This window comes from Myxocyprinus asiaticus, chromosome 26 (assembly GCF_019703515.2).
Source record: "Myxocyprinus asiaticus isolate MX2 ecotype Aquarium Trade chromosome 26, UBuf_Myxa_2, whole genome shotgun sequence".
NCBI classification, from domain to species: domain Eukaryota; kingdom Metazoa; phylum Chordata; class Actinopteri; order Cypriniformes; family Catostomidae; genus Myxocyprinus; species Myxocyprinus asiaticus.
This window is the reverse complement of record NC_059369.1, coordinates 31,209,608-31,485,000: the sequence shown is the minus strand read 5'-3', so window position 1 is coordinate 31,485,000 and position 275,393 is coordinate 31,209,608. Positions and strand designations below refer to the sequence as shown.

At 38.6% G+C, this 275,393-nt stretch overlaps 4 protein-coding genes across 6 annotated transcripts in view; 3 read left to right on the top strand and 1 right to left on the bottom strand.

The window, feature by feature from the left end:
• Positions 1-9,807, top strand: part of LOC127416652 (GMP synthase [glutamine-hydrolyzing]) — a 38,284-nt gene extending 28,477 nt beyond the window's left edge. The window contains exons 14-16 of the mRNA XM_051656096.1: positions 641-771; positions 4,166-4,338; positions 7,232-9,807. Of these exons, the coding sequence (XP_051512056.1) occupies positions 641-771; positions 4,166-4,338; positions 7,232-7,333 (406 nt within the window). The 3' untranslated portion in view covers positions 7,334-9,807. The remainder of the gene's footprint in view (positions 1-640; positions 772-4,165; positions 4,339-7,231) is intronic.
• Positions 9,808-32,016: 22,209 nt separating this feature from the next.
• On the top strand, positions 32,017-184,915 carry LOC127416656 (voltage-gated potassium channel subunit beta-1-like). 3 transcript variants are annotated; one of them, XM_051656103.1, is made up of 16 exons: positions 32,017-32,066; positions 32,692-32,797; positions 90,945-91,279; positions 141,398-141,441; positions 155,642-155,679; positions 165,666-165,745; positions 165,824-165,868; positions 168,556-168,600; positions 169,568-169,611; positions 172,758-172,844; positions 178,133-178,218; positions 180,681-180,801; positions 180,980-181,074; positions 181,262-181,382; positions 181,710-181,798; positions 182,160-184,915. In XM_051656103.1, the coding sequence occupies exons 3-16, from the start codon at positions 91,068-91,070 to the stop codon at positions 182,247-182,249; spliced, it is 1,197 nt and encodes a 398-aa protein (XP_051512063.1). In that variant the 5' UTR covers positions 32,017-32,066; positions 32,692-32,797; positions 90,945-91,067; the 3' UTR covers positions 182,250-184,915. The 3 variants fall into 3 exon arrangements, with proteins under 3 accessions (XP_051512063.1, XP_051512060.1, XP_051512062.1); XM_051656100.1 differs by lacking the exons at positions 32,017-32,066; positions 32,692-32,797; positions 90,945-91,279 and adding an exon at positions 52,319-52,699; XM_051656102.1 differs by lacking the exons at positions 32,017-32,066; positions 32,692-32,797 and having other exon boundaries at positions 90,619-91,279.
• A 75-nt stretch (positions 184,916-184,990) lies between these two features.
• On the bottom strand, positions 184,991-187,324 carry LOC127416657 (translocon-associated protein subunit gamma). The gene is made up of 5 exons (XM_051656104.1): positions 187,083-187,324; positions 186,562-186,688; positions 185,672-185,770; positions 185,421-185,552; positions 184,991-185,268 (listed from the first exon to the last, which is right to left on the bottom strand). The coding sequence occupies exons 1-5, from the start codon at positions 187,213-187,215 to the stop codon at positions 185,202-185,204; spliced, it is 558 nt and encodes a 185-aa protein (XP_051512064.1). The 5' UTR covers positions 187,216-187,324; the 3' UTR covers positions 184,991-185,201.
• A 36,683-nt stretch (positions 187,325-224,007) lies between these two features.
• LOC127417161 (protein mono-ADP-ribosyltransferase TIPARP-like) lies at positions 224,008-253,061 on the top strand. The gene is made up of 6 exons (XM_051656906.1): positions 224,008-224,152; positions 224,812-225,720; positions 242,309-242,495; positions 243,582-243,769; positions 247,771-248,046; positions 251,997-253,061. Exons 2-6 carry the CDS (start codon positions 224,837-224,839, stop codon positions 252,442-252,444), a joined length of 1,983 nt encoding a protein of 660 aa, XP_051512866.1. The 5' UTR covers positions 224,008-224,152; positions 224,812-224,836; the 3' UTR covers positions 252,445-253,061.
• Positions 253,062-275,393: the final 22,332 nt, after the last annotated feature.

The following is a 275,393-nucleotide window of genomic DNA, read 5'->3' as shown; positions in this document are numbered from 1 at the left end:
TCAAAGTTTTGGACCCCGTTAACTTGCATTGTATGGACCTACAGAGCTGAGATATTCTTCTAAAAATCTCAGTTTGTGTTCAGCAGAAGAAAGAAAGTCGTGCACATCTGGGATGACATAAAGGTGAGTAAATGATAAGCAAATTTTCATTTTTGGCTTAACAATTCCTTTACTCAGTTTTTCCATGTCTTTTATCCTGAAAATTAATAGTTAAATGAAAATTTTGTCATAATTTACTCACCCTTTTGTTGTTCTAACCCTGTATAATTTCTTGTTTTTCTGTAAAACACAAAAAGAGATGAACAGCAACTTACATTTCTGTCTGTTCCTCACACAAAGCTGACATATGCCTTTAGAAGACTTGGAATATAGAACACAAGTTATATGGATTACTTTTATATTACTTATACGATGCTATTTTGTCCTGGGCAGTATAAATCACCACCCACTTTCCTTGGGTATGGAAAACTGCAGCTCAGACATTCTGCCTGTGATCTCCTTTGGTGTTTCATGGATGAAAAATAATAGAACAATGGAATAATTACTTTTAATGTGTGTTTATTATATCCTCCATTTGAATAAATCTTTAAATAATGGTCTCCTGTTTTTTTGTGTCCTTCATTCATCTCCTCCTCTACAGAGTTGTTTACGTCTTTGGGACATACGTGAAGGAGCCGCCCACTGACATCACACCCACCTTCCTGACCACTGGTGTACTGAGCACACTAAGACAGGCAGACTTTGTAGCGCACTCCATTTTGAGGGAGTCTGGTAAGAGCTGGCTGCTTGCTTTGTCTGCTTCCTTGTTGTCATAACCTTTATGCATGTAAACATTCCTACCACAGCTATGGCTACTTGAAGAGCTGAGTAAACATTTTCACCACAGTTACGTCTTGGAGGGAAAATTTGGTTAAACGCCATGTTAAAGGCAGAGCATGTGTTGTTTTTACTGTGGTAAGACTTTGATTTGTTGTTTATACAGTTTTAACTTTGTAAATGTTATGTGTTCTTTTTGTTGAAAAGAATATAGAACATGTATGTGTTCACTGGTGGCCAAAAGTTTGGAATAATGTACAGATTTTGCTCTTATGGAAAGAAATTGGTGCTTTTATTCACCAAAGTGGCATTCAATCGATCACAATGTATAGTCAGGACATTAATAATGTAAAAAATTACTATTTGAAGATTTTCTTTACTACAAAGAGTTCTCATCAAAAAATCCTCCATGTGCAGCAATGACAGCTTTTCAGATCCTTGGCATTCTAGCTGTCAGTTTGTCCAGATACTCAGGTGACATTTCACCCCACGCTTCCTGTAGCACTTGCCATAGATGTGGCTGTCTTGTCGGGCACTTCTCACGCACCTTACAGTCTAGCTGATCCCACAAAAGCTCAATGGGGTTAAGATCCATAACACTCTTTTCCAATTATCTGTTGTCCAATGTCTGTTTCTTTGCCCACTCTAACCTTTTCTTTTTGTTTTTCTGTTTCAAAAGTGGCTTTTTCTTTGCAATTCTTCCCATAAGGCCTGCACCCCTGAGTCTTCTCTTTACTGTTGTACATGAAACTGGTGTTGAGCGGGTAGAATTCAATGAAGCTGTCAGCTGAGGACATGTGAGGCATCTGTTTCTCAAACTAGAGACTCTGATGTACTTATCCTCTTGTTTAGTTGTACATCTGGCCTTCCACATCTCTTTCTGTCCTTGTTAGTGCCAGTTACCCTTTGTCTTTGAAGACTGTAGTGTACACCTTCGTATGAAATCTTCAGTTTTTTGGAAATTTCAAGCATTGTATAGCCTTCATTCCTCAAAACAATGATTGACTGATGAGTTTCTAGAGAAAGCTGTTTCTTTTTTGCCATTTTTGACCTAATATTGACCTTAAGACATGCCAGTCTATTGCATACTTTAGCAACTCAAAAACAAACACAAATACAATGTTAAGCTTCATTTAACAAATCAAATAGCTTTCAGCAGTGTTTGATATAATGGCAAGTGATTTTCTAGTACCAAATTAGCAATTTAGCATGATTACTCAAAGATAAGGTGTTGGAGTGATTTTATATTACTGCTGGAAATGGGGCCTGTCTAGATTTGATCAAAAATGACTTTTTTCAAAAAGTGATGGTGCTGTTTTTTTACATCAGTAATGTCCTGACTATACTTTGTGATCAGTTGAATGCCACTTTGGTGAATTAAAGTACCAATTTCCTTCAGAAACAGCAAAATCTGTACTTTATTCGAAACTTTTGGCCACCAGTGTAAATAATAGACTTTATTCACGTTAGCGCCATCTTTGATTTTTAATAGGAATGACAACGAAGCTGTGAGGGACAGACTTGCAGTCTCTTCAGTGGGCTGTACTGCAGTTTAAAGTGTTTTTGGATCATACAATGGACAAAACATTGAAAAAATATCTGTCCAAGAACATTCAGTATACAAAGAACTCCAGACAACATGAGTTGTGTAAAATCAGATGTGATCTAGGAGTTTTATATAGCTTTGTACCGTTCATGCCATTGAAGAGACTGTAAGTCTGTCCCTCACAGCCTCGTTGTCATTCCCATTAAACATTAATGGGCGCTAGCGTGAATAAGGTCTATGTCGTCTTGATTAACTAGAGTTCACAACAACTGAATAAAGGACAATGAAAAATGAAAAGCGAAGCAAAACGCTGACCAAGGCTTATTTGAAAAATGAAATAATGGTCTGATAGTTCATTATTTACTGCATTTAATGCAAAATACACCATTTCGAAAGTGTATATGTCACTGGAATAGTACAATGAAAATAAAATCGAATGATAGCATCATATAATTGTATTGAAAGTAGAGATGTACTGTTAGTAATGATAGTACAGCTGTTGTTATAGTTGTACAGCTGGGTGCAACTACAGTAACACCTTCCAAATCAGTCAGAAATCTAGGGGTAACCATCGACAACAGACTAAATTTCACAGACTACATCTCAAAGACCGCAAGATCATGTAGATTTACACTCTACAATATCAGGAATATAAGACCCTTCCTCTCTGAACATGCCACACTACTGCTTGTCCAGTCACTTGTCATAACTAGACTGGACTACTGTAACGCTCTCATTGCAGGCCTCCCTGCATGTGCAATTAGACCCCTGCAAATGATCCAGAATGCAGCAGCACGTCTGGTCTTTAATGAACCAAAGAGAGCACATGTTACACCACTCCTTGTCTCTCTCCACTGGCTGCCGGTTGATGCACGTATCAAATTCAAGGCTGTGATGCTGGCATACAGAACAGTCACTGGGTCTGCTCCAGCATACCTAAAATCATTTCTGCAGAGCTACGCACCCACTAGAAGCCTGCGGTCGGCTAAGGAACATCGCCTTGTTGTACCAACACAAAGAGGCACCAAAACACTTTCCCGGACTTTCAGCTTCATCATACCACGTTGGTGGAACAACCTTCCCAACTCCATCCGTGAAGCTGACTCACTCTCTGTCTTCAAAAAACGACTAAAAACACATCTTTTCCGTGAGCACTTAACCAGTCATTAAAAAAAAAAAAATTTTCCTGTTGCACTTTATTCTGTTTTGAATACTATTATGATGCTAGTGAAACTTTGCAATACAGCACTTTTAATACCACTGTCTCCTTAAGATGATTCACTTATGTTTTCCTCTTTTGTAAGTCGCTTTGGATAAAAGCATCTGCCAAATGAATAAATGTAAAATGTAAATGTCATAACATAGTACTAAGCATACTATTGTATATATTAACCAGTTTTTTCCCCAAAATTAGGGTTAGGTGTATTAATAACTAGATGTTTTAATATAATTTATTTTATCTGTACTTGTTTGTTACTCCAGCTCCACAACTATTTAGAAACTTCTCTTATGTCTTATGACCCAAAAGATAACCAAATTGGTTGTTATTCTCTCCAAATAAAAGGGGAAAAGGTCAACCTACAATATGAAAAAAAAAAAAAATCCGTACTTCTTGTAAATAGGTCCTAGAATGCATTGTCTTGTACAAGTTTTGTACACTGCACATATTTGTTCACTTAATAGTTGACAACAATTAGCTTTAGCCGACTTTTGGAGCATAGTTATTTCTTTATTTATTTACCGACTTCAGTGAGATTTTGCTTGGGCCTGATTAATATGTGTCATGTTCTGCATCATTCTCAGGCTACTCGGGTAAGATAAGTCAGATGCCAATCATCCTCACCCCACTGCACTTTGATCGTGACCAGCTACAGAAGCAGCCGTCCTGCAGACGATCTGTCGTCATCAGAACCTTCATCACCAGTGACTTCATGACCGGTATCGCTGCTACTCCAGACAACCAAATACCTGAAGAGGTGAGTGCCTGATCCTCCAACCATAGATAATTTACATTTTTCACGTGGAGTGGCTAGCTGATTCATTAACAAAATGTGACACAAAATGTTGTTCATAAGGTTAGTATCATGACTTTACAATGCATATAGCCCATTGTTTAATGGCAAAAGGCATCTTACTGATGAATGTGTTTATAGAGCAACAATACACAGATGGAAAATGAGAACATGTCCTGTTTGAAAAACCCATAAGTCATAAACAGTTCACTTATTCTTCATGAAAGATTCACCTATTACTTCATGAAACATAAACATACAATGGAAAATGCCATATTGTTACTTGAAGTATGGTGATTGGATGATCCTGATTAAAATGAACACAAACACAACATAAGACAGTGCGGAGATCTTGAAATAGTCCTCATAGAGCGACAGGACAAGCTCACTTTGCTAAAAACACCGGGTGTGTCTAAATCATCTCTGTAATTTCAGCAGTCAGGGCACTGGCCAGGGACTCGGCTATTTCTAGGGCTGTCCCTTTCGCAAATTCATTTCATTGCAGTGAACTGTTCACTCCAAAAAAATTCCTGTAAAACCTGGGGAGCAATTTTGCTCATTGTGCTCATTGGTCTATGCCCAACCTTACCATCATCATGTCTTCTGAAGTCTCTTAGTGGTTAAAGGTGAAGAATGTAAAGTTTTTGGTCTTAAAATACTTTCTTCTACTCCAGCTTAATATGCAGAAACAACTTTAAGTAAGCCATACATAGGTTAATTTTCTGGAAAACTGTAAACACTGTGTCTCATTGTCACTATAAAAATTCCTGTTTTTTTTTTTTTTTGAGGGACTCATTTAGACCCTGACTGTTTGAACAACTGCAGATAAGGGGCATATCTGGAAAGCTGTTTTGAAAACATTTTTTTATTTTTGCAATTCTGTTCGGTGGCGCTAGTGCCGCAGCAATTACATACTTCAGCTTTAAAGGAATAGTTCACCCAAAAATGAAAATAATTTTATTATATACACACCCTCATGATATCCCAGGTGTGTATATCTTTCTTTCTTCACCAGATCACATTTGAAGAAAAATATCTGGATGTGGATGGTGATTTCTCTTTTGAAGCTCCAAAGATCACAGACAGTCACCATAAACATCATCAATACGAAACCAGCTGCTAAATTAATGTCTTCTGAAGCGACACAATAAATTTTGGTTATAAATATTTAAGTACTTTTATAAACTCTTAAGTCATGCTTCCGTTCAACAGCGGTATGCATGTGTGACGTAATCACTTTGGCACTTGATACACGCAAGAACTGAGGCACGTGCGTCACAGCCGGAAGAGCAGCGCTGTTTACAAGTGAGGAGGAGGAACACTGTATAGTAGCTTGGTTGGTTTTGATCTGTATTTATCTGTTTCTTTTCTCACAATGGTGCATTTGTGTGCTTATCCTGGATGTCTCAATCGAGTGGAGAATGTGAGATTTCCTCTGTATCATGACAACACAAATACGTCACACAAAAGACCGCTTGGACTCCACCCTCTTGTGAAGCTTACTGGAAGCATTTGATTATAGTTAAAAAGTACTTATCTTTTTTCACACCAAAAGTTATCATTTTAGAAGACATTAATTTAACTGCTGGAGACGTATCGATGACATTTATGCTGACTGTCTGATTTTTGGAGCTTCAAAAGAGAAATCTCCATCCACTTGCATTTTAAAGACCTACTGAGCTAAGATATTTTTCTATTTTTCTTCAAATGTGTTTTGGTGAAGAAAGTAAGTCATACACCTGGGATATCATGAGGGTGAGTAAATAATGAGAGTATTTTTATCTGCATTACTTTTTCTCCTGCAGAACACAAATTATGATTTTTAGAAGAATATTTCAGCTCTGTAGGCCCATACAATGCAAGTGAATGGGTGCCAAAATTTAGATGCTCCAAAAATCACATAAAGGCAAAAATAAAAGTTATCCATGCGACTCCAGTGCTTTATCCATATTTTCAGAAGTGATATGATAGGTGTGGGTGAGAAACAGATCAATATTTAAGTCCTTTTCTGGTTGATATTCTGATAAATGTAGGGGCGGTATGCATGAAGAATGTGAACCATTAAAAACACAAGAAGAAGAATGTAAGAAGAATGGGTTTCTCACCCACACCTATCATATCGCTTCTGAAGATATTGATTTAACCACTGGAGTCTTATGGATTATTTTTATGCTGACTTGTGATTTTTGGAGTTTCAAAATTTTGGCACCCATTCACTTGCATTGTATGGACCACTGAGAAATTATTCTAAAAATCTTCATTTGAGTTCAGCAGATAAACGTAAGTCATACATGTCTAGGATGGCACAAGTGTGAGTAAATGATGAGAGAATTTTTGAGTGAACTATAACTTTAAATAATGACCGTAAGTATAACATTGAGGTCAATGGCTTATTTTCTCTTTAAAAGACATTTTCTTTGCAATTCCTTCATCCACAGTGTTTTTGAAGGGGAAACAATCTCTTACATATTATACTTGTTAGAAGATTAATATTAACTTCTTGTGAAATTTTAAAGATTTATTGTTTTATGTAATTTCTTTCATAAAAGCACTACATTTTAATATCTGTGCCGAAAATGCACAATAGTTTAATTTAATATAGTGTTGTTGTTTAATACCAGCTTCGTTTTAATGAGCAAACTCCTAATCCTGTCGCAGGTAAATGAGTCATAGTGTCCCAATGTGCAGTGGTTCAACACCCCCCCCCCCCCCCCCCCATGAATCATGAACTTATCAGCTGTAATTCCACTCTTGGTATCAATAATAATTAGATTTTTCCAGATAAAGTATGTCAACCATCGATATATCATGCTCTTCCATTCATTTCCATTCACTAACTCATGCTCTCTGGCCACAGGTGGTTCTCAAAATGGTCAACGAAATCAAGAAAATCCCAGGCATCTCAAGAGTGATGTATGACCTGACATCCAAACCACCGGGAACCACTGAGTGGGAGTAGAGCAGAGGACTATTCATCCCTTCTGACTTATCCTTGTCACCTCCTCTTCTACCTCCCTCTTACCCAGTACTGCTACATTCCCCTCCAACCCCCTTTTCTCCACTCCTGCGAACCGCCCCGCCCCCCTTTAGGCACGCAGTCCTGTCATTGTCCCATTGTGACCGGAACATTCCCTACAGTGTCAGACTGTACTGTGATTGGTGCAAAACTGACTCAACTACTTCAGTTCTGCCTCATTTTCTGGGGCTGATGTAATATTAGTATTACTGTTATTATTGTTATTATCCTCATCATTGATAATGATGATGAAACGTTGATTTTTTTCAGCTCTCTGTGTTTAATGCATTGTGACAGGTCACTCCAAAATCTCTATTGTAGCCATTGAAGGTTTAAGGTCATATTAGGGCAGTTGACTGTCCAAGTGCAGCATGACACGAACACAACTTTTTTTTTTTTATATACAAATCCGATTCTGCATCAAGGATGAACTTCAAAGTGTTGCTGTTCTCTGCCTTCTTTTAGCTTTTTTTGTCTCACCAAACCGGCTCATGCAGTGTTGATTTCTTTCCTGAACTTTTCTACCGAAGTGGCAGGTGAAGACTAGCAGTAGTAGCGCGCACACCCATTGAAACGTGACCAATTAATGTTTTATTCGACTTTATTTGCCAAATACAGATGAGTTCAGACTGAGAGATTAGATGACTATTTCGTTATTGCCGCTCGTACGCTGTGGGTGGCAGTTTTAACACAGAAGTTTTGCTGAGAACGAGACTCCAAACTTAGGAGGCCTTCTGGAATTTGTGCCTGTTTTATCATCTTGTTTTGTTTTTCCGGGATGTGAAACTTTATTTTATGCTGCATTCTTTTCCTCTCTCTTTTCAAGAAAATGATTATTGACATTTTAATAGTGATATAAATGACAGAATACAAGATGTAATTACTGATGTCTGCATTTTACACCAACATCAAGGTTGAGTTTGCCTGGGCTGGTCTTATAGATGAGTAAGATCAACAGTGTACTTAATTTCACCAATAAAGGCCTTTGTATTTTCTCGTGCTAGGTACAGCAATAGTGTTTCCAAAGGCAAAAGAAAAGAGATTATTACAAAGGAAGAGTAGGTGATTGACGGGACTCTTTACCTGTGGGGGTACACCCCTCTGAATAGGTCAAGTCCTTTTTGAGCCAGTTTGAGCTTAACAGAATTTGGACCATGAGTTAGTGTCAATGTAGGAGTCCTGTGAGTGTGGCCTCGTTAATATTCCACTCCTTTAATAGAAGAATGTTCTTGTATACAAAACATAGAGAAAGGGGTTTGTTTGGGCACAAATAGAGATCTGTGTCCAGCCCTTGGTCTAATGTATGATGTTGAGAATTTGTTGTGATATGAAAAACATGCTTGGTATTTAATGTCTTTAAAGCTTTCGTTTCAAAAACCTCTGTTGTCACAATGCAAAAAAATTCAGTGCAAGATGAACCTCTCTCTTGTCTTAATTGCAAATCTCGTTCTTGTGTTTTTGTTCTCATGTGTATATTTTACCAGTTCTCATGTGTATATTTTACCTGTCTATTAAAGTACAACTAACAATTCAATTTCTAGTGGGTAAACTGCAATATTACAATATTCAGTTTAATTTATGCAAATCTATGTTGATCTCTATCACCCCCCCCCTCCCCCACCACAAACTTCTGTTTTTCTTTTTTTGTCTAAAAAGGCTGTTTTACTTCAGTATTGTGCCTCAGACCAAGCCACCGCATGCAGTTTGAAACTGATATTTGTACAATGCAAACTGAGCCTTAATAAAGGACTCCATGTTCAGATTTGTTTCTCATTATAGATTATACACATTAAAAAAAAGCATTTGGTTTACGTGAAGTTGTCAAAAAATTTGATGATACAAAGAAACGGAATGTTAGTGATACTCTTGGTGCAAGTAAAATATGAAGCCAGATTATGCATGCAAAGAAAAAGAGTTTTAGTGATACTGCTGCAAATGGGACAACTGCCCCATACTAGGCAATATTCTGAATATTCATGAGACAGGCTTCCTCTGGGTTTTAAGGCATACTGTCTGTTTGTAAATGTGCGCAAATGCACCCACTAGTGGAAGGAGTCTGTATTGCAGGCCATTTATCATTCCCTATTGTTTTTATGCAATTTATTGTGCTACTAATGTCATTTTTTTTTTTCTTAATCAGAATATCCATTTTTTTATCTCCATCCATCCATCCTGTTTCATTAAAGTGTTAAGAGCAGCTATTGTGTATTGTAACAGGCACTTGTTTAAGTTGAGTGAGCTTGTGTGGGGTTCTTTCACCTGGGAAAGGGGTACAGGTGTGTAACTGATTTAAGGACATGTAGTGAGAAGCACATCCACAAACGGCATCATCCTATTATGGAGTTAAATGGCAGGGGAGGTTCAAGCGCTGGTACAGTCACTGAACAATTAAATCAACCTCCCTGGTGGTGCTGTAGCTACTGTTCACCCACATCACCTTCACTTGATGTCTGCAGCCTGGGCTTTAACCATCAAAGACCCACTAAGCAGAATTGCAACGCTTGTTTAAGGCAAATAAATGAGACCTTTTTTTTTTCTTTTCTTTTTTTTAATGGTTAAAAATATATACCCATACAGTACCAGTAGCTGAAACTGAACTGTATCACAACAGCAGTTTTGGTGGGGGTAAAAAAAAAAAATACATATTGATGTCACAGCTTGCTAAAATCCCTCAAAATTCACCCCAAAGAAAATGATGCTTTAAGATTTTTTCATTATCTGTGGCTTCCTAAAAGTACTTTTGGGGAATTTTATTTAAATATTTTAATATCAATGTTAGGTCTCTGAGGGTTGGGTGATTCTTCTCAAGAAAATGTTCTATAAAATGCCCTGGTCATATTTAACCCCAAATAAAATAAAAATGGAAATTATATTTTCAGACCTCAACAATAAGGATGTATAAAAAAATAATAGAAAATTTTGGTATGGGCCCGAATTAGTTATGAAAATAGAATTTCCAGCTAATAGACCTTATTCACGCTAGTGCCATCTTAAAGTGTTTTTGGATCGTACAACGGACAAAACATTGATAAAATATCTGTCCAAGAACATTTAGTATACAAAGAACTCCAGACAACATGTGTTGTGAAAAATCAGATATGATCTAGGAACTTTATACAGCTTTATACCGTTCGTGCCATTGGAGAGACTGTAAGTTTGTCCCTCACAGCCTTGTTGTCATTCCCATTAAACATCAAAGATGGCAATTTGGGGGGCCTGGGTAGCTACCACCCCTGGAGTTGCGAGTTCGAATCCAGGGTGTGTTGAGTGACCCCAGCCAGGTCTCCTAAGCTACCAAATTGGCCCGGTTGCTAGGGAGGGTCACATGGGGTAACCTCCTTGTGGTCGCGATTAGTGGTTCTCGCTCTCAATGTGCGTAGATTGCAGAGAGTAGCATGAGTCTCCACATGCTGTGAGTCTCCGCGGTGTCATGCATGACAAGCCACATGATAAGATGCACAGATTGACTGTCTCAGAAGCAGAGGCAACTGAGGCTTGTCCTCCGCCACCCGAATTGAGGTGAGTAACTGCGCCACCACGAGGACCTACTAAGTAGTGGGAATTGGGCATTCCAAATTGGGAGAAAAGGGATAAAAAATATATATTTTTTACAATAAAAACAAATGGCAATTTGGAATAATAGAGATATAAACCATAATAGAAAAAAAAATCCTAAAAGATTGGTTTGAAAAAGACATATGAGTTAAGATACTGTATATATTAACATATATACAGTTAATTAAGGAGGATGCTTCTTTTTTAAATTATTCAAGAGTTTTTGAACCATTTTGGTAATTCCATTATTCACAAGGATTTTGAAAAATATTGAGATCCATCCCTGGAGGAGTAAGATTGCTGTTCAGGAATTTCTCAGATTTCCCAATCTATAAAAAAGAAGATTTTACAGCTTTTATTCCTCTAGATGGTGTAGATATTAGAAAATGTAATAATAACCATATCAGATCTATGTACAGAAGCAATTCTACTCCCTCTAGTGTCATATATTGGAATATTAATTTGGAATATATACTTTGTAAAAATACATGGAATCAATGTAATAAATACCTTAAAACTAATCAAATTATAGAGGTAACTTTTAAAATTATTCAGAGAATATATCCTGTCAAAGATTATATTACTCAAAGATGTAAAATTGAAATTAATAATGAATGTGCATTCTGTAAAGTTGAACCAGAAACATTATCCCACATATTTTGGAATTGCCATTTTGTTAAAAGATTCTGGAAGGATGTCTCTCAACTTATGTGTAGAAAAACGAATTATACTTTTTCCATTGAAGAAAACAATGTTTTACTTTATTTTCGTCACAACAACAAAGATGTTAACTTTTATTGTAAATGGTATAATTATTTATGGAAGATTCTTTTTACTTAAGTTGAAATGGTCAGAAAAGAAACCCAATATTAACCTATTTTTGATAGGCACAAGGATATACAATATACAACATGATTAAACTGTAAAAAAAGTAAAAGCAAAAAGATTTGTAAATATCTTTAATTTGTATAATTTAACATAATGCTGTTTGTATGGAAACCCCTGAATATTTGTATTGTCTTTTACTTTTTTTCTTCCTTTGTATTTCTCTTGATACTTTCTATATTTATATTGTAAATCGTTTAATTTGCCTATTGTAAAAGAAAAAAATATATATATATCAAAGATGGCGCTAGCCTGAATAAGGTCTTTATATAATGTGTTTATAATTGTTAATGAATTAATTATAACACTCAAAAAAATATGTTAAGCTATTTTCAAGATTTACGCATTCCAATTTTAATTTTCAAATTTAACTGTTTAATGTTAACAAAATTATATTAGTAAAACTTTAAACATTTCATATTTTATTTTATTAAACTTTCCATTTGATGGAATTCAATTTGAATTTGAACTGAATTTTGTTATAAAATGCGTAAATCTTAAAATATTATTTTTGCATGAGTGTATACTTAAGAATAGGCAAAAATTTTAATCTTAATTACAAAAAGTGAAATTAAAATAATATCTTTTTTAAGGGGTGTGTTTCTAAGACAATATCTAACAACATACAAAACATAATAATGAAAAAAATGTAATCCACATCTGCTTTGATCAGTTTTAAAGACGCAATCTTTAGAGTTCCCAAGAGAGATTATTATGTACTTGCTTGTTTTGATTATTAATATAAGAGGGGAAAAAAAAAAAAACAGATCCTTCACAAAAGTAGTATATAAAAGCAACATATTCTAAGTCTTCTGAAATCCTATGACACCTTTGTGTGAGGAACGGACCAAAATTGAAGTCGCTATTCACTGAAAATCTTTCTCTTGGTTGCAGCTCTCAAGTCTCCTTCTCCATTCCATGTATTTAAACTGCTTGAATACGACAAATGTAAGAAACAATGGCATTTGTCCCCAATTATGGCAAACCCGATGCCACACATCAATGCAACATTTAATCTAAACACTGCCTCGAGTGACATTTCAGAGCTTCAGTGGAGAGGAAGATTATCAGTGAATAGCAACTTAAATTTCAGTCTGTTCCAGATAGATAGATAGATAGATAGATAGATAGATAAAATAATGAATGAATTTTTAATTCTTCACAAACTGTAATTTAATCCAGCACTATTATTTAATTTATGTCTGGGAAACCGGCCCATTGAATTTATTTATAACCTGTGAATTCCCCCTCAGCTTCAACTTCCATACTTTCCGCTGGGCTCAGACCATGCCATTAAAGAGATCATCAACAGGGTGGACCTGTTACCCAACACTGATTTGGGTTATGTCATCTATGATTCCTGCTTCACCATTTCCAAGGTTGTGGAGGGGACCCTTAGCTTCTTGACAGGCTGGACGAGGCTGTGCCCAACTACTGCTGTGGGGATGGGCCCCCTCTTGCTGCTTTGGTGGGGGCTGGAAGCTCTGATCTGTCCATCGCCATGGCCAGGATCCTGGGCTTATACTATTTCCCACAAGTACCCTTCAATTATCACTGTATTTGATCACTGATGATCTCATGCATTCTTAGATTTAATGTACACTACTAGTCAAAAGTTTGGACACACCTGACTGAATTTATAGGTTTTAGGTCAATGACATAACGCTTATACATGTATTTTATTTTTTTTATTATCTATTAATTTATTCAAAAATACGTAAAAAATGTGATTCACACTAAAACAATGAATTGGATACACCTGTTCTATGAGTCATATTGTTTTTTTGTTTTTCTATGGCTGAAAGTAAAAAAATGTTATGTGGTGTAACAGTCCGAAGACAATAAACAAAAAAGTCTCATTAAAAGCTGAACTTCCCAAAAAAAGAAATGTTGGCATAAGTAGTTCAGAATAATCTTTTATTATTTCTTAAAAACTAGGCAGTAATTCAATTTTGTTTAAAGTATTACTCATATTTGAAAAACTTTTGTTCACTAAACACAGTCATGCGGTGTAACCAACATGCAAGTTGCCTGCACAAAAAACATAAAACATAGAATACCCCATTAGACCCTCATGAGTGTGAAGTTAAAAAAAAAAAAAAAAAAAAAAAAGATATTTCACATTTTTATGAAAAGGCACATTTTGTTCAGGTAATGTGGTGTAACCCTGAGAAAACTTCTTGATATTCTTCACTCAAACATTTATGATTTTTGTAAAAATAAATGTATTTATTTATTTTTTTGTAGAAAATGCTAAAAGTTTTTTAAAAAATTCTGAAACCAACATGGACACAAAGATTACATTTCTATGAACTTGACATGTGTTTTAAGATAGATTTTTAAAATATTTCAAATTTTTATTACCTCAAACAAAACGTTTTTGTAAATGACCCTTCGAATGATTATAAAACCTTTTGATCTAAAGACTAATGATAAATACTTGAAAATATCTCTGCAATGGACGTGAGTTGTTAAAGACGTTAAATAATACATACTCAGATGTGTCGCAGTTAAGGCTTACGTATAATGTGTGTAAGGCTGTATACGCTGTGGCTCATGCCCTACATAACCTGGAGCACTGTGAATGAGGGCAAGGCCCTTTTGAGAATGGAAACTGTGCTGACATTACCAACTTTGAACCTTGGCAGGTAAGTACACAAAGACACACATGGACAGAGATTCAAATTTTTATGACAGATTTATTTATATAATGTATTTATAATTGTTAATGAATTAATAATTATGTTTTTAAATAAACAAACATCATTGTTGAATTTTTTATGTTTATATGTAATATTGGCAACACTTTACAATAAGGTTTTATTGGTTAACATTAGTTAACAACATTAGTTAACACGAACTAACAATGAAAAATACTTATTAGGCATTTATTCATCTTACATTTATGCATTTGGCAGATGCTTTTATCCAAAGCGAATTTCAGTGCTCTGATTACAGGGACAATCCCCCTGAAGCAACCTGGAGTTAAGTGCCTTGCTCAAGGACACAATGGTGGTGGATGTGGGGATTGATCCAACAACCTTCCGCTTATCAGTCAGTGCTTTAGTCCACTACACCACCACCACTCAACACACCAATCTTAGTTAATGTTAATTTCAACATATACTAATACATAAAATCAAAAGTTGTATTAATTAACATTAGTTAATGCACTATGAACTAACATAAACTAACATTGAACAATTGTATTTTTTTAACTAACATTATAGGAATGTTCCGGGTTCAGTACAAGTTAAGCTCAATCGGCATCATTTGTGGCATAATGTTTATTGCCACATAAAAATAAATTTCGACTCATTCCTCCTGTTCTTTTTTAAAAAAAAGCATAAATTTAGGTGACAGTGAGGCACTTACAACTGAAGTGAATGGAGGCCAATTTTTTGAAAAAAAGTCCACCATGTTTTTTTTCAAAATTAGAGCAACAAGACATAAACAATATGTGTGTAAACATGATTTTAGTGTGATAAAATTGCTTACTAACCTTTACTGTGTAAAGTTAGTCAATTTTACAACTTCGTTACTATGATGATGTAATGTCAACAAACAAAAAACCTATAACCCTAAAACGACTGTAAAAATGACAATTTAAACAACTTTACAGCTTAAATAATACACAAGTTTTAACAGAAGAATTAATGTAAGTGCTTTTATAAAATTATAAACTTCACATTTCTGTGTTTAAACCCTCCAAAAATTGGCCACATTCACTTCCATTGTCCCCATTCACTTCCATTGTAAGTGTCTCACTGTAATTTTCTTCTTTTTTTTTTTTTTTTTTAAGAAAAAGAGGGATGAGTCGAAATTCATTTTTGTCAATGTTATGCCACAAATGCTGTCAGTTGAGCTTAACTTGTACTGAACCCGGAAAATTCCTTTAACAAAGATTCATAAATGCTGTAAAAAATATATTGTTATGTGTTTGTTCGTGATAACTAATGCATTAACCAATGTTAACGAATGAAACCTTATTGTAAAGTGTTACTGTAATAATTTATAATTATATTAATTAGATATAAATATTATATTACTTGTTAATAAAACAATTGTAATTATGCAATAATAATAATTTGATATAATATTGTTAATATAGCTTGTTTGGCGGTCTTATTTATGTCTACTTGCACTCTTCCTTTAGCTGATGTACTACCTGAAAAATCTCAGATTCAATGTCCCTCACACTGGAGATGAGATATTCTTCAATAATGGTGATGTGGATGGCTTTTATTAAATCTTAAATTGGCAGAGTGATTCAGATGGAGGTACTATATATAACCACATTGGTTACTATAACAGAACAGCGCCCCCTGAGGAGAGGATGACAATCGACAATGACCCTATCATATGGAACAACAATGTTCTGGAGGTGAGGAGGTTTTGTGAAGTGTGTGATGTTTTGAGCCATTTAGTAATATCCAATAATAGTAATACTTCTAATAGAAAGAACATAAACAAGAGAAGCATCAAGATAATATGAAATATACCAAATTTGAATGCATTATAATGTATTAAAATCAGCAGTACGAAGTGTTGAAATTTTTTTCTTTTTTTTTCTGTTGCCAATGGAACTTTGACAGCACACAAAATTAACACTTGTATGTCTCCACTGTACTGATGTAATGCTTCATGTGGTCTTCTGCTGTTGTGTGATAGATACCGCGCTCTATTTGCAGTGAGCGGTGCCATTGTAATGGTGGCCAGCTGATAGATAGCTGTGCAATGTGTATAAACCTCACTCTTTTTACCTCACTAAAGGCGGTAGCCTTTAGCCTCCTTGTTAGCGCACCCACCTCCCATGCCGGAGATGCCGGTTCGAGTCACGTACGGAGCGGGAAGAACAGGAGCGTCACAATGGTGCCGTGACCCGGATGGGAGTGAGGTTTAGGGGGTTGAGTGTAATGGTAGCCAGCTGATACATAGGTGTGCAATGTGTATAAAACCTCACTCTCCTGACCTCAAGAGGTACGCTAGAGGCTGTAGCCTTTAGCCTCCTTGTTAGCACACCCGCCTTCCATGCCGGAGACGTCGGTTCAAGTCCCGTATGGAGTGGGTAGATCAGGAGCGTCACAACAGTCAGGAAGCAGGATGGGTATCTGGCAGGGAGAACCTGTCTGCTGCTTTGACTGCATCCCCTGTGCAGATGGGGAGATCTCTAGCACAACATATCAGGAGTTAATCATAATAAACATGTTTATGTGGATGTTCATTTACATTTATTCATTTAGCAGACACTTTTATACAAAGAATAAATAAATGAGGAATGTTGAAGTATTCCTCATTTGTACAGTAAGTTACAAGAGCAGACTACCACAATATCTTACATTATCTTTAGAAAGTCATAACCCCCTTTTCAGAACTTTGATTGACCTGAATGCCTAAAAAAAAACAAAAAAAAAACACACACTTTCCTTTACAAATAGATTTTTAGAATCCATGTGAAAAAAATAAAATAAAAACAATGTGTGAAATGTAGCTGCAAGCAGCAATGACAAGCCCAAGCACCATTTCCACCTGGTGGCTTTTGGAAAACAATGCAAGGTGGACATGCATTTGGTATTTGATATTATTCTAAACAATTCTGAAGCAATTTGGGTAAATATAAGAGGACTATTTTAAAGTATGTTGTAAGAGCCACACTTCCTGCTGCCAGGTGGTGATGCTATGACTGTGACCCAAAATAGTCACATCAATGTGATTAGCCCCCAAGACTAAACATACATCTCAATTTTGATCTAAATCACACATTGTACACAGAAGATATGATACACTTCCTGTTTCCCATTTTTCGCCATTAATGCCTCGCCATGTCAACACCGTTCAAAATATCAAAAATATGTTCACAATTTAGCATATTCAATGTCTTGGCATAATGTGGTGACAGTCTCATGAATCCCCTTGGAGGAGTATTTAAAACTTCCTGTTGAGCGGAGCTAATAAAGTTGTCTGGCTTGATGAGAACTATATATGTACCAATTTTGGTGACTGTAGGTGAAAATGGGGGTGCTACAGAAGTCTTACCACCCATTTTAAACCTGTTAACTGTCACTGGCCAAGATGTGGGCTGTTTGAGTGTGGCTATAAATCAAATGCTTTGTTTTATATCAAAATCTTCATCAATGTTCACAAACTTGGTATTAAATTAAAGCTTAAAAACTCAACTTTCATCTTCTGCAGTCTATTTTGCAATTAGAACATAACAGTGAAAAACATATTTTAAAATGTTAAAAGAGTGCATTTTTAAAACATGCGACATGTGAGCGACAGTACTTATGTTTCATGTTCTCTGCTTATGATCTGATCCAATGATTGAAGAAAAAAAAAGCATGAATTTCATTGTGAGTGTCCACAGATGAAAATGGACAACCATTTTAAGCTGTCTTGAGGCATAACGTCTCCCACTGCTGCTGTGTGTGCATGACTGATCGGACCTGAAATAAAATGTTCTCACTCCTTTTTTCGATGAATCTATGCAAACACACGATGCTTTGGATAAACTAATGTATTTGGTAGAAGTTCTACGCAGTTTTGATGAGGAATACTCGATGTAGGGGCGGGAGCGTATGATCTGCCTGGGCACTCAGAGCAGCTAACAGGCTAAAGGCTATTACACATCTAATGTTCATGCATAAGCATACCTGAACGTTTTATTACTTTACTGCATCATCTAGTGACATAAACCAGCTCTTTAATAATTTATGGCAGAAAAAAATATAATATGTTTGTTGAAAATGAAAATAGATGCTGGCTCCAACTGCTAACAGCACTTAGAGTGTAACCAGTTATTTTATAAGTTATTATAATATTTCTAATCTTGTAAACGTCTTATATAATGTTGTGCAATAAAATGTTTTCACTTCACATATGGTTTGAGAAGTGTTTCTAACATTAGTTTTGTTTAGATCCCAAACTTTATATTAGGTGTGGGTGATATGGCTAAAATCTTATATCATGATAGGAGTAATTTTATTTCACGATAACGATATATATCACGATAGTTACATTTTTTGTTCTGAAAAATAAATACAATTGTATAACTTCATCTTATCTAATTTTCTCTTTATTTGAAAGTTGACAAACATAAAGTAAAAAAAGCCACATTTCAGTCTGATGATGTGCACTAATCATCTTCTTTTTATTTTTATAACAATAATAATAATAATAATTATTATTATTATTACTATTAAATTTCCTCAAGAAACTTCACATCTTCTCAAAGCAATACAACAAAGAAAATAACATATAAATAAAAAAATATTCATAAATAAACACTTAATTAGGCTCTTAGTGTTTTTAGTAATCTATATAAAGAAAATATAAAATATCTGAAGGAAAATACGGTATGGATGGTTTGTTTCCCGATATCAAACATCATTTGAACTGAATTTTAGAAAGGGTTTTGATGTGTATTTTAAAAACCCACATGACATTGAAAGAAACCAGAATGAGTAGCGGGTGTGATCTGCACATTTTCTGTCACTGGAACACAAATGACAGGACTGGGATGCCTTCAAAAATCAGATTATGCGTTCGTGCAACACTCGCACAAAACACAGCTGCGCGTGTTTGGATGGGAGGCATTTTTGGAGTGTGGGATGAATCTCATTGAATTTGCCTTGGCGGTCGCTCAAGTGAAATTTAGGAAGCGATGAAGCAGATTCTGTGACATTTTCTTCCATTCTAGACTGCCTTTCATCTAATGACACATGCACCTGTCAGTGAAAAACCATGTGTTTCATAATTTCTCTCAGTCTCACATGAAAACCTGACCATTAATAGACATGCGAACATGGATATTTACATACTGTATATCGACATACACAATGTACAAACCTCGTAAATCACTGTTTTCTGCTCGGTATCACTTTTTCTAAAGCCAAACCAATTCCACACTTTTTCCTTAATAATCTCCTCTCATCTTCTCATTCAAATTAATTTGAGGAATGAGCAATAGCACCGCATCACTCCATTTATCTGACAGAGTGCGTACGTGTTATGAGCTGTACAGATTTCTTGTGTGGCAATTTTGTGTTACCGCGATAGAGGCGATAATCCAAAATGTATACCGGTTGGCAAATTTCTACCAGTTTATCATGTCTACTGGTATATCATCCACCCCTACTTTATATCTTACTGTCCCACATTTATAACTTTTTATGAAAAAAAAAAAAAGCCTAATCCTGTCCTTAGAAAAAGCTTTCATATAACTGATCTTTTTGTATTATTGTTCTCAAATTTATATCAGGACATTGTCAGACAAGTGGCTTTGGTTCCTTTGTGTTTTTATGCCAATTCCTGCTGAGTTTACTCAGAAAATTGTGCAGATGTGGTCTTTTTGGGAATCATTCACCATTGGAGCTTGGCTGTCCTCTATTGGACATTGCTGGTACTACATTTGAACAAATTGCTTCCAAAAGGTGATTTTTTGAGAACAGAACTGGGTCAGACGTATGCTTTGATTTTCAAGTATTTTTACATTTCAGTTGATATTTTTAGTTTATTTAGATGAAAAATAAAAAGTTTGTGCAGTACATTTTCAATACAATAAACTTAAACTTCTATAACTTTTTTATTTCACTTTAAAAACTGCATTCACTTGCATAAATAAACTGCCAAGTGTCTTCTTTAAAAAGAGGCCAGGCTTAGGTCTGTACTCACTAGCATTCATGAGTTACAACTGTAAGTTTGTAATTTCTTGTTTGAGTTTTTCAAAAAAAGGGGCGTGACAGTTAAAATGTTGGGGGTGCTACAGAGCCCACCCATACACGCCCATGCGTGAACGTTTGCCCAGCCCTAATGGCCAACGACTCTGATGTGTGTGCAAAATGTAATGAAATTTAAGCATGCCAAGTGCCTCAAAAACACCCAAATATAGGAAGAAAGGAATAATAACAATTAATGCGTTGCCATGGCAACAGTATTTAAGATATCAAATATTCCTTTACAATTTTACATCAGCACATGTCTTGGCATTATTGTAAATAATTTTGAAGCAATTCATGTAAACAAAAGAGGGCTATTTCAAAGTCTGTTAAAAGTGCCATACTTCCTGCTGCCAGTTGGTGGCGCTATGACTGTGACCCATAATAGCCACATCCATGTGATCAGCCTGCATAACCAAACATACAGCTGAATTTTCATAAAAATTTCACAATGCACAAAGAAGATATAAAGCACTTCCTGTTTCCATTTTTTCACCATAAATATATTGCTTCGCTGTGGCGACACCATTCAAAATATAAAAAATCAGTTCGCAACTTAGCATCTACAGTGTCTCAGTATGATGTTGCACAAATTTGGTGCCAGTCACATGAATCCCCTAGGAGGAGTATTTAAAAGTTCAGAGCCAGCAATTTTCAGAAAATCCAAAATGGCCGACTTCCTGTTGGGCAAGCTGCATGCCACAACCCCCCCCCCCTTTGCCGAGCCCTAATAGCTGATGACTCTGATGTGTGTGCTTGGGCCCTAATTAATTTGAATTACAGGGTGTGAACTGTAAACACCAATTTAAAGAGATAGTTCACCCAAAAATGAAAGTAATCAATGTGACTCCAGTGGTTTAATCCACGTCTTCTGAAGCGATCTAATCATTCTCTGTTTTGGGCGAGAAGTCTGAGAACAGACCAAAACATAACTCCTTTTTCACTGTACATCTTGCCATTGCAGTCTCTAGGCACAATCATGATTTCAAGCTTGATTACTTTTCCAAGTGCTTGACGCATGTGCAGAGCGCTAGATGGCTCTAGGAAGTGTAATCAAGCTTGAAATCATGACTGTCAAGGAGACTGCAGATGTCAAAATTTATAGTGAAAAAGGAGTTACATTTTGGCCTGTTCTCACCTAAAATCGATTAGATAGCTTCTGAAGACAAATATTTAACCAATGGAGTCTTATGGATTACTTTTATGCTGCCTTTATGTGCATTTTGGAGCTTCAAAAATTATGGTACCCATTCACTTGCATTGTGAGGACCTACAGAGCCGAAATATTCTTCTAAAAATTTTAATTTGTGTTCAGCAGAAGAAAGAAAGTCACACATATGGGATGGCATCAGGGTGAGAAAATGATGAGAGAATTTTTATTTTGGATGAACTATCCCTTTAATTCTTCACTTTTATGCATTTGGAAGACACCCTTTTGGAACCCTTTTGGTCGATGTTTGTTCAAATGAAAGTTTATATAATTTCGGGAAAACTTAAAAAAAAAATTAAGTTAATTAAATAAAAAATGATTGTAAGACTGAGTGACAATTCAATACAGCATTTGAGAAGAGCAGCAATCATCTCAATCTCGCAGAAGTGCTGCGCTCACCTTTAGGGAGTCCCGCCCCCCGGATGAATTGGGAAATCTGATTGGCTGGAAAATCCCGCCCCGCTGAAATGACGGTTTTTATTGTTTTTTGTTGCTGAGTCAGGCTTGTCCGTCTTGTCCTCGCGTACAGGTTAGTGCATCAGCTGCTCCATGCTGCTGAGTCAGCTTGCCCCCTTTACTAGCGCACTTGAACCAAGGGATGGCAGTTACCATACGCACTTTGACGCCACTGGTGGTGTATGTCTGAGAGAATTATGCCACCACTTGCCACTTTAGATGCCTCGTGGAGTGATGATATTTTTCTATAATTGGACGTGTAACAACACCCTCTGTGAGGAATAGCCCAGCATGTCTGAGTGTGTGTGTGTCTGGGCAACTGTGTGGTGTAAACAAAGTGCCTGAATATGGTCTTGGCTCATAGGCCAGTGGCTATGCAACACTGAGCTGACTACTGGAAACATTAGGCAGCTACAACCGAACCAACTCACTTGTCAAGGTATGATTTTAATCATTATCATTCATCAGGTCTTTGTGAATTACTCATTAAGGGGTCAATTAAGGATGGCTGCCGTCCAATGGTGTTAGGATTTACAAAGCATGATATGCTGTTACTGATAGGGGGAGGGATTCATTTTGATGGTTGCCTTTTTCGGTTTATTTTGAATGTGTGCAGAGATTCTTATTCAAACTGTCAGATTATTACTGTGGAAACAAAAGTCTTAAAAAGTACTCATACTAAACAGTTAAAATTTACACGAAGGACGTTTTAATAACTATTTTAAACAACATTCCGGTAACCACAAAAATTAGATGTTAAGTTAGCTAGTGCATATTTTTTCACGTGGCGCTACATAGGTGGTTTTAAACAGAACACGCGTTCGCCTGGGGAATGTTGCTATAGCAACAGTATGCTGCTCGAGCGGTTTCCTTTAGGATCAGTACCGGACGGGATGACAAAGAAAACATAAATAGCAACTATTTAACATATCTAAAGTATATCACAAAATATATCACAAAAGCGTTTTATTTTATTTATTTACGAGTTATTATTATTATTATTATTTTTGTTAACGAAGCCAAAGTTGACGTTAGGTGAAACGAACATCATCAGATTGTGCCCAAGAAATTACCCATAGCAAATTATTTTAAAAAGTTGTCCCCCTTAAAGGGATAGTTTACCCAAAAATGAAAATTCTCTCATGATTTACTCACCCTCCTGGCATCCCAGATGTGTATGACTTTCTTTCTTCTGCAGAACAGAAATTAAGATTTTTAGAAGAATATCTCAGCTCTCTAGGTCCATACAATGCAAGTGAATGTGTGCCAAAATGTAGAATTGCCAAAATCCACATAAAGGCAGCATACAAGTAATCCATATGACTCCAGTGGTTAAATCCATATCTTCAGAAGTGATATGATAGGTGTGGGTGAGAAACAGATACATTTTTATGTAATTTTTTTTTAAATCATAAATTCTTCTCCCTGCCCATTAGGGGGTGATATGTACAAAGAATGTGAATCACCAAAAATAGAAGAAGAAGAATGTGAACGTGAAAGTGGAGTGGACATTTGCTGTGTCTCGTTTGGAAGGCTGCGTCTTCCGGAGGTCACATTTGTCGGCCGCATACGTCATCGAGGCTGTCTCGTTTCAGAAAAGCGAGTAGGACACTTTGAATGTGACATTCTTTCATGGGAATTCAGACGATGCATGAGGTGTGTCCTTTGTGGGCACTCACAACCCACAATTCTTTGCTTCAACGGAAATGTCTAAATAAAATATCGCCAATTTGCTCGTAAATATGATGGTCAAACGCAAGGAATGTTAATTCCCAAGTTGAAGTACCTCAGTAGACGGGTGCAGAGTATATAATATGTATAATTATATTAATATATAATTAAAATAAAGTATTATAGACTAAAAGTACACCTGTAAAATCTATTTTCTTTTCTCTTTACATCATTATAACTCTCCTAAAATTTACCTCATACATTCCCTTCCAAAGGGACTTTGTTCCCTTCTCATTCAAAGCGCTTGTTAAAGACTGGTGTGCTGTCAAAGCAGCCATGATAAGTTCTGTTTCCGTTTGTCCTACGAAGGCCATCTTGTTTAAATGAGGCTTGTTTAAAGGAGATGTACTGCATACTTGGTATGCTGCAGCCTTCAAAGGATGCGTCCTAGCTTTCGAAACGAGGATAATGTATTGTAAAAAAGCACTTAAAGGGGTCATGTCATGAGGAATAAAATTTTCTTTGATATTTTGACATATAAGAGGTCATTCTACTATAAAAACATACTGTAAATTCCAGAACTCAAAACTTAATCCTCAGTGCAATAAAAGCATTTATTAGAATCACCCATCAGGCCACCCATGCACTATCATGAACTTCCGGTTTGGAAAGGACGCTGGCGCACGTTAGCTGCCGCTTCTTCACTCTGGTTTTATTGTTTGTTTGTTTGTTTTTACTGTTTTCATTTTAAATTTACATTTTCTGCAGCTGGGTTGCTTTGTTATAATTTGATTTTATTGTTCGATCCTCACTTGGATCAGATGTGCTACTGTCTCTCTGACCTGTTCTGCTGCTGCTCTCTGAGTCGGGATCGGGCTTTCTCAGCATTTTCGCTTTGATTTTGATCAGAGTGTGAGGGGTCCTAAATCTGCACTGGATATCATCATGCGGCTTTTTCTGACTATTTGGTACATCTGCATCTTCCTTCTATCAGGGACTTGTGCAAAGCAGTGCATTAAACAAGTGGATCTCACTATGATAAGGTACTCCTTCTCCGAACTTCACTCCCGGCTACATCATGCCCCTCCTGACATCAGTGTTATAAAAACTTTGCGCTCCATGCAACTTTTCCGTCGGCCTAGTTATGTACACAGAGGCTCTCGTCAGAAACGCTGCATTACTGAAGCCGGCTTCACCGTATCCTGGTCGAGTTGTAGGCGCTTGATTCGTCATTACTCAATATGCTGGGGCATTTGTCCTTGTAACCTATGTTATCCTGAAATTCACTCTGACAAGCGTGGTGGGATTACGTGTCTCAGTGCTGTAAGACTCGCACACTTAAAAAGGTCATTGAATCATAAAACAGCTCTCCTCTCTGACATTATTACAGACAGAAACCTTGATGTTTTCTGTCTCAATGAAACGTTGCATAAATACTACCTCAATCTCAATACGTGTGCCCCATCTGGTTATACGTTTACTGATATGCTGCGACCCACTGGTGGACTCACTGTTATTTACAGATCCGATGTGTCAATCACTGAAATCTCTGCTCCCTCTGTTTTGTCATTTGAATGTTTGTTTTTTAAAATCAATGGTGTTTTGTCTGTTCTTGTACTGCTAATTTACCATCCTCCTAAGCCTAACCCACTCTTCTTCTCTGAATTTACTGAACTGTTGACACTTCTAAGTCCTATTTGTTAAGCTATGGTATTAACTGGAGATATTAACATTCATGTTGACAATCCGAATTGTGTTAATGCTGTCAATTTTTTGGAAATTATTGATGGTTTTAATTTTACCCAACATGTCACCTTTCCTACTCACAGGTTAGTACACACATTAGATTTGGTTTGCTCCGCTGGTGTTGCTATTCAGTCGCTGGACAGCACTGAAATGAGTATAAGTGACCATAAGCTCATTATTTTTGAAATCAACACTTCAACTTCAAAGTCTTTGATTGAACGTGTTATCACATTTATAAACATCAAGCACATGGACTATGACCTCTTCTCTAATTCTGTTTCTGTGCTTCCAATTTTTAATTCAGTCAAGGACTATAATTCTGTTTTGTCTACTATGTTGGAGGAGATTGCACCTCTGAGAGAGCATGTTGTCACCTTTAGGAAACCATGTCCCTGGTATACAACTGAGGTACGTTTACTGAAGGCCAGAGGTAGGCAACTAGAGTGGCAATATAAAAAGTCTGGACTAACAGTTCATAGGCATATGTTTGTTCAACACCAAACTGATTGTCATAACTCTCTTAATGCTGCATGTAAGGATTACTACTCTAAAATCATTAGTGATGGGGCAGATAATCCAAATGTATTATTTAAGATAGTTAATAGACTACTTAAACCAGCCAGTGTTCCTACTTGTTCATCAGTTGTCCAATGTAATATGTTTCTCAATTATTTAATTGGTAAGATTGAGAATATAAACAACTCAACTCGAGGGAACTTCTGTCCCTCTGTCTGAGTTGCCTCAGATCCTACCAACAAATCCTGTGACTCATGCTTTTTGAGTTTTGCAACGGCAATATTGATTTAATTGTCAGAACCATTATGTCCATGAACTCAGCTAACTGTATTCTTGATCCTCTTCCATCATCTGTTCTCCAGGGCTGTCTTCTATCTATTAGTCCTCATATCACCTCAATTGTGAACTCCTCATTAAATTCTGGATCAGTTCCCCCTACACTCAAAATAGCAGCAATCACACCAGTCCCAAAAAAGCCTGGATGTGATGCCTCTGATTTGTCAAATTATAGGCCCATATCCAATCTCCCTTTTTTGGCAAAGGTTCTGGAGCATGCTGTTGCAGCACAATTACATACTCACTTATCTCAAAATCATTTATTTGAACAATTTCAGTCGGGTTTTAGAACTGGGCATAGCACTGAGACAGCATTGGTGAGGGTCATGAATGACCTCCTTATTGCAGCTGACAGAGGTGCATGCAGTATTTTGGTCTTGTTAGACCTCAGTGCTGCATTTGACACTGTATCCCACACCATCTTACTGGATAGGTGGCACAGCTGGCTTGGTCTCTCTGGGACAGTGCTGGACTGGTTCAGATCTTATCTTACGGATCGCTTTCAGTTTGTCATCTTGGGTAATAATAAGTCTGAGACTGTACCAGTGCATCAGTGTGTTCCACAGGGGTCAGTGTTGGGCCCCACTCTATTCAGCATTTATATGCTTCCCCTCGGGCAGATTATTGGGAAGTATGGCCTTGGTTATCACTGCTATGCTGATGATACACAAATCTACATCAGCACTGGCCCTGATATTAACTGCACTTTAACTGTGCTGACAGAGTGTCTGCATGAAATTAGTACCTGGATGCAGCATCATTTTCTGAAGCTGAACTGTTCCAAAACTGAGCTCATGCTCATTGGTACATTGGCTGCTACACGTAAAGTTGACCCAAATCTCAAATTGATGGTTGACAACAGCCTTGTGCTTCCCTCCTGTCAAGTGTGGAACTTGGGTGTCATCTTTGATGCTCAGTTGACATTTGATGCACACATTAAAAATATTTCCAAAACAGTGTTTTACCACCTTAGAACTATTGCCCGACTTAAGCCCTTCCTCTCTCAGGCTAATGCAGAAAGGCTTATCCATGCCTTTATCACCTCTAGGCTGGATTACTGCAATGCCCTCTTTTCTGGCCTACCAGCAAAAACCATAAATAGGCTTCAGTAAATTCAGAACTCTGCTGCTTGTGTTCTTACACATACCTCACCATGTCTACACATTACCCTGGTGCTTTCGCAGTCGCACTGGCTTACTGATGCTCGTATTGATTTTAAAACTCTAATTTTAACATATAAAGCAGTTCATGGTATTGCACCAGAGTGTCTTTGCAGTCTTGTTGCGCCCTACACTCCCTCCCTCCCTTTCTCTTCGTTCTGCCAATTCATTTGCACTTCAGCAGCCCACCTGCAAACTTAAATCTATGGGGGAAAGAGCTTTCACTTTCAGAGGCCCTAAGCTATGGAATATTCTTCCTTTTACTATTCGAAACGCCCCAACCTTGGAATATTTTAAGAAGTTACTTAAGACTAATTTATTTAAGGTAGTCTTTTAGTATTTATTAATATTAGTTTTATGTGTCTTGCTGCCTTATGTTAGCAATTTTGTGTTTAGTCTTTTTAAATTTGTTGGTATGGTGGTTGCTGTTGTATGTTATGTGTTTATTCAATCTTGTAGCACTTTGAGTGTAAGAAAAGCGCATTATAAATAAAAGGTATTATTATTATTATTATTATTATTGTTATTATTATGAGAATTAGAATCAGAATGAGCTTTATTGCCAAGTGTTCTCAAGGAATTTTTTTTTTTGGTGATAGGAGAAACAGGTGCACACAGAACATTACAGTGACAGAATATAAAACAAGGTAAGAGTATAAATAGACATACAAATAATAGGACATATAACAGAATGGCATATGTACATGTGCAAGTGGTAAGGTATGTGCAAGGTAGGGGTATGTACAGTTATTTAATTAAATATGTGAATTTACATATGTACATGAGACATGTATTTACATTATTGCACTTTGGGGGAGTTGAAACCAAGCTGCCAAATGGGGGAATTGAAACCAAGCTGCCAAAACGACCCATTGTCTACTTCTGCGACAACCCTACATCACGTGGTGTACTCATTAATTCAAGACAACCTCTACAGCAGCAACATCAACGCCTATTTTAAAATCATTGCACCCATGGCCCCGCCCACTGGTGTTCACTTGGCTCGTAAACAGAGACAGAGAGAAGGTCAAAAGGCCTACTGTCTGTGGCCTAACTACTCCTGAACATGAAAGGAGACCCATCTGGACTATTTTGAATTATTTTTGTATACAAACATGTACTACACAGACGTCTTTGACTGTTGTCATCTCTCCGGCACGCTTTTAAAAGACGCAGTGTCAAGTTTCAACTCTGAAGAGAAGATACGTTTCATCAGCTGCTATATCTCCTGTTGTTTTGTTGCTTAAACTGCTCAACAAACTGTTCTTTCGCCTATCAATGCTATTTTTAATTGTTGGTGTATGTAAACATGCACTAGATGGATATCTTTGACCGTTTTGATTTGTTTCCGGCGATGTGCACCTCCGTGCAGGATGATAAACTGGATGTGTGAGTCTTGAGAAGCAGTCATAAAACGAGTCTTTGCCAAGGAATTGTCACTGAAGGATATGGGGATAATATACAGTTCCATTCATGAATATTTCAAATGTCATGATTGTTTATGCTGCTGACATGATGTCTACACCGGGCGCATCCGTTGATGCGACGCATTGAGGCTGTCTACACCGGGCATGTCAACACGAACTTTCTGAATGTGTCTTTGTGTTGACAGTAGTAGCGCCAGTGCAAAATGGAACAGGGCACCTGTTTGTTTGCTGTTGGAGTGACGCACTGCAATGGACGCTTCCATTGTAGACAGCATCATTGATTATAGCGTCTGGTGTAGAAAGGGTGTGAGTGTTAACAGTTGTGCTTGAGATGAATAGTGTAATATATTTGGATGCAATGTGTTGGATGTGCATTATGTGTAAACCGTGAAATGTACATTTCTTATGTTTTGGTGCTTGTTTATTCTCTTCAGATTGAGTTTCAAAAATGGCTGAATTTGAGGGGCTGCATGCTGTTAGCCAATCATAAAAGAGGGCGTTTACATTGAAGTTTAAAGGAGGAGCTGAGGCAAAAATCAAGCTTTTCAGAAAGATGGTCAGAGGCAGGGTGGAAAATTATCATATATTACAAAATTATGACTGTTTTGGTGAAAAAAAACTTTACTAACATTATCAATGGACCTCAGGGAAGAAAACAAAACTATAAAAAATGAGCATTTCATGACCCCTTTAAATTTCATATAGCTTCTGAAGATATGGATTTAACCACCAGAGTCGTCTGGAGTGCTTTTATGTTGCCCTTATGTGGATTTTGGAGCTTCAAAATTTTGGCACCCATTCACATACATTGTATGAAGCTACAGAGCTGAAATATTCTTCTAAAAATCTTCGTTTGTGTTCAGCAGATGAAAGTCATACATTTACATTTACATTTATTCATTTGGCAGACACTTTTATCCAAAGCAACTTACAAAAGAGGAACACATATGCGAATCATCTTAAGGAGACAGTGGTATGAAAAGTGCCATATTACAAAGTTTCACTAGCATCAGAATAGCATTCAAAACAGATTAAAGTGCAACAAGGACATTCTTTTTTTTTTTAGTGACTGGTTAAGTGCTCATGGAAAAGATGTGTTTTTAGTCATTTTTTGAAGACAGAAAGTGAGTCAGCTTCACGGATGGAGTTAGGAAGGTCATTCTACCAACAAAAGTCCGGGAAAGTGTTTTGGTGCCTCTTTGTGTTGGAACAACAAGGCGATGTTCCTTAGCCGACCGCAGGCTTCTAGTGGGCGCGTAGCTCTGCAGAAATGATTTTAGGTATGCTGGAGCAGACCCAGTGACTGTTTTGTATGCCAGCATCAGAGCCTTTAACTTGATACTTGCATCAACTGGCAGCCAGTGAAGAGAGACAAGGAGTGGTGTAACGTGCTCTCTTTGATTGATTAAAGACCAGACGTGCTGCTACATTCTGGATCATTTGCAGTGGTCTAATTGCACATGCAGGGAGGCCTGCAATGAGAGCGTTACTGTAGTCCAAGCTAGTTATGACAAGTGACTGAACAAGAAGTTGTGTGGCATGTTCAGAGAGGAAGGGTCTTATCTTCCTGATATTATAGAGTGTAAATCTACATGATCTTGCTGTCTTTGAGATGTGGTCTGTGAAATTTAATTTGTTATCGATGGTTACGCCTAGATTTCTGACCGTTTTGGAAGGCGTTACTGTAGTTGCACCCAGCTGCACGGTGATGTTGTGTTCAACAGCAGGGTTGACTGGAAAGACAAGGAGTTTGGTCTTGGCTGGGTTAAGTTGCAGGTGGTGTTCCTTCATCCAGGCCGAGATGTCTGCCAGGCAGGCAGAGATTCGAGCAGTCACTGTGGTTTTGTTGGGCTGGAAAGACAAGTAGAGTTGCGTGTCATCAGCGTAGCAGTGGTAAGAGAAACCATGTGCCTGAATGATGGGTCCCAGTGATTTTGTGTATATAGAGAAGAGAAGTGGCCCAAGCACTGAGCCCTGAGGTACCCCAGTAAGTAGCTGATGTGACTTGGACACCTCACCTCTCCAGGCTACCTTGAAGGACCTACCTGAGAGATAGGTATTAAACCAGTCAAGCACAGTTCCTGTGATGCCCAGCGAAGAGAGGGTGGAGAGTAAGATCTGATGGTTGACTGTGTCGAAGGCTGCAGAAAGGTCCAGTAGAATCAGGACGGATGATCTGGATTCAGCTTTCGCCTGTCTCAGCGACTCGGTGGAGTGTCCACTTTTGAAGCCTGACTGATTGTCATCCAGCAGCTTGTTCTGTGAGAGATAGGCGGAGATTTTTATTGAAAACTGCCCTTTCAAGTGTTTTTGCCATGAATGGGATGAGAGAGACTGGTCTGTAGTGTTCAATTTGTGTGTGGTTTAGTGCGGGTTTCTTCAGCAGCGGGGTTACTCGAGCCTGCTTAAATGTAGTGGGAAAAGTCCTGTAAGTAGAGATGTGTTAATTATGTGAGTGAGTGCAGGTAAGATGGACGGAGAGATGGCCTGGAGAAGGTGAGAAGGAATGGGGTCAAGGGAATAGGTGGTGGGGTGGTTGGAGAGGAGGAGTTTAGAGACCTCAGTGTCAGTCAGAGGAGAGAACATAGAGACAGAGGAGTTGCATACAGGAGACGGGTGTTTGACAGGGTGAGGTGCTGAGAATGTATTGCTGATGGTTGTAACCTTATTAGTAAAAAATGTGGCGAAGACATCTGCTATCAGTGATGTGTCAGGCGGTGGAGGGGGAGGACAGAGAAGTGTGTTGAATGTTCTAAACAAGCTGCGAGTGTCTGTGGTGCTGTTGATCTTGTTCTGGTAGTAGTAAGTTTTTGCAGATTTAATGTTATCTGAAAAAGTTGCAAGCAGAGACTGATACTTACGTAGATCTGCTGGATCTTTAGATTTCCGCCATCTCCTCTCAGCTGCCCTGAGGTCAGTCCAATGTTCACGAAGGACGTCAGAGAGCCAGGGGCTGGGTGGTGTAGTAGACTCATACACATCTTGGATTGCATGAGGGTGAGTAAATGGTGAGAGAATTTCCATTTTAGGGTGAACTATCCATTTAAAGTAATTTTATAATCATACGCTGATCGTCTATAATACTATAAGTTTTGTTTAAACATCAAAAGGTTGAGAGGTTTAAGTGGGATCTCATGTTTAATTAAGTGCAAATATGTGTAGTTCAATCAATATTTGTTCCTCTGGATGGAAAAATTTGATGGAAGATCAGTATTCACTGTGTGAACCAAACACTGAAGCACACGCTTTGTGAGATGAAGAATTTACATCTTCCCTGACATTAAACCAGAACATTTAGTAATAAAACCAGAAAAACGGTTACCTGCACACAAGAGAATTGAAGCATGAAACAAATGAATATCACTTTTGCAACCTTGCAACAAAGATAACTTGCCAATTGTTCAGTAGTGTGTGTGTGTGTGTGTGTGTGTGTGTGTGGCAGACAAGGGGAAGAGAGAGAGAAAGCAAGAGTCAGCATAACATTTTTCTGCAAAAGATAAACACATGTGGATCCAGAAGATTAATTCATCCTCATTAAAACGAAAAGCAGAGTCGTGTTTAATCTATTTTTGTAATGTCATGTAAAGTGTGCTGTTGGAAATGACCATTGTATTCTGGTCAGCTTTTGCAGGTGGCTGAATATCTAGTATGGCAGATAAAATGGAAGCCGAACGAAATATGATAGATGACAGTGGCGGAGGTCACAGAAGTTCAAAGATGCCCTACAGGTGAGTAAAAGTTTAAATGAATCATGATAAGAGCTATGATGGTAATCAGCTCTGGATAGGGACCTGTATGTTGTTGAGTTCTTGTAAATTACTGTGCTAAGTCATGGTGATAAATACTTTGAGGAGGGGTCAGATTGTCTTGACAAGCCCAGCAGGAGACTACATTGTCTGATCTACTATGCTAACAGCCACACTTGTAAAATGGTCTTTAGAGGGGAAACTGTTTGAAAAAGTGACATCACATAAGTTCTCTGCTATCATGCCCAGGTGAAAGTTTGCCTCCTAATACACCTTGAAAGAAATACTTCATATTGAAGATTGCAGTGTTATTGCTAATACTTAAGGTGCTAGTTAGGTGACTTTACCTCTATGATAACATTGGCCAGACTTTGCCAATTAATTAAATGATGCCCTCTCACCAAAACCCCAACCTCTAAAGACATGTCGGCAAACCCAAGCATACAGTATATTACATTTCTGAAATGTGTCCATTTGCTATCTTGTCTAGTATTTAAGCTGAAAGATTTGATATCTGGTCCATCTGTGAACATTTGTTAATAACTACATCAGATGCCTTTTTGAGAGGCTTTCATTGCGCAGAGATGGAGATGAAATGCACCATTAATTACAGTCGCATGTCATGGCACATTAGTGGTAAAGAGTGTCTATCTTTGTCCAGCAGGAGGAGCTGCCCTACGATGGTCAATTTCACTTACTCCCCTGTCATTGTTGCAGCAGTGATGTGATTTGACAGCTGGATGGCTGATTCACTCCTTTCTGTCTCTTTGAGATAAACTGACTGAACAAAGACTTTCACGTTAAGCAATTGCACACCATATTGAATTAATGAGGCTGTAGAACACAGTGACAGCCTGATGAAAGGAAGAAAACACATGGATAAGATAAAAAATGTCCTTGTTGCAAAGAGCGCCTGTTTTTTTGACAGTATATCAGCTTGAAGCATTGATTTTTGAATCCCACATTAACATACAAACAAAGCTTTGCAAGTAAATAAGCAACACTTTCTCATTCCTTTTCAAAATAACAATTACTCACTAACTGTCACAGTATCTCACTGAGAGAATTTGCTACTCTACAACTAAGAAGAGGCTTTTTACACTCAGCAGGTGTAAGCAGCTGTTTTCAAACTCACAACAGAGGAGCAGAGGTGAGATTGAGAAATGTTCGGAATGGATCTAAAATTGTGTGTGTGCAAAAACTGGAGCCTGGTGAACAGCTGTTCTGTAAGGTTAGAATGATACAAGTAATTGGACACCGGACTGTCAGAAAAGCTCTGTTAGACAATGGCTGAGAAGAATCTGTGTGCCACAGTACATTATAAGAGAATGGAAGGATGGGGCATTTGCCATTTGTGTACACACAATGAAACAATCTTATTCCTTGTTCTCTTTTTTTTTTCTCTCTCTCCTCTCTTACCATCTCTGATGCATTGTTTCAACACATCATGGACATTATGTTTTGAAACTGCTCCGCTTCTTTTTCTGCTCTGCATATCCAATGGAGATAAAACCATTCCCTAGGCTCTGTTAGATAAGAGGCAGTCATCATTCCATTTTTTCTCACCTCCCTTCATTTTAATCTCCCCCTTTACAATTGCAATGAAATCACTTGGCTGAATGAGAGCCCTTGGGACCAAGACAATTATATTTGAAGCTCTTCTGGCTATGACTCAATATTATTTGCTTTGATGAATTATATCAGCCTAAGTAACCTTTTTGACCCATGCTGAAACAGCACAGCATGAGTGTGTATGTTTTAAAGAGCATAATGTGACGACTCTTTTCGACACATTTTAGCCAAACAGCAAAAACTGGCATGTGTTCTGAAGTATTCAACTCAGAAACAGAGTCAAGGAACAATCCACAGCACAAAAGGCTCAATTGGAAAAGGGATTTCAACGCTCTATTTTCAGTCGGGAAGTTTTTTTTTTTCTTCACGTTTCAAGCTTCCATCAAGAATCCATAACCTTAATTGTCTTCCACTATCATGACTCAAGCTATTCTTTACCTTCTTATTTATCTTTCATTTCTTCCCTCCTGTTATTTCCCTTAAGTTACAGTATTTTCTCTTTCTAAGCATTGCTTCCTGTCTGTTTCATTACAGTGTTAAAGAGATGTGCAGTTTTACTCTGAGGATGAAAAACCTTTTAATATAATGCTTGTGGAAATAGTGAGATCCATTTCTCTGCTCCTTTGGGAGATGGAATCATTTCACACCACGCAACTCCTGTCTCTCTCTCAGGGGCAGCTCTTCAGCTTGAAGTCAACGTCAAATGCCAATTGCAACTTACTTCCGTTGTTTGACATATTTCCGAGCGAGTCAAGATACTGATTTAATTTGATCCATCGGGATTGTGGGCTTTACATACTGGTTAACAGCCAAGTGTATAGAAAAAATGGGATTGAAATGTACAGTATTTGTGACATTAGCCTATGAGGAAAGTTGTTTTAGAAGCAGAGATAGTTATTACTGTTTGATAAAAGATTGCAAAGGCACATATTTTATTATTTGAAATAATGTGTACCAATGAATCATAATGAATCATGCACAATCAATGCATTACCTTGGGTCAATTTTGATTTCATGTTGCAACAGAACAGATACAACAAATCAGAGATAAATGCAATACAATAATTTGCATATAGTAACTATATTAAATAAAATACTAAACAAAAATGTGCTAATATACTGTATTTAATTAATAATTTAATTATTATTATTTTATTTTAACAAAACTTGTAATATATTGGCCTATTGTTAACGTTTTGTGAACACGTTGTTATATGAACAACCAGTCAGTAACTGCACTGCCTGAGTTTTAGTCTCAGGATCCTTAAGTACAACATTATATAACACAGTTCTTGGTTCATCATGAGCTGGACATGATTGAAGCCATAACTTCCAGGTCACTGAGATCATGTCAGGAACTGCTCTGACTGAAGTGTTTTTGATTAACTGAAAACAACCAGCTCAAAAGAGTCATCGGGAAGCACATTACACTGGTTGCGTTGTGTGTTGTACGCTGTAGGTTCAAAAGAACCGCCCATTAGAGTCATTTGTTCAGGAATCTGGCTACACTGGTCACACAGTGTGGTCCTGTCCCAAATGGCACCCAATGCCCTTGTGGTCATCCTTTGGTCCAGTCCAGACTTTGGTGATCTAAGAGAATGCAGACCTATGGGGCACTAGTCAGCAAGGTCATGAGGGTGCATGAGTTATAAATAAGTGCATCTGAGTGAGACTTCAAGACTTCAATCAGATGATGCATTTTATACATTATTCTTTTCTTACACATGAAATTTTACAAATTATTATTTTAAAGAAGTCATGACATTGATAGGTTAAAGGAACACCCTTTAAACTTACTCTTGAATATTTGATTTTATTAAGTAATTCCAAGCAACACACTGACAATAAAGTCTTACAAGATTAAATCATGAACCTTGCACATATGTAACAACAACAACAACAACAAAAGCCTATCTTTTTTTATTATTATTATTATTTTATCCCCTTTTCTCCAATTTGGAATGGCCAGTTCCCACTACTTAGTAGGTCCACGTGGTGGCGCGGTTACTCACCTCAATCCGGGTGGTGGAGGACAAGTCTCAGTTGCCTCTGCTTCTGAGACCGTCAATCCGTGCATCTTATCACGTGGCTCGCTGTGCATGACACTGCGGAGACTCACAGCACTAGAGGCTCATGCTACTCTCCGCGATCCACGCACAGCTTACCACGTTACCCCATGTGACTCCCTCCCTAGCAACCGGCCAATTTGGTTGCTTAGGAGACCTGGCTGGAGTCACTCAGCTCGCCCTGGATTCGAACTCGTGACTCCAGGTGTGGTAGTCAGTGTCAATACTCACTGAACTACCCAGGCCCCCCAAGCCTGTCTTTTTAAATATTTTGAGAACAAATAAACACAACTCAGACACCTTTGTGGTTGGATGCAGGTGCTTTAAACATTTAAATATATAGAAAGCAGAACATACCTCATGCACACTGCCATAGATCGCAAAAATCATTATATTAATACACAAAGCCACGGCACTCTTCTTCAGTATATATATTGCCGGTAAACTGAAAGCTGCTATTTAAAAAAAAATGTATAATGAACTTGCAAACAAAAGTCTTAATATTTTACAGCCAATAAAACTAAAATCCTGTTTGAAACAACAAAAGCAAAGGTTTAGTTTTAAGTTACTTTAATAATGCAAAACTTCCCTAAGATAATCAAAATTAAATCTGCATTTGACAACACTTTGCCCGCCACTTTTTTCCTCCAGCACGAAATCACAGTCTGCTGTGATTGGTTAAGAGGATAAACAGCTTGGACTGTTGGGTAGTAGACTGCTGTGCAGCTTGCACCAATGCAGGTTCAGCCGAAGGGCGCATCGAGGGCACAAAGTAGGCGCTTGTGAGCACCCTTCTGAGTGCAAAAAAGTCAAATGGGACACCCTACCGTCTTGTGGACTTCACGGGCACGTGCAGACGAAGGCCACTAGACCTGTAACTGTAGACTCAATTTGTTTTTAGGTTTGTGCCTGCGGCCGCATATATTTTTAGAGCATAGTTAGTGTACCGTGTAACTGTTTAGTTTTTGTTTGTATGTGTGTGTGTGTGTATTTGTGATCTTTGTTATGTTTGCTGTCATAGTAACAGGCTTTGCAATAGCATTTGAGCTATGGCATGCCAACTGTACCGGGGTCTGCTTGGCAAAAATGGGTATAGAGAGGTCATAACCTCTGTTGATGGAGATGAAATAGATGTATGGCCTCAAGTAGAGGGGGATGGAGGAGTGGTTTAGTTACCTTGTTTGAAATGACTCAAATCATCATCTTAATACTCTCACCTCTGCCCTTCTATATATGAGTGTCTTTGCTTTACATTTTCAGCATATTGTGTCACAATCGCCCATAGCATGAGAAGAGTCAATGTGCTTGACTTGAATGATGGAGTTCTTCTCACCTTTGTCATCGGGTCAGAGTCTGACCTACCTGTGTTCAAGTTTCCCCACCCACGTCACATCAAAGGTCCACTTAGGCGGGTTCTGGTTTCTTCAGGCTCTCCTTCTGCTGTCCTCAATCTCACATTCCATCCCGCAAACCTCTTTGCACAGACCAAAAAGCCAAATGCGTATACTGCAGATCAACAGCCAGACCGGATAGCCACTACCTTTATCAATTATTAAGTCTTGAGTATAGCACTCATCTTTGGAAATGTGACCCATAAGGTCAGGGCCTGTGGGGTGCAGAGAATTTTAAAATGAGAGGAAAGGCATTAAGTTACTCTAAAATTCATATTTGGTTACTCGTTTATTCCTTAGTGGTTGTGTGAAGTGTGTCAGACTAATTAACAGCAAGGTGGTATTAGAGCTTATTATACGAATGTATTCAAAATTTGCTGATGTGATCCGAGTACAGGTTGTTGCTAGTAACTTGCCCACATCACATCGCAAGAAAGTCATAGCTATTAAGTTTAATTGGCATCTTTGCTTTACCGAATGCTTGAATGCGATATCAGCTTTGGCACACATCTGTGGTTTAAATGCTGAGGCTTTGACAGAACATAGACTGAAGCTTTGATGGGCACAGTGAGCACTGATCACTCTTGTTTTGTGCCCATTGGCATGAATGCTGGCAGATTGTTGAAACTGATTAAGAAAGCAGGTCTTGGGACGTCCTTTCTGTAACCTTAGGTGAGAAACTTTGTTTTTCAGCCATCAGGTTGTTTTTGAGTTGCTCAACTCAAGCGGGAAATAAGGTTTTATACTCCTCTGAGGAAATTTTAACAATTTTTTTTTTTCTTACAAACCAACGATAATTGATATTTAGTGATGGATTTGGTGACAAGGAAAGCCACTTCTGGGGAAGCAATTTGCTGAATAATTTGCATATTTATCTCTCTTGGACCCTTGAGGTAAGCATGAAATGATAAGACAGATAAATTTTACCTATCTTTCTTGATTTTCTAATTGCTTCAAACTGACCATTTCATAACATGCTAATGATCCATTTAATTTGTACATTTAGGAACCAGATGTTCAGGTGTGTATGTTTATGAATGTGCATTGGTGCTAAAATCTGAATGTGGTCATAGACATATCTTATGAGCCTTATCTATGCTGCACTTTAGAATGGTACTGTCGCACTACCAAGCCACAGTGAACTGTAAGTTATGAAACCTCTTTAGCCTTAAAACTGCTGGTCTTATGACATCAGAAATGATGCAAAGACCCAAAGGTCATTAGATTGATGGTTTAAAGGATTAGTTCACCCAAATTCTCACATCATTTATTCACCCTTATGCTATTCCAGATGTGTATGACTTTCTTTCATCTGCTGAACTCAATTTAAGATATTTAGGAGAATTTCTAAGCTCTTTTGGTCCATGCAATCAAGTGAATGGTGATCAGACATTTGTAGACAAAAGTATTCCATAATACTCCAGTGGTTAAATCCATATCTTAAGAAGCGATATGATAGGTGTGGTTGAGAAACAGATCAATATTTAAGTCCCTTTTTACTATTAAAATCTCCTTCCTGCTCAGTCAGCCTCTACTTTAACTTTCACATTCTTCTACTTGTGTTTTAGGTGATTCACATTCTTCATGCATATCGCCCCCTACTGGGCAGGGAGAACAATTTCTAGCAAAAAAGGACTTAAATATTGATCTGTTTCTCATCCATATCTATCATATCACTTTTGAAGATATGGAATAAAACACTGTAGTCGTATGGATTACTTTTATGATATCTTTCTGTGATTTGTTTTTTTTTTTTTTTTTTTTTTGAGCTACAAAGGTCTGATCACCATTCACTTGCATTGTATGAACCTACAGAGCTGAAATATTCTTCAAAAATCATAATTTGTGTTCTGCTGAAGAATCAGAATCAGAATGAGCTTTATTGCCAAGTATGCTTACACATACAAGGAATCTGTCTTTGTGACAGAAGCTTCCACAGCACAAAAAATGCAACAATACAACAACCAGACAGAGATAATAATAAATAAATACAAATAGAATAAAAAGAAAAAGAAAAAATTATATATATATATATATACACACACACACACACACACATATATGTACAAATACAAATCTGTTATATACAGATAGTGCAAGGGAATTAAAGAAAGAAAGTCATACACATCTGTGATGGCATGAGGGTGAGTAAATGATGACAGAGTTTTCATTTTTTGGGTGAACTATCCCTTTAAGTTAAAAAGTCACAGTTTGAACTCAACATTAAAAAAAAATTTTCTTAGATTTTTCTCCCCAATTTGGAATGCCCAATATGTGTGTTAACATGATTTTAGTGTGATAAAATCGCTTACTAACCTTTTCTATGTAAAGTTATAGCCAATTTTTCAACTTTGTAATGTCATTTACATGTCAATGTAGTGTCAACAAACCCTAAAATGACTGAACAATTATGATTTAAACAAATTTACAGCTCAAATATTACACAAGTTTTAACAAAATAATGAATGTAAGCGCTTTTATAAAATTTTAAGCTTAACATTTCTGCCTTTTAAACCCTCCAAAAATTGGCCACATTCACTTCCATTGTAAGTGCCTCACTGGATCTTTGATTTTTTTTAAAGAAAAGGGCAGATTCAAAATTATTTTTTGTGGTAATCAACATTATGACACAAATGCTGTCGATTGAGCTTAGCTTGTATTGAACCCAGAACATTCCTTTAAGTAAACATTTCTTCAAATTTTTGTTAAAGTAGGTCCCTATATGTTCTATTTTTTCCCAGATCTTGTTTTTTTTTTCTTTTTTCTAAATTCCATATTTTGAAGTTTAAATAAACTTCAACATAAAAATGGTGTCTAATCAAATGAATTAATAAAACTTCAATAAAATGAAAATAGAACAATTGATTTTCAACAGAGTATTGCGTTTTTTTAATTTAATTTTTTTATTATTATTATTATTTTTTTTTGCATCAAGTAAAGTGCTTTAAAGATCCTCACAGCATAACCTAAAGCCTAACAATGGCCTAATTTTTTTGTCAAGTAAAGTGAGGCACAAAAGAGCATCACAGTATAAATGAAACATTGATAAAAATGGCCCAGTTTGATTATTAATGTGCAAAATGCTACAATTTAATTATATAAACATACTCTGCATGCATGACACACTCCACAGTGAATACGAGCTCTGTTCTGTTATCTATGATGCTTTGAATGTGGTGATTTTAGCATTTGAGCGGCTTCACATTCACTGTAAAGCGTGCAGCACATACAGACAGTATATTTATTTTTTTTAAATCGCATCCTTTTGTGGTTTAATAGTCACATTAAGACCAATCACAACATTAATTAAATTAATTATAAAGCTTTCGTTATTTCCCAAATATCTCAAATTCATGTGTGAGAATTTGAAAGCAGTCTTGTGTCAGTCAGACAGCGCACGGTTATCGAATTGAGTCAGTACCCTGTACTACCAGCACTGCATAACCACTGGTATTTATTTTAGGATCGACTTGGTACTCAAAGTACCAGAACTTTTGACATCCCTTGTAGAGGGATTTGGGGATTTGGGGGATTTTTAGGATTTTGCAGATACCAATAACTAAGGTGGATGGAAAGGCAGATAACTGATTAATTTGCAGATAGGTTTTATAAATTGATTTTACATGGGGCCTTCAATAACACCAGCTGGAATGCCAGGCTCTTTACACCCAACCCTAGTCTGATGGATTTGTCTTCTGTGATGCCCAACCCAACCCAGCCCTGCCCAGTCCTGCAGCCAGACCTAAGAGCTCAGCCAGATCTTGTTTCATCCTCAACACACTGGAAGGTTATAAGAGAGGCTGAAGAAGAAGATCACACACACATAGGAAGAGAAGGAAAAGAAGAGAGAGAAATGCACAGAGAGTGAAGGAGAGAGAGGAAATGAAAAGCTAACCACTGAGTTTCAGTTACACAACTACTTAAGCAACGACTCAGTAAGGAAGCTACTCAACTTTTAATTGAGCAGTCTCTGTATACTGTGATTGCACCCAGGCTCTCCCCCCCCCCACCCCAGGCTCTATAGGGGGAGGGGGCCCTGCCGGCCATGATTGCAGCTCGCAGCAGCTCAGTGGGCCGGGGGGGCGCTGAGGAGCCCCCCAGGCTCCGCAGGCAGTCAGCTGCTTCTCTGGCAGGGCACCGTGGGCACCGCAACTCTCAAGAGAACAATCGTGATGGCAGCCACAGTCACATCCGGCAGGCGGCGCTGTTGCGGGCGAGGAAAGCTTTTCTCATCAGGGAGATGGAGACCAACTGGTATTTGAAGCTGTGTGGCCGAGCCAAAGAAGATAGCATAGCTTATCAGACTGGCATGCCTTACCGGTGAGTCCTAAATGAAGAGTGAATGGAAGTTATGTGGATGTCTGTTAGGGTCAGTTTGCTCTCGGTTGGATGCTTTGCCACATGTTGTCCAAGAAACCCTTCCCACAGTGCTTTGTTTGTACAGGGCATAAATATTGACAGTTATGAGCTCTCTCACTTTCTCTTTTCTCTGTGTCTAGCAGAATTGTCTTTACTGTAAAACTTGGACACAAACCACACAGCCTTCACAGTCCTTAGGTGATGATGATATGGTGGCACTTTGTCCTTGAGCAAAATAACTCCCTAATTCACATTTTGTTGTTGTGTTTGGGTAGGTGGTATGTGAAGTAAAGAAAACATAAAGAAATATTAATATATTTTTAGGTAAATGTAGTGGCCCCAAAACTATTTGGGCACGTAAGTCATACTTAAAACTGTATAAATGTCATTGCATTAGATAACAAAATATCAGAGCAATGGAATCTGCAAACAAATGGTGTTAGAAACTTTCTCACAAGTAACTTCATGTTTCAGAGCCGTTTTTGAAGCAACTGGTGTCAGTATGATTTTTAGTGTCAAACCAACATTGTACAGTGTCTGCACTAGCAAACTTCTTTTTATGAAAGATATTGCTTGAAAAGTGTGTTCGTGCTCTCTTTAAAATAAATGCTAATTGCTCTGATATTTTGTCATCTAATGTAATGACATTCATACAGTACATGTCTTAGTGTGGCTTAACTGTCCAATTTAATGTCTGAAGCAACTGTATATACATTGTAGTTTTAATCATGAGGGAATGCTGAAGCAATCATGCAGTTAGTGTAGCAGATGTTTTTTTTGTTTTTTTTTTTAATTTAAATAAAAAAGCAAGGCTTAACAAGTATTTTTTTCTGCCATCCCAATTGCGCCAGTAATTCAAAATTTTTTCTTGCCCTGCCTAAATTGCCTCTCGCCCCACAACAAAATATGATACAGCTTGTTTTTAGCAATGTGTGTGTGTGTATGTATGTGTGTATGTATGTGTGTGTGTGTGTGTGTGTGTGTGTGTATATATATATATATACAGTATTGTGAAAAGTTTTAGGCACATAAGATGCTTCACAAAAACATTTGTCTTAAGATGGTTATTTATATTTTCAGCTTTAGTGTGTCAATAGGAAATATACTTTTTAGACTCCCAAACATTTCTTTTGCAAATAGAATAGAATAGAAGAACAGGGAACACTGCGACAGATGGCATGGTCCCCACAGAGCCTCCCACTGAATATTGAGTCAGTCCTGGATTACAAGAAGGGACAGAAGCAATTGAGACAGCTGAAATAGATAGAAGAACTGTGGCAAATTCTCCAAGAAGCTTGGAACATCCTATCTGCCAACAACCAAGAAAAACTGTATCCAGGTGTACCTAGGAGAATTGGTGCTGTTTTGAAGGCTGTCACATATACACTACCGGTCAAAAGTTTTGAAACACTTGACTGAAATGTTTCTCATGATCTTAAAAATCTGAAGGTGTATGCTTAAATGTTTGAAATTAGTTTTGTAGACAAAAATATAATTGTGCCACCATATTAATGTATTACATTATAAAACTAAAATTTAATAAAAAAATAAATAAAATAAAAAAAGTTTTTGAAATTGATGACTTGGACCAAATAATAAAGAAAAGCAGCCAATAAGTTCCCAACATAGATGGGAACTCCTTCAATACTGTTTAAAAAGCATCCCAGGGTGATACCTCAAGAAGTTGGTTGAGAAAATGTCAAGAGTACATTTCTGCAAAATCTAGGCAAAGGGTGACTACTTTGAAGATGCTAAAATATAACACAGTTATGATTTATTTTGGATTTTGTTTAGTCACAACATAATCCCCATAGTTCCATTTATGTTATTCCATAGTTTTGAAGACTTTACTATTATTCTAAATGTGAAAAAAAAAAAACAAACAAAAAAAAACAATTATAATAAAGAATGAGTGTTTCAAAACTTTTGACCGGTAGTGTGTGTGTGTGTATGTGTATGTGTATGTGTGTGTGTATGTGTGTGTGTATGTGTGTGTGTGTGTGTGTGTGTGTGTGTGTGTGTGTGTGTGTGTGTGTGTGTGTGTGTGTGTGTGTGTGTGTGTATATATATATATGTATTATAATAATAATGATTATTATTAAATTAATGTTAAGTTTACTAAAATTAGGCCTACTCTTTAAATTAATTTATTAACACGCTTTTGCTGGAAAATTATGACAGATAATGGAAGATTTTGCCCATTCAGTTTTTAGCCAGCTAAAGTTATCACCAAGGTAAGTTTAAATCAGCCAAATTTGCAAAAATAAATAAATAATAAAAAATAAAAAGAGTTCAATATGTAATAGAAATCCAAATCTAAAGTCCTAAAAAGACAAGTAAATAAACAAGTAAGACAATGTGACTTCGCAATACTGACCTGATGATAGTGACAGTTCTGTCAACTGGCCTGGATCGCTCTCACATTCTTATTGAGCCCAGAATAGGAATATCAGGTCATAGCTGTTTATTATGGCAGTTATAACAGATAAAAACAGCAAGCAGTTAATATAGAGCTGTTGAAATAAGGTCTTCTTATAATATTTCTCAGCTGTCCAGTGTTTGTCTGAATTGGCATTTGATCTCCTTGTTAAGGAAAGGAAATACAAACCTTATCTCTAGTCTTAGTGCAATCATGCTCTCTAAACCTCAGTTTCTCTCTGTCTCATTCTCTTTTAATGATAATAAATAAAAAGTAATGTCAATTAGTCATGTGAAATCTGAGCATGTCACCAATCCTTGAATTTTTCAATTCTTTGTCCCTCACAGGAAGGAAGGTTTTAAGTCTCCTGCTTTTCACATTTGTCTTCTAAGAAAAAAGAGATTTCAAACTGGGCTCAATTTGCTGAAATACCAACGTCTAAGTCGGAAGATTTCAGTATTAACTTAAATGAGAACATTATTCCAGATTATCTGGAAGATATCCATATAATTATCCAGATTATCTTTCATAGCTCTATACTCTGAGCTATAACTACTCTGTATTCTTGCTGTATGCCAGCAATTGTCTTATTTGTTTCTAATTTTTGTAGACATCTGAGACAAAATTGATACTGAAATGAAACATAACTGAGAATTATGTGATGCTTTTCTGAATAAAATATTTAGTCCCCTCCACAAAATATCATAATATGCAGTAGCAGTTGTTAGTTTATTTTAGATATCCCCCTCACATGAAATCAAAAACTGGGATTGTTTCAAATGTTTCTGTCTGAGGGAGTTTTGTTGTGCGTTTTTAATTCTCTTTTGGGATGTTTTGCCATTTATGAGTGTTTCTCCCCAAATCCTTTTATCCTCTCATTCATTGTGCATGTCTCTCTTTTGCCTCTTCCAGCATCAGCTGCCTGTCCTTAAGCTTTTTATGTCTTTAGGAAAATGAAGCACACAGACAAGGTTAATGGAAGGGTTTAAAGCCAGAGCCCTGCAGCTGTAAGTTGCTAGAAAGCCGGTCACCTTTATTCTTTGTTTCCTCAAGCAGAAAATATGTCTGCTGCAGAAAGGTCTAGAGACAGACAGAAAGAGCAAATAATACAAATAGACAGAGAGATGTAGGGTGTATGAAATTAGTCATATTTAAAGGAATAATTCACCCAAAATAAAATGTCTTTATTTACTCCCTTTCGTGTCTTTTCAAATCAAATTCTTTTTTTTTTTTTTTTTTTTTTTTTCTTTTTTTTTGTGGAACACAAAATGTAAAGAATCTTCAGAAATGTCTCTAGGGGTAGGGTATGTAGCAAAAGTTTATTCCAGCTTCAGAATACCAATTTATTTAAGCTTCAACTTCAGAATGAAGTTAAAAGTTGCCATTGGTCTCGGAATGACAAGAATTTTGTGAAGAACTACAAGGGGAAGCCAGAGAACTACCATCCCTTCTTTGGTTTGCCAAATCATGATGACCGAATAAAAAAAGAAAACAGGAATTTCTGTTTCTCTAATCAACTCTCGTCTCTCTCATACAATAAACTTCTATTCTGAAAATCAAAAAGCCAGGAAATCCATGGACTGAGCTTTGTCTTACTGAGATCATCTATAGATTTACACTGTGCTGTGACAAAATGAGGAAAAAAAAAATATTTCTGCCCTGAAGAAATCATAACACAAGTTTATAGATTTCTACAGCATGATCTAATGAAAAGTATGTGACATTTTTGTTAAAGGAATTGACATGCTTCATTACACATTTCACTGCAGTTTCCCAGTGAAATGTCCATCAAGGGGCGCCAAAAGTGTGTGAAATGGGGTCGTAATCAGACAAGGCTTTTAAAGTGAATGTTTGATGGAGGTTTTAATGAGTAAAATGTAACTCCCTAACCAAAAACTTTAACCTAAACTTACCAATAGTGTCCTAAAAGCAAATAAGAGGTAAAAAATACAGATATCCTTACCCTTAACTAACACTGAAACAACCATATCATTTTGTGTCGCTTTAATTACACTTTTGTCTCACGTGTCAGCATGCGAGCTTGGCTGGGCTCGAAATGCGGTCCTCTTTGTCCAAAGTCCAACACTTAGGAAAAATTGGAATAAGTGTAAGTGGGTCTGTAATACACACGTCAAAATGTTTTGATTTGCAAATGATGTGTTAGATTAAAAGTGTTTCGACATCATAACATAGCAGTGTGTGAATAGAGTGAAAAATACGTTTTTAAAAAGTCATAATGAGCCACTGTTCTCTGGATTTGTGTGAAAGTGAATAAAACACATTGTTTTAGCACCTCTAGTGTTCATTTCACACGGAACTGCGGCGAAGCGTAGAACACGGCATGTGAAACTCAGTTTGCAACATTTTTGTTACCATTCATTCTAAGAGATTAGGTTGCATTTCTGTTAGTTACTAAAGAATCTCTCTCAATGAAAAAAAAAAAAGATAAAGCAGTTTTCCAGTGCTGACTGAAAGGACAAATTATGTTTTTTGGTACCTAGTTATTAAGTCTGAATACTTAAGTTTTAATACCTGCAGGGGAGAATCAATAAAAACGAATTAAATATATTTAAGTACTTGGAGTGAGAGAATTCAACTTTGATATGGCAAGCCTTTTAAGAGACAAACAGCTCTATTTAACTTTATGGCTCCATCTCTCCTGTGTTTTTTTTTGTTCAGTAAATGACTCACTTTGAATCTCAAGTAGACTAAGTACATTTCAGACACAGAATACTGTATCTTATAATGTATATATGCTCAAGCAGATGAGAGTGCGAGCGCCCATGTTTGACTTTATATGCTCAAGCAGATGAGAGTGTAACTAATTCTTTTAATCTTTTTTTCATTGAATCTACTCTCCCTATTATAGTAGATCTTATCTTGATAGCTTACACTGTGTTTGGTCATTTCCCTTGTGTCTGTACAGTGAGTGCTCACATACAAGATAGGGTGCAACCATGCAGCTTTCACTCTGTGAGAAAAGAGAGATGAAACAACAGATAGAATGAGCGTGTAGCACAAAAAAAACAACAAAAAAAAAATTATTTAAACACTTGGTTTATTTCAACAATGACAGTTCAAAAGAATATGACTCAGGTGGGTTTGATGAGTGTAGCCTCTCTTTCAGAGAGATATGATTAGCTCGATAAGATTTCAATGATACTGTCTTAATATGAATTGAAATGAAACCATTGCTGGAGGCATTACTCACAATTTGCAGTGACCTAGAAACACTGTAGAGTGAGAGAAGACGGAATGTCTAATTATGTGGCTAACACCTTAACATGCATTTAATCAGGCCTACTTCTTCTTTTACAATACAGTAGAATTTCCCCAAAGTGAAATATGATGCTTTATATTTTAAAAGAGATTAACTTTTATATGTGTGCATATATTTATAATATTTTCCTTTGACTTTTCTCTTTCAAAATGCGGAAACAGTTGTACGTATTTTGTGGTGTTAACATACTACATGTACTAATACTCTACATCAGGGCTACTCAACTACGGAAAGGTCAGGGGCAGCAAAGCTGGATATTATATATATACAGCATATATAAATTATAAGTAAACATTTTTATAGTAAGAATGTTGGAATGTTAGTTAACGGGATAGTTCACCTAAAAATGAAAATTCTCTCATTTACTCACCTTCATGCCATCCCAAATGTGTATAACTTCCATTCTTCTGCTGAAGACAAATGATGATTATTTAGAAAAAAATATCTCAGCTCTATGGATGAGAGACAGATCAATATTTAAGTCATTGGCTTTTTTACTATAAATCTCCACTTTCACTTTCAGATGTGAAAGTGAAACTAAAAAGTGGCCACATGTGACTACAGATGTGAAAGTGGAGATTTATAGTAAAAAAAGGACATAAATATTGATCTGTTTCTCACCAACACATATCATATCACTTCTAAAGACATAACTTTAACCACTGGTGTCATATGGATTCATTTTTTTTTTTTTTTTTTTTTCAGCATTTATGTGCTTTTTGGAGCTTCAAAGTTCTGGCTACTATTCACTTGTATTGTTTGAACCAACAGAGCTTAGATTTTCTTCTAAAAAGCTTAATTTGTGTTCTGCAGAAGAAAGAAAGTCATAGACATCTGGGATGGCATGAGGGTGAGTAAATAATGAGAGTATTTTTATTTTTGGGTCAACTATCCCTTTTATTAATTATTTTAAACATAAGGGGTGTAACAGTTTTCTGATATAGATCAGTTCTGTTCTGTTGTCACTGTGATTGTCAACTAACAAACACCATGAGTGTTCAGCATCACATAGGCTACACCAGAGATGTGTTCTTAAACAAGAGCTATATATCCAAAATTAGCACCAAAAGTCCTTCAGTGACAAGTCATAAAGACTTGTTCATCCCCCTTAGCATTTTGCGCCGAAGTAGATTACTAAAAATCACTTGCGTGAAGGCGTCTAAACGCTGTCACTGCAGGAAAAACTGTTATTTTTTTCCTGTAAATGCTGTTGTCTTGACGAGTACTTATCTCTGATGAGCTATTCAAGAGATCGGACAGATTTGCGCCGTGTTGAGCAAGTGAGATTGCGAGCGCCCATGTTTGATTGACAGACCGCACATGTACTGTGTATGAACGGGCGTGCAGACCGACCACCGCTCTCATAACATCAACCATGCTCAGATATTATTTGTAGTTTTTATTTATTTATTTGTAACATTATCTTGCAGTTAAATTCCCTCTCTAATGTGATTCAGCAACGTACAAAATTAGCGTAAATCCTCATGAAAATGGACATCTCACGATTCATACAGATTTGATAGGCTGCTGATAAATATATTTCTGATGATGATTTAATAACGCTGGCTGCAAAAGATCGCTTGAGGGCGTCGAGTAGTGCTGCTCTACATCAACAATTCCTGACCATTTGTATTTCTTAATAGTTTTATTTCCATGAATGCATCTGTTAGCAGGAGAACATATCTCACAGTTTTTGCAGTTCTCTCCAAACAACTCATGAACATTACAAGGCCAATAGGCCAGTTTGTGTTTTTCCACTGATAATTTATTGAAGTGCGCAGTAAAAATTAGTTTCACACAGTTCAGATTTAATAGCAACAAGAGCAGTGAGGCTCATAGCATAGGATATAGGACACGAGCAGGCTCATCTCGGAATTATAACCCTCCCAGGAGTGTTCTGATCATTAATCCATTTAGCGCAATTTCAGATCATTATCTTTAATGGAAAATAATTGTGAGGTCTGTAAAATACAACTCCCCCTGAATTTCAGCAGGAAATCATTGGTCTGTTGTGCTTGATGAGAAGTTTCGGGTGATTCTCTCCCCACCCTTAATTTATGAGTCTGAAACACAGATGGTGATCATGGTCTGCTTAAGAAAAGGAAGGTCAGGGAATCTGTTAATCTAAATGTATAATATTTGCTTATCAGGAAACAATAAATCGCTAACTTGAAAGCAGCAAAACCTGAATAGTATCTCCTTGGATACATGTGTATGTGTGTGTGTGTGTATGTATATATATATATATATATCTATCCAAACTCTCAGGAATACTTAATACACAGCTTTCTGAAATCCTTGATTCTAATTGGCCAGTTGTGACATTCTGTGGTCAGACATTTTTGCAAAATGACCGCTAAGCTTTATATAATTGACCGTTGTCCTAGGCATCCGATTTCCTTCATAGCTGAGCTAATTTTATGTCTAATTTCTTGTCTGAGAGGGTAGTCAGGTCCTGTTTGAATCACCATTATATATTGCTTTCATACAACAGTTCTATAAACTTTTTCTATAAAATTTTAGACACAGTATGGCCAGTTATTTTGTTTATTTTGCTCCACAAACAAAGCAATGTGATCACACGGGAAATCGACATTGCTTCCAGAATTCAAGTACCCTGAAATACACTCTGTTCAGCCAAATTACTGATAAGTGCCATCCCCATCAAACATTTTTGCGTCAATTCAAACGTGAATACATTTCCCTTTAGTGCTACTGATAGCGTATTGTGTGAACAACTTCAGAGACATGGGAACCGGGGACTAACCATGTTCACATAAACAATGGTGAGCGCGATTCGGAGGTTGCATTTTCACTCTAAAATTACATTTTTCCTTCGCTGGCAGTTAAGTTTAGGGTTGGGGTTTGGGTTTGGGTGGATGGCTAATAAAAGATGCATTCCTGTTGACTGCATTAGGCTACATCATTTACAACTAAAATACAACTCAATTTTGGCTGTGGACATTACACCCGAAAACTGGAGCTCACTCTTACCCATATGTTTAACAACACTTCCAGCTTCGGCCACTGGGAGCAGTGATTAGAATTTTGGCAAGCCCAGACCGATTTCAGCAGCGGCAGATCGAACTCGATTACTTCTTGGTTTCAACACGGTATCCAACACAGGTCATTCACGCTGCTGACATGACACGCATCCGGTCGTGCCGCAAGTGAAGATAAACATGCTGGAGCTGGTGCAGACATGTCTGATAGGAGATGCCGATTGTCAGTGAGCTGGCATAATGTGGCAGGTCATTGGTTACCTGAAGTATCTGAAACATGTCGACCTCCCTTGTGATCATGTTAGATACACAGTGAAGCATCCAAGTTTTGTTATACTGCAGTCTTGGAATGCTGCTTGTCAAAATCAGATTAGAGGACTGGAACTAACTGTTGTATAGGTTTATATTTTGGGTACTTGAACATAGAGTTGATGAGTTCTAAAATGTAATGGTGTAGATTTATTTCTGAGTGCCCCAAATAGTCACAAGTTCACACAGGGTGGAGAATGTCATGCAGCCATGGCTGAGGTGAGCTATCTATCCTTAAATATTTACTCTGTGTGCTCTTTGGAAAGTCCTGCAAATGAAAAAATGTATTTAGTTATTTATATCTCCTACTGATTACACAAACTCAGCTGTCATTTTTGCAAATGACCAATTCTCCACTGCCTCTAATCCTGAATAATCACAGCAATTCATCAATACTTTGCCTGTGTACTTGTGTGTGATCTTTTGAAGTTTTGTCTTGTTTTGATTCTTACACAAGCTTGTGAGAGCTCTAAGTTCAGGTAGTTAATCTATCTCTGTATCTGGTGAATTAGGACTACGACTTTGTTTAGGTCTGTCACTGAGTGTGGATGGATTGCTGTCTCTGTGCATTTATTGGCTGGTCACCATCAACTTTTGGATTGGAGCTGGCTGAAACGCACAAATAATGCTGATATATCTAGATATTGGAAAGTCTCCATCTCATTCCCACAATCCCCTGGAAAAGACATGATGTCATAGTTGTAGTTCCAGCACGTCCCAAGGGTCAAAGGTCGACTGTAGACTGTGTCTACTGCATGGGAGGAAGCGTGAAAGAAATGGAACAGAAAATAGTAGGGAATGAAAGAGTGAGGGAGGGAGAGAGAGAGAGAGGTGGAGCGACAGAGATGGAAAGGGTGGGAGAGCAGGGGGAGGGATGGAGATAGAGATACAGGCAGGAAAATGTCCCAGATTCCCATGGTGTATATTGGAGAGTGAAACTACAGTAAGTCCAACGACAGCAGTGAGACATGTAACTAACAAGACATTCAAGAAGAGAGACAAATTCAGTCAGAGGATGTTCACTTTTACTCAGATCAAGAGCAACAGGATTCTTGGAAAATTGTTCTGTTTGGCAAACTACTGACTGAAGAAGACGTTCAACTGTGTTTGCTCCCTCTTGAGAGCTAAGTGTTGTAACTCAGAAGTTTGAATCCTGAGGGCCTACTTGGACTGTGGATGTCCAGGCACATGAGGAACTGTCACAGGGGACTTGACTGAAAGAGAGAGAGATGTACTTGTATAAAGCCACTTGTCCTGAGATTCCCACTCCAAAGCAGAAAGGTGGGCAGAAGCCGGGCAGGGAGAGGGGGCAGCCCCGCTGCAACAAACAGCAGACCTCTGGGGGAAAGCTTTGTCCCCCACTCCTGTGCTGGGAAGGCCTGCGTTCCAACTCCCAGCTGGAACTCAAACAACTGGAGGAATTTCTCCATGTTCACACACTCTCATTACAGGATTCTGTCCGAGCCAGGTCTGGCATGGCCTACAGGTACACACTCAGGAAGGTGCAAAAAGATGTGTACACATACACTGAATTCATTCAGTAAATCTTCATTTGATTTCTTAAAAACATATAGATGTTCCAATATTGGTGTATCCACATTTGGTATTTGTGAAGGATTTCAGTATTTGTTGGTGATGGAAATGAAAATGCATGTTGAGAGTGGATTCTTTCCGTTTTTGCTGAATTAATTTGAAGATCTCTTGAATGGTTGTTATGAAATGTATGTATCGAAAACAAAGAAGTACTAAGAGTAGGAGTCTTCTTAAAGTCTCCTAACATTCTGTTCCTCTTTCTGCCCATGTCTGGTTGTATATTGTGTTCTCTGTGTGACGTTACGGGATACGCAGAAAGAGGAGGAGGAGAAATATATTTTCATTGTTCTCATTTGTGCTCATTACATTTTTGAATCTCCCAGTGGAGGAGGGGGGTTATGCTACACTCACTGAACAAGTGACAAGAAACAGTTTACCCAAAAATGAAAATTCTGTTATCATTTACTCACCTACATCTCATTCTAAACCTGAATGTCTTTCTTTTGAGGAACTTGTAACTGTTGTTTATAGCAGAATGTCCAAGCAGAGTGTGCTCTTTTCCATTCAATGAAAGGGAATGGTGACCACAGCTGTCAAGCAAGAAGAGAAGGCAAGATTTTTAGTGAATCTTGGCTTAAATTTCAGACTGCTCCACACAAAACTGCGTGGCTACAGAAGAAGTGTAATATAGTGCACAAATCGTATGGACTACTTTTATGATGATTTTATGGTGTTTTTTTGTCCCTTTTGGAGCTTGACAGCCCCTGGTACCCATACTGTACACTTTCATTGTATGGAAGAGACCAGCTCTTAAATTTTGCTAAACTTATCTTGAAAAACAGTCATGTTTGGAATGACATGAGGGTGAGTACATGACAAGATTTTCATTTTTTTTTTTTTGGTCAATTAACCCTTTAAAGGATTAGTTCACCCAAAAAATTAAAATTCTCTCATCATTTACTCACCCTCATGTCATCTCAGATGTGCATTACTATCTTTCTTCAGCAGAACACAAATAAAGCTTTTTGGAAGAATATTTCAGCTTTTTGTAGAATATTTAGTAAAAAAAGTTTTAAATATATTTCTTAAACACACACCTTGCGTTTCACTTCAGAAGACATTTAATTATGGATTACTTTTATGATGGCTATTTGTGCTTTTTGGAGCTTCAAAAATTTGGCACCCATTCACTTGAATTTTCTGGACCTACAGAGCTGAAATATTCTTCCAGAAATCTTCATTTGTGTTCTGCTGAAGAAAGAAAATCGGACACATCTGGGATGGCATGAGAGTGAGTAAATGATAAGATAATTTTCATTTTTGGGTGAACTATTCCTTTAATCTCGTTTCTAGGTTATAATGCCCATCCTACAGTCATGACCGTGGCCTCTCACCCATAAGTGCCAATAGTCAAGGATTTGCACAAGCTTTTATTAGCAATTTGCTTGTGGTTTTGGCTGTTCATTATAATTTGTCCAGGGTGCATTCAGGGAAGAATTCACCACAGGTCATGCTGGTAATATCATGAGCCAATTTGGTTCCCACATGTTTCAGACAGACAACAGATAAAGCATGAAGTTTTATATTGGACTTTAGAGATCAGTATTGATGCTGTTGGTATGAAGTGGACAGATGGGCAGAGTCACTGTCAAATGGAACTTTGACATAACACTTTCAAATAACATATGGTTTCTTAACATGGCTGGAAGGTATGTCACCCACAGTGTACTGGAGTGGTTTGTATACCGTCTTTGGCATTGACTGTATCACGACTCTTTGGGGCCTCAAAGATATACATGTATATACAGCAGCTCACGCTATGAAGGTCACATTCAGGCATGTAACCCTGGCCACAGGAACATCATGGCCTGGAGCCCCATCAGTCAGTGACATGTGTTAAGTCATGAACGACTGATTTCAAACCCAATAATTCCAATGACCTCATCCTGTTACACTGTAGGAACTGCACGTCAATGGCTGGAAACAGTTCCAAAGGGAGGTCACCACACTGCACTTTTAGCTTATTATACAACTTTATTACACCCACTGTGTTAAAGTGGTCAAATATTTCTAAATAAGGACTGTTGTCTATAGCAACACTGTATAACTGAATGCTTATCTAGGAAACCTATGTTTCCTAAGTTACAGTATGTTTCCTTCTGTCTCTCATATCAATCTGCAGTCTATGCAAGTAAGTTAAATAAATTATTTCAAATTAAACTCAAATCGATATCTCATGTCCATATATTTATTTATTTCGAAAGTAGCTGTGTAGTATGCGGTATAATGTGTAGTCAGCCACTCATTATTGTAAAATAAAGCCCTTCGGGTGATAAAAGACCCATTTGCCACCCTGTAAAGATTTCTTTTGCAATAATGACTGGCTGGCCGTGCAATTAGGCTATCCCTTATGTAATGTACCTCAGATCCACACAAACGGAGAAAATAAAATTGCAGTTTGATTTTAATGCAGTTTGAACAGAAAATAAAGCATTTACTGTACCATCTCTTTCAGCTGCCAAGTTTAGTGATTTACATATTGATGCAATTTCAGTGTCTTGAAAAAAACATGTAAAGAACATACAGCTGCCATAACATCCTCTGCATATTGTACATTTATGGGCCAATAGTGCTGTTGTTAAATACACTTTTATAGTAATGCTGATGATTAACATCTGTTTGTCAGCTATGAAATGTGCTTCTTAATATCGACTGGAAAGAACTTCAGGGCATGATCTATTTGATCTTTTTCCTGTCATCATTGTCTTTGTTCATTTATTTGTGACCTTTATTCTGCTTTAAAGCTCAGGGTAAGTTGCAGTTCAAGTGCAGTCACTGTCTGACTTATGATACTGACTGGATTGATCAGAAGACATTTATGGTTAGATATTGTTGGTGGTGTTTTACTACACTTGTGTCATTAAATAAAGCAGACTTGACAAGTTTTATTTTTATTAGGAAACATGCCCCGCTATATTCACCCACCCCTCAGTTGTTTTCCTCTCCACTGACTACGTTTACTTGGACACCAGAAAGCGGTTTATTGCAACAGCGTTCTGGTTTACATGCACTGTATAAGCGGCATACTCATTACTCCTGTATACATGTGGTTTGGTCAGTAAGCAGCTTTCTCCACAGCAATGTAATTTCCCCACGACGCTTGTGTAAATAACAAACATGGGATCCGAGGAAGACTTTGCTATTTTATTCTCTGCTGCTTCGCTTTATTACCAGATATTCCAGAGTTGTTGCTGTGTTTGTTTCCTTCACTTTCTATCGCGACCTGCAGCGGAATTGCGATGCAATAGTGGTATTTCCTTCTTATGTATAACTCTGGGATTTCCCCAATGTATGAGCACATATACGCGAACGTGAGGGACAGTCGATATTTTACATTGGTGTGTATAAATGGGTATAGTGAATAGTGTATGTGATTTTTCCCTCTGGACTCCCAGAAAAGTTTAATTCTTCCCACTCTGTTGAATTGTTGTTGGGCTCCATCCTATAACGTTTGTTTTCCCATCAGAACTCCACTTATGCGTTTACTTTACCACATAAGCTGCGTTCTCCAAGAGTAACCTAGGTGTGTTAAACCACTTCTCTTAATACCTTAAATGGCATAAGAAAATCAGCTGTCTATTTTTCATGCCGTTTCAGAATGTCGCTTTCTGCAAAAAACCTGGAATAAACCGTTTTCTTAAGTGCATGTAATCGTGGTCACTGATTCTCAGAGGACTGTACTGTTGTTTTATTATTGTTGCAGTTTGATTGCCTTTGTTGTACTGTGTCTAAGCCAGTTTTCACCATACTTGCTTTGTTGTGTGCATGTACACACGTGAAGGAATAAGATAATTCACCTCATATGACCTCTCCCCTCTCTCTCTCTGTCTCCTTGAAAGGTTAAATTTATTCCTGATCTTTTAGGTTCCTTTAAGAATCCTTACCTGGGCTTCAACAAAAACAGCTTTAAATGGGCCAGTTATGTGAGGAATTTTCAAAATCACCATGAAAGTGCCAGTCACTGATCATTTATTTATCCTGGAAAGCTGATTAATGATTGAGGACTGATCACTAAGTGTCCCCATTAAATACTTAATTGCCTTTGCAATTAGATAAGGGTTCAACCCGTGACACTGTGTCACTCTGCACCTCTGTGTTTTATACAGGCTTGAAGAGAGAGGCAGGGTCAACTAGACTGAGTGGAATTCAGACAAGACCGCTCGAAACACAGTACTAGTCTTCAGACTGACAAGCAGTGCTTAGTGAAAATGAATGGTTAATTACTTGACTTCTGGCTCTGAAAATTGGCCCATTTACTGTAGGTTTTCAGGATTAGAGGTTTTTGATCAATTGGCCATATGTTGCGTTCCATTCCACTCAGAAATTGGGAATTTCCAACTTCCTGCTTGGAAAAATGCACAAGAACGGCACTCCGCAGCCACATGCAGCTGCCGTGTGTGCGTTTGTGTTGTGTGTCTTTTTGTTTCATTAAATATTATTTTGACCGTTCAGCCGGCTCCCGCCTCCTCCTTTCCCATTTTAACCTTGTTACATTGGTGCCGAAACCCGGGAAGGAGGAGGGATGCGCTGTCATGGAGTCCTTGCCACTGCCATCAACCCAAAGGGGCAGCCGCAGCCGTCCGCCGGGGGACGGAGGAACGGCCACCATCCGTGAGGGGAGGAGGGGCTCGCTGCCATCTGTCTGGAGCGGTGGAGCCGCTGCCAGGGGCAGAGGGGCTCCCTACCGGCCGCCTTTCCCATTTTAACCTTGTTAAAGTGACGTAATGTGAACATGACGGTACATATGGAGATGCATACAGTTATAGGTGAACATTCATTTTTTTAAATGTATACAGTAGATGAAGGCATCTTAGTAGAAAGGTTGTTACAAATTAGAATATCGGACATGCCTTAATGCCTTTCTCTGTAGACTGTAGATGTGTTTTTCAGGTTTTGGACACTGCCACAGTGTTTACACTCCTTGGGGTAGTCAACCGATGAATGACGTGAGTGAATCTTGCATAAAGAACTATTAATCCTGTAAAACATAATTAGATAAAGACATCTTTGTCTACCAACAATGCCGACTGGATATTGTTTAGTAAGTAATGGCGTCAGAGTATATCTGCTAGCGATGTGATCATGGCATTGGGTTTTAAACACAATCAATAATGCAACCATCAGTTTCAGATCACGTAAACAAGGCGGCTCACACTGTCTCTTTCTGACTCCCTCTCTCCCCCAACTTCTTGACTGCAGGGATTAGTCCTTCATTTACATAAATTCTGCTATATTAACTAGAGAGCAGATGCACAGTCATTATGTTATTCGATATATCAATCAAATGCATAATGAAGAACGGCCACTGCTGGATTTGCATCTCAGTGTGGTATTTCGCAATTGTCTCCTTTGTAGCTCATTACTATTTCAACATTTTTAATGTGTTCTGTCACTGTTTTGACATTCAAACCTCACTCAGACCAGTGCAGTGTGCGTTAGTGTGTGTTGTGTTTGTAAATTATTAACCAAACTGTCTGACCATCTCATGGTAATTGAGATGTTCACACACCCATGACACCATAAATGAGTTCACCTCAGGAAAATTGGCAGCAAAGCAGCAAAGGCAGAAATCCTTCACCACAGAGACTTGGCATCAGCATTCAGTGGTTTTCCATGGTAAAAGTGAAAGGCTTTGGGCTGAAGAAGCTGAAAGAGAGACAAAAGCTAGACCAGCGCCTGCTTTCTAAATCCCTGAAAAGCAATTAGTGTCCATGGAGACTTGTTTGAAGGTTTCTTAATGAGAAGATGGATATTGTTGGAGGGATAGCCAGTAACAGTATCCTTTATTGTACCTGGGTGGTAATGGCCAAGTAGGTGTGCATTATAGCAAACACAGCAGTGAAAGTTTATAAATGAGTGCAGAAGGAACTGTTTTTACCAGTTGTCACCAACGGGGGGCCCTGTAACTCTTAGTAGGACATCATGCTTTGTATGTGTACTTGGTTGTGCTTGCACTAGTAGTGAACATGCATGTGTGACTATAAATTAGGGATGGGCTTTTTTGTCAATTTCTTATTTCGATCATTGATATGTCTCAAAAAACGAGTACTCGGGGGGCGGGGCGTGTGCAGGGGGCGGGGTGTGTCCGTCATGGAGATAATTAAAATATTTTAAGATTGTTACGAAAATTAATGTTGACAAATAGAAATGACATGAAAACATGTCTATGAAAACATGAACATATGACTAGAAAAAATAACACTGCTAATGCTGCATCAATGTTATCGAAAAAGAAACATCTGAAATAGAAAAGCTGCATGAGGTGAAGCTGAAGAGTAAATGAACTCCAGTAAACTGAAGCCCCTTCTATGACACATCCAATGAGATTAATCAGATATTTTAGATACACAACATAAACGTAACATTACAACTTGTATCAGCACAAAAGGATGCAAATGCAGTTATGTGCTATAGCCAGAGAGTGTAACTCCCATTGTGGATGCGCTCTTCTAACAGCGCGCTGAAACACGGGCAAGTAAAGCAAAAAGAATTAACAACTTTCTATAGTGTTCTCATAATGTTATGTATATGGCAGATTACATTACAGTATTTTCATCTACTTTATCAAGTGATTGCTGACATTGCCTATATATTAGCTAAAATTACGACATTTCAGTCGGAGTAAAACTGACTTAAATTACTGAACAACACATGATGATTATTGATGAATTATGAATAAAATTTCAAGGATATTTTCATCACAAGATAAAAACTATGACGATTTCATCGTCTCTCCGAATATTGGCTATTTCTGAAATACTAAACCTTAATTCTGCGTTCGTTATTGTAAGTAAAAGTAGAGCCGATGCATTTGTTTTATTATATATTATTTTATATAGGCTTCTAATTTATTTAATATTACTTGTCTCTGTGTTTTTATTATCAAATGTGATTTAAAAATGAACACATAGGATACTTTGCTTTTAGGCTACTTTATTCAACTGTAAATTTTAAATAAAACGTTGTCTTCAATATTACTTTAGCAGCATATTTCAACTGTGCTTTTGAAACAACAACAAAAACGAACAGCTTAGTTTTTATTTTCAAAGCTAAAGAAAAAAAGTTTAACAAGTTTAACCAAATGACTGATAATGGTAAATAAAACAGAGATAGAATGATTTATAAAACTCAAAACAAAAACATCCTGTATATTTACCACAACTGATGAAACTTAAAATAGGCTACAGCCTACATATTTTTGTTCAAAAAGAGGAGTCGGTCTACGTGCACAGGTGAGAGGCGTGTGCGGAGTCTATTCACAATTAGGCCGGCGGTGGAAAAAATGCGCTCCGCTGGAACAGATGTCGCAGGAACAGCTAAGTACCACTGGGCAAGGATGCTTAGCTTTGTAAACCGATTCTCATTTACTTTCCACCACAGTAAAGGATCCTGGTTTACAGAGATGCATGGCTCACTGAAGTAGCTTTCGATTTCGGTGTCACACGAACAAAAATCACTTGCGCCGTAATCCTCACCAAAAAGAGTGTCGAGCACCGTAATTGCTGCTCGATCAGGCTGAGAGTCACTTTGTATGGGTGTGACAGAATTTGTAACTGTGTCATAAAGCTGTTTCAGATTCTCCTTTACTCTCTCTCAAAGCTCTGTCTCAAGAAACTTTAGATGTTTGTATCTTGGATCCAATGTTCCCGCAATCAGAGGTAGAGCCACTTTCTCGGCATCCTCAGCAACAGTGACTGTGCCGTTTCAGAGATTCTGCCACGGCTGTCTTTAACTCCAACACTCTTGGAGACTCACCGGTCTGTGTGTTTAGGTGTTTAGTGATGAGGCTATGTGTGATCGGATAGACCATCGAAACGCAAACATGCGTCTCACTGCACATTTTTGTTGTGGCGCACTTCAGAGACTGGAGAACGGGTATCAGTTCTTCTACAATCTGCCAGTGCTCATCTTTCAAGTCAAGTGTCTTTGCATCTGCAAGTTTTGTAATATTGCGATCTGACAGAACAGCGCACACAGTCCATATCTGTTCCAAAAGACGTTCGAACATATCGCACACAGAATTCCACCGCATGCAACAGTACTGGATAAGTTTGTGTTCGGGTACTTTCTGCTGTTGTTGTTTCTGGCGAAGTGCCGCTGTAGCCACTGTGCTGTAGTGAAAATGTGCCACCAACCGGCTGCTGGCAGCTATCACGCTTTTTACAGAAGCAACGCTGAAGCCTTCGTTGATGGCTAGCTGCAGGGTGTGTGCGAAGCAGGGCACTGATTCCCAAAGACCTCGATTCGCCAAAACCATGTTACTAGTGTTATCATGAACACACGCAATTACTTTCTCTGAGCTTGACAGCCACTGTTCTGTTACATCTTTTTGGTAGTTGGCTATGTTCACAGCGGTGTGTTGTTCGTCGAAACTGCGTCTCTAACACTGAACTATGTATATCCCATTCAGCAATGTAATGGCAAGTTAGTGTTATATAGGATTCAGTGGTCAGCGAGGTCCATGAGTCCATAGTGATAGCCATCTTCGCTGTCTTTGACGGTCTGTCTTTCAGTGAAGTAGCAGTCGTTTCATATAGAGCATCTATTCTTCCCGTGACTGTTTTGCGCGATGGGACGTTATACTGGGGCTCAACGTAATGCATAAAATCTTTAAACCCTTCTCCTTCGACGAAAATTCTGCTATAACCAATCAGAAAAAAAGAAAAATATGTCTTTTTTTTAAACTCACACGATCATTGTTTTTATGATCGATCGTTGCTGTCACGTTCGGGGACTCTTGTACTCGAGTACTCGTGCTCATCCCTACATAAATACAAAGCTCTTATATTCTATCTGTCTGTCTGTGTTAGCACTGACATTGGGAAATAATGCAAGCATATCTGTAGGCTAATTATAACAGGAGTGCATAGTTAACATTTATAGTATATGCCAAAACCCTGTCAGTCATCAGCAAATTCATCAATAACTCTCAAAAAAAGCATTTATGATCAAAAGATTTTCATTACAACACATTACAGAGTGCATAATAACAGTTCAGATTAATGCACAGATAAATAGAAAATCATATTCATAGCATACCTAAATATTTATACACTGTGTAATCATATCAAACATTCAGAAAAAGGTTCCATTCAGAAACATTAACCCTTTCAGAAAATTACAAGTCTCATTGGAAATACATGCCTGTCTGCTTTCCTCACCCAGAAAACAACAACTGATCATTTCAGTGGATGCCTTTAACATCTCCACTGACTCCGCATATGACTCATGTGATATATTTCATGTTTTCAAAATTCATATGATAGTTTTGTGTGGGGAAGAGACCTACAGACCAAAATCGCACAAGTTTTATTCTTGCAGGGGGCGCTTGATGCTCTGAAAATTGAATCCTCCATGCGTTCACATTTAAGAAAGCTTTCACACTTGGTTCGATTGCATGGACTGAACCAGAGTTTATTTCCTCTCACCTCCCCCAGCCCCCACTGGTCTCTGTACACATCATATTTTTTGGGTCAGATGTACTCCGTCACCAACATGAGTACAAATGCCAGCTGTTTTATCACTTTAACTAGGCAACAACTCAAGAAGACGTCAGCTTCACTGTGTTAAGTGAAGTATTAAAACTTGTCTCTTCGGATTTACCACCAAAACTTTACATTCCCAGAACGACATTTGCATTTGTCTCCCACGGATGCATTGAATGTGTCAAGTCAAGTCAAATTTATTTGTATAGTGCTTTTCACAACAGGTGTTGTTTCAAAGCAGCTTTACATGAAATTATGATATAACAGAAAATGAATGAGTATAATGTTAACATAATGTGCAATGATGTGATGAATATTAGCGTTTGTCTGCCGCGAGCCCGCAGATGCGTTGCAAGATATCTGAATTATGACTTTAATTAAGGGGATTTATTTGGACAGAAGCAGGTATGAGAAATTCATCATAACACAATAATTACGATCAGGAGCCTAAAAAGATGCCAATCAAATGTCATCATAAGCAGTTCACTTCCACGATTTGGTACAATTGCATTCATATCAGCAGCAAACCATACTGGAGCTCACATGAACCGTACCCCAGACCACCTTTTCAAGCGGACATTTCTACACTGGATAGTATTTTTTTAATAAAAACTGATAATTGCAAGGTAAATGATAATTGCCTTTTTTAAATCCTCATTCCGTAATAATAAATTACTGTGATTGGCCCATCCTGGCCAGCGCTGAGAAAAGTAATGATATAGCCATCTACGCTAGAGGAGATTGCACAAAAGTTGGGCGATACCAACTCGTACAATGGAGGTGGGGCTTCAGTATTTGTCTTATTATGATAGACTCACAGTCATGCAATTGCAAGGCATCTCATACTAAATTATTTTCAGTGTTGATAAAAAAAAAGATTTAAACAAGGACAGAGGCATGACTGGGAGAGGGAGAGGGAGAGGGGGACAATTCACCACCTTCACAGCATTGGGGGAAACTTGTCTCCCCGTCCCCCCGCAGTTCTGTGCCAATGGCTGCAACAGGTAGAAATAGCTCCTTAAGGTGACAATTGCAGGTTACTACTTTTTACAGAGTATCATCTTTTAAAAATAGTAGTAGTGTTTACTAAATAAAATTACTAAATAAATGAAAATAATTTTTTTACTTTAATTTTGTATGGTCTGTGTAGTAAATGACAAGCAGTAAGAATCACAAATCACATTAATTTTCCGGCAGATCAGAAAGTGAGATTAGAAAGCCCCATTTCAACCAAAACACATGAGAACCCTATAATTGTGTATTTTGTTTTCCACAGATATAACAAATAACATGAGGTCTCCAAGCCATAACAATGCTCTTGGTAAATTAGGATATTTCCAATCTAATAAGATTCTTAGTCTGGCAGTCACACTACACTTCGCACTCTATTCACTCCACCCAATCACATCCAACCCCGATAGACCGGAAACGTATGACGTAGAATGAGAAGAAGTGTGACCAATAGAAGACCAAACGTTACACACTGACCTCTTGGCTCAATACAAATAATACATATTTTAAATCTGCATATTTTTGCAGGAAAGTGAGTAGATGGTATATTTTAACATAGTTTATTTTGATTTATTATTTTTAAAACCAAAAGCCCTCGAGCGAGACAGCATATTTTCTCTGTTGTGGTGTCTGAAAATGATTTGCATTCTCATAGCCTAAAGTAGTGGGACTGCATCTTAATAATAAGGGAACAAAAGCAATTTCATCTGTGTTTGTACTGCATATAGGTTCTAGCAGTTGCAAGGCTATAATACTGTACCGAATGCTTCAATCATTGGGATATATACATTAGTTCATTAACATTCCAATTCAGGACGAGTCTTACTTTCAATAGGCGGACATGGTGTAGCACTTTGTTCTTGTTCTCTCTCTCTCTCTGTCTCACTTATCCTGCTGCCTCAGTTTGTGTGCGTGTATGTGTGTGTGTGTGTGTGAGACAGTGGTTGTAGCTGTCAGGCCTGAGGGACAAGAGGGAGACAGAGGACAGATGAGAGCATTGCGTTTGAGAGCACCTGCAGTATTTATGCTGTTGTGAGTCAGGCAGGGAGCGAAGGGAAATGTGTATCGCCCACACACGCACACCCACACACCCACACACACAAGCCACTTTATTCTGTCCCCCTCTGCATTGCCGTGGCAACGTCACATTGAGCCGTTTCTCTCCCCTTTGACTGTACAATATGTTTCACCCACTCTTTTCTCTTTTTCACTCTTTCCTCTCCCTCTTTCTTTATTATTGTTATTGGTATGTAGCATGTGCATTTAAAAATGCAAGTGGCTGTGACAAACTTGTGATAGATTGATTGCAGAGGATCTGCAGTGGCAAATTAATTTCCATTTTAAGTGCCCCACTTTAACCCAGATTTTTGCTTTATTTTTATTTTTTTAAAGAAAAGGAGGGACGAGTCGAAATTAATGTTTGTGATAATCGACATTATGCCACAAATGCTGTTGATTGAGCTTAAATTGTATTGAACCCGGAATATTCCTTTAACCAATGAGGTGGATCCATTGTCCAGTAGAGGTCAAACGATAGTGGATTTTGCCGATAACGATAACTAAAATGGTGGAAAGGGCTGATCATCGATTAATCGCAGATAGTTTTTAAAATCAATTTAAAGAAGGTTAAAACCCTTTCTTAGCCTTTACTTACTATGACGGGCACAGACATAGAGGCTACAAGAACACAAAACAAATAAAATCCCAGAAAAAGATTTGAAGCATAATGCAGGACTATGAAGAAGCCCAAAACACACTTAATTATTTTGGGACTGTTAATTTTAAATAACGGAGACCTGGCTGAATTTCAATGCTCTATATTTAACTATTTACCAAATTATATATTTATTTCACCTGATGAGGTTTTTGTATCATTATTCATAAGTGACACAATGTATGTGCTGACTGTGCATGTTTCTGTATAGTCGCATTTGTCTTTTCATGCCCTCGTTTCAATTTAGAACACTTGATTTATTTAATCAAAATTTCCAAATTTGCATTGAAGTGAGGATAAAAATATGGATTGAAAAATATTCAATCCAAAAGTAAATGCAATGAATGCTCTGGTTGTTCATACTAAACTGTAATAAAAATTATTTCTCCCCTTTCGGCTCTGATCCAGTTCTGATCTAGCTTATCTTGCTGGTCCAGGTGTTGCTGTTAGCCCCCCACCCCAAACCCTCTGTAGTATATGTACAGTATGCCACAGTACAGTGTGTTCCGTGTGCAGTAATTACACCCATGAGATTGCTCAGTGAGATCACACACCTCTTGTTAGACTGTCCCTCTTACTCATTACTGCTGAAGCACTGTGTGTGTGTGTGTGTGTGTGAATGCAGTGTGTTTGACTGGTTGTGTGTATGAGAAAAAATATGTGTGAGAGGCTGTGTGTACTGTGTATGTGGGATGTGGATGACGGGCTCTCAGAATGCAAGCATGATGAATGATGTACTCAGTGTGAAGAGGTCATGCTCTCCAAGCATCAGCCTGTTAGCTGTGTCCTCTTATTCGTTTAGTCTTTGGAGAAATACAATTCAGAATGCATTCAGTTAGTGCAGAATCTCATTTGAATTTTTTTTAATCTTTCTTTATTTAATGATGTCACACACATCACTACCACTGGATGTGATTGTGCTTTATTCTGCCTTTTTATGAAGCAAACAAAGTTCTTCACACCACAATCACGGTTTTCATCTAAACAATGCGTCCACCTGGCCAGGCCTTTTAGTGCATAAACATGGTGTCACGGCTCCATTGAGTTCACCAGTTTATTCTGTTGTTTTGTTTTTCTCTCTCCCTCATGCCTCGCAGGCGGAGCCGGTATGCATGATCAGTGTTTCCATGGGAATGTTGATCATTCCCGGGGAAGCGCTGATCATGCCGCTGATTAATGTGCAAGCTACACCTGTTCCACTCTGATTGCACTCCTTGCTTAATCCTTGTGTGCCCTCACTGTCTTCTCCAGATTATTGCTTGTGCTGTCAAGCGGCTAACCTTGCTCTCTTTGTCTAGTTGGTGCTGTCTCATGTATCTGTTGGTTGCCTGTCTCTGCCCGCTTGTCGGGAAGTGTGGTTTCCTTCCAGTTTACCATACGCCTGTTCTCGCTGCTCACAAATCGCCAGTGGAGGATTCTTCGTCTCTGCCTGCGTGTCAGGAATACGACTGCCCTTTGTCCGGGCATTGTTCTCTCCACCACACCATGCTTCAACGGACTCTTCCTTCAGATCTGCTCCTGACTTCCACAGGCATACATCTGTCTACGAACACACTCATCCTTTGCCCGCTGCGCGGCCACAACGTGCACACAGACTTGTTCCTTGCCTCCTGATCCTGCAGCCACTGCTGGGATTCCTATTCATCACCAGCACAGTTTATGTTGACATTTGTTGTTAATAAATCCTTTGAACTGTTCTTCTGCTATTGGGTGTCTGTCTCACTCTCACTCTGACAGAATAATCTAGCCAAACATGGACCCAGTGGAGGAATCAAGGAGCTCTGCTAGGGCATCAACAAGACCAAATCTACACTTCTAATCGGCATTGGAGATGACATCGCAGTTTGCTGAACTCACTGCTGTGGTCCAACAACCCGGTCCCTCTCCTGAAACACCCCCATCGGCCTCAACGTTTCACCACGCCCCTTGGTACCCAGAGGCTCGCATTCTCCCTCCAGCTCCAATCTCAGGGAAGGCTGGTTCCGTAAGCGCCTTTCTGTCTCAGTATTCACTGTTCTTCACTCTACAGCCCTCTAAGTTTGTCTCTGACACGATGAAGGTCGTGTGCGTTATCACGCTCCTCTCCGGAAGGGCGGGTGAATGGGGAACTGCCATGTGGGACAACAGGCATCTGTGCTGCACCACTTATGAAGCTTTCTCCTCTGAACTTTGCCGAGTATTTGATCGCGCGGCTCAAGATCGGGAGGTGGGGAGGGTCTTATCCAGACTGTCCTAAGGATATCTGTGAGTTGCTGAATATGCAGTTGAGTTTCGCACCCTGGCCGCTTCCTGCGAGTGGAACAACCACGCTATGTGGGACCTGTTCTTGCGTGGGATTTCCGACGATGTCCAGAATGAGGTTTATCCTTTGGACCTCCCCACTCGTTTTGATGACTTGTTAGACCTGGCTATCTGAGTTGATCAACGCCTGACTCTACGCCGCAATCACCGTTGATGCCGCGCTTCACCCTCTCAAGTGGCTGACCATTTCCTCCGATCCACTGCTTCGACTAGGTCAACTGAATCTCGCCCCGACACTGAACCCATGCAAGTCGGGAGAACCCCGATGTCACGTAAGGAGAAGAAGCGACGCCTAGTTAAGTGACTTTGCTTTTCTTGTGCCCGGCCGGGCCATTTCTCTTCTACCTGCCCATTAAAAGACACCGCTTGTCAGTAGGAAGGGGGTTACTGGTGTGCAAAACACCTTTTAACAGAGCCCCTGGACTTCATACTCTTCTCCTGGCCTGGCTGCTATATGGCTCTGCCTGCCACATGGTCTTGGCTCTGGTGGATTCCAGAGCCAAAGGAAACTTCATTGACTTGGCCTCCAAGTGGTGGCTTCCCAGGGTCCAGTTGGACGAACCCGTCACCGCCCACACCCTCAGTGGTACGCCCCTGTCAGTCATCACCCAGTCTACCAAGCCAGTCATCCTCATCTCTGGTATCACTCAGAACCACTGTCCTTTTATCTTATCCAATCCCCATCGACCCCGGTAGTGTTTGGGCATCCATGGTTGGTAACGCACAACCCACACATAGATTGAACAACCAACACTGTTCTTGCTTGGAGCTCTTATTGTTCGTCACACTGATTTAATTCTGCTGTCTCCCGTCCAGTCTTGTGTTTTGTTGCATGATGAGCCGGCGGATTTGTCTGGAGTGCCGTTGACGTACCATGACTTGAGGTTGGTGTTCAGCCGGTCCCGCGTCATGACCCTCCCTCTTCATCACCCATATGACTTTGGCATGCACCTCTCTTCCTCAGGGATGGCTGTATTCGCTCTCGGCCCCCGAGAGGGAGGACATGAACAGGTATATCAATGATTCTCTAGCAGCCGGTCTCATCCACCCTTCCTCATCACCCGCAGGGGTGGGGTTCTTCTTTATGGAAAAGAAGGATGGCTCGCTTAGACCCTGCATAGATTATTGGAGGCTGAATGACATCACATGAAGAATCGTTATCCTTTGCTGTTGATGTCCCCAGCCTTCGAACTCTTGCAGGGGGGCGTCCCTCTTTACGAAGTTGGACCTACGCAATGCTTATCACCTGGTCTGAATCAGGAAGGGGGATAAGTGAAAGACGGCCTTAAACACTCATAGGGGCCACTTCAAATATTTGGTAATGCCTTTCGGATTGGTCAACGCCCCCGCCGTCTTCAGGGGCTTGTAAAGGACATGCTTAGAGACATGGTCGATTGTTTTGTGTTTGTTTATCTTGACAATATTCTGATCTTCTCGCAGAATATCCAGGACCATGTACAGCACATCAGGCAGGTGCTTCAGCGACTGCTAGAGAATCAGCGGAGAATTGCGCTTTTCATGCACAGTCGGTTCCGTTCCTGGGGTTCATCGTTTCGTCCGAGAGATTGTGTATGGACCCTGCTAAAGTCAAAGCCATCTCTGATTGGCCAACCCCAGATTTTCGCAAGGCATTGCAAAGGTTTCTGGGGTTCGCAAATTTTTATTAGAGATTCATTAGAAACTACAGCCAACAGGCAGTGCCATTGACTGCTCTCACCTCCACCCGCACTGATTTTTGCTGGTCCCCGTGGGCTGAAGTCACATTTTCCAAGCTAAAGGAGCGGTTCTCTTCTGCACCTATTTTGATTACTCCCGACCCTGCTAGTCAGTTCGTGGTAGAGGTGGATGGTTCCGAGGTTGGTGTTGGAGCGGTCCTTTCGCAGCACACTCCCACGGATGGAAAGATGCCTCCATGTGCATTCTTTTCGCACTGCATAACACCGGCTGAGCGGAACTACGACATCGGTAACCGAAAATTCCTGGCTGTCCGGTTGGCCTTGGGTGAGTGGCATCATTGGTTAGAGTGTTTGTGGATACCTTTCGTGGTCTGGACTGACCATAAGAAACTAGAGTACATCCGTAGCGCAAAACACCTCAACTCTAGACAGGCTCGCTGGCTATTATTTTTCATTCGGTTTAATTTTACCCTTTCGTATCGCCCGGGCTCTAAAAACGTCAAGCCCAACTCCCTGTCTCGATGTTTTGAAATCAAGGCCTCCACCATCCCACCGGATACCATCCTACCTGCCTCTCTAGTGGTGGGCATGGTATCCTGGGAGGTGGTGGCTAAAGTCTGTGCTGTGCTGCTAACCAACACATTCCCCGCCACATGCACGTCCTAGAGTGGGTCACTCGTCCAATGTCACTTGCCACCCAGGGTCTACCCTCACCCATGCACTCATTAGACGGTGTTTCTGGTGGCCATTGCTTGCTCGGGACGTACGCCAGTTCGTTGCCACTTGCCCCATTTGGGCGACAAATAAGACCTCCTGTAACGCCCCGGCCAGGCTCCTCCAACCGCTGTCTGTCCCTTCGAGATCCTGGTCACACATAGCCATGGATTTTGTAACTGACCTCCCCCTTCCCATGGCAACACAGTTCTTTTGACTGTAGTGGACCGGTTCTCGAAGGCGGCTCATTTCATTCCCCTCTCCAAATTACCCTCAGTGAGGGAGACAGTGGTTGCAGTCATAAACCATGTCTTCCGCTTTCATGGCCTCCCGGTCGATGTGGTTTCCGACAGAGGCCCCCAGTTTTTGTCGCTTTTTTTGGCAGTGTTCTGTCGACAGCTGAGGGCTACAGTGAGTTTGTCCTCTGGGTTCCATCCCCAGATAAATGGGCAGGCAGAGCAGACTAATCAGGAACTGGAAAAGACCCTGTGCTGTACAGTACTGTGTAAAAGTCTTAGGCACATAAGATGTTTCACAAAAGTATTTGTCTTAAGATGGTTATTTATATCTTCAGCTTTAGTGTGTCAGTAGGAAATATAAATGTTATACTCACAAACTTTTGCAAATAGAAAAGATTAGAATAGGGGAACAGGGAGCCCTGCAACAGATATCATGGCCCCCACAAAAATAAACCAGTTTTTCGCTCCAAATTGGGCAGAGGGTACCAATACCTGGTCGACTGGGAGGGCTATGGACTGGAGGAGAGGTGTTGGGTCCTGGCTCTGGACATCTTAGAACTTGCCCTCATTGATTAGTTTCATCTCCAGCAAGGTAATTTTGCTGGGGACACCATCCCTAAGGCAGGGGGTACTGTCACGGCTCCGGTGAGTTCGCCAGTTTATTCTGTTGTTTTGTTTTTCTCTCTCCCTCATGTCTCGCAGGCGGAGCCGGCACGCATGATCAGGCTTTCCATGGGAACACTGATCGTTCCCGGGGAAGTGCTGATCATGCCGCTGATTAACGTGCTAGCTACACCTGTTCCACTCTGATTGCACTCCATACTTAATCCTTGTGTGCCCTCACTGTCTTCCCTAGATTATTGCTTGTGCTGTCAAGCGACTAACCTTGCTCTCTTTGTCTAGTTGGTGCTGTCTCGTGTATCTGTTGGTTGCCTGTCTCTGCCCGCGTGTCAGCAAGTGTGGTTACCTTCCAGTTTGCCGTACACCTGCCCTTGCCACCCACGAATAGCCAGTGGAGGATTCTTTGTCTCTGCTCGCGTGTCGTGAATATGACTGCCCTCCATCATCCGGGCTTTGCTCTCTGCACCACACCATGCTTCAATGGACTCTTCCTTCAGATCTGCTCCTGACTTCCACAACGCGTACAACTGTCTATGAACACACACTCATCCTTTGTCCGCTGCGTGGCCACAACGCGCACACAGACTTGTTCCTTGCCTCCTACTACTGCAGCTGCTGCTGGGATTCCTATTCATCGCCAGAACAGTTTATGTTGACATTTGTTGTTAATAAATCCTTTGAATTGTTCTTCTGCTTTTGGGTCTTTTTCTCACTCTCGCTCTGACATATGGGAGGCAAACAGAAAAACCGAGATGGGGAAAAGAGGCAGAAAAGTACAGCCTGTCTTCATTTTATGCTTGTTTTTTGTTCTAATGTATTTTCTGTAGGCCTAATAGCAATCTGACTGCATTGCCATCAAGATGAAGCAAATACAGCCTGCATTTATAGAGGGTGCAACCGACCTAATTTCAGTCAACAGTATACCGCATCCAAGAAAAAAGTTATCCGAAGGTAATGGCCCATTCTAGACAACTAATCAGCTGTCTCAGAGCTATTTTGCATTTATTTGACTTGTGTTGTTTTTGTGCTGTTGCCAGATTTATTCAAGGTAGCCTCTGGCATTTACATTAGTAGGTTTTTCAATCTTGTGCTTTACTGAATCTTGCCCTAGATTGCTTTTAGAAGATTTTACTAGATTACCTAAATCTAAAAAATCTAAAAGAATATAAAAATTATTTTAGTGGTAACATTAGGGTTAGTTGATAGCATATGTAACTGGCTTTAAATAAAAACTATAGAAGTTTATGGTATCTATGTCCTCATTAAGATGAGTGATGGGTCAAGCAGGGACTTCTGGGAGTCGTTTTAACAATAGTTTACTGTAAAAAAATAAATAAAACATGTATAGTCTTACATTTTTCACCGTACATGGTAAGGTAACTACCAGTTAACCAATTAACAGTTTTTACTGTAGCATTTTTTTCATTCTTGTCTGTAAATTGTATTTTTTATTTTTTATTTTTTAATGTAGCAAAGCTTAATACATTTCCCAATACTTCTGTCTTCATTTCAATGCAATAATGTAACCAAACCCGTGGTTTTAATTACTGAGAAGCATCACACCTTGGTTCATACCCTTCAGCTCCCATACGGTTTTACACTAATTTATTCCCAGACTTACTAACAGGCACTTTCATTTACCTCTTTTCCACTAGGTTGCCATAGTGATTTGAAATAATTACAACTGCATAAAAAAATTCTCTAATATATGGCATCTGTCACATAGCTCTGGGGAACATGGCTGCATTCAGTGCTGTAAAAAGAGTGTCATGTTTGAGTCGCTCAGTGTTGCCTTGACTGAAAAGTTACAATAAGTTCAACATCACGGCTATGCCACAAACAACAGTTCTTTGTTAAGGTAAGATAAAAAATGATAACGATAAAGATGATTGCAGGGAAATCGGTATTAAAATAAATTGTATTGTTAGTAGTAATTGTGTAAAATGTCATGAGGACATAAACACATTTTACATGAAAATAATATATTTTATCTTCATTTAATGAGGTACAAGTTTAAATGTCTTAAAGGGATAGTTCACAAAAAAATGTAAATTCTTCCATCATTTACTCACCTTCATGTTTTTCCAAACCTGTATGACTTTCTGTGGATCACAAAGGAAGATGTTAGTACGAATGTTAGGGACTGACAGCCTCAGTTACCTTTCAGTTTTCATGCAACGAAACTGAATAGCGACTGAGGCTAACATCTCCCTTTATGTTCTAGGAAGAAAAAGTTATTCAGTTTGGAACAACATGAGGCTGAAGTAAATAATAACAGAATTTTTATTTTTGGATGAACTATCCCTCTAAGCTTTGAGTCTGGGTGAATTGCTAATCTGCAGTAGTAGAACAACAATTTTTGCCCGTGCTTCAAAGGGATAGTTTACCCATAAATGAAATTCTCTCATCATTTACTCACACACTTGCCATCCCAGGTGTGTATGACTTTCTGTCTTCTGCTGAACATGAATGAAGATTTGTAGATATCTCAGCTCTGTTGGTCCATCCAATCCAAGTGAATGGCCAGAACTCTGAAGGTCCAAAAAGCACATAAAAGGCAGCTTAAAAGTAATCCAACTTCAGAAGTGATATGATGGATGTGGGTAAAAACATTTAAATATTTAAGTATTATTACTATATTATTACTGTTTTACTATAAATCTCTGCTTTCCCTTTCACTTGCACAGTACTCTTTTGTTTTCTAGCGATTCACATTCTTCAATTCACCACCTTCTGGTTGGGGCTGGTCGTAGGTGAAGATTTATAGTAAAAAAAGGACTTAATTATTGGACTGTTTCTCACCCACTCTTATATCTCTTCTGAAGACATGGATTTAACCACTGGAGTCATATGAATCGTATGCTGCCTTTATGTGCTTTTTGGAGCTTCAAAGTTTTGGCCACCATTCACTTGCATTGAATGGACCAACAGAGATGAGATATTCTTCTAAGAATCTCAGTTTGTGAAAGGCAGAAGGAAGAAAGTCATACACATCAGGGATGGCATGAGAGTGAGTAAAGGATGAGAGAATTTTCATTTTTAGGTGAACTATCCCTTTAAGAGTGCATAGAACTGGACTCCATTCCCCACTTCACATCGTTTTCATTGAGTTTAATGTTTTTGCATGTCCTAAGGCACAGTGTGTTCGTGTTTGAGTGGGCATAAACAGGTTAGCTGAGCACAGAGTGCTGTTGTGTGAGCATCTCTTCATCCTCCTACACTGAGAGATGCTGCCTGCCTTTTTTGTGTATTTCACCTCATTTTACATCACACAAAGCTGTTCTCTCTCACATACACACAAAAAGCAAGCAAAAACCAGACATTCTACAGTGGTGTTTGTTTTTGTCCGTTGTTGTTACATTTTAATGGTAAAATCCTAAGTGACGCATAGCAAATTCTATGCATTCCTCTAGGGGCAGTATAGAATGTATTCATGTGTAATCACACTGTTCATTATCTTCCCTTGAGTCAGATGTTTTATTTAATCTTAAACACCCTGCACACAAATTTGACAACATGTTAACAGCACTGCAAACAGATCAAAAAAGCTACATGTTACAGTTATTTTACCTTGGTCAAGGTATGTTCTTGGGAATGACACAAAGTGGATACCCCCTAAATTGTGGTCAAATCACTGTCACACATGGTCTCAAGTGGCTTATTGCTTTTATAAAATGGCAACAACAGCAACAGGATAGAAGACAACAATGTTTGAAGGGGAGTGAAAGTTTCTTAAAATTAATAATCGGAATAAGCCATTTTTCCACCAAGTAATATACAGTAGTTCGTTAGCCTAAATGTAGGCTATTTATGTTTGCCTAGCAACATTGCACTTGGCACATAGCACTTGACACATTAATATAGAATATGCAGTCACAAGTGTAGGGCCCTATGAAATTAGTTTTTTTTTTCTCCCAAATTCTGTTTTTTTTCCCCCACCCTAAATTCTGTGTTTTCCGTTTAATTTGTTCTGAATTCAATGTTTTAAAGTTTATTTAAATGTTATCATAAAAACTGTCTAATCAAATAAATTCATAGAACTTAAATCAAATAAAAACAAAACAATTACTTTTCAACATACCATTACATTATTTTTATCAAACGAAGTGCTTGCAGGTCCTCACAGCTTATTTCAAAACACAACAATGGAGTTATTTATTTATTTAATGTCAAATAAAGTGATGCATAGCAGAGCATCACAGTATTAATGAAAGCACTGAACATTTTTACTCTTGCTTGTGAGATATTGCATCTATATAATGTAATAACTATTGATATATTATTATTATTACTAGAATTTGTTAATACTACATTGTATATTACATTTTACTAAACAGTAGTAATATATTTATTTTGCAATTTCTTCAATTTCACACTTTTGGTTAAATGTACATTTTATTTTGATGACAAGCCGACTGAAGGACTTTTAGTTTGTATGTTATGTTGTATGACGACAGCTTCCCACTTACGGCTAATCAGTTCACTAAATGGCTTAATGTGCTTATCAAACCGCTAAAGTCTGTGATTTAATCATTTAAATATATAGTCTGCATCTGCTGCACACTTAACAGTAAACGAGTGCTCTGCTATTTGTCATCTGTAACACACACAGTGCGTGTGGGATGATTATGAAGAGGTATCAGTGAATGAACGGCCGGCTACACACATTAATTTTGCAGCACGCACCACATGAAGACTGCATGTTTATTTATTTACATCTCAGCCTTTTGTGGTTTAATCATTATACTTGGGCATATCACAATTTTGCTTTGATTAATTGTGCATTCATACATTTAATTATCCTAAACATGTCAAATTCTGTGACATTCCACGTTTTAGAATTAATTCCAATTACATGACTGGATTCTGTGATTCCGTCCGTGTTCTGCATCGCGGAAATAATTGGGACGTACAAGTGTGTGTTTACCGCCATTTTGCAATGGCTTTGAACATGGCTCATCCAATCAGAATTCAGTCGTAACTATCTGTTTTATAACGACAAGCAAACATTTGTCTTGCTGATTATTTGATAATCATTATTACTATTGCCTGCAATCAACTATGCAATAATTGGATACACAATACACCCAGTGATCCCTGTTAATTGAGGAATGCAGAAAGTCAATACTGTCTCAGCCTTTGGGATTACACATGGAGTTAATAATTATTCAAGCTTCAAAATATGCACAGTAATCCTGTTAGTTTAGTCAAGCGGTGAGGTATGGGTGTCTGGTAATATAAGTGAGCTCAGGGACACTGACAGCATCCAGTGTTATGTAATCGTGTCCCTCTAAGGGTTATTTTTTTTTATCAGTGGACACTGGACATTGTTGTTAGGACAGATTGCTGTCAGGGAAATTGCCATGGTAATGAGTGAGAAAGGTGAAGGAAACACCCTGAACTAACTGTTAGATATATTAAACATATGGACAGGATTAACTGTTATCTTATACTATTGGTCAAGCAGCTTTGTTAAAAAAGATAACTGTTTTGATCTTCATGCCATTAACTCTAGTATGACATTTCTGATTAAAAGGGTCCTTACACAGTTTACTGCTCCCTACACACTCAACGGGATATCGAGAAGTTTCTAGATTTTGATTAGTTTTTTTGATGACATAGTATGTTTAGGTAAATAATTATAAATGTACTGTAAATATAAAACCATACTTTCATACATAAATATAATCCATTCTTGTAAAAATATATATAACTATATATTTAAATTAATATAAATCTAATAATTGTACTGTTAATTACTGTTGAAATGCTTAATATGAAAAAAAGTGATTTGGTGCATTTACACTTCCTTTGATATGAAATCTCACAAAAGGCAGAATATCCTGTGAAGTCCAATTTGCAGGGCACTATTGGGCATTTGTAATTGTGTCAAAACTTGATATATCTGTAATGTGATAGTATGGGTCCTGGTGCAAGGCCTCACTTTCCTTAAATGCACAAGAGAGAGGACAGGTTTTCCCTGACCTCGCTGTCATTTCATACTTATCTCCCATAAACTCTTTGATGATAAGCTGTGAGTGTACGAGGTTATGGTCTGACTCCATGACTGTAAAAACCTTGAAAAATAAATTGTCTGGGTCCTTATCCATTCACAAAAATAAGATCAAGGTGATCATAACTGATGATGCTATGTAGTAGTGTAAAAAGCAAAACAAATTTGCTCATCATTTTTATTGATATTTCACTGTTCCAAACAACCACATTTATCGTTGTCTCTCTTCTGCAAATATATTAGCAAAACTAAGCATTACAGATCCAGAAAACCCTGTTTAGGGGCTACTGTATGTATAGCCTGCCTGCTCTAAATATAAATTTTCTAAACACCCATTTTGTAGCCAGTCAAATATTTTTACTTCAGTTACTTCTTCAGTGAGAAAGTTTGTTCCTTTCTCTTCATTACAATACCAGAGAAATTACCAGATAAATCAAACAGGTCAGTCAGGATGCCTTGCTACTGAATCATTATTTATGTTGTGAAATGATTTGTGCAGTGCAGCACCCTGTCAGGAGGGTGGCAGTATGTTTTAATGTGTCATTGAATACAGATCTACAGTATGTATGGCAGTGGCCCACAGCATAAGTAGTAAATTATCCTCATTAATGTGTCACTAAAAGAACAGAAAAGAGACATTGGCTGGGTCATTCCTGCTATACAGTACCTTTTGCATGTCTCCATTATGTAGTCTTAATTTACTGTATTGGATAAAATAATGGAATCATTTTAGATATTATAGTCATTGTATTAGTTCCATCAAGCTATTGGTTGAAAATCTAGATATTAGCTAGTTTTCTTTTTTTCAAAATATGACAATGAAGTGAACATACAGAAGAAGTTTAAATAATTTAACTTCCGAAACTTTGATTTGAGCGAAAGTCGGCATTTTTTAGCATCAAAAGTGAGTGTATCGCTTTAGAAGACATTCATTTAACCGCTGGAGTTGTATGGATGACATTTATGCTGACTGTCTGTGATTTTTGGAGCTTCAAACATCGGATCACCACCCACTTACATTTTAAGGACCTACTGAGCTAAGATATTTTTCTAATTTTCTTCAAATGTGTTCTGGTGAAGAAAGAAAGTCATACACACCTGGGATATCATGAGGGTGAGTAAATAATGAGAGAATTGTCATTTTTGGGTGAACTATACCTTTAACTAACAAAAGCCAGTTCTTTAATGACATTATCCTCCTGAAAGTGGTGTAATTGTAGTGGTAAAACCATTTTTGTGTGTGTGTGTGTATTATCAATTGGTATTTCTCCCTCTGAAACAGACAATTCTGTTTGATGCAATTACAGAAATCGGTACGATAATATAAAGAAATTTCAAACGATGGAAAAACATAAAATTCAACCCTCATGTACTAATTCTCAATCACTTACTGAGCAATGGCTAACTTTCTCTATTTCCATTCTGTTAGATTTGATGGAAACATTTGCTATTGTGTAAATGATCATGTTTTAGTGCAAGCTTGACCAGAGCATAATTCTGAAAGTGTGGTGCTCTTTTATAGAAATACTTCCTTACATTACAACACAAGTATGTTCATTTTTAAATGTCACAGAAGGTTCAAAAGGTACTGCATAACAGTTATCATCCAGCTTCAATTTTCTGCAGACTCTAGTCATATACAGTATTCAGTGCACTCTGTGTCCCTCTCCTAGTGTGCTCTGTCTGTGCACATCACTGGAGCCATGGACCGCAGTACACAGCAGCCTGAAGCATAGAGCATCAGGACACACTGATCATCACACCTGTCATTACCACACATTATATACACAGAAACACACTGTAGAACCGCCCAACGACATCAGTCACCCGCAGAGCGAACGTGCACATGTGGAAACGTATGCTTGTGGCAGCCAAAATGAACAAAAAAGGTGTTTGATTTCACACAGAACAATCCAAATATAAAAAGAAAAATAATTAAAAACTGGGGCACCACTGAGGCCATTGGTTTGTGCAATAATTGTTCTGTGATTCGTGGGGGTGTTAAGAATTGGATCTGAGAAATTAGATGAGCTGCAGTGACACTCATTCATATGTTAGTCACAGTGAGTTTTAAACAGCACGATTGATCCTGCAAAATAACAGGGGGGTGTGGTGGATTTTAAAGAGGAATTGCAGCAGACACCTATTCCATAAAGTTTATTGTAGAATATTAACATATTCCCGCATCACAAACCATCTCATATATAAAACATATGCAAACATAATCATCTTTGAAAATCCACATCACATAATAACACCAGTAATTAACTTGAAAGTGAGGGCTGCACGATACTCCTGAAAATGATAATCACGATTATTTTGCTAAAAATTTTAATCACGATTAGTAATAAAGATTATTCTGTCAGTTGAAAAAGAAAATTATTACAGGTCTGCACAATTTGAAAAAAAAAAAACAACCAAAAAAAAAAAAAAACTGTTTTAGAACTTAGATATCAGTTCTAAAAGAACAAAAAAAACGTAAAATTACATTAAACAGTAGCTCTCATGTTGAACAAGTTGTTAGAACTACAAACTAGTAAATGATTCCTTTTTACCAAAAATAAGTAGTTTTGCCCCTCTTATACTGCAAATAGAAACATTTACTCTGTAGGGTATTTACACTTGCATCCTCTTTTAAGATCCATTCTTTAAATATTTTTTATTAATTATTATTATTAACATTATTCTATTGAAGGAAGCCTAAGTATTTTATCAAGCCTTTTATTTTGAAAGAAGACATTGTGTTATTTCTGTGTGTTACCAGCAGAGATGATAGTAACAACAGCTTTGTGCTCCATCCATACATGGTGAAATGCTCTCATCTCTTCCTCGCTCTGCATAACCACAGTGCCATGAGGTTACTTAAGATTTGTTTACACACTTGTAATGGCCAGACATATTTGGAATTACGCAAACGTGCAACTGAAATAAATCTGGAGCGCTTTAAGTATAACGCTTTCAGCGCACGTTAGCGACGCGCACGAACCGAACCAAACTCAGAGCACAGCTGTTCAGTTTATTACATACATTATAAAAGCACGAGATGGAATTGATTTCATGTGTGTCGATCACAGAACTGCTTTGAGAACACTATAACACTGGATCATCCGAGTATGTGTAATATTACAGATCAGTGCGACACACAATACTCGTAAAACATCTGCAGTTCTGTATTTCAGCACATGCTCAAAATGAAACAGTGATTGGTCAGTGGTGAACTTCAAAAGAGAGCGTGATTGATCAGGTGAGGTGAAAATGGTCGAAGGAGCTTGTGATTTGGTCTGTCATTCGTAGACAGCCTATAATGAAAATGAACAACAATTTGCAACTTTACCTGGCTGAATACTTATTTGTGCTAGCTCACTAATATCGCAGACGGTTATGCTTAATTAACCATGAGAGGTAGAAATCGTGATCAAATTAAAATACGATTAATTGTGCTGCCCTACTTGACAGTAAACCGTGTTTTTACAAACTGCCACATTTAGGCTCCTACAGGGAGGGAGACAGAGAGACAATTTGGAGTTGAGCTGAACATTACAGAGCAATAAATGCTTCTACTGAGAAACAAATTACCCTTTTGTGTGAACACTTTATTGGAAACATATTCCACTCTCTGTGGTTGCCATAGACACATCAGTTTACCATGTTTCATGGCATAATCTGGTAGGACTTCCTGGTTTAATGAGCAACTTTGGGCAAACGGTAAAAGTCATAAAATTTTCACTGCGTCATTGATCAATATTGATTCAAGACTCTCAGTTAAAGCTCAGAGGCCTAATGGAGAGCATGTGAAACTGACACTGCACAGTGTGTGTGTGATCTGGTATTGATCTGTAATTTCACTGTTCCTGGTGTTAATAGGGGAAGAGGGCAGGGGATTGTGGTTGAGGGGGTGTTGGCAGGTGGGATTTCAACCAGCACAATATGGAATTGAGAGGTGAGGAAAGGCTTACTGAGATTTCCAAGCTGGCATCAAACTTATTTCCTTTCAGAATGTCAAGATGTTAACAAGCTCGGCAGTAACTGTCAACTTCATTCAAAGGGGACACTTTTTATCTGAAGAACTATGTAATTCCAAGAATACTGTATTGGCACTGTGGAGTCATTTATTACACTCCAATTCCAGAACAAAAAGGTTTTTTAACACTCAGACAAAGGTCAGTTGATTTGTAACAAATTTTAGTGAGGTCAGAATAGTGCCATCAGGCTCACAATAGCTAATACACAAGCATTAATTTTAGGGACTGTCTTCTCTTATTTGGTCTTTCATCTGTCTCTTATGTGTGTGTGTGTGTGTGTGTGTGTGTGTGTGTGTGTGTGTGTGTGTGTGTGTGTGTTTTTGTCATTAACAATTATTATTGATTCCAAAATTAAAACGAACACAGACACATGAAAACACAGAATCAACTTTTATCCGTATATGCCCCCACTTCCCTCCCATCACCCAACATACATCCCAGTGGTCAGACATTAAATAACAACAGACACACTTATAAACAAGCAGTTCAAAGAAAATTCTCTATGACATAAAAAGACATAAAGAAATTAACCAACCGAAAAAAAGAAAAAAGATTCAACATATTAATTACAGAAGTTACACAACTGTCCCTCTCCACTACTCCTCCCCCTCAACCCCCCAGGAAGACCAAATAAGTGCCCCACTTCCTGCCATAATCACCCAACCTACCCAGTCATCTATGAGATATCTCCTCAAAAGCCGCCACTCTGCCCAACTCGGTGCACCACTCATGAAATGAGGGTACACCCGGCGACTTCCATCCCCGGAGTACCACCTGCCTGCCGATCATCAAGCAGGTAAGGACCCAGTTTTTTATATGTTTATTTATTATATTAATACCCACCCCATCACCCAAAATATAAAGTCTGAGGCAGAATAAAATCTGAGTGCCCAAGACCTCACAGACAAAACTCTGAACCCCCGACCAAAATTCCTGAATCTCAACACAGGACCAAAAAACATGGGCTATGTCCCCATCCTCCAACTGGCATCGCCAGCAAGTAGGTGTGTTTTTAAGGCCAAGCCTATACAGTCTAGAGGGGTCCAGTAAAAATGATGCAGAATCTTAAATTGAATGAGGCGCACCCTTGCATCCCTAGACATAGACTTGACATTTTTAAAAATCCTACCCCATTCTCCATCTTCCAGTACTAAATTCAAGTCTCTCTCCCATAACTTCTTAAGAGATGTTAAAACCCTGTCCCCTAGACTCTGAATTAGCCAGGAATTGTACACTGAAGCTTCATGACCTTTTCTAAAAGCAGCAAGCACCATCTCAAGAGTGTCTGCTGCTTTAGGGGGCTGCGTACTACACCCAAAGGTGGTACAGAGTAGATGGCGCAGCTGTAAGTACCTGAAGAATTGAGATCTGGGAATCCCAAACCACTGTATAATATTTTTAAAGGATCTCAATGCTCCATTTTCATATAGGTCACCCAGCATAGTAACACCCTTCCCAATCCATTCTGTCCAGCAGAAAGGGGACTTGTTAATGCACAATTTCGGGATTAACCAAATACTTGCGGCAACGTTCAGATAAATGTCCGAATTGAACACGCGAGAAACTTTTGTCCACACTAAATGCATGTATGATATAACGGGATGTGTTTTTACTTCTCTGGGCAGCTTGGTAGAAAGACTTTGCAATGGCAAGATTGGGGCAAGGACCTCCTGTTCAATAAAGAGCCAGGGAGGGGCTCTCTCAGGTGGAAGCGACCAATGTGCCAAATGTCTGAGACCAAAAGCATAATAGTAATACAAAATCTTGGGGAGGCCTAACCCACCTTTGTCAACTGGCCTGTGTAACTTGTTAAAATGCATCCGAGGACATTTACCATTCCAGATAAAGGATTTAGCAATTCTATCAAATTGTTTAAAATAAAAGAGGGGAACTTCAATGGGGAGAGAGTGTAGTAGGTAGTTGAATTTTGGAATACAATTAATTGTAATAACATTAACCTTCCCAATCCTAGATAAATGTAATGAAGCCCACCTGCCCACATCGCTTGAAAACTTTTTTATTAAGTGGTCAAAATTAACACTAACTAAATCACACAAATTTGCTGGGAATAAAATGCCCAAATATTTAATGCCCTGTTTGGACCACTGGAAGACGCCCGGCTGGAAGGCCGTTACTGGGCAGTACACTGTCAGAGCCAATGCTTTAGACCATTTGACTCTGTATCACGAAAATTTAGAAAGGAATTGATAATTCTGTGGAGGCAAGACATAGATCTAGTAGGGTCAGAGACAAATAATGTAGTTGCCACTTTAATGTATCCCTTTTTGCAAAATCCTGAGGACCAGTTGGTCTCCATATAGACATTAATTTCAGCCTTTAACATTTGTTGGAAATCAGGATTTTGCAAAAGGGATACATTAAAGCGGCAACTATATGATTTATTTTTCTCTGTATGTGGCAACATCTCCAAACTCACCAGGGCGTGATCTGAGACTAAAATGTTTCCAATTGAGCAATCAACAACAGATGAAATGAGGGATTTATATATTTAAAAAAATCTATTCTAGAATAAATCTTATAGACCAATGAAAAAAAATTATAGTCCCTACCAGATGGGTTCAAAAGTCTCCAAATATCTGTAAGACCAAGATATTTACACATCCTGTGAAGCGTCAGTGTTGCTCTAGGGGGCTTACACACTTTTGCTTCATTATGATCAAGGATGGAGTCCATGAATAGATTAAAGTCTCCTCCCAATATTATATCATGAGGGGTGCCAGCGGCTTGCAACATCCCTTCAAGATCTATAAAAAAGCCCTGATCATCAGTATTAGGTGTGTATATATTAGCCAAAATCAACCTTTGCCCCTGAATTTCAGCTAAAACAATAATGACTTCCTAATTTATCATTAATCTGTTTGAAAATTTGAAGATGTTTGTTTATCAAAGTAAAAGCTCTTTTTTTTGAGGCTTTTACTTGAGCCAGCACTAAAGAAAACATGTCCACCCCATATCTTCCCAAATTTTCCAGCATCTTGCGGGGAAAGATGAGTTTCTTGAAGAAACACAATATCATATTTCTTACATTTAAGAAAAGAACTAACCTTCCTTCTTTTTATAGGGTGCCCCAACCCATTCATGTGGAGAGAGACAATTCACTCATATTAACATTTGACATTTTGACATATAATAGAAAAAATAAATTGTGTGTCAAAACAAAATTATAAAGACCACATTTCAGCATTAGTGCAACAATAAAACCCAGAACTTCCCCCAGAACAAAACAAACAGAAAAAAGAAAAACATGCGCATTAACACCGCGCACGACTCAGTAGATCCCTCTAAACTCAAAAGAGTCCATGCACGACTACGAGAACCCCCGCAACAACTTTGCCGTTGGATTGCTCAAGCTCGATGCTTCTATACAAATTTTGTGTGGCAAAATTACATAACAGAAAATACTTTGTAAAACAAACTCCAGCCACTAGGTGGAACCAGCACAAAAAGAAACAAAACAGGCGTCCCGGTTCTTCGGATGGTCAAGTGTATATTTAACGAGTCAAGCTGACTCAGAGGCCACATAAGAAACACACCATGATTTCCTTAGTCCATCAACTCTATAAAATACATCACTTGTTGTAGGCATGTAGATATTTTGCGGTCACCCTTATCACTGGCTGGGAACTTCAGTGTAAAAGCGATCTTCTGTCAATGCAAAAGTTTCTTGAAGGAGTGTTATTCCACAAAACAAACTCCAGCCGCTAGGTGGAACCAACACAAAAAGAAACAAAAATGCTGCCCAGCTTCCTCAGACAGCCAAGAGTAAGTACAGCGAGTCAATCCACTCACATGAGAAACACCAAATGACTTACTCCAATGTTTTTGTGAAGGACGGTGCTTGCTTGGGGCATAAAAATACTTTGCAGCCATCCTTAGTATTTATACTCAGTTTGGCCGGGAACATCAGTGCAAAAGCAATCTTCCGTTGATATAAAAGTTTCTTGCATTCCTTGAATCGATCACGTTTCTCTTTTGTCAAATTCGCAATGTCTGGGAACAAGAAAATGTTGTGATTCTTCCAAGAAAGCTTTCCTTTGCTCCTTGCCTCGCATAACACAAGATCTTTATCGGATGATCTCAGGAATTTGGCCAGGACTGATTGGGGCCTGTCTCCCTCAGCAGATCTCTGAGCCGGGACTCTGTGAGCTCACTCGATTTCTAGTTTATGGGCTGTTATGTCGAGCAGACTCGGGAAGAGCTCATCTAGGAATTCCACCATATCTCTGCCCTCCTCATGCTCAGGAATTCCAACAATTCGGATGTTATTCCTGCGGCTCCTTTTCTCAAGATCTTTCAACTTTGGTCGGCAGCGGATTATCAGATAATTCCCTCTCCGATGACTCCAGATAATCGATCCGCTTATCAACATCTGCCACTTTTGTAATTAATTCAGAGAATTTTGTTTCCATCGCTGTAATCGATCGACGTATTACAGCGAGATCTTCTTAGTCAGCAACAACTTTCGTCAGCATCACAAACATGTTGGACAGTTGACACTGGATTTCTCCTGCCGCGCTGTTCAAACTGAGTCCCTGGTTCGCAGGCCCATCAGAGGTTTCAGCTTGAGCACGTAATTGTCTTTTAATATCTCCAGAGCCTGAGGATTTTGATTTTTTTGACATATTGACTTCAAAGAGCAAATATGTAGCAGGGTGTATCAAATCTCACCGGATTATAACACAAAAATAACTAAAAACTAGCAAAGTGCACAGAGCTCGTCGCCTACACCTCCGCTCCTCGCATGGCATCACGTGTGTGTTGGTGGTTTGATTGTGTGTATCTGCAGGTCTGTGGTGTGCTGAATATACCCCTTTACACAGTTACATATAACACCAATTTGTGGATATTAAAGACAACATGAAATCTCAATGAATATTTCTGGTGAACGATTTATCAGTGCACATTATTCTACAAAGAAAAAAGGTGTTTTCATAATCTTTCATTTCAGACTTTCCTTTTCAGCTGATATTATCAAGGCCATATGGGCAGGGAAAAACAATATTCACCAGTAATATCAAAACCTAACGATCATAATCCAGTCAAATTCCATGTATAAATCAAGTCCCACTGAATGTATTTTCTACTGAATGCTGAATTTCAGAGAAATGTCACATTACGGAAGTTTAACCTCCTGAGACCCGCGCATGACTGCTGTGTGTATTTTCCATTTCCCTTTTTGATTTGTAATTAGTAGCACCTAATAAACTAGCGAATTGTTTTTTTTTTCTGGAGCAAATAACTTTTCCTAAAAATGTATGTCCACATATGTGGACAGCGGGACTAAGTTGTGAAATTTTAAATAATACCAAGCCATAGAAAGTCAGTCAGTTTTTTTTTTCATCAAATAGGTTATTATGTTTCCAGGTGTGTTGGTTATTCATGTTTTTGAGACGTTGTAGACATTACAGCTGATTTTCTATAAAGCTGAATAAATAATTCAGTAACACTTTACAATAAGTTTCCATTTGTTAACATTAGTTAACAACATTAGTTAAAGCTACACTATTTAACTTTTGTCCCTCTAGGCTGAAGCATAGAACTGTAAGTTTCTTGCAGTGGCACACTGTTTTGGTAATTACGTCAGTCTGGCTTTGGTTCTGCTCTTCTGCGTGGATGAATCTGATGGTTTGAATACCACCGGTGTAACCAATGTTACAGGTGGTCAACTTATCAGAGCGAATGTCACTAACAACAACAAAACTCGCCCCCTACCCTAAAAAAGAAATAAAAAATAAAATAAAATAATGAAAGGAAGATAAAGAAGGATATCCAAAAAATATGTCTTAATAGCTGGTAAGTAGCACATCTTCAGCTGTTGTTTTGACTTGTTGAAAACAATTGTTTTAAAATAAATAGCGTTACAAAAGTTAAGCAATGAAGACATTAGACATAATGATTGATAGTCATATCAGATGAAGTCAAACAGTGGAAATGGTGCAAACGGTGGAAATTATAACTTAGCTAGCACGCAAATAGACCAAGGTAGTAACTGGTTTAAAGATTGCCGTTGTTACCAGCGTACCCCACGCACGACAATTAAATTAAAATTTAATAAAAATAGATAAATATTGAAAAGAAAAAAGTATATATAGAATACACAATAGACATTATATATATATATATATATATATATATATATATATATATATATATATATATATATATACACACACACACACACACATACACATACACATGTACATACATATACACATACATTTACACACACACACACACACACATATATATATATATATACACACACACACACTACCGGTCAAAAGTTTTGAAACACTTACTCATTCTTTATTATAAATTTTTTTCACATTTTAGAATAATAGTAAAGTCATCAAAACTATGGAATAACATAAATGGAACTATGGGAATTATGTTGTGACTAAACAAAATCCAAAATAAATCAAAACTGTGTTATATTTTAGCATCTTCAAAGTAGTCACCCTTTGCCTAGAATTTGCAGACATGTACTCTTGACATTTTCTCTTCTTGAGGTATCACCCTGGGATGCTTTTTAAATAGTATTGAAGGTGTTCCCATCTATGTTGGGCACTTATTGGCATCTTTTCTTTATTATTTGGTCCAAGTTGTCAATTTCAAAAACTTTTTTTAATTTCTTTTATTTTTTTTATTACATTTTAGTTTTATAATGAAATAAATTAATATGGTAGCACATTTATATTTTTGTCTACAAAACTAATTTCAAACATTTAAGCATATGCTTTCAGATCAAAAGATTTTTAAGATCATGAGAAACATTTCAGTCAAGTGTTACAAAACCTTTGACCGGTAATGTGTATATAATATATATATATATATATATATATATATATATATATATATATATATATATATATATATATATATATATATATATATATATATATATATATATATATATATATATGCATACATACATACACACACACATACATATACATATACATACATATACTCATATACACATATATGAATATATATACATACATACATACATACATACACACACATACGTAGTGCAAATCTAAATACAAATCGGTTATGTACAGTGCAAGGGAATGTAATGGTAGAAGAGGTAGGATGTGTTGGATAATATAAAAAGACTAAGCTGTGTATTGCACATTAATTATTGCTCAAAGGGGCAGTTTTAACTGTTCATGAGATGGATACCCTGGGGGAAAAACTGTTCCTGTGCCTGACGGTTCTGGTGCTCAGAGCTCTGAAGCGTCGGCCATAAGGCAACAGTTCAAAAAGGTAGTCTCAGCAGTCCGAACTGTCCTTTGTAGTCTTCTGATGTCTGATTTCATAGCTGAACCAAACCAGACAGTTATTGAAGTGCAGAGGACAGACTCAATGACCGCTGAGTAGAACTGTATCAGCAGCGCCTGTGGCAGGTTGAACTTCCTCAACTGGTGAAGGCCTCTGCTGGGCCTTTTTCGCAGTGGAGTCAATGTGGGTCTCCCACTTCAAGTCCTGTGAGATGGTAGTGCCCAGGAACCTGAATGACTCCACTGCTGCCACAGTGCTGTTTAGAATGGTGAGGGGGGACAGTGTTGGGGGGTTCTTCCTAAAGTCCACAATCATTTCCACCATTTTGAGTGCGTTCAGCTCAAGGTTGTTTTGACTGCACCAGACAGCCAGCTGTTTAACCTCCCTTCTGTATGCAGACTCATCGTCATCTCGGATGAGGCTGATGACAGTGGTGTCGTCTGCAAACTTCAGGAGCTTGACAGAGGGGTCCTTGGCAATGCAGTTGTTGGTGTAGAGGGAGAAGAGTAGAGAGGAGAGCACACATCCCTGGGGGGCATCAGTGCTGATTGTACAGGTGCTGGAAGTGAATTTCCCCTGTCTCACAAGCTGCTGCCTTTCTGTCAGAAAGCTGGTAATCCACTGACAGATAGGCGTGGGAACAGAGAGTTGGTGTAATTTAGTCCAGAGAATAGCTGGGATGATGGTGTTGAAAGCCGAACTGAAGTCCACAAAAAGGATTCTTGCATATGTCCCTGGTCTGTCCAGATGTTGCAGGATATGATGCAATCCCATGTTGACTGCATCATCCACAGACCTGTTTGCTCGATAAGCAAATTGAAGGGGATTTAGAAAGGGTCCAGTGATGTCCTTCAGGTGGGCCATCACCAATCTCTCAAATGACTTCATGACCACAGACGTCAGGGTGACAGGTCTGTAGTCATTTAGTCCTGTGATTTTTGTTTTTTTTTTGGGATGGGGATGATAGTGGAATGTTTGAAGCAGCATGGGACTTCACACTGCTCCAGTGATCTATTGAAGATCTATGTGAAGATGGGGGCCAGCTGGTTAGTACAGGATCTAAGACATGCAGTTGAAACGCCATCTGGGCCCTGTGCTTTCCTTATCCTTTGTTTTCAAAAGACATGGCTCACATCATCTTCACAGATCTTAAGTGCAGGTTGAGTAGCAGGAGGGGAGAGGAGGGAGGAGGGGGGTTGCAGGAGGTGTTGGTGTTTGTGTGAAGTGAAGGTCAGAGTGGGTGTGGGGTGTGAGATTGGGCCTTTCAAATCTACAGTAGAACACATTCAGGTCATCAGCCAGTTGTTGGTCCACCACAGGGTTGGGGGTAGGAGTCCTGTAATTCGTAAGTTGTTTCATGCCATTCCACACTGATGCAGGGTCGTTAGCTGAAAACTTATTTTTCAGTTTCTCAGATTATCTTCTTTTAGCCACTCTGATTCCCTTATTCAGTGTGTTCCTGGCCTGATTGTACAAGACTTTATCTCCAACTCTGTAAGCATCCTCTTTGGCCTGACGAAGGTGCCCGAGTTCCGCTGTAAACCATGGTTTGTCGTTGTTAAATGTTAAATAAGTCCCATTTTCCACATATGTGGACATCATGTTTATCAGCGTGCTGACGCAAGAAAAATGAATGATTTTTTAAAGCGGCATATCAAATGAAACTACTCTTTACAACCACACCGGTTTCAATGAAATAACATAAAGAGGTTTCTTACCAGAGGTACTTTTGTTTGGCGCTGCACCCGTAGAAGCGTTTCATGGAAATCAACGCCATGCTGCTGTACTCTAGAAGTTTAACACTTAAATGACAGTGTAGAGTGTTGTCAATAGTACTCAGTTGCTTTAATTTAAATTGTGCGTTGCATATAGCAAAGCCAAAATACAATGTCCACACATGTGGATGCGGGGTCGCATGAGGTTAATGCATTTTTAATGCCATTTCTTGTTGACTTTAAGGCCATAACTAAGATTAAAACAGTAGTAGCAGTATGATTAAAGAAAGAAATTAATCTTCACTTTTAGGATTAGTTAAGTCTACAATTACATTTCAGCCTAATTTTATTGCATTATATAATTTATCATTATATTGCTTTAGTTCCATTGCTTCTACTTGATTTAATAAGCTTGAAGAAAATTTAACCTCTTTATTCCTATCTGTCCCTTTTGCTTCAGATATTTTAACAGCTTTTCATTTGGCATTTGTTGTCTTTTGTCTTAGCACTGAAAGAGTGTTGAGCGAATGTGTGTGAGTGTGTGTGCGCACAGGTGTGAGAAACATACACTGTGCTTGGTATGTGCAACAGACCTAACGCTCTACAGCAGTGCAGCGAGAATGAGATATGCTGGAAAATTAAGATAGCTAGTGAAGGAGATAGAGAGGAAGAGAGAGCGAGCGAGCATGCTTTAAACAGACGTGGATGGCTGCCTGCTGTTCATTCCCTCAGAGCTGTAGCACAGATGATGCATCACTGCTGAGCTCACCAAAAAAACAGATCTAAAGAGGAGAGAAGAGTGGAAAGGAGAGTAAACAGAGAGAGAAATACCAGAGCAGAAGCTTATTAGTGACACGTTATTCTCTGCTGTAGGGAATGAGTGAATGCATATATGTGATTGAGTGTAAGAAAGAAGGAAGACCTCAGAAGAGAGGAGAGATGTGTGAACTGGGCTGTGGATTTATGCTTGAAGATGACACTACATCTTGTCCAGACCTGACAACCCTCCGCCTTCACTCCTCCTTCCGTCCCTCCTCTTCCTCTCCTCCCCCTTACAGCAGGCGGGTTTTTTGTGGCTGACCATGCGAGGAACCTCTCAGTGCTGCGAGAATCTCCTCTCCACCTACGGATAGATCTGCAGTGCTCGTTCCTTGGCTCATTGACCCTGGTGCAGTTTCTACTGTTGCCTTTTTCCCCACTTAGTCTCACGAGGGAACAGCTTGCGGACCAAACAAGTGAAAAGCAACTTTTGGACTGTATAGATTACTCATTTGTCCTTGTGATCAATAATTGATGCACTTTCTGTGTTCCTGCTGTGACAGTATCTACAGAAGTGGACCAGGGAGGAAGGTTGGGACTGTGACCCCCACATGATCCCTCTGCAAGTGCTCTGTGTGATTTAGTCTGCAGCCTCTTCATCCTTCTCCTCCTCTTCGCCTGCCAGCATGCAGGTCTCAATTGCTTGCACAGACCACAACCTCAAGGGTCGGAATGGGGACCATGGAAAACAGAACACAACCAGCCCTAACGTGGTGAACGCGGCACGGGCAAAGTTCCGCACGGTTGCCATCATCGCCAGGAGCTTTGGCTCGTTTACCCCCCGTCATCACATCTCCCTCAAAGAGTCTACTGGAAAGCTCACTGGCATGAAGTACCGGTATGTCTCTTTCTGCCTCCATCTCTCTCATACACATTTACCACTTTCCTTCATCTTTATTCTTTTGTTTAGCACCGTTATCGTTATATCATTCCTGCACTACACCTCTGTTAAGTCTCACTCTCAAAGGATCCCTTCACCTGTGGATCTGTCTCTCAATGGAATGCTTTTGCTGCTCTAGAACTGACCTGAGATCAGCTCCAAGAGTCTCAGTAATGGTAGTAGTGTGATGATCTGATGTGCTGGTGACACTTATGGTGGTTTAAGTGATAAATACGGGTTCTTTTACTGCTGTTCATAGATCAGTGTCAGTTATGGTGAGTGCGTGTGTGTGTGTGTGTGGATTAGGTGCTGCCTATATTGTGGGGACCTTATGTGCATGAGTAAAATTTAGTTTTAGTTTAATAAACATTTTAAATAATGTATTTATGGAAATGTAAAATTACAGAAAGGTTTGGGTAACCTAGCCTCATAGAATCACATTACTATACCTACATTTTTGCAAAATGATTTTTACATACCTCGTTGTATGTGTCATGGCAGTTTGCTGGTAAAATGAAAACTAGAGGCACTACAACAGCGACTTTTATTTCCTTTTACACAAATCACAAGTCAAACAGCAGATTAACAGTTTATAAAAACTTACTTTTCACTTACTTGTTCCTAACACAATGCTATATTTTGACATCAAAACACTTTTACTATGGTGCAGGACTCACATTTTAATGCTTGTGTTAAATAACCAACTACATTTACAAACTTATCCGTGTGCACCAAATTACTTGATAGCTCAACTGATCGAGCATTGCACATGTAATGCAGAGGACCAGGATACAAGTCTTGAAGAGCTCGCAAGTTGACGTGAGCCGAAAATTTTATGGAAGTACCACAAAAAAAATAAATTCGTTTTTCATGTCACATTTACTTCATTTAGATTTAAGATTTAGGGTAGGGATGTAGGTTTTGGTGATTTAAAACTCAATAGAGCATTAACCTTAAAAACCTCATCTGTTTGGGAGGAAATTGTACTCACTTTTAATGCAACACAGTGGAGATTTTAACACTGAATTGCCACAATTTATGTAAGAAGCCATTTTGCAAAAGTGTCACCATAGTCACATAATTTTTATGATATCCAGCAGGTTTTGGGGGTAGGTTTAAGGGTAGGGGATTGAAAATGTCATTAGCTCAATATATATATAAAAAAAATAGAAGTTAAAGAAAGATCCCCACCATGATAGAAAAACAAACATGTGTGTATGATATGTGGGTTTGACCCACTCTAGATCTCTGAGGATTCTCTTTGCTCTGTTCTGTCTCTATTAACTGAGTGTGGCTCTCTCTGTTGGCTCTGAGCTCCACAGGACAAACAAACCATATTTGTTTACTATTCGCTATTTATACTCTACAAAGGACCATTCTCAGATTGATCGTTCATTACGAGAAGACAATGCTCAGAATGTTGATTCTTGAGAGTGTATAATATAGAAAATATAGATTTGTTTTAGTCTGTTTTGTTGTTTGAGTTAATGCAAAATTTGCAATGATTTCAGTCTCTCTACAGAACATCTTCTGTAGCCTGGTGGGATATGGATGTGTGCATGTGTGGCTTGCATGTATGTTAGTGTGCGCAAGTGTCTGTTTTTAACTGCAACAGTGTGATCATATCTAAATGCAAATATGTGGTTGTCTGAATCTAGAGCACATAATTGTCTCTCACCTGATGTCCTGAATCAGCACTTCACGCAATAGCTGTATAGACCGTCCAGCACGATCATGCTTGTAATTTACATGAACAGTACAGCAGTGAAAACATCCATTTAAAGATTCATCATAAAGACAACATGTCAACAACTTGATTTTATCCACTGGTAATTGATAGGGTCGTGTAACTGGTCTTGATAAAACCAGTATTTGGAAGGAAGGAGCTGAATTTTTTTTTAAAGTTGTTTAAGAGTAAGAGCAAGTGGGGGCCTGGGTTGCTCTGCGTGTAAAGACGCTGACTATCACCCCTGGAGTCACGAGTTCGAATCCAGGGTGTGCTGAGTGATTCCAGCCAGGTCTCCTAAGCAGCCAGATTGGCCCGGTTGCTAGGGATGGTAGAGTCACATGGGGTAACCTCCTTGTGGTCCCTATAATGTGGTTCACTCTCTGTGGGGGGCGTGGTGAGTTGTGCGTGGATGCCGCGGAGAATAGCTTGAAGCCTCCACATGTGTTATGTCTCCACGGTAACGCGCTCAACAAGCCACGTGATAAAATGCGTGGATTGACTGTCTCAGACGCAGAGGCAACTGAGCTTCGTCCTCCGCCACCCGGATTGAGGCAAGTCACTACGCCACCACGTGGACATAGAGCGCATTTGGAATTGGGCATTCCAAATTGGGGAGAAAATAAATAATTAAATAAAAATAAAAAAAGAGTACATTTTCCATTTCTAATAAAAAAATTTTTTGACTTCTAATAACCAATAATTGGGCACAGTAAGAGCAGGAATATGTATTAAAGTAAATAGAGTTGATTTTGATTTCATTTTGACTTGTGCATTGTCATATACACTTAATGGCTTATATTTTCAACAGTAACATAATCCTTCCTCTGAAAGCACATGTTCAAACAGTCATTGAACAGCTAATAAGACTTTATTAGACCATGCAGATCAAATGAGTTTGAATGAGTTAATGACTTAATGTATGTGTGTGTGCGTGTTGAGTTTGGTGGTGTGTATCTGACCGTACAGGCTTTAATGTCTTCTCTTTTGTTGTTACTTCTGATCCTCTTCAATTAGTCCACTGGAATTTTGTGACCCTAGACCAGCCCTGTCATTAAAGGCAATTTGGTTATTTTGTCTACTTTATTTGACAGATAAATCAACTGAGTGCTTGGGTCATTTTTTCTATCCCGCACCTGAACGCTTTCGCTGAATTTGACTGTTTTTTATGTTCACCTTCTCTCTGCCGACAATGATTTTCTTCCTGACCACTCCTGTTCCTGCAACCCCATATTTGTTTTCACATAGGGGAAAATCCATACAAATAGACAAGTGTACACAAAGAATGTTTATTTTTCTGTTATTGCTTTTATCACATGATGTGTGACATGATGCCCATCTGACTTGCCTGAGGTTGATTTCTTAGCACTAAACTGACCATTTTCCAGTCCGAGTTTCACATCCTTTGATGACAGTCCCTGTGTTCCAAATGGGATAAATCAGCTTCCGAAGGGCACTTCGAAGGGAGAAAATCATGATCTCCATGCTATAAGATTGCATCAAAATGAATTTCCAAAAACATAAATAAAAAAAAAAATACTTAAAAGGTGAGTTCCAAATGAACATTATTTTAGAGCCCCACACCTTTTAGCCCTCCAAAGCTCTCAGAGATGATGGTAAAGTCTTCGAAGGGTTAGGGCATAAGGATGTTCACTTCTGAATGGAATGCTCCACTCTTTGCTCTGCCATTGTTCTAAAGCGCCGCTGACTACCTGCATAGGTAATCCCTCACTGCAAGAACTCTAATCGGGTTCTGCAGGAGTTCCGTGGGATTGCAGACCTCTAAAATGAGGCCCCTTTTTGAAAATTAGTGTATGCTTATCTTTTGAGTAGTGTGAAAAGTTATTGTGTTTTCATGATTGATCATTGGTGTCACTTCCGAGTACTAGGGTACTCGTGCCCATCCTTAGTCATTTCCAATCAATTGGACAAAGATACAAATACTACACCTCTAAATGCCTACATTGAAAAGGTTTCTTGAACACACTACCATATCTGCTATTGTTCAGACATGCCATTGCCATGCCTATGCCAGCTCATGCCATTGGTTGAACCAATGTTACTACGTCAGGCTGGATGGGATATTCAAATAACAGCCACAGGGCCACAGAGACACAGTGTTTACACTTTTCAAAGAAATTAACCTAATAATGGATTTCTACAGTTGTCTGTGCATATTAAGCTGGGATAGGAGAAAGTTTTTATCATTATTATTGTTATTTATTAGCTTTTTATCTTTTGTAAGATTCAAACCGGTTTCACATGAGCACAATAGCTCTTTGTACATTATGTCAAAGTAATTTAACATCGAAAAAACTACAAGCTTCAGCTTTAAAAAAACAAAACAAAAAAACATTATTTCACAATATTTCTGATAAAGGTTACCATTATCACAGGCATTCACATCTAATCTTGTGTGTTTTCAATAAAGAAATCTTTGTTTCTTCTATCCAAGATTTCTCTGAAACTCTACTGCAAAAGAGCACTTTTGTATAAAAGCCCCCCTCCCACCCTCCTTCCCTCTTTCTCTCTCTCTTTCTCTGTCTGGGTTGATAGTGATCTCTGTCGTTGACAGCCTGTCAGGACAGCATTAAAAGTGCAGGAGAGCGTACTGATGCAACATACAGTCTATGAGTGAAGAGCAGATAGAGGAGGATTGTGTTTCTATGCTTTCTAAGAGCGCTGTCATTACAAGCACACACACACACACACACACACACACACACACACACACACATACATACATATATACATTCACACCAATGGTAAACATTGGACTGACATGGGCCAATACTCTAGAGGCTTCATTGTGGCTTTATGTTTAATGCTTCAGTAGAAACCCTGGAGACCCATTAGAAGAAGCAGAATAACATCCAGTAAATTATTTTATTCTCATCACAATAACTTCTTTTAACCTGTCATCACCAATTTGTTACTGTGTATGAACAGTGAGATCACATGGCACTGATCACTAAAAATACTGGATTAACAGCTAAAGCTGACACCCTTGATTGAGCTGACACCTTTTAGTAATACTCAAGTGAAGTTGAGGAACAGTATCAAAGCCAGATCAGATCAGATATTTGCTCTCTGTAGGAAGTTTAATTTGAAATAGCAAATGAAGGAAGAGAGGACACAGCCAACGTTAACCCATCATCTTTTAGAAACTACCTCTCCCCTAAGCCTCATGTGCTAATCACAGAACACAAAGCTTTAATAGATTTTGAGGCAACAATATCACCTTTGAAAAGGATCCTGTATCCTGTAGCGTATTGTGAATGAAGAACAGGCAAACAGAGATGGAGAGAGAGAGTACTCATCCATTCTTTATTTAAATTGCCCCTAATGAAGCAAAGATGTCGGAATAGTAAATAGAAAAATGAAAATTAGTCTTCTGGCACAAACATTCCATTTGTCATGGCTGACCTTTAGAGGGGTTTGAAGGGAAGAAATGGAGAACTTGTCTATGCCCTGGACACTCCAGGCAGAATTCAGTGCTGGAGTTCATACTGAAAGGTCAAAGTGAACTGACTCATCCAAAGATGAGTTTCATCATTAAAGGAATAGTTCACCCAAAAATGAAAATGTTTTCATAATTTACTTTTAATAACCCCCCTGTCATTACAACCCAGTGTTGTTGTTTTTTTCTTTATAGTGAAACGCTAAAGGAGAATATCCGAGCTTCTCTTTTCCATACAACAAAAGTGAATAGTGATTCATACTGCCAAGCTCCAAAAAGGACCATAAATTGAACACCAATGGTGAAATGTTACTACAGATTTTGTCAATATTGAAATATGACTGAAATATGGTCTCCAAAGGCGAAGAAGGCATGGGCGGATGCTAAGCATGCGTGAAACCAGCAAAAAAATAATTGCCAAACAGACTCTTTTTAAAGATGGTTTTATACTCTGGAAGAATGAAGTTAAAAATAAACTTGCCTCTAAAATGATATCCTTGTCCATTGTGAATATTCAGTGTAGCTGTGTATGAAGCACTGCCCAAACAGAGGCAATTACCAAACCAAGCAACTTTCTGTTGGTCAACGTGGTGGATTATCCTGTCAAAGTTCACCAAATTTGAACTCTTCGCCACTGGAAGTCCATCGTGTGAAATTCACAATCGTGCTGATTCCCATTGAGATTACTGTATTTCGGCTTAGGAATTTGCAGTGCAAAGGTAAATGTGACCGCTCCTTTAAACTATGATCTGTCCTGTGACAGATGGGTTTGGCTCAGCTATGATCAGATTCACAGGGATGGAAGTTCATTCCAAAACTAATCGAATAATTGGTTCCGAGAATCAAAAGACAACAATGCTCTGGGAAATTAATCATCTTTTGTCATTTCATACTATCAATCATAAATAATTTGAAGTATGCTTTGTATTGTGCTGTTTTTAGTAAGATTTCACTTTGCTGCCCGTTTTTTCTTAATAATCGAGAAAAACATCTGTTTCCCAATGCACGCGGTATTTTCGTATATTATCATGTGTGTTTTACCACAATATGTTTTACCACAATATGTTTTATTATACTTATAAATATAAGTGTAGTTCCATTATACAATCATATAGATATTTTAGATCTCCTAACCCAACCCCATTCTTAAGCGTAACCAATTATCAACCATCTAAAAGACATACTGTAACAAGCAGATAAAAATACAGTCACAATTTATTAAAAAAAATAAAATGACACAAAAACACTATAATGGTATGCCAAACAAAACCAAACAATAACTTTGTGTGAGGAACAGAGTGAAATTAAAGGTTGTAATAGCTTAAAATTACCCCTCTGTGAAGGCAGTGACATAGAAGGAGCTTCAAAAGGAGCTTGAGTCACACTCACTCAAAAGATACATTTGAAATTGAGCTTGTCTCTACACACCTCTAGAATCTCCACCAGCTTTCACAGGACCTGATCATGCTGCCACCTGTACGCAGTCTTGCACCCATGTGCTGCAGATTTGCTCTTGAGGCATCACAGAGGGGACAGCTCTCCTTGCCATACCACAGAGACAAAGTTCCAAGGCTCAGAAGAGTATCATAGGTGGATCTTATTAGAAAACTTAGCCTGGCCTGGGGTACTGTCCACAGGTCAGCCCATCCTAAAATTCTTATCAGATGTACCCTCCCATATTGTCCAGCATCCTTGCTGCTGCTGGCTGACTTCTCTAATCATATACCATTCCTCTTCCATCCTAGATACTTCTATCACTACCATCACTTTTCTCTGTTTTTTAGAGGCTGCTGACCACAGTTTGGGAGCCATCCCACATCCAAGGCCTGCTCTTCCTTATTGGGCTCTTCCAACAATCTCTCGTTGCTTCAGTCTTGAAACTGCCCTGTTTACAACCTCCTCTACCTTCCAGGTGTTGCCTGTTTGAACCTGGTCTTGACTAACTCTCACAGCCTGTTCTGTCGATTCTGTTAGTTCTAAGAACAGCCTGGTCTTCTCCTGCTTGTAGCCCAGGGTGATGGACTTTAGTAGCAGCTTTAAGGCATCTCTTCCAAACAATACTACATCTGAAAGACAAAGCAGCAAGCCCAGTCACTCACTGATGTAACTGTTGGCCTTGGTGTGCATCTATCCTACCGCTGCATATCATGTCACCATGACAAAATTATAACCAAACATACAGTATAATTTTACAGTGATAACATTCTGATGCTCTACGCACCAGTCTATTGATGCAAAAGGTTTCTCATTAAAAACAATGCGCTTTCCAGTTGCTTTGGAAACAGGTGCAGAAGGCTGCTTTTGGAGTCCACATGTTGACACGTGGGGCTCTTGCACAAGCAGCAGTATTTGATGCTTTGAGAGTAAGAACGAGTTGGATTAATATATTTTTGATGTTGCATTATACAGTAAGTTTTCAGGTTAAGGTTAGACTTTGGACCACTTTATGTGTAATAACAATGCATTATGTACAATGCCCGACATGCTCTTAATTGCTTGTATGCCGCATTAGTTACCAATTTCTTTGTCGATTATCGAAACAAAGGTTTCTGATCATATGCGCTCACACACAGATATTGTTAAATGCTTTTTTCACTTAGTCAACATTGCCCCATACTTCAACTCTCTCTCTCTATCTCTCTCTCTCTCTGTATCTGTAATTCGGCACAAACTTGTGTCACTTGGGTCTTATTTTCTGCATGAGAGCTCAGTCACCTGACCTCCCACTGCAGCACTAAGGCCAAGAAAGAGGTGCCAAGTCAAGCATCCATACTCGCACCAAGAGCCAAGCTGATCAATAAATAATTGAATGCATAATGCACACTCGCATAGTAACAAAATATGCATACATTAAGTATGGCAGGTAATGTTGCTTAATTATTGAGGTTAATTCCACTGAATCACTATAAGAAACTTTATAGAAGAAAATAAATGTTGTGAACCATTATAACAAATTTATCTGACCATAATTACAGTATGTTATATATATTAGACATAAATGCAGTTGTGCATATAGCCTTTTAGCCAAGCGTGAAGTCAAAAAATTAGCAGAAACATCTGTTAGCTTCCATTGTCTTGAAAAACAAGCATTCCCCACTTTCCCCCAGTTCCACATAAAGTTACAATTACCAAAATTTAATTTTCCTTCTTAAAAAATGAACAGCTCTACAACTAACAGCAGAGAATGTGAGTGACAAGCTGATGTATTTTATTTTTTTTTATATTTATTTTTCACACATTATACATTTGCACATATACAGTGAAATTCTTTTTTTTCCCCACATATCCCAGCTAAGCTGGGGTCAAAGTGCAGGGTCAGCCATGATATGGCACTCCTGGAGCAGATAGGGTCAAGGGCCTTGCTCAAGGGCCCTGCTCAAGGGCCCAACAGTGGCATCTTGGCAGTGCTGGGGCTTGAACCCCTGACCTTCTGATCAGTAACCCAGAGCCTTAACTGCTGAGCCACCACTTCCCCACATAATTATGTATATTTGTATACATAAAAATACGTAATTAACGTATATTTAATAGCCACTGCACATTGTGGTTTTTTTGAGACATGGAAAATAGAGTTTTACATAAAATGAAAGACTGATGGGAACTAAAGTCGGTATGATAATGAGAACTGATGTGTTTGAGGCTCAGGACGAGTGAAGTTCTGTTAGCTGATGGCACTGCCGGTGCATTTCTCTGTGTTTATCCTCAAATACTTAGAGATCTAAGAATATTATAAATCTCCCAAAACTGCAACACTAACAGTTTTGCTATATTGATTTGTGTTGTCCTCTGGTGCATGCAGTAGGCCAACAGAGCTGCTATACACTTCATACACTAAAGTGAGAGGAACTGGCTGGCGATAAATGGAAGACCCAAAAGGAGGGGGGTCATTTGTTGACAGTCATTTATAAAAAGTGTAATGAAGAACATCTTGTTGTTTGTTGGCCTACAATAGCCCTGCAGCTAAAACCTTAAATTAGCCAGAGTATTTTCCATGAAAACATTTAGACTTGAGGCATCTTGCTTTGTAATTAACTGATTTAGTTACACAGTATTGCATCCATCAAAATAGAAATCTGTCTTCATGGTAGACTTCTGCTGGTGCAAACATAAGTGCTCTTAAATAAATGTACATATGCTTAGGATTATGCTCTCAGCAAGAATTTCCTTCATTAAAATGCTGGATTTTCATGTTTTTTTTAAGTTGTTTTTTTTTCACCAAATCAAGCCAGAGTGTGGGTTTTGACTCTTGACTTGTGCAAAATATACTTGAAATTACTTGAAATTGTATACATGAACCTATATACATGTCTGAAAAATTAAATGAAAAATTAAAGGAATTTCCATAAGTAATTTTCAGGCAGCAGTCTGGAGTGTTATCTCACACATCTGCAATTATGTGATTAACTAGAAATCAAACTGTGCAGTTACTATGTTTTTGATTTTCAGCTTTATTCATTTAAAAAAAATATGCAGCTTCACTAAATAGTAATTTTAACTCAATTTAACTTCAACCGTTTGGCAAATGTTTTAATGAGAAAAAATCCATTTAGATTACAAGACTTTAATTTCAAGAAAAGGGTTCTCGTATTACATTCTGTATTTGTCAATACATTCAGTTTTTCATGGATCGATGGATTTGCTCAGGAAATGTTATTCCGTATGCAATGATGTAATATGTAGAATTAAGATTGCTAAATATATGTACATTTAAGAATGTTTTTCTCTTCCATTCTGTTGATGTATAACTTGATGTCTAAACTGCACTGCTTCTGTAACTCATTCAGTATTTACTCTTTGTGCTAAACCGAAATCCACTGATGTTATACTTGTCTAAATTATGTGTAAATATAATATCCTATTTTTCTCTGTTTTTATCAAAAGAAGTTTATGCTCATGTTTCTTTTAATAGGAACAGTACGGTTTGTTCCTTATGTCCTCAGTCATATCTGAGGTCATGATTCTCTAGCATATAGGGTGGTCAGCTGCCATTACCTGTCTAGAAATGAGAAAATTAAATTAATTTAAAGCTATGGATCGTGACAAGATGCAGCCTGTGGTGTGATGGACGTGTCTCTCACACCTCCTCGAAGTGATGGTGGGCTGTCATGTTCATCTCCTTATAGCGCTGCCTGCCGCTCTTCGTTATCTGCCCATTTGCTGTCGTCCTTAAACAAGGGTTTCTGTGGTTCATTCCTTCATCCTAATGGGAAATTCCAGTCGTGTTAGATTAAACTAATGCGTTATGATGTTGCATTTGTATTATTGAAATGTGACTTTATATTTTAATGTAAACATGATGAAAATTAACCGTAAGGAATTGAATGATTCTGATTTCACTGAACGATTCTGATTCCTTAAAGATTCAATTGATGATTCTATCAGTACTTTTAAGGAAGCCGTCCTTCCCCAAAATTGGCCCTAATATACAAAATAAAAATATTAAACAAAAGCAATACTATTTTTGGTATCTTGAATTTAAATAAACTTATAACCTGGTCATAAGAGTCATCCCTTTTCGAATCGGACTGGTCTCGTTTTGATGTAGAATTGTGCTCACAACTCAGCTAAAACATAATGTTGTTGTGCAGCTGTACTTTCAGAAGCTGTGCAACACCACTGCTAAATATCAATGGAGGAAATACTGTCAAAAGTATTTTAGTACACTGTTCCATATCTGTGAAAGAATGCAGATTAAGAATTGCTTTATAAATGATTCAATTCTAGTATTTTTTCAGTATTAACACTGAAACGAATTCCATAGATAAAATGTTGGTTTTGTAGTCTCTTAACGAAACACTACACACTCACTACAAAGAGAGATTTCAAAGCACCCCAAATCATTTTTTATGACTTTTCTGTCATAACAACATAAGAACTTATTTATGACTGTCCTTGGTAACTGTAGTGTGTATTATTTGTGCCACCACTTTTGCTACAGTAACTCCCAAGCTGGCAAGATTTCATTTTTCTTCCTAAATAAATAAATAATAAAACTTAGCAGCTCTTCTGGGAGAATGTGAGTGATGAGCTGACGTTTGCTGACTTCCTAATAGCCACTGAACACTTCTTCCCCCTCTGTTTTTTTTTAAATTTATTTTTATGACATGTAAGAGAGAGTTTTACATTAATTCAAAGACCTATGGGAACTGAAGCTGGTATGATAATAAGAATAGATTCTAAAGTGTTTTCGAGGCTCAGGATGAGTGAAGTTCTGTTAGCTGATGGCATCTCACATTTAGTGAAATAAGAGATCAAACATACAAATGCATCGTTTAGAAAACTTGAATAAACATTTGTAAAACAAGAAAATGTAAGAAATTACCTGAACTCACCATGAATAGAAAATGGAAAGAAATGTGTCTGTTTTGTTCACCCAATGCCTGCTCAGGAAAAGATACCGTAATAAGTAGGCAAAAAGTTTTTAGTTTTTTTTTCCGGAGGAAGAAAACATAGGGCCCTATTTTAAGAGCGCTAGATCTAAGCGCAGCGCTATGCTTTAATTCATAAGTGCAAAGTCAATGGGCATGGCCATGAAGTTTTATTTTCGTGCAAGAATGCTCCAAGTCTTGGCGCAAATGGGTTTGGCGGAATTTCGTGCGCAACATACTAATGGGCTGGGTCAAGGGCAATTTCATTCCAAGGTTCTTCTCCGGATATTGCACCATCAGCGTCCTATTATATAGTCCATTCCCTGTCAAACATTGGCGATATAAACAAGGACAGCACATTCATAAGAAGTTGGTAGTGGAAATGGACTTTATGCAATGATTTCGAAGAATAGAAATATTTCTATGAAAGTGACACACTCCTTTTATATGCATAGAAAATGTGATTCTTGTCAGGATTTGGATGTATGTTCTGTTTAATTATAGAGAATGTAAGTATTATGAATGATTTTCATCTACTGACACACAGATTATAGCTAGTATTAACAGCGATTGTATTGGCACGCACTATAGCAGTCTATTTTATTTACTTGCTACCAACATGAATCTTTAAAGTTGTTTTTGATATGAACTAGAAAATACCTCAATCAGTGGAAAAGTGTGTTTTCTTCAGACAAAATGTAATAAGTACTTGCTTTTGTATTATTGTCATGGCAACTCCAATGATTGTGTGTGGAAATCAGCAAACCATTCAAAAAGCATTTCTTCCCCCCTCTCTCTCTCTCTTTCTCTCTCTCTCTTCCACCTGTGGAGGCGGTGGTGGTTGTGTTTTAAAGGACATTGTGCCAACCTGGTCTCATAGAATCTGTACCTACATGCTATACCTAAATTTTTGCTAAATGAATTCTATATGATGTCAAAGCACATTTACTACAGTGCATGACTTGTTAGGAGAGACTTGTTAAAGTTTGCATTACATTAATATTAGGGCTGTCAACTGATTAAGAATTTTAATTGAATTATTTAAATTGCATGCCAATGAATTAAATTAATCACTTATAGAAATATTTGCAGAGAAAACCCCCCAAAATAATAATAAATCGATATAATGATTAAATAATTGTTTTCAATAATTTAAAATATAATATACATTATAAATACAATTCAAATAATTAATTTGATAAATAAAATGTATTACATTATTGTGGCAGACAAGTAAACATTGATAGGACAATACAAAAAGTGGCATTAGAAGGCAATAAATTGTTTATTTCCATATAATTGAAAATAAGCCTATCATTGGCCTACAGTCCACAGCAATCCATTTTGATGTTGAATTCATCAGTCTGTCAGAGATTTATTAAAAGTCATTCATTTCAAGCTAGCCCATGTGTGGTTTTGTTGTCTGTACAGCTGCGCGTTGCCTATACAGCTTGAGTTTTGGCCCCCTGCTTAAAACTGGTGGCACTTCAAGCTTACGGTACAGGAACATGATTTAGTTTTTTCATGCGTTATTTTGATACAATTAATCGCACTGACTAAAGACGTTAAATCAGCAGCCCTGATTAATATACATTTTTAATATGCATTTTTTTTTTCAAGAGATCAGGCTAGTCTGTGCAGAGAGTAAAAGAGGGACTGCATCTGATTCTTCCTAAACCCATGTCTATTTAAGAATGTATGAATACATGTCATAGACGTACAGAGCAAATGCCATATAAATGAGATGGCAAATGAGATTATTTAATTTTATCATGCAGAAAATAAGTTATGTGACCATTTTAACAGAAATTGAAAAATAACATTAAAATGAGTAATTATGCATTAAACTGAGCTGGTGTGAAAGGTGAAAAAAGCATTTTGTTTTTAAACTCCAGCCTGTCTTCAGATACTACACATTACTCTCTTCCCCATCAATCAGCAGAACAAAGAGTATTAATTACCTCACAGAACATGAACATTCAGTACATTCAAACAGACGCACACAAGAGCTATCATAAAGATGTTTGCTTCAGGTTCAGCCAATCAGAGGGTTCTAAAAACTTCAAACATATTTCTCAAACACTAGAGTGGTAGAAACAATTGAATGCACACACCCAGACACACACACTCTTCACATCTGTGTATCGATGGGATTTGGTCCTGTAATAAGAGGTAAATTGTGAATGGAGACGGCGAAAGATAAATTGACCTAATTTATATGCTGCTATTATTGATAGTTAATTAAACATTCCAAAGGGAACATTTTAAGGAGGTGCATCCTTTGCACATTAGCGCTCTGTCCCTGTTTCTTTGTCTATTTTTTCAGTATATATAAAAAACCCACATCTACAACCATTCTTTCTTATTATATAGATCTGACTCATATTGTACACTAATCATTCATACATTACCTTATGTCATCGCCCACCTCTGTGACACAGATGAAAATACTTTCATGCTGTCCGTAAGATTTATGTGTAATTGCCCTGAGTACATGTCTATGACATGGCAATGGAAGTAATTCACCTGCAATGCACAGAAGGGCATCTGTAGCTTAACATATCTCATCTGAACATCTAGGAAAATAAGAGTTAATAGCTTTTTTCTTAGAAAAGAAATGCGGTACTTGTAGCGTTGTACATGGAACTTTGTATAACTTTAACAAAAAAATATGGTAATAGTTTGTGTCAAATTGCCAGAGTTACTACAGTTATTTTTACTACTGTTAAGCTGTAATAAATGAATATGGCATGTCCTTTAAATGATGTTTGTGTTTTTCCTATCATATTCTATTTATTTTTGTATGCTTGTTGGTTGGTTTTGGTGACTAATGTCATACCCCCACAGTTTTATTGTAATAGTAACTATAGTACATTATAAATACTGGTAACTTGCAATTGTTACCTTAACTTCCTGAGACTCGAGCGTGACTGCTGTGTGCATTTTTCATTTCCTTTTTTGATTTGCATCTAGTAGGCACTAATAAACATGCAAAAATAAATAAATAAAATAAAATCTAAAATGTCCTCATATGGGACAGTGGGTCTAAGTTGTGCAATTTTCAATAATACCAAGCTACAGTATATAAAGTCAGATTTTTATTAAATTGTTTATCATATTTCCAGGAATTTTGATTATTGATTTTTTTTTTTTTTTAAGACATTACAGATATTACAGCTGATTTTCTGTAAAGCTGCTTTGGAACAATGTGTACTGGGAAAGCATGATTGGAAGAAAAATTACAAATACAAATTATTTGACTTGATTTGACTTTTGTTACAGTGTTTTGTTTTTTTTTCCTACTTTGGCAACAAAATCTCAATGTTCTCTTTATGCACTGTCAAACAAACATGTGATAGCCAGTGCTGAAGCATTTTAACCAATCAGAAATTAGCATAATTAATTATAATAGTAATGGCCAGCATTGTCCAATAACTGCCAACCATGTTAAAATAAAATCTAGCATTATAAATTCAGAATCTATGTACTGATTACCTTTGTCCCATGTCTGCTAACCATGTTGAGTTGGTCCAAGCAACATCTGCAGTCTGAAACTGAACTTTTGGTCAGATTTTAGGAGTGAATGTACTTGGCGGCATAGAAAAGCTATAGGATGCTCCCTTGCTGCCTATTTAATGAATGACTTAACCTCCAGTGTGCTGTCTGTCTGCACTGGTCTCAGAATAGTTCGAAATGCATATTATTTTTATCCTAACTCCATATAAAGCCTCTTTAGCAAAATCTTTCAGCTTTTGGATAAACCCACTGATTCTCATTGTGATAATGCACAGTGAATATAATATATCTATAGGGAAAAAAGGCCTATAGTCCTCATAAGTAGTCCTGTTTAACAACATGCCGTTTCGTGATACATTTAAAAAAAATTCAAAATGGCATATCGGATGAAACTAGAGACTCTTGCCTTTTGACTCAAACAGGTTTCAATGTAAAAAATTTATGAGATTTCTTACCAGATGTAGTTTTGTTGGTGTTTCTCCCAAAGACAAACTCCTCTGCAACTGGCGCCATATTGTTTTGTCACATGATTCGCGTCTAAAGTTTAACACTTTACTGACAGCCCAGAGTGTATCGACCAGAGATCAGTCGGTTTAAATTAAATTAAATTATGCGTAGCATATAATGAAGACAAAACACAATGTCCACGCAGGAGGACGTGGGGTCACATGAGGTTAAGAAGCTATTTCTACCTGATCTAACCCTTAAAATTAGTTTTGTTTTTGTAACCTAATGTAGTCAGGTTGATTTAATGATGTTAAATAGTATTTTTGACTTGAATAAACTAATTTAGCCAAATTTAGATGTTCCCACATGAAGCATTTTTTTTTTCAGTGTAACTACACTATTTTGGCTGTAACTATGGTTACCATGGTAGAATTTTTGTAAGGGAAGACCCTATAAGCTTCAATCAATTGTGCTTGTTGATATGTAATCAATGGCCTTAAATTTGAATGTAGATAAGATATGTGTGATTGTATTCTATTTAGAGTCCCAGTAGACTAGACTCATGATGTCCCTGATTCACTACTGTAATGAGTTAGGTGAATATTGCTGACTGTGTAGATGAATATTGCTAACCTGTAATTCCCAGTGTCCCAGACACAGAGCTCAAGTAAGCATTTTGCATTCAACTTCATTTATTATAGACTACAGTATTTCCGGAACCATATGGGGGCTAATTTGGCGTTAATACAATAAAGAAACTTTTCCAGAAACATTTATTGTGGTCCCAAAGCTGGATTAAAACACGCTGAATCTGTTGAAAATCTGGAAGTTTCTTCTGTCTTTCGCCATACCTCTGTAATAAACTCCAGGAACGCTGTTGTCATCATGCTGCTGGGTTGTGAATAATGAATTATTTCACTCTCGGTGGTGAGCGTGCTGTTGCTGATGTCAGTTCTAAGTGTCTATTCAGCACCACTGCATTCATCTCAACACGCAGAATCAACACACTGGTAAATAATGCAGGAGGGAGAATTTCAGTTTTTTATTTATTTATCTGTTTATTCATTTATTTTTCTGTCTAACACTCCCAAGACAAATGAGTTTTGTCAAGCCATTAGGCTTCAGGCTCTGTTCTGCCCATCAAAAGCACATGCTCAACAGCAAACACACAAGCCAATGCATTTTACATGCAGACTAAACGACAAAGCAAGAATATGTTTAATCATTCAAATGAGCACAGCCAACGTAGATGCAAACATGCATTCATAACCTGTCAGGTCATTCTTCGTGAAATGACAGAATCATACTCATTAAGGCCAGGGTCTCACTTGCTGACTGGAAACAACTTGATTTTAGCAGAGGATGTCACATTTGCCGAGTGCTTTTTCTGAAGTCTCACGCTCTTCCGTCTGAGGTCTGTCACACTCACCAATTAAAAACTAAAGGGGCGATAGACTAAACGACTGCCTCCGACTTTTCTCTCTGATTCCCTGTCATGTGAAGCTCACTAAACGAAAAACAGGGGCACTACTTTAACATAAAAAATTGTAATAGACTGAATTATGATGCTATTCATGGCATAACTTTACCCTGTGAATGTGTGTGATTGTGTATTTGTCCCTTCGGGGCTTGCTGGTAAAGGCATACAGTATGTTCATACCCCAAACAAAGGCTTGGCTATACAATCACCATAGAAAACAATAAGGATTTGTGATATGTGCCTTTATATTTGCTGAGGGAAAAAAATGCTCTGCTCAAATCCGATTTGTTTGTCAGCTTGTTCACATGACATTTTAAATGTAGCCCAAATCAGATACTGGTCTGCACAGCTGATGTTCCTAAACTGACTCGCATACGTATAACATAAAGACCTTCTTGATGGTAATGTAGTACTTATCAGTAAAGTCATTTGCAGTCCTGGTAGAATTTTAATATAATCGAAAGCTCATAAAATTGAAGGGCAGCAGGAAAAAAATTGCATTGTATGTAAGATTATTTAAGAAGAGTCACTCAGATAGCAGATAGCATTAATAATAATTTTAGATTTGCATTGACTTGAATTTGCTAACTCTGTCCAGTATCTTTGCATAAGCATATTTTAAATGTATTCCAAACAAATCGCTGAAATGAACTCTTGAAGCCAATAATTTTGTTTTCTTAATTTCAGATTTTTGTGGAAAATCTGGTTTTAACATTGGCAATCCTTGGTTTTGTGCTTTCTATAGTTTATCCACACCCAAACTCACCCACCTACCATAAGAAACTACTGTAGGTTTGTCCTCAAAATACAAGAGTCTTACAATCTCTGGTTGAATCCATTATGGAAAAGTGGACCTTCATGCGTAAGTTTAATATACTCATTATTCAATGTTTAGAAGTAGTTAGAGAGCTCATCTATTGACTTGATTTAACTGGATGTAGGTAGTAATTACTGTAATTATTTTGATGAATGATCTTAAAATAACTCTCTCTGCATATAGGGAATAATGAATGTCTTGTAAGTGTTCTACTGACACAACATATATCACATTTCTTTACTTAACATTAAATGTTATGGAGTGTTTATGTTATGTCCTTGGGGTCTATAGGTCCCGTTTGCACTGTGGCTGCCATTCTAGGATCCAAGGCTGACAAGATCTATTATTTAGATTCACAGGGTTCATCCACTTCCCCTCTTACTCCTACTACTGATTTATTGAGCTTTTCTTCCTCAACCCTTCCATCCCCCATCATATTCTCCAAGTGGGCAAATAATAAAGGGCAGAAATTCTGCTAGTTCTCATTATTTTCCCCTTCCTCCCTCTTGATGAGTCACAGTGTGTGTGTGTGTGTGTGTGTGTGTTTGATTGAGGATATTATACTTTGGCAGCTGTAGTGGCCTGTCACACTAGAATTGGCTTTTCAACAGATTCAACATGCTGTCAAATGTTTTTTTTGTAATGTTTTTTTTTTTTTTTTTTTTGCCTGAAGTGAAAAGCAACTCAAATGGGAATATTGAAGTGTGTACGAAGTACATTGCAAAATGAATAGCTTGAATTGTCATAGAATTCTTTCTGCTCCTGTGAATACGTGCACATTTCCTACACTTGTGTCCTAAACACTATGGCAAGCAACTGCAACGCCTTCAGAACCAATCCGAAAAATACCTTTGACTGAAAAGATTTTCACTAAACCTAAAAAAAAAAAAAAAGAAAAAAAGATTTTTCTCTAAGATGAATTGTAATGTGACATCTTCACAATGAAAGGTCTTAGTTTTTATAAGTAATGCTCCAATAAAATCATTTGTTTTCAATTTTCAAATTGACTTGGTAATGAGCAGCATTGATTTTCCTTCTTGGCTAAATGGGATACGAGAGGGAATCAAACCAGGAACTGACAGATTATGACACAGTCCAATATCACACAGCCTTGGAGTTTATACAGGTGATTGGTTCTCTCATCAAGGGGCTTACTGTGAACCACAGGGGGGCTTATTGCTCTCTCGCACAGAACTTGGAGCAGTTATATAATAACAAATTTACACAAGCCATGTCATGGTAAAAAATTTGAATCGGCATTCACATGATTTACTACCATCTCAGCTTTTCCCTGTCTCTTTCGTTCAAACGGACTCAGCAAAAGACAGGGCTTTGTCAGACTTTGGCAGAACAGACTGACAGTATGCAAACACAATGACTTTGTTCAGAAATGATCAGATGAGACAGCGTTCAACTGAGTGTTTCTGTTATGCTTCTCATTTGACACCATAACAATTTAGAGACACTGAAAAATGGAAAGAGGATGCAGAATCAGGAAAAATAGCTAGCCTGCCTTAGTGTATTTATTTCAATGCATTAGTGACAAAATATCAAAAATATGAAGTAGCACCTACAAATGCAAGTTTTAACTTAAATTGTCTAAGCCATTTTTGCAATTTCTATTAACCATATGATCCCAGGCTCATTTTTAGATTATGTATGTAGTCAGTTCGCATATAGTTCAAACAGGGGTTACATTTTTCTTTAAAATAATTGCCACTTGGTGTGATATTCTGTTAACTAGTGCAATGACATTAAAGGGATAGTTCACCAAAAAATGAAAATTCTCTTTTCATTTACTCACCCTCATGCCATCCCAGATGTGTATGTATTTCTTTCTTCTGCAGAACACAAATGAAGATTTTTAGAAGAATATCTCAGCTCTGTTGGTCCTTACAATGCAATTAAATGGTGACCAGAACTCACAAGGTCCAAAAATGACTTAAAGGAGTCAAAAAAGTAATCCATACGACTCCAGTGGTTAAATCTATATCTTCTGAAGCAATATGATAGGTGTGGGTGAGAAACAGATGAGTCCTTAAGATTTAAGTCCTTTTCTTACTATCAATTTGACCAGCCCCAACCAGAAGGTTGCTGAATGTGAAAGTGAGACATGTCACACCAGAAGGTGGAAGTAAAAGTGAAAGTGTGGATTTACAGTTAAAAAACCACTTAAATATTGATCTGTTTCTCACTCACACCTATAATATCACTTCAGAAGATATAGATTTAACCACTGGAGTCTTGTGGATTACTTTTATACTGCCATTCTGGCCTTCAAAGTTCTGGTCACCATTCACTTGCATTGTAAGGACCAACGGAGCAGAAATATTCTTTTAAAAATCTTTATTTGTGTTCTGCAGAAAAAAGAAAGTCAACGTAACATACTTCAGCTTTAAGTATCCAAATGCTTTTTGAAATCACTCTATATTCTTTGTCCTGTGTCCAAAGGAGCTGACAAATGTCCCTGAATTTAACATTCTATACCTTACAGTTTGCTCTTTGTCACCCTGTTTTTTAAAGCTATTTTTGCTTGTCTATTGTTCATTCTTTAGATGAAAAACATGCTGATTTTAAACATGTTTGGCCTGGCCTGTTTACCATTTTCCCCCTCTGATACCTTTTCTGTGGTTTCTCAGTCATCATCGTATAGAGAGTTTTTGGAACATCAGCTGAGAGCCTTAGTTTGTTATTATTGTAGCCTTTTCGGAAACAAACACACTCCCTGCAATTAAAGAATGGCTCGCTCTGCAGAAAGACATATCTCTCTTTACTCAAAGGAACAGCTTTTCAGTTTCTCCACATCTTCAAACAATTCTTTTATCCAATTTCTGTGTTCCAAAATTTAGTGAGCTGCCTAAAAAGACAACATTTTGAGGCATCATAGACATGCTCCTGCCACAATACTGTTCCAAGTAGTCTAAAATTATTAATTATATATGCCAGGAACTTCAAGTGCCTCAAACCTTATGCCTTTCCGTAAAACAGGGTTACAGAATGAACTCTTGAAAGTCTGTAGAGTTCTTGCAGGAACTAAGAGTACATTTCTCAAAGAACTGAAATGGTGGCTAGAGGTTCTTCAGATGGTTCCGCCAGTGTGGCATCTGAGGAACCCTAAATGGTGACTGCAGAATCTTTACATTTTTCCAGTTGTTTTTAGGCAACTTACTGTAATTATGCTACCTTAATTAAGATTCTAAGGAAGCATCAGATATATTTAATAAAAAATTAAATCTAATAAAAAAATTATTATTTTACCCAATATTTGTGTGTAGAGTATTTTATGCTTAAATGCTTGAGCTACAGTTAGTGGTCTTAAATAATTTCAGGTAGAAACAATGGAGAGGGTCCACAGCTACAGCATGCAACATTAATCTCAATTAAACTCAATTTACATAGCCTGTATGTCACGGTATGTGTCAGGAAGAACCCAATTGCAGACAGTCAGCTCTTCAAAAATGATAAAAAAAATAAAAATAAAAAAAACAGTATACAAAAACTGCCTATGAGAGGGCAAAACTAAAAATAAAATAAAAAACAAACACAACAGAGGAACTTTCAATAAACTAAAAAAGAAAACCAGCAAGGACCAAACATGACCGACACAACAGGAAGAATCCAGCACAGGACAGAGCACATGAGGTAAATATAAAGAGGGAGAAATCAGGCAGGCAAATGAGAAGGGAAGGTGGAGCAAATTAATAGAAGATTAGAGAAACAAGGGGGCGGGGCCAGGGAACAAGGCAGAGAACAAACAGGCGGGGTAGAGGAACACATGAACACAAAATAACAGAAAAGTAGCAACAATACATACGTGTCAGGATCCTGCCAGTAAACTAGAAACCAGACAGAAGGCAGGATCCTGACACTGTATTTAAAAATGTTTTGTTCATGTTGCTTTTGCACAGGCACAGATTGTTGTGCAAAACCTTCCAAGATTTAATTCACACAGTATTACCATATTCCTTTATAATATATATATAGAGAGTATATAGAGAGAGAGAGAGAGAGAGAGAGAGAGAGAGAGCGAGCTCTTACTATATTCAGCTTGGACTTACTGTCCTGTTCACTTGCTTGGTTTTATTGGACTGCTGCAGAAACCAAGAAGAGCATTGTTTCTGATCGAGGGTATCATCAATCACACTTTTAAGACTCACATTCTGATACTGAACTCTTAATTATCCTGCAGGGAGCCTGCAGTGTGGCCTCATTGAGAACATTCACTGCTAAAGCCCCTCAGCAAAAGGGAAATCAGTGCAAACTTTGTCCAATGGGACAGACATTTAAAAACATGGGCCATCTTAAAGGGATAATTCACCCAAAAAATAAAATTCTCTAACCATTTCACTCACCCTCATGCCTTCCCAGATGTGTATGACTTTCTTTATTCTGCTGAACACAAATGAAGCTTTTTAGAAGAATATCTCAGCTCTATAGGTCCGTACAATGCAAGTGAATGGTGACCAAAACTTTGAAGCTCCAAAAAGCACATAAAAGTCAGCCTAAAAGTAATTCATAAGACTCCAGTGATTTAATCTATGTCTTTTGAAACAATCTAATCCATTTTAGGTGAGAACAGACCAAAATGTAAAAATATTTTCTCTATAAAACTCGCCATTGCAGTCTCTGCCTTATAAGCGGCATTTTTGCACCAGTTCAAGTGTTGGGTGATAGCACGTTTGGTTAGCTGCGGGGGAGATCCGGGTACTCGTTGCGCAATAAAAATAGAAAGAAATCACTTTTGCATAATTAGTGATGCGCGATTCGGAGGTTCCATTTTTCCTCTAAGGTTAAATTTTTACTCCACTGATGGTTAGGTTAAGGGTTGGGGTTTGGGGGGTAGAGTTAAAATATCCAGTTCTCTTTACTGTATTACATAAATTACAGCTAAAAACAACTCAGTTTACAACTCGCATTTGGCGCCCCTCTGTGGCCATTTCACCCCGTAACTTGAGCTCACAAAAAAACTTCCCGCCTCAACCACTGGGGGCAGTGATTTCAATTTCTGATGCACAGACCGACTTAAGCTCAAGAAATGTCATCTTACTATTTCTGAATTCACTGTGAAGTCAGGCTGGTTTTGCCTTTGCACAGTTACATATTTTTAATCGCATGGTGGCAGGACATTCAGGGAGGTACATTTATCAAATTATGCCTGTTTTCATATCACCATTACTGACTTAGGATGTTAAGTGACACATTATAATCGATAAATTTATGATTATAGGAAGACATGCAAATGTATTAATTTGCGTTAAGTGAAGGAGGAAGAAAGGGGAAATGAGAAATTAATTTAAATCACAAACAGTCTCATACATGCGAATGAGTCAAACTCATTTTTTGCTCTCTTTCCTGGAGTTCTTATACTTCCATTCAGTGTCATGTAATGATCAGTGTGTGATGTTTTAAGCAGCTCACAGTGGCCTCACTCACTCAAACGCCTACACAAGGTGCTGAAGTCTCGCCGGAAGCTAACACTAAGCAGATGCTTGAATCCACACTAATGCGAGTGTTTTTGGTTTGTCCTCTGCCCACTCACACTAACGTTGCTTGGCGACCCTCTTTCACTTTCTCCATACTGTTCAGAGTGTAATTATTGTGTGCAATATTGTGTGCAATTACACATCAGTATGTGTCATTGAGTGTGTTTGGTCAATGGATGTAGTCCCACCTTACAGACATTGCCCTTTCAGTCAACTCGAGAACATGCATGCAAATTAGCTAAACATGCCGTGAAAATTTCATTTCTTTAGCGTAATCTAGAAAGTAAAGAAGCACAATTTATGAAACCTGTGTTGTCAGATTTGAATGCTGATTTGAAATATGTTCTTTGATTGTAATCTTAACAAACCATTTTGGAGATTTCGGTCTTTCTCCATTCAAGTAGATAGGAGCTGCACTTGTATGGTGCTTGTTTACATAGAAAATAGCTGCCCGGGAGTGTTCCAAAGAAAAAATTCTGATGTGTCAGGGGAGACTCCATCTTTTTCATCATCACTAACTATAAAATATCAGAAATTATGTAATTATAATAATTATGGTTTGCAAATACCCCGATAAGCAGTTTGTTATGTGAATGTGCAGTGTTACAGAGAAATATCAGACCGCTAGATGCCATTGACCAATCAGATTTGAGTATTCCAGAGAGCTGTGTAATAAGCAGAGATAACTATGAGTCAGTCATTTGTAAATTAATTTCTCTGACAAGTGTAAATACTGTGACGATATAAAAACATCTCTCTGTGTTTAGGTATCCCAACCAGCCTGACATAGCAACATAACAACAATGGTGACACAATACAGTTTGGTGACGCAAGTGTTTCAGAAATAACATTTTACCTTTAATGGGTAAAAACAAGAAAAAAGCTAAACACACTGGATTGAAGGACAGCCTTTCTTGTTCAGCACATAATTATATATTTGTTATAGTATATATTACATGTATAAAAAAATCTATACTAAAATATGAATAAATGTAATTTTAGTGGATGTATGAACTCCCTTCACCCATGTGTCCTTGCATGTAATGAAATGTACTTCATCCCATTTACGATAGACATGTCAGTTCACTAGGTTTGACAACCTGAAAGTGTCCAAATGCTTACTTTTTTAACAGTATGTCTATTGTTTATTATTTAAAACATGACAAACTTCATTTTGTGAAATGTCTTGCTTGAAAAGTGTGCTATACATGTGACTCACAATATGATTTTCAGCTGTAGAACTGCTCAAAGAATATTTTAAGATTCTTTCCAACACTGGCTTTGCTTTGTGTCATAATAAAGTATTAAATAAACTGTTAAACAGATAGTTCACCCAAAAATGAAAATTCTCTTATCATTTACTCAACCTCATGCCATGTTAAATTTCTTTCTTCAGCAGAACACAAACAAAATTTTTTAGAAAAATATCTCAGCTCTGTAGGTCCATACAATGCAAGTGAATGGTGATCAGACCTTCGTAGCTCCAAAAAAATCACATAAAGGATACATAAAAGTAATCCTTAAGACTCCAATGGTTAAATCCATATTTTCAGAAGTGATATAATAGGTGTGGGTGAGAAACAGATCACAATTTAAGTCCTTTTTACTCTAAATTTCCACTTTCACTTTTACATCTAAAAGGACTTAAATATTGTATAATAATCTGTTTCTCACCCACACCTATTATATCGCTTCTGAAAATATGGATTTAAACACTGAAGTCATTTGAATTACTTTTATGTTTCCTTTATTTGATTTTTGGAGCTACAAATGTCTGTTCACCATTCACTTGCATTGTATGGACCCACAGAGATGAGATATTGTTTTGTGTTCTGCTGACGAAAGAAAGTCTACATGGGATGGCATGAGGGTGAGTAAATGATAAGAGAATTTTCATTTTTGGGTGAACTATCCCTTTAACAGTTTATTTAATACTTCATTATGACAGAAACAGTATTGGGTAATGCTATTTTTTAAAAGTAACTCGTTAGAATATTGCGTTACTCCTTATAAAAAGTAACTTAATTAATTAAAAAGTTATTTTTTATGGAAAGTAAGCGTTATGTTACTTTTGCTTTACTTTTGCATTACTTATTTCATAGCCACTTTCTCTTCTGCTGTGCTATGCATTCCATACAAATAAGCCATGCATTGCATACAAGAGACATTACAGGTCATGCTAGCTACTGTACAACACTCATGTCAAAAAATAGTAAACAGATATTTAGAAAGTAGGTCTTCACATCATATTTATACTGTAATAAAGAATCAATAACATTAATATGCATTATTTTTTTTTCCATCAACATGGCAGCCAATATGAATAATGAAGAATAACCACTGTCTTACCTGAAGCAGCAAAGTCCAACACTTGAACCTGCATCAAATATGTCATCATGTGCTGTGCCCATCAACAATGCCAGAGTAAACTTGAGATGTTCTTCAGAAGTCAGGATAAAATTCAGTGGGGAATGCCAGTCTAACATGTTCAAGGAATAAGTCTGATGAATAAATGAATATTTTTCACTTAAGTCATCTCAGTGCACACTTGTTTTGAGCTGATCCACAGTGCATACAGATGCCATAACTTCAAAGGTGCATGTTGATACAACTTGAATGGAATAGTTTTTATTGCTACCAAAATGTCATAAAAATGGTTTGTTTCATGAATCAAACTACTTGTTTATTATAAAACAAAAATGTAGAATCTTTTTAGAAACTAATCAATGTAGAATGTTGCTTGGAGTCACTGAACCAGATTCAGCTTTTCTCATCCCATTCTCCCAGTTACAGGGAGCTGTAATACGGAGCAGTTCGGTTGCATAACTCAATAAATTTAGCAAGTATTTCACCCCGTGTATCATGTCATGGCCAGTGGAAGACTAGTCCTATAATCCCTCTGCCTAAATGCGTTTACTGATTTTTTAATGCAGTGTGCATTAACACATGGATCAACTGCATTTCACTCAACCGAATGTTGACCTCATATTACTACCCCTGATTTCTCGCAATACAGGGACAGTAGAGGTATACAAAAGCAACGTGTTACTTTATTTAAAAAGTAACTCAGATATTATGGTCCAAAATAAAAAATATTGTGTTACTTTACTCGTTACTCAAAAAGTAATCCGATTATGTTACTCACATTACTTTTATCGCGTTACCTCCAACACTGTACACAAAGCAAATCTAATGTTGGAAAGAATCTTAAAATATTCTTTGAGCATTTCTAAAGCTGAAAACCATATTGTGAGTTACATGAATGAGTGCATAGCACACTTTTCAAGCAAGACATTTCACAAAATGAAGTTTGTCATGTTTTAAATGATAAACAATAGACATACTGTTAAAAAAGTAAGCATTTGGACACTTTCTGGTTGTCAAACTTAGTGAATGGACATGTCTATCGTAAATGGGATGAAGTACACTTCATTACATGCAAGGACACATGGGTGACGGGAGTTCATACATCCACTGAAATTACATTTATTAATATTTTAGTATAGATCTTTTTATACATGTAATATATTCTATAACAAATATATAATATGTGCTGTACAAGAAAGTCTGTCCTTCAATCCAGTGTGTTTAGCTTTTTTCTTGTTTTAACCCATTAAAGGTAAAATGTTATTTCTGAATCACTTGCGTCACCAAACTGTTGTTATGTTGCTATGTCAGGCTGGTTGGGATACCTAAACACAGAGAGATGTTTTTGTATCGCCACAGTATTTTCATTTGTCAGAGAAATTAATTTACAAATTGATGATTCATAGTTATCTCTGCTTATTACATAGCTCTCTGGAATACTCAAATCGGATTGGTCCATGGCATCTAGCGGTCTGGTCTTTCTCTGTAACAACTGCACATTCACATAACAGACTGCTCATCCGGGTATTTGCAAACCATAATTATTATTAATTTCTGATATTTCATAATTAGTGATGATGAAAAAGATGGAGTCTCCCCTGACACATCAGAATTTTTTCTTTGGAACACTCCAGGGCAGCTATTTTCTGTGTAAACAAGCACCATACAAGTGCAGCTCCTATCTACTTGAATGGGGAAAGTAGATCTCCAAAACGGTTTGTTAAGATTACAATCAAAGAACATATTTCAAATCAGCATTCAAATCTGACAACACTGTTATCATAAATTGTGCTTCTTTACCTTTAGAAAAAAAAAAATAATTTCACGGCTTGTTAAACTTATTCGCATGCACGTTCTCGAGTTGATTAACAGGCGATATCTGTAAGGCGGAACTTCCTTTCTACATCTGTTGACCATTGGGCATTCCAATTTCTCCCATTAAATTTAATAAAAGTGGCCAGTCTCTGCTAAATAGAAAAATTCAGTCCATGTTCTGTATGTCATCCCTTTATTTGTGCTTGAAAAAATATTTGAGAGTGGCAGAATAAAAAAGACAGAGTGAAATACAAATCTAAGTTTGATGCTGCAGACATGGGGCAAACTATATGCAGCAAGGATTGTAGTTGTCCTTGAAAACACCATGACAAACATCCTAAGCCCAGTCAAGGGCTCAGGTGTGTTTTTCTGGAGAGAGCCCTGGAATTTTTAATGCCTCTTATATGCTTATAAATGCAGTCGTATTCACACATATGCTGAGGCAAAGCAAACAGACACACTTATGTGCACACATATGTGCACTTACAGAGCTCAGACAGCTTCCAGTTGATGCACCTGGGGCCTCAGGATAACCATAGTTAGGATCTCCCTAACCTAAATCTCATTCCTCACTTTACACCATCATATTACGCAATATAAATGTATAATGACCGAAGATTTTTGTTCCTTGAGTCTGATTTAGTCTGCACTGCTAAGATTGTGGATCATTTTCTGTAATCATAACATTCCAACAAAACTGTACTCTTAGTCTCTGACTACTTGAACACACACACACACACACACGCACACACGCACAGCCTCATTAGTAACACAACAGGGAGGGCATTGTTACAGTAAAATCCTTGGATTGACTGTAACAGTAATGACTGCATCTCTGCCTGCAGTTATGTCGTCTATTCTCAATGGTGGCACAGCTTCTCAAATGTAATGACACTAATGTTGTTTTTATCTTTGGAGAAAAATCCAAAAGATGTCAGTTAACTTAAAGTTTCTGCTTGCGTCATTACAAAATGGAAGGGTTACCTAACTCTAATCTAACTTAAGCACATCATCTCAAAGAGAAGATAATGCAAATACCTATGACTGATCTTATCAGAATCAGAATCAGCTTTATTGCCAAGTATGCTTACACATACAAGGAATTTGTCTTGGTGACAGGAGCTTCCAGTGTACAACAATACAAAAACAATACAAAAACAGCAGCAAGACATAGATAATAATAAAAAAATAAAACTAATTATACACATACGTACAGACACACACATACATACATACACACATACACATGGGTAGTGTAAATCTAATACATTCTGTTATGTACAGTGCAAATACAAATCTATTATGTTCAGTGCAAATACAAATCTGTTATGTACAGTGCAAATACAAATCTATTATGTTCAGTGCAAATGTTTTTTTTTTTTTTTTTTCAGAGGAATGAAATGGTAGAAGAGGTTGGATGTGTTGGATAAATATAAGAAAGACTAAACTGTGTATTGCACATAGTTATTGCTCAATGGGGCAATTTAACTGTTCATGAGATGGATAGCCTGAGGGAAAAAACTGTTCCTGTGCCTGATGGTTCTGGTGCTCAGAGCTCTGAAGCGTCGGCCAGAAGGCAACAGTTCAAAACGGTAGTGGGCAGGGTGAGTGGGGTCCAGAGTGATTTTTCCAGCCTTTTTCCTCACTCTGGAAGTGTATAATGTATATTAATAATGTATTATGCAGTGATTGTGAAGCGTTTTTATTTTAATTGACAAAAAATATATATATATATATATATATATATATATATATATATATATATACTATATATATATATATATATATATATATATATATATATATATTTATTTATCTGTTTTAGAGTAAGCCATAACTGGAGTGATGATCTATCACTGGTAATGACTTTGGCATTGTTTTACAAAATGAAAAATAAAATAAATAAATGTGAGGGTAAAAAAAAAAACTTCCAATACTGTTTAAGGCTGTTTGACATCAATATAATGGCTTTAATCCAGTCATTATTCATTCATTAATTATTTATTTTGAAGTGTAGAGCAATCAGTGGAAGCCTGCTATGAGGAATAACTGTGGCAGTAACTTCCTCAATTCTCTCAGAACTAATGGCCAGACACATTCTGTTTCGGCCAGCTGAGATGGTGGCGGTGTCCCTGCAGACATGCCTTTAACAAGAGCATTAGTTTAATGATTATGGTGATTAATTATATAGTTTATGTGGCCGTATGATTTAGGCACCTCACTCTCAGGTGTAAACATACAACGTCCTTGCTTTGCTCCAGAGATGTAACCCAGAATAAACTCAGCATGACTAATGAGCCATGTTGGTTTAAGAGCTACGTTTGGTCTCTGGAGGACCAGTTCTGTTTGATACTGTGTAGATTGGCAGTCACACTGTGGAAGTTCACACAGAATGATACATTACAGGCTCTGTGTAACACCCCTTAATTCTGTCATTCTGACATTCTTTTTTACAGTCTCTCAAAAGCGCTGTTCTTATGCTACATGTTGTGGTTGTGCTTCACTGTTTTCTGCAGTGCTCAATGCTCCATTTTTCTTTGGTGCAGCCTTTTAATAGTTTTAATTTCTCATTGGTTTTTGTAGATATTTATGCTTACATTTTTGAATAGACACAAAAATTGACAATATCAACATATTCATGGCATCTAAAAAGTAAGAGCTTTTATATATGCAGCTTTAGAGTCCTACAAATCTTTACGAATCCTCTGATGACTGGTTGGAACTCAAAGTTTTGGAACTTTTACAGGTACATCGCTGCAGGTGAACAATTCTCAGACTCAATCCTCTAGTGGGACTTTTATTTATCAGTGAATGAAAGATAATTAAAAAGTATAATTTCCACTCTTTGTATGGCTGAATTTAAAGCACAATTTGCATGAAAATTTGGTGAAATGAAAGCTGTTTTGCAGAACGTGGTACAGAACCCAAGACATTTAGGAGGTGGTGTGAACTAGGTTGCAGTGGAACTGTGGCATGATTCCCGTGGCCGTGAGTAAGAAAGCAAACTGTACATGATTCCGCACTTGTTAAGGAAGTAAAATAACTTGCGCATGCGTTTTTGCGTATTTAAGCATGACAACACCATCAGTTGCACAAAACACACACACACACACACACACACACACACACACGTGAACTATGAGTGGCAGGGGAACATAAACAGCACTGCAAATACATTGCTCGCAATCAGCCGTCACCTCAAAAAGACTGTTTGTGAGCATCAGATAGTCGCCTTCTCCTGGCATATCTGTACAAGTGTCGTTCATTTGGGTGTGCATAATGACACCAGATTAATAAAAAACACCCGCAAAAATGTAGCTACCCATGTTGTGTTCTCCGTTATGTGCACTTATGTGATGATGCAAACTGATGACGAAAAAGCACCGGTCTTCAACTTGAAAGAGTCTGAAACCAGACCAATCCTGCAGGGGGCACCTGGAACAATCGCACACAGATTCGGACCTCAGCAAATGTGCCCAGTATGAAAACCACCTAATTATCATCAAACCTTAACAAGAGAAACACTGTCGATTAGAGCCCGACCGATATGGGATTTTTGAGACCGATACCGATTTTAGAGAGGGAAAATTCACTGATTACTGATATGGTGGCCGATATATTTAATTTTTGAGCTGGAATTAAAACAGACTTTTCTATGTGGATTTTTCACCGATTTTGCACCGATATGACTATGCAAAGGTACTCAGAATGCTGCTTTCTTAAACAAATATTTTTATCAAAGAATATTTGACATTATTATTATACATTGTCAACAAACTCTAGAAATGAACACTGAAAAAAATAAAGAATAAATAAAAATATAATAAATAGCTAAATAAACATCAGTACTGTTTAGTATCAGTCAAATGCTGACTATTTTAATACTGCTGAGTCAAGATAAACAGATAAGCAGTGGTGTTACACCGTATTCTGCTATACAAGTTCAGGGGAAACTTTCAACGGTGGAAAACCAGACTTTTAAATATTACATTTTATAAATGCAATGACTGGAATTGTTTGGTTGAAGGGGGTACCAAACTGTGAATCCTGAACAAAACAGTTTGGTGAATACATGTTTACTCATTAGCTTCCACTCAGCTGACAACAATAGCCTAGTTTCCATCCACTTTTCGCGCTATTTTGTTATCGACAAAGTGAAAAAAAAACACTTTGTCGCATAAGTTTTGGTTTATCGCAAAAGAAATCTGCCCTTAAGCCGTTTCCATACGGAAATGTGTGTTTATCGCTAATTCATCTCCCAGATGTCCCTAATATTTTCCTCCGAAGTTTTGGTAGAATGGGGAGAGTATTGAGACAATTCATTGAAATTAACCAGCTAACCATCATTTTAATTTCACAAATAATTGCAGAAGATGAGGAATTGCAATCAAAAGGGAGTGGTTGCCCTTCTGATAGGACTGTAATATTGGTCCTAATGTTGCTCGTATTGCAGGTTGCCACCGGTTCCGACCTGAAAGCGAATCGTCATGGCCCTGTTCAAGTTGGCAACCTGCACCAAGTAGTGGGGACATTTTCGGTCTTAGTATAAGGACCATCCATCGATGTGTATATGCTGTGTGCACAGCTATTAAAGAAAAATTGATGCGGTGTAATATCAGGGTTTACATATATGATACGTTCCTGATATTCAATAGGCTATTTTGAACAATCATCTAATCTAAAGCATTGCCATCTCAACTACATTATGTCCCGTATATTTGTCCCACAACTTTTAACGACCAACTGAACTTGATTATCATCTAAAATTAATTTTAGTGTCATAATGCAATTTACATTTTCTGAAGAAGCTCAGCAAATGCGATCTGAGGTAAAGAGGGTTAGATTTAAAATATTAAAAAGTTTTAAAAGGTTCAAAAGCTCGTTTTCTGAAAGTGAACTCCGCATTGGACAAATAGTTCTGATAGTTTATAGTCTTGAAGTGTAGAAAATGTCATTCAGCTGACTTTATTCGTCTACAGAACAGGGTATGGCTAATTTAAGTTTGTGTAAAGAAAAGGCATATATAGGTCTAAAAATATAATTTTTTTCCTTTGGTAATTATTTTTTTTTTTTATTTAATGCATTTTTCATTTGGTAATTTGTTTAATTTAATACAGGGAATTTTACCAGCATTTTTTCAAAAGCTAAACAATAATTTTATAGAATTGGGCTATGTTAGTGTTCCAAAAAAGCACACTGATGCTTTTCTCCTAGTATTGTGTATTTATTTTTAATTTAAAACCTCTTTGTGCACAGAAATGATATGTTTTTTGTATTGTGGGCTAATTCCGTGACTGCCGTCTATTATTTTGAATGGTGTGGAAAAGCAAATTTAAAAAATAAACGGATGTCTACTAAATAATAAATTGGCTTTCAAGGATCCTATACCTTGTCGTCATGATTAACACAGGCTAACGATTGGGTTAAATTCTGTCATATGACACAACATTTTTGTGTTAATGCCAATTTTCTCGACAAAAAGTGTTTCCAAACCAGTTTTTTGTGACATTTGATGTATCGACATAGAGTTTATGTGCTAGAGTTAAACGGAAAAATATTATGTCGACACTTGTGAAATTTTAGCGATAATTTACGTTTCCATCAGCTTTATTTTGATGCGCTAAAACTTTTTCCGCAAAAAATCCTTGGATGGAAACATAGTTACTGAAAGTAGCTACGTGATTAGCTAGTTAGCTATAAGCTCTTTGTCACGGAGAGTAAAAGATGGACGTTGTTTATTTTACTTTCCAGCATTTTGTCTCACCAACTATGTAACAACATAGCATGAAATCAACACTTATCAGACACAATCCACCACCGCACCATTGTCTGCTGAGCTGCAAAAAGATGCGTTTACCTTTCAATCTGCTACATTACTAACTGCACTGACAAACTATAGCTGGCTAACAGCAAACAGACATGAGTGACATGGTTGTCAGGGACAAGGTTAATGTTATATTAGTTATATTGAAAAGGGAAAATGATGGTGTCATTGTTTATTAAGTTTCCAGTATGTATTTCACAAACTAGTTAACTTACCGAGACACCGCTTAACTCCGCCCTGTCTGCAGAGCCACCATCAGCTCAGAGTCAGCTCTGTAAACAATGGAGTCGGAGCGCGCTCTGCTGGACAAACTACGCTATGACACCAATTCTGAAGCATTGTTTTCTGCATTATATGTTCTGAAAAAAGTTTTCATATCGGTAAAATATACGCCGATACCGATATATAGATGAAAGGCTAATATCGGCCGGCCGATATATCTGTCGGGCACTACTGTCGATGTGACGGGTAATATTAACAAGTGATTCACTCATTTAATGATTTCTTTGTGTACAATATGTGCTGTCGCAGTTGTTCCGAAACGTCCTATTTTTTAAAATCCAAGAGATTCATGAACATTTGTATGTCTCTAAAGTTGTTATAATCTACAAGAATTTATGTTTTAGATGCCGTCTATCCGTCAATATTTTAAGTTTTGGTATTTATGCGAATGTACAAAATTGTACAAGATCAAACAATACTTTACATACAAATACCTCAAAATCAAATCAAAATCAAATCCCTTTATTGTCACTCAACCATATACACAAGTGCAACAGTGGGTGAAAGTCTTGGGTGTGGTTCCAAGCAACATAGCTGTATGACAATTACAATAAACATCCAATTTACACATAACACAGTTTACACATCTGCTACACAACACAATATACACTTAATAATATACAATATACAGTATACACAAAATAAGAAGACTGTATACCAAAAAAATTAAAATAGTAATAGTAATAATATACAATATACAGTATATTATTTCCCCCATGTAATCAGTGGAAATAAATTTGAAGTGTTGTGTTGACATTCAGCTGTCAGTTGATAGTCAGTTGCCAGTGTGTTATTAAGAGAAGTATAAAATGTGAGTCCAGTCTGAGGCTAATAAAGTGTGGTGCTGATATATGTATCATGATCGATCAAGAGTTCAAAAGTCTGATTGCTTGGGGGAAGAAGCTGTCATGAAGTTGGCTGGTGCCTATGAATACTGATGCGATCACGTTGTAAGGTCATAAGGCTGCATAAAAGTCAATCTAAAATATGCCTGCTTTGACCCACCTGAGCCACTAGTTTCAAAGACGTACCTGAGCCACTAGTTTCAAAGACGGTTTTAATGCTGCTTTAGGGAGGAAGGTGTAAATCAAATGCATCAAAGCAGCCTTTGCAACTTCAATCCTTCACTGTTATAGGTCAGGAAGAGCTAACAAAAATTATCAATTCAGTTTACTAAGATGGAATTCACAGAGGATGGATTGTTGCAAACTCAAAGACATGGAATTCTTCATGAGCCACATGAAGCATGAATTGAGTTCACAAAAATTATCTGGCATAAGCTTCCAGCCGGACTGTGATGCTCCTCACTGAATGATACCTATATAAACTTGGTCAAAGGAGGGACAACACTCTCTTAAACTACATAGAATTAACCACTAACAAAAGCCTTCATTGGCCAAAATCAAAGGACAATGCATCAACGTGTATTGTGTAAATTTGGGATGACTTTAACACTAAAACTTATAGTTCATACAAAATTATTATGTTTAACCAATGACCCACAACACTTACTTGGCTTTCTTATTATAACCATTAATAGTTCTTAACATAAATAATTAATATTGGTATTATATTCATTTATTTTCTGTTATAGCGTAATTTCCTGTACAGCTACTTTGAAACAATTTCTGTTGTGAAAAGCGCTATACAAATAAATTTGACTTAACTTTGTTTTCGTCATCAAGGACTACGGATGGGATAATATATTACATTTCTAAATATCACGAACCAGAATAAATGACGAACCATATTGAGGCAAATTTTGAAATTTGCAACATTGTTTTCCCTCCGTGTTCTCATAAATGAAACTATCCCTTTAAACATCAAGATCTCTCTATGACTTTTTTCTACGCCATTTACAGGGTCCGCAGAAGTGCTTAGTGTTTAAACTGCTTGAGTTTAGCTTAGAAATGTATGTATGGGAAAATTAAAAAAATTAAAAAGAAACATTCATTTTAATCATACATAGCACGGATGCGGTAAAGAAACAATGCAATTCCTCTCTCTAATGTGCACTCAAACGAAACACTTCTGTGATGCTTGTTGAACTGCCTCCATTCTTAAAGAGACAGTACCGTAAAAAAGTTTACATACCCTTGAATGTTTGGCCTTGTTACAGACACACAAGGTGACACACACAGGTTTAAATGGCAGTTAAATGTTAATTTCCCACACCTGTGGCTTTTTAAATTGTTAGCTCTCACTTGGATGCACTGAGCAGGCTAGATACTGAGCCATGGGGAGCAGAAAAGAACTGTCAAAAAACCTGCGTAACAAGGTAATGGAACTTTATAAAAAAGGAAAAAAGGATATAAAAAGATATCCAAAGCCTTGAAAATTCCAGTCGGTACTGTTCAATCACTTATTAAGAAGTGGAAAATTCAGGGATCTCTTGATACCAAGCCAAGGTCAGGTAGACCAAGAAAGATTTCAGACACAACTGCCAGAAGAATTGTTCGGGATACAAAGAAAAACCCACAGGTAACCTCAGGAGAAATACAGGCTGCTCTGGTGTGGTTGTTTCAAGGAGCACAATACGACGATACTTGAACAAAAATTAGCTGCATGGTCGAGTTGCCAGAAAGAAGCCTTTACTGCACCAATGCCACAAAAAAGCCTGGTTACAATATGCCCAACAACACCTTGACACGCCTCACAGCTTCTGGCACACTGTAATTTGGAGTGACGAGACCATAATAGAGCTTTATGGTCACAACCATAAGTGCTATGTTTGGAGAGGGGTCAACAAGGCCTATAGTGAAAAGAATACCATCCCCACTGTGAAGCATGGTGGTGTCTCACTGATGTTTTGAGGGTGTGTGAGCTCTAAATGCATGGGGAATCTTGTGAAAATTGATGGCAAGATGAATGCAGCATGTTATCAGAAAATACTGGCAGACAATTTGCATTCTTCTGCATGAAAGCTGCGCATGGGACGCTCTTGGACATTCCAGCACGACAATGACCCTAAGGAAAAGGCCAAGTTGACCCTCCAGTGGTTACAGCAGAAAAAGGTGAAGGTTCTGGAGTGGCCATCACAGTCTCCTGACCTTAATATCATCGAGCCACTCTGGGGAGATCTCAAACATGTGGTTCATGCAAGACGACCAAAGACTTTGCATGACCTGGAGGCATTTTGCCAAGATGAATGGGCAGCTATAACACCTGCAAGAATTTGGGGCCTCATAGACAACTATTACAAAAGACTGCAAGCTGTCATTGATGCTAAAGGGGGCAATGCACAGTATAAAGAACTAAGGGTATGCAGACTTTTGAACAGGGGTAATTTCATTTTTTTCTTTGTCACCATGTTTTGTTTTATGATTGTGCCATTCTGTTATAACCTACAGTTGAATATGAATCCCATAAGAAATAAAAGAAATGTGTTTTGCCTGCTCACTCATGTTTTCTTGAAAAATGGTACATATATTACCAATTCTCCAAGGGTATGCAAACTTTTGAGCACAACTGTATATATATATATATATATTAATTATACTGTATATATATATATTATACTGTATATACTGTATGTAAATATGATTGCAGCCAGTCATATTTTTTATATTGCTTGTCCTGCACCTGATCAGCCTTAATGTAGCCAACTACTTTCTTGTTTAAGGTTCATTTGTTTGTGATCTTTTCTTATAGTGAAAAGTATATGAGAAAGTCTTATTATTTGAATGTTGAGCATTTATATTGTATATTAGAGTACAATATTCTGATGAGAAAGTATAATGTGCATTTTGCTCAAGCATTTCTCTAAAAAATAAATCACATTTTTTGTCATACTTTGTCATTTAAGTATTGTTATATCGAAACAAGATTATATTGAATCGTGAACATCATTTTGTACATCAAACCAAATCATGAAATAACCATTTAAGGGCAGATTTTTCATAATTTGCCATTTAATATTTCATTTATAAAATTTCATACATTATTTCTATAATCGTTATTTCATATTTCAAAAATGTATTTCATAACATTACTTCTGCAATTCTAATATCTGTGTAAATGCTTTTATACCACGTTTAAACAGCAGCTTTTAACAGCCTGTGTAAATGCACCCTATTGTGGTCAGAGAGAGACAGGAAATCAAGGGGTGAGAGAGTGCGGGGACAGTGAAGGGCACATGAACATGTCTCCCATGAGACTGCAGTTCTTTTAATTTAATCTTAAACATCTTTCCTACTTGATCTGACTGGAAGCCAGCAATTATTTCTTGTTGTCTCGCTGTCTGCAGTAAATGATAAATAGATAGCTTTCTCCTGCTGTTCCGTCATTTACAATGTTCAAATACAGATGTGGACTCAAACTCCTGCATGTTCATCCAGAGGTTCATAGACTAGCAGAAGCGTACGTGCAATCAAAAGCAGAAGGGATTAGTTTTCTAAACAATGTTTTAGATACAGTTATTAACATAGGATATCTGCTATTTCATGTACGGATTCGGAGGGGGTTGGAATCTCTGTAGTTCCCTATCTGTCACTCACTCGAAGTTGTGTTGATGTAGTGACACTAGGGGTCACTCTTGGGAGCCCCGAACACCTCTGATCTTTGAGAAAAGGCCAATGGGAATTGGCGAGTGGAATTTGCATGCCACTCCCCCGGACATACGGGTATAAAAGGAGCTGGCCTGCAACCACTCATTCAGATTTTCTCTTCGGAGCCGAGCAGTTCTATTCATTGAGCTGAATTCTTCCGCCGAGTTCATTCACCTCATCTGCTGGATTTACGGCGCATTTCAGCGGCTTCTCCCCCTCTGCACCGGTGCAGTGCAGAGAACATCCCTGGGCGCTTCGGCAGACTGAAAGAGTATATTCTTCCTGCTGAAAGAGTATATTTTCTCCTTCTAAAAGAGTGGCACTTACGGGAGTGTCTTTTTAAAGATGCCTTTCCGTTTGTGTATAATTCCTGGTTGCGGTCATTACCTCTCTGCTTCTGACGGCCACGATCATTGTCTTACGTGTCTGGGCGCTGCCCACGCGAAGACATCATTCGTGGATGGGTCATGTCCTCATTGCGAGAACATGACTATGGCAACGTTGCGGTCGCGGCTTTCTTTTGTAAGAAGGGAAGCCACCCCAGTGGCTCCCCGCCTCGGTCCTTCTACCTATGGGTATGAGGCCACGTCGGTTAGCACTAGGGGCGATTTGGGGACTTCAATGAGACTACCTCCGTCGGGAAACCCCCATAGACCTCCCATCCCCCAGCACGCTCGTCTGCCCCAGTCGGGTTCTGGGATGAGACCGCCGGCTCACGAAGAGGATGAGTTGTCGATCGCAGCATCGGAGAGTGGGCTTGTCCAGGTTGATGCTGAGTCGCAAGCCGACACCGAGCTGACGGCCATGCTTGCCCAGGTGGCAACGAGCGTCGGGCTAGAGTGGAATCCTCCACTCTCCTCCGAACCCTCGCGGCTCGATGATTGGTTCCTGGGCCCAGAGTGCCAATCACGGCCACGCCCCTTTCTTCTCGGAGGTGCATGAGGAGCTGATGATGTTGCGGTGGGCACCTTTTACTGTCTGATCCCGGTCTTTCAGCTCCCCCGCTCTCACTACCCTCGATGGTGGGGCTGCCAGGGGGTATTCGGCGATTCTCCAGGTGGATAAAGCGGTTGCGGTGCTTCTATGCCCGCAGAGCGCTGCCACCTGGTGGGGCTGCCCGAAGCTCCTGTCCAGGACCTGTAGGTTTAAGTCGTCTCTGGCAACTGGGGCCTACGGTGCCGCTGGACCGGCCGCCTCCGCCCTGCACGCCATGGCTCTCCTGCAGGTACACCAAGCCAAGGTGCTAAAAGAACTGCATGAGGGTAGTTCTGACCCGGGGTTGATTCAGGAGCTGCGCTCGGCGACCGACCTCACTCTCCGGGTGACGAAGGTCACGGCGCGGTCTCTCGGGCAGACGATGTACACCTAGGTCGAGATGAGGGAGGCTGACAAGGCACGGTTCCTTGACGCCCCCATCTCCCAGGTGGGCCTATTCGGCAACACCGTCGAGGACTTTGCCCAGCAGTTCTCGGAGGTGAAACAGCAGACAGATCCTGCCCCAGCACGGTTCAAGACCTTGCACCCCGTCTGCTCGTCGCCAAGGGCGTCCTCCTGCTGCAACAGCACCGGCTGTTCCCCAGTGTGGAGCCGCCCGTAGGAAGCAGACGCCACCCGTCTCACGACCGGCCGCCAAGAACCCGAGAAAGGCTTCGAAGCGCCCCTGAGATGGGTGACCCAGGGACGAGAAGACCCGCTGCTCTGGAGCTGGTGTACAGACCACTCCATCCCCCGGTGGAGGGCCGGGAGGAGAATCTTTTGTTTCCTTTCTCTTTGATTTCGCCGCATGCCCAAGGGGCTTCAGTACCCAAATTTTCACCTGCCAGTACGTCCGACGCGATTGTCCCCTTGGTCTCCCTCGCCCGGAGTTTGGACGCATGGCATGCGCTTTCCAACCCATCGCGATGGCTGACCCGGACGTCCGACTCGGCTAGCGATTCAGTTCGCCAGGCGCCCGCCCAGGTTCAGCGGCGTCTGCCATTGAACACCACTGCCTTGTGTGCGGAGATCGCTACCCTTCTACGGAAGGGTGCGATAGAGCCTGTCCCTCCAGCCGAGATGAAGAAGGGGTTTTACAGCCCCTATTTCATCGTACCAAAGATAGGAGGTGGGTTGCGGCCAATCTTGGACCTGCAAGTACTAAACCGGGCTTTGCACAGACTCCCGTTCAAGATGCTGATGCAAAAACACATCAAAAACACGGCCGGCATCAAGATTGGTTCGCGGCGGTAGACCTGAAGAACGTGTACTTTCACGTCTCGGTTTTGCCTTAACACAGACCCTTCCTGCGGTTTGCCTTCGAGGGCCGGGCGTACCAGTACAAAGTCCTCCCCTTCGGCCTGTCCTTGTCCACTCGCATCTTCACGTAAGTCGCAGAGGCAGCCCTTGCCCCGCTAAGGGAAGTGGGCATCTGTATCCTCAACTATCTCAACGACTGGCTAATCCTAGCTCACTCTCGGGATTTGTTATGTGCGCTCAGGCACCTCAGCCGGCTGGGGCTTTGGATCAACTGGGAATAGAGCAAGCTCTCCCCGGTTCAGAGCATCTCTTTTCTCAGTTTGGAGTTGAACTCAGTCTTGATGACGGCGCGCCTCACAAGCGAGCATGCACAGTCGGTGCTGAACTGTCTGAAGGCGTTCAGACGGAAAACCGCGGTCCCACTGAATTTTTTTCAGAGGCTCCTGGGGCATATGGCATCCTCAGCGGTGGCTACACCACTCGGGTTGATGCATATGAGACCGCTTCAGCACTGGCTTCAGACTCGAGTCCCGAGATGGGCATGGCACTTCTGGACACATCGCATGGTCATTACGCTGATCTGTCACTGCCTCTGCAACCCTTGGTCAGACCTGGCATTTCTACGGGCTGGAATTTCCCTAGAGCAGGTCTCCAGGCGTATCGTCATCACAACGGACGCCTCCAAGACAGGTTGGGTGCCATATGCAACAGGCATGCAGTCGCCAGCTGTTGAACCGGCCCGCAACTGCGTTGGCACATCAACTGCCTTGAGTTGCTGGCGGTGCTGCTCACCCTACGGAGACTCAGGCCTTTGATCCAGGGCAAGCACGTGTTGGTCTGGACAGACAACACGGCGACGGTAGCGTACATCAACCGCCAAGGCGGCCTATGCTCCCATTTCATGTAGCAACTCGCCCGCTGTCTCCTCCTGAAATCAGCAGTGTCTCAAGTCGTTGCGAGCCACTCATATCCCGGGCGACCTCAACACCGCGGTGGACACGCTGTCATGACGTATTGCGCTCAGAGGAGAATGGAGACTCCACCCCCAGGTGGTCCAGCTGATTTGGAGTCGATTCGGTCAAGCGCAGGTAGACCTGTTCGCTTCCCGGGAATCCTCCCACTGCCCGCTTTGGTACACCCTGACCGAGGCCCCCCTCGGTACAGATGCGCTGGCACAGAGCTGGCCCCCGGGACCATGCAAGTATGTGTTCCTCCCCAGTGAGCCTACTCGCACAGACTCTGTGCAAGGTCAGGGAGGACGAGGAGCAGGTCATCCTAGTATCACCCTACTGGCCCTCCCAGACCTGGTTCTCCGACCTCATGCTCCTCATGACAGCCCCCCCCCCCCGGCGAATTCCCCTGAGGTAGGACCTTCTTTCTCAGGGACAGGCACCATCTTACACCCACGACCAGACCTCTGGAACCTCCACGACTGGCCCCTGGATGTGACACGGAAGACTTGCAGTGGTAGACACGATCACCCAGGCTAGGGCCTCCTCTATGAGACGCCTATATGCCTTGAAGTGGCATCTGTTCGCAAAGTGGTGTTCTTCCCAGCGTGAAGACCCCCAGAGATGCGCAGTTGGATCAGTGCTTTCCTTCCTGCAGGAGAGGCTGGAGGGGCGGCTGTCCCCCTCCACCTTGAAGGTGTATGTCGCCGCTATATCGGCACATCACGATGCAGTAGACGGTAAGTATTTAGGGAAGCACGACTTGATCATGAGGTTCCTGAGAGGCGCTAGGAGGTTAAATCCCCTCATTCCCTCATGGGACCTCTCTGTGGTCCTTCGGGGCCTACGGGGAGCACCATTCGAGCCCCTTGAGTCAGTTGAGCTAAAGGCACTCTCTTTGAAGACTGCCCTTCTGGTGGCGCTCACCTCCATCAAGAGGGTAGGGGACCTGCAGGCATTCTCTGTCAGCGAAACGTGCCTGGAGTTCGGTCCAGGCTACTCTCACGTGATCCTGAGACCCCGACAGGGCTATGTGCCCAAGGTTCCCACGACCCCGTTTAGGGATCAGGTGGTGAACCTGCAAGCACTGCCCCAGGAGGAGGCAGACCCAGCCTTGGCATGCTGTGTCCGGTGCGTGGTTTGCACATCTATTTAGATCGCATGCAGAGCTTTAGATGCTCTGAGCAGTTCTTTGTCTACTTTGGTGGTCAGCGGAAAGGGAGCGCCATCTCCAAACAGAGGATCACCCACTGGGTCATTGATGCCATCGCGATGGCATGTCATGTCCAGGACGTGCCGCCTCCCTTGGGGCTGCGAGCCCACTCTACCAGGAGTGTGGCGGCCTCCTGGGCCCTGAACAATGGTGCCTCTTTAGCAGACATCTGCAGAGCAGCAGGCTGGGCAACACCGAACACCTTTGCGAGGTTTTACAATCTCTGGGTTGAGCCGGTCTCATCCCGTGTGTTGTCAGGTATGAGCAGGTAAGTTCCGGAACAGCTGGCTGGGTGTACCACTTGCGTATAGCGCTTTTCCCCTCCCCGAGGTGAAGACGTGCGCTTTGACTCCCAGTCGTGTTCACAAAGTTGTGGACCCTGAATGACATTCCTCCTTAGCCCTGTGGCAGGCAGGTTTGCGGAGAAACTCCCTGCCGGCCCAGTACGGGTGCGAACTAGGCCCTGTACTGGGATAGGTGCTCCACATGCGCTGGTTCCCCGTAGGTAACCCCGTGTGATGTATCTTCCACAAAATTGTTTCCCTCTTGGTAAACTGCATCTTCCTTGGGCAGAGGCCTCTGCCCCTGGTCATCGTGTTTGTAGAGCTCCTCCCCCCTCAGGTAGGACCTACCACGGGACTTTTCCACATGACACACTTCTGACAAAACTCGGTAAGAACATGCGATGTATTTCCACTCAAATACCCCCCCCCCCCGGGTGGGGTGTGGTCTCTGCGGTGTCTTCCCCTTGGGAGTGAGTGTCATCCCCTTGGGAGTGACACCCACCCGACGTGGACACTTATGGCCCCCAGTTGGTTAACGATTTCCACTCTTTTTGGGGAGAAAAAAAAAAAGAGGAGAAGAGGCCACGGCTGGGCTAGCCCGTCCCCATTTTTTTGGGCAGTCGACTTATCCCCAGGTAAGGGGGGCCGTTTGACGCTCGTAGGAGTGTTGGGGAAGGTTACGTGATGGCCTGGTGCGCTGGTTACGAGGCACACAGCGGTCTGCCCATCTCGCACCGCCAGTCCACATAACACAGTTCAGTTGTTGTGGCATTTTGTATAGGGACCCCTAGTGTCACTACATCGACACAACATCAAGTAAGTGACAGATAGGGAACATCCTGGTTACTTTCGTAACCTCCGTTCCCTAATGGAGGGAACGAGACATTGTGTCCCTCTTGCCACAACACTGAACTACCCGCTGAAATGGCCGGGACCTTGTCTCGGCTCCTCAGCACAAAACTTGAATGAGTGGTTGCAGGCCAGCTCCTTTTATACCCGTACGTCCGGGGGAGTGGCATGCAAATTCCACTCGCCAATTCCCATTGGCCTTTTCTCAAAGATCAGAGGTGTTCAGGGCTCCCAAGAGTGACCCCTAATGTCACTACATCGACACGTCTCGTTCCCTCCATAAGGGAACGGAGGTTACGAAAGTAACCAGGACGTTATTTCTAAAATGAGAGTGTTTATTGTCTGGATGTGGGTGTTACAGAAGGTCAAGTTAAGTCAACTCATTGAACTCATTGAGTCAACCCATTTAACAAAAAAGTCAATTCAGTTGATTAATAAAAGGTATATATTTTTTATACTTTTATATGTGTTTTTTTATAAGTGCTGTCATATTACTGACACAAGTTTGCTTACACTCTCAGTTTTGTCTCTTCTGTGAGGTGAAATCCTTGCTTCTGAGAATCTAACTCATGAGACTGTTAGCCATGTCATTGTCTCTCCTTTTGACAACAGTATGGGTTATGAAAGGGGATTGTGCTATTTCCTTGGTCACGCTCTTCAGCTTAATGTGTCATAAAGTGATAGATGAATCCTTTGAGACTAATGGTAAAGACAGGCTCTAAATTAAAAAACATGCTGTGTAAATTCAAGGGTGCTAGAAACAGTTGTGCATTAGCAGTGTGTGTTATCTGTCATAGATGCCATTTTATTGTCTCAGTTATTATTCTGCACTTTCATTCTCTGGCCTTGATGCAGGGAAATAAATTCATATTGATAGTACCACAGAATGCAGAATGCATTTGCTTGCATTTTCCCTCTTGCTCGCTTTCATCCTAATTTTTTCTCTCCGTCAGCACTTTGTGTTCGCTGCACAAGTTTGTTGCTAATCCCAACCCACTACATATCAATAAAACTCATTAAAAACAATGCATTTCTAATCTTCTTGTTCATTGTGCTCACTCAGCTGTTGTTACAGTCGTGCTATGGAGTCACAGAACCGTGTTTGAGTTTTAAAACTGTTCAGGATTTGTCACACTACAGTACTAGGCAAAAATGTTATTACTGTAGTGCTGTAATAGACTAGCGACATCTGATATAAATGGATTTGAATTACAATATAAATGCAAAAGTAAATGCTTGGACAACATAATGTACTCATACTGTCCAGTTGTACATACTGAAAGGATTAGATGAAAACAAGGCCACGGGAACAGATTCTGAACAGGGGGTTCTGCAGACGGATGGAAGGGGGAGGCGTATACAGAATACGACGGTTTGACAGCACTTAACAGGGAGTGCTGCAACTTCCTGCGGCTATGGATGAAAATTGAAAATGAAAATTCTGTAATTATTTGCTTGCTCTCATGTCATTCCCAAACCCCATGACTTTCTTTCTTTTGCGGAACACAAAAGAAAATTTTTTAAAGAATGCAGTGACTGCTGATTTCCAAACAATAGCAGTTGATATTTGCTCACTATAAGCTTAAAAAAAACACCCAAAAGTAATTGTAACATCCATGCAACTTGAGTGTCATATTTTTATTAATCTGAAGGCATACGATCACTTTGTACACTGTAAAATGTAATAAGCTGACTTTACTTAAAAAAAGTGAGGAAACCAGTTGCCTTAATAAAATCAAGTAAATATAGTTATTTGGCTCAAGTGAAGTGGACTATTCCTAGTTCACTTTACTTAAGCCAAATCAGTACATTTACTGCCAAATAAGTACATTTTAGCAGAGGTGGGGGCAAGTCACACATGTTGAAGTCACAAGCAAGTCTCAAGTCTTATCCATCAAGTCCTAGTCAAGTCTCAAGTCACAGTGCAGACAAATCAAGCAAGTCAAGTCAAGTCAGTCACTTATCTCAAGCAAGTCAAGTCAAGTCCTGCTAAGTGTCAAGTCGAGTCAAGTCACAGTACCAAACAGATATAAATAAAATGAATTTTTACCCCCGAAAAGATGAACTTATATACAGTTGAAGTCAGAAGTTTACATACATTTTTTTAACCACTTCACAGATTTCATATTAGCAAACTATAGTTTTGGCAAGTCGTTTAGGACATCTACTTTGTGCATGACAGTCATTTTTCAAACAATTGTTTACAGACAGATTGTTTCACTTTTAATTGACTACATCACAATTCTAGTGGGTCAGAAGTTTACATTCACTAAGTTAACTGTGCCTTTAAGCAGCTTGGAAAATTACAGAAAATGATGTCAAGCTTTTAGGTAATTAGCCAGTTAGCTTCTGATAGGCTAATTTGCTAATTGGAGTCAATTGGAGGTGTACCTGTAGATGTATTTTATGGCCTACATTCAAACTCAGTGCCTCTTTGCTTGACATCATGAGAACATCAAAAGAAATCAGCCAAGACCTCTGTGGACCTCCACAAGTCTGTTTCAGCCTTGAAAGCAATTTCCAAATGCCTGAAGGTACCAAGTTCATCTACAAATAATAGTACACATGTATAAACAACATGGGACCACACAGCCATCATACCACTCAGGAAGTAGACGCATTCTGTCTCCTAGAGGTGAACGTAGTTTGGTGCAAAAAGTGCAAATCAATCCCAGAACAACAACAAAGGACCTTGTGGAGATGCTGTAGGAAACAGGTAGAGAAGTATCTATATCCACAGTAAAATGAGTCCTATATCGACATTACCTGAAAGGCTGCTCAGCAAGGAAGAAGCCAATTCTCCAAAACTGCCAAAAAAAGCCAGATTACAGTTTGCAAGTGCACATGGGGACAAAGATCTTACTTTTTGGAGAAATTTCCTCTAGTCTGATGAAACAAAAATTGAACTTTTTGGCCATAATGTCCATCGTTATGTTTGGAGGAAAAAGGGTGAGGCTTGCAAGCCAAAGAACACCATCCCAACTGTGAAGCATGGGGGTGGCAGCATCATGTTGTGGGGGTGCTTTGCTGCAGCAGGGACTGGTGCACATCACAAAATAGATAGCATCATGAGGAAGGAAAATTATGTGGATATATTGAAGTAACATTTCAAGACATCAGCCATGAAGTTAAAGCTCGGTCACAAATGGGTCTTCCAGATGGACAATGACCTCCATACCTCCAAAGTTGTGGCAAAATGGCTTAATGACAACAAAGTCAAGGTATTGGAGTGGCGATCACAAAGCCCTGACCTCAATCTGATAGAAAATGTGTGGGCAGAACTGAAAAAGCGTGTGGGAGCAAGGAGGCCTACAAACTTGACTCAGTTGCACCAGTTCTGTCTGGAGGAATGGGCCAAACTTCCAGCAACTTATTATGAGAAGCTTGTGGAAGGCTACCCAAAATGTCTGACCCATGTTAAACAATTTAAAAACAATGCTACCAAATACTAACAAATTGTATGTAAACTTCTGACCCACAAAGAAATAAAAGCTGAAATAAATAATTCTCTCAACTATTATTCTTACGTTTCACATTCTTAAAATAATGATCCTAACTGACCTAAGATAGGGAATGTTTTCTACGATTAAATGTCAGGAATTTTAAAAAACTGAGTTTAAATGTATTTGGCTAATTTATATGTAAACTTCAACTGTACATATCTTTACATACTTGTATATTAATTATATACATATCTGTGCTACATTAATATCTGAAAATAAAATAATATAATCAATCTCGCCATCTTGTGGTCTTATATTGTTTATGAACGATTGCATTTTAGCCTGATCTCATGGTAATTTGTATGTATTTGAACATAATGTGTATAGGTACATAAATTCTTACGCGATTACAACTCGTATAACTTAAGACATTTGCAGTTTGCACTGTGAAATTTATGAAATTATCATAAAAGCTAAAAAAGTATGAAATACCATCCTCGAATGAAATGCCGCTAATAAACAACACAGTGTCATTAAAACTGTTTATATTGTTTTCTATCATTAAAAGATAGTAAAAAGGCAAATGTCAGCTAATTTCAAACGTGTTATTAATCACACTAAATATCCTTGCATTGCATATTGTGCATCTGGCAAATCTTTTTTTATTGACACGGTCCAATTCGAAGTCCTTATAGCCTAAAGAGATTATTTTTGAAGGTCGATCGTCTGTTATGTTTGGCGCTTTTTTTGCTTGTGCAGCGTTAACTGCGCAGGCACCGATCAGTGGTGTTGGTGGTTCCGTCATGGCTTACAGTAAATTTTTGCATATGAATTAATTAATGCAACAATAATTATTTAAAAAAAATAAATAATTACTGTTTATAATAAGTTATTGAAAATGAAAAACATTCAAGTCATTACGAGACACTACATTCACAGAAATGACGTGACTATGTACTTTAAACAATTTTTTTTTGCAATCTTAACACAAAAAAACCCTCTGTTTCATGTATGAAAACTTTTGCGTGAATTGGGGAGGTGGATATTGAAGCGGAATATTCATGACAGATTTCCTCTGACTGGCGTTAGACATTGGCTGTGTCCCAAGACTTAGTGAGCTGCCTACATACAGTAGACAGCATTTTTGGGCGTCAAAACCGCAGCAGGGGGTTGCTGTTCACACTGAATGTGTTTGTTCTTCTGTCCACATTGTTTTTCTATGCAAACACATGCTAGTAAGGCAGTTTAGCAATTTTGAGACACAGCCTTTAACTTCCTTTTGGACAGCAACGGAGCACAACAGCTCAACACTCGCATCACTGGGGGCCTGGGTAGCTCAGCAAGTAAAGACGCTGACTACCACACCTGGAGTCGCAAGTCGGGCATGCTGAGTGGTTCCAGTCAGGCTTTCTATGCAACCGATTGGCCCGGTTGCTAGGGTGGGTAGAGTCATGTTGGGTTAACCTCCTCGTGGTCACTATAATGTGGTTCTCGCTCTCGGTGGGGCGTGTGGTGAGTTGTGCGTGGATGCCGCAGAGAATAGCGTGAGCCTCCACATGCGCTAGATCTCCAAGGTAATGCGTCAACAAGCCATGTGATAAGATGTGCGGACTGACTGTCTCAGACGCGGAGGCAACTGAGATTCGTCCTCCGCCACCCAGATTGAGGCGAATCACTACGCCACCATGAGGACTTAGAGTGCATTGGGAATTGGGCATGCCAAATTGGGGAGAAAAGGGGAGAAAATCCCCTTAAACTATTTGTTTTTATTGTGTACGTAAAAATATTGCATACTGACTTTTGAGCTACCCATTTCTTTTAACATGATGAATTGCAAATATCAAATGAAGCAAAGATTTTCCTTTGTTCGTTTAAAAAAATGTTCTATAACAGATTAAAATTTGTTGACTGTCATGTTCTCTTTGTAGTTTCAGTCCTGCACTTCAAGTCAAAGTCAAGTCTCAAGTCATTTGCTCTGAAGAAAAGTCAAGTAATTTTCTTACTTTAATCAAGCAAGTTGCAAGTCCTGAAATTTGCGACTTGACTCAAGTCATGTAACTCGAGTCCTACGCCTTTGCATTTTAGGCAATCGGTTTACATGCTTTTTAAAGGAAGATTGCATGATGAACAGACATAAGTCATTATTTACTCTCAAATCAAATAAAATCATTGTGCAACTCATACTAAGCTCAAATCAAACATGACAATATGTCTACAACATCAAACCTCTGGTTCTTGGATGTATCGTGACCAAACATTACAAGGATATGACACAAAAACCAATTAGGTTTAATGTCATTGACTTCACATTTCATTTGGGCTCTGAGTTGAAATAGAATTACTCTCAACTGTCTGTGCTGTTAACTAGCTATAAACATGTTGAGAGTTTAGCTAACTTTCTCAGCAAGATTTTCGTTAAACTCTCTGTTCCTGTAGCCCAACTGGTAGAGCAACACCAAAGTCATGGGTTTGATTTCCAATGGAAACACATACTGTACTGACAAAATGCATACTTGGAATGCACTGTGTGTCGCTTTGGATAAATGCATCTGTCAAATGCATTAATGTAAGCAATTTGTTCTGCCATGGCAGTAGTTGGACTGAAAGTGAAAACTGACATACTGAAGAAGGAAGTTTATGCTAATGCCCGCTTTAGCAACTGTTGCGGGAATGCTGAGAATGCAATGCATACTTGCGTTGCATCATGAATTGTGTTCTGACAAACTTCGGAATGTAAAAACACATGAAACCAAGCTTGCATAGCTAGAAGCGGTTGCGTACCTTTCCTTAAAAAAAAATAAATAAATAAAATAATGTTTCAGGTCTAAATCTACAGTCTGAGTTGATTCATTATTTTCAGGTAACCAAAAACTGTTTAGATCTAAGCAGCCGGATCCAAAATGAGACCTGTGTTCAATTCTAATAGAAATGTAATATTTGTTTCTCTTTCTTCTCTCTGTTTCTGTCCAGGAACCTTGGAAAATCTGGATTGAGAGTATCATGCCTAGGTTTGGGTAAGTATTTCTTTATACATCTAAAAAAGGATGTTTCTTCACACTGCAAGTTTTCTTTGTTTGGTGTAATATCAGAGATGGAAACTCGAGTCTGCGACTCGGACTCGGACTTAAGTCGCAAAAAAATGACTTGCAACTCGACTCGGACTCGTAAATAATTGACTTGAGACTTGACTTGGATTTGAAATTAAAGACTTGTAAAAAAAACACAAGCCATTTTTTGACTGTTAATCCTGCCGGTGGGACTACAGAGTTGGCCAACTCTCCCGCTCTCTCTCTCTCTCTCTCTCTCTCTCCCCGTTTATGTGCTGCCGTTTTCTATTAAGCGATATCAAGTGGCATACGCATCAAAAGTGGAATGAAACAGCGCTATTTGCTGCCCGGATCAATGGACAAAGGAGCCCGAGCACAAAGCAGCTGAGCTTACACGTCTTGCAGACTAGTCTCGAGCTCTCAATCTCACATCTCATATTAAAGTGCTGCGAGGACCAGTGAGAAGCACAGCACGAGTCACTGAACATTTGAATTCGGCACAGAATTCTCTGGTCCAAACCTCTCGGTGAGCAAACATTAAATGGCCCTACAAAACGGCATTGATGCTGAGATAACACCATGACATGCACAGACATAAATAACAGACTTTTCACACATCACCACTAGGGCTGCCCCCTGATAGTCAACCAAAGGTTAGTCGATCAGAAGAGTCTTGGTCGACCAAGTTTTGATTGGTTGGTTGGTCGCAGGAAAAAAAAAAACTCCACAGGAAACCGACGAACACCGGTATTACCGCTGGTTGAATGCTAGGTGGTACTATGGGGTAATTTTTGTTAAGCAGGGTTAGGGTTAAGCCTACACATAGCAAGACACCTTGATTTCAAACTTTGAACTTTTTTATTTATATTAACTAAAAATTCAAATGAAACTGGAAAAAAAATGTAATTAAAATGTGTGTTGTTCAACTTTTTGAAAGATGGCTTTACAACATTTGTCAACATCTCTCTGGCAAAGAACCTACTTCATCTGTGCGTTCTCTACCGGTCGGGTATTTCGTTGTCCAGGAAAATACATTATATGTGTGAATAAATTCTATATAAATTCTGAATAATTTCTACACTACACACTGCTCTCTCCCACCTGGAAAAAAGGAACATATATGTGAGAATGCTGTTTGTAGACTATAGCTCAGCATTCAACACCATAGTGCCCTCCAAGCTAGATGAGAAACCCCGGGCTCTGGGCTTAATAAGCTCGCTGTGCAGCTGGATCCTGGACTTCCTGTCAAGCAGACGCCAGGTGGTTAGAATGAGCAGCAACATCTCCTCATCACTGACCCTCAACACTGGAGCCCCGCAGGGCTGTGTTCTCAACCCACTCCTGTATTCCCTGTACACACATGACTGTGTGGCAACACATAGCTCCAATGCCATCATTAAATTTGCTGATGATACGACGGTGGTAGGTCTGATGACTGACAATGATGAAACAGCCTACAGAGTGGAGGTGCACACTCTGTCATGCTTGAGTTTGTCTTTTTAAATATGTGCCCTCCTGTGTATGTATTGTATGCACATTTAAAAATTAACAGAAAAAGATGAATAGCTGTGAACGTGATGGTGCGAATCCAGTCTCTCGCCATTCATTTCTTGTCAATTTGAAGAAGTTAAAAGTCAGTTAACCTAAAAATGTGCTTCATGTGGTGACATCTTAATGTTCTAAAAAACAGGGGGAGTGTTCAGGAAATCTGTTAGAAAATAACAATGCTGGAAATTTTATTCTTCAACTTTAATAATACTGAATCAACTTTACAACAAAGTCAGTTTTAAGATACAAGAAATAGCTCCTTAAGGTACCAGCAACATGTTTTCACTTTTTACAGTGTGGTTTGTGCCTCATTCTGAGAATCCACTACAGCACATGAATGATTTTGAATCAAACTGCCTAAACAATGAAAAGAGAATGGGAGAAGTATTCCTGTTATATGAAGCTCTTTCATGTTGTGTGAATTCAGGTAAATTTGGCAACTTTTTGTCATTGAAGTGGCCAAATTTATATGTATTTAAGGATAAATAATATGAACAACAAAAGCATGCAGATTATATTCAAAAACAGAGAACATTACAACAGATGTTTTATTAGGATGTTAACCTTTTTTCAGGAATATAAAGTGTGTTAGTCATAACACTGTTCTCTGAGACAAATGGACAGTTCTTGTGTTGTGGTCACATCTGTGTTTACCACAGAGCACATTGGTCATGTGCATCTCCACAACATTTAAGCATGTCTTATGTAACACTATTTTTTTTAATCATACACTAGAGAAAAATAAGTAGAAGAATGTCTCACTCTCTCGCAGAGAAGGTATAAGAATGAATTAAATATAGAATCAGGCAGGTTAAGTGTGCCCAACAGAGACAATGTGTGGGACTGTACACTAGAGAACAGAGTGGGAAAAAGAGTACTGACTGACTTCTCAGCCTTCTCCAAGTTTATATAGATCTGTCTGTCTATTTCTTTTTTTTTTTTACACAACACACACACACACACACTCAGTAGTGTTCAGGAGTAAATTATTAATAATGCTAATACCTTAACTACTTTGTTATAGATGAGTTTGACTGTTGTTTCATTACTCTAAATGTATAGCTTGGCAAACCAGATTGATCTCACAGTGAAATCGGAAACAGTAGGCTTACTTTTCTTTAGCTAAAATCGGTCTGTACTTACCGAAATTCAAAACACTGCCCCCAGTGGCCAAATCGGTAAGTGTTGTTGAGCGAATGGAAACACGCGAGCTTAATCTTCCATCTGTTCAAGGAGGGGCGCCAAAAGCGAGTTGTGAAGCAAGTGAGATGGCATAATGATGCCGATCCTAGGGTACCGGAACTCTTGGAAACAACATGCCGACTTCCCGTGTGATCATTTTGCTCAAGCTACGAGTTTAAAGTAGCTTTCACAAAACTAATACACACTTGATTTGACTGGTTATCGGTTTCATTCATCTTCAAAAAATTAAGGCACGTAAGGAAATGCAAATCGGTTGTCAAAGAGGGTTTTATGAATGAAGAGTATACGTAATTACTCAAGGAGCTGGCAAAGGTAGTTGTTCTGGAGAATTTTTGTATGACCATAATCGAGAGCAGCCACCCAGGTAGCTGTCTCATTCAAAGGTCAGCATGCTGCCAACTATCTATCTCCCATAATGCCACAAGTGCAAAAAACTGATGGTGCTACACCAACGTTATGGCAAGGAGCGCACTCAGAGACGGCAACCCACCGCGGGCCCTGCCATGCTGCATTAGATAAAAGAGGGATGCAGCTCAACACACTGGCAGCTTCCCTCTATTCTCCATGAAATTGCAGACCAGTTCAGTAGAATTTTTTTTTTAAATATCAGCTTTAAAATGTGTATTTACAGTCGATTTTAGCATGAGGATATAGGGAAAAACTCACCATAGAATTAATGTAATCTTAACTGATACAAAAGTAATGTAAGGGCACTTCAGGAAAATCAGTTCAGGACACTTAAGCAACAGTAAAGAAAGTTGTGCAAAACTGTTATGATGCTAGGGTGTTGTGGGTGGTTGCTTGGGGGTGGCCAAGTGGTACCTAAGGTGTTGAGTGTTTTTAGTGCATTGCTATAGTCAAAAGAGCCCAATCCCACGTCTCTCTACTCCTTCCTTCAATGTTAGTCTTAAGGATTTTTTTTTGCCCGTTTTATCTTTTGCCAGGCAAGCATTTGATGTCTGGTTGCTTTAAAAAGTAGCAGCACCCTCACTTTAACAAGCTGTGTGTTGTAATACTTAGTTTTGTTTAAATCCCTAACCCTTAGTATAAGCAATTCATATATACCAGTGACACTTGATCACTTATTAATCTATGTAGAGGCAACACATTGGCTACATATGTGTGTGGGGATTTTAACTTGATGCATTGTTTTGGAGCTCAGTCATGCGCAGGACTGATACGTGGCATCAAGATCACGTCCAGCCAATATGTTTCACTCAGCCAACACTTTCACAATACACAAAAGACATTGTCAAAATTGTTGGCTAAATGGAACAATGCATACAAGACAATAGGCTATGTTTCATCCAGCCAAAACATTGACAATACACAAGACAATAGATTTCATGCAGCCAGCAATTTAAAGACAGAGCTAAGTTAAAGTTACACTGTGTAACATTTGGCCCTCTAGCGGTTGAAGCATAAAACTGCAAGTTACTTGCAGAGGAACACTTTACATCAGTTGTGATTTGGCACTGCTCTGCGCAAATTAATCTCATGGTTCAAGGATGCGGGGAAAGGTGCTTTATTGAACATGTAAATAAAAGGCAGAAGTTTGCAATATAACATTACCTAAGAAATGATTAAACATCTATTGCTGTAGTTACAACAGAGAGCTGGTTACACACTAAAAAAATTAATATACATTACTGTGCTATGAAATCACTACATTATAAACAGCTGGAGAGGAGCATGCATTCATGGGAAACAAGCTTGTACCTATAGTGGCTTTTAGATCCTTTTAAACAGGCTAAAAAGGACAAAATGACAAGTGTCTGTACACAGATTTATTGCTTCAAAAATACTTTGGCTTATACTTACATTTTAGACCATTAGGTCTTAGGCAAAAAAAAAAAAAAAAAAAATTGGGGGAATTTAAAAAAATGCAGCAAAGTTATAAAATACTCAAGTCATGAATGTTGGTAAACATGTAACAGGAACTTCACCAGAAAAGCAATACTTCGATCAGTACACGAGTAATGTTCGATTCATTAAAGCATGACAACCAATGTAAGCTTCAACAATCCTACCACAAAACAAGCATTATAGTAGGTAAACAACTGCACCAAATGGTCAAAGAAATTAAGCGATTTCACTCCACGGTTGTTCTGACTGCTGAAGCCACAGCTGGACTGACTGAACAGCAGTCACACTCGAATCCTGCTTCTCATGACACAGCCGGACCTTCTTTCTGAGCTTACGGACATAACGTAAACATGCAAGGACGAATGACGTATGCCTGCGATTTCGCACCACATTCGACAGCTCTAAATAAAAATCTTTATTGTAGACTTACCATAGTGAATCGGAAGACGACAAGGACAGGGTTTTGAACATGGATTTTTTTTTTTTGGTACTCACACCATAAACTTAAGCGTTTCTTTAAACCCCCCATGATTTTGAGACAGGTACCATCATAGTATCACAGTACCATGATATTATTTGAAGTTCCTAATGCCATGGTACATTAATTTGTTAATCACTTAGTATGTACTTAAATACATTGTAACATGAAAACTGTAAAGTTACCCTTTTTTGTAAAGGTAAAATGCATTGATCTCTCCAGTGAAAAATCATTACTAGATATTTTACTCAGTGCCGTTTTGACCCTAGGGCACTCTTAACCAATTTCTTGATGGTCAGTTTAAAGAAACTCTCATGAATATCTTAATTTACCTGAAAACCCATCAAAATAATTAGACCTGCTCAAAAAGAACATTCAGACAGCAGAGGTTAACCAGACTGTTAACATTGCAAAGCCAAGACCTTCGATGTGACATAACAACATACTAATATATCTAGAATGAAGGAATAAGAGAAGCACTAAGCATTAACAATGAGTTTCTACTCAGTCTGGCTGTGATCAAACTGACCTTATACATGCTTTCCAGATGGAGGACGGCTGAGATGTCAATCAGTGGGTTAATCTGCTAAACTCTTTCCTTTAACAGTCTCACCCAAAGTTAAATTATAAATGCTGTGAGTTGAGAATCAAGGTCATGGATGTGAAATCAAACTGGCCTGGCAGATCATTGAGGATCTAAATTATATCTAATTAGATTAGATGAGATCTGATTAGATTAAGGCTTTAATCTGATTGGGCAGAGGACCAGAACAAACTGCTGTATAATCTGAAATATCAACACAAAATGTCTGTAAATGAGTTTGCCTGTCAGCCTCTGCTTGTGGAATGTCGTTTCTGTCTCTAATGTTGACTCTTTTTGCTGGCAGCTCTGTCTGTCCTACCCATAACTGACACGTTTGCTTCTCCCATCATATATCTGATTTCCAGTGAGAGATAATTTGCTCTCTTGTTTTCACAATTGTGCTCTTGCCATCAGCACAGTGGCCTCATGTCACTAACCTGCTAGCCTTCTGCCTCTCATTCTCTCCCTCCTTCTCTTTTCCTACTTTAAATGGCCTCAGCCTACATCTGCATATTGTGACATCTCTGCCCTCAGCTAAACTTAAACAGAAAATAGAAAAGAAGGCCACATAAAGAATAAATATGTGCATGTATTTACTGATGTTTATAGTTATGATTAAGAAAGCAGATTATAGCTACTGGACAACAACAGTAGAGGTCACAGGAGCAGTGGTTTTGTTCTTGAAAAAAATAACAAAACTTTTCCTGTCAAAAATCCAATCCCTTTGTCCTCAGACTTCTGTAGGGACCAAAAACAAGTCCCCCTCAAAGGAAATACATATACAGGTGCATCTCAATAAATTAGAATGTCGTGGAAAAGTTCATTTATTTCAGTAATTCAACTCAAATTGTGAAACCCATGTATTAAATAAATTCAATGCACACAGACTGAAGTAGTTTAAGTCTTTGGTTCTTTTAATTGTGATGATTTTGGCTCACATTTAACAAAAACCCACCAATTCACTATCTCAAAAAATTAGAATACATCATAAGACCAATAAAAAAAACATTTTTAGTGAATTGTTGGCCTTCTGGAAAGTATGTTCATTGACTGTATATGTACTCAATACTTGGTAGGGGCTCCTTTTGCTTTAATTACTGCCTCAATTCGGCGTGGCATGGAGGTGATCAGTTTGTGGCACTGCTGAGGTGGTATGGAAGCCCAGGTTTCTTTGACAGTGGCCTTCAGCTCATCTGCATTTTTTGGTCTCTTGTTTCTCAGTTTCCTCTTGACAATACCCCATAGATTCTCTATGGAGTTCAGGTCTGGTGAGTTTGCTGGCCAGTCAAGCACACCAACACCATGGTCATTTAACCAACTTTTGGTGCTTTTGGCAGTGTGGGCAGGTGCCAAATCCTGCTGGAAAATGAAATCAGCATCTTTAAAAAGCTGGTCAGCAGAAGGAAGCATGAAGTGCTCCAAAATGTCTTGGTAAACAGGTGCAGTGACTTTGGTTTTCAAAAAACACAATGGACCAACACCAGCAGATGACATTGCACCCCAAATCATCACAGACAGTGGAAACTTAACGCTGGACTTCAAGCAACTTGGGCTATGAGCTTCTCCACCCTTCCTCCAGACTCTAGGACCTTGGTTTCCAAATGAAATACAAAACTTGCTCTCATCTGAAAAGAGGACTTTGGACCACTGGGCAACAGTCCAGTTCTTCTTCTCCTTAGCCCAGGTAAGACGCCTCTGACGTTGTCTGTGTTCAGGAGTGGCTTAACAAGAGGGATACGACAACTGTAGCCAAATTCCTTGACACGTCTGTGTGTGGTGGCTCTTGATGCCTTGACCCCAGCCTCAGTCCATTCCTTGTGAAGTTCACCCAAATTCTTGAATCAATTTTTCTTGACAATCCTCATAAGGCTGCGGTTCTCTCAGTTGGTTGTGCATCTTTTTCTTCCACACTTTTTCCTTCCACTCAACTTTCTGTTAACATGCTTGGATACAGCACTCTGTGAACAGCCAGCTTCTTTGGCAATGAATGTTTTTGGCTTACCCTCCTTGTGAAGGGTGTCAATGATTGTCTTCTGGACAACTGTCAGATCAGCAGTCGTCCCCATGATTGTGTAGCCTAGTGAACCAAACTGAGAGACCATTTTGAAGGCTCAGGTAACCTTTGCAGGTGTTTTGAGTTGATTAGCTGATTGGCATGTCACCATATTCTAATTTTTTGAGATAGTGAATTGGTGGGTTTTTGTTAAATGTGAGCCAAAATCATTACAATTAAAAGAACCAAAGACTTAAACTACTTCAGTCTGTGTGCACTGAATTTATTTAATACACGAGTTTCACAATTTGAGTTGAATTACTGAAATAAATGAACTTTTCCACGACATTCTAATTTATTGAGATGCACCTGTATATACACACTACTGGTCAAAAGTTTTGAAACACTTTTTTTTTTTTCTGGGTTTTTTTTTTCTTCTTTTTTTTCACATTTTAAAATAATAGTAAAGTCATCAAAACTATGGAATAACATAAATGGAACTATGGGGATTATGTTGTGACTAAACAAAATCCAAAATAAATCAAAACTGTGCTATATTTTAAATAATGAAATAAATTAATATTGTGGCACAATTATATTTTTGTCTACAAAACTAATTTCAAACATTTAAGCATATGCCTTCAGATCAAAAGATTTTTAAGATCATGAGAAACATTTCAGTCAAGTGTTTCAAAACTTTTGATCAGTAGTGTGTATATATATTTATAGATGAGAACTCCTTCAGTACTGTTTGAAAAGCAGCCCAGGGTGATACCTCAAGAAGTTGGTTGAGAAAATGTCAAGAGTACATATCTGCAAATTCTAGGCAAAGGGTGACTACTTTGAAGATGCTAAAATACAGGTGCATCTCAATAAATTAGAATGTCGTGGAAAAGTTCATTTATTTCAGTAATTCAACTCAAATTGTGAAACTCGTGTATTAAATAAATTCAGTGCACACAGACTGAAGTACTTTAAGTCTTTGGTTCTTTTAATTGTGATGATTTTGGCTCACATTTAACAAAAACCCACCAATTCACTATCTCAACAAATTAGAATATGGTGACATGCCAATCAGCTAATCAACTCAAAACACCTGCAAAGGTTTCCTGAGCCTTCAAAATAGTCTCTCAGTTTGGTTCACTAGGCTACACAATCATGGGGAAGACTGCTGATCTGACAGTTGTCCAGAAGACAATCATTGACACCCTTCACAAGGAGGGTAAGCCACAAACATTCATTGCCAAAGAAGCTGGCTGTTCACAGAGTGCTGTATCCAAGCATGTTAACAGAAAGTTGAGTGGAAGGAAAAAGTGTGGAAGAAAAAGATGCACAACCAACCGAGAGAACCGCAGCCTTATGAGGATTGTCAAGCAAAATCGATTCAAGAATTTGGGTGAACTTCACAAGGAATGGACTGAGGCTGGGGTCAAGGCATCAAGAGCCACCACACACAGACGTGTCAAGGAATTTGGCTACAGTTGTTGTATTCCTCTTGTTAAGCCACTCCTGAACCACAGACAACATCAGAGTCGTCTTACCTGGACTAAGGAGAAGAAGAACTGGACTGTTGCCCAGTGGTCCAAAGTCCTCTTTTCAGATTTTGTATTTCATTTGGAAACCAAGGTCCTAGAGTCTGGAGGAAGGGTGGAGAAGCTCATAGCCCAAGTTGCTTGAAGTCCAGTGTTAAGTTTCCACAGTTTGTGATGATTTGGGGTGCAATGTCATCTGCTGGTGTTGGTCCATTGTGTTTTTTGCAAACCAAAGTCACTGCACCCGTTTACCAAGACATTTTGGAGCACTTCATGCTTCCTTCTGCTGACCAGCTTTTTAAAGATGCTGATTTCATTTTCCAGCAGGTTAAATGACCATGGTGTTGGTGTGCTTGACTGGCCAGCAAACTCACCAGAACTGAACCCCATAGAGAATCTATGTCAAGAGGAAAATGAGAAACAAGAGACCAAAAAATGCAGATGAGCTGAAGGCCACTGTCAAAGAAACCTGGGCTTCCATACCACCTCGGCAGTGCCACAAACTGATCACCTCCATGCCACACCGAATTGAGGCAGTAATTAAAGCAAAAGGAGCCCCTACCAAGTATTGAGTGCATATACAGTAAATGAACATACTTTCCAGAAGGCCAACAATTCACTAAAAATGTTTTTTTTATTGGTCTTATGATGTATTCTAATTTTTTTGAGATAGTGAATTGGTGGGGTTTTGTTAAATGTGAGCCAAAATCATCACAATTAAAAGAACCAAAGACTTAAACTACTTCAGTCTGTGTGCACTGAATTTATTTAATACACGAGTTTCACAATTTGAGTTGAATTACTGAAATAAATGAACTTTTCCACGACATTCTAATTTATTGAGATGCACCTGTATAACACAGTTTTAATTTGTTATTCCATAGTTTTGATGACTTTACTATTATTTTAAATGTAAAAAAAATTTATAATAAATGAGTGTGTTTCAAAACTTTTGACTGGTAGTGTGTGTGTGTGTGTGTATATATATTACATAAACATTAGTGTCATGATTCACTGTTGTCTGCCCTGTGTTTTGCCCTGTCATCTGTTCCCCCTGGACTACACTACCCATAATCCACAGCTCTGATCACTTCAAGCTGTTCCCTATTGTTCTCACCTGTGTTCCATTCACACATTAGTCTGTGTATATATATATATATATATGCCCTGTTGTCTGCTTGTTCTTGGTAAGGCGTTGTAGATGTGTGTTTTGACTGTCTGTTTACTGGCCAGTTCCAGTTGTTGAGGTTTCCTGCGTTTTCTCCTCATGGTTGTTTTCTTTGTTCCTGTGTTTATCCCATTAATTTGTACTTTATTTATGGTTCAAGTTTGCCACACCTAGATCCAGCTTCCCGTGACCTCCTTCCTCACGTTACAATTAGCTAGACAGATGTCTTTGCGCTGCTTCTTTCTGTTTTTTTGTTTTTTTTTTAAAGTGTCTTGCACATGAGCGCCACAGTTCTTCGATCCTGTGTCAAATAAAAAAGAACTTTGACAAATCTCGAGACACCTGCATTCTGTTATAATCATTGCACTGTCTAGATTTTTTTTTTTTTTTTTTTTTAAATGCAATAATGCATTAAGTCTGAATGGGCCCCAAATCTTCAGACAGGCAGCAAAAATCTAGATTTTTTTTGGCATGTTCCAATTCAAATGTTTCATTTTTTTGTAGTCTGAAAAAAATTATTGCATACTATCCATTGTTTATAAAGCCAATCCAAACCACATCAAAATGAGGTTTAAAATCTGATTATAATCTTAAATTTTGGAAAGCTTCAGTCTAAACTGTCTGATCAGTTATGTTTATTTTTCCAGAAAGTAAATTTTTTTTTTTTTTTTTTTTTGTCATTTGAAACAGTGTATGTAACATATGAAGTTATTTATAGTGCATTTATTTATCTATATAGAGTATTTGGAGCAAATACAATTAAAAAAAAATTTTTTTTGTGAGACATTCAAGATGTAGTGAATTGTAAATGAGTGAATTTGAAATGGAAATCAAATCAGATTTGTGTGACTGAAAATTCAATTCAGGTAGAGCAAAAATTGCTTATTTTCAGCCACGACAGTCCAAATGACATGACTCAATGCTTTGCTTACCTAAACCCTCCTAGTGGGAAATGCAAAAAAGATGAAAGGTGGTTGCTGATGTCAGCAGCATTTTCTAGTAGAGGGTGAATAAATGTAGCACAGCTTTGCTTGACCTCACAGCAACACTGACTGAGTTTAAACTCCCTGTGCTTATACAGATCTCAATCCCTCATTAAAACTCAGTGGAGTGTAACAGTGTAAGTGAAGAGTGTAACAGCCATGGCGAACGGAACATTTCCCAACATCCTGATATTTCATAAGCAATGTTCCATAAATTTAGGGTCTTCTCCATTGTCAGACCACAGCAGCATTACATCTCTGAGTCAGACAGCATCTGCTACTGTATTTATAAGCTGAGCTGTTGGCTGAGCTTGTAACTTCTGTTCTGCTAGCTTGGATTTACAGCCCTTTGGTGTATTTTCTCTGAATTTGCTGCAGTTAGGAAAAGGTTGAGCTGTAGGTTCCCACTTTTGAAGCGCAATAGCACAATGCTGTCTACAAAGAGCGGATTCATAATTCAGTTGGGGTGTCAATTTTCGCCTGGTCACACAAATGTGCCATTTCCAAAAGTCACATTTTTAATCCATTTTGGGAGTAAATAATAAATACAAATTTACATTTTGAATAAAAATCTAGTTAAAATATAAATCCAATCAAAAGTAATAGTTAAATGTAAATATTAGATTATATTAGATTCACAATACTTGTGCTCTTGATGCCAACTGTTTAAACAGATTCAGTGTCTTTTTGCATTGGTTGACAAGTGTGCCACTAATTTGCCCATTACTTAAATGTATTTACATGTAATATTTACATTTAAGATTAGATTTTGGATGTAGATTCCAACATTTATCATTTTCATATTACATTTGTTATGAAGAAATTACATTTGAAACAGCACTGCATATTTTATGCTTCTTTGGCATATACAGGTGCATCTCAATAAATTAGAATGTCGTGGAAAAGTTCATTTATTTCAGTAATTCAACTCAAATTGTGAAACTCGTGTATTAAATAAATTCAATGCACACAGACTGAAGTAGTTTAAGTCTTTGGTTCTTTTAATTGTGATGATTTTGGCTCACATTTAACAAAAACCCACCAATTCACTATCTCAAAAAATTAGAATACATCACAAGACCAATAAAAAAAAAAAACATTTTTAGTGAATTGTTGGCCTTCTGGAAAGTATGTTCATGTACTGTATATGTACTCAATACTTGGTAGGGGCTTCTTTTGCTTTAATTACTGCCTCAATTCGGCGTGGCATGGAGGTGATCAGTTTGTGGCACTGCTGAGGTGGTATGGAAGCCCAGGTTTCTTTGACAGTGGCCTTCAGCTCATCTGCATTTTTTGGTCTCTCGTTTCTCATTTTCCTCTTGACAATACCCCATAGATTCTCTATGGGGTTCAGTTCTGGTGAGTTTGCTGGCCAGTCAAGCACACCAACACCATGGTCATTTAACCAACTTTTGGTGCTTTTGGCAGTGTGGGCAGGTGCCAAATCCTGCTGGAAAATGAAATCAGCATCTTTAAAAAGCTGGTCAGCAGAAGGAAGCATGAAGTGCTCCAAAATTTCTTGGTAAATGGGTGCAGTGACTTTGGTTTGCAAAAAACACAATCGACCAACACCAGCAGATGACATTGCACCCCAAATCATCACAGACTGTGGAAACTTAACACTGGACTTCAAGCAACTTGGGCTATGAGCTTCTCCACCCTTCCTCCAGACTCTAGGACCTCGGTTTCCAAATGAAATACAAAACTTGTTCTCATCTGAAAAGAGGACTTTGGAACACTGGGCAACAGTCCAGTTCTTCTTCTCCTTAGCCCAGGTAAGACGCCTCTGACGTTGTCTGTGGTTCAGGAGTGGCTTAACAAGAGGAATATGACAACTGTAGCCAAATTCCTTGACACGTCTGTGTGTGGTGGCTCTTGATGCCTTGACCCCAGCCTCAGTCCATTCCTTGTGAAGTTCACCCAAATTCTTGAATCGATTTTGCTTGACAATCCTCATAAGGCTGCGGTTCCCTAGGTTGGTTGTGCATCTTTTTCTTCCACAATTTTCCTTCCACTCAACTTTCTGTTAACATGCTTGGATACAGCACTCTGTGAACAGCCAGCTTCTTTGGCAATGAATGTTTGTGGCTTACCCTCCTTGTGAAGGGTGTCAATGATTGTCTTCTGGACAACTGTCAGATCAGCAGTCTTCCCCATGATTGTGTAGCCTAGTGAACCAAACTGAGAGACCATTTTGAAGGCTCAGGAAACCTTTGCAGGTGTTTTGAGTTGATTAGCTGATTGGCATGTCACCATATTCTAATTTTTTGAGATAGTGAATTGGTGGGTTTTTGTTAAATGTGAGCCAAAATCATCACAATTAAAAGAACCAAAGACTTAAACTACTTCAGTCTGTGTGCACTGAATTTATTTAATACACGAGTTTCACAATTTGAGTTGAATTACTGAAATAAATGAACTTTTCCACGACATTCTAATTTATTGAGATGCACCTGTACATGGCACAATTAGGAGGTTATTTGCTACACTCTTTATTTCACATTTGGCATTGTACATGTTCAGCACTGCAGTACATATGAAAATATTGAAGGTCAAAAAGAGTTTGGCTGCTTAATTGCACAGTTTATAAAACCTTGTAATGGACAGTCTGACAATTCTGTCCAGGGTTCCCTGGACTTTCTGCTCCTCAAGGCATTATGAATGATAATCAAACAGTCAATAACTGTCAGGAGTGCTTTTGCAAATAATATCACAATTAAATTATAGAACAGGAACAGAGGAGAATGTGACCCTTAAGAACTAAAGAATCCTTGGGTAAAAGCTTACCATTCTTGTCTTTTTTTCCTTTACAGGGACTTGGGTAACGTTTGGAGGCCAGATTTCAGATGAGGTAAGCGAGAATTGATCAGAATTTATCACTACCACTTTTCAGAAGTAATGAAATTATGAAACTGTAGTCAGAGCATAGTTAGAATAGTAGAGGAAGGGGAAGATGCTCTCCTTAAGAACAATGTACATTTACTTTTAAATTGTGTAACACATTTAGATATAAGTTTAGCACATACAGGATAGATAGAAACATTATTTAGTTGTCATAGCACAACATTTTACATTATGAAAAGGAGCCATCTTACTCCATTGCTTACTCCACTTACCTGGGGCAAGAAGCCCTCCTGGGTAAACTTGTCCCATCTGTCATCTGATTTTTATACAATGTAAAAAATACATCTGACATCATTCTTAATATATAAATATTAAATATATATAATTATTATTATAATTATTATTTTTTTTAATTTAAAGTTAAATACTAAATCAAATATCCCATGTAATATTTTTGTTTTCACAGTTGATAGACAAAAAAGATGATAGACAAAAAAGTTCCCATGAAACTCAATATGGCACAAGCTGATAGGTCTTTGACTTGTTATCTGTTAGCCAATCGGCTCGCTCACATGTGACATGTTAAGCTAATCGGCTCCCATGGAGTAAGCTGATTGGTCCTTTGTCTTGAAATTGGGTAGCCAATCAACTTGCGTATCTCTCTTTGTCTAAATACTATATATATATATATATATATATATATATATATATATATATATATATATATATATACAAGATCCTCAGATGGTTATTCAAAAATCAAATCTTGTTTACCTTACATTCTATCTTTTAGTCATTACCATCATATTCCTCCCAATGTATCCCATAACCATTTCTATCAGCATCTTCAAGGTTTATCAGAGCGTAATTGGCATTCAAAGCGTTATCAATGGTCCTATTGACCAATGCTTTAGCACATGGAATCACACAACAAATCAGTAATGCTATAACAAGTAAAATTACTCCTATAGGTATTAAAGCATTCAAAAACATTTTTTTTTCAACCATTTAACCATGTCAATAAGTCGTTGACATCATCTACACTTTCTCTCGCTGTCAAGTCCGCTGCTATCTTCGTCACGTTTTCTGGAATGAAAGTACAGCAACTCGTTCCCATGATAACACATACTCCTCCACTGGCAGCTGTTAACTGGTCAAGGACCAGTCTATTTTGTAGCCCTGTTAATCTTAGGCCTTTTAGTTCTTGGCGTACTGCGTCAATCGTTGTTTTTATTGAATTTATGAATGATATCAGTTCATATCTAGTAATTTCAACTTCTTGCTGTATTACTGCAACACCCACTTGTGGGAACAGTGCTCCAAAGAATTTCTCTGTTCCTGTCCATAATCTGTGTTCTCTCGGTGTGGTATTGGGTCTATTTAGACTATTTCTCCTTCTTCTGTTTGTTGTTTTCTCAATAGCTTGGACCACCATGGTGTGGTCACTTAATTCTAACATGGCACATCTACCTCTCCACAATTCCGGCAGAGCAGTGTACCTTTACCGCTGGTGTAGATGCACTATGCAGCATATGCGTACATACATAACAACTACCTTTCTTTCCTGTGTTTTTGGCTGTAAAGTTACCTAGTTTCCACCACAAATTGGTAGCATAGGTATGTGGTGCATCACCATCATCTATCCATGTCTCATTACCGCTAGATATACGAGCTTCGACTACTGTCATAAGACAGAGCGACATTACAAAGAACTTCATTCTTCATCCCTTCTAATTCTCAAGTTCCTGGTTAGGCACTGGCGCTGCATGTTCAGCTCCTCCAGTACTTTCACCGTTCGCTTTCGAAATAGTCAGGCTCTCCCCAGGTGCAGTGAAACTCCTACTGACTGTTAGCCAATCCGCCGCACTTCATCCATAGGACTGGCCCTTTTAACAGTCTTCAACAACAAAGATCCTCACCTCTCCTGAGATCTGACCGCGGTTTTTGTGAATTTATCATTCTACGACTAGTGACACATACCGCAGTTGTGTCATGGATGGATCCTGACCATCGTAGAGATACAAGGAGTTTAACTGGAATCGTTCGTTCTATGACTAGTGACACATACCGCTATTGTGTCACAGATGGATCCTGACCATCATAGAGATACAATCTTTTACTTGAATCGTTTTATAACAATTTTAATAGATAGCTCACAGACATGCAGATAAATTATAAAAAAGATCTCACCTGTCCGGAGGTACCCCACTTTCTGACACCAGGACTGTTAGTAAAATACGATTCGGATGCTTTATTCTACCTTCCTCGCAGTCACTCTTTGATCAGGAGATGAATTCACCGGTGGGAAGAAATACACGGACACGGAATTTCACAAGCAGTTCTTCGATTTATTAAAAGCAAGCAAGGGTTTTATAAGGTTCTTGTCACACAAGACTGGTTACACCCTTTACCTCTAACTTTCTCAGTCCTCCAAATATGGGGTTGTTTCCTCTCGCTTACAGAAGTACATTCTAATCAAGTACATTTTGTGAAGACAGTGCCGAAAACATACAAAACAGATAAGCAAGCATTGTTCCATCTGAGGCCTATTTCTCAAAATGACCATACTCAGTTTTACCTAATTTTTTAACATTTACTTGTTCATTGAACTGTTGTATATAAGCAATATCACACTCGCAATCGTGATATATGGCCCTATTCACACTATTGCTTGTGTGATATTGCTGAAATATATATATATATATATATATATATATATATATATATATATATATATAGATGTATATATATCCTTGTGCGACCCCACATCCACATGTGTGGACGTTGTATTTTGGCTTGGCTATACACAACGCATAATTTGAATGAATTAAAACCAGCTGAATACTGTTCGCAAGACTCTACACTGTCATTAAAAGTCAGCATGAAATGAAAATTCATCATATGTATTTTCTAAAGGCATGTTATTGATCTTATTGTGAATGATTCATCCATGCATATGTTTTATTGTTTTAATTTTTTTGACCCCATAATCTTTAATCAAAATGTAATAACTTGATCTTCCGGTGAAACAACAGACTTCTCTCTGGTTATGTATGCAGGATTTCTCCAATCATTTAGTCCACTTAAACCCTGCCCCTTTCTCATAAATACCACAACCTTGCGTAGAGTTGAACGAAGCGTCAATCGCATGTTGGTGACAAGGTGTTTTTTCGTCTGTTTTCCTTCAACTATCGTTCCTTAAAGCTACACTACGTAACTTTTTTTTTGTTGTTGTTAAAAAATAACTAAATGTTATTAATGAGAGAGTACAACAAAATCCATCTTCCAAACCATGTCTTTACCCAAATGCACTTTGATAAACCTAAAATAATCATTTAAATTTTAGAGCTGTCGGGACGGATTTTGCAGGAAATTGCATACATACGTCATTTGCCTGTGTGTATTGACGTCATATCCATACACAGAGAAAATAAGCTCCAGCTTCTGTAGAGCGTGTGTGGTGTGGGAGTAGCGTGAAGCTGAAAGTTTGTTGTTACAACGAACAAGAAAACTTTACCATGGATCATTCAAAACGGCAAACCTCCAGGGAGTCACAGGTTGTAGAAACAAAGAAACCACGAACAGAGCAGAGTCTACAAGCAAAAAGGGAAAGCGACAGAGTACGTAGTAAAACCCGAATCAACATCAACTTGGCTTTTCAGAGGTGGCGTCAAATCAGAGATCTGAAAGGATTTAAAAGTGACCCAGAGATGGCTTTTTTCTTACTCAACAGGTAAGATATGTTATTGAAATGGTTTATGTATAGTTGTGTAATCACACACACTCACGTCTGTGTGTGTGTAGTGAAATACAATAATTATACTATAATCGGTGCAGAACATTTCACTTGCTAGCACACGTGTGTATTTTTCTTTATAATGGCAATAATTTATATAAATAAATGCTTTAGTCCTAGGCTTGCCAAGGACATGTGAGTCTTGAAATTATGTTGACCACTGGTTGGTAACTATGACAATCTATAAATTAGTTACTACTGTGGTCTATTTGGCCAGAATATCCTGCAGTTATAAAAACTTTACAACGTTTGACCTTATCGTTATGTCTAATGTTAACGAATGTTGCCTAACTTTTGTAACGTAATTTATTTCAAAACATAAATGTTTCCAGTAAGTCAAAACAACAGCATAAGATATGGCACTTACATGCTTAGATGACATGTTTTCAGATATCTGTCTTTTCCTTTCTTTCGTTATTTATTTGTCCATTCGCTCTGATAAGATGTCCTTTATCCACGTGTACACCGATGCCTCGAACCACTTCATCTGCGCAGAAGAGAAGAGCCGAAGCACAACCAAAACAATGTTCTTCTGCAAGACACATGCAGTTTTATTTTTTAGGGGTCAAAAAGAGGGCCAAAAGTTGCATAGTGTAGCTTTAATCTAAACTTCCTTGGTTATGGGTCAGCTGGCTTGAATTTACATTTCGAATGAGGAGGAATAACGGCGAATTTGGGGTTGTGTTCGAGACATTTCATGCCTGAATTGGTGAGGTGATCACTAATGAATACAGTGCTTTGGATGCTTCTGGAGTTTATTTATATTTTTAATGCAGTTATCTTGGGATGCACAGCACGTGTAAGTGTTTTTTTTCCCCTTTATATTTAGTGTATTGTGATTCAAAACATTAAAATATGGTTGTCTTACATATGGTTAGCTACAGCCTCTTCTTAAGCAAAGACCGCGATGTGCTCGTGCGTTTATGTTGTCAGTTTGATCATAAATGTGTTGAGATTGCTGCTCAATTTCACCGATAACCGGCTCTGACTCGAGCAGCACGGTGGTTGGGGTGTGTCCATTGCAAACTCGCATTCAGATCTGTCTCTGTTCCGCTATGCAACGCCCATATTTTCACAATCCAATCAACAATCAATGGATAAACTCAAATCCCCAACCTACATTTTTTTCTTGTTCGATAAGCTCTTTCACTCGGAAATACGTCACAATACGGAAGTAAAGTCGGTCGCAACTTCCATTCCATGCCGACTCTAAGGATTAAACTTCTGCCGCACATCACGTGACACAACTGCATGACGTTGATATACAGGAAGCGCTGCTACTGGCGCAGCAACAACAAAAGTGCCTCTGATAGAAACCTCTAAGTTTTTTTATTGAAACCTGTTTAGTTGTAAAGAGTATCATCTCTAGTTTCGTTTGATCTGCAGTTTTAAAAAATCAGTTAATTTTTCGCACTTCAGCACGCTGATAAACATGATGTCCACATATGTTGAAATTAGGACTACATTCCCTCAAAAGTTGAAAAAGTTAGTTATTTTGAAAGTTAGATATTTTAGTATTCACATATGTGGACATACATTTTTATGAAAACTATTTGCTGTTTATTTTTGCTTGTTTATTAGGTCCTACTATCGAAAAGGGAAAAATGCACACGGCAGTCACGTAGGGGTCTCTGGAGGATATATATATATATATATACATATATATATACACTGGCGGCCAAAGGTTTGGAATAATGTACAGATTTTGCTCTTATGGAAATAAATTGGTACTTCTATTCACCAAAGTGTCATTCAACTGATCACAATGTATAGTCAGGACATTAATAACATGAAAAATTACTTTTACAATTTGAATAAAATCAAACTACTTCAAAGAGTTCTCATCAAAAAATCCTTCACGTGCAGCAATGACAGCTTTTCAGATCCTTGGCATTCTAGCTGTCAGTTTGTCCAGATACTCAGGTGACATTTCACCCCACGCTTCCTGTAGCACTTGCTATAGATGTGGCTGCACTTCTCACGCACCTTACAGTCTAGCTGATCCCACAAAAGCTCAATGGGGTTAAGATCCATAACACTCTTTTCCAATTATCTATTGTCCAATGTCTGTGTTTCTTTGCCCACTCTAACCTTTTCTTTTTGTTTTTCTGTTTCAAAAGTGGCTTTTTCTTTGCAATTCTTCCCACAAGGCCTGCATCCCTGAGCCTTCTCTTTGCTGTTGTACATGAAACTGGTGTTGAGCGTGTAGAATTCAATGAAGCTGTCAGCTGAGGACATGTGAGGCGTCTATATCTCAAACTAGAGACTCTTATGTACTTATCCTCTTGTTTAGTTGTACATCTGGCCTTCCACATCTCTTTCTGTCCTTGTTAGAGCCAGTTGTCCTTTGTTTTTGAAGACTGTAGTGTACACCTTTGTAAAAAATCTTCAGTTATTTTTTTGGCAATTTCAAGCATTGTATAGCTTTCATTCCTCAAAACAATGATTGACTGACGAGTTTCTAGAGAAAGCGGTTTCTTTTTTGCCATTTTTGACCTAATATTGACCTTAAGACAGGCCATTGTACTGCATACTGTGGCAACTCAAAAACAAACACAAAGACAATGTTAAGCTTAATTTAATGAACCAAGTAGCTTTCAACTGTGTTTGATATAATGGCAAGTGATTTTCTAGTACCAAATTAGCAATTTAGCATGATTACTCAAGGATAAGGTGTCGGAGTGATGGCTGCTGGAAATGGGGCCTGTCTAGATTTGATCAAAAATGACTTTTTTCAAATAGTGATGGTGCTGTTTTTTTACATCAGTAATGTCCTGACTATACTTCGTGATCAGTTGAATGCCACTTTGGTGAATTAAAGTACCAATTTCCTTCCGAAACAGCAAAATCTGAACATTATTCCAAACTTTTGGCCATCAGTGTATATATATATAGACTCCCATGTTTTTAATTGAAGGGATGTCATAATAACAATGCTATGAATTCAAATTTAATGATTCCACTCAATTAGCATATAGATTATAATGAATAATGATGTTTGAAATGGAAATCTAATGCATAGAATAAAAAAACAAAACAAAAAAAAAAACATAAATTGTAGATAATTATTAAATTAAATAATAACACCAGCAACAATGTGCCACTGGGGGCCTTCTGCCCAAATTCTGAGGGGGCATCTCACCCCAAAGGCTTACATCATCTTTTCATTTAAGAATAAAAACAGATTTTTTTTTCATACATTACTGTGTCCACAAATCCCCCATTAACAAATAGACAAAAAAAATTCTATAGCCAGCATAAAAGATTATCACAGATCACTGTTATCCAATGACACAAAATTAGATTAACCTCCAATGAACCTAAACATTTTTCATATGGAATCTCACAAAAGTCGATGTTCAAATGAAATGTCAAGATTAAGATGAGCTTAGCCAAATAATAAATGTGTTGAGATGATACTTAGTGTCATCTGTGGTCAAGAGATAAAGTTATGGTGGGGGGATATCTTCCCTCATCTTCCCCTACACTGGTTCCCAAACTGTTATGTCAGCCGAACCCCTATAATCTAAAATATGTACTTTAAGTATCCCCTGAGATCTCAAGTAAAGTTAACCTTTAAAAAGATTAAAATGACTTTCACAGCATACAGTATTTGCATGTTTTTTTCTTATTCTTATAACATTTAAAAGAGCATATATATATATATATATATATATATATATATATACTATATATATATATATATACTTTTTTTAATTAAATTCTGCATTGGCATTTATATCAAAATCTCAAAACCCTGTGCTTTCTTTATGAACCCCTGTTTGATAAACCCTGGAATAGTAGTAGCAAAAGTGACAAGAAAAGCCTGCAGATGGCAAATGCTCTGGTTTATACAAGTTCAGATGATGCAATAGACCCTGACATTTTGTTCTAGAAGTTGTGTAAAAAGTGCAAGTGCATGGACGCAGATGTTGTAGAGGGGACATTCAAATCAACCTAGAGGACAAACAAGACTCATTGGACAAGCAGGGATGATAATTTGTGTCTGAGGGCATGTAAGTTTATAAACAAAACCTGCTGTCCTTCTGCCTCAAAGGGTTAACATGTCCTCAACCTCTCTGTTCAAACAGCCCCTTCATTTCTGTTCTGATTGTGTGGAGAATGAAAGGCTGGAATTGTCACCCTGCCCTACATCATCATCATTCCCTTAGACATACACACACACACACACATACACACACACTCACACACACACACACACACACACATACATATACAGCTTTCACCTCCTCCCGACAGCAGAATGACTCAGCGTCCTGTCAGCTGACAATCTGACAGGACTCCCAGTGAAGAGTGACAAGGCAGTTTGCTTTTCTGCTGTCATAAGGGATTTATTTTCTCTAAGGCATTGGGGGATGTCAGAGGGCACTTTGCGTTAGCACTTTGTGTGAGTAACAGTCATAGAGTGTAAGAGTCTATGTAAGTAGTAGGTGGGTTAAACAAATGTGTTAAAAGGTTGTCGGTTTTCCTTCTGTCAATTGAACTAGAGTTGACTTATTAAAATTGAGGCTGCAGACTGTAAAAGCTGCTCTTCTCTCAGTTCTTCTTATACAGATGATTACACAGAGCTGTGGTTGAGCATCAGCACTTTTTTAAGTTAATATGTAATCATGTTTGAGATTTTTTTTTAACACATAAAAAAAAAAAAATCCACAGTGGAAAGGGATTTAATTTGAGGTGGGCATAGGCAAACCAGAAGCCGGCCCCAAACCATGAACCTACCATTTCTAAAATGATAGTTAATTTAATATATTTCAAATATGATTTCATATGTTCATATGTAGGTATTCAATACAAATTAAGCTCAATCGATAGATTGATAGAAGACACAAAAATGTATTCTGACTTTGATAAAATTTGATAAAATCACAACCTTTTCTATGTAAAGTTTTACTCTGTAATTTTACAACTTTGTTTGCCATGATGATGTAATGTCAATAAACCCAAAAAACCTAAAATGACTGTAAACATTATGATTAAAACAACTTTAAAGCTCAAATTATACACAAGTTTTAACAGAATAAATAATGTAAGTGCTTTAAAAAAAATGTAAGCTTCACATTTCTGCCTTAAACCATCCAAAAATTGGCTCCATTCACTTCCATTGCTGATTATTTTTGCTTGTTTATTAGGTCCTACTATCGAAAAGGGAAAAATGCACATGGCAGTCACGTAGGGGTCTCAGGAGAATATATATATATATATATATATATATATATATATATATATATATATATATATATGTAACCTTGATTTTTTGTTTGAAGTGAGTGTTTCTTGGCCAAAATAAAATCCAATGTGGATTAGACTTTATGTGAAAGTCAAAAATCTGGTAGTCTTATACAGCTGGAACCTAAGAGAGAATGTGGAACGCTCAAAGTGGAGTAAGATTGAATAAGCCCAATTACATTTTAACAGATGCCTCAAAAACTAAACAAAATGAAAAAGGACACACATACTCATACAGATACATTTACAAACACACTCTCCCCCAGTAATATATTCTTGCAAATTCACTTATTACCAACTCCACAACAAAACACACTGAGCCAAACTTATTCTTCAAATGTGTATGGGGGATTAATGGCCAGCTGTCAGGATAAATGAGTGAGACATGCTCCAACTGTGAGACTTCTCAAAGAGACACCCAAGAACCTGCTAAATCACTTAAAAGATTTCTTTAATCGATTGAAACACAATCACAACTTAAACAACTCAGATTGACTTCTTTGCTAAAATTCGCAAAAGGTTTTGGAAATGCCTTGCAAATCTCTTTTCAGTGTCGTTTTAATGGGAACCAGAGCAAAAATTGGGCCTAGTCATGTTGCAGTAAGCATTAACACCAAACACATGCTCTTAGGCCAATATGAATTTAATGCTTGTGTGGAAAACAAACAGAAGTTGCTCTTGCATTCATTACTTTTGCGTAGTGTTGCACCAGCACGCTAACTTGTTACTGAGACTTTATAGATTTTTAAGAGAGAAATTTTAAGGATTTTAGGTCTAAAAGTGAAAAATAGTGCAACATAACTAGCCAGTACACTCATTAAACATATACTTTGAGGGCACTGACATATAGGTTGACCCTTCTATGTCTCTATGTCTGCATACATGTGTGTGTGTGCGTGCGTGCGTGCGTGCATGCGTGTGTGTGCGTGTGTGTGTGTGTCTTCCAGGTGGCGGAACAGCTGATGACTATAGCGTATGAGAGCGGGGTGAACCTTTTTGACACAGCAGAGGTGTATGCTGCAGGAAAGTGAGTATGACTCGGCTCCAACAAGATTACCCAATTTTACTTTATGAGTCATAATTAACATCTCTGTGTCTGTTACAGAGCTGAAGTCATACTGGGGAACATCATCAAAAAGAAGGGTTGGAGGTACGGTTGTTCTTTGTGTGTCAAGAAATATCTGTGTAACTCAAGGTACAAGCTCTTCTTCAGTGGAATTGTACTGGAGCTCTTTTTATATTCCTTTGTAGTTGTTGTGTACCTGCTGACTCTAGCATCGCTTACATCTCATTAGTCAAACAGATCGTTCCCTCTGCACTGATAACGTCTTTGATCGCTAGGATGTTGCTCGTATGTATCGCTTGATTGATGCCAGCACACAAGTGTGTCCAGGTGAGGGTTGTTGCCAAGTTAATAACAACCCATTGTGATCAATTTCACAATGACAGTTTTTTTTGCTGACTTAGGAAAATTCCTCGAATGATTTGTCAGATGTAGTTGGTCTCATAATTTTTTAGATTCACAGCAGTTTCTTCACTTACACCATAAGCTGTGCAGTGGAGCACAGTTATTATAGATGGAAAGATATGGACTGTTTGCAATGGAATACTTGCATACTACTGTATACTTTGTAGTTTACACTGAATAATTCTTACTATTTCTTGAAAAATACTATTTGAAACAGTACGCATTTTGCAACAACAAACATCTCAAATAGTAGCTTGCTCATTTTCTTCACATGTGTAATATATGTACGTTTAATTCAGTGATTGGCATCCAGTTTCCCTCTTGGATTTTTTGTATACTTCAGTATTACTTCTCCTCTCTCTCGCTCACTCTCTTGTGTGTTCAATGTAATACATATCACATCAGACTGATACTTTGTGTTCAGATCTGCTCTGTGCCAAAACAAGCTGTTCTTCAGATTTCAGAACAACACACTATTATGCTGATAAATTCTCTTTTCCCACTTCAGAGAACATACACACATGAGTATCGTCCAGTGTCTGAGTATCCCACCAAATAAAAATTAATATATTCATCTGGACTGATCTTAGTAAATGTTTGATGGATATACATTAAAGCTGAAGTGGTCCTTGAGATCCACAGCTGTTCTGAAATAGAGCAGAGAAAGTTCAGTTCTTTTCACTTGGGAACTAGTTTACCAGCCGTTTCACCCTGCCATGATTTTTCTTTCTTTTCGTCAATTTGTTAGTTTCTTCCCTAATCTTTTATATCCTCATTCTCTCTCTTTCTCTATTTCTCTCTCTCTCTCTCTGACCCCGGTTTCATCTGGTATTAACATGCATCTCGGGTGATCCGATCACATGTGGTCAGTTGAGACACATCGCTGTTTATACCTGGTTGCTCAAATGCGTCTCCTGTGACCACTTGCGATCGGATTTGGAGGGGAGGGACTCTGATTCATGACATCATACATCAATCACTATGTAAGTGTGTTACTGCATGACATAAAAGCTCAAAAAATCCAGTAAAGACAAAGAAAGCGTGAAAAAAAAATGGAGTGCTATTTCTCCCAGATGCAACTGAAATTTTGTCTAAGCACCAAAGCAACATTTCGAGCAGAATTGTCTGTTATTTTAGTGGATTACATGTATTAAACTGAGCTGCAAATGTTCGTGCTTCTCATAAGTACCTGCATGTTGATTCCAGACACACTGAAGATCCCTGAAGTTTTAGTGTTTGTGTATGTATCAGCTTTTTTAAATTTTCAGACCGGACGGATATTTCTTTTTAAACCGCTAGTAACCGGCAAAGTTTAAACTGTTGGTTGATTGACAAGTGAGGGGTGGCACTTCGATGTTGCCATGATGAATACAGGACGCATTAGCGTTTACACCACAAATGTGATGTGTTCACATGCGTTTTTGACCACATTCGTATGTAGTTTTTGTGATCCAATACCAACGGGGTCTCTCTCTCTTTCTCTCTCTCTCTCTCTTGCTCTCCTTCTTCTTTCGGCTGCTCCCGTTAGGGGTTGCCACAGCGGACCATCCGTGATCCACATATTTGACTTGGCACAGGTTTTACGTTTTACTCTCTCTCTCTCTCTCTCTCTCTCTTTCTCTCTCCCTCTCTCTCCTATGTTCTAAATCCTGTTCCATTCCCCACTTCCCTCATAACCCAAATTCTCCCCTTCAGCCTTTCTTTCATTCTCTTTACCATTCATCCTCTTTTTTCCATTTCCATTTCGCACTTTCGGCCACATTCACTTTCATTGTCCCCATTCACTGCCATTGTAAGTGTATCACTGTATCCTCGATTTTTGCTTTTTTTTTTTAAAGAAAAGGAGGAAAGAGTCTAAATAAATTTTTGTGGTAACCAACATGCTGTCGATTGAACTTAACTTGCTTAACTTGTAGCTTAACTTGTTCTGAACCCGGAACATTCCTTTAAGTTTCTTGATTAAAATGAGCCTTGATTCTTTTGTAAGGTCGAAAATTAGACGGCAGCTCTCAGTTTCTCTTTGAGAAAAGTTAATGTAGGACACAGCGCGAGTTCACACTGATGAAAGCTCATTTACACCCATTTACAATGCAGATGAGCCAAAACAGCTACAGGCGAAGGTTATGCATGTGTCATCACAGAGCAATGGCATCTCTGTCTGTACAGTTGTGCCACAACAGCCTTCTTTCTGTTTAATAAAATCATAACACCACTGAATGGCCTACCAACTGTCCGACATGGACAGAAGCCAATTACTTTTTTATTTATTAATCAGTGTTTACTATCCTCAGAAGGTTATTTTGGAAAATTTGGGCATAAATTATAGCTCTCTATTAACTTGTTCTTTTCTCCTCTTATCTTTTCTCAAGGCGATCCAGTCTGGTTATAACCACAAAGCTCTACTGGGGTGGAAAGTGAGTAACCTAATTTGCATACAACATCCATGTCACCTCCTGGAGAAATTGCTTTCTATGGAGTACTATGGAGTAACTAGGGGATGTTCAGATCAAATGTTCAGCACAAAAAAAAAAAAAAAAAAATTAGCAAGACTCAGTGCAAAAAATAGAACATCACATTGAAACAGTGAAGCGACCCAATACTGTTATATTAAATATCAGCACAGTTTGAATGCTGCTTTTTCAGTCAGATTGAGTAACTTACATTTTAGACACAGTTTGGCTAGCTATTTTTTTATTTTTTGTGCTATGCCAATGAAAATAGTTCTAAAAGAACTTCTGCTTTGAAGTTAAAGCAGGATTAACTGTTGCGTGTCAGCTAGCAAACCCAAAGTGATACAAAGAGTGTAGTGTCCCAAAATATACATACAAAACACAATATATAATATATTCAAAATATCGAAACGCGGCTTGCCTGGAAGGACCGGAAATAACTGTTGCATAAAATTTCATAACTCTCACTCTGTTCCATATTCTAAAAAGCAGCACACTTAACGCTGACATCTGTGGATTTTCTATATTTCATAAATGCCTTGCTCAGGTCAAAAACTGACCTAGCGTTTTCTCTATCAGTCCAGTGTGTGTAGGTATTCTGGTAGTAGGAGAGCAAGAGTGCAGCTGGAGAGCACGATAAGACTAAAGAAAAGGCTTGTTCCATTTTTCTGCCAATCTCTCTCATGAATAATAACAGCTTTTAGTATGCCAGAAAAATTCTGGGATTTTCTTGTATTACGAAGTTTAAAAGTGAACATTTGCGAAAAGGTGAAAATTCTGGCAAAAAGAGGACATGATTAGAAGCTAGGCTGAACAACTTTGCTCTGATTGAGATTTTGCCCCAGCATAGCTTTCTGATGTACTGTGTGCGTGTGTGTGTGCGTGTGTGTGCGTGCGTGCATGTGTGCGTGTGTCTCGTTTTTCACCACAGAGCAGAGACAGAACGAGGCCTCTCCAGGAAACATATTATTGAAGGTGAAGTACAAATTCCTCCTTTCAAAAGACTCTCACTTTCTATCTGTATGATGATTTGTTCAAGAAACACAGCTGGTGTGTTTGACATACTTGGTTCCACACTGGGCATTTATTGAGTGGATTTAAAGTCAGTATGAAACACTATTCGCGAACCATTTTCAACCTAGTCTCAGGCGCTACAACACCTGTGCATTTTATTTACTTACACACAAATCACGACTACAATGGCTGATTGTGACTTTAAAAACACATATTTTTCACACTATTACTAACAATGCTATGTTATGATATCGAAACACTTTTACTTTAATGCATCATTTGAAAAACTATACATTTTAACACTTGTATTACAGACCCAGCTAAATTTACACTCTTTGCGGTAGCTCACCTAATAGAGTGTTGAACTTTGGACTCTGAAGACCATGGTTCAATACCAGTCAAGCACGCAAGCTGACATGTGAGATAAGAGTGTCATAGAAGTGAAACGAGATGACGTGGTTACTTCAGAAAATGTGCTTTTCATTTCTCATTTGCTTTTAGGATACTATCCGTTAGGTTTAGGTGTTGGTTTAGGGTAAGGATGTCTGTTTATGTCTACCTCTCATTTCATTTTAGATCATTATTGGTTAGTTTTAGGTTAAAGTTTTAGGTTAGGGAGGAACGTTTTACTCATTAAAATCTCGTGCCTTATTACAGTTGAAAACTAAGATAAATTTGTGATGTCATCTAAATAGGAAAAATCCTTTCCTAGGCAGAGCAATTTATTGCATTTTGATTTATTTTTCATTTGGATAAATGTGCATTGATGAATTATGCACAATGAAACAGGAATGTGCTTTAAGGTAGTAAATAAGGTCAGGTTTAATGTCATATCGCTGTAGCATGCAGAACTTACAGATAGCACACTGAGGACATATACTATAACATTATCAGTCACAGAACACACACAAATCAAAACACATCAATCACAATCATCCAGCAGAAAGCCAAGATGCAAGCAAGTCATGCATGTCTGACCTTTCAAAAAGAAAGAACTTTTTTGCATAATTTACTTCTGACTAAATTTCTTCTGACACAAGCAAGTGCCTTGAATTCTGAGGTAAACAGATTATTAATGGTGGGGAACAAGAGTGACATAAAATTCCAGCATGCTGTGACAGCACCGACTCATTCTATTACATCAAAATAATTGTATACAATCAATAAGATGTATGTGAACCATTCATATTACAAAATGCACTCTGTAATTGTTTTCCTTAAAGTTTTACCCTGAAAGAAATGAATGGTACTTTCAAAAAATATTTTTTAAGTCATGTACACTCACATAAGATGAAGAATCCAATGACATCAGTAGGCACATTTCTACAGTGTTATCGTTAAATGAAAACTTTTGCTTTTGTATGATAGTGCATCCATGCCACAAGGTGTAAGTATTAGTCTAAGACAACTGCCATATTAACCTGTACAACATAGATGAAAAACTACTTAGTGCACCTTCAATTATTGCCCTGTAATGCTAGCTACATTGTAACACATCAATGCTATTACTGTAGGGTCAGTTACTTTGTGTGAAGGCACAGAACTAATACACACCCCTGGCCTAGATATTCAGGGTTACAGCAAGATGTATAAGATGAATGATTGGGTGTATGTGCTGCACTGCCCTTTATTTTTCATCCATGCCAGCAAGTTTGGAGCCAGAAACATATTTTACAAACCCAGAGCTGGGGATGCATTGGACTACACCACCTGCAGCTCCCTCCATTTGGAGCATGCCTGTGAACACACCAGCTGTATTATTTCAATCACTGCATTGGGTTCAGCCATTGGTCTGGTTAGGCTGCAAAGCACGCTCACACTTGCATACATGTATACACACAAATAAGAGAAGAATGACTCATTTTTGGTCTTTGATACACATTTTTGGCAAATAAGTTCAGACACACAATCTGTTTCTCGGTATACACAGATATTATGAAACACCCACTCAAATTAGCTTTTGACCATTTAGACTCCATCACAGTAAAATGTACCGAATGTCAAAAAATAGGCTGAAAGGGATGATGATTTGTCCAATAGATGCTTTAACCCTAATTTTCTTTTAAGATTAACTTATAGATCCCAATGATTTATGTGTAAAAATAATAATAGTAATTTCAATATTACAGAGCATGCACATTTCCTAATTCTGATTTAGGCATAGCCATCAACACTCATAGAGAGAACAGTGTTGTAGAGCAATAGTTCAGTTGTGCTGAAACAGACAGACTGAATAAATGTATCTCATCCTGCTGTGGGAAAGGCAGGATGTTGTCAGCTGTGCTGACACCGTTGTGCTACCCTGTGCTATATTATTGATCGATCTCAGATCTTTCCTTGGCTTGCCTGTTTCTCAAACTGCTGACAACCACCGTGATTCCCTGTCTGAAGTAACTGTAAAGCCTCATCTAACCACAGATTGCTGATCCTGTGTGAATCTTTAGAGATGGTCACAGAAAATAATCTAGCCCCAAACACTCTTCATTACATTCAACAATCAATCCAGCCCCCTCCAAATTAATGTTCATTGGGGAATGGTGACAAAGACAGAGAAACGAAGAGAGAGTGTGCCCTGGGGCCTTGTATAGGAAGGGCTTAATTACTACAGAGTCCAGCAGGCTCACGCAGCTGGGGGTACCTCATCTGTGCAGCTTAATTAAGTAGGAAAGTTTATCCCCATTGTGGTGAGAGGGTGATAGTTAAAAGCCAGTTAGATGTAAATGTATTTAGATATAGCCAGTTATGCCACATTAGGAATTTGACCCAAGTATAATAACGTGCCATCATTTTGCCAGTGCAATCAACCTGTCAGAGGCACAGGTGATGGCAATGAATAAACTTGCATGTAGGCGCCTTTGCTCAATGAATCTAGCACTGGAACTGTGTTTCTTGCTACATCATGTTACGAGGGATTGCATTTCTCCAAACTGTTTAAAGTCCTCATCAAACTCTATGATCTGTCATTGTGCATGCAAAAGTTCAGGACACACCTGTCTCTCAGGTGCAACTAATCATGTTACATTGTTGGGTAAACACTGGCAGATTTTCTGAAAGGGAACACAAACAAATACCCACACACATTTAACAATGACCGTTTTCTATTTCAGGTCTCAAGGGTTCTCTGCAGAGAATGCAACTGGAATATGTAGATGTGGTCTTTGCCAACCGTCCCGATAGCAACACACCAATGGAGGGTGAGTTGGGTTATGGAAACAAAATAAGTATTTATTCTCTGCAATATGTTTAATATGAAAATCTTTGTGTTTGGGGAACTGTCTGTGGTTTAGCTGGAAGACTTTTGTAGGCTAACAATTCTTTCAGTGGTTTGTCAAAGTTTTCTCTTGAAGGAATATTTTTTGACTTTCACTTAAGCACTTTGGGGCACTCTGAGAAAGTGCTGGAATGTTAGAGATGACAATACTTCATCAAAAGCCAGATAAGTACAAAAGAATGAGTCTGTCAGACTAAAAGATTTGGTGCCCTGCAGGCACATATCCATTGAAGAACTGAGTCCTTTGAAAGATGTGGTCATGATAACAGGGTTACGATTAAGTGCAGTCCCCAGGGTGCCATCACAGTAATAACTCTGAATAACCTGACTTCTTACTGGTACGCAGGGCAGGCAATACAACCAGAAGACCAACACATCATTGTTAAGGACACCCCCCCCCCCCCCCCAGGTCCTTTTTTTATACAAACAACAGAATAGTCTCTGAAACAGAACAAACCAGTCTCAAAATGTCAAGCAATGACAATAGCAAAATGTGTGATTTAGAGAAATCAGAAGAAATTTATTAAAATTATTATCTGCTTCAAGTGCCTTTTACAGGTTATGAGAGACATATTCTCAGTAGGGCAGAATGAGGAGAGGAGAGATAACAGAGCCAGCCTTCATGACCCTCATAAAGGATGTACCAGCTGTTGTAACAACAGATTAAATACCAGTACTGAGGAAGTTACTTTGAAACTGTAGCTTCCCCAGCTGCTCATTACTTAAAGTAGTTAAACTACAGTCATGCTACTCTTTTAAAAAGTAGTCAGGTACACTATAAGCTACTAACAAAAAGTAGCTAAGTACATTAAAGCTATTTGAAGAAAATATTTGTATATACTGTATTTAAAAATTGAATTCTGATAGAATTCAATAACATCATCTGATAGTTATATACACGATCAACCACAACATTAAAACCACCTGCCTAATATTGTGTAGGTCCCCCTCGTGTCGCCAAAACAGCGCCAACACGCATCTCAGAATAGATGGGCTGGTTTTGAGTATTTCTGTAACTGCTGATCTGCTGGGATTTTCACACACAACAGTCTCTAGGATTTAATCTGAATGGTGCCAAAAACAAAAAACATCCAGTGAGTAGCAGTTCTGTGGACAGAAATGCCTTGTTGATGAGAGAGGTCAACAGAGAATGGCCAGACTGGTTAGAACTGACAAAATCTACAGTAACTCAGATAACCGCCCTGTACAATTGTGTTGGGAAGAATAGCATCTCACAATGCTATTCTGAGATGCTGGTTGCTGCTGTTTTGGCGACACGAGGGGGACCTACACAATATTAGGCAGGTGGATTTAATGTTGTGATGATCGGTGCATTTAATAAGGGTGACAATTTATGAAAATGTACCATGGTTTTAATACAGTATCCATATTTAACTATGGTATTTGTAGTAAAACTACAGTAATCACAAAATTAACAGTGGTTACTAGTCATGGCTACTACAATATTACTATAGTAAATCCCTGGTTACTATATAAATACTACAGTTAAACTGTAGTAAAATCATGATTAACTGTAAAAAATAACTTAAAACATGGTTACTACAGTTCTTACAATAATACCATGTAATATTACATTTTTATATTTTCTCTGAAATTTTCTTTAGATCTTCTTGAACCCCCTCAGTTTACACCCTTGTGGAAGGTGCCCCACTTTGTGCCTGATGGGCTGACACCCTAACACCAACCATATTGAACTTGTAAAACTGATCAGCTTGCTAGGTACAAAGTGGGGCAACTTGAGTTTATCACAATATGAAGTATGCTAAACAAAGTCCATCTAACTTAGCATTTAAGGGTAAGAAAGCAAGTTTTTTTTCCATCTTCTCTCTAGTGAGCTCAGCAATATTATCTTGTTAGGCAGGATCAGTGTGATCCTCTGGTAATTTATGTAGTGCTTAGATCTGTTTTGCTGTGAAGAATTCAGGGCTTAGTGATATATCAAAGCTCTGTGCTGAATTCCAAGGTCACCCTGACTCAGCCGACTGTTTAAAACATCCCCACTTTCACATGCTTTTACAGCTCTCACTCTATCACGTCTCAGACACACAGAATTTAACAACTGTTCCTGCCAACTTAGAACCCTAAGATGTTTTTTTTCTAATGTTACTTCCCCTTACTGTTTTTAGATTAATTTTCTTTCCCCAAATCTCATGCACCTTTCATACCTCATCCTGTCCTGTTTTGTGCAAACTATATATGTTATTTATATCCTCTCCTCTTTTCTGCATTGAAAAAAAAAGTATATTCTATAATCAGTATATTTGTCTTGTTTTGCAGTAAATATATCTAAATATCCTTAAAACAAAATTAAGTCACTTGAAAGCAAAATTTCCATACAATTTTAAGACTTGTTTTCAGAGAATGTTCTTGAATATCCCATCTGGCACCAACAATCATGCCTTGGTCCAAATCACGAGTTCACATTTTTTTCCTATTTCTGATGTTTGATGTGAACATTAACTGAAGCTCCTGTCCTATATCTGCATGATTTTATGCACTGCACTGCAGCCACATGATTGGCTGATTAGATAATTGCATGGATGATTGTTGGTGCCAGATGGGCTGGTTTGAGTATTTCTGTAACTGCTGATCTCCTGGGATTTTTGTGCACAACAGTCTCTTGTGTATAGAGAATGATGCCAAAAACAAAAGACATCCAGTGAGGGGCAGTTCTGCGGATGGAAACGCCTTGTTGATGAGAGTGGTCAACAGAACAGCCAGACTGGTTCGAACTGACAAAGTCTACGTTAACTCAGATAACCGCTCTGTACGATTGTGGTGAGAAGAATAGCATCTCAGAATGCTATTCTAAGATGTGGGTTGGCATTGTTTTGGCGGCACGAGGGGAACCTACACAATATTAGGCAGGCGGTTTTAATGTTGTGGCTGATCAGTGTATAAAGCTTTAGAAAATCAGATTTTTTCATCAAATTGTTTGTTTCCAGGAGTGTTGGTCATTCATTTTTTGTGACATTACAGACATTACAGCTGATTATTGTAAAGCTGAATAAATAATTCTGATTCAAAGTAATGGCCAGCATCATCCAACCACTGCCAACCATGTTAAAATAAAATGTAGCATTATAAATTCTGATTCTAAGTATTGATTACCATTGTCCCATGTCTGCCAAACATGTTAAGTGGTCCAAACATCATCTGCAGCCTGAAACTGAACTTTTGGTTGGATTTTAGGAGTGAATGCACTTAGCTGTATAGAAAGCTATAGGATGTCCCCTTGCTCCCTATTTTGTGCCCATTGTACAAAGGGGCCTCGGTTTGTGACTGGCAGGCAGCAGATGCCCTAACCCCTCCCCCACCCTAATCCTAACCATATGGAGCCTATAAGGCTGAGTAGCCTGAGGGGAACAACGTATGGCACCTTTCTCCCATCGTGCTATTTCATGAATGACAACCACTAGTGTGCTGTCTATCTGCACTGGTCTCAGAACAGTTTAAATGAACCTTATTTTCATCCTAACTCGATATAAAGCCTCTGAAAGCAAACATTTTTAGCATTTGGATGAACCTATTGATTCTCAATGTGAAAATACACAGTAAATATAGGTTTGCATTTACTAATATTACTTAATAGAACCATATTGTACAGTGATAACAAAATAAAATCTAACAAAATTTTTATTAAAATGAAGCTAAATGACCCACAGATGTGTTAATGTTGAAAGTTATTCAAAATAACAACCATGTTTTTTCAACTTTTCAGGAAATAATGTCCCAAAATCCACAAATGTTCATGTTTATCAGCACGCTGACACAAGAAAAATTTATGAAGTTTTTAACACGGCAATTTCAAACAAAACTAGAGACACATGTGGACGTGGGGTCGTATGAGGATAAAGGTCAACTTGCTTAGTTTAAGCATGTATGTCTAGTCTTTAAGATCCATTAATATTTACAGTGGCGGATATTTATTCTAATTTCAAGAAATCTTACTAAAGTATTTTTTGTTTACGCCTTTGACAGATTATTTTAATTGAAGTTTTTGCAATGTTTTCGTGTGTTTGGTTTGCTTCAAGGCCAGTATATGTCTTTTATCTGAAAAGAGCTATTGCTGTTCCAAGAGAAACTGAAGACAATACTGTAGGTCAGAGAGCCATCTTCAGTGTGTCTCTTTCGAATTTGTACCTGCTAGAACTCTTTCTCTCTCTGTCTTTCTCTCTCTTTCTCTTAGTCATGGACAGGCTGATAACTATGCAGTGCTTTGCTTCTGCATTGATGCGTAAAGTGTCCAGAGTTTAGTATGGGCTCCTCACTGTGTGTGCAATGCATTTTAAAGTTCCTCAGTGGCTCTGCAGTCCTCTGACTCTGTCTCTCTCTGTCTTTTTCTTTTCTTGCTCTTTATCTCTTTCGTACCTCTAATGCAGGAACAAGCTGATTTCCATTTCATCAGCCCGTAGGGTAAAAGCTGAAGGGAATATAAAGTTACGCTGTAGTTAATCATGCATTTATTCCGCAAGAGTGCACTTATTGAATTGAGTGAAATCACATCGAATGAAGTCAAGTTTAACTTAATCAACTCGAGCTCAGACACATCAAATAAAACTATATTGAACCAAACCAGATTTAGCCACCTCCTGAAAATAGTAGAAAAAGACATAGAGAGCCGAATTTTACAGTTCTATTTATTTTACTAACTTCTGCTTGCCGCAGCCCAACTAGGCATACTTCTCTCTCTCGCTGTTCCCCCACTATGTCATCTTCTCTCTCAAGTTAACACCCCCCATTGCAAACACAGAGTCTGCTTGTTTGGAGATGTTTAACTATACACTTTTTTATTATACACATCCTGATGACTCTTCAAGCTGACAAGAAACGGTAATAGTCAGAGAAGGAAAAGGAAAGGGAGGAAAGGGATATTTCACCTAAAAATGAAAGTCTGTCATTATTAACCCTCATATTGCTCTAAACCAGTATGACTTTCTTTCTTCTGTGGAGCACAAAAGGCAGAATGTTAGCCTCAGTCACCATTCACTTTCATAGCATCTTTTTTCTGTACAGTAAAAGTGATGGTGACTGAGGCTGTCATTTTGATCAACATCTCCTTTTGTGTCTCACAGAATAAAGCAAGTCAAAAAGGTTTGGAAAATCATGGGGGTGAAGAACAAAGTTTTGCTGCATGTCTGGTAACAGCACTGGCTTTGTGCATTTTTTTTTTTTTTTTTGTTTCCCCAGAGATTGTCAGAGCCATGACCTATGTGATAAACCAAGGCATGTCTATGTACTGGGGTACCTCAAGATGGACCGCTATGGAAATAATGGTGGGTTGAAGCATTTTCATAAACCTCAGTGTTATGGGGAATTCCTTTAGCAAGTTACCCTGTAGAACACAGCATTTCAGTAGAAATCTACTGTATCACTAAGATGAGATGACTTTTATCCATTTAAACCCACAAACTTGCCGTTGTTAGTGCCATGCTCTACCAGTTAAGCTACAGAACCTGACAACATTAAAAGAAAAATATTTTTTCAATCAATTTTAGGATGAAACATAGCGGAACATAGACTATATTTGGACAGATATTGGCTGCTCCCATTTTAAGGAGCCCTGCAGAGCTCACACAAAAGATCCAAGCGTCGGCTTTGATCTCTAACTAAGCACTCTGTGGTGTGGTGTTTCACCTGGCAAGAACTCGGCATATCACTGATTATTGACTTTCTGTATAAATATAAATAGAAACAGGCACTTCGGAGGGCAAACAGGATTTGCATTGACAACAGAATAGCACTTCTTGTGTATTTTGTTCACTTCACATATTTTTAGCCCTGAAGTCAGTGTTCGCCAGTATTGTATGCTGCTGTAATTGCAAAGTAGCACAAAGCAAGTTTGCACAAACTGATATGTTGTAATTAAGTACTGGCATTATTAATTCATGGGTGATAAATTGAGGCTTGATCAGGGATTTTACAGGAACAGCCAGCAAGGAGACATAGAGATGACCTGTAATTTGTGTGACAGTGATAATAGCATGTTCTGGTGTCACGCCAGATCCATCCCATGCAGCACTCCCACAACTGGAACATAGGTTTACATCATGGAACGTGTAAATGATAGCACATTGCAAATGCTAAAATCAAAGGAGAGAGATCATGAGAGCTCAGTATGTGCATATATTTTAGCACTTGCATGCACAAAAAAAGGTGTGAATAGGGTAAACATCAGTTATGTAATATAACTATGTATATGTACTGTATATATGATGAGAAAAATATTTGCATTCAAAGTGTGATATCTTGAATATCTGCTGCCCTGGAGTCCTAGTGGAGAAATTATGAAAGCATCCTTGAGATCATATGTCTGAATAACACGTATTACAATTATAAAGTGGACCAAAGAAGAATTTGGACACTTAAACCACACTTAGAAATGTATGAATTCCTTTGTGTTATATAACAAAATACACACACAAAATCAAGTTTGTAAGGCTTCAAATACATTCTGTATATTGTTTAAAAATTATAAAGGTTTTTGGAAATTTTCTGGTTGTTAAACCTTGTGATACATAAATAATATGATGCAATACACCTGTAGTTGCTCTTCTAGGGCATCTTTGTGGGGAAACTGACTTCATACATCCACTAAAAAAGAGACCAGACCAGTTTGGTTAAAAAATTGAAAAAAATAAAATAAAATAAATGCCTCAGAAAAGTGAGATTATCTCTGAGAAAAGGCCACGCATCTTTTGGTTGCAGATACCTCTTTGATATTTTATTATCCATGTCATACAATTAAATTCATACATTTTAAGTGTGACTTAAGTATCCAAAAGTGTCCAAATATGTTTGGGACCACTGTACATAAACCGATCAGCCACAACATTAAAACCACCTGCCTAATATTGTGTAGGTCCCCCTCATGCTGCCAAAAGAGCGCCAACCCACATCACAGAATAACATTCTGAGATGCTATTCTTCTCACCACAATTGTACAGAGCGGTTATCAGAGTTACTGTTGACTTTGTCAGTCTGGCCATTCTTTGTTGACCTCTCTCATCAACAAGGTGTTTCCATCTGCAGAACTGCTACTCACTGGATGTTGTTTGTTTTTGCCACCATTCTGAGTAAATTCTAGAGACTGTTGTGCATGAAAATCCCAGGAGATCAGTAGTTACAGAAATACTCAAACCAGCCCGTCTGGCATCAACAATTATGCCACGCTCCAAATCACGGAGATCACATTTTTTCTCCATTCTGATGGTTGATGTGAACATTAATTGAAGCTCCTGACCCGTATCTGCATGATTTTATGCACTGCACTGCTGCCACACGATTGGCTGATTAGATAATCGCATGGATGATTGTTGGTGCCAGATGAGCTGGTTTGAGTTTTTCTGTAACTGCTGATCTCCTGGGATTTTCACACAGAAGCCTCTAGAATTTGCTCAGAATGGTGCCAAAAACAAAACAAATCCAGTGATGGGCATTTCTGTGGATGGAAACGCTTTGTTGATGAGAGAGATCAACAGAGAATGGCCAGACTGGTTCGAACTGACAAAGTCTATGGTAACTCAGATAACTGCTCTGTACAATTGTGGTGAGAAGAATATAATCTCAGAATGCTATTCTGAGATGTGGGTTGGTGCTGTTTTGGCAGCACGAGGGGGACCTACACAATATTAGGCAGGTGGTTTAAATTTTGTGGCTGATCGGTGTATGTGCAACGAATGGCTGAAGGATAAAGCTTGTAAATAAATAGTTATTCGCTTTTCTCTTTTCTCTGTAGGAGGCGTACTCCGTAGCCAGGCAGTTTAACTTGGTTCCTCCAGTGTGTGAGCAGGCTGAGTATCATCTCTTCCAGAGGGAGAAGGTGGAAGTACAGCTGCCAGAGCTCTACCATAAGATAGGCAGGTGTCAATCATCAATCCATCATCAGTCTACATTTACTCACCAAACCCCCTCTATAAATACATTCTTTCCAAATACGATGTTGTCACATTAATCACTGACAGCATGCTGCTCATCTTCATAAATCATAAACTGTCTCTAGATGACATGCTATAATAATATTTTATGTGTCTGTAGGTGTGGGGGCCGTGACATGGTCCCCTTTGGCCTGTGGGATCATCACTGGGAAGTATGAAAATGGTATCCCAGAATCATCCAGGGCGGCTATGAAGGTACCACAGACATATTCAAATAAATTGCAGACAAATCTTAATTTGCTAGAAATACCGCTGTAGAGCATACAAAATAAGACTAAGAACTACAAATGTTATTGACTGCAATGCTTCTTCCATCCTGACTCTCTTGTTTTGTTTTATGTTTAGTTTCATTTCGTTTTTTGTTGTTTTCTTTCATTTTCAGTCATACCAGTGGATGAAAGACAAAATAGTCAGTGAGGATGGACGAAAGCAGCAGGCTAAGTTGAAGGAACTCGGCCATATTGCTGAAAAGCTTGGCTGCACGTTGCCTCAGCTTGCCGTAGGTAAGGCGCGTCTCCTCAAGACTTCTGCTACAGATGGAACCGGCAGTTCAGTATTTACTTCATAGCTAGAATGGCTGCTACATGGTTTCAGTTCTTTGTTGTAATTCTTAAATCATTGTTGATCCAAACAAACAATAATTTTAAAGCACTGCCATAATATCGCTCAGGTAGATTCTTCATAATTGTGTTGGTTTAGGGGAGTCCCCCACTTTCTTTTAAGCACTTTAAGTGACACTGTCAAGAAAAGTGCTATGAAAATGTGAGGAATTATTATTAAAAGACCTGTCCATAACTATGCCTGTCTTTTCCGTCACTCTTTCTGTCCAGCATGGTGTCTGCGAAATGAGGGCGTAAGCTCTGTATTATTAGGAACCTCTAATGCAGAGCAGCTTACTGAAAACCTGGGAGCCATACAGGTGAACATACAAAATGTTATGTGTATCAGCATATATCACAAACACTTAAAGGTGATGTGTGTAATTCTCATTTTTAAATACTGTCTTTTTAAATAATGTTAAAATACTGTCTCCTATCCTAACTTTATATGACAACTATACTGCTGTGCTAAGACAAAACACAGTAATTACAAATTTTATGACCACAATCGCATCTCTTAAACTATGATCAGTCCTGGGACTGAAAGTTTGGCTCAACTATACTAAAACCAAATTACTTGGAAGCCATTTTTCTCAGTTTCAGTGTTGGTGTAGTTCTGGAATCAATGTATTGCGTATTTCCTAATTAATTCCCTTTTCTTTACATTTGTTGTCCATCCAGGTACTTCCAAAGATGACGTCCCATGTGGTCTCAGATATTGATCATATACTGGGGAACAGGCCGTACAACAAGAAGGACTATCGGTCCTAGGGCCTAGGGTCACACTAAGAGTGAAGAGAGATAGTAACTGATGTGTGTAGCATTGTTTGTGCCCTCAGTGGTTCCTGCTCCGAGTCTTTTTTCATCATTGGTCTGGCCTCTCTCTGGAGCCTTAGAGAGCTGTCCACATTAACCTGTACCTGCATCACCTCTCTTTACTGGTGTGCCTTTGCATTCCAACACTACAGCAAGTATCCCTACGAGTGGTGTCAAGCTGTCACTTCATAAAGACACCTTGCATATATAAACAGCAATGCTGTTGAGCACTGCTCTGAAGGCATCTAGAAATTATATTTAAAAATGAACTGATCCATTCTTGGCCTCTGCTCTCAAAATCATCAGCTATTGGGATCATCAGTATTGGACTGGACAGAGAGTGGAGGCCCTCTTGTGTTCAAATGCAGTAACTGCAAATCTTTTTCCACAGACAGTAGAGCAAAAGACTCAGTGGAATGGTCATCTGCATTCGTAAAGATTTTGTTTTGCTTGTGCAAGAAAGCCTGTATTGTTATTCAGTATTTTTATGAGAGATATTTTAAAGAGAATGTGTTTGTTTGTTTCATGCCATGGGCTTTGGGTGTTTCTTACCTGTGGTAGGAAATGTATTGCACACCTCTGATCTTAGAAATGTCATAAAATAATGAGGGTAGCAGTACTCTCTGAGAAATCTATGAACATGTACTGACTGAACATGCAACTGTATTATAAAACAGACCTCAATCCACATAGCCGTATACAGTATTAGAATTGTTCTGAAAAAAAAAACAGAAAAAAAAAAAAAAAACATGCATATTGTATCTTATGCCATGGCAGTGTTTAGTGTTCTGGATTCCCACCAGTTTCCTCTTTAGGTCTGGACTTCCATTTAGTCGGAAGATCCGAGGAACACAAATTATGGCTCAGCAAGGAGCTCCCAATATGTATGGCAGCATTGCAGAATTATAGGGGTGAATCTAATTTACAACTTGCAGGAGCCTTATGTTTGTTTTTATTATAGCTCTTGCTCACCCTACTTGAAAGCCATACTTTATCATGCCCTTGGCATTTTTATCACAGACATGCTGCTTACCCTGCAGTATTTTACCTTCTCTGAGCTTTTAGATTAATTTAAAATCTGTTTATATCTAGCACGAGGAAATAAGCAAAATTGTTTATCTGTTGATGAAGCGATTTTCACGAAACCTGTCAAGAAAATGTCCTTGTCACATCGAACCCCAAACAAATAAAAATCATATAAGATTAAAATTCAATACAAGCTAAGATCAATCAACAGCATTTGTGGCATAATGTTGATTACCACAAAAAATAGTTTCAACTCATCCCTCTTTTTCTTTAAAATAAGCCAGAATCGAGGTTACGGTGAGGCACTTACAGTACAATGGATGTGAATGGGGCCATTTTTTGGAGGGTTTAAAGACAGAAATGTGAAGCTTACAATTTTATAAGAGCACTTACATTAATTAGTTGTTTAAATTCATGTTTTTAAGGCTGTTTGCAGGTTTATGGCTTTACATCGTCGTGGCAATGAAATTATAAAATTGGAAATAACTTTACAGTGAAAAGATTAGTAGGCATTTATATCACTAAAATCATATTAACACGCATGTTTACGTCTTGTGGCTATACTTTTAAAACAGTAAGTATTTTTTACGTTTACGGATTGGCCCAATCCACTTCCATTGTAAGTGGCAGTCAATTGAGCTAAATTTGCATTGAACCCGGAATATTTCTTGATTTTTAATTTTTTGCATTGTGATATTTTCAGGACACTTAAGCACATTTTAACCTCCAATTACCGTAATGCATCCGGATGGTTTACTTCTACTATTCCCATTGTTTTTAATGATTCTCTTTACCATAACAGTCATTTTTTACTGTATTACAATATAAATGCTGCTGTATGATTTTGTTTTATTACAATCAGCAAAAATGAAATTAAGTTCCCAAAGGAGTAGTACTATGATGTGTAAATACTTTCAATTTAAATATAATTTTTCACATTGCAGTAATGAAAATGTCAAAATAACCATCTTTTTTTCACATTACGCTAAATGGAATTAGGTGGTTACAAATGCCACAATGTAAAAAATCTTAATGGCCCTAAAAATTGGCTTCCTTTTCTATATGCAAAACTTTTGATTTTGAAATAAAGCAGGATCAGGGCATTTTCTTGACAGGCTTCATGAGAATCACCCATTGGCTCTGTATAGAAGAAATCCTAGTAAACCAGTGCATTTCTAGGTGGAAACCTTCTAATTCAGAAGGCTTTCCATTGGATAATGACAGTAGTGTTGCCTTTAGTCCTATCTCCCTGCGGAGTGCCTTGATTCTAACCTGCATGAACATTAGGGCTTACCCATTCTCCCATGGGTCCATGAGTGTAATACTGTGAGCTTTTCTCAACTGTAAATTATGTGCTTTACAAAATTGAAGAGATCACACCATAAAGTGACTCCTGTTTTCAAAAGTTTGTAAAATTGTTTCAGGAGGAAAAACAAAAAAAGACATGTTAAATTCACAGGCTGTTATGAATCTCTGCATCAGGGTCTTTTATCATATCATGCATCTCTCTCCCTGTATGGCCACAGTGAATTCTGTAAATATAAATATTTAAACAGTATATAGAGGTAGATTATATATGCTTGAAATAAAAAATGCATAAGGCCAGTAAATCCAAGTGTGGGCTTTACTCCTCTGTCAACTGTAGGGGAAAAAAGGAAAAGAGACACCTGTCTCAACTGCCATTTATTTGTACAAAACAAAAAAAGTCCAGACGTAAAAAAGAAGGCCTTTCAGCATTTATCGATCATGAATTTCATGAAAGTTTTAGAGACGAAATGATAAATGCCCTCCCAAAAAGAAAACAACCCTTCTTTAATTCCCTCCCCTAACTCAATCATTTCATTTGTTTGTTCCTCATCTTCTCCTGATGTGATCAGTCTCTTATTTGGACCCTGTAGACAGCAGGGCGATCAGACCTGAAGAGGCGCTAATGGACAGAATGTAGTTGCTGTGAAACAAACATCAAGGGGACACATTACACTTCAATGCAGTTGGTGCATTTCAATAGGCTTACCAAACAAACAATAAATATTCAGGTTATACTATAGCAAACTTTGGTCTGATGATGTAGTCATGTGGAAAGGAAGTAAGAGTGCTTACACTGTTGGATTGAAGTTTTTCAACAGGAAGAAAGAGGCAACAATGACAAGCAAGAGGAACAGAGTGTTGTTGTAAAAGATGGAGAAAGTTGTGGCCTCATAATCAGCGACCTCATTCTTCTTCCAAAGGATTCTGTAGAAAAGATCAAAAGCAGATCAAAAGGCTACATAAAGGGCAGATGTCATTAAATCCATTTTACTCAAGCTACCAAAACCATTCAAAGATCAATACAATATATGTGACAAACTTACCTCTCGTCCTTCTCTTTGCGGGACATTTTGCGGTTGTCGGCCTCAGAGAGCTTGCGGGTCACTTCCTTGGACACAGCATCTTCACGTTTCTGGGCCACTCTGAAAGTGCCAGTTCCTTGACTATCAATTCGGTTGTCTGATTTAATCAACTAACATAGTTGACATTAAAGGGGAAGTTCACCCAAAAATGGAAACGTTCTCTTCATTCCCTCATGCCATCCCATATGTGTATGACTTTCTTTCTTCTGCTGAACACAAATGAAGATTTTTAGAAGAATATTTCAGCTCTGTTAGTCCATTCAATGCAAGTGAATGGTGGACAGAACTTTGAAGGTCCATAAAGGTAGCATAAAAGTAATCCATACAACTCCAGTGGTTTAATCCATGTCTTTAGAAACTACATGATAAGTGTGGGTGAGAAACAGATCAATATAAGCCCCCTTTTACTATGAATTTCCACTTTCACATTCTTCTTTGGTTTTTGGCAATTCACATTCTTTGTGTACATCGCCACCTACTAGGCATCGCTTCTGAAGACATCGATTAAACCACTAGAGTCTTATGGATTACATTTATGGTGCCTTTATATGCTTTTTGGAGCTTCAAAGTTCTGGCCACCATTCACTTGCATTGTATGGACCTACAGAGCTGAAATATTCTTCTAAAAATCTTAGTGTTCAGCAGAAGAAAGAAAGTCATACACATCTGGGATGGCATGAGGGTGAGTAAATGTTTAGAGAATTTTCATTTTTGGGGTGAACTATCCCGTAAATAACCAAAACAGTCTCCAAAAAAAAAACAAAAAAAAAACATCAATCAGAATTAGTATTGCCTGAGTGCATTGAAACACAATGTGTTATGGGCAACAGATCAACGGGACAAAGTCTTACTTGTGCTTAAGGACAAATTTGACATTCTTGTAAGCGAAGGCAACCAGGTATGTACTGACTAAGGTCATGACTGCATACAGCACTGCGGACTGGACCAAATCCATATGCCAGATCCTCCAGAAAAGCCCTGTTTCGAAAAGACAAATAAGCAACAGCCAGGTAAGCAGACAAATACTCAATCCAAAGGGAGGAATAGTTCTTGTAGTCATGGAACAATCAATAACGCAAATCTGTTAGCACTCAGATTTTACTAACAATGGTCATCAATCATCAAAGAGCATTTAGTGAATGAATCACTAGCAAATCATATAACAAAATAGTATATGAGACACAAACACCCCACAGAGAGTTCATTTGGAGTATGATATTAGATGGTTTGGTGCAGGACTATTCAATCTAACTAGCAACATTAGTCATATTAGAGGTAACAGATTCGAATAGAATAGAATCGACTAAGACGTCTGCATGTTTGTTGAATTAATCAAACAACAGCAGAGACTAGAGTCTCCAGCTGAACTTACAGATCGGGATCGCGGACACGATGAGAGCGTTGCCGTAGAAAAGCGCCGTGGATTTAGCGGACAGATTCCTGCTAAAGTCCTGCAGGAGGAGATCCTCCTCTGACTGCTGTTTGTTGCTTCCTTTGGGTGCCATGGCTATAGTCTTTCCTCCTCTCCGATCCTTAGCACGGCTGAAAAGAGACAGACACGTAGGTGCTCCTAATGGATGAAGCGCTTACGCCGCGTCAGCACAAACAGTGACGTAGAATGAATGTTCGCGCTGACAGCGCTGTGGCGGTCTCGCGGAAGTGCTGCCCTCTACTGTATGGGACTCTTCTTAATGTCTTTTTCTTTTACCTTTAGGGAGAAACTCCTCAACAGAGTCACATCGCAGCACATCAGTAAATGGTAAAGGCTAGGGATGGGCACGAGTACTCGGACGTGGCAGCAATGATCGATCATGAAAATAAATATGCATGATGTGACTTTTCACTTAATTCGAAATTCAGTGACAGTTCCCTGACAACAAAACACACGTGTCAAAGAGGGAGCACATTTTAAATTTTGAGATTGATTACTTTGTGATTTTAAGGGGGACATTGCTTGTCAGAGACGTCTCGGAGGCTACGTTCAGACTGCCACTAAAAATCAGATTTTTTTCAGATGAGTTTTGATAGTCTGGACAGCAAAAAACCCCATGAAATCTGCTTTTTCCGAATCTGATTCAAACCACATCGGGAGGTGGTTTCAAATGCAATTTAAATCTGGCTGCTCAAATCGGATTTCAAATGGTCTTTTGCGTCACTCTTAACGCGACACACAACGATGACGTCCAAAATCGGTGACAGAAATGCCTGAAGTATTCATAAGCTGTGACTGCAGGACGGAACATCACAATATTTACCAGTGTAGGGCTTTACTGGTTGTTTAGATCAGTGTTACTATCAGAAATAATTAATAATTATTTCTTTAGTCATTAATTAATATTTAATTTAATTAATTGAATCTAACTCATTAAAACCTCATATGGGGCTCCAGTAAATGTAGTGTGCTTCGTTTAGGAGCAAGTTTGGTTATTAACAATAATTAATAATTATCAAAGATAATTATTAATTATTCAAATCAATAGAACATTGATGAGAATCAATGTTAGCTTTTTTAATCCTTTAAATCAACAATTATCAAAGATAATCGTTAATTGTTAACATCGATGAAACAGTAATTAAAATTGACACTAGCTTATTGATCATTCAAATTCAACAATCATCAAAGATAATTATCAATTATCAAAAATCAACAGAATATTAATAAGGATTAATATTGCCAGGGCACCACCCTGGAATCAGGGACTAATAACCAGATAGTAAAACAGTCTCAATATTAGATTGTTTTCTTAGGAAAATCGACATCCGAAGAATATCGATTTTCGGGGGAATAAAACAATGAATGAAGGCTTGAATCCGAGCACTGACATCCTGTCAGCATGACACAGGCATATGCAAAACAAACCAAAACACTTCTCTTTGTAATATAAACAAAGTTTATTTATGCAGTAATATCAATTAATAATTAATACAATGCAGTCAATAAACTTCCAACTTCCAACTACAAACTAAACAGTGATATGATTAGATATGGAAATCAGAATAATCCTATAACACATGAGGGAGTGTGTGTTTGTGAGGGGTCACGCATGTGTGTGTGTGGTTAGTATGAGAGAGAGAGAGAGAGAATTAAGTGATGGCCCTAAAGCCGATTTCGCGATCATGGGAGAGAATGAAGCTGTTAGTTTATCACTCAGAGACGCGGTGGACGGCTCGTAAAAGTCCCACGTTCTTTGACACTCTAATGGATAACTCAGTTTGCCGGTTTCACCCGCGATGGTGAAAATGCACAATAGTCCAATTTGGTTGGACCACAATACAGCAAAACAAATTCGTGATAATTAATACCCTGAGTATTAATAATGAGCGGACATGGCGGTCCGTAAACTGTACAAGAAGAAAAACCTTGAAACACAAGAATAACACACTATAATATTCTATCTCTGCCCAGATGTAAACCTCTTACTTGAATCGCATGAGGATGCAGAATGTGTGTTCATTCGTCCTTTAATTCCGACCCAGTTCCTTGAGGCTCAGGTGATGACGGGAGGCCGCTTCCTCGCTCTGTTGGCGGGCACGGCTGTTGATTCTCGGCGGGCTGGCGGAGAACTCAGAAATGTCGACTTGATTGAAGATGGAAGAGAAATCTTTAATCTCTTCACTTCTGCAGGCAAACGGATGAAGATGCAGATTGCTCGGCGGTCTTTTTCGGATCCGTTAGAGTGTTCGGTTGAACACAGAGTAATCTCAACTCATCCAGTGAGATGGAGATTGTATGGCCACAGTTTCAAGTCGGACGTTACTTCCTTGTGCCACGAGGTTGCACATGAGAGCAGCGATGAGCTGCGTCTACACACTGCAAACAAAGTTGCTGGAAGCAAATCCCGGAAGCATTTCAGAGGTATTTCAACTCCTGATGATGTCATGTTTGAGGGACGTTCTGTTGTGTGCCTCATCCAATAGGAGTTGAGAGTTCGATCCTTTAGTGAGCAAGGCTTCATGGGATTTGTAGTCTGTTTTGGACTCCCTTTGTTTGATTTTGGCACGATTTTTATCAGTATAATTTACGACTTGGAATGTGGGGGCTTGAGTTAGGTTTTTATGACTGTGTTAGGCCTGCCTTTGTCTTCTATCTGAATACATGAGGTCCAACATCAGTCTCCTCCGTCGCTGAGTTTTTCTTGTACGACGGAGGAGTTCTGCACCACGACTGGACAGGGTGCTTATTTGGAGAGCGAGATGATGCACCTCCATTTTTCCCGCATCTGTTTTGAAAGCATCATCACGTGGGTACGCCTGCGTCGTTACCAAAGCAACCCATGCAGATAGGTTGGTTATGTCTGAATGCGCAAATCTGATTTGATCACTTGCAATTAATAGTGCGGACAGTCTGCCTGAAAAGATCTGATTTGAGAAAAAATCTGATTTGCCTGCAGTCTGAACATAGCCAGAGCAACCAAACTGATATACGACGCTGCAATGCTATCGTTATGATAATAAAAAGAGAGTGTAATTAACCATGTTTTGAACAAAACATTTGCTAAACACGTTTTATCAGGGCCGTTTCAGACAATTCTGGCGTCCTAGGCGAGATCCCTATTGGCGCCCCCTCCCAGCAGGTGGCTCCCTAGGTGACACGGCCCTGCATTTTATTATAATTTAATGTAAGAACTTTGACGTGTTAATGGATATTATTCAATAAAAGTGAATGTTTATCACTGACTGTAAACCTCCCTGTACTGGGTGTCAAAATGTTTGCGTGACGTAACACACACCTGCATCTCGACGAAATAGGAGTTGAAGATTTCCGCACGAGTTTCCAAGTTAGAAGTCCGACATAATGTGTCATTCTGTTGTACTTTCCCCAGTTGAAAGGTGGAAATTCCGGCTCTCTGAGTTGAATGGAACACTTCATGAATCATCACAGTAACAACAATACGGAGCATCGCGGCTTTCCCACAGGAGCGAACACTTGGGGAGACACACACACACACACACCAGGCGTGTGGCAGTGGACTCAAAGCATATACAGCAGGCGAGTGTTTCAAACAGCTAGACAGAGTGCAACTAAATGGAACAGAATGCAGCGTCTTCAAAACTAAACTTCAACTTAACACGCATATTAAAAATTTGATGGTTATGGCATCTCCTGTTAAGCCAACTGCGATTTGAAAATAGACGGTTCAGACAGTCACTAAAAAAACTGGTGCGTGCTTTTTAAGTTTACTACGGTAACCTGAAGGAAGAACAGACAGGTTGTGCATATTCTTTCGAGTTGGGCAGCGAATCTTCACATGATGTCAAAATATGATGCATTATATTTTGATTATGCAATCTTTTGTACATTTTGTAACAAATCATTTTATAACAGCCTATAATAATGAATAAACAATACACTGTCACAACAAGACGCAATGCAGCAGCCAAAGACATTTGTCAGATATGTTATTATATATACAGTTATGTACATGTCATTGCTCCTCAATTACTCAACAAGGACCAACATTTTCCACCTTTGCAAGCTTATTGTACAGTAGGGCTGGGTAATAGGACGATGTAATCAGATATCGACGATATCTTACAAATTTCCCAATGCTGATTGCGACACTCATCGACAGACGATGATCGGCAATATTGGGAAATGGCAAAAGCATGGATCTGTGATATATTAAACAGTAGCCCAGTGTGTGAAACTAGCACCCGCCAAATGTAACGATGCTGAATCCAGTTAGCAAACTCCTCTTCCAAATGCAAGTATTTCATGCGTGGGTAATTTTGCTCATCTACCCGCAACAGGCGGGCGACTGTAAGACATCTGAGTGACACATGATAAGAAATGCTGTTAGTCACAAAGACACATGCTTGGAGAAACACACTTTATTATGTTCTTAAGAACAAACAAAAGAAAAGCTGCCAATGCTCGTGGCTGATTCGCTGTTTGTTCAGAGGCGTGCAGCGTGTAGGGAAATTTTAGTAGTATAAATGCACATGGAATGGATTAAAGTGTCAGCGTACCTCCACCATAATATGTAGGAATTGTACAATGGAATGAGCTGCATTCGACCACCATTATAAGAAGGACAAATGACAAATGATCAGACTAGAAATCTGAATAAAATTCTCCACCATTAATAATGTAATACATCAGCTCATTGTATCCACTCACAATTTACAGTTGAAGTCAGAAGTTTACATACATTTAAGTTGAAGTCATTAAAACTCATTGTTTAACCACTCCACAGATTTAATATTAGCAAACTGTAGTTTTGGCAAGTCGTTTAGGATATCTACTTTGTGCATGGCATGAGTAATTTTTCCAACAATTGTTTACAACAGATTGTTTCACATTTAATTGACTATATCACAATTCCAGTGGGTCAGAAGTTTACATACATTAAGTTTACTGCTTTAAGCAGCTTGGAAAATTCCAGAAAATTATGTCAAGCCTTTCGGCCAGGGGTGTCAAACTCAGTTCCTGGAGGGCCGCAACCCTGCAGAGTTTAGTTCCAGCCCTGCTCCAAAATGCCTCCTTGTAATCATCAAGCACTCCTGAAGACCTTGATTAGCTGCTTCAGGTGTGTTTAATTAGGGTTGGAGCTAAACTCTGCTGGACTGTGGCCCTCGAGGAACCGAGTTTGACACCCCTGCTTTAGGCAATTAGCCAATTAGCTTCTGATAGGCTAATTGGAGTCAATTGGAGGTGTACCTGTGGATGTATTTTAAGGCCTACCTTCAAACTCATTGCCTCTTTGCTTGACATCATGGGAAAATCAAAGAAATCAGCCAAGACCTCAGAAAAACATTTGTGGACCTCCATAAGTTTGGTTCATCCTTGGAAACAATTTTCAAGTGCCTGAAGGTACCACGGTCATCTGTACAAACAATAGTACGCAAGTATAAACACCATGGGACCACACACTCAGGAAGAAGACACATTCTGTCTCCTAGAGATGAATGTATTTGGTGCGAAAAGTGCAAATCAATCCCAGAACAACAGCAAAGGACCTTGTGAAGATGCTGGAGGAAACAGGTAGACAAGTATCTATATCCACAGCAAAACAAGTCCTATATCGACATAACCTGAAAGGCTGCTCAGCAAAGAAGAAGCCACTGCTCACAAAACTGCCATATAAAAGCTAGACTACAGTTTGCAAGTGTACATGGGGACAAAGGTCTTACTTTTTGGAGAAATGTCCTCCGGTCTGATGAAACAAAAATGTAACTGTTTGGCCATAATGACCATCGTTATGTTTGGAGGAAAAAGGGTGAGGCTTGCAAGCCGAAGATCACCATCCTAACTGTGAAGCATGGGGGTGGAAGCATCATGTTGTTGGGGTGCTTTGATGCAGCAGGGACTGGTGCACTTCACAAAATAGATGGCACCATGAGGAAGAAAAATTATGTGATATATTGAAACAACATCTCAAGACATCAGCTAGGAAGTTAAAGCACAGACGCAAATGGGTCTTCCAAATGGACAATGACCCCAAGCATACCTCCACAGTTGTGGCAAAATGGCTTAAGGACAACAAAGTCAAGGTGTTGGAGTGGCATCACAAAGCCCTGACCTCAATCTGATAGAAAATTTGTGGGCAGAACTGGAAAAGTGTGTGCAAGCAAGGAGGCCTACAAACCTGACTCAGTTACACCAGTTCTGTGTGGAGGAATGGGCCAAAATTCCAGCAACTTATTGTGAGAAGCTTGTGGAAGGCTACCCAAAATATTTGACCCAAGTTAAACAATTTAAAGGCAATGCTACCAAATACTAACAAAGTGTATGTAAACTTCTGACCCACTGGGAATGTGATGAAAGAAATAAAAGCTGAAATAAATAATTCTCTCTACTATTATTCTGACATTTCACATTCTTAAAATAAAGTAGTGATCCTAACTGAAGACAGGGAATGTTTTCTACAATTAAATGTCAGGAATTGTGAAAAACTGAGTTTAAATGTATTTGGCTAAGGTGTATGTACATTTCTGACTTCAACTGTATATGTAAGGAAATGAGCTTTAATAAGGCAATTATGATTCATTTACTTATTGGAGTAATACTATTCTCATGGCTAATTGAAAATAATACCACAAATATGTTTATATATGGTTCAAGCTTTGGAGTGCAGATCTTTGAAAAATCAAGTGATGAGATTATTTATAAAAATATACCAGTCAAATTCTCTTTGAATACAAACAAGACTTTATTTCTAATCTACAACATAAAACTAACTAACACATATAGACAAACATAAACAGGTTGGTAAGTGAGTTGTAACAGAAGGTGAATGGAAATGATCTATACAGAGAAAATGAACTTTATGGAGTCTATAGACAATGCCTTGAGAACCACGATACTTAATTTCGATTTGCAATCGGGTAACTCAAATTATATTAAAGAGACACCAGCACTTTCAGCAAAAGTCTGGAGATGTACTTGTGTTTCCTTGCGTTGCTTTGGTTCTTTGGCTCTTTGTAGAAAGTTCTGGTTGTTCTGTCGATGTTTTCGACCTCTGTTAAGATCGTGGACAGTTTGTTGCTGGGAGGATGAGGCAGGCTTTGAAGCGAGGCCTTCCACAAGGAAGACTCGTGACTCCCGTCACATGTGAGTCGTAGAGCAGAGAGGGAGAAAGCTTCCACTAAACTTTGCTTTCCGAGATTTCCTGGACTCTACATTGTGCGAACCTGGGCAGAGGGACGCCGAAGTGAAGGTTAAGAGCCACGAGGGAAGAGAAAAAGTAAGAGGATGAAGAGCGAAGCTGGAGAGGGCATTTGTCCTAGGTGGGGAGGTTTTGTTGAGTTGAGGTTGGCCAATCAGAAGTGTCTTTTCAGATACCATGTGATCATTTCTCTGTCCCTCCTTTTGAAGGTGAATGATGATCCTTTGTGCAAAGATCTCTTAAAATTCCTGCTCAAAAAGTGCATTTTAATTATACATTTTATATATTGAAATCGTGTAAGAGACATGACATCTGTTAACATCAACATTCGCTACATAAATAGGCAAGCATTTACATATGAAACATGACATATTTTCCCTTTATGGTTACTTCACTACACATTAACATTTGAATATACATTATTATGCATTGTATAGTTGAGCATCATGTGTGCACAAGGTCAGAAATGCATTCTATTATTCTATTATTCATCCTAGCATATTAAAATTAGGTTATGTACATTCAGAAGTGTGGAATGATGAGACAAGGGAGACTTTTAATAGTATTATAGCTCATAATACATGTATTTGCATTGTTAAAACCCAATAAAAGTTAGTTTTGTGACTGTGTCAAAGTTCCTGGATTTAAGATGAGATGTCCTACTAAAAGAGTTCAAAGGGATCCTTCCAAAGACAGTAAGACAGTTTTCAAGATTTCTTGTCTCGTACAGAGTTTTAGCATGCGACACAGGAAATGTCTCATTTTGTACATTTGAAGTTATGAGCCGAACATTCGTTTTCTATCCTGCTAAGAAGTTCAACAGTTCAGATCTAGTGAGACTGTTCCATCTCTGTGTCTTGAACAATATCAATAGTCATGTGAGGTTTTATGCTGACCATTACCTCTGCCCTTTAGGGGTGAGGGTCTTGGTGCGTCCACAGAACTCTCTTTGTTCTCAAGGTAAACATGAGGCAGCTGCAGGTTTTAGCTAGACTCCTTGGTGCCAGCAGAGCAGTCTTTAATTTATGACTTTGAGGAATGTTTGGTGTGACTGCTGGCCTGTGTGTCTTAGTTTTAATAACTTGGAAGTAAATATCAGTGTAAATCCTGGATTTAAATCATTCAGCATGGAAATTAATAATTCTTCTGCTCATAAGATCCTACAAGCTCGAGTCTGTCATGTGGAACAAGTGCATGTAAAGAGTTTTCACTCTTTTTTTCTCTGTTTCATTGGTCTGAAACTGTTTGCAGTGTTCACCTTGAACCTAAAATTGAGTTCTATTTTATTTTCTTTAGGCAGTATTAACTGTATTACCAAAACGCAATACAAACACAAATTCGATAAGAACACACATGTAGCAGCATTATTTTAGGAACACAAGGGAATTTATTAGGCTTATTTATTTTGATTATTATTATCTTTACGTTTATAATTGTCTTTAGTTCTTAATTTGTAGGCTATTAGTAATTTTCCACCTGTTGTCATTGACGGATGCTTGCATGATGGCAAATGGGGCCATTGATGGCAAATGATTGGATTTGGGGAGGTGGTTTTTTATCATTTTGTTATTTTAATTGCTTTTTCGTTTAGTTTAAAGTGCCATTTGAATTAAGAAATGTATTTTGTTTAGGTTTTTCCTGTTTCAATAAATGAATTACCTTTTTAAAGCAAAATCAATAAAGCAAAAATATTCACCGACCCTCGGCAGGTGGGGTTGACAATGTAATCGGATATCGTGATATGTTTTAAGGCTATTATCGATAAAATATTTTTTACATATTGCCCAGCCCTATTGTACAGATAATGGAAAAGGAAATAAATGCTGCCTTTACACTTACTGAAGCACATAAATTACTGTAGAAAAATACTTATTTTATTTTAATATTTTGTAAGCTTACTAATTATTAACCCTTAAAAAGGCAAGAACATAAAAATACCTCAAATTAATTTAGAAAAACATACATTAATATATTGCTTTTTTTCTAACATATTACAACCCAAATAATACTGTGACAGTTATGGAAAAGAGGAAGCTGGGGACAGCTTGACAAAACACGTAGACATTTTCACACCCTGCTCACCACATACCCCCATCGCCAAAGTCAGGTCAGGGAATTCTCCGGCTTGTGACATACTCCCCCACTATTTCTAGGGAGGGAGCGTTGATGCATCGTGATGGTCTCCGGATCTGACCCGCACGTGCCTGGGAGTGGGAACAGGACGAGGGAGAGGAGAGGGGGAGAATAGAGAGAGAGAGGAGGAAGCAGAGAGGGGAGAGAGAGGAGAGAGAGAGGAGCTCACCGGCCCCGGAAACGCCATCGAGTGGTCCTCGGCCCGCTGTCCTGCTTCCGTCTGCGATGCCGGGTGATGGCACTTGACCCCTTAGCCGTTCCTTCCGGTTGCCAGTTGACGTGGGGCTCCAGCGCCACCAGATCGAACACTCCCTCAGCGTCGCAACCACCAGTCAGCGGCAAGGACTCCTTGGAAGGTGCATCCTTCCTCCTTCCTGAGTTTCGGCACCAGTATGACAATTATGGAAAGGAGGAAGCTGGGGCCGGCTTGACAAAACACATAGACATTTATTGTTGCACTTTTCAGTCGCACACAATAAAGCCGCTTTTTCAGCAGTACACAAAAGGTTTGCTTTTCAGCAGTACCACACTGACACGCAGATACACACAGGCAGCTTCTTGCGTCACTCTCTCTCATCTGCCACTGTCTCCTCTTCTCAAATACTCCCACCGCCCCTCACTGGAAGGCATACAGGTGGAGCTTATTCACCATTTATCTTCCTGGCCTCGCTCTGCCCAGATGCTGCTCGCTCCCGCCCTTCTCGCCACAAATGCATTTAAAGCTTTTATTGACAATTTTACAGCATGTATCTTTCATGAAAACAACATGTTGGAGGTAGGAACATTTGCCATGAATTCAGTGGACTTCTCACATTGCTGCCATGTTACTTTACAGTTAAGATGTGAGATGATGAGCTTTAATACAAAGTCACATGACCTCAGTATTTACGGGGACCCTTATTTTTAATAATTTTCACAGAAACTTAGCAGACTCACTCTTTGTAGGTTTTTAAAGGCATCATTAGAGTTGTTACAGTTATGGGAATACTCCTGTGACCAGATGAGGTTTGATAATTTGAAATAGGTATGGCTATGTTTGAATTGCATTGTTTTATTGCAGGTTTTCTGTGAGCCTCATTTCAAGACATGGAGAACTTAAAGATTTTGGACGTAACCAGTTGACAATGTGGACAGACAACCTAGTGCTACCCTTCACCCCACCAGACTGCTTTTATATGGATAGCTGTGTACTAGCAAGTTCGCTTCAAAATTAGATGTATGCAAATGTAACTTAGGGACATAAAAAACTAAATATTGCAAGGAATAAATCACCCAACAATGATAATTCCAAAATATAACTCCTTTTTCACAATAAATCTTGCCATCAGCACTGGCGAGATGTACAGTGAAAAAGGAGTAACATTTTGGTCTGTTGTCTCCCAAAACCGATTCACGAGTTCACTCATATAGTCTTGGAGCGCATTAAGGTAAACAGATTTGGCGTGCTGTCCATAATGGACGGGCTAGAGTACGGGACAGGGCTTGCACTCTGAGATCCCCCAGGACTAAGTGACTAGAGCAATAAATATACAGTTTTGAAATTATAATTGGTATAAACCTCTGGGGTTGCATGGATTACCTTAATGCTGCCTTTAAAATATCTCAGTTTTTGTCCACAGAAGAAAGAAAGTAATACAGGTTTGAGAAGACATAAGGATGAGTAAATGATTTGAGAATTATAATTTTTGGGTGAACTATTCCTTGAATTGCTAAGGAAAAGATTTTATCCATTAGTTTTTTCTGTCCTCTAATTTAATGGTATCAGTTCTTTATAATGTGCCTACTGTGTGAGGGATAATTAAAAAATCCTGTCATTTACTAATTTATGCTTCATATGGAGCCCCTTTCTGAAATACTTTTGCATTCCCTCACATTATGTTTTGTGCTTTCATGCAGTAAATGTACAACAGTAATTTTGTAGACTGTAGTAACCATTTTTTTTTCTTTTTTTAACAGTTACAAAAAGTACCATGGTTAAACAAGGGTTTTTGTAGTAAAGCAAATGTTTAATTTTAATGCTTAATCAGGGTTTTACTACAGTAACCATAGCTGAACTGTGGTATTTGTAGTAAAACACAAAATTATGATTTTTTTCTCCATAGTTTTCATTGTCCTGTATTTATGGTTTCACTACAAATACTGTAGTTAAACTATAATTACTGTAGTAAAACCATGGCTAATATTTTGTGAGAGAACGCAAAATGTATTGTGAGGGAACACAAACTTTTTCAGGAGAAAAAATCACTCCCTATTCTCTTAAGAGGCTCCATATGTATGTCTTTCTTTTGTGGAACACAAAAGACAATATTGAAATAATTAGTCTCAGTCACCATTAACGTTTATAGAAAAAAAAAGATGCAACGAAATTGAATGGTGACTAATAATGTCAGTCCCTAACGTTCCGCCTCATATCTCCTGTGTTTCACAAAATACAAAAGTCATAAAATTTCAAAACAACATGAGGGTGTGTATATGATGACAATTTTATTTTTTGGGGTGAGCTAGATATCTATAACATTAACTAAGACTAGTTAAATTAGCCTTTAATGTGTTTATTATTATACATGCATTTGTGAATGTACCAGTGTGAAGTCATTTTTCTATGTTTTGTGTTTGTAAATGTATAATTTTTATAAATAAAACAATGAATTACTGAATGTGCTGTGTGTTTAATAAACTACTACAAATATATGTTGATTTATTCATTTATTTAAGCGTTTGAGATTTTAAAAAGCAAAGAAGAAAATAAGCTGCATGTATAACATCGTTTAGCCCACCTGAAATCAACATAGTTTCAGCCTAAGAAAAGCAATCAATTAGATCGATTCTACATTGAAACTGTTGATTTTATAATGTCATTTCACCCAACTGAAATCAACATAATTTCAATGTCAGGTAAGCAAACCAATTAGATCGAATTTACGTTAGTTTTGAATGAATCAACATGACATCGATGAGCAAAAAGATGCGGAATCAACGTTGGATATCAATGTCATTTCGATGCCACGAGAGACATCGATTCTACGTTGATTCTATGTCAGTTTGCCATCTGGGTAGTGGCCACGGCCACCCCCTAGCTCCGCCCCTGGCCATTGGGTGCTTATCAATGCTAAAGACCCCAGCACACTGACAAAAATTTTATTCTTGAGGTAAAGAGAAGTTCGAAACAGCTGAGCAGCGACATACTGTTTGTGAACATTAAGATACCTGCCACACCACCGGGAGAGGCATTTATAGGAGTGCTTAAATATGAGGACACACAAGACTGCATGTAAAACCTTTACTAATGTGACGTTAAAATGTGTTATCATTCTATGAGTAGAATTCACACGAGATCAGTAAAATAAGTTGTTAACTACTCGATGATGATTTAAAAAAATACATATGCTGAAGATATGTAATTTGTCTTGTTTACATTTTGAATTGATGACGCTAAAGCCCAAAGTATACTTCTGTCAATCGTGAACGCTGAGACACAATCTCGTCAACAGCAGTGTGCGAGCACTGAACGCGTGCACCACAATTTTTCTAACACGCGTCTTTGAATGCGCAGAATGTGCATAGAATTATTTTCACTAATTAGTGTGTCCACAAGGTGGCAACACTCACATTTGAGCCGTTGTTGTCATGAAGAAGCACTAGAAGAAAATGTAATTGGCACTAAACAACAGGAGATGAAGTTAAAATCAACAACAGTGGATGTGCATGTCAAGAGCATGTGTGTGAGGAGGTCAGGAGATACCTGCAATTGTATAACTCGAGTCTGAAGGACTATAAAGATATCTTTATAGTAGGTCTAAACTCCTTAAGTAATAGTCCGGAGTCTCGTACAGTCGTAGCACACATGTACCAGTCGCCCGTGTATGCGCGCATCGTCAAATAGAGTATACCTTGATAGGCTCACGTTCGAATATACGCAGACACTGAGCGTTCGCGTCAAAATCGAAGTATACTTTGGGCTTAATGTACTAACACACTATACGCTGCCATAATATGCACTGATTACACTCTGTTATTGTAATTTATTATGACACTGATACTACTGCAAAGATGGGTGTATAAAAGAGCTTTAATGGGCAGAATACAGACTAAAGAATGATGATAGGCATATATTTGGGCAGATGCTTTCGGCTGCAGCCAGGACGAGTGAATGGGCACTTATGAGTATTCGCGTAGATTTGATCCCTTTTGTAGACTAATTAAACAAAACAAAGAAATCGCATGACATGGTCTCCGAAAATGTCTCTACGTGAATGATTGTATAGATGTAGGTACATTTTTACCATTTTGCTAATAACTGTACATGCCGGTTTGTTCATGTTGACTGATCTTAACTGATTGAACCCGCTTCGAGGAGGATTTGAACTGGAGTCTCTGATATGGGTGGTGGGCGCACTAATGAGGAGGCTAAAGGCTACAGCTTTTAATATCAGTCGCAAGTGCGCCTCTTGAGGCTAGGGGAGTGAGGTTTTACACATACCGCACAGCTATCGCATACCAGCTGGCTCCCAATAATCTGCATCCCGTTCAGTGCAACTAATAACTCTGTGAGGGCAGGGAAGATCGCTTGAGCTCCAATCTCTGGACGCTGATTGATCCGAGCTGAGAGCTATGTATGTAGGTACCTCATTTCAGAGAAGGAAGATTCTGAGAGGATAGGGTTGGTGTGGCAGAGAATAGTGGCCTTTTTAACACAGAGTATGATGACCCTCACAAGCCATCAGAATTTTGCAAGCTTACAGTGTGAAACTCTGGAGGTAAAACACAACAAATGTTTTTCATATGCAACCGTAGTACCGTTATGACTTCTGGGACCTCAAATGGGTTCTTGTCCACAAGTCACCATCCGATGCATCCTCGATATTCGGCCTGATCCTTGATAGATGCACTCTTGAGTATTGAAATTGAACTTCAGCAGTGAAGGATGACATTGAATTAGTCCATGAGAGTGTAAGAACACATAAGAACGCACATTGAGAAACAGCCATTGAATCATTTTGATTCAAATTTTTGTTAACAACACAGAGGTTGCATCCGAATAGGCATACTTCTCTGTCCTGCAAAACAGTATGCCAGTGGAGAAGGGTTTCCGAATCTTCAGCATTCACAAAACAGTGGGCGGGAAATTCCAGATTTGGAGAGATTCTGAAGTGCACATCCAATAGACACGGTCTGGAAATGAGTGGGGATTAACGCTCCTGAAGTAATCTCTAATTGGTCTGGTATGGTAGGACTAAAAATATTTCTGCTTTGTAAACTCTTCACTGTATTCTTAAAAATTATAATTTTTTGGGTGGTCATTATTCCAGAGAAAATTATTGTCCAATCTGTTGTTGAAGTAGGCTAGTAGAAAGACACTGGTGTCATCACATACTGTTACTTTTCTCAGCGCTGCTCAAAATGGACACAGACGTTTGTTATTACTAAAAAATGTATTTATTTTATAGTTTTATAAAGATTCCCAAAAGATAATTATTTGCTGTACTCTCTGCTCTGTCCATGCATGGCTGCATGGATGGGTAGAGAGTTTGCCAGAACAGAACCATACCACCAACACCAACAGATTGCTGGAATTGCCTATAAGTGAATAAAGTATTCGTTCATGTATTCAAGTCAAGTATTCATTTGACGGAAGTGTCCTGACTGACATATAGTTAGAACATTGGGTATAACATTTGCAGATGTTTCTAGCTAATGGCTAGCTAGACTTATTATGTTTGATTTATATTGCATAATCTTAATTTACTGAGACAATGTACAGGTGCATCTCAATAAATTAGAATGTCGTGGAAAAGTTCATTTATTTCAGTAATTCAACTCAAATTGTGAAACTCGTGTATTAAATAAATTCAATGCACACAGACTGAAGTAGTTTAAGTCTTTGGTTCTTTTAATTGTGATGATTTTGGCTCACATTTAACAAAAACCCACCAATTCACTATCTCAACAAATTAGAATACATCATAAGACCAATAAAAAAAAAAACATTTTTATTGAATTGTTGGCCTTCTGGAAAGTATGTTCATGTACTGTATATGTACTCAATACTTGGTAGGGGCTCCTTTTGCTTTAATTACTGCCTCAATTCAGCGTGGCATGGAGGTGATCAGTTTGTGGCACTGCTGAGGTGGTATGGAAGCCCAGGTTTCTTTGACAGTGGCCTTCAGCTCATCTGCATTTTTTGGTCTCTTGTTTCTTATTTTCCTCTTGACAATACCCCATAGATTCTCTATGGGGTTCAGGTCTGGTGAGTTTGCTGGCCAGTCAAGCACACCAACACCATGGTCATTTAACCAACTTTTGGTGCTTTTGGCAGTGTGGGCAGGTGCCAAATCCTGCTGGAAAATGAAATCAGCATCTTTAAAAAGCTGGTTAGCAGAAGGAAGCATGAAGTACTCCAAAATGTCTTGGTAAACGGGTGCAGTGACTTTGGTTTTCAAAAAACACAATGGACCAACACCAGCAGATGACATTGCAACCCAAATCGTCACAGACTGTGGAAACTTAACACTGGATTTCAAGCAATTTGGGCTATGAGCTTCTCCACCCTTCCTCCAGACTCTAGGACCTTGGTTTCCAAATGAAATACAAAAATCTGAAAAGAGGACTTTGGACCACTGGGCAACAGTCCAGTTCTTCTTCTCCTTAGCCCAGGTAAGACGCCTCTGACGTTGTCTGTGGTTCAGCAGTGGCTTAACAAGAGGAATACGACAACTGTAGCCAAATTCCTTGACACGTCTGTGTGTGGTGGCTCTTGATGCCTTGACCCCAGCCTCAGTCCATTCCTTGTGAAGTTCACCCAAATTCTTGAATCGATTTTTCTTGACAATCCTCATAAGGCTGCGGTTCTCTCGGTTGGTTGTGCATCTTTTTCCTTCCACACTTTTTCCTTCCACTCAACTTTCTGTTAACATGCTTGGATACAGCACTCTGTGAACAGCCAGCTTCTTTGGCAATGAATGTTTGTGGCTTACCCTCCTTGTGAAGGGTGTCAATGACTGTCTTCTGGACAACTGTCAGATCAGCAGTCTTCCCCATGATTGTGTAGCCTAGTGAACCAAACTGAGAGACCATTTTGAAGGCTCAGGAAACCTTTGCAGGTGTTTTGAGTTGATTAGCTGATTGGCATGTCACCATATTCTAATTTGTTGAGATAGTGAATTGGTGGGTTTTTGTTAAATGTGAGCCAAAATCATCACAATTAAAAGAACCAAAGACTTAAACTACTTCAGTCTGTGTGCATTGAATTTATTTAATACACGAGTTTCACAATTTGAGTTGAATTACTGAAATAAATGAACTTTTCCACGACATTCTAATTTATTGAGATGCACCTGTGTATCCTAAATTTGTTTGATGAGAGTCATTTGGAATTTTGTGTACACCACTAGATGGAGACAAACATTGACGTTAATGTCGTGACATTGGACTGTTATGTCCATGTTCCATTAGGGTCTTGCTTTAATTTGATTTTATTAGGAAATATAATGTATGTGATTAGTGCACCAATTAAGAGTACTAAAAAATATATAAAAAAAATCTGAATTAGTGCACTAATTCAGAAATCTGGTCCTTTTTTTTATTTTTTTCACATTAACTTGCTTGCCTCAGATACTGGCTGAAGCTTAGAAATATAATTCACAATGTAACAAAGGTACTTTTTTGCTTGGGTTCTGGTCCCTGTACTTCAATAGCGATTAAAGTAACACCCAATTTCTTCAGGGGAAAAATTCAGCCTGTCACTAGAAGCAACATAAAACATTTGAAGAGAAGACATCACACCACTCTTAACAGCAATTTAGAATAGATTAAATGTTTTATGGTCATTTAGTAACGTTTTTAGGTTCCCTGGAGCTAGAATCTTAGTATGGCATTCTGCTTTGAAAACAGCCCTGTACTGTACCCTGTTTAGCCTGGTTTCAACCTCCCACCCACATATATCTTCGAACTGGGTGTGGAAGGCAGAAGCATAAAAGCACAGAAGATGATAAATGATTAATTGCTATCTGGAATATGTGGCCATGCAAGAGAAAAAGAAACAAGAATGAAAGTGAATTTTGCATTGTCTTTATTGAACTGCACAATGTTAGCACAGAGAATACCTAGTGAGTTGCTAGGGCAAAGTTGACATGTTCTGGTGAATGCATCCTGGGTTTCCCCAGCCAACAAAGGCCAGTTATGACATGGGTGTCGGCCAAAACTCAGGGTTTGTTGCTTTTATTTGAAATCAGTATGACAGTCCTCAATCCTGTTTGATCACATTTGCATCTATTACTGTAGAATGGGTGGATGGTTGCTAGGTGATTACATACTGGCCCAAGTCAGAAGATCCCAGCCCCAGTAAGACTCTAGGACATTCTGGTCCTTAGATATGGCTCTGGTCCCTCCATAAATGTAAATCTATTAGCTTTTCCCAAAGTTTTATCCAACAGACTTAACCATTAGTCTGACTGCTTAAAAAAGTAACAGCACACATCTCCACTGTAAGCCTACACAATTTGAGGTATCATTCATATCTGTAGCACAAACGTGCAGGATGAGTTACAGTATGTGTCCAAGTTTAGTACTTATGGGTTAGAGGTTTGATGAAATCTCTAATCCCAAGTGTGAGTAATAATAGTAGTTATGATTGCCTCAGCATGTACCACTAATAAAAAGCAACATGGAAATTCAATGTAATGTAGCTCAAGAACTGCATCCTTTTATGTAAGTCTTCACTAAATAAGTGGAATCTTAGATGCCCATTTGTTTGAGGTGGGGGTCATAATAAGCACAGAGCGCATGCTTAGCCTAAAGGGAAAGGCTTGAGGGTTAGACCAGCCTGCCAAGTCCGCTTGCAAAAACAAATAACCAAAAGAGAGGGAAAGAAAAAAGACATTGACATTTTGGCATGAGAGGAAAGCTAATTCGTCTATCTGCATCTGAAAGGTCACAGTGTTTTTTTGGAGCGTCAACTCTGTGTGTGAAGAACACGGAAGATGGAAAAACAAACTTGATGTGACCACACAAAAAGTAAAAACAACGCAGCGGGAACTCTTACAAAAAAAGGGAGGAGGCTGTAGAATAAAAAAATGAAAACTTGGCCGCTCTTTGGTATTAAAATAGACCTTTTCATCTGAGAAAAGTCCTAAACAAAGACACACAAAAAGACAGAATGAAGAGGAGATAATGACTGCAGAGTCAGCCTTGCATTTAAGGCCATCAAAGACTGTGTGCCCAGAAAGACTTCACTGTTTGTGCATCTGTGCAGACACAAGAGGATAGAAGAACATATGTTGTTGTGTGAGCCATGATTATGTAGCCAAGATGCTGAACAAACACATACTGTACATACATTTTTTGCAAAGCTGACCCATGCAGAGTTCTTATGATTTCATAGTTGAAGTTTTAGTGAAGTATTGTAAGGGATGTACTTCCTTCTATTTTAAATGGAAAACTTCCCTGTTAATGGTTAATCTAATTGTTTTTACCTGATAAGAATATAAGCCTCCTTTCAAAATATTATCATGGCTGTAGGTGGCCACAGATAATATTATTAACTTAACAATACGATACAGACACAAAAATGAATAATTCATGTTACAAGACTTGTGAGAAGGACTTTAACTGCCATACTAAGGGTTCTTTATTTTGTAAATTCAGCTGAAAATAAATATAATGTAGGTAAAAAGAAAATATTTTCAATTGATACGTAGATAAAAAAAAAAATTACAAAAAAGATAGGAGGTGTACAGCAACAAGATTTCCATTTTATCATGTAAATTCTATTGTGGTACATAAATGCATTTTATACTTTGTAATTCCTTTGTATTTCCAAATGTGACATATTTAACATTCAGACTGATCTCACATAAATCAGTTACAGGAGGTTGAATGTTTTCACTGCATAAATCGGTGTACGCTTTTCAAATGTCCAAACCTTCCCTCCCAGTGGCCGAAGATGGAACTACAGTTGCAATGCACTGAACTTCTTGGAATGGATGTGACGTTAAAGGCACAGTGCCTATGGTTTTCGAAACATTTGAGTAGTAATTACATTAATATATTCCTAACCCCATCCCAAACCCTAAACCTTACCCTAACCATAACAGTACTACAATGGTGAATGTAGTAACTGAAATGTGACATCAAAGGCACAGCATGTGCGATTTTCAGATACATTTCAGTATCAATTACATTAATACACTCTTAGCCTATATCTTAAACCTAACCAACAACTGTGTGTTTTATTCACTTTCACTCAAATCATGACTTTAATGGCTGATTTTGACTTTATAAATACTTATTTTTCTCTCTGTTACTCAGACCCTGCCATTTTATGATATCAACACACTTTTACTCTGACGCATCTTTTGAAAAAAGATGCATTTTAACGCTTGTATAGACCCACCTACAAATATACACTTATTCCAACGTGATTAGCTTGCGTGGTTGCTTGCCTGATAAGTCGGAGGACCGTGGTTCAAGTCTAGCCATGAACTCAAGCTAAAATGTGACATGACAGAGTCATGGAAGTGGCACAAAATTATGTGGTTGCATCAAAGAATGTGCTTTTTCATTTTGCTTCTGCATTTTAAAACACTGCTGGTTAGGTTCAGGCATTGATAAGGTAAGGATGTCTTTTTAAACATCTCATTTATATTTTAAAACACTATTGGTTAGGATCAGGCAAAAGTTTTAGGTTAGAGAGGTATGTTTTAAAAAAAAATTCACTTTAAAACCGTGACTGAACACAACACCATTATACCTGCTTTTGGAGACCCCAACTGGACATTTTATTGGAAAACTGCAGCCAAACGTGTTATACAGCATGTAAATTTTGAATTGCAAAAATGTTGACATGTTCACGTAAATTTCATGAGACCAGGCTGCATTATTTACCACATGGTGGCGCTTGTTCGTAATTTGGCACGATGGGTCAGAATCGGGTTGCGGTAACTGAAAGTTCTCCGAAATTTTTTAAATGTTGATGGAAAATTCCAAATGCTGTTCCAAGTGCTGTTTGTAATTCCAAATGCTATTTTGTTCAGATGAAAAAAAACAAAAACAAGGAGACCATTTAAACCTAGTGCATCAATTTTTTGACCACAACTGTTTCAGATTTTGAGGGGAGTGTCTCTGATTTTGTGACTGCATACATCAATCATTACATTAGTGTGTAATACAGCACAAAAAAAGTATAAGAACAAATAGAAAGTGCGAAAAAAAATGTCTCACCATTTCTGCAAGTTATACTTGTATTTAATCTAAACGTAAATATGACATTTAGAGCAGAACTCTCTGTTATTTTAATGGAGAACCTGTTTTAACTGAGCTTCAGATGTGCTTGCTTCTCATCTGTGTGTAAAATGATTTTAGGCACATTAGCTCTGTGAAGTCTTATGCATGTATGCATTAGCGATTTTAACCACCACGCAAACTACACAATTGCGTGGGGCCCCGGACGTCGGGGGGGCCCCGCCCTGATAGGAAAGCAAAAAAACGCTTAAGGGGTGACATGATGTTCTGGTTACATGTGCGAATACGCTGTTGTCAGCGCTCTTAGAGCGGTTCACGTTAGTAGCGCCAGGGTCGGGACATGTGAGTTTTTTAAGTAGGGTTCGGGTTTGTAATTTATGAAAAAAAAATATATATAGGCCTAGATAGGCTGTCCGAACTTGTTTCACGCATGCACTCTCACTCACAGATACACGCGAACGGATGAGTTAGGGGCCGTTTACACCGAACATGTTTTTGCCTGCTCTGCTCTGTTTTTCCATTGTTTTCCTGTGTAAACACGCTGGACGAACGTCCATACCTGCTGCACCGCGTCTCGCTGTTTCTTCAATGTCTCACAGAGGACTGGCACATTTTTAGACACTGTGTCAAGTTAATAAGAGCTTCAGGTTTCAAAAATGCATGCCGAGACACCTGCGTTCTGTTTGAGTCGTTGCACTGTGTCTAGATTGTTTTGTTTTTTAGCGCAGGTGTCACAATAATTAAACATTCTGAACAAGTTCAGAGTTGCAATGAGGGGAATGTTACAATGTTTAACATTATTCCAGATTGTTCTGCAACAAGCAAAGTTTCAGCGCTTGATAACGGCAATGTTTTTTCCCTTCTGCTCTAGTGTGATGAGGGGCCGCCGTGCCTTGAATGTTTATTGTTACAGTTACAAATGCTTACATAAAATACACACTCAGCGTCAGAATATAAGCTCCAAGTGAAAGTAAATTAAATAAGACAGGAATATATTACTATTGTATACAACAAATCCTCAAAGTAATCATAATACTGTATCATATCATAATGACAATCTGGACAACAATAAATAATTGTTGGGTTATAATAATAATATATAACAACTGAATTCCAAAATGTGAAGTAGTAGGTTTTGCACAGAAAAAATAAAATACATAAATTGGGGCCTCAGAAATCGTAAACCCGCCCCTGCATGTATGTATGCACTTTTTCCAATTTTCCGATCAGATGGTTATTTCCTGTTTAAAGTTTAAAAATCTTGTTTTAGTGCAGCAGTTGACTGACAGGTAAAACTTAAATACCAGAACTACTGTTTCACTAGACTCAGGCTTGGGGAGTCAAAATTCATACAGTATATACACTCATGTAAATGCCATTATAATGGATGCTATGCCCCTGAATTCAGCCTTACTACTTATGAAATGCAAACATGTATGATGGAAAAAAAATAGACCATACCTCAGTCCATCAGAGTGACAGATAAAGATTTTTTCTAGTACAACCTTTGGTCAGAATATGGTTGTCAGGACATTCAGAACTTACAAGCTGATTTCCCGTGTGATCATGTTGCATCATTTTACTCACCCAAAAATCAAAGGCTGGAAATTCCCTTTCCATGTTAGGGGGATTTGTTTCTCTGGCATGACCATGCCTATGATGATGATGGAGCTTGAATGGCACCTTCACTCCCTCTCAGTGAATCAGTGGCAACACCAAGGATTGCAATAAGAGGATTAAGTACCACTCCCTCTCGACTGCTCTGGACTGTTAAATACACTAGAGGAACGCAGCCTGGCATCTCCACATTGGATGAGATGAATGAGTGTTCCTTTCATTATCTGTTGCTTTGAGGGAAATTCCTGGGAAGAACTGGTGCTGCCTCTTTATGAGAGACATAAACTATTGATGTTGTGTTTTGAACGGCATCATTTATTGATCTTGTGCTTGAGGTCTCAAGGTACTCTTCCCAAACCTTTGTTTGAACTTCCAGATCCTCCTTCTCCTTAGCTGAGGAGGGGCTAGTGTACAATATATATGCTTTATTTGAAACAAACAAGAAACCACCCTCTGATTACACAAATTAAATCTGACTAATTACAAGAGGGATGCATAGATTCTCATATTAATAAAAATAAATAGTATAATAAAAAGCATATATTTATTTACAATAATTTTTTAACTTTGATTTCAAAGTTACCAGTTGTCTTCATCTATCTTGTCAATCAAATCTATCAAATCCTGCATGCATTTTTGTTCTCTGTGATATTTCTTTCTATGTATAACAATTAGTTTTTGTAATATAATATTTGTTTTGGGAACTATTCCAAAAAAAGGAGCATGAAAGAAAGAATGATTATACTAAGTATTCAATACTAGCATTAAAATATTATTTTAAGCAAGTTATTATTTTGTCTCTTTCCTCCAGACAGATTTGCTTTACTGCAATATTCACAGTGCCACACATTGTAATTTGGACTGAAGTCAGAGGTTGCACCATAATGTGATGATTGTAATTTGGCTTTCTGTTTGGGATCATTGTACTGCTGAAAAATTAACTTGCTTCCATTCATTAATGTACACTGAACGTACAGTATATCAGTAAAAGGTTCATGACATTTCTAACTATTTGAATTACTAACCTGTTCATCATTATACGGTACATTATGATTATTATTTTTTTGGTCAATGTTATTAATGAAAGTCATTATAAAGTGCAACTGTTTTTATACCTTACATATCACTTTTAATGTAATCTATGATAAATTGATATATACAACAAAGCAAAGGTTTTCAGGTGTAACTTAATGCGTTAATAGCTGTAAGCTACTTAATATTAATATTATATGTGAAAATAGGTTTTGAAAATGTGAATGCCAGATATAGTTACAGGACAGTTTTGAGCTGGGCAGCAATTTCCATTAGCTGTTCCTATTCAATGTTGGTGCGTGCAAGTAAGATTAGTGAATAGAAAGTGACGAGTGCATGTTTAGTTGTGTCAACAAAGCAAGCGTGAGCGTGTTTCCATATATACGTGTATTTAGTTGAATGTGTGTAATGTCAGTTATGTGCTTGCACAAGGGCAGAGACAAAACATGGGAACTATAACATGTGGGATGTAGAAGGGGGAAGGGTTTAGTACCACTTGGGCACACAGAACGACCCCAAGGCATGAGATGTGAGATATAAAAAGGGATGTGGGTCTAGTTTGCACCTAGTTCAGAGCACAATTTCACACATGACACATAACTCTAAACAATGCATATTGGCTGGAGTAATTGTGATAACGGCTGACCTTTTCCTTTTTACAACAGTTACAACAGGTGAGTCCTTTTAATAATAATAACGTGATTTCTCTGCATGATTTCAATTTGAGAATCAAACATAGAATAAATTGGTAAAGTGACTAAAGGAACATAAGGTAAGGCAAACGGTGAGTCACCAGACTAATTGGTGGATCCCACAAAGAGATATGATCAGGTCTATATAACGACACAAAAAAGTTACTAACAAGCACAAGATTTTTAGAGATTTAATTTTTTTCTTTTTATTTCATGGTTCTCTTCAGAGTTTGGCTGTAGCCCCTGAGAATTGGTTACCCTACAAGAAGAGTGCAAGATAACATGCCCAAATATACATCTGCTCTCCACATGGCTCTGTGTCTAATCGACAAGCCATAAGCAGCATATTGTACATTTTCTTTACATTCCAGTAGCTAGCAGCATCTTTATTGTATTAAAGCTTTCTTGGAATACGGCACTGATATTCCCTTTCATCCAAGAACAAGTTGTCCCGCAGGTTGAAAAAGGCTTTTCAAGACCCAAGGGTATAGAATCATGGAATGCTTTACTATGCAGTGAGCAATGTATATCAGAACCCAACTAATAATATGCATGTTCTCAATATAGTCTTGAGGATTTTTAACTAGCTAATTAAGGTTTTCTGGTTCTCATGAAAACTGCAAACAGGTGGGTTAGAGAGAGCAGAGTTGAGACCTTGAAATAATAGACACCACTGAAGGTAGTGTTTTATTCACATCCAAGTATAACCCAAAGTCACCAATAGATGGCAAGAGTGTTTTCTTATCTGCATTTCTAGGAAAACGTTGACTTCACTTCAGATCTTTCTCACGCTTTATGAGGCGTAATCGTCAGGGCGCAAGAGGTTTGTGTTATTAGACATACTGTATTATTAAATTGCACTGTCTGTTGCTCTAATGAGTACTGTGTATAAAGTCATGTGATTGAGACTGACAGTTTCATAAGACGTCACATGAATCAGGCCATTAAATCTTGACCTGGTCCTGTGATCATGTTAAATCATAACATGGCTCAATGTTTGCCAGCCATCTTGCCATAAAAAAAAAATAAATAAAAAAAACAGGAAGTATTGTTATAATGATATCTAGTTACAAATACTTATTCCTAAACTTAATTAAAAATGAAAATTCTGTCATCATTTATGTACCCTCATGTTGTTTCTAACCCATATGACTTTGTTTCTTTTCTTGCCATTGAACAAAAAAATTTGATGTTAGGCAGAATGTTGGCCTCAGTCACCTTTCACTTTTATTGTATGGAACAAAAAACATGCAATGAAAGTGAATGGTGACTGAGGCTAATATTCTGTCTAGCATCTCTTCGTGGAATAAATAAAATCATATGGGTATGGAACAAAATGAGGGTGAGTAAATCATGGTAGAATTTTCAGTTTTGACTGAAATATACCATTAAATATAGAACGCTGGCAGTGTAAAGAGAGCGTACACCATTATGAAGAGGAAGCAACCAACTTTGCTGTGGCAACACAAACCATTTTTTGTTAGCATCACTAGCATGTTGTCCATCTGGGGTTCATTCAGTTTCCTTTCTACTCACTATTCCATGAGTCTGTTTCCCTTCCAGGAAATAAGGAAATATAGCTAGTTTCTTTGCTCAGCCCAAAGAATCTTCCCCAAACTCACCATTCCTTCTACTCATTTAAATGAGTTCAGAGTTTAGGCCTACATGTTATTGATATGAGTATCGATCCCATGATCTTGGTGTTGCTTGCGCCATGCTCTACCAATTGAGATAAAGGAATTCTAATCCTTGGCAATGAATCAACAGTCAGAATTATTTTTATGATAATCTGTTATTCCTTTTTGTTTCTATTTATCTTGTGTGCCAATTTATATATTTTTATCCCATGCTACCTTTGTCTTCCTACTCCATTCTATTGCTTTTGTCAGAGAGAGATATTTAGAGTCTGTGCTGGACTTTAAGAGCAGACAGCTCATGTCTCAGTGTCCTGGTGCAACCCACATGGGTCGAGGGGAGCATACAGAGTGAGAAATAGCTTCCTCAGTCATCTAAAACGAGAGACATTTTAGTCCCTGAATAGCTCTGTATCTGTCAATTCCATTTCACGGAGGCCCAGACAGGTAAATGCAGCCTTGTCTCCTGTGAGGAAAGCACACTGTCTAAAAGAGAAGGTTATTGTAGTCATTTTCTTTTTTAGTCTTAAAGTGGTTAATGGCAACCTTGAGACAGGGATGAAGTATGCCATTGAGATTACCTCAAACCATGGATCCATTCTGTCAGGCTGTTGGCATTACAGCTGAGAAGCTGCCCTGCATATGTGTTTGTTGACTGAGTTACACATGGTTTGTGCACATTTCACAATCAGCTGAGTGCTGAGTGCATAAGAGCAACATTCCTTTTAGATGATGGGAAAAGAGATCCACGTATGGCAACCCCTGTCACAGGAGGTCCAGTCATGAATGGAAAGTAGAACAGAGGGGCCCCTCTTTTCACCTGGGGGTGGAGCAGATCAGAAAGGAAACTCAAGGCCCCAAAAGGAAAGTAATGGACTGTGTTCACATCAATGCTTTTAGTCATGGAGAGTCAAAAAAACTTTCCTATGATCTGTTTATGAATGCATACACACTGTAGAGAAATGAAAGTCAATGTGCTATGGCATTTCCCTAAACACAAATAATGATATGAAAGTACTGGTACTGGTGCCATGCAGATAGTTTATCATTCAATTACTGACTTAGATTTTAGATAACAGAAAAGGTTTGTCATCAAAATATATAGGATTAACAGAATAAGTCATCAAGGGTTGTTAGTTCAGCTCACATGTTGAGAAAATGCCTCTTTTAGCATTCTTCGCAGATGCTTCTTAAAGGAATATACCAGGTTTAATACAAATTAAGCTCAATCGACAGCATTTTGCAGCATAATGTTCATTGCCACAAAAATTTATTTCGACTTGTCCCTCCTTTTTTAATCCTCATGTAGTGTTCCAGTCATTTTGACCTGGACAACTTTTTTTTTTACTCAATCCAATTGGAATAAAAGTCCTTGACTTTGTTCACAAATGGTATCTTAAAACACACAAACACACACACACACACACACACACACACACACACACACACACACACACGCACACACGCAAACACATACAATTTGAACCATTTTCTTTACATTTTATTGTTTTTATTTAAATTTGTTACACTTGTGTTTCCGGTCAAAAATGACCGACCATTTGAAAAGAATGTATTAGATTATAAAATAAAGACATTTTAAGTGTTCAGGAGCATCCCAATCCTTTAGATGTGCACATACCGTACACTGTATGCGAAGTCCTCAGATATGTGTACACACGTAAGTTTCGATATGTCATTGTCTATGTTATATGTATGTTTCTGGAAGTAATAAGGAAAAACATGACAAAAAAGATTGTTTATTATATTTATGTGTGTCAGTTCAAATTTCATACACTAACACTCACGGCAGTTTGGCCTCTGAGTGAAACTAATTTGCTCATTGCAATTTACTAATTGAGACCTTTCCAACGATATATAACACATTTCATCTTCTTTATGGTTTTACCAACTCTGAATATAATTGTTGTGATAACAAATTTGCAAATGATGAGAATGAAACTTGTCAGCAAATTTAAAAGCATTATTTAAGAATTGGTAGGACCTGCCATATGCATTGTAAAGTCCATATTCTTGGCTTTAAAATGGCACCTATTTTGTTCAGAACAAGCAAGTGGTTATTAATTTATTAAGTTATTTATTTATTTATTTATTTATTTTCAGTAGGGAGTACCCCTCACTTGCCACAATAAACTCAATTCAATTAATTCTATAAATTAAAAATATATATTTCTTGAATATGTTCAAAAAAGGAGTTCAAAACCTGTCATAATTACTAAAAAAGATCTAATGCAATATCTTGAGATAACACATGCAATATGATAGATTTATAAACGATCTTAGTAGGCCGGTCATTTTTGACTGGGAACACAAAATGTGTTAGCACAAAACGAAAACAACACTAGGAATAAAAATTAAAGCAAAAATCGGGTTACGGCGAGGCACTTACAATGGAAGTAAATAGGGCCAATCTGTAAATGTTAAAACCACAAGACATTAACAATATGTGTTAACATAATTTTAGTGTAATATAATCACTTACTCACTTTTCTGTGTGCTATATCCAATTTTACAACTTCATTGCCATGATGATGTAATACTCTAAACCCTAAAAACCTAAAACAGATGAAAAAATAATGATTCAAACAAATTTACAGCTCAAAAATTACACAAGTTTTAACAGAAGAATTAACGTTTTATAAAGTGCTTTTATAAAATTATAAACTTAAAATTTCTGCTTTTAAATCTTCCAAAAAACTGGCCTCATTCATTTCCATTTTAAGTGCCTAACTGTAACCTTGACTTTTGCTCTTTTTTTTCTTCTTCTTTTTTTTTTTAAGAAAAGGAGGTAGGAGTTGAAATTATTTTTGTGGTATTCAACAATATACCACAAAAGCTGACGTTTGAGCTTAACTTGTATTGAGCCTGATATATTCCTTTAACTGTAAGTTCCAAATGCATGATGCCAACTAGATATCGAATGTCACTGAACAATGATATTGAAATGTATAAATTAGTATTTTAAAGAATCTAATCTTGTCATATTAATTTTTGATTAAAAAATACCCAATGCGTTTTTCAGGCAAGAGCCAGGTGAGCTTCTTGTTCACTTCTCTCTCCTGTCTTTTAGAGACATCTGTGGCATTTGTGAGATGACAGCCTGCTGGGCGGGTTTTTGTGGGGTCATTAAAATTCCTGTTCTCTCCTCTGCTACTAAAAGCTACTTGTTGGCTCATGTCCATCACCTCTCTTTGGTGGTGGAAATATGTGTCCTTTCGCACTGATCTGAGACTTTTGCTCTTTTGCTTATACTAAAAAGTAGATAGAAATGTTGGTAACAGAAACTGTTTTTAAATCAGGACAAAACAGCAGCCCAATGAGGTAAAAGCCCTGAAGGGAGGTGAACCTCATTCAAGGGAGAAACAGATACATGACTTTGGCTCTGAAAATGTTTCAGGCGACCTTTACCCTCAATTTCCCTGCATCCCTGGTGGCCCCAACAAGAGGCTGCCAGAGCAAACCTGGGGCTTTGATCAGAACATTGTGAGTGCACACTGGGTGACCTGGTCATGTGTAGATGAGAGAAGAGGGCAGAGAGAGGGAGGGAGAGCAGCAACTCAAGAGCAGGGTATTGTTCCCTCCTTCCTGTCCTCCCTTGGCTAAACCGCTATGGAAGCTTTTTTGTTTTGGTCAGCTCTGCCACCACCACCTGCCTTTGAATCTCCTCCTCTTTTCATAAACCCCCCACTGCAATCCTAGCAACTCACAGGCCTAAAGAAAATCCCTCTGTAGAATACCCTTAAGCACTCATTCAGTTGTGTATAGACACATGGACAAGGTCACAAGGTCAAAACCTCAGACATCCTTAAAGCAGACATAACCTATAGTCTGTTTATAAAGACTTGAATGAGGACGACCAACTTGACAGGGTAAACATCAGTGTACGAGAAAGCATGAGTGAAAATGTTTCTATTTTGCGTATTCCTTACAATATAATTTCAATACAAAATTATAATATAATTATAAGCATAGTCAGCATTTTGAATGAAAACTGAGCTGAACTAAAAAAATGAATTAACATGAATTTCAGAGTTTCTTGGTATGTCCACCTTTTGCTTTAATGACATCCATTGTTTGTTTAGAACCCTATGATGTTATGCCAGCATGATTTGAAAATGTTCCCAAACAATAATAAAAAGAAATCTGACCTGTTGTACAAAGGAGTAAAAGCTGGACTGTGTAAATTTTTTCTATTTTTTATGTTAAAATACTTTCTTCTATTTTAGCTTATTATGCAGAGACAGTTATAAGGAAGCCGTTTATAGGCTGATTTCCTCAAAAACTGTAACACTGTGGCTGAGTTCAGAACAATGGTTATTTTTGCATTTCTGTTTAGTGACGCTAGTGGCGCAGAAATGACACACTTCAGCTTTAAAGTTGCTGTAAGGGATTGTTTCATGCAAAATATGCAAAAAAATGTCCTACTCCCTTAAAGATACTAATGAAATAAGTGTCCTGAGATATCTCAAGTGTATACTTTGTAAACAGCAAACAAATATACAGTATGTCCGTGGACTGCGGACATTGATGCTTTTCACCTGTCAATCATTTTGCTCGTTCTTATAGTGTTGCATTTGAAGTGGATCACTGAGGCTATGATTCATAATGTTTGTCAGTTGAGGGCGCTATTGTGCCACTGTTGAATTTGACAGCCACAGGAACAAACAATGCTGGTCTTTTGCTCCGTTTTGGTCTCAAAATTATCTTTGGAGGGCAGGGTTTTGGAATGGGAGGGCGTGGCTAATTCAACGGCTCAGTCACTTACAGCTTACAGCACCTTTAACATGTTTAGTAACTAATCAAAATTGCTTATTGGATTAGTGACCTTGATATAATGCAGAATTTCATATTCATTTTACACCATAATGTTCTTTTGTGTTTCATTTTTTGAAATCAAAAAACTATTTCCAGATTGAAATTAGATTTTGAATCCCAGATTTCCAATGTGGTCTAAGACTATTGGATCCCATTGTAAATGGTGGTCAGTGTCACACAAAGTAGATTTTTTTCCCAAAACTAAAACCACTTAAGTGCCAGTCCCATTTTTTATGTGTGCAGTAGTGTAGTAATTATGTACAATTAGTTAAATCAACAATTATTAGATGTATATTTTGTAATGATGTTATTTTAAAACTTTTTTTCATGACTATAATTTCTGTTGTGTGGTAATCATTTTTATGCTGTTTGCTTTTTATCTCAGGTTAGCAGCTTTTAAAACCCAAAAGAGAAATTTATCATTATCAGCTGCTATGTATCTTCCTGTAGTCCTCAGGGGCAGAGCCATGGGAACACGCAGACATCACTCCATTGTAGATTCCACTGTGAGGGAGGGCTCGTACCGACATGTCTATACACAAGATACAGAACGTGTTTTGGGCGAGGCACAATGTAAATTTGCCACAGAGGCATAGCCACACATTCAGATCTTTTTTATTTCCTTGAATTTCAGATATAATTTTACAGTGAAGGGCATGTCTGTTTAAATGGAGTGACGATATCCTCTGTCAGTCTGAGATAGCCTACAATCCTACCATGGTCAGGTGTATGTTTACTTTCTGTCCTAAATTGCATGTGGTGATTATTTCGACTCTAATTTGCAGTTTGGATGAGTGTGCGTGTACAGCACCTCCAGTAAACAGTCATCTGCTGCTGTGAAAACAGGTCGGATAGGATAACCTTTCCCCTCATTTCAGTCACATACGTCACCGTACAATGATCTATAGTTCGCTCTTAAATGCATCAATAATTCACATCACTATTTACTCTCGTAAACTGATACTGAATGACTAAGGTTCATTTTCCTAGCACTCTCGTGACCACATTTAATTAAAACTACCTGACAGATACCCTGCTTTTTTTGGGATGTTCGTGGTTCTAGTAACACTACAATAAGGATCCATTTGTTAACAGTAGTTAACTACATTATTTACCAGGTGCTAACAATGAAAAGTATTTTTACAGCATTTATACATTTTTGTTTATGCCAATTTCAACACAAATACATAGTTGAAATAAAACATTGTTTAACATTAGTTAAAGTTAGTGGTGCCTCCAATGGGGTGCCAGGGGGGCCGGGCCCATCCCCCATCCACCATGATCATTATAATAGTTTATGTTTAACTCAGAATAATATTCTATGTATATAATATTCTATATATATTCAAAATAATGTCTATATATGATCAGACATTAAATATTTAACATAAAAAAATCAACAGCAAGGAGCAGCATTTGTTTATTTAGAATTGCTCTCTTAAACTCCACCCCCACTTTTCTCGAGTATGCGCATTATAGCCTGCCACTTGAATCATCAGCAGTGCTTGTATGTGGAATGCGGTGAGTGGTGAATTTGACAATGACAAAACAAGCTCTTGGACAAAACAACCAAGTAAGCATTTATACAACAGTTTTAACCAAATGCTTTCCCTTGTAAAAGAGATATATTTTCCAGAGGTGAACGAAACGTCACTGTACGCACTGTAAAAACTCACTGTAACTGTAAGTATGAAGTTGGATGTGAGATAAATTTGTCTTCCTTAAACAAACAGGCCTAGTTTCATTTAGAAAAGAATTAAGAATTAGCTTTACTACTTTTTGTTTCCCATTTGTACAAGATTGGTTCCACGTGGAAGGTGTACAGCTGTTTTATCATAATTTAGTATAATAAAAAACATTGCATTTTTTTTCTCTCGTCACGGAGAAACTGAGCATCTGAAATGTCATATATTCATTATACAACGAAAATGTGTGTACAGACTGTTTAATGCACAGAGGTGGTATAAATATATTTCGATCGGAATTACAATCGCGGGAAACAAACTTTATCTGCTGCTTGTTGATTCTCCTGCACAGTGGATATAAGATGTGCGTTGTTGTGTGCTCATGATAACGCATTTACAGTCAGCTACTGTTGTTTGCTCAGTCACATATGTTCACTTACAATGCAGCAGCCAGTCAATGTGATTGTCAACAATCATGTTAAAGGACACGCTATAGTAATCTATTATTATGCTATTGCCTCTTTATGAAGAGAGTTAGTCATCGTCATCATGATTAGCCTATTATTATTAATCGAGAAAGTTTCTCCAACTAACAATTTTTGGTTTCCAGAATGTTCCCTGAATAGAGCTTTAAGGAACATTTTTGGTTTTCTAAGAAAGTTTTCTTTACAGAAATAGAATGTTTGTTTTAGGTTGTACATAATGGTCACCTACGTTCCCTTAACCTCTTAATTTCTAGGCCCATTCTGCAACCATACTACAATCTCAATAAACAGACAAGCCATCAATAAATTCATGATTTATTATAATGAATTATAATTATTATATAATCATTAAAATCAGCCACAACGCATTTTGGAAGACTAATCTATCCTTTCTGCAACCCTTCTGTGCTTCAACACTGAAAACTGTGCCTTGTGCATTAATTTGCAAATATTAAAGGAAATTATTCCAAATAACCAATGACTCCAAAACAGTCGAGGGTTTTTAAAATCAGAAATTTATTGAAAGGCATAAAAAAATAAAATACAAAATTAATAAACCATTCAATTTACCTTGACCAGGCTAACATTAGATTCATTTCATACCATATAGTTTAGTGGAGACATCTGTTTCTCCTCAGTTGTAGTCAATAAACAGAAAAACTCTCGGTTAAACTTACACATCATATTCTTTTCAATTTGAGTCAAATCTGTATCAAATCAATAACATTTAGGGTATGTTCACACTTGGCAGGCTTTGTTCAATTAAAACGAACTCTGGTGCGATTGCTCTGTTAGTGAGGTTCATTTGAACAAGTGTGAACGCTGCCATCCGAACCTTGGTGCGCACCAAACAAGCAGACCGAGAAAGCCTGAATAGTGGGTCTCGGTCCGCTTCCAAACGAACTCTGGTGCGGTTCGAATGATATATGAACGCAACATGGACCAAAGACGTCTAAACGGACCAAAAACAGGAAGTAATTTGCCTAATACTGACCTCAAGCATACCTGGTTCTTCTCATCATAGGAGCTATGTTGCCCATTACAGCTTGGTACAGGCATTGAACCGCCGTCAGCCATCCTTGCAGCATATCTTCATTTGTGTGTGCAAAGGAGGAATTCCTGGTGCTGTTTTGACTCCTTTACACATTTGATTAGCTCTTTGTTTGTTCTCAGCTGGTAAAAATACCACCTATATATATATATATATATATATATATATATATATATATATATAAATCCAAAGAGCGTATTTAGCCCAGCAGCCAGCATTGTTTTGGATGTTCGGAAAGTTCTGTCGCAAAAATACATCATAAAAGCTGTCCAATCAGGTTGTGACTTTTTCCTGACACCTTTTGTTTTATATCTTTAGGTTCGGTGTTAAAAATGCCAGTGTGAACGTTAAGCGAACCAGGACTAAATATATAATTTTCTTTTTTGGTCTGGACCAAGAGGACCAAGAGAACTGAACTACAAGTGTGAACACACCCTTAGACTATAGTTAACCTCACATTTAGAAGTAATTATTTATTGAGGAAAGCGATAGAAAGAATATCAGTCAGCGAGTCTGTCCCCGAATGACCGTTAATTTTTAATTGCGCAAAAGTGCAAATTTCTGTTGTGTGCAGATCAAATGCGCATTCATATACAGTATAGCAATCAGACAGTGACTGAAGTAATTAGATAGTAAGATAATATATTAAGGTAGGATAGTGTAGTGAATCTTTTTCTCATTTGTTCATTATTATGCATTCAAATGGCATATACTGTTATCTGTTTTCTGCATTTAATTAAATGCTAGCCTACTTCACTAATTTCATTCATTTTTGTCTGTCAACCTCTCTGAAATGTTTTTGAAAAATAATCAAATATGATAATGAAAAATATTGAAAATGTGAATGAAAAATAAAACCTAAAAATTACCATTAGAAAACTTTCTGTATGTTATTTTAAGGTTGTCCCCCAAAATCCTCCCTGCAACGTTCTTGAAAGGTTAGTTTATAGTTACACAATTAAAACCTAAAAATAACCATTACAGAATGTTCTGCATAAGTGCTTTTAAGGTTGCCACAGAAAAACCTGCTTGCAATGTTCTGAGAACGTTAGTTTATGGTTTTAAAAATATAACCTAAAGAGAACGTTCCTAGAATGTTAGGAATTGGTTCCCAAAAATTAACCAAACATGAACCATATGCTAACTTTAGGGGAATGTTCTGTGTTTGCTGGTTCCTTGCCACAGAATTTTCACCTTTGGCTTGCTCACTGGGGTTTTGTAAGACACTATTTTATTCTCTGTAAAGCTGCTCTTTGTTTGTGAAAAGTAGGCCTACTATACAAATAAATTATTGAAAAGCAATTGTTGAAATATACCTGCAAGCAGCGATGACGGGCCCAAGCACAACTGGTCCATTTCCACCCGGTACACGCCCATGCATAAACTTTTGCCCTGACCTAATGGCAAATGACTCTGATGTGTGTGCAAAATTTCATGAAATTTTAAGCATGCCAAATTCTTCAAAAACACCCAAATATAGGAAGAATGGAATAATAACAATTAATACGTTGCCATGGCAACAGTATTTAAGACATCAAATATTCCTTTACAATTTTACATCAGCAGTGTCTTGATATTATTCTAAAGAATTTTGAAGCAATTCATGTATACACAAGAGGGCTATTTCAAAGTCTGTTAAAAGTGCCATACTTCCTGCTTCCAGTTGGTGGCACTATGACCATGACCCATAATAGCCACATCAATGTGATCAGCCCTCATTACCAAACTTACAGCTGAATTTTCATTTAAATCACACAATGCACACAGAAGATATAAGGCACTTCCTGTTTTCCATTTTTCGCCATAAATGTATTACTTCGCCATGGTGACACCATTCAAAATATAAAAAATCCATTCGTAATTTATTATCTACAATGTCTTGGCATGATGTTGCATAAATTTGGTGGCAGTCACATGAATCCCCTAGGAGGAGTATTTAAAAGTTCAGGGCCTGCGATTTTCAGAAATTCAAAATGGCAAACTTCCTGTTGTGTGAAGCTAATGACTGTGAGTATGAAAGTTGTTTGGCTTTATGAGAACTATATATGTACCAATTTTGGTGACTGTAGGTGAAAATGGGGGTGCTACAGAGCCCCCTTACACCCCCCCACCCCCCCGCCCCAGCTTTGCCCAGCCCTTATGGCCGACGACTCTGATATGTGTGCAAAATTTTAAGAGTTTTCATGCATGTTAAGTATCCCAAAATATAATAATAATAATAATAATAATAATAATAATAATAATAATAATAATAATCCTTAGAAGAACAATAGGTCACTTTCAGTGCTTGGGCCCTAATAATAAACATCTTGACTGCTAAGTTATGCTCACTATAAGTTATGAGTTCGGACTTTACTGGGAAGAACTTGTTAATTATGCCTAATTAATCACACACACACACACACACACACACACACACACACACACACACACACACACACATGTTGGTGCAGCTATCATTATGAGGACTCTCCATAGACATAATGATTTTTATACTTTATGAACGATAGATTCTATCCCCTAACCCTAACCCTAACCCTACCCCTAAACCTAACCCTCACAGAAAACTTTCTGCATTTTTACATTTTCAATAAAACATCGTTTAGTATGTTTTTTTTAAGCAATTTAAATTATGGGGACACTAGAAATTTCCTCATAAACCACATTTATAGCATAATAAATTTTTTATTGTAATTATAATAATAAAATTACCCTTGTAATTACCAGTTTGTAACCTAAAAACCTAAAAAAGTCCTCGTAAACCACTTAAACCTGACCCCCCCAACACACACACACACACACACATACTTTTTGGTGTGCCACCCTAACATTTTTACTGTTCCCCTCTGGCCACCCCATTAAAAAAATCCTGGAGGCGCCACTGTGCACTCTGAACTAACAATGAACAATTGTATTGTATTAACTAACATAAAGATTTATAAATGCTGTAAAAATATATCGTGCATTGTTAGTGATTATGCCTAATATAGCCTATTAACTAATCTTATCAAATGGAACCCTATTGTACAGTGTTACCACTTTTTTATATAGAATTTTACTACGCGGAAATACACAAACCAGCCCATGTCGTTCAATTAAAACACCTGATTAATTCTGGCATAGGCAAACTAGTGGGGTGAGTCAAAACACGCACGCATCGGACAACTTCCTGATGTGTTTTCTGTGCTCTTCAAGCAGAAGCCAATCCCCGCCCCTTCGGCGCTGAGTCGCACAGTGATTGGACGAGAGAGTCTTATCGCGCTTATGCTCTGTTACTGCTGCGAGCAGCTCAGACTTGACTGGAGACGGACGGGGAAGCTTCGCTCTGTGGATGAGAGCTTTGTTAACGCACAGCCCTGTCCTGTGTGAGAGAGGAGTGCGGATTATTGTAGACGGGCTACAATAGCGTCGAAGGAGTCAGGAAGTGTTACAGGTATATTTGGAATACGCAGGATTTAACTGAACCCAGTCCACGCAAAAAGAGTGGTGTTTATGTTTCGCGTGCGGTAAAAAAAAAGGCTGAAATTGGACTATCTGTACTATCATTTAAATATCACGCTTGCTAGCACAATCTATATGTAGTGGTAGATTTGACCGGTATATAAACGTCCTTCTGTATTTGTCGAAGAATGGGGGTCAGTCGCCGCAGTGGGCAGATGCGCTCGCGCTGGGATCGCTTTAAACACCAGCAGTACGTGCGAACTAGAACGAGCAGCTATTGGCAACCGGCACGTAGCCTACGCTCCCAACTCCATGTATCTAGATCAAGCCACCAAAATACTCTCAAGAGATCGTTGGGTTTGCGTTGGACTGATTTAATCGCGATGTCAGAATGCATTTGTTTATAATCATGGATGTGTTTGAATCATCATTGATACTTTTTGTTGGTTTGGGGGCGTTATCTTGAAAGAAACTTTCTGTTCTCTAATGCCACAGCCTCCCTCCTCTCTTCTAGAGAAACGAAAGGTTTCTGTTTACGCCCAGTTAAACGTATTGATTGGTCACCTAATAATGCCCGCATAGGAGTAAATTTATAGGGCACACCGTCAAACTGTCTAATGGTCGTTTTAACACTCGTCTCTCTGTTTTTAGGTGTCTGGGGAGAAGTTTCCGCACCATGCAGGTGGACGCCGCCGAGCCCGCTTTAGCGGTGCCCATAGGAACCGGAGAGTTCACCGAGCAGCAGATGGGACTCGCCGACAAGATCCCGCTCGTGAAGCCCTATTTCAAAAAGAAACACGCGCAGAGAAAACTGGACGCCAAATGCCTGCGCGCATTACAGGACCCTATTTTGAGCACGCTATTGAGCACGGACGCTCTCGTATCAGGGGACGGTGTGTTTGTTCCGCGAAACCCGCCTCAACCCCAGCGGAACATGTGCACCGCCGCAGTGGAAAAGCAGTCGAGGATTAGTCAGGTGTGCCTGAAGGGGGACGGCGCGGGGGAGGAGGAGGATAGCGCCGTGTCCGGGCTTATGGCCGAGGACGCGGACGCTGACGTGACCGTGAGCGAGCTCGCAGGGGAACAGAAGGTGACGGATATTCAGCGCGTGACTATAGACGCTAATGAGCGACGCTTTCAGCCCCAGGAGCGCGACGTGGCGGCGCCCTCCTCCGACGTTTCGGGCTCGAAGTTAAATGACATTTACACCGCTGAGACCTTGCAGGGTGTAAATTGCCTCGCCATCAAAGAGGGCTCGCTGAAAGGCGAGATCTTTCAGGATAAAAGCGAGGAGGCCTCTTTGGATCTAGTGTTTGAACTTCTGACCCAGCTCCAGTATCACACGCATCAAGGGGACGCTGTATGGATCTGTGTGGATTTCCTCCAGGGCGTCTGCGTCTATGGCAGTGACTGCACGCAGCATCACACCGTTTTACCCTACCACTGGCAAATCCGCAGAGCAGACACACAGATCTGGCAGAGCATATCAGATGAGTCTCAAGAACAACTGGAAAGGCTTTATTGCAATCCGGACAACGAACAAGTCAGACTTAAGTTTCTGTAAGTGCTACTGGCCTCCTGGGCTGACACCACCTTTCATTGCAACCTCTTGAACTACTTATTGTATCATGTATGCATTGCCCGATAAGGAAAAAGGAAATGCAGCCAAGCTTGTGGCTCATGATCATTTAGAAAACAGCTAAGAATTTGGGCTGGTATAATCAGTGAGGGCATATTACGGAAGACACCTTGTCAGAGTGAAAGAAAAAAAAGTGAAGTACATGACAGGAAGTGGCCTCCTGTATGTTTATGTGTGTGGAAAGGGTATATGTGACTACATTGCTTCTCTCCAATAAGCCTTCCGTTGGCTGGGCTGACGTGTGGAAGTGTACTGACAGCTGTAAGCCCTGAACTTGCACGACCCGCCTCTGCAAAGTTCAGTCAAACACACATACACACGCAGGCTCCCACTCACTGTGGCCGGCGCTCAGTCGGTCACACGCACGCTTTTCATAGACAGAGAAAGGCTCACACGCAGACTTGCTTGCAGACACGCAAATAAATGCCTTCAGACACAAACACACATTTATACACACGCTCACCCACCCAAATGCACACAGATGCGAACTTACATTCATGTACTCAAACATTCTGCAAGATTATCCAAAATCTGTCTCCACATTCCTCTCTTTATTTGATTAATTTATGTGCACACACACACACACACACACACACACGTTAACAACCTTAGACAATGATCCACTAACCAACCATACACTCCATTGCCACAATTTTTTTTTTGTCTGAGCGGAAGGGCCCTTTTGTTTGTGAGAGTCTTGTTTAGGTCCAAAGCCTGATCTGCATGCAAAAGTGCTTTCCAAAAGGAAGTGCACTTGATCATGACAAAGCACAAGAGACCCAGCAGTGATTTGTTTTAATGCTCACCATGACATTGCTCCTGACTGCTTCCTCTTTCAAGATAGTATAGCCGATTTGTCATGGAAGTTTTCCTGTAGGACAGCTGACTATTTAGGGGGTCTTTGTAGAGTTTAATAGAATAAATGGCCAGTTAAGTGTAACTGCTGGCCCATTGGCCTGTATGCCAAAGGCTGCTCCAACAACTGTGGTTCACAGAAACCGCTTTAATGTCAATATTTTAAGCCAACTATTAACCTCCTGCTGTGCTGACTTTGGTAGTTTAGGGGTAATGTGGTACTCACAGAGCCTGTAAACCACACCCTTGTCTGCCAACCCCACATCTTTTTTGTTAGTTTGGGTTTTTTGTGTATGTTTCTTTCTGCTGATGTGCAGCAGTAGAAGATGGTGTACACAGAATGCATGTGTGCAGTGTTACAGAACATTTTGGTGACTGCCCATAGAAACAGATAGCCAAGCCACAGGTAAAAGTGGATGAATGCCATGGTAATAGATAACAGAATATCAAACAAAGTGGCATGTATTTTAAAGGAATTGCTCACACAAAAATGCAAATTCTCTCATTTACTCACCCTCAAGCCATTCCAGATGTGAATGATTTTCTTTCTTTTACTGAACACAAATGGAGATTTTTAGAAGAATATATCAGCTCTGTTGGTCCATTCAATGAAAGTGAATGGTGTCCAGAACTTAAAGGCAGCATAAAAGTAATCCATATGACTCTGGTGGTTAAATTCATATATTCTGAACTGATATGATAGGAATGGGTGAGAAACAAGTAATTTTTTATATAAATCTCCACTTTCACTTCCACATTGTTCTCTTGTTTTTTGGCGATTATTGAACTTATAGTAAAAAGGACTTCAATATTGATCTGTTTCTTAAAAACACCTATTATATAACTTCTGAAGACATGGATTTAACCACTGGAGTCATATGGACTACTTTTATGCTGCCTTTATGTGCTTTTTGGAGCTTCAAAGTTCTGGCCACCATTCACTTGCATTGATTGGACCAACAGAGCTAAGATATTTTTCTAAAAATCAATTTAAAGCAAATATTTTTACAAAAAGAAGTTTGTTAGGTTTTAAATTATAAAACTAAACAATACATATGCAGTTCAAAATTAAGACAAAATGTAGTATTTGAATCCTCTGGTTGCCAGACATAATGAATGTGATTTTTGCTAAGTGTCCTTTGTGAATTTGAGGGTAATAGACCTTAGTCACAGCAGCGGCATCTTTGATTTTTGACAGGAATGACAACAAGACTGCGAGGAAGAGACATACAGTCTCTTCAACGAACTGTACTTCAGTTTAAAGTATTTTTGGATCGTTCTGTGGACAAAACATTGAAAAAATGTCTTTCCAAGAATATACAGTAGACAAAAATACTCCAGACAATCAGATGGGATCTAGGAGCTTTATACAGCTTTATACCGTGCGTGCCATTGAAGAGACGGTAAGTCTATCCCTTACAGCCTCGTTTTCATTCTTGTTAAAAATCAAAGATGGCGCTACTGTGAATAGGGCCTATTGACTTCATACATGCACTGAAATGACCTTTGGACTAGTTGGTTAAAAGTAATCACAAGAAAATGGCTGAGAAAATCAAGTTATTTCTGAAATAATTTGCTTGCAGATACACTTGGTTCGATATTTTGTTATCTAATGCAATGACGTCATTTTAAATGTGGCTTAATTGTCCGTTAACTTTTGTTTTAAAACCATGACAGCACATGATCATTGGTCAAGCTGTTGCTGTTTATGTTGGCTTTCCAGTGAGAGCAGAAGCTTTGTTCATTGTTGTAGATACTCCTGACAAATGGATGAGCGGGAACAGATTTTCATGCTTGGGTCATTGTGCAGCCGCAGTGTGAGAACTATGACCCTTGATCCTGAAGGTTTGGTCTCCATGGGAGCAGCTGAAGTGAGATGATTGTGTTTGTCAAACCATGGTGTTTGCATGTGTGTTTGCGTGCATGTGTGCCTATGTGTGTGTGAACGGAGATAACGCCTTAGACAGGCTATGAAATTATTCTCATAGGTGAGGTCTCTGACTTTTTTCACTTTTTAAGTCAGCTCAATTTATCTCTCTCGTAAACTTACAAAAGACTACAATGGTATTACCATGGTTTTGGATGTGGTACCATGGCATATACTGTAGTAATAATAACATGGTATTCTTAGAAGTACCTTCTAAGAATGCAAATTCCATTGTAATATGTATATTGTAATCATTTAATACCAAGGTATGCAGTACTGTGCAAAAGTTTTAGGCACTTGTGAAAAATGTTGCATAGTGAGGGTGTCTTCAAAAATAATGACATAAATAGTTTTCATTTATCAATTAATGTCATACAAAGTCCAGTAAACATAAAAAAGCTAAATCAATATTTGGTGTGACCACCTTTGCATTCAAAACAGCACCAATTCTCCTAGGTACACCTGGACACAGTTCTTCTTGGCTGTTGGCAGATAGGATGTTCCAAGGTTCTTGGAGAATTCACCACAGTTCTTCTAGCTATTTAGGCTGTCTCAATTGCTTCTGTCTCTATATGTAATCTCAGACTGACATGATGTTCAGTGAGGGGATTTGTGGGGGCCATGACATCTGTTACAGAGCTCCCTGTTCTTCTATTCTAATCTTTTCTATTTGCAAAAGTAATGTTTGTGAGTCTAACATTTATATTTTCTATTGACACACTAAAGCTGAAGATATAAATAACCATCTTAAGACAAATGTTTTTGTGAAACACCTTATGTGCCTTTTGCACAGTACTTTATATCTAAGTACCATGGTAAGGGAATGTAAACTCTTTTTCCTTACATAGATTCAATTGTATGTTGTCACTTGAGTGAATTTGATCAGTAAGAGCTCTGATTATATTCTCTCTCCCCATCAGATCTTTAACACAAACAAAAACTGCAACATTTTGTTGCTGAAGTATGTTTATGAGTTCCTCTTTTGCTGAGAAAGACAAATTGGTAAGGCCAAATGGAGACAGGATTGTTTGAACAAACAGTTTCCTCTTAGTCCAGTGCGGTGCAAAAGTAGCGAACATCCCGTAAGTCTCTGGCCTCTAGAACCTCCTGAGACTTTTTGGAGACTTTTTCTTCTCGTGCAAAGAGCAGGAGGTAAACGAGAGTGTTTACTCCCCTCGGCTCTTCTGAGCACTTCCACCCCCAATGGAAACAAAAAACAGTGAGTGAGTGTTGATTGAGGTAGATTTATTCCCTTAAACTGTGTGAACAGGAAGCATGGAAAGCCCTTTGCACTTAATTATCAGTCAGAGACTTTTTTCGTTTTCATTGCCATCAGATGGCTTCATTACAGCAGAGTTTCCGTGTAGCTATCATGTTATTACAAAATGATAGCGCTTACTTTTTCGATCAGTGAAAACACGCAGGTCTTTACTCAACCTGCTTGCATTGAATCAGTTTATGCCAGAATTGTCTACTCGCCCCTAATTTTTTTAGTTCTGTGAAACGTACACCTTTCATACCATGTATATAATGCAATAAAACTAGATTGCCCCAGTAAGTATTTGGACACATGATCCACACTTAAATATATATAAAATATATATATGAATGTCATTCATTGCATTTATATGACAAAATTTCAAACGAAGCGGCATTTATATTAAAGAAAGGTAGCACAAGCACCTTTTTCCAAGCAAAACCTGTCACGAAAAGAAGTTTCGTTTTAAATTTTAAAACAATAGCTATACTGGTCAAAATTAAGACAATGAAGCCATCCACAGATTTCATAAATCCACTTAAATTTTCATAGGACCGGTTGTTTAAAAGTAATTGCAAAATCAGCTAAGAAAAGCATTGTTTGTTTGCAGATGCCACTTGGTTTGATATATTGTTATGGAATGAAATTCGCACAATTTAAGTGTGGATTAAGTGTCCGAACACTTTTTGAGTCCACTGTATAACCATATTTGATATAACCATAAACAGTGTTTGCATGTTACTGATACATCTTCTGCAGCCGCTCTTGTGTCATTGTGTGTGTGTGCGTGTATAAGTATCTGTTTGCTGAGTGTGTCTCATTGCCGAGTTTACCACCCGGAGAGTCAGGTGGCCTTATCTGATGGTTGGTAGTGTGTGATCAGGTGCATGCGTTAATATGTGAGTGTGTGTGTTTGTTTAATTCTTCTCAGACTGTCACGCTTGTGCAGGGTGTGAATAATGCTGGCATGCAGGCTGCTTAGGCTGAGCACGTAGAAGTGTGTTGTGTGTGTTAGCGGGTGCGTGCATGTGATTAAGAAGGTAAAAAGATTACACTGCATTTTGGTGTTTTGGAATGAGGGGCAGTAGAGCATATAAATATGAAATATCTCGCTCTCTTCTCCTCCCTTTCTTTGCCTCTTGATCTGGTCCTTGCTCCAGCCCCAGCAGACTGTCTGAGACCACAAACCACAGCTGACCCAGAGGTGCCTTTTTACTGGCTTTTGGAGCATGTATGAGTGTGCAAAGGGGGCACGGGTAGAGGTTTAAAGGCTAATCATGAGAGTCTCTCAGAAGTACATTTATTTGGAACATGCCAGTCTCAGCACAGGCCTTGGGTTTGGGCATGCTCAGTGGCGCTCAAGGATTTTATGGGCTGCTAATCCTTCACACTTCATGTATGTGATCCTTGCTTTCTCCCACTCTCTCATTCAGCTAACCCCCTTTCATTGACCCTTTTACTGCTGTTCTTTCTTTTGAGTGCCCTGTGTGTTTTAAGATGTTGAAATCAGCAGAACAGTGATTTAGCTTTAAGAAAAGCTAAACTGTATATTCGTTAAGTCTCCTGATTTGCATAAGCGCTGGATATATCAGCTCAGTTTCGGAACAGAGAATGGCTTAAACTGTTTGGGCAAATCAAGCTAAAGCTTAAGAAGCGCATCTGTTGATGCCGCGGTTTACAAAAAATTTCCAGACGTTAATATTTCCAAGTGATAACATTTCTTTCGTCAAAAAAGGCAAACACCAAACAAGTTAAATTGTTAGCATCCAACAGTTGCGGGACATAAAATGTATGATTATCACTATAAGATTTAGGGGATTAATTGTTGCATTTAAATGCAGTTTTAACTCCCAAAACACTGAAGACTGTAAAAAGGTGCACTCAGTCATTTTTCATCATTAAAAAAGTTGTACTTAAGAAATGAATTGTAGTTTTGAAACCTATATATACAGTATAGCTGCCATGTTATGATCACATGACCAGTCAAATAATACTCACTAAATTAACCATGGCTTACTGTGAATAGTGAATTTTTACAGTGGCATTGTCAACTGAAAAAAATTGAATGATGCTTCATTCATGCCCCTAGGTGTCAGTGTAAGTACAAAACAAACAAACACGAAAAATTACTGCACCCAAAAATTGCGCTATGCATGTTCACGAAGGTAAACGCTTCAAGCTATGTGAGAAGCTATGCAATTTCTGTTGTGGCATTTAAAATTAAACTAGAGGAACTAGAGGTAGACAGATATATCGGTTTTACTGATTAATTAGTGCCGACTGTTACTTTTGCTTTTCAGCAAAAATTGACAGATTTTTTCGTTTTATTTCTCCATGTTCCTCTGTGGCCAAAACCCTTCATCTGGTGAATATATAGACAAAATAATAATAATAATAATTTGGTGAATATTTACCTTAATAGCATTGTAACTGAGCCAACACTGTATCACCAAAACTGTTCATGGACTTATTCATGATTATTAATGTGAAAGGTTATAAAAAAAAAGACACATTTGAAAATTGAGTACCGATCGCTGATGATCTACTGTTGATGAAGTACTGCTCATACAGTATTTATTAGTCCATATGACAATATTTACTTCATATAAGTGATTCTATTTTAATATATTGTAGATGATTATGATGAGCTGGTAGCACAGACATTCAAAAATAAATAATTGTTTATAATTAAAAAATCCTGCATTATGCACTAAATCTTTGGTTTTTTTTCTGGCTATTATTGTGATTTGGTTGTACAACAAACACACATCTGGGATTTTAGTCCTTTTGGACTCTTGTAGCCTCTATGTCTGTGCCCGTCACAGTAAAGAAAGAATAATAATTTTTTAACAGTCAATAAATCGATTTAAAAAAATTACTGAATTGATCAGTCGGTTATTGGCCTTTACCACCACCTTAGCTATTGGTATCTGCGCAAAACACTATCAGTCGTCCTCTAGTTAGAACGGATTTAAGTATGAATTGCCTTCGCAGTATTGATATATACGTGTTTATATGCGTGATATTGCATCAATTATGCTTAATAAACTGACAAAGTCTATGTTCACGCAAACGCCTTGAATGGCGTTCCTATATTGGGCTAAGTTCATAAAAGGTTAAAGAACGCAAAAACTGATTGACACAGGTAGATTTTTGCCCATTACCCCAGTTTTGCAGTACATGTAAACACCATTAAACTGGCATTCTTACTAGTTTATCCAGTGTATGCAAATTTGAGCATGCCTGTTTACATTTTGACGTCAAAAGCAGAGATTAATCCGATGATTTCAAGTCTCACTTAAACACGGTTTTCTTACATTGTCAGATTTATTGAATATACTGATTTTTGGCAGTTATCAGCATATCAGTGTGCATGTTAACATGGTCATTGTTGCAGGCGCACTGTTGTGGGCATTCACGTAAATTGTCTTCTATGGTCAGTTTTGTCTTTCAGGTCATTTATAGTTATGGCAGAGCAACATTTTAGCACAATTAAACAAGAGCAAAAAAAATAAAAAAAATAAACTGAACTGTCAAAATTCTTTTAGCTAGATAACTAAATAACAACACACCCAGTTTAATGGCACAGATATTTAATGGCAACTGTCAAATGTTAGGCCTAAGTATGTACAATGGGATCGCACACTTGTAATTCACTGGTCAAGCATTTGTGTACTTGTGTAGAATGTGTTTCTCTCAGCTTAGACTGAATCTTTTACCTTTAAACTGCCTGCCTTACATGTATCTTGGATATTCAGGCTAACATAATGTTGCTGAGCATTGAAGCATTTTATAATACTCAGAGTTGAGTCAAATGGGTGCGTGTGCGCATTAGCAAATCTTAGCGCCTGACACCACTGAATCATCAGGCGGTTACAGGTCATGGTCACCGCTGCCTCATGATTGGGTCAGGGGGACATCAAAGAGACAAAGTGCTTTAGCTGGGCTTACAGGAAAAGCAGAACAGGTTATTCACCCGTGACGCCACCTCACAGGTAGGGAGGGAGATAAAGAGAGGTGAAACTGGCTTATCCACTCCTTTCTCTCTCTCGTTTTCCTCAACACACTTTTTTGGATATAATTATGCCTCTGCGTCATCTCCCCTGGTTATTGTCTGCCCCTTCGCCTATTTTACTCTTTCTATAGCTCTTATCAAGCTTTGTGTCCATTTTCACTCATTATCTCTAAATAATCTTTGCAGTTCATTCTAGTTTTTCAGTAACGCACGTGTGTAGAGTACGGATTTTTATTTTATTTTTTATAACTAACCCTTTAAGAGTGACTAGTCAATTATTCTTACAAATAGTTGATTATGAAAATGTGTAGGCAAGATTTGCACATCCCAAGTGTGGAGTAGAAACAAATGGCTTCGTAAGTAGCTTGTGCTGATGAGCGAAGAGAATCTTTGCACTTAATTTAAAGGCTGGATTATTATTTTTAGAGCTGCAGAGGAGAAGGAAAGGAGAGAGAGAGAAAGGACAGGAGAGGAGTCAAGGAGTCTCAGGTTTCTCGGTATGGGGCGACTGAGCTTTGTTTCTGAGGTGGGGTAAGGGGGTGCTTGGACTTCTATTGTTATCACTGCGCTATTACTCGGTCAGTGAGATGCCCTCTTGGAAAATGGTCACCATGGTTACCCGGTGCACAGGTGGCTGACTTTGGCTCGGAGTGCCAGGCTTGAAAAAGTAGCAAGTACTTGTGTGAAAATGAAAAGTGTGTGTGGTTGAGCTACTGTGAAACCTAGTCTGTCAGGAAAGCTGGTGCAAATGTGTGCGTTGTATAACATTGCTTACATGAGTGTGTGTTGATCATATTCAAAAGAAAAAGGTCACACAATCTCATTGCTATACAAATGTGCATATGTATGTGTTAAAAGGAACTGTGTTGTGAAATTGAAGCTGTGTTACTTCCCAGTGCAGTATTTCCATGTTCTTTCTGAAAATCAGCATCGGAGAAATGACGTCATATATGACAGTGCAGGTTTTGTAACCACCCATTCATCCTTAATCCCAGAATAGCCTGTTCTTTCTTCATTGTACTAGGTGAAGAGAGTTCTGGACACATAAGGAGCATCATAGAGAGAAAGAACAGAAAGAAACAGACTGCATCTCAAAGTTTCTCTCTGTCTCTTTACGAAGAGTAAAAATATTATATTTTCAGCCTTTTGATGATATTTAATATCACAATATTTAAATATTTTCTCTGAAATGGCTAAAAATGTTCCCGGTAGGGGTGGGTGATAAGACAAAATATCATAGATAACCATACGAGTAATTTGATATCACGATAACGATATATATCACGATATAATTATTATATATTAAGCCATGTTGCAATGTGTAATTTTGAGTAATCCAGTCAGTGAATTAAATACTTAGTAAATGAAAACTTCTTCTTCTTATATCATTTTCTCTTTATTTTGAACTTGACAAACATAGTCAAAGTTTTTAAAAAATGTAAAATCTTTTTTAAAAATTTAAAAATTAATTAAAAAAAAAGTAATTAAAGTAAAACAAAACAATGCCACATTTCAGTCTGATGATGTGCACCAATTTTCTTTTTGTTTTTATTATTATTATTATTATATTACTATTATTGTTGTTGTTAATGTTATTATTATGATCATTGTTATAATTTTCCTCAAGTCACTGAACATCTTCTCAAAGCAATGCAAAAAGTAAAATAACATATAAATAAAAATAAATATCCATAAATAAAGCACTTAATTAGGCTCTTTGTGTTTTTAGTAATCTCTATAAAGAAAATATAAAATATCTGAAGGAAAATACAGTATGGCTGGTTTGTTTCCTGATATCAAACATCATTCGAACAGAATTTTAGAAAGGGTTTTGATGTGTATTTTAAAAACCCATATGACGTTGAGAGAAATCAGAATGAGTAACGGGTGTGATCTGCACTTTTTCTGTCACAGGAGCATAAATGAAGGGAACTGGATGACTTCAATACTCGTGCTCACTTGCGTGTTTCAGACTGTGTACGCAACACTCGCAGAAAACACAGCTGTGCGTGTTTGGATGGGAGGCATGTTTGGAGCGCAGGATGAATCTCATTGAATTTGATTTGACGATGGCTTAAGTGAAATTTTATGCCGCAGAAGTGGATTCAGTGTCATTTTTTTCTTGCGTTCTAGGCAAGCTTTTCATCTAATGACATGTGCAGCTGTCAGTGAAAAACTGTATTTCATTATTTCCATCAGACTCACGTGAAGCCCTGACCACTGATAGACACGCGCACATGGATATATCGACATACACAATGTACAAACCTTGCAAATCGCTGTTTTCTGCACGGTATCGCGTTTTCTAAAGCCAAACCAATTCCACACCACGGAGGATGCGTTTGGTACCGTGACAACATTATTTCCAAGTATTTACATTGATTTGTTGAACACGTGCTAACACCGGTACGGTCTCTTTAACAAAAAACGGCATTTCTGTAAACTGTGCCTTTAAATGAGCGCATGTGAATGAGAGAGGACTCGAATAGCTTTACCTCATCTGTGCGATGCATGATTAGAATTATTATTTTATTTTTTTTATTTATGTTTTAGATCAACAACTGACTGTAAAGAACAGAACGGGTAATAAAAGAGACAGTATTCAATGACAAATGGGTTGCGTGGATCTCGTCTTGAACACACATTACATGGAACAACTTTTACACTCAACACACTGTGAAAGGATCTCACTGCTGAACACTTTATGACTAAACTACGCAATTACTGATGAGTGAAATGTAAACATTTACTAGCCAGTTGCCAAATATGCCGATCAGAAAATTTGAGGCCGATACCGATCTCCGATTTTTTTTTTACCGTTAAGATCGGCCGATACCGATTTTTTTTCTTAAAGTGCTTAAAGTTATATGCTGCAGTTTATGCCCCAGTCAGTAAAATTACAGTAACAATTTATAAAAAGGTTCCATTTGTTAACATTATTTAACAACATTACTGTAGTTAACATGAACTAATTAACTTAATGTTAGTTACAACATATACAAATACATTTTTAATGCACATTTATGCACTATTAACTAACATGAACTAAAATTAACAATTTTATTTTTATTAACTAACATTATGATTAATAAATGCTGTAAAAATACATTGTTCATTGTTTGTTCATGATAGCTAATGCATTAACTAATGTTAAAGAAATGAAACCTTTTTATTAAGTGTTACCAAAATTACATTAAAATTACATTAATTGTGAATTGCTAACATTTATTTGTATTGAAAACAGTTATTAATAGCCAATATCAAAAGGTCATTGTGACATACTGACAACCCAAAAAAATGAGAGCATCACACACAGAAGAGAAACTTTGAAAAATAAGAAAAATATATTCATTGCAAACTCTAAACTGCTTCAGTGAGAAATCATTAATATCTATGATTTACTGTCTTTGGTGTCTTGTTGTAACACAAATCACTAATTATTAATCAAATGCTTGAAGATGCTGTTATTGAAAGTTAAACAGTTACTTGTGTTATTAGTGGTGTTGTGTCCAACATTAATCTGATTTAAATTGGGATCCTGAGAAAATAGTGCTGGGATGAGTGACTGATGAGATATTGAGAGCACCTGGAGAGCGCACATGTTTGATTGACACCGAGAGTGCTCATGTTCAAGAGAGTGAAGCTGAAAGTACTCATGAAGGCTCAAACAGTCTTTTTTGCTCCACACAACATCTGATTGTCATGACTCACATTACATCACATGTACTCAGATTTGTATTCGCATGTTTAATTGTTGTTTAACTCATTTTTATACCCGTTAGCAGCCTCTTTATCCTCTTCCTGCTCACTGTGCAGTGAGTCAGAATAACTACCGTAATGACTTAATATTCACACATGTGTAATTCTTACACATTTTTAAAAACAAAACGGCATATTCATGTGAATTACATCATATCTGAAAGTTTAAATTCATGAATGCTTAGAATTGCCAACAACTCACCCTCCAAAGGCCACTCTGTCATGCTTCAAGGGCTAAGAAAGCACTCATTTATTAGAGGAGCAGTGTATATGTGATTCCCTGCGTACTGCAAAAGAGATCTGCCCTGATTCTAGACACGATTGGCCGATCATGGATTTAAGATGAATATTGGACGATTTTGATTGGTGGCCGATCGATTGGTGCACCCCTAGTCGCTAATACTTCATATCGCCAACAAAAGTCATTGTGAATGTTCCCATAGCTAGTTTACGCTCCTCTATTTTGTTTCTTTTCATTCTCCACTTTGGCTCTCTTTGTTCTTCATTCCTTCACACTGGAAGTGATAGCCATCTTATTCATTAATGGCCTTTGTCTACACCTGCTTTAGATGCAAAAGGGCAGGTGGAACGATAGAGTGTTGCATCCACTGATGTTTTCAGTCAGGAGCCCCGGAGAGATGCTGACACTGTTGAGCGTGTCTCTGTTTCTATTATGAGTGCAGATGACTTAGCATAAGTCAGCAACACCCCGGAGCGAAACTAGCGACTGAGCAATTCCTGCAGAAGAATATTTAGGTTGTGAAACCCATGACTGGCTGCATTTCAGTAAAGAAACTCCTACCCAAGCCCTGTTTTGAGTTTCGCATCTGTGGATTTCTTAATGTTTGTTCTGCAAATGAAAAGGTTTTTATTTCTGGGTTGAGGTGGAGAAACTGCACATACCGTACATGAATTCCAGTGCAACAGATTATCTGCATTGTGTCATGTTATTTTTTTAAATGCATTGGAACATTTGATATCCCTTTTCAATTCATAGCTCAGCTCTTGTGCATTCTATGGAAGGATTTGTAGAATTCATTCAGAGATTTAGCACTTCCCTCTTTAATGTCTCAGTTGTTACTCTTAGACAGCAAATGGAGACTTTTAGTGGTAAAGATCCAGAAATCTCACATATCTCCTATAAAGTCTGAGAAGGGATCTCAACAATGTCTCAAATGTCACAGAATTGCCAAGATGCCAAAGTCAGATGTTTCAATATGACCTCAAACATTTCTCATCAAATTGTCCTGACCTATGCTGTCCAATTTATTTTTATAGCTCTATACCTTTATTGTATGTCAACAGTTTTCTTATTTGTGTCTCTTTTTTATTGCACCTAAGAAATTTTGGACAACATTTGAGACAAAATTAAACAACGGAGAACTGAAAGAGGAATCTATGAGCAATAACATTCAGATGCATTCCCTCTCTAGAAATGTTCAGGTTTCAAGCAGTTCTGTATTTCCATTATTCAGGACAAAATTGGGTCCATTTTTGAGTTTTCCAGAACTGTCAATTTGATCCTCCTCATGTTTGCTTGTCCCGCTGGGATAATAAATCCTTTCCAGGCGCAACATTACACAGATTATCCAAATGCTGGCCTTTTACGACTGGGTGTGTGAGTAAATCTGGATTTAGTGTTCTGAAAAACATTAACACCTCACAATGTTAAGCTACTAGATTGGTATTATCTGGTGCTGTGGATATGATGGCCTGCTCTAGTCTCTGTTGGGTTTTTGTTGGCTGAGCCTGTGGCTGCTAGGGCAGAATGTGTATTTGTGTGCCCGGAACTGTCTGTGAAAGACAGGGTGTCCTGAACGTGCTGCTTTAGAGAGATTCTGGGTGTGTATGAGTGTTAGCCCATGGTGTTCCAGAGGAGAGGACACAATGTGTATCTTTCGATATGAGAGAATGTGGGGTGTTCAGGTAGATGCTAAAGGATTTGGGAGGATTTCAGGAAGGGACCTGCAAGCTTAAACTGTTTACACACTGGAATTAATCTTGGAAAGGACTGCTGGGAAACCCTATCAGACATCTTTATGTATGTGTGTGACTCCATGTTTGCTTTGTGTAAAAGCTGCTTTATGCATACGTGTTTTTTGGTCCGTTGACTCAATTCACTAGGTCAGTTGACAGCAATGATAAGCATCTCTCTCTCTCTCTCTCTCTCTCTCTCTTTCACTTACACACACACACACACACACACACATTCACAGGGACATGAAGTCTGGGCCTGGTTTTGTTTGTCATGCATTTTTTTTTTTAGATCAGATTTGGTGTTTCTTGGTGTGATTTCAAAGTCAGAAAGACATTGTGAGAGTGAGTAAGAGAAGACGATTAACCCTCATTTGCTTATACGGTATGGTTTTTGCAGTCTCACTTCTGTCTCTCATGCCTGTTTTGGAAGCTCATGTGTTGCATTTTGCTCTTACAGATGCTCTTTTTCTCTTTTCTGCTGTACAGTGACTGATTTTACCATCAGTCTCTACCAGTTTCCCATCGTCCCACATGCTAAAAGGGTGAATTTCATAAAGAATCATCCAGGTCAGCAAACACTAGCATGCATTCTTACAGTTGTACTTTACAATTTAAATAATAGGCCAATATCATTATTTTGTCACATTGCAGCAATGGGAAAGATATGGTTTTTACATTCCAAAAATTATAATGAGATTTTTCACATTACAGTAAAGATAATGAAATTTTTCACATTGCAGTGGTGATAATGAGATTTATTTTTCACAACAGCAAATAGAATCAGATTTGTTTTCACATTGCAGTAATACCAATCAAATTTTCTTCACATTACAGTATCTTTCACATTACATAAATGGGAATATTATTTTTTTTTTTGCATTGCAGTAATGAGAATGAGATTTGTTTGCATTACAGATGGCTACTGAGAATTGGGGTTGGAAATGTGTTTATGAAAAATAATTTCACAATGCAAAAAGTCTTAAAATACGCTTAATTTTCTATATGGAAAATATATTTACTTGTATTATTCTCAGATTTTGGGAGTGAAATATGACCCAGACATTTCTGGACAGTTTTCGTGAGTTTCACCCAAAAATACTGCCAGATGTTGACTGTCCTGTCTCGGGTTTTGACGAGAGTTAAAACAACGTCTATAAAAAGCACTGAAATCATGGCAGTTTGATGTGTGGTTGTTTTTGTTTTTTTTTACAATTTATTGCAGCATAAATTGTTTTGTTGAGTGCGCTCTTGTGTTTAGTCTACTATTGTCATCTTTTGGAGGCTTGTTAAAGCTCACAAGTGCTGTTAATTGTATTTAGTTTGTATGTATTTGTGAGGTTGTTGAGATCATCTCTGGTGTGCATTGGACTTGGACAGTGTTTAGTCTATATCTGCCATGCTCGCTTGAGTGTTTCTCTCAAGCCTCAGTCCACCCATCCTGTCAGAGCTCTCCGTCCCTCCTGTGTACATCTGAGATAAGTTCTCTGAACTCTCTGGTGTGTTACAAAGTGTTGATTTTGACTGTGTCGGACAGTTTCGGTCTAGTGCACTCAGCTGTTGTCTGACCTCACTGAGTCTCCTGCAGTCAAAAGTACTGTATGTCTGATGGAGAGGGAGGTTATTGTTTGCATGTTTCATGTTCCATATACGTCAGGTCTATTCTCTTGTGCACTGACTGTCGAGAACTGTTTTAACATCACGTCTGACTGGCCGCCCTTCTACTAGTTCTTTTCATAATGCTCTCTACTTTGTTATCTGTTCCTTTATTATTAGTGCCCTGTCTCATATTTGACCCCCCCATGGTACCAAATGGGCATTAATAATGGATGGTTTATGATGTCTGTGACTGCAGCTTTGACGAGAAGTAATGTGTATGTGTGTGGGTGTGTGTGCAGGCTCTTTAGGAATCAGTTGAATTACTAAACCAGTTTAAAAATGGCCAACAGAGGCCTATTATTTTTCCACTGATAACAGATGTTTTCAGGTATTAGAATCTGGATCTGCTTGTTTCTCTCATATTAAACATCTTAACGCTCTCATATTTACAAGTCACTAGAAAGTGAGGGATCGCAAAACTAGTCTACTGAAACTTGAGGAAACTTAATGGCCAAATAAGAAGTGCATTAAAAGAATCACAATATTCACTCAATATTCTTTCATTTTAAATCACCAGCAAAATCATTGTGAATATATTGTATACAATATATCGCCCAGCCATAATGTGAACCACACAGTAGGTTGGCCATTATTTGCACCATCCTGACCAGACTTTTCACCTTTGACCCCAAAACCTTTTTGTGTTAAGTGTGATCGATAAGGCTATTAATAGTGAGCTGGCCGCTCCTGAAGAGTGACCTAAAAAGTCAGGGTCTGCACACTGGGGGCATTAAGGGGGTCAGCATTCCATCACATAAAGGCATACCCTCCCCCCCTATTGGATTTTTCCAGGATTTGATAAGCGTCAGGGCACTGTCAGGCCACAAGATCAACCAAGACCAAGAGGTTTTTCTAACAATCACAAGGACTTTCATGAAAATTAAATTTGGCGGAAGTTGTTTTTTCTTCTTCAAAGCACTAGGAAATGTATTGAGCTTATTAAATGCTTATTATTTAGCTGTCTGGAACTGAACCAACCATTATTCTGAGTAAGTGACTGTTGTGTGCATGTTTTGAAGAGTATGTGTTGTTTAAATTTATTTACCTTTGTTTCTCGCACAGGGGTCGAGTGTTTACATTGGACTTCAGTGCCATGCGAGTTTGTGACCTGGAGTTTGACCTCGTCAGACGTCTGTCCACGCCCTCCAGCTCCACAGACACACCCACAAATACAAACCTCACCCCCAACTGCCTGTCTGTGTGGAAGTACTACTGTAGAGATAATTTTGGCTGGAGGGAATACTCAGAGGTGAGGCACGCCAATCCTGTCCATTCTTTCTCTTCTTTTCCTTGTAATAAGCAGCCAATCAAACAAAACTCTTTAATAAAGAATCAGGAGGGATTCAGTACTACAAGCTCACAAAAACATGTCTAGGTTACATTTCACCCCAAAATCAAAATAAATGTTACTTTGTATAAAGAAAATAAAGCTTATTGTAAAGACCATTAAGGTTTTGTGCATTGTGACATTATTTATATTATGCAAATTTTTTAATTCTCATGAATGGAATGCACTCTGTCTAACTGTGAGGTTTTTGTTTAGATCCTAATGCTCCCAGTGGTGATTCTCATTAGATTCTCATTACTGTAATGAAGTAAAAAAAAAAAAAATGCTAAATACAGTTAGTTAAATAAATGTTTTTTTTTTTTCTTTTTTTTTATCAGTCCAAGGCTGGTCAACAAATACTACCATGATGTATAAAACTTACCCGTTTAAAAAAATATACCTTTTTCTTCTCGCATTACAGGAATGAGAGGTAATGCATTAAGGTAATGAGAGGGGTGGCTTAATTGTCTTGCAAATAATTTCATGATGCCAAAAATCATAATAGACCTAGAATAGACTTCATGTTCTTTAAGCAAAATATAATTTCTTATTTTACTCTTTCAATTTTGGGGTGAGGTATGACCCAGACATGTTCTTGACAGGTTATTCTGTGAGATTGACCCTATCACCCCAAGTCTTTTAAAATAACTCTCAATTTTTACACTTGTGCTGCATTGGATAATGCTGTTGGCAGCAGATATTCAGTTATTGGAGTTAGTGTTTTGTGTTTGTGTCTTAATGAATGTATGTTGTTATTGTTTTGTGAGTACGTTTTGAGCTTTTGAACTCCAGAGAAGACGTCCTGTCCTGCTCATAAGGGCCTGAGATCAGAACACTGCAAAAGCGTTCCTTTGAAAACAAAGCTTTTTATTTCCTCTGAAAATCTCCTGTGATGGATACATTCTGACCAGTGCTCCAGATAAATTGAGTGGGAGGCAGAGCAAATTTAAGTGTGCTGTTTTTCTCTCTTTCTTTGTCTAACTAATTTCCTCTCTCTTTGTTGCACAGCCGGTGGTTCGGTTGATCGAGGAGGCTAGTGGCCGTGGTCTGAAGGAGGTCCGTTTCATCACACTGCAGAACCAGTACATCCTGAACATTCGTGAGGGCTTTCAGCAAAATGCCATTTTCGGTTTCCAACGACAAATCAAGAAACGACCGCTGTTTAGGTCCTCCATAATGCTCACGCCTTACCTCCAGTGAGTATCTTTCAAAAGCAACCCATCTATTGTCTACTAGCCAAATCTATTGTCAGACACCCCAGCTTTCTCGTGAAATATCCTACAACATTGCTCAACAATAAAGATTTCTGCTGTTCCATTTGGACTATTAGTTCAGATTTGTACTTGCCCTGCCTACATTTTCAGACAAAAAAAAATTATCAAATTCATACCAGTAGTATATCTGGAAAACAATGGGATACTCTAAAATACATGACTGATTTGTTTATAATTATCAACCCATTCTTACTAATGCTTATTCTTGGTGACATACTAAAATCAGTAGAATTCACACAGGGGTCTACAGTGTGACCATTTCAGTCACATTTGCTACTGAAAATTACTGTGTACGACATTTAGGTGCACCGGTGCGAGTGACCCAATTGAAGTAGGGGTGGGAGAAAAAATCTATTCTCCGATGAAACGATTCTGAGAATGTGGCAGCGCAGTGGTGCTTATGCACGCACCAGAGACAGATGCTAGAAACACGCATATCCTAAAGCCAAGTGCATCCTACAAAACTTATCGCAGACTGGATGTATCAACCACACACCATTCATCTCCTAATGAAACTATGATCACTAAATTAATTCACAAACTCACGCACATAACAACAGGAGTGTTGATTTCATGATTGCATGTCAACAAAGAACATGAAATACGAGCTTGCGCGTGTTAATGCACTAATTTGCACAACAAGAAAAAAATCCTCCTGAAAATAATGATGAGACAGTGGTTCGGGAGACGTGGGTGATGTTTTTATTTTCTAATTATTTTTTGTCTGCTGCTTCCCAATGTCTTTTACTCTTCTTGCACTCTTTCATTTGCTGTTGCACATTGTCAGTCTCTCGCTCGTCGGGAAGAGTGCGCACACCTGACGGCTCCTTAGATAAATGTTAAGCAGGTGAGACTTCTACTCGCAGAGCAAACAGATGGAACAGCGCATACGAGATGCTTGCTAGATTATATATCATTTTTTTTTTTTTTTTTTACATTTTAGAATAATAGTAAAGTCATCAAAACTATGGAATAACATAAATGAAACTATGGGAATTATGCTGTGACTAAACAAAATCCAAAATAAATCAAAACTGTGTTATATTTTAGCATCTTCAAAGTAGTCACCCTTTGCCTAGAATTTGCAGACATGTACTCTTGACATTTTCTCAACGAAATTCTTGAGGTATCACCCTGGGATGCTTTTTAAACAGTATTGAAGGAGTTCCCATCTATGTTGGGAACTTATTGGCTGCTTTTCTTTATTATTTGGTCCAAGTCATCAATTTCCAAATGTTTTTTTTATTTATTATTACATTTTAGTTTTATAATGAAATAAATTAATATGGTGGCACAATTATATTTTTGTCTACAAAACTAATTTCAAACATTTAAGCATACGCCTTCAGATCAAAAGATTTTTAAGATCACGAGAAACATTTCAGTCAAGTGTTTCAAAACTTTTGACCGGTAGTATAGATTTACTCTCATTAAAAATGTGATACTATTAAATAAAAATGATTAATAATGCTTTAAACATATAAAAGTTATTAAACATAATCATTGAATTATTTAATTTAATAGTATTGTGTTTTGAAAACCAATATATATTTTCTTTATTTTCTTGTGTAAAGAGGTCAGTGTTTATCACATTTTATGATAACAATACTGCCATACAAAGGCTGCACAGTACACCAACAATACAGTTACTTGATTTGAGTGTGGATTTTGTAGTTACTGCAGTTTTCTCAAAACCTGGTTGTAGTTAGCGAGACCTGTCTGTCACAGGGCACCTTACAGTCTAAGAACCCCGATTTTGGTCAAAATGTGAAGCTACTCTGTTTTGCCTTTGCACAGCAGAATAAGACACTGTAAAAATATTGAAACGTGGTGTGATAGGTTTACAGTGCGAACAGATACAAAACACATTCGGTGTGAACAGCCCCTAAGACAACTGACCACCTGACCTGGGCCACTGAATTTTTTAAATGGATTTGGCCTGCGGGCTGCAAGTTGAAAACGCCTGCCCCAAATAATCAGTCCAAATGCAGGATGTAGGTTACATTTTAAAACTGAACAGCAGTTTTGAATCTCATCCACCCTGTTTTCATTTTTCCCTCTCATGGAGTCAATGTGTCCAGGCGTAGTCCCCACCTCTCCTGCAGTTAATGGGTTGGAATCTATCCCATCCCCATCATTTGGCTCCCGTTATCAGGTAGAGGCCACAGCAACACTGGTCCACCCATCTAAAAGCTCCTGCAGCGTCAGGAACACAATGTCCTAAGCGCCGGGTTGGAACTCATTAGCGCGATTGACAGTTTGGCCAAACTGTTGCCTGCACCAGCTGAGTTAATGCTCAGCAAGCAGCATAAATCATCTTCTAACACACACACTAACACTCCCAAACAAACAGACCCTTAACAGTTGGTTTCCCAAAAGTGTTTGCTTATCTAGCCGTCTTCGCTATCTCTTCTGAACTCTTTTGCTCTGTCCTTTTCATTTGCTTTTACTCATTCTTGCTCAGTGCCTCTCAGAAACAAATTCCATGCAAAGACAGTCAGTTCGAGAGAGAGAGCAAGCATAGCAGAGAAAAGTTAAAAGATGACTGAGGAAGTAGTCATGTTGACTGATCACATCTACCTGCTAGAAATCAAATTAGATGTTTAGTCACAAGACTGAAACCTGGCCTGAACCTCCATTTAGGCATGACTGCAAGGCCTCGCAGGCTGTCATAAACAATACTCATAAACAGTACAGTTGACCTCTCACAGGACAATACAGCACTCTATACATATGAATGCAATCCCATTTCTACACTAGTTGTCACAGTACCAACATTTTCAGTAGTCAACCAGTGAAATTTCATGATTCTCAGTACAAATTTTGAAACCACAGCAAAAGTGAAAATGCTAATAAAAGCACTACTTTATTTTAAAAGTTAAATATTAAAATAAATGTTAAAATAAATTAAATAAATAAACAACGCCTCCAATTTTCAAGTAATTGTTCAAGTTAACAGTCAGTAAAAAAAAAAAAAAACAAAGAAACAGAATATTTAACAGAAGTACTAAGGATCCAAGTTCAGAAATTAAAAAACAAAAATTAAAATAGTCAAATGTGTAACTACTTAAATAATAAAACTAACAAATACAAATAACACAATATAGGACATTCACACTTTTTTGTTTTGTTTATGAGGCTATCATAACCTACAGCAATCTTTATGACCATTGCAAAGCCTAACAATTGTGCATGACTGTCGTTGTTGAAACTCTATTGGTTAAACGCTGATAATAAACAGCCTGTTGTAAAGGCAAAACATTTTAACAACTTGTGTTTTAGACTGTGGTGAAAGCCATTGAGTCCTTGTTACTACCGTTACTGTAGAAAGACTGTTTGCTACTATATCATTACATTCTTTAAATTTTTGTGTTACTTGGTACAGATCAGTACTTTTGACATTATCTACACAAAAATAACATAAGAGAAGAAGTTTTAGATACAAGAAAAATCAAAACGAAAACAAAATCTAGCATTTGGCTGCGGACAACATTAATTCTAATGATTTACAGTATTAAAGCCTAAAACCAAACTTTGAGGCAAGCATTTTACAGAGGAAATATGGGTACAAACTGAAATATGTTTCATCTAAAATGAAATGAACATGAACATAAACAAAACCAAAATGTTTCTGTTTGTCTGTCTTTTTGCCTGTCTTATCTCACATTTTGCACCTTTATTAAATCATCAGTCTTCTTACTGTAGCAACCTCTGTTTGGAATTTCCTTTGTTCCTGTCAGTCCACAAAGATATGAACGCATATGATTCAGTTTCTTTCAAAATTTCTCTGTGAATTCCACATTCTTGATACCAGAGATCGAGACTCATGTTGTCTGGTGATATTTTGTCCTTTAATTTCTACATACTGTATTTCATCATTTAGTCATCTCTTTATGACACCATTATTTTGCCGTCTTCTCTAGGACTCTCTGTGGCCTTTCCTCAGCATTTCTCTCCTCCATGGAAAGTTCTGGAAGCCAGCCTCTCTCTCCTACATCAAGCACTCCCTCCAAAGTGTACCCTGAGACCTGGTTGCCCATGAACACCAGTCAGGACTTCCTGCAGGTGCCCGTCTCCTGGGACGACCGCAGTTACCGGACCATCTACAGCCTCTTCCACAAGACCGTTTCTGAGACCAAGTTCCGCATCCTCAAGATCCTCCGTGTCCAGAACCCGTTCCTCTGGGAGAAGTACAAAAGGTGTGGTAGAACATTCTCAAAACATCTAGAACTTTTGTTCTGCTCAAAGTTGTTTAGACTATTTATTTGGAGCCAAAACTGTGTTTAGTAAACACCGAGATTACGAACTGGATGAATCAAACAATAAAAAGGTTTGATTAGGAACAAGCTGTCCTTTTATAAAATCTGTAAAATGAAGATTTAACCGCAACCATTCATTGAAAGTTTGGGCTGTGAGTACAAGCAAGACTTGAGAAGCTTTGATGTTGTTTGTCTTATTACTGCTAGGTGTCAGCCACTCTAACGGTTCTCACCAAGTTTGTCTTGGTCGGAAACAGATGTTTTTGCGGTGAGTGTGTGAGGTGAACTTCTCAGCATGTGAAATGAAGAGCATGTAGAGGAAGTGTGTGCGGGAGGAAGAGGTGCAAGGGGCCTTGTCGTGGGTATTTTTTAAATAAGCTATTGTCCTTAAAACAAAGTTTCTTTCTCGGCTACGGACGATAGGACACAGAGAGGGGTGAGTCAGGGAAAATAGTTGCTGCTGACTCATTGAGGTGTGTTTGTGTTTTTGTGTGTACGTGTCTCTTCACTACTATCTTAAGCATGCAGTAGATTGGCTAATCCTTGCATATCCCAGTGTTACATGTGTCTATTAATGCATTGCAGGAGTGATTGCTGTGTCTCAACGTGTAGTAGACATGTTTGGAAATGTAGAAATGTGGAATGTTTGAAATATTATATATTTGAGGATTTCTGAATCTTTGTAGTGTAGTGTAGACAGACTTTTCACTACCAGCATACCAGTCTGGTCCACATTGCATTTATTCTGACCAAGAATAACCCACTTAGACAAGAATTGGCTGTCTGATCATCTGAACTTGTAAAACGTTAACATAAGTTAGCTTTTTTTTACTTGAAATATAGAAGGTGAATCTGATATCAGATATTATTATCTCTGAGATAACTCTCAGAGCCAAGCCGAATATACAAGTATGCTCAAGTATATCTTGTTTACATGCTACTAAGAGTCTCAAGTTTCAACTTTTTAATACCATTCAAAGATTTGAAACAATGCACCTCTCAAACTTTGTCAAATCCAGTGATTAGTTTTTCCTTGAAAGCCCATATTATAGTGCCCTGTTGAAAAACCAGCACTGCTAGTCACCTGCTTATGTTGTGTTTTGGATGCTGGCCTCCAGCATTGTGTCTTGGTGTGCTCACCAGGCTTCTTGGGGGCTGTTCAGACTGAACATGTTCTTGTACAAAAAAAAAGCTAGATGCAACACAAAGAACAGAACGGAGACACGATTTTAAAGCAATTGACATTCTTTTTGTCATGACGCAACATCTGAAAAAACGTTGCGCTCCTGTGCGAGTTGTTGAAAAAACTGCAAGACATTGTTCAAAGATGTCCATCTAGCACACGTTTACATAGAAAAATTATTGAAAATCAGCTAGACACAGCGCAACGAATATAACAGAATGCAGCTGTCTTGAGACACGTTTTTAGAAGTTGACATTCTTTTTATCCTGACATGGCTTCTAAAAAACGTGGCACTCTTGCATAAGATGCTGAAAAAATACCAAGGCACAGCGCAAAGGTCAAAGACATCTGTCTAGAGCATGTTTACATAGAAAAACTATTGAAAACAACATGGATGGACACAAAAACGCATTCAGTGTGAAGGGCCCCTGTACAAGCTAGACTGTTTTGGTCAACCAGTGTTATCTGAGAGACCATGCTGGTTGACCAGCCATTTTTTTCTGGTGAACAGCACTGAACCAGCATGGATAAATTCATGCTGGTGTTAGCTGGTCTTTTCAGCAGGGTAGCATGGGAAAGACAGATCTCAGTTGTAATCTGCTTCTGCAGGTGAAGATCATATATGTACAATAGTTCTGAGTGTTTCCAGGGTGTTGGCCAACAAGCAAGAGAGGGAGATTTAGAGAATGTCATTGGGAAAGCATGAAAGAGTATTTGTTTACATCACTAAAAGAAAGAACAAAACAGACTGCGTGGACTGATGAAAAAGAGCTTAGTGAAAGATGAAAGGAGAAGCTGAAAAAACATGAGTGGAGATGACAACACTGACACATATGGAGTCACTGCTTCCAGGCCAAGTGTATTTGAGCGTGTGTTTGTGTGAGTGAGGGATAAGGCAGTGGCTGTGATGATGGGGCCTGGTCAGTGAACATAGGGTCAGTGGAGGTCAGTAGGGATCAGGCAGTGTCACAGTGAGGACTCGACTGTTTAGATAGTTCCTCTCAGCCAGGCTGGCCTGGCGTACCCTCTACCCACAACAATAGAGGCATAGACTCGGACTAATGGAGCCCTGTTGCTGACTGGGTTCACTCAGGTCCCTGGCGCTCATCTGTTCACTCACCCTTTCTGTACCCTCTCACTTCTCTGTTTCCACTTGATCAGATGACAAGCTGAGCACTCTGGAGTTTGGCTTGTTGTTGTGTGAGGACAGCTGGCTCTGACAAAAGAGAGACATTTTTTTCTTTTTTTTTGAAGATTTCATGCTGTAACTGTCAAGGCCCATTGAGAAAACTTGCATGAAACTGCGATGAAACCATGTTTGTTGCATTATTTTTTGCAATAGATATTTGTTCTATGGCTAAGGAATTATTGAGCTGTCTTCTCCTTACATTGTGACAAACAGCTGTGTCACTCGCAGCATCATATACAAGTCAAGTTTACCTGTCACAGGTTTACCTAGCATTGTAGATAAACTTCTGATTGTTTCCTGTGAGGAAAACTTTAGAGGATGCATAGGTAACACTTTGGGTGCGTTCCATTCAGAAGTGATCATCCCTATGCCTTATTCCCTTTGACGATTTTACCATGCACTGTGAGAGCTTTGAAATGCTATGAGGTGTGGGGCTCAAACATAAGTGTCATTCATAACTCACTTTTTAAGTCATTTTTATTGGAAATTCTGTGTGAAGTGATCTTACAGCATAACTATCATGATTGTTCTGCCTTCAAAGAGGGTGATGTATCCTGTTTGAAATGCAGTCTTTACCTTAAAGGAGCACTTAATTTTTGTTTGTGTCATCTTGGACACAGTGGCACCTAGCTGCTTGGATACAGCCTCATTCAGAATAAATCATTTTCAGTTTCAGATGCCATTGCAGAAATTTACTATTCACAGTCAGCCATGATTACTTTAATACATGAATGAAAGTGTCAAATAACTGGGTGGTTACTACTGAGATTAAGCAAGTGTTCCTCTGATCATGTGATTCTAACATGGCTGTCCCCATGACGGGACCCTCTCTGTGTAGAATAAAACAGCTTTTATAAGGTTACTGTTATGACTGGAGTCTTCATCTCATGTGTTATGATTTCGTACATATATTGCAAAATTACAATTGATTTCTTTTGGAGTAAAACTTTTTTAATGAGGAAAAAATGACTGAGTTCACCTTTAAGGTTCTATTTGTTAACATCAATAAATGTATTAGGTATCATGAACAAACAATGAACAATATATTTTAAAGCAGTTAATAATGTTGATTAATGTTTTTTCTAAAGATACAATTGTTTGTGGTTCATAATGCATTAACAAATGTTAACACATACACATTTTAATGTTATAAATGTATTAGTATATGCAGAAATGAACACAAACCAGGATTAATAAATTAGTTTACGTTAACTAATATAGTTAACTAATTTTAATGGTACAAATTTATTGTGATGTGTTGCTGATGCACAAGTCACAACAGATGTACTCTTTAGTAGAAATAGTTCTTACAATTCTATGTAAACCATGTATTATGTTGCAGTTTGCAATTAAGTTTCCAGCCAAGTTTTATTTACGTGAATTTAAGACACTCAGATCTTAATTTTTTCCCAGATTTGGTCTTATGTCTTTGTTTTTGTCTGATTAACTCAGATGCTCTTGGCTTTTGATGAGCATGTTTTATTAAATCGTCTGTTTCTCTGTTTTTTCTCCCGACAGGAAGAAGGAGTACATGTCACGGCGCATGTCGGAAATGGACTGCATGCTGAACGAGCGGCACCTGTTCCACGGCACGTCCCAGGATGTGGTGGAGGGCATCTGCAAGCACAACTTCGACCCTCGTGTCTGCGGCAAACATGCCACCATGTTCGGCCAGGGCAGCTACTTTGCACGCAAAGCCGTCTACTCCCACAACTTCTCCAAGCGCTCGCCCCGTGGCGTGCACTACATGTTCCTGGCCAAAGTCTTGACAGGCAAGTTCACGGTGGGCAACCCTTCCATGCGCCGACCACCCCCTCTGAATCCAAGAGACCTCTCCAGCGACCTCTTCGACTCCTGCGTGGACAACTGGATGGACCCACAGATCTTTGTTATCTTTAACGATGATCAGAGTTATCCATACTTTATCATTCAATATGAAGAAGTGGGAAATACTGTGGCTATTTGAAGAGCACCGTACGTGTGGATAGCTGTTCACAAGACCTATGGGCACGATCGGCCAGTTAGAAAAGGGAGAGGAGTGGTTGTTCGCCTGCACTCCGAATGGAACTCATGGACCGTATGGGATGTGTCCAGATATGGAGAGCATGGGAGTAACAACCAGTTTCCCGCCCTCAGTCCTGCTATGTGTGAGGGTTTACAAGTGACCATTTAGTGCCCGTCTTCACATGCCCCTGTGAATACAAATGGGGATTGTGTGTGTGGATGTGTGTGCGCATGTGGCATCCCTACTCTGTGCTGGACAGTTCAGTGTGTGTATCATGTGTGCGGACGAGTCTCTGTTGTGGCTTCCATAGCTGGTCATGGATAGGAATCCATGTTATAAAGAAGCCTTTTGATGGCTTGCCACTCGGACTTGAGGCTGTTGTTGCAGCTTTACATTCTTTTTGTTTTTTTCTAAAAGACCACCATTTCCCCATAGCTGCCATTCGCGTTCTATACTTAACTTGTGCGAAGTTGTAAATACATTCTTCTTGTTTATATTTGAAGTGTGTGCCTTTTGTTCATAACTAAATTTTTATTTATGTTAGTCAATGTAACAATGAGTAAATAAAAACAATTTAAAGAAAATTTTTGATGTGAAGTGTTGTTTGTTTAAATGGCGTTAAGGCTTGTGTGCACTTCATTTTTCCACCTGTTGTTACATCCAGCGCACAGTCAATCCCTCTAGTCTTTCAAAGCATACTCTCTTGACTGCTGTGTGATACTCTTTAATTACAGTTAAGGGCAGGCGCATATGTAGATGACTTGCACAGATGCTGACTGTCCGCCATTCTAGAAAAACTGGGCTGCACGTGGACAGTTTGCACATACTGTGCTGATGACGAAATTTGTCACGCGCAATGTGCAGTGACATACCAGCATGCGGATAACAGAAGTATAATTTTACCTTAAGTTGTATTGTGCACAGGCCAAGCATGGTAATGTGACACTCAAACGTTCATCAGTTTGCTCCTGATCATTTGAAGCACAGCTTACCAAACAATTTGCATGACATATAATTACATGGGCAGTGCCGGCACGAAAATCAACACAAGATGGAAGAGAGACTGATCCAGATACATTGAGTTGTATGACACAATTTCGAAGGCATATCAAGACATTCAGAGAAACAGTGATGCATGTTATAAAGTCAGCATCGAGATGCGACTTGTAATATTGCCTTTTATGTTTCTTTACATTTCTTGAGAGGTGGTTTAAGCCTTGAAGTGAAAAGTGAGACACTACTAGAATGTTTGTTAACATTTCAGGACACTAATTTACTTGTTACAGATGGAACAGTTTGCTCTTATTGGCCGACCCTGGAATTAGATCTGCTTACATTTCTCTTCAAGCTTGTTCTCTAAAAGAAAACAATCTGTCTTACCCTCTCGACTATATCTCTCTTTCTTGCTCTCTTAACCGACTCCAATCCCGGTCTCTTGCCCTGGCTCCCCAGGGGGCTCTGGGTACCTAAGCTTCATGCTTAATGAATCCCAGAGCACCAGACAGAGAAAGGAGGCAGCAAGGGAACACCCTACCCACCCTGGATGCCGACCACTTTAGGAAACAACAGCAGGTACAAGTCCCTCGAAGTCTCTGCTGATATGCCTGATAACGCCCTCCCCAGCCCCCAGTCCAGTCTCTCTCCGTTTTGTCGCTCTGAACTGTACCCATCTTTGCCTTCTGTTGTGATCTATCATTCTCAGTAATGCAGAATGATCCAGGTGACTGATCTATCCTGGGTCAGTCTATGGTAAGAGTGTCAGATGGCGAGGGAGAGGGTCTGACAGATCGTATAGTCTGACAGATCGAAAAGCATCGTAAGCCTAAGTAGATCGTTTAAACCATTGGCGTCAATGGTCTCTACGATCAACTTAAGCTTGCGATGCTTTTGGGAAATGCAGCCCAGGGCTGTAGATGAAAGTAAAGGCGGATTTTTATAGTGTCTTAGTTTTTGACTTGTTTGTCTGCCTCACTGCCCTTGTGGAATTATCTCTGGCATACAGCTCTTATTGTTTGGTGTCCTGGGGGCTGGAACAACCTAAGCAAGGGGGAAAGGGAAAGGACAGTCAGTGGAGAGAAGGCAAGTAGGATACCCCCTTGAGGAAAATCGCTGATTACAACCTGCTGGGATGTGGCCCTGCAAACAGGAATTGTCGATAAGATCCATGACTGTTCCTCTCTCCCCACTATTTAAGTCATTACAAGAAGTACTAAAGGTAAAGTTTATTTTTCTTAAAAAACTTTCTAGTGAGTAAAATAATATTCTTGCTCTTTTTTTACTCTGACCATTAATGAAAAAATGTATTGACCTCAAACAATCGGTTAAGATGCATTGTGTTCTATGTAAAATTGTGAAGATGCATTTTTAGCTTCTGCACTTCTTCAATGTGATGAAATTCAAAACACCCCAAAAATCAAGATGGTTTCCTTCTAAATGACACTGAGGGTGGGAATTTAAATATCATGCGCCAAATTAGGAAATTATATCTGAATGGAGAAAAAAAATGCAATGGGAATGACAGTAAAAAAGAAAAGCCTGATGAAGACCTTCGTGGTCGAAATGTTGTTTTGTTGTTTCCCGCTTGCTTTTTTAGAAGTCATGAAAACGTAATTGTGGATTTCTTCTTTTGCTGTTGGAGCAAATGTGAACACTAAAATAACATTTGCTGTCATTCACTGCTATTGAAGTTTACCCAACTATCGTTTATTTCCGCATTCCAAACCTTGAAACGTGAAAATGGTCCATTGGTTGAGAAAACTGCCAAAGAGTTAAAGACATGGAGGGCTGCAGTCAAAAACATGAGTCCTTGGGCACAGCTTTAAAGAACTTGACAGGCATCCCACTGAATGACATGATTTATCCTACCTCCCAACAATAATTCATAGTCACCAGCAGGCCCATATGGAATCTGCGCACACAGAACACCGCAGAAAATGCCGCAGATTACCGCAGAATTGCAACATAACATCTGCCATTCATAAAAGTTCTACGCATTCCTTATCCCTTGCGTGTTTGTTTACAAAATATTTTTGGCTAATTTCATGATGCTTTTAGCTACCAATAAAAGTGTAGTGCTCTCACGTCCATTTAATGCATTTTGCTATGTTCAAATCCCTTCCGCAGAATTCTGCAGATTTCCCTAAAACTCAGTGCAGAAAATGCTAAAAAAGTCAACAGATTCTGTCTGGGCTTGGTCAACGGATTGCTAAATGATTGCTAAATCTCTCAGAGATGTTTTTTTAAAGTGTGTCCAGAAGTAACAGAGTATGTGTGTGATTTCAGATATTTGATGTCTTGTGTTGATTTCAGTTATTTGACTTCATGTTTGCCTCTTTTAACCAGCACACAGAGAGCTCATGATGCTTGAATCCCCATACTTCCTGCTCAACCCAGTTACATATTGCTCCAATGACGCCCAGCTGCAACCAATGAACATTCCAGCTCACTTTTTCCATCATTTCAAATTTCTGCCATAAGCCCTTAAGAGCAACAGTGGTGGACCAAATATGGGAAGGAGACTGTTCCGTGAACTTAGCGTAACCTTAAAAGCAGCCTACTCCGCATGACCTCTGCTTTTTACACTGAGGAAGGGGCTTTAACGGGGGGGGGGAGGGTATTCTGGATTTCTATAAGGGCTGGCAGTTTCACAGAGAAATCTTGCCCTTCTTTCACTTTCTTTGACCTGTCTACCTGTCATTGTCTGTTTCTCTAATTGGATTTCAGTCAGTGGGTAGAGTGGGCATGGTGGTTGGGGCCAAGGATATTCAGGAATGGATCTGTTTGAAGGGCAGAAACTTGATAGGAGTCTGAACTGGACTGATGAACATAGAGCTCTGCTCTTCCCAGAGGCCAACAGGTTTTCAAGATCCTCTAAGACCAGAGCAATGTTTCTATTTACCTGCTTTATGCTAATTGCCCACTCAACAACACCCCCCAATTCTAAAAATGCAGTGAAATTGGAGCTAGGGTAAAATGTATGTTTACCTCCTGTCCAAAGTAGCCACCTTTGCCTTGACTAAAGCTTTGAAAACTTTTGTGGTTTTTCAAATATTACCTTTCATGAAGTGTATTATATAGCTGTTTGTGAATGTAAAAAAGTCTGCAAAGTTTCAAAAATCAAAGTGCACGACAAATGGAGTTATTGACTACCAAAAGGAAGAACCGATTCTGAACACCTGAAACGAGTCATTAGTAATTCCAGACTTACTTCCTGTACTAACCTATGTAATTTGGTAACAAAAAACCTGCCTCTGGTCTTCATTGGCTGCTCTCGAACAGCTTTGACCCGCCCTCAAACACTACACTAAGCGGTAGACCAATCACAACAGACTGGGACCTCTGACCAATCAGAGCAGAGTAGGCTCTCTGAAAGGAGTTTAGAATGAATCCTTTAGAACGGATCATTGAACGAGTCGTTTTTGACACTGGGAAAAAATAGGTAATGCTGCAATTTAAATTCTGAGCAAATTAAAGTGATTTTTGACCTTGGATGCATGTAAATCTATTGTATGAGACCTTTAAAACAAAATTAGGCATGTTTAAAAACCATAATGTTCTCTTTAACAGAAGTCTTGGAGTTCCCATATGCTGAGCACTTGTTGGCAGATTTTCCTTCACTCTATGGTCCAACACATTAATTTTAAACAAAATGTTGGTTTTGTAAAGAAATTAACACGAAGACAATTTATATTTCTCTACAAAACTAATTGCAATCATTTAGCATAACCCTTTAGATTAAAAAGACTTTAAGATATATTAATCAGGTGTCTAAAAAAAAAAAAAAAACCAGCACATCTGCAAACGTAAACTGCAGCCTGGTGATAGTGAAATCCGATTTGCAAATAAATAGTTTAAGTCGAATCGTTTGAATTAGATTTTTTTCAAATCGGTCAAATAATTCAGAAAGTGGACTTGAATGATTCCTTTAGCAAATCACTTTGCAAATCTGAATCAAAATCATATGGGGAATCCCGGACAACTCATGTCATCTTCACTTCAGAATCAAAAGAGAAGGAACTGTTCATGTATGTTTTAATCTTTGTATTTGGCTAGAAATTAATTGACACGTTTTGTCTCAAACATAAACATTTTCAAATGCTGATAAAGTTATGTGTGAGATTTGTTCAAATCTCCCGCCTTTCTTTGAAAACTGTTCATATATGTAATATTTAGCCATTCATAAGAAAATAAAATGCGGTTACCACTCACATTTAACCAAGGTACCATGTGTATGAATCAATAATGACCCGATGCGCTCATGATAATGTCTAATAATAACATTTACAAAAACCAATTAACCTGAAACAATTCACTTAAATTCATTTACTTGTACTTTTAATTCTTAAGTACATTTAGTATCAGTTAATTTAATACTTCTATTTTAGTATTTGTCTCATGAGCTACATTCAATTTTATGCGAGTCAGTTTCTGTAAAGGTATCTTTACTTTTAACTTAAGTATGGCAGTTGGGTACTGTATACAACACTGGTTCTGTTTCCACTGAAAATCTCTATTTGGCAGGGGGGAATAGCAAGGGCATAGAGAAGAATGGAGAACTGGAAGGAGGTGGATGACTGAGGCTCATTGCTAGTGTATACAGGTGTAGTAAATATGAGGAGGATGGAGAGAGCTCAGCCTGATGCAGTGTGTTCACACATACACACGTGTACTGCATAGGGTGTGAAACTATGTGCAGTTTGATCTCAGGAGCCAGTATAGTTTCATTCTGATTTTATGCAGTGTGTGCCAGATGAGAAAGGCATTCTGAGGGTATTTTAATGTGAATTATAAAGGTGAGAAATTTCTGGTATCACATCTGACTCTAGAAACACATTCTCTCTCTCTGAAGATTGGAGCAAAAACATTGTAATTTACATTTTCTTTTTTTTCCAGATTAAAGATATAGTGTACCCAAAAATAAATGTTGGGTCATCATTTTTTCATCTCCATGTTCTTCCAAACCCATATGCCTTTTTTAATTCTGTCGAACTCAAAAAGAGATTTTTCAGGAGTGTTTTCAGACCTGTAGCTTGCTTGATTTGTTCCGAAACAGGGGCTAAAATAGTTACAATGCTACATTTTCTTCACGGTTCGGTTTGCTTCTACAAGGGAATATTTCAAAATGGACCAAAACTGTACTAATAAAAGTCCATGTGAGCAAACTGCTGCTGCAAATAAACATTAACCTACACATGGATGGAGATGAGTTGTAAAATTTCCATTGTAGTTAATTTTATACATCATTAGCTGCTTTGGCATTATTTCAGCATTGAAATACATTGGACATACAGCACCTGTACTCACGATCAAAAAGCTCTCTCTCTCTCTCTCTCTCTCTCGTTCCAGCTCCCAAATACACACATGCACACACACATAGAAAGAGTAAAGCCACGTTTTTATCTGTCGAAAAGTTGTTGACGCCGTCCTACCTGTGTCTGTTTTGCCACTATCCAAAAGAGGGATGCAATCGTACTAAATTACCTCAGGAATTATTAAACAAATCCAATTTTAAACATGCAGCTCTAATATAGTAATATATATGTTTTGACGATGAATTACAGTGACGAGCTGAGCTAGAGATTTCTTCACCGCAGATCCATCGGGTATGCCCATGGTTTTTCTAGGGGACATTGATTGGTTTGTTGGTCCGTTGGGTCGGATTGGATTCTCACCACAAGCGAACCATCCAGAGTCTGTTTGCAATTGTACTGATTATTTTGGTGCAGATCCAAGTGTGTTTGCCATGTTTACATGTGCATAAACGAACAGAATCAAGGGAGAAAATACACCAGGTTCCAAAACAAATGCTCCAAACGAGCCAGGTGTGAAAACGCAATTAAAGCAAATTGTGACTGAGGTTGTTATTCTGTCTATCATTTCCTTTTGGGTTCCACAGATTTGGAAAAACATTAGGGTGAGTAAATCATGACCAAATTTTAATTTTGGGGTGAATAATCCCTTTAAAGTAGGAGAAGAAACAATAAAGAAAACTTGAACACTTGAGCATACCAAAAATGATTTCCACCCAAGCAATTGTGTGGTAGTACACATGCTCCTGGACACACACTTTCGAGTCTTACCTGTGTTATGTCCTTATTCCATTCCCCCTCCACTTTCTTGTCTACTTGTACTGTTCTTTCAAATAAAGGCAAACTCCCATAAATAAAATTTAAAAGGCACCCCTCCATATGAACCAGTTAGAAGGCCAAATAAAAATAAACATAAAAAGTAAGGGGAAAAATCTAACAAAACTCCCACATCCAGGAAGGTAATGCTGCCTGCGCATTGTCATGAAAACTTGGTTCATGGTTGGGGAGGGTTGTTGGTTGTGACAAGCCCTCTGGTACCTATATCCTGAGTTGAGCAATGGGAGGTGCTGGAATACGCTGGTTGCCCGGAGGAAGAGTGGAAAGAGGGGGGAGGTGTGAAGCCAGGGCCAGCGTACGTGCTGCACAGCTTGAGACTGGTGCTGGTGGTGGAGACAAAGGAACAGGATGCTGAGCTCTGCAGGAATGCTAACGCCCCAGCAGTATGTGCATAACACTCATCCCTCCCGTCCCTGCACACTCTGGATAAAGGGAGAGATAGACTGAAAGAAATAAAAGAGGGAAAGTGAGGGCATAGTCATAGGGGAAGATTGTTACAGTGTAAGAACTTTATATCTCTTGTAAAAGGAAATGATCACTTCTCACAAAATTGCAGGATAGAGTTGGCAGTGATGTCACAGTTTCTTGTTATCAGAAGTATCAGCACAGGTCAACATACCACCAATCTGAATCAGAAGAAGCTATGACGTGTACGTTTGCCAAAATCTATCCATTACGACATGTACCAGATTAACATAAACTGTGAATCAAAGGGCTACACCAAAATGTACATTTCAAAAATGACACACTGAGTGAGTACACATTTGGAAACACGTTCATCTCAGACCTCTGGCTTAAGGTTATGCTGCAATGCAAGCACTCTTTAGAGCCATACCAGACTTTATTTTGTCCTCATACTCAGACATGTGCAGTACCAGTCAAAAGTTTGAGCTACTAATTCTTTATCTTTACTCTTTTCCACATTTTAGAATAATAAAGTCATTAAAACTATGAAAGAAAACAAAGGGAAGTATCAGAATCATGCATTTACCAAAAATGGCAAACTAATCTAAACTATCTTATATTTTAGATTCTTCAAAGCAGACTCTTTTTGCCTTTATAACTGCTTTGCACACTCTTGGCATTCTTTCAACAAAGTACATGAGGTAGCCACCTGGGATGCTTTTCCAACAGCCTTAAAGGAGTTCACTCTCCAGTCCAACTTATCCATTTCACCAAACAATTCGTAAACCTTTTGTTTGAGAAAATTCCAAAAAAACACTTCCGTTCCGGTCAAAAATGACCCGGTAGAGTATAATAGATATACAACACAACGTTTTAATTATAAACATGAACATTGACATAGGCTGGTTTTTCACACTGAACACAAGCTTTTATAGTAGCAGTTCATCTGGAAAGAGCGCCACCTGTATGTCAGTCTTGGTACTATTCTTTTACAGTAGATATACAGTTAACCCTTCATTTTGAGTGGAAAAAAGCTGATAATTGGAATACTTAGAAACATATACAGAATCATGATTTTATTCAAATATATTTACATTTTTACTTCTGAATATGTATATCCATTTCAACTGAAAGCGTCACACACATACAGTACCTATATGGGAAAGGATGTCATAGAGACTTGGGGGATGTTCCTTTCAACTTGGGGCATGAGCAACCATCAAGCAACCATTTATTTACACCCTAGCAACCACCTAGCCAAACCCTACCAACGTCCTTGTAACCAACCAAAAACACCTTCACATTGCATAAATATAAACAAGTACCATTAAAATGCATTGCAATTTTATAATTATTCATTGTTGTGGAGAATCCAAAGGCATTTTTACCAAATACAAGATGAAGATTAGTTTTTAATTCTTAAATGGGTGAAAATTGACCCAAACATTACAGGAGGGTTAAATTAAAGGTTTTGTGAAGAAGTTTATAGCCTACAGCTAATTTCAAGCATAGATCAAAAGGTCTTTAAGATCATGAGAAAATAAGGTATGTCTAAACATTTGACAGGAAATGTTAAGGGTACACTTCGAACCAGCTGCTCCACATTGCCATCTCTTAGTTCATATGAATGCCTGAATGCTACGCTGGATAGTAATGTACAGAATGTACACTACATCAAGTGTTAGCCTGCCTGGGTGTTGATTATTGCGGTAATTTCCCCTAACCTGAGGGATCTCAATTCAGTCTGTAACACTGTTAAACATTCCTGAGTCTGAGTCAATGGTAACTATGTTCACTGGAAGCACACAAACACCACTTTTATAGCCTTCACCAAGAAGGAACTGGATGACATGGTTTGGACTGTACCATCATTTTGTCACTCTATGGGCCCTTTGGTGCTCTTGACTGTGTTCAGTAACATTTTAAGAAGGAACAGAGCACTAATCCAATCAAGGTTCAGTCACAGTGGCCAAACCAGGTCCCAAGGCCCAGTGTCGACTGTCTCAACTTCATAATCATGTTTCCAAAAATATTGCTACAGTTTTCCTGTCTTAGAAGTTTTTTGAGAGATGTGGTTGATAAAGAGAATTAGAAAACAATCTGTCTTTGTGTCGTTACGCTCCATAAAGGACCACACATCTGCCTGCTCAGCATGTGCGAGATGATGCGTTGCATATCCGAGTGTGGGGGCATGACAGTGGGATCAGTGAGAAGGTAACAGGTGACAGAGATCAAACACCGGTTCCCTCCATGACTGATCCTGCATCAGAGTGCTGCTCATTCCATTCACACAGAACAAGCCCAGGCAGGTTGTCACAGCAACAGTGAGGGTACATACCGTTAGTCTAACACTACCTGCGTCACCGGAATTCCATGTATGTTTGTGTATGTGTGAGACTGCTTTTACTGTATGAAATGGTGTCTTGATGGTGAATTATGGCAGAAGATGCTTCTCATAATCTGGAAACAAAGCCTTGAAAAGAATTCCCCTCACATTCATGTCACTGTGCTGTGTTGTTGTGTTTAACTGCTGTTGGCCAGAATCTCAACCAATGTTTCCAGCACTGCTTCAATTACAGATACTGGGCTGTGTCTTAAAACAATGGGTTTATTTCAGAACTTTGTGACCCAGCCGCTCTCTCATTCCAAAAAGACATAAAACTTGAGTAAAAAAAGACATATTGCATTGGGGGAAAAATTAATAGAAGGGGAAAGTTGTTCAGACTGTGTCATATTACCATTTTCCACAGATGATCTTGACCAGACATGATTTATTCTGTTGTGTGTAAGCATGTAAGAGTGTGTATGTTCTCTTGAAGTAGAGGCTTACACCTTGAACCAATTGCTATTTAAAATCTGGAGTCCAAATTCAACTATGCACAACAACAATTTAATCATAATCAACAATAATCACTTCATGGGTCTCATGTAAAGCTAACAGGAATGTGCCTGTGTAAGTGTGTGTGTGTGTGTGTGTGTGTGTGTGTGTGCGCGTGCACACGTGTGATGTTCAGTGTTGGGTTTGTTACTCAAAAAGTAATCCACTACAAATTACTAATTACTTAGAAAATGTGATTAGATTACTATTACTTTGCTACTTTACAATGACTCCTTAGAGAGTGCATTGCTGCTCTTAAGCTGTCACAGAAACGCAAATAGATGTACATACAGTATGTGTAACTCATGTTTTAAATGCATTTAACATAAACAATATTCTTTTGGAAACATGTGAAACCCAAGTAATGTACTTAAAAGTAATAAACTTACTAAAGATCAGAAACTGTAATCTGATTACAAAAATTTAAAATGTAATGTATTACACTAATTTTTTGAATAAAAATTAATTAGACTACGGTAACTAATTGCTTTGTAAGTAGATTACACCCAACACTGGTGAGGTTATGATTTTGCAAAGATGCTGAGCCATGTCTAAAGCAAAGCGACATGTCTGAACAGCAAATGACATGCAAAGAACCCTGTGAAATATTAAACTAAATTGTTTTGTGGATGCAAATTCAGTACAACGCTATCTCTGTCACATTGAAGGTTCACAGAGTTAAACCTGTTCCACAGAAACAATCATGTAAACATACTAATGAATTTTGGGTAACTTTTCACCCATTGCCATTAAACATGGCTTTCACAAGGGTTTGAAAGTTCTGATATGATCAGTTATGCATATTACTAAGGTGCAAACTGAAACTTGCCTTTTCAGTATGCATCACACACATTTGTCTCACTTATCCTGAAAGATTCTAATCAAATTGACACACACACACAAATACACTACCACTTCCTTACTGTCAGCTTCAGCCTGTCCATTTAATTCCCCCCTTTTTACCCATTCAAACGCTTGATTAGATTCTTTCCACAACAATCTTTCCCACCAGTCTCTCACAGAGCTTAGTAGTAAACATCTACACAATAGCCATAGCAAAGGAGCTATTGTCGCTGAGTGTTTGCCCTCTAACAGAGGATTCTCTTTCTTTCAGTGGCAGATACATTTTTTCCTTCTTTCCCGCCAACCTCAGGGGTGGTCTGGTGGAGATAACCCTGCGGAGAGGTGCTGATACAGATCAGATTTGGGAAAACTGTCTGGAGAATGGCCCATTTGTAATGAGAGAGAGGAAGATAGTGACAGGTCCACCCTGGAGTTCTTTCAAAAGCTTGATGAATGCTTATGAATGGGGAAAGGAGTGGAGGGTGCAGGGTTATTCTGTGGATTAAGTTTTCAGTTAATGTAATAATTGAAGTAATGAATGGGCAGGGTTACTGATTGTTGGACAGATTGTTATAGCTTGACTACAGCCAGAAAACAACTGCTACCACCTTGAGTTTTTCAACATAAACAAGCTACAAAAATAAACCATGTATATGTAAAATTACCTATTGTCATTTAAGATTCATGGTTATGGAGAGGCAGATGATTTATGCGCTGGATAGACATTGAGATAGGAAAACCTTGTGGCTTATCTTTCCATTGGTAATCTACCTCAGGCATATAAGGTTTATCTAAGGTCACTCTCTATGTTGAGTCCAGATCAGTTCTTCTTTAATCTTCTTTAATTACTCTTCTCAGCACGAGCTGCAGCTCTGACGCAGCACTGATCTGTATTGTCTACTATGTCTGCGGGGTCAGTCTGTGTTAGGGGTGAATCGCATGGGTAATTTCTGAGTCCGTGACGTGCTTGCTAACGCAATTACATGCCGATTCCTCCTTTAGATGTTTCAATAGCAGGAACATCTAGAAAAGACTTCAAATCAAATCAAATCCCTTTATTGTCACTCAACCATATACACAAGTGCAACAGTGGGTGAAAGTATTGGGTGCAGTTCCAAGCAACATAGCAGAATGGCAATTACAATAAACATCTGATTTACACATAACACTTGATTTAATGCATTTGAGATCGAGATTATTCTATGAAATCTTTATATACAGTATATATATATATATATATATATATATGTGTGTGTGTGTGTGTGTGTGTATGTGTGTGTGTGTGTGTGTGTGTGTGTGTGTGTGTGTGTGTGTGTGTGTGTGTATTTAAAGGATTTCAGATCTGTTCCTGAGATATATTAAGAGGCAATACAATCCAGACATAAAATACAATCAAGAATATATAATTTTGGTCTGTTTTAATATAATACATTTCCTCATTACTTTATGTATAATTTTTTGTTAATAAAAAATATACTTAATAAATTGTGCTGGGTTCCAAAAGTTTGACACTGATAATAAGGTATTTTTTTTATTATTTTTTTTTAATCCATTTCAGTAAATAGCTTTAGGTTTTCAATATGTATATGTAAAAAAAAAAAAAAAAAAAAAAAAAAAAAAAAAAGAAAAATAAAAAGACAAAAATATAAAAACAATTTTTAAGAATCTGCATTATTTGTAGGTCAATAAATTGAGCAATAAACACCTAATGTTGCCCACATTTTCAGCATTGAAGCCAGTCTTATAATTCTTCATGGTAAAGAATTAACTGGCAGGACTGATAGCACATAGGCTGAATTGTTCTGTGACGCAGTTGCTGTACTCTGTGAGGCCACGCTCCCTGCGCTTGATGCGTGACTGTCTTCAGTAAATCACATCGCAGATATTTGAACTGATCTAGCGGGGGATTGTCACGACATCCGCCGCTCAAATGTGAAACACAACGCGTTTCTCATGCAAATCGATTCACTAGGGCTCTTTTAACTCCCCCTTCCTACAGCCTTTAAAAACACAGACACACGCAATCACGTTCGCGGAATGGAATGGGGGTACAAGTTGAGTTTCTCTTTCAGAAATTTCCCTATTTGCCTATTCTTAGCAGATGGCAGAAAGCGTCTTTCTTAAAACTAGACTAAATGCACACTAAACATTCAGCACTGACAGTAGTCTAAAGGTCTACATGGTGAAATTAATCACGTTGCAGGGTATACGCTCTGTCTTCGTTTTCGAGTGATTCTCATTAAACTGTTTTTTATTTATTTTTTTTACATTGTGACATTTCAGTTATGTCCCCCCCACACACACTTTCATGAAATACGGAGTGCATGATCACACAGCAGTTCCTTTCTCAGTTCGCTTTTAAATGGGTTTATTTCCTATAACAGCCTGCTTGCATGAGGCTGCCCAACCAATGTCAGGTGTCATACTTTATTGCTCTCTCTCACGGAAAAGGGATGATAAGTGCACGGCAGTCACGCCATTACCTCTCACCGTCTGATTTGGGAGGCGACACACTGGTCATCAGCTTTAATTGATTTGTGAGATTGGGTTGGCACACATTTGCGTGCAGACAGCACGGAAATACCATTTGGTGTTTGGGTTCCCTGCAGGCACAAATCTCCCAGGACTGAGCGCAAGGTACAAAAGTTGTATGAGGAAACAAATAACAAACCTAACAAAGCCTATATGCACTACACAACTGATAGAACAAACACTATAATAAAATGCTATCTGAAAATACCACATACACACACAGAGAGAGACAGAGATACGCCTATACGAAGACAAGGCGTATCAAATACATATAGGTTGTTGTGTATTTTTTTAGTATAGTATTCCCAGACAAGGGCGGAACGTTTTTATGGACCATGCGCGACACGGACGGGTTAAGCCTGGTTTATATTCGCTGCGTCCGCGCGCGCGACAAAAAATGACGTCATCGCGGTGTTGGCGGAAGTGCGCCTTGACTTCGCTTTACCCCAATTCGAGGGGCGGCGTGCATCCCATTTTATGTAACTGAGCGAAAAGTACGCGAGGCGTCGCATTCAGAAATGAACGCTTTTCAATGTAAATGCATTACAGTGTCAATTTTATACGCATAAAATATAGGAACAGTGCATTCAATCCCTTGAATGTTGCAGAGACAGACTGTTGCTTTTGCTATTTACATTAAAACAAATGTGGAAAGTTTGTGTGGAAAGTTAAGTCAAGAAATATTAAGTGTTTTAAGGCATACAATAATTTGTCAGGAGCCTTTTATTGTGTTCTGAGTAAAATCTACTTGACTGAAGTTTGAAACCTTTATTATAAGTCACACACACACACACACACACACACACACACACACACACACACACACACACACACAGGCTAATGAACATTTAGTCAGCTGGCTTTTTTTCATGGCATCGTTATTAAAAACGATTCTTGCATAAACTGCCCCGTTCAGTTTAATGGGACAATTTACATTCCAGTGTATTTACACAAATGTTTTGCTAATGTTTCATAAGTTGTCTCAGTCACTGCACTGCATGTTTTAGTATAAGAGTAGCCTATATATATATGGGTGCAAGCATTTTAATGCATATTTTATAAGCAGATTTAAGTTTTATAGTATAGCTGTGCATAACCTTGAATGTTGCATTGACTAGCATTGCTCTTTATTTTTAAATTGTTTTGTATGGATTGTGAAAATGTTTTATATTGTAGCACATCTACATGTATAATTTTATAGGATTATAAATTCAAGAAATAAACAATACACATTTTATGTTTTATATTGCACCATATCTATATGCTTGAGGTAAATAAATATACTATAAGCATGTTTAAGGTATAAAACACAAGTATTTGTCTGGTGTCTTTTATTGGATGTTGAATAAAAACAAAACAAGACTGAAGTTTGATGCTTTAATTAACATTTTTGTCAAGGTTTTTACAAATGTAAATAAATACTAAATGCTTAAAAGCACCAAAAATTGACACATAAACAGAAACATTTATCTTAAGATAGTTAAGTATATCTTCAGCTTTAGTGTGTCAATAGGAAATTAAAATTTGAGACTCCCAAACATTACTTTTGTAAATAGAATAGATTCGAATAGAAGGACAGGGAGCCCTGCAACAGATGTCATGGCCCCCACAAAGCCTCCCACTGAATATTGAGTCAGTCTGGGATTACATAAAGAGACAGAAGCAACTGAGACAGCCTAAACAGTTAGACAAACTGTGGTGAATTACCAAGAAGCTTGGAACATCCTATCTGCCAACAACCAAGAAAAACTGTGTCCGGGTGTACCTAGGAGAATTGGTGCTGTTTTGAAGGCAAAGGTGGTCACATCAAATATTGATTTAGCTTTTTTATGTTTACGGGACTTTGTATGACATTAAGTGATAAATGAAAACTATTTATGTCATTATTTTTGAAGATATCCTCACTATGCAACATTTTTCACAAGTGCCTAAAACTTTTGCACAGTACTGTACATCAATAAAAATAATGATCCACCATACTGCCATTAAACAATGGTGGCACCTCTTAATTGGATTAACACGACATCCAATAAGAAGATTAATAAGCAGTATTCAGATACTAATTCATATAGACATGGACATGTAATGATTTTACTACTACTACTGCTACTACTACTACTACTACTATACTACTACTACTGCTGCTATTATTGATGATAATAATAATAATAGCCTAATCATCATCATCATCATCATCATAACATTATTAGTGACATTATTATTCCATTTTAAATATTAATTAGCTATAGTCCAGTGTTCAATCAAAGAGGACGTTTAATTGAGACAAATGTATTGGTAGCGTAAGACTAGCTAAACCTAGTTAATATTTTAACGCCCATTGTCTACTACATGATACAAATCCAAAGATAGCCATTCCGAGCAGAAAGAGCACGAGAGTAAATCCTGACTGCCCGGTCGTTGCGTGTTATTCCAGGGTTTAGCGTAGACAGAAACACATAAATTTGGGGTTTCGAGGATTTACTCTGACAATCCACTCCTTAAAGCCCACTTGATTTTTTTCTTCTTCACACATATCCTTGCAATTATGCATTAAATGCGGATCAAGCATCACGAAAGCAGACAGAGTGGGCGACGTAATCTGCATTTATAGACATGATCACGATTCCTCCACGGCACGCAATTTAGACCACATTAACCCATATTCTCAAGGAACTGAATAGCTTGTCGTGACAGTTTCAAGGGTGGATGCCGGAATAAATCCCTTTCTCTCAGTTCGTGTGCCGTGGGAAGGGTAAAATGAATCACATATCAGAAATGAGCTCTGTCCTCAACCAAAGTCTAACTAGTAGTTCAAAGATGATTCTAGTGAGAGACTTTGTTCTAGTCTTGCGGTCTTTACGTAAAGAGAGCGTTGTTTCCATGGCCACTACGTAACGCTTCAGTTTCACTTTTAAAAGACGTGCGTGACAAATCATCTCAGACGCATTTTAACCGTTTTTGTAGCAAGCAAACTAAGAAAAAATGGGTAAGTAAATACCTTAACATTTAATACGACTTCTAAATATGTGTTTTTTTTTTTACTAAACATTTAAAAAGCAATCGAAAAGATTTAAACTGTACGTTTTGGTGGTAAAGATAGTATATTGTGATATTCTGTGGTCTGGTAATCTGGGGAGAAGGATTAAAAAAAAAAAAAAAAAAAGAATGATAAAGCTGTTGTATTAAAAACCAAAGGTTTCAAAAGGAGATAATGGAGATAAACAGGGTTCAATTTATTAAACATGACACATAATCCACAATCAAAACAATCCAGTAAAGAGCAAGACTTTGGCGAAAACTCTGGTTACCTTGCAAAAGCCATGTCTGTTAGGGATGGGTGACGATCAATGTATGAAATAAACTGTTTTTGTTATACTGTGTCCTTTGCTTCATTCAGTTAACTCTTGTACCTTTTCTTATGTCCTTTAGAGGAGATGCCCAAGGAGACATCTGATAAAGAGGAAATGGTCATACACATCCCCTCCTACCCCCTACCAGTGGAAATACAGCAGGTGAAGAACATTAATTTCACAGGTTTTACACCCCTGCTGTGCATATATAATTGCACCGGTTCTCAGTTTTGTTGCTGTTGTACTCCTTTGTATTTATTCACATCTCCGCATGATAGAAAGTGAAGTTTGTGATTTGTTGTGCTCTGAGGGGCAGCTGGTGAAAGATGTGTTTTAGAGGTGAAGTTGCCCTGGGCCATTCAGTGGTTTCACTGAGTGCGTTTACATACACTTTAAAAGTCTGATTTCAGTCAGACTAAAACAATAATTCTTCTTTTTAAAATATAATGTGACCGCATTAGTCCGACTGAAATCATACCAGTCCGGTTTTTGCAAAATCGTACTAACAGACCTAGATAATGCTTTTGTAGATCGGTTCCATCAGCATGTGTACACGTTAATTGGCCCAAAATAGGCCTCACTGTTATGCGCATGCTCCGAAAAACAAAGGTGCTGCGCAACGTGTATTTAACCCGGAAGTCAAATGCAACACAAAGCAGAGAAGAAGAAGGGTGACAACAACACAGTGGGTGTGTTTCATTCAGAAATGATCATCCCTATGCCCTATTCCCTTCACAGACATTACCATCCACTGTGAGAGCTTTGGAGGGCTGAAAGGTGAAGGACTCAAAAATAACGTTAATTCAGAATTTCATTGGAAATTCTGTTTGAAGAGATATTTCAGCATGACTACTATGATTGTTCTCCCTTCTAAGTGCCCTTCAAGGGCTGATTTAACTCGTTTGTAATGCAGGGACACATGGCAAACTCTAGAAATGTTAATTTTTGGACAGATCAGTCATCTGTAAACCATTTACACCTGTAACACAATGGCTCCGTTTACATGGACACCAGACAGTGGCTTATTGCGAGAAAAGAGCGTTCCTGTTTACATACATTGTTTATTCCACATATTCTTTACTCCCGTATACATGCGGCTCGGTCAGTAAGCAATTTTCTCCACAGCAATGTTATTTTTCAGTGACACTTGTGTAAATAACAAACATGGGATCCATGGAAGACTGCCATTTTATTTTCTGTCGCTATGCTTTATTTCCAGATATTTCAGAGTTGTTTCTGTGTTTGTTTCCTTCACTTTCTATCGCAACCTGCAGCGGAATTGCAATGCAGTAGTGGTGTTTCCCTCTTACGTAAAACTCTGGGATATCCACAATGTACGAGCACATTTATGAACATGAGGGACAGTCGATATTTTACACTGGTGTGTATAAATGGGTATAGTTTATAGTTTACGTGATTTTCCCACTGTATTCTCAGAAATGTGGGATTCTTTCCACTGTGTTGAATTGTTGTTGGGCTCCATCCTATGATGTTTGTTATCCTGGTCTGTTCCATGCACGTGCACTCTTCAAACACCCACCAATCACATTAAGTTGCATTCTCCGAGATAAACCTACAGTAGGTGTGATAAACCGCTTTCTCTTAATCCCTTAAACGGCGTAAGGAAATCAGTGTTCTTGTTTACATGCCGTTTCAGAATGGCGCTTTCTGCAAAAATCCTGGAATAAACAATTTTCTTTAGTGCATGTAAACATGGTCATTGATGTGCCTCTAATTACTATTCTTTTGTCCATTGATCAAATTCTCCTATATGTCTGCTATAGTAATACTCATGTAATATATATGTAAATATATATACGGTATACATGTAAATGTATATCATCCAACATTCTGCGCTGTTTTCTTTACTATTCCTGCCACTTTGAGAACTTGGCAGTGCGATACTTCAGATGTTGACTTTTGTGTGACAAATTGCTTGTTATGTTCCTCATTTGTAAGTTGCTTTAGGTAAAAGCGTCTGCTAAATGACTAAATTAAAACAGCAATCTTTGCAGTAGCAATAAATGTGTTTCTTTAATAAAACAAAACCTTTTTTCATAATTTACATGAACTATTTTCACACATTCCATCATAAAATAAAAGAGGGTAACAGATTCATACTGTGGCCAAGGTTAGCATGCTAGCATTAGCGTCATTAACAATATAAATTACACATTACCTACTACTGCATATACTGTATCTTACTTTCAATTATTATTGAGTGGTTATAACAGCTTCTTTTACTAATCTCATGTGGATTCCATTCATAAAATGAGGCAGAAAGCATGATTTTTATTGAATATGCAGCCTGAGTAAATGACAGGTACACACAGAACTGTTTAAGTATACAGACAACAAATACCAGTGATTGCTGGTGTAACATCTGAAAGAAGTCATGAGCGCAGGATCAAGATGCAGCTAAATATTTATTTAGAATTATCCAAAGTACAAAACAGGGTAAACACTGGAACACAGCAAGACTAGGAACTGGGAAACTAAAACAAATGTTACATCAAAACAGGAGCAACAACTGAAAGACTGAGCAGACACCAGGGCATTATATATACAAGGATAAATGAGGTAATGGAAGACAGGTGAGAACAATCGGGATCAGCTGGCAGTGATGAGGGCAGTGAATTATGGGAAGTGTAGTCCGGGGAAAACAGAAGACAGAGGATAAACTCAAGGTAACACAACATAATAGAACCCCCCTCTAATGGGTGGCTCCTGATGCCCAAGGATGGCTGGTAAAGGAGGCATGGCCAAGATGGAGCCGGAGACCAAAGAGGCCAGAGCAGATCAGGCAAACGGTCAGGAGACCAAGGAGACCAGAGCAGATCAGGCGGGCGGCCAGGAAACCAAGGAGACTAGAGCAGATCAGGCGGATGGCCAGGAGACCAAGGAGGCCAGAGCATATCAGGCGGATGGCCAGGAGACCAAGGAGGCGAGAGCAGATCAGGAGGATGGCCAGGAGACCAAGGAGACCAGAGAAGATCAGGCAGACGGCCAGGAGACCAAGGAGACCAGTGCAGATCAGGCGGATGGCCAGGAGACCAAGGAGACCAGAGCAGATCAGGCAGACGGCCAGGAGGCCTGGGAGGTGGCCGCAAATTAGGGACTGGAGCCGTGGAAGACTCTGAGGGCAGAGCCGTGGGAGGCTCGAGGGGCGGAGCCGTGGAAGGCTCGAGTCTAAGAGTCCTGGATGACTGGGAAATGATCTCCGTGGTCGTGAGCATGGACAGAACCTCGGGAACGACCTCCGTGGTCGTGAACATGGGCAGAGACTTGGGAACGACCTCCATTGTCGTGAACATGGGCAGAGACTTGGGAACGACCTCCGTGGTTGTGAACATGGGCAGAGACTTGGGAACGACCTCCGTGGTCGTGAACACTGGCAGAGACTTGGGAATGACCTCCGTGGTCGTGAACACTGGCAGAGACTCGGGAATGACCTCCATGGTCATGAACACTGGCAGAGACTTGGGAGCGACCTCCATGGTCATGAGTACTGGCTGAGACTGGGGAACGACCTCCGTGGTCGTGAACACTGGCAGAGGCTCGGGAATGACCTCCGTGGTCATGAACACGGGCAGAGACTCGGGAACGACCTCCGTGGTCGTGAACACGGGCAGAGACTCGGGAACGACCTCCGTGGTCGTGAACACTGGCAGAGACTCGGGAACGACCTCCGTGGTCGTGAACACGGGCAGAGACTCGGGAACGACCTCCGTGGTCATGAACACTGGCAGAGACTCTGGAACGACCTCCGTGGTCGTGAACACGGGCAGAGACTCGGGAACGACCTCCGTAGTCGTGAACACTGGCAGAGACTCTGGAACGACCTCTGTGGTTGTGAACATGGGCAGAGACTCGGGAACGACCTGTGTAGTCAGAGACTTGATAGCAGAAGTCCTTCTCCTCCTCTGCTTCCGGGCGGCTGTGTACACTGACTCCAGGACGGATGAGGCTGGCAATGCTGGCTCTGGGATGGACGAGGCTGGCAACGCTGGCTCTGGGACGGATGAGGTTTCAAGCAAGGTGGCCATGGTAGGCGTGGGCGTTGGCTCGGTGGCCGTGGCAGGCATTGAGCAAGGAGTCGCGGGCGACTTGGCTATGAGCTGTGCTTCAGGAGCTGCGCTTGGCGTCTGACCTCGCCCTTCGGGCGACGAAGGTCACGGCACGAGCACTCGGGCAAGCGATGTCCACCCTCGTGGTCCAGAAACGCCACCTGTGGCTGAATCTGGTCGAGATGAGGGACGCAGACAAGGTTCGCTTTCTCAATGCCCCCGTCTCCCAGATCGGCCTATTTGGCGACACCGTCGAGGACTTTGCCCAGCAGTTCTCGGCGTTGAGGAAGCAGACGGAGGCTATAAAACACATCTTGCCCTGGCACAGCTCAAGATCCCATATCCCGTCTGCTCGCCGAAGGCATCCCCCTGCGGCGGCAAAAAAAAAAAATCCCACGGGCTGCGATACCCACATTCTCAAAAGAGCAGTTTCCTCACTCCCTGGGTCACATAGCCAGTGTTTACAACCGCCGTTATCATGGCAACCGGGCACTGAGCACCTGCGACTTAGAGGGCGTGAACGCGGCCCCCCGCCTTCATGCGTCCGGTCGCACCACACTCACACCCACGGCCAGGTGGTTGTGACGGACTACGAGGACGGTCAAAAAGTCCCTCCTCCCCCGTCGCCGACCCCCCCCCCCCCGACGCCGGGTACATGGAGCAAGGTAAGTGCTTCGAGGGTCCCCTCAGCACAGCCATGAGTTCGAGACGAAGCGAGGCTCCTCGACATGGCATCCCCTGCTCCTTCCCACCGCGAGGCCCCATCCACAGGTATGTTAAATGTGATTGTCCCCTTAGTGCCCGGAGCTTGGACGCGTGGCTAGAGATTTCCAACCCATCGTGGTGGTTGGCCAGGACCATCTGACTCGGCTATGCGATTAAGTTTGCCAGGCACCCGCCCCAGTTCAGCGCCATCCGCTTCACCTCAGTGAGGGGCGAGAACACCACCACCTTTAAATGCGGAGATCGCGATAGAGCCTGTCCCTCCAGCCGAGATGAAGAAAGGGTTTTACAGCCCATACTTCATCGTACCGAAGAAAGGCGGTGGGTTGCGGCCAATCTTGGACCTGCGAGTTCTGAACTAGGCCTTGCACAGTCTCCCGTTCAAGATGCTGACGCCAAAGCACATTTTGGCATGTGTCCGGCATCAAGACTGGTTCACGGCGGTAGACCTGAAGAACGCCTACTTTCACGTCTCGGTTCTACCTCAACACCTTTCCTACGGTTTGCTTTCGACGGCCGGGCATATCAGTACAAGGTCCTCCCCTTCGGCCTGTCCCTGTCCCCTCGCATCTTCATGAAAGTCACAGAGGCAGCTCTTGCCCTGTTAAGGGAAATGGGTGTCTGTATACTCAACTACCTCAACGACTGGCTGATTCTAGCTCACTCTCAAGAGTTGCTATGCGCACACAGGGACCTTGTGCTCAGACACCTCAGCTGGCTAGGGCTTTGGGTCAACTGGGAAAAGAGCAAGCTCTCCCCGGTTCAGAGCATCTCTTTTCTTGGCATGGAGATAGACTCAGTCTCGATGATAGCTCACGAGCGAGCGTGCATGGTCGGTGCTGCACTGCCTGAAGTCGTTCACGCAGAGAACAGCGGTTCCACTGAAACACTTTCAGAGGCTCCTGGGGCATATGGCATCCTCAGCGCCGGTCACGCCACTAGGGTTGATGCATATGAGACCACTTCA

Bases quoted from the DNA above. Each gene is read 5' to 3' on its own strand.
- LOC127416656 (XM_051656100.1), top strand. From the start codon at position 52,443: ATGTACTTGTATAAAGCCACTTGTCCTGAGATTCCCACTCCAAAGCAG. The intron at 169,612-172,757 runs GTGAAGTACAAA...TTTCTATTTCAG, and splicing joins CAGGAAACATATTATTGAAG to GTCTCAAGGGTTCTCTGCAG. The intron at 181,799-182,159 runs GTGAACATACAA...TTGTCCATCCAG, and splicing joins AAAACCTGGGAGCCATACAG to GTACTTCCAAAGATGACGTC.
- LOC127416657 (XM_051656104.1), bottom strand. From the start codon at position 187,215: ATGGCACCCAAAGGAAGCAACAAACAGCAGTCAGAGGAGGATCTCCTC. The intron at 185,771-186,561 runs GTAAGACTTTGT...TGGCACTTTCAG, and splicing joins AAATTTGTCCTTAAGCACAA to AGTGGCCCAGAAACGTGAAG. The intron at 185,269-185,420 runs GTAAGCACTCTT...TTTGTTTCACAG, and splicing joins AAAAACTTCAATCCAACAGT to CAACTACATTCTGTCCATTA.
- LOC127417161 (XM_051656906.1), top strand. From the start codon at position 224,837: ATGCAGGTGGACGCCGCCGAGCCCGCTTTAGCGGTGCCCATAGGAACC. The intron at 242,496-243,581 runs GTGAGGCACGCC...TTTGTTGCACAG, and splicing joins GCTGGAGGGAATACTCAGAG to CCGGTGGTTCGGTTGATCGA. The intron at 243,770-247,770 runs GTGAGTATCTTT...CGTCTTCTCTAG, and splicing joins ATGCTCACGCCTTACCTCCA to GACTCTCTGTGGCCTTTCCT.